Source organism: Cervus canadensis, chromosome 24 (assembly GCF_019320065.1).
Source record: "Cervus canadensis isolate Bull #8, Minnesota chromosome 24, ASM1932006v1, whole genome shotgun sequence".
Classification (NCBI taxonomy): Eukaryota; Metazoa; Chordata; class Mammalia; order Artiodactyla; family Cervidae; genus Cervus; species Cervus canadensis.
In genome coordinates, this window is record NC_057409.1 from 8,344,898 (window position 1) to 8,628,963 (window position 284,066).

Below are 284,066 nucleotides of genomic sequence, written 5' to 3' on the forward strand. Positions count from 1 at the left end.
GCTACGGGAGCCTGGCCTGGGGCCAGAGGACTTTAGACGGGCTTGAATGAAACCAGTCTGCCCCAGGCTGAGGGGTCAGGTTTACTGGGGAAGACAGCCAGCCACTGCTCGGTGCTGACAGCAGAGCCATCGGCAGAGGACCAGCTCCTACTGGACATCCAGCGCCCAGGCTGTTCGCTTTTCTGGGCCTGTCCTCTTCTGCGTCAGGAGCGGCTGGATCTCGGATTGTCCTTCTCCAGCCTTTCCCACCTGGCCTCTCCGATTCAGGCAGGCCTCTTGGAGAGACAGCCCAGCCCAGGGCGGTGTAAGACCGTCTGACACACGGGTGGTGTCCTTGTGGCTCCCAAGGCCTCAGCCGAGGCTGGACTTCCAGTGTGTTATGGCCTTGTGGTCTGGTCATGTTGGAGATCCCGAGACTCAGAGCGGAGAGGATGTGGCTCACAGGAGGAGGCAGAAGGTGAAATGGGTGCCTCGGTTTCTGCATCCCTGCTGCCAGCAGGTCCCTCCACAGATGCGTGCGGCTCCCTGTCTTGGGCTGAGCTCTGCCGGGCACCAGGGACCCGGGGTTGAGGCCATGGAGAGGAGAGCCAGGAATCAGTAACTGGCACGCAGGGAGCTTGGTTCTCGGGTGGTGGTCATTGTCGTGCTGGAGGTCATGAAGACTTCTTCGAGAAGGAGACATTTTGAATTGGGCTTTGAGGGGTGAGTAATAAGTAGGAGGAGTTTCCCAGGCTGAGAAAAAGGGGGCAGGGTGGTGAGAGGGTAGGTGCACTCCAGCCCAGGAATCATCAGCACGTGCAGAGGCATGAGGTGCAAACTCAAGTGATATGTTTGGGGGTGGGGGATTCAGATGTCACTGGAGCCTGGGTGGATGGCACCTCAAGGGAACCTTGAATTTGAATGTTGACGCAGCCCTCAGTCCTTTTGGCCAGGGGCCCAGAGTCTCCACATCCCCACCCTTCCTCGCTGGGCTGCCTGAACCAGCAAGAAGCCTAGATCCACCCAGATGGAGGGGGCAAGGGGTCCCTTTCTGGGTTACCCACCAGTTCAGCTCAACATGGGCGGCACAGCCACCAGGCCTCTCTTCCCTGGAGGCTCCTCTTGCGCATGGCCAGGATAAGATTCTCTACCAAGAAATGTTTTTATCTGCCCACCTGGGAGCCCTCAGCCAGCACTTCAGCCTCTGGGCTCAGACGTGACGATGCCATTGCCAGCATCAGTGGGGAGCCCAGGGTTGCAGTACAGGTGGTCTCCCTAATTCTACCTGGGGTCAGGTGGGCAGGGCGCTTCTCTCTCAGGACAGTGGCATCCCCCAGGTGGTCCTTTGGTGCAGCAGGGCTGTGCAGGCAGCTGGCCCCATTTGGTTGGTCTGAGTACCCAGCTGGGATCCTGGATCCCACAGTCCTGCCCAGGTCTATAGCGCTAAGCCCGACGGTTCCCTATGAGAAGCTGACTGCCTGGTTATCCAGAACAAGACAGGGACATGAGAAACTGGGCAAGGTAGTACCGGGTCAGGTGATAAGACAGACCCCCAGGCCAGAGGCGTTCAGGAGGGGCAGACACCGGGCCTGTAGGATCGAGGACGGCTTTCCTGTGGGCAGACGTGAGCAGTCCTCCGTCTCATGCTGGTGCCTAGATTCCTGCAGTCCCAGGAAAATGGGGCCCACCTGCCCCCCCACCCCCCCCCCACGGCCCCACCAGTCGCTGTCCAGCCTGGGCTTGCAGCCACCTGCAGGCATCTGCATCTTGAGTTATATTTGGTTTAACTTGCAGTTCCGGACTTCAGGGCAAAAGGGCGGGGCTGTATGCAAATGAGCAAGCAGATTTATGCAAAAACAGCATCAGGCCTGTGTCCCCAGATTTCCTGGAGGCAAAAATAATGGCGTTCCCATCTCCCGGCCACACTGGGTGACCAGCCCTTGCTTGGGTGTATAGTGATCTGACTCTGGCTGGTAATTAGCCCATATTTTTAGTTCATGGGCAATTCTCAATGGTAACTGGGTCTATTAAACTTGATTCAGACGTGACAGCTTAAATTGTAAACAGCTGTGAAGAGTTTCATACTTAATTACCATATTTAAGTTTTACCATAAAGCACCCGTACTTCTATCAAAAATGTAAATGACGGAGACATTCAAATGAGATTTTATACTTCGTGAAGTTTAATTGGCAGGGATCAGTCAGCTTGTTTAGGGATTTTAAATTTTAAAGAAGAGTTTTAAAGGCAGTAGCCACAGATTCATTTCTCAATTAAATTGAGTTGTCTGGCTGAGGGGAAGGGAGTGGGGCTGAGGCTGGTTAGGCCTGAACTTGCTGTGCGCTTGGAAGAGTCTGGCACTCTCTTCCCCAGGCCGGGCCTGCGGAGTAAGCTACATGTCGCTTCCGGCTACAGCCGTGAGTTCTAGGACTTTCACTCCCAGAAGTCTAGCTGATTAACCCTGAGCTGAAATCGGAGAGGAAGGGTCTGAGATGAACGTGGGCTGAGGGTTGGTCCTGGCTGGAGCGTGAGGCCTCAGAGACCTGTCCCCAGGCAAATGCAATCCAGCCAGCATCCTAGGCACCCCTGGAGGGCTGTGGAGAACAGGGGTGTTCAGAGTTGATGCCTGCCTTTGGGAGCACCCAGTTAGGGTGACATAGGCAGGCACGTGTGGACTTTCCCAGTGTCTCAGCAGTAAAGAATCTGCCTGCAATGCAGAAGACACAGGTTCAATCTCTGGGTCAGGAAGATTCCCTGGAGGAGGGCATGGCAACCCACTCCAGTATTCTTCCCTGGAGAATCCCCGTGGACAGAGGAGCCTGGCAAGCTACAGTCAGTCCATAGGGTCACAGGCAGCACTGAAGCGACTTAGCAGACAGGCAAGCATACAAACTGGTAACACTTTCATATGATTTCACTATAGACAGGTAGGCAGGGCTGTGGGAGCCCAGCGCCTGTGATGTCATGTGACACGGCATGGCATAGCGTGGCGTAACGTAAGAGAGTTGATGACGTTTAAGTCGCGTTTAAAGAGGTAGATGGGACCCCCCAGGGGTTGAGGGCCAACGTGTGGCCTTTCTTTTTAAGTGGGTGATGGCACTTCTGCCCCAGGCCCTTATTGACATCTTGCTCCTGCCAGGAAGTGAAAGAGCCTCGTACTACCTTTCTGGCATGCATTTGCAAGCCATTTTGACCTGGCATAGTCCTCACCAGAGTCTGACCTGTGGCTCATCCCCCTTCCCCAACTCTGGCTTTTCTGTTCTGTAATTCTAACAGCTCAGTTACTATGTGAAGTCCTCAGGCCATTAGGGATGACTTCTTGGAGGAAGTAAGCCTCATGCTTAATTAATTGCATTTAGGGAAACTCAAAGGGGAAGGAAAAAGCATGGAGATGAATAGCCATTGCCAGGGTGGGGGTTGAAGTACCAGTGGGAACGTTGGCTGGGCTGGGCTTCCGGTAGTGAAGGTGGGGCCTCAGGGGCCTGGGGAAGGTGTGGCCCCTTTCCTTCCAGGCCGCTTTGGTGATGGGGAGGGGCTGGGGTTCCACCTCCACCCATCAGACATTCCGGAGCCAAGGTGGGCCTGGCCTGGAGTCCAGGGCCTCCAGTGGAGACTTGCTGTTACCTGTCTAACACTGTACCCTCCCCCGACTCCACTTCCTGTTTTTTAGGCCCAGGCTGTCACCCTCACAGTAGCCCAAGCCTTCAAAGTCGCCTTTGAGTTTTGGCAGGTATCCAAGGAAGGTGAGTCTTGTCTGTGGATGCATCGAGTGGGTGATGGTTGGGGGGTGGGGTGTACAGGGGGTGTTGAAGACATGCTGAGCAGTAGGGGCGGGGCAGATGCTAAAGGCTCTGGAGTCAACTTCATCACCTAGTAGTTTGTGGCTCTGGTCAGGTCCCTGCACCTTCGAGCCTCAGTTTCTCCACCTGAAGAAACTGGGAACAGCTGTCTCCTTCCCCCACATTCATTCCTCCTTGTGAGGAGGGAATGAAATATGCCGAGTTTCTTTCCTGTCTTCTGGAGACCTAACACCTGCCCCCCGTGAGGTGGGCCACAGCCTGCCCCTGCCCAGAGGTGGCTAGGGCTGGAGTGCTGCCCAGGGACTCCCGACACGCTCTGCTTGGTCCCACAGAGAAGGAGAAGAGAGAGAAAGCCAACCAAGAGGGAGCGGACGTCCTGGGCGGGGCCCGCCAAGACAGCGCCCCTTCGTTGAGGAGCCGTGAGTCTTTGAGCTGGGGGGAAGATGACTTGTTTAGGTGCGTGTGCAGATATGTCCTGTACAGATATAGAAATCTGGGTATATGTCACTCCCTCCGCACTTTCCAGAACCTCAATGCCTGTTGTGAATATGGGTTCCAGCCTGAATCACGAGTGGGACAGAGCTTTCCACCCTGTGGGCTGCTGGGCAGCTGCCTCGGGAGGTTCCAGGGTGGGTCTTGGTGGTCTGGGTGGTGGGCCCGGAAAGGCCATGCCCGAGGAGGGAGTCAGGACCAGCCCAGCCCAGGAGACACCAGGATGGGGCCCAGAGGCTAGGCTGAGGACAGGAGCCTCCCCTCCCCCTGACGCCCCTGACCCCTCACAGTGGTTGTCACTGGGAACCTGCTAGACTTGGAAGAGACGGCCAAGGCCCCACTGTCCACGGTCAGCGCCAACACCACCAACACGGATGAGCCACCGCGGCCTCAAGCCCTGAACAGCAGCAGTGTTGTCTGGGTGAGTGGTCATGGGGCCGGGGATCCCCCTCGGATCCAACGAGCCTCGGCCTGGTCCCCGGATGAGGCCTACGGCAGCTCCTGGGCAGGCCCTGGCACCCACTTCTTGCAGGCCTCTAGGAGGTCATGACCCTAGCCGCACCCAGGCCCTGGGTAGGGGATGAACAATGTCCCTTTGAACCTAGGGCTGCGTCGCCAACAGGCTTGGCTCCCAGCAGAGCTGTCTCCTCACAATGCCCGGCCTCTTGGCCCGAGCATCCAGCTCTGCCCACTGCAGGACCAGCCAAAGGCCCCCTTGTTCTCACTGTGGGCCTCTCTCTCCTGACGCCCCTCCCCATCGGCCATCTGAATGAGGAGCCTGAGACTCAGGCAGGCAGCCTGGCCCTTGACTGGCTCTGGGACCTGGGGCAAGCCCCCTGACCTTTTTCTGTCTCAGCTCTTTCACTTCCTCAGTGATGGTGACGACCTCTGCCTGAAGAATCTTCCAGAGGAAGCTAACATGTAATACATGAAGTGTTACAAAAACAGTACAAAGAATTCCTGTTCCCCTTCATATAGATTCCCCAGTTGTTAACATCTTACATAACCGCATTACAAAGATCAAAATCATTAACATTGATACAGCACTGTTACATAAGCTACAGGCTTTGATTCACTTCTCTCCACTTGTCCCTCCAGTGTCCGTTCTCTGGTCCAGGATCCACTGCAGAATGACATGTTACTGTACTTGTCACGTCCCTTTAATTTTTAAAAATCTGGACTGTCGAGGGACTTGAAAAACTGCCAAATCCCACCGCCTGTTGGGGGCCACTCAGTGTCCCCCGAGCGGGCACCGTGAACTGGTCTGGGAGCCAGCCTTGCCACCTGCCTGTCCCCCAAGAGGCTGCGGAGGGAGCCTTGCCCATTCCCCCCCACCCCAACCTAGGCTGTGGGATTCCTGCCACCACCTATCCCTCATGAGCTTAGAATCCTGGCTCAGCTTTCGAAAGTGGGTAAAAGCAAGAAAACCCCCCCACCCTCTCCCTCTCGGATTTTGAAAGCCACAGAGATCATTCAGTCCAGTGTCCTCATTTTACAGAAGGAAAAGCTGAGTCTCAAAGAGCCGTGGTGACTTGCCTCACTAAGGTGTTGCCGAGTCGTGGCAGAGCTGGGAACTGAAACCCCCAGGCCTCTGGGCACCCAGGTGCCCTCTCTTCCCATCCCAGGTTTGGGTCCCTGTGCTGAGATGCTGATGGCAGTAGCCAGGGGGAGGCCTTCCTGTGCCCATTCCTCCAGGTGCCCGCCAGACTCCTCCCATCCTCCCGCGTGCTCGGGCCCCCTAGCTTCCCAGGGCTCTGGGCACGTGCTCCCCCTCTGAGGGCTCTCATCTCCCGCTTTGTTTTCCCCAAGGAGCTGGATGACGGCCTGGATGAAGCATTTTCAAGGTAACATCAGCTGGGCTCCTGATGCTGGGGAAGGAGGCCTGGTGCTTGCGGGGGGCTGGTCTCCAGGGCTCTTTGCTGTGTCTGAATTCTGACTTTGTCCAGAAGGAAAGTCTCAACTTGAATACGTCCAGGGGCGGGGAGCTCACTGTTCAGCCAGGCCTGCTAACGTGTCCTTGCAGGTGAAATCTGAAGCTATCATTCCTTGTGGCTCCTTGAGCAGTCTGAGCTGGACTGAGCGCACTGCAGCTCAGCTTGGCTTGCTCTTCCTGTGTCTGGCGTGGCCTTCAAGAATGGGCTTTGGGTGCAGGTTTTGTCCCCTCCCGAGGTTTTGCCTCTATGGAAAGGGGCAAGGAGAAGGCAATGTTAAATTAAATCCATGTAGCATTTACTTGAGGTGGGAGTGAAGCCAGCCCCTCAGGAGATAGGTGGTCTAGCCGGAGGCTGGTGGCCTTTCCCCTTTTAACCAGGGGTCATCTTTGTCGGCGGCTACCTTCAGCTCGGGGGCATGCCGCCGTGAAGGCGGGCTGAGGAGAGGCCTGGGCAGCTCTGGGTCCTGAGCCAGGCCTCCCTTTCTCCCTTGGGACCCACAGCAGGCCCCTAGAGCTGTCTCCCCTTCCCCATTACTTTCCTGCCAGAGCCAGTGGGAACCTCTTGGCCCAGCCCTGGGGGGCGGGGAGCGGCAGGTGTGGCCCCTTCATTATTCTTGTGGCCATCTCTCCTGCTTTCCTGGCTGACTGCGACCCTCCTGTTTGAAGGAAATCTTTCATTTGCTTTTTCCAGATTACTAAAGTGTCATATGCCCTTAATTAACAACTTTGAAAATCAGCAAAGCATTAAACAGGAAATAACACCATCCCGTAATCCCACAGCCCAGACTTTGGGGCTTAACTCATGCTGATCCTATACATATGCAGTTTTTTTTCGCCTTGATCAGCTCATGATATTTGTATTTGGGGATCCTGATTTTTCACTCTACGCTGGTATATATCGGGAGCATTTCTCCAGGCTACTAAAAACTCCATGTAAATACCTCATTCATCGACTGCCTCACATTCTTTTAAGGATGTGGGCTGTAATTAACTCTCCGGATTTTTTGGACATTTAATCGTGCCCCTTTTTGAATTTACTTTGTGAACGGCGCTGTGTTGAACGTAGTTAGAGCCAGTGGTCTTTCATGGTTGCCCCAGGCCCCCTCCCACGCACGCCCCTGTCTGCCCTGGCACAGCTGCCCTTTCTTCTCCTTCCTGGGCATTTCCTGATGGAGCCGTGGGTGCCCCGGCCTCTCTGTGTTGCGAATGCCACCAGCCTGCCCCACAGTTTTCTCAGCCACTTGACCCTCAAGGGTAGACTCTGGTTAGAGGTTCCACCTCTCCCGACATCTGGGTCTGTCTTTCTTTTCTCTAAAAAAATAATTTTATTTATTATTTTTGGCGCAGTGGGTCTTCGTTGCTGCAAGAGGGCTCTCTCTAGTCGTGGTGTGCAGGCTTCTCATTGTAGTGACTTCTTTTGTTGCAGCGTATGGGCTCAGTAGTTGAGGCACGTGGGCTCAGTCGCCCATATGTGGGATCTTAGTTCCCTGACCAGGGATCAAACCTGTGTACCCAGGCGAATTCCTAACCCCTGGACCACTGGGGAAGTCCTGGGTCTTTCTTCTTTGTCCCCGAGTCCTGCCGTTTGCCCACCCATGCTCTCTCGCTTCTGACCCTGTGCTGGACTGTCTCCTTGGGCCCCCACCAAGCCCCTTGCCTGGGCCCCCAGCTTACACAGCTCTGCCTTCCAGGCTGGCCCAGTCTCGGACGAACCCTCAGGTCCTGGACACTGGGCTGACGGCGCAGGACATTCATTACGCCCAGTGCCTCTCGCCTGTCGACTGGGACAAGCCTGACAGTGGTGGCGCCAAGTCAGATGACCTCTTCAACTTCTGAGGCCTGGGGCTGGCAGGACACGTGACAAACCAAAGCTCCCCATGTTTGGGACAGGGGCCAGCTCCTGGACACCCGCCCCCAGCCACCCTCCTCCAGTCGGCAGCGCTGTCAGCCTGAAGATCAAAGCTGCAGCCAGTCAAGCAGAGGGAAGGAGAGATTTAAAAATTTTTTTTTTTAAACCCCGTTCTTTCTCTAAGAACTGAAAGATGCCTTGAATATTTATTCAGTGACTCCTGGTTCCAGAAGCTGGTTTGGCATCAGGCACGAACGCAGTGTGATAGCCAGCATCCTGCCCTCTCTTGCGTGAGCGCTGCTCGCTGTGGGTGTCAGGATGGTGACCAAAGCATTTCTCGTCCCTTCTCTCTGAGGGCCCAGATTTCCCTGGGGGCGCCCCTGCTCCTTACTGAGAGGAGTTGGGTTCTTCGTTTCTGCCACCCTTTGAGCACAGGAGGGCCCCGCCGCCCTGGGAGAAGACACTTCGTCCTGCTCACCTTCCCGGCAGGCCCCAGCAGGCTGGGGCTTGAGCTCCTGGCCCCAGGGGGGCTCAAAGAGACAGGGACAGCCCCTGACCAAAGACAGCATGTGGCAGGCACTTTAGAGCACTCACCGCAGATGCGGGCTCCCGCTCCGCGATGGTGCTGCGTTGTGTAGAGCTTTCTTTCTGCCCTTCTTCCGAGAGAAGGGGCCCAAAGTCCCCGTGGAGGGTCCCCACCAGTGCTGAGAACCAGTGTAACTGGCTGCCCGCAGACTCCTAGAGTCTGTTGTTGGGTCTGAGCCCCGCCTCCCCATACTTCCTGAGATGACAAGCGAAACCTAACACCTAGATTTGTTCTGCGACTCCTTGGTCGTAAGTTTCAGATGAGGAGACTTGAGACCACACGTGTGGAAGAAGTCAGAGTCAAGAGTAGAACCCGGATCTGGTGCCAAAGCTGCCTTCTCACCCGCACCTCTCACAACTCACACCTCCTTTTTTTTTTTCCCTAGCTTTGTTGTCCTCCCAGCAACCAAAAAGCCCCAGCTATTTTCTGACCAAAATATGTTTCATAACAAACCATCTGGTGCCTTTACACGCAGAACTGGCATGAGCCTGCGTGCCCTGCTAAACTGTCTTGCTGTTGATTTCCGTGAAAATGGAAGTGTTTGAAGTCTGCTAATTCAGAGGGTGAAACAAAACCAAACTTCGTAAGCATCACGCGGTTCCTTCCTGACGTTCCAACCCCAGGTCGGTGCCAGCAGCAGCCTGTCTTCAGAATCTACCCCCTCCCCTCTCGCACAGGCTCCCAGCAAAGCCACCAGCACACCCTCCATCCTCAGGTGCCTCCCAGGCCTGGCTTTACCAAGCTGAAGTGCCTGGTGGTAGTCAGAGCAAGTTTCACCAGCCTAGGAAACACCATTTTTTTTAGATTTTGCATATCTGACTAAGCACTGGAATCAGAGCACAGACAGAAATGCCCGGGTGAGACATGGGGTGGGATTGTCTTTATCAGAATGTGGCCCTGGCCCAGCTTCCACTCCCCAGCCCAGACCTCCTTGGTGTCAGCCCCTGTGTCTGTCATGAGGCGGCAGGGATCGGGCCTGACACAGGCCGCCCCTTGGCACGAGGGTCCAGAAGCTGGAGAAAGGCCGTGCTGTTTGTGTGACCCGCAGCGGGGCCTCGAGCTGGTCTCCGGCCGGCAGCGGTCAGCGTGCCCCCCGTGTGTCTGCAGAGTTTGTGCTTTCCTTGGTGTTGCTGTAAAGGAATTCTAAAGAGGAAAAAAGAAATAAGTAATAAATGTTCTCTTTTTGAAGGACCGAGTACTCGGCTGGAGCGGCCTCTGGCGGACCCTGCCCTGGGGTGGTTGGAGCAGTGGTGACCACAGGCCCAGACGTGGGGAACGGTGGTCTGTGGTCCCGCAGATGAAGCCAGCAGGCCCTCTTTTCACTGGCTATGCAAGGTCACCTCTGGATAGCGTAGTGAGCTCAGCCCTGAAGAGGTCTCTGAGGGTCTAGGTCAAGGCCCCTAACCAGGGTCTGTGACCCCCCTTGAAATATACATGGCCGCACATACTTTTTCTTGGGAAGGATGTCAAGTCATTTTTCTCACCCTCTCAAATGAGGCCATGATATTTATTCACTTGACAGACTGTGCTAAACTCAAACCAGGCCTGGGACTTAGTGCTGGGGACTAAGTGGTCCAGACACCTTGTCCATTGTGGACTCAGGACACTGTGGCTCGGGTGACTGGGGTTGGTGGGAAGTGTGTTTTGGTGACTTGGAAGACCCACCGTCTAGCTCTGGCTTTGCTGCCTGGGGCTGTAACTCTGGATCCATGATTTCTTTCCTTGAGCCTCAGTTTACCCATCTGGGAAAAGGGTACAACCATCACGACCCTTTTCTGCCTCCCTGGGTTTTGTGAGACTTGAGTGACAGTTATCATATTGGTGATGGGCATAGATGGCTCAGAGGTTATCCCAGAGCAAAAGGCAGTTTGGACCAAATATATTTAAGGAAGTCAAAGTAAAACTGACAGTGGTGGCCACCGTTAACTGAGCTCTCTTTCTCTGCCCGTGGCTGTGCCAGGCTCTCAGCTCTACCTCATCACACTGCTCCTCTTGAGGCCAGGTGGTTCTCGCTCCCTTTCCTGCTAGAGGCACTGAGGCTGCAGTCCACGGGGCCAGAACTTGGCAGAGGAGACACACAGCCTCAGGTCTATGTGATCCTCCACTCTGCCATGTCCCAGTCCCCCAGCAGCCACATCTGCGGTCACGCTGCCTGTGGCCTCCTGTAGAAGGGCCACTGTCTTCAGGCTCGGGGCGGGGGGGAGTCCTCCTCAGACATTTATCTGTTTGTCCCTTTCAAACGGTTATAATAAAAGTCTCCGGAACGCAAGGCAGAACAGCTGTGACTTCTGAGCGGATGGGAGATGACGGAGAAATTCTCTCCTTTCTTCCTCTCCCATAATCTGAAAAGACACCCAACAAGTTCATCTTTCGGTTTAAATTTGGCTAGTGCCTATAGTCTCCGGATGTCTCAAATCATGAATCCTGAGCACCCGCCATCTGCTCTTTCATGCATAACGGATGAAGCCACGGAGAACAAAGTCGCCTTTCAGATTTGATGTGACCTTCAGCTTTACTGGGTGGATGTTGGGGTCTCCTCTCCCCGGGGAAGAGACCATCCCAATTAAAATCTCTCCAAGGATTTACTAACAAGTTCAGAGAAGGAATCTGGGTGAACTCCCGTGTCCTCGGTTCCTGTCTGGGGTCTGTTCACCTGGCCTTCCTCCCTCTGCTCTTCTCTGTTCTCGGAGCACCCGGGCGGCCTCTCTGTTGTCAGGGAGTGAGCGTTTCTCCCTGTGAGTGAGCATGTCAGGCCCTATTAGTCCTTCACACCTAACATCAGAGACATTAGTCCCCCCCAACCATGCCAGGAGCTGGGTGGTCCTAATACCACTTTCAAGATGGGACAGTTGACCGGGGTCTCCCAGCCAGTAAGGAATGGACCTCGGATTTGAATCCTAGTCTGCCTGATGCTAAAGCTTGTGTATTTCCACGGCACTACCTACCCCATGGGGTACCTACCTACCTACCCCAAGCCGAGCTGCCTGTTCCCTGCTCTGGGGAGCCTCTCCCTCCATGTGGAAGGGAGCGGTAGGGCCCCGGCTGGGCTCAGGATGTACGGCTCTAGGGGCTGACTTCATAGGCTGGGGGAAACCTCTTTCCCACTGTGCAGGTGTGCCCTCGGGGCTGCTTCCCCGAACATGTCCAGTTGAGGACTTGGAAGGGCGTGTCTCATCACATTCGGGCCCTGTCTGGCCCCTGGCCAGCGTTACCCTGCATGTGGTGGAGCGGGGAGGTGGGGAGATGCCCAGAGTGAGCTTTGGTGTCCCTCGGGGCGGGGCAGTATCCTCTGGGAGCAGACTCAGGGTGTCAGGTGGTGAATACCACTCTCAGAGGAGCCGAGAAGGAGGGGGACACATCTCTGGAACCCTGGCGGCATCTGAACCCAGTAGCTAGTTGAAGCTGCTGTGCAGTGACTGAGCTAGTCAGCAGCATTAGCCCATTTTAAAGATGGTTACTCTGAGACCCACAGAACTTCTGCCACCTGCCAGCCTCACACAGCTGGGAAGAGGCGGGCCTGGGATTCAGAGCCTTGTGTTTTCCACTGTCCTGAGGTGGCCCCGCCTCTGCCAATCTCTTGGAACATTTGGACAATACCACGTCCTCTCTCCCTTAGGAACTTCGGGGCCCAGCAGAGTAACCTTAGCCAAGTGCCCTGCACGTGGATGCTGGCTTAGACTGGGGCCTTGACTTCCAGCCAGGACAGATGTGAGCTGTGTCACAGGCCCTTGCTGACCAGCTGACCACATCTGCCGAGCCCCAGTGTGGGGTCAGGCTGCTGGGATCTGTCCAGGGGTTGTGGGTCACGGTGCCCTAGAAAGCTCCTGGGCGGGGGCTCGGTCTGTACCACACCAGGGGGACATGAGAAGTCGGAGCTGGAAGCCAGGATTCTGGAAGAGGATTCCAGAAGCTGGGCCTCAAAGGAGGGGAGCGACTTTGGAGATGGCCTTCGCTAGCCTGGGAGCTCTGGGAGGTCAGGGCCTGGGTCTGATCCACCTGCAGTCTCAGCACCCAGTGTAGCCTCTGGCACAGAGTGGCCATCAGTGACCCGAGTCAGCTGATGAAAAGGGAACACAAGCAACCGGACTTCCCTTGAGAACCTTTTGAGAGCAGGGGCAGCCTCGGATTGGCAGGCAAGGCTGGGAGTCAGCAGCCCAGAGATCAACTTCGTAGGTTATGTGTTCTGGAGGCAAAACAACCCAGTGGTCGGCTTCCCATTGCCCCTGGGCTTTGACTTTCTGGGTCTCCATCATGCAGCCAGTGGCCTCGCACGTCCAGTCCAGCCTGGTTTGGTAAAACGTGTGGTCCTCTCCTCTGCACTGACCCAAAGATTTTGATTTTCAGAATGTCTTTAAAGCAGGATTCTGGAAAGTGGGAGCTGGGAGAGCCACAGTAGTCCTCCTGTCCACCTTCTTTGCTTTCACTTGTTTTCTCCAGGGCTCACATGTCAGGCCCTGTTAGTCCTTCACACCTAACATCAGAGATATTAGTCCCCCCCACCAACCATGCCAGGAGCTGGGTGGTCCTAGTACCACTTTCAAGATGGGACAATTGACCAGAGTCTCCCAGCCAGTAAGGAATGGACCTTGGATTTGAATCCTAATCTGCCTGATGCCAGAGCTTGTGTATTTCCATGGCACTGCCTACCCCATGAAGTACCTACCCCAAGCCGAGCGGCCTGTTCCCTGCTCTGGGGAGCCTCTCCCTCCGCGTGGTAGGGAGCGGTAGGGCCCTGGCCGGGCTGGGTACCAAGGGCAGTAAGGGCTGACTTCACAGGCTGGGGGAAACCTATGCAGGTCCCCTCAGGCCAATGGGGCAGTGGAGAAGCCGAGCTGAGATTGGAGCTTTATTCTTTTCCGGGGCCCCCGCGCCCTGTCCCCCACCCCATAAGGAGGAGAGAGGCCCCTTCCCCACATGCTTGTGGGGAAGTGGGAATGATGAGGAGGAGAGGCTGGAGGAAGGGCCTTGATGAGTTCTCAAGCACGTAATGAGCATTGGCTCATCACCCGTCTCTTTATCCCCCCTCCTCGAGGGCTCTGAGGTCTCATCTGCTGCTCGAGCTGTTGGCACGGATGCCTGGAAGAGAGAGCAGAGAGCTGTAATTACGAGCGCGGCCCCTGGAGCCAGGCTGGATTTGACTCTCAGATTTGCCACATATTAGCCATGTAAGTGACTGAAGAGCAGATGACTTAGTAGTCTGGGCCTCAATTTATTTGTGTATGAAACAGTGAGACTCCCTTGTACGGCACGGAGATCAAACCAGTCAATCCTAAAGGAAAGCAATCCTGAATATTCACTGGAAGGACTGATGCTGAAGCTCTAATACTTTGGCCACCTGATGCGAAGAACCCACTCGTTGTGAGAAAAAAAAAAAAAAAGACCCCAATGCTGGGAGAGATTGAGGGCAGGAGGAGAAGGAGGTGACAGAAGATGAGATGGTTGGATGACATTGTCAACACAGTGGACATGAGTTTGAAAGACAGGGAAGCCTGGTGTCCATGGGGTTACAAAGAGTCAGACACGACTGGGCGACTGAACAACAAAAATAGGATGATAACAGCCCCGTCCACGCAGGGATGTCATGAAAAGTGAATGAGTTAGTGCTGGCAGGGTGCTGAGAACTGTCCCCTGTGGCTGTCACTCGTCTTTACTGTCGCTGTGAGGACTGCTGGGGGAGGGGAGGGAGTGCAGGACCAGGGTCCCCGCAGGGCTGGGGCCCCACCCGCGACGGCAAAGGGGGAGGAAAGTCCCGTGCCACCAGCCTGCCACCCGGTGCCGGCTCTGGCCCCAGCCCATCACAGTGTGCGCCCAGGGGAAACTCCAGAAACTCAGGTAGCCAATCAGGATGCAGGCAAGAAAACTGTCCACTCTAGCTGTTTCATGTGGGAAACAAATCTCTTAATAAAGAGATTCGGCTCTCAGAACCACTGGGAGCGCTTGGGGGTGTGAAGGAAGGCCCGCAAGGTTCAGGGAATCTGGAAAGATTGGAGTTGAGGGAGCCCCCGCCATGGCCCGGTGGCCCTCTGCTCCAGCCCTGGGTCGGGTCCTGTGGGATCTGATCGCGAAGCTGATACAAAGGCGGCTGGCCAAGGGAGGTGGGGAGAGTGGTTCCCAGGTGTCCAACCCTTGAGACGCAGGCGGGCACGTTGGAAGGAAGGGAAATGGGGCTGAGACCACCTGGCCACCCTTCCTTCCCTGACGCTCCTGAGGGAGGCAGGGAGTGAGAAACTGGGGCGGTCAGGCCAGAGGAAACCTCACCACCGTGCGGACAGTGTCAGGTGCTGGGTTGAGAGCCGACACGCGTGGTCTTCGATCCTCGTGAGAGCCCACACTGAAGTGGCGTGACCGGCCCAGGCTGGACCGCAGGTCCGTCTGCACATCAGCTCGGGCCCTGCCTCTGGGTGCTCTCTGAGACAGGCCGGGCGTCAGGAGTCATCCGTTCGGCACCCACTGATTGAGCACCCACCGCCCACCACCAGATTGGGTCCCAGGTGCTTGGAACACGGCAGGCAGCAAGCAACACGTCACAAAGACCCTATCCTGCAGAGTTGCCTTCCACTGGAGGAGGGGCCTCTGACCCTTCCTCCTCCCCAGAGATGTAGAATTAATCTCTGCGGTGCTCAGTACTCTGAAGGATGAAAAGCCAGCAGTGGAGGTGGGGGGCAGGGCTGCTTTATACAGGGCGGGGGAGGGGGTCAGGGACGCTTGAGCACAGACCTAGAGGTGGGGGAAGGAAGGAGCACTTAAGAGAGAGGAGACAGCAAGTGCACCCTGGCTCCCTGCCACCCCAGGAAGAGGGGATGTGAGCGAACGGAAGGGGGAGGAGGTCAGTGTGGCCGGAAGGAGAGAGCCTGGAGACGAGGTCAGAGAGCAGGTCAGCACCGCGGATCTTTGGCTTTGCTTGAGACGGAGCAGGCCGTTCTGGGCAGAGAGAGACAAGATCACAGAGCCCGCAGACGCCTCGGGGCTGCGGCAGTCATCCAGGGTTAGACTCAAAAGAGAGCGCACTCAGGGCTAGAAGTGGGGCAGGTGGGAGCTTGTCATCGGGACGCACTTCCGACTCTGTCTCCCTCCGAGGGCGGTCTCTGGTGTCCCGGAGCCTGTGGGTCTGCGTCTCTTAAGTCTCCGCCCGTGTCAGGCTGCGGTGTGAGTGTCCCCAGGCACCTGTGACATCCCGATGGGCATGTGCAGCCAGCACGTGTCGCCTCCGGGGCTGTGTTGTGCTGCAGATGTGGGTGTCTGAACGTGAGTGTGTGGACAGGTGATCTGGGCGGGAGCCGGCAGGTGCATTTCTTCGTGCCTGTGTGGGCACCTCGCTGGTCTGTAGGGGGCAGCGTTGGGGAATGTCTTTGATTTTGGCCCCTTTACTGTCTGGTCCCCCTGCTGGCTTGACCTACAGCGCTTGGCTCTAGTTTTCACAACAAATCCGAACAGAGGCCCCTGGGACCCACGGGGATTGGCATATGCTCCCTGGGAACTTGGGTTGAGGGTCTGCCGTTTGGGGGCATCGGACAGCTGAAGTAAAGAGGACACCCACCCCCTGGTTCCCACATCACAGTGTTTAAACCCAGAGACCTCCTCCTTCTCCAGGGACCCAGTTGGACCAGGGCTTTCAGCACCCAGTTAGGAAGGCTGTCTGAAGTTTGAGTCCTGGCAGCCCGCAGTAAGAGTCACATTCCCAAGCCTGGAGGCCTTGGACTTCAGCACTGTTGGAAAAAAAAACAAAACAGGGTTAGGAGTCAGAGGAAGCTGGGTTCAAGTCCTACTCTTATCACTTACTAGACATAGTTCATAACGGTGGTCGAATGATGGCTTGGTTTCCTCTCTGTAAAGCGGGGACCCACCTCATGTTGTCGTTATGAAGATGAGAATTTACTACGTGCCAGGCCCTGTGCTAAGGGGCTTTGGTGAATCACCTCATTAAATCCTCTACAGTGGATGCTGTCCCCATTTTACTGAAGAAGAAACTGAGGCCCAGAAAGGTAACGTTACTTGCCTGGGGTGACTCAGCTGGGAGTGGGAGAACCTGGGTTTGAACTAGGCAGTCTGACTTCAAAAGCAGCAACGTGACACAGTGAATATAAAGCCAAGTGCCTGACTTCTGGTTGGTGATTGGTCAATTGTAATTTCTGATGCCAGATGGCTATTCAGGGTCAAACTCCTGACCCCAAAGGACAGGACTCTCCTTTCCCCTTTTAAATTTTAAAGAAGGCAGTGGAAAAACATCAGACTTGGGAGACTTGAAGTTCTGATCCTGGCTCTGCATCTCATTCACTATGTGACTTTGTACTCACTTCCCAACCCCAAGCTCCATTTTTCCTCATCTGTCCAATGGGCACACTCCTTTCCGGCCTGCCTGTAAGGATCCAGTGTGTGCAGAAGAGCTTGCAACCTGTTATAGGTTGACTTGTGTCCTCCCTAAAAGGTGTCCACAAACCCCAGTACATCAGAACGTGACCGTGTTTGGAAAGAGAGTCTTTACAGAGGTAATCAAGTTAAAACAAAGTCATTTGGGTGGTGCCCTTATAAAAAGGGGGAGATTTGGACAGAGGGACAGACAGACGCAGAGGAAAGGCTGTGTGAAGAGACACGGGGAGAAGGCAGTGTGAACGCTGGAGGGATGCTGCCATGAGCCAAGGAATACCCGGCGCAATCAGAAGCTGGAGGAGGTGAGGCAGGTCTCCTGCAGATGGCGGGGGGTGGGGGAGCACCACCCTGCTCACACTTGGACTTTGGCCTTCTGGCCTCCAGAACTGTGAGACAGTCCATTTCTGGTATTCTGAGCTACCCACTTTGCGGCATAGGTTTCCTCACTATTCCAAAGCTCCTGTGAAACCTTTCATAAGCTGAGTGGGTATAAAGTGAAGAAGCAATTCCATAGGACACACCTCGCTAACAGATGCGCAAAGGAAATCCTGTGAAAGTACAGATGCTCACAGACGCAGTTCAAAGCTAAGGTGGCTTGAGCTGCCGAGATGCAGAAGGTGTTTTCAGGAATGGAGCCGGGTGGTCCCACTCTCACGGCTAGGTGCGTGTTGCCTCTGTGACGCCTGCTGCAAAACAAACGCTGAGCGCTAGTTTCGCTCTTTGCCTTTTTCATAAAAGCGAAAATCCTCCTGGATGTCTTTCGGTTAGTGACAACAGGAACTAATGTTGATCTTCCGTAAGTTCAAAGTGGCATAAAGCAAACTGGAGTTTTTTTTAAGACTTGTTTTTTCTTTGATGTGGAACGTTTTCAAACTCTTTATTAAATTTGTTACAATATTGCTTCTGTTTTACGGTTTGGTTTTATCGGTCGCGAGGCATGTGGGGTCTTAGATCCCTGGCCAACACACCCCTGCGTTGGAGAGTGAAGTCCCAACCACTGGACCGCTGGAGAAATCCCAGAACAAACTTTCCAAAAGCGGGGATACCTGTTTCTTGTTCTGCAGCCCCAGGAAAGTGAAATGGGCCTGTGACATAAGATCCATGATGCCCATCATTTTTTTTTCTGGGGGTACAAGCATGCACCCCATTGATGCTGTGAAGGGACTGAGGCCTAGAGAGGTGAAGTCATCAGCCCATTACACAACAGGTGAGCACAGTGCCAGGACTAACTCAGTTTCTTTGTCTGTGAAGTGGGACCGTGAACCAGACGCTACCTTCCCTGAGGGCTGGTATACGGGTCCAGCGAGGTCAGGTGTGGGCAGAAGCTCAGAGGCTGCTGTAAAGGGCCTGCTGCCCAGGTAGGGCCTGTGAGTGGAGGATGTAAGTCCCACCTGGGGTCCCCGGGGCACTGTGTCCTCAATGCTGGCTGGTGGGAAGGAAGGTGGCAGGTTCGGAGAGATTCTGAAAGTTCTGCCTCCCCTCCTCAATCCCCTTGACCAGAGTCCTCTCTCAGCCCCCTAGGGTTGCTGTGGGGAAGGGGTGTCGGATTAGGATGATTTATGGTTGTAATTTATCAAGCACTTAGTCTGTGCCTGAGTGTTGTTTTATAGTAATTTTATAACAGCTCATTTTATAACAGTCCCATTTTACAGATGAGGAAACTGAGGCTCAGAGGGATGATGTAACATGCCTCAGGACCCACAGCCCAAGAGGGGCAGGCCAGGATTTGAGGCCTGGCCTCTCTCAACATATCGTATCGGCCTGCCATTTGGTGGAAACTGGGGTGGGCCCGGAGAGAGGATGGACCGTGACTAAGGGCACGCAGAAGGGCAGGGTCAGACCTCAGGTCCAGGCCTTTCTTCCTCTACAGAAAGCCAGGCTGAAGGGCGGAGGCAGGCACCCACGTGGTTAGCGAACCCCAGTTACAGGTCTGGAGGCTTTGCCTGCCCCCCCTGGTGTTAGGAGGCCATATGTTGTCAGGGCCGGCTGGAAGCACAGACCAGAAGTGAGCCAGTGTGGCCCAGGCCAGTGTTTGTACTCTAAGAACAGACTGACTTCTGCCTTAAACCTGGCTGCAGGGTAGCTGGGTCAGGGGAAGCCTCAGCTGGGCCATGGTGATGCCTGTGATGGTGCCCCTGGTGATGTCCTGTGAGCATGGCCCTCAGTCCCTGCCCTGCTGAGTCACCCCTGGCAGAAAAGGCCCAGTGCTATCTCAATTCCACTGGCTGGGAAAGATCAGGCGAGAGGATGTCTTGAATGCTGCTTTATCGCAATAAGTTTGTCGATTCAGCTCATTACATTTAATTAGAATTATTTAATTAGAATCTTAATAAAAGAGTAAAACAGGAAAGAGGCTGAGAAGCGGAAGTAAGGAGATCCGTGCTGAGCATATGAAGTAGACCCAGCTGGGCGGTGGAGAGGCGGAGGGGCTAGCAGAACATTTGCCTGGAAGGTGGGGGATAGCACGTCTGCACGTGCTGGGACCAACTGGGCCCAGGGGTCTGGTAGTGGGGAGATGGGAGCTGAGAGCCTGGCATGGGGCTCTCACCACCCATTCCACATGCCGTGTCCTGGGCTGAGGACACTGGGCCTGTGGAGATGAGCAGGACCCATTTCCTGCCCTCAAGGGAAATAGACAAGAAGCCAGTTACAAGGCCCAGTGCCCTGGAGAGACTGGTCACTGCAGCAGCTCCAGATGGGTGTCTGACCTGGGCTGGGATTGGAAAGCTTTCTAGAGTATTGATGCCATCCTGTGGGGACACCTGAGCCTTGAGTTGCAGTTAAGATGAGGAAGAGGAGAGCCTCAAGCAGGTCTGGGGGAAGGCTCGGAGGAGTGGAGATCCAGAGCAAGAACCTGGAGCCAGGTGGCTGGCCCCCCATCCCAGCACCACCTCTGTGGGCTCTAGCAAGTTACACCACCCCTCGGAGCCTCAGTTTCCTCATCTGTGAATGAGAGCAACATCGGATCCATCTCCTAGGACTCTCGTGTAGTGAGATGAGCTGATAAACGGACAGCATTGGAACTGCAGCTGCCTCACGGTCAGTACTACGTGCATTCCTCTTCGGAGTCATCCTCTTCTCCTCCAAGGGGAGATGTTCAGGGGTGGTCACTTACACATGTCCGGGATCTAGCTCTGCTGCTCATCAGAGAAATCACCACTGCCACCCATCACCTCCACTTCCTCTTTCCTCATTCCCTGAAGGATTCGGTTTGTTCAGAGGTCTGCCCACCACAGGGCCCTGGCTCTTCAGGGCAGCTGACCCCACACCCCAGCTCCAGAGGGGGATCTGGAAAGATTCAGCATGGTCTGGTCATGGCATTCCCCTGGTGCTAGGTCCCAGTGAGGCTGGAGAGCCAGCCTGGTTCAACAGTCAGGGGAGATTCTTCCTCTTCCCTCTCCCCCTCCCCTCTGCCTCTCCCATCTCTCCCCTCCCCCTCCCCTTGCCGCTGCTCTTCTCTGGTTTCCCTCTTCCTCTCCCTCCTGGGCACGTACACACAGACGCAGGTGGCTCCATTTCCACCCCTTAGGGAACCAGAGCTAGGATGAAGCCAGTGATGTGCTGGTGTACCACCTCTCCAAATGGAAAAGAAAAAGAAATAGCCCTGATATGTGGTACTGGCTGATTTCCAAGGTGTAAATACTCCCTCCATGGTCAATTTCAAACTGCCAACATGAGGCCAGTGAACTCAGAGTCAGGATGCATGCAATCACCTCTTGCAAGCCAGTGTGAGCCGGCTCCACTGAATGAAGCCAATCCAGGGGATGGCAGAGCGGAGTGAAAAGCACGGGCACCTCTGACAGCCCTGGGTGCTGCTGGGAGCTGTGCATTCCAGGAGTTCGCCTGCCCTGGACCTCCACTACTGCAGTTTCTGTACTTTGCAGCAAAAGGCATCCCACGTGCTGCAGGGATGCAGAGCAAGAATAGAAGACCCAGGGTCAGCCTCAAGGAACTGCCAGCATGAATGCAGCAGGCAGAGGAAGAGAAGGCTGTGAAGTCAATGGCCACTGGAGTTTGGCAAAGCAAAGGATCACGCTCTGCAGTTGGTTTTCCACAAACTTCATCCTGCTGTAAACGATGAGCGATTCTTTAGTCCAGTTATAGAAAGGTCCTGGGCTCCAGTTTATGCCTTAAGCCCAGAATTTAGAGACTGAAGTTTCTGATTCTTTCTCTTTGAATTGTCTAGTGTCATAGAAGCAGCCAGGTCATCTTTGAAATCGTGCCATTCCCGTCCTATTCCATGGCAGCGGCAACTCAGGCCCACATAGCTTTGCCTTCAGAGGCACTTTTTTCCAGATGGCCACCGGCCATAATGTAATTAATGAATTTAATTGCATTAGCTGTTTCACCACCACATACCACAAGCTACTGGATTCTCTTCCCTGGACACTAACTGGATTTTCGCCACCTTCAGCCCCAGCTAGAATAGATTATTGTTTCCTCCCTTTCCCTAGGGGTGTTGTTTGAAACCCACCCCCTCAGATGAATTTCCAAGCCAGTCAAGTTTCTTGGTTGAAAACAATGAAAACTGACTCTCATTAATTTAAACAGGACAGGAATTTATTGGAAGGACACCAAGCAGCTCACAGAATCGATTGGAGAACCAGGCTCAGGGAAAGGACGGATGTGAAGGAGGCTGGCAGCTCAGGACACAGGCAGGGCCCCTGTAGGAATTGTCTTGAGTCTGGGGCTGCTTCCGGGGCCACCATCGCTGGGCATCGCAGCCTGGGCAGAGCCTCTGGCCCCCAGGAATGACCCCCTGACTGTCCTCTGCAGCACCTTAGCGGTCCCCAAATTCAGGGTGGGCTCCTGAGGGATGGAGTCGGGTCACGTAACTGCTCCTACTGACCGAAGGCGTGTCAGCCTCTGTGCTGGGAGGACAGAGCGCCTTCCTCTAAGGGTCACCCCAGGAGGGTGGTCCCCCAAACAAGAAAGGGTTTTGAAAGCCGAGCGGGAGAAAAAAACAAAATCATAAAACAGCACATAATTACCTTGGCCAGGTTCCGTGTGAACAGGTTTCCTGTGTCATCTCAGTTTAAGCTTCACAATTATGTTTTGAGCACTGTTACTTCTATCAACCTCATTTTACAACTGGGGAAACAAGCTCTGAGTTTCTTCCTCTGTAAACCCCAGACTCTGGGGTCGCTATGAGGACCAGACTGAATGGCTCAGAGCCAGGCTTCTGGAAGGCTTGCCCTGAATTTTGGCCAACCTTGGCCTTCGGGCCTCACAGAGGTGGGAGGAGCCTGTCCAGTCTGAGCACTTCCTAATTCTAGATGCTTCTGCTGTTGGCCTGCTGGGAACAGGTCATGGACCGAGGGGGCAGCATCCCAGGGACAGTGGCAGACACAGCCGAGCCACCAAGAGCAAACGTGTCAGGAGCGTGTGTTTCCTGGCGGGCCTCAGCGTGTGGGCCGTCTGTCACGGAGCTTACTGAGACCAACAGCCTAAAGGGGGGTGCCCACTGCTACGTGAGCAGAGAGATGCTGGGTTCTGAGACACAGAGGTGTCATCCCTCTCGCCTCCCAATTGGGAAGAGGAAGGAGCATCCGAAGGAGAGAAGCCAGCCAAAGCCCAAGCAGGGACCCAGGAGCCTCCTGCTGGTGGCCCAGGCCTCCCCTGTCAGCCTGGGGGTCTCCCTCCTTAGACGAGGCTCCTACGAGCAGAGTGCCATCTCCTCCAGCATATCAGGAGGACCTGTGTCAGGGCTATGTCTCCAATCTCCGACTGGGGGCTTTTAAAGGTGGGGTGTCTTCCCTCAGACTAGGGGCCCCGAAGGCAGGGCTGCCTTAGAACACGGTGTTCTAAGAAGACTGTGTCAGCAAGAGCCGAGCAGTTTGGAGAAGCGAGACCAGCAGAGCCGGAGGGAACCAGACTACCCTGAAGGGGGGTTGAGACCCAAAGACCGGCAGGGGCCTGCAGGATTCGTCCCCCAGGGAGAAGCTGACCAGAACAGTGTCCCAGGACCCTTGCCTCCCAGCCAGGAGGAGTTGGGGTGACAGGATGAGGTGTGCTATAGGAATGCAACTCCCAGCCCCAGGCGGGAGGCAGCCCTGCGGGGACCCAGGCTTGGCGCCGGGCCGCCGACGCCACCCCTTGGAAACGCCTCCGGTTGTTCTGTCCTGGATGTTTGCGTCCTTGGCCAGCTTCCTGGGTGATTGCCTCATCCCACGGAGGCCAGCAGATGTGCACAGCTGGAGGAGGGGCTCCGGGTGGAATCCGGCCCTGCTCGGCGCTGGCCTGGGCCTGGGGAGCTGGGGGTTTAGGTCCTGGTCCCGGCCTCCACCTCTACTTGATGGTGTGGCCCTGGGTAGGGCTGTGGGCCCCTGGGGCCTCAGTTTCTTCTGCATCTCATGGCGGAGGCCCCGCTTTCTTTCATCAGACATCGACCAAAGACCCACGATGTGACCAGCTCTGTATAAAGCCCTGGGCACGAGCCAGACCCAGTGGCCCCTGCCATCCTGGAGTTTATGCTCCTTGGGGCGCTGACATTGAGCCTCTGCAGTGGTTTGTGGGGCTCTGGGCAATCAGGGGGCTGCACAGGAAGCAGTTGCAATTGTTTCCAATCTCTGACCACAGCCCTGTGGTGTCAGATCCCAGGGTGCTGTGGTCAGAGTGTTATGACAAGGGCATCTGTTTGAAATTGCAGTCCCAGAGGCAATTCAAAGCTTTTCCTTCCTTTGTCCCCAGCACCAGGCTTATGGGACTTGGAGTGTGGTATGCGGGGGTGTGTATGTGTGTTACCACACCTTGGGGGTGGGGTGGGGAGGCTGCTTCTTTTCCTGGTGTTCTGACTCCAGTATCTTGGAGTATTTAGGGGTCCATGGTCTTCTTCTGGGATACTTCCCCTCTCCATCTTTTTAAAATGAAATTTTTTTAGTTTTAAAAAATTGTGGTAAAATATACATAACATTGGGCTTCCCTTGTGGCTCAGTTGGTAAAGAATCTGCCTGCAATGCCAGAGGCCTGGGTTCAATCCCTGGGTTGGGAAGATCCCCTGGAGAAGGGAAAGGCTACCCAGTCCAGTATTCTGGCCTGGAGAATCCCATGGACTGTATAGTTCATGGGGTCACAAAGAGTCGGACACGACTGAATGACTCACTTTTCACATACATAACATAAAATCTACCATTTTAACCATTTGTAAGTGTATGGCTCAGTGGCATGGGGTGCCTCTACATTGTTGGGCATCCATTGCCACTGTCCATCTCCAAAATTTCTTTATGATTTCAAACTAAATAACCCCTCATTTTATTTTATTTTATTTTTAGATATTAACCCAACATGTTCAGTAATCACTTTATTTTTTGTTGCACTTATTTGAGGGCTTTAATTTTTTTTAACTTTTTATTTTCTATTGTGATATAGTCGGTTAATCCCCACTCCAATATTCTTGCCTGGAAAATCCCATGGACGGAGGAGCCAGGTGGACTGCAGTCCATGGGGTGGCTAAGAGTCGGACACGACTAAGCGACTTCACTTTCATTTTTCACTTTCATGCATTGGAGAAGGAAATGGCAACCCACTCCAGTGTTCTTGCCTGGAGAATCCCGGGAATGGGGGAGCCTGGCGGGCTGCCGTCTATGGGGTCGCACAGAGTCGGACATGCCTGAAGCGACTTAGCAGCAGCAGCAGCATAGCCGGTTAATAGTGTGGTGATAGTTTCCGGTGAACAGGGAGGGGACTCAGCCACACACACACATGTATCCATTCTCTCCTGAACACCCCTCCCAGCCAGGCTGCCACATAACACTGACCCCAGTTCCCCATGCTCTTGTTGGCTATCCATTTTAAATATAGCAGTGTGTACATGTCCATCCAAACTATCTATCCCTTTCCCCCAACCTTCCCCCTCCCCGTTTTATTTATTTATTTTTTCCCTCCCCATTTAAAAATGACAGCTGTGTTGAGACGTGACTTACATAACGTACAGTTCATCCGTTTAGAGTGTACACATAGTGGTTTTGAGTCCATTCAGAGGGTTGTACCGCCAGTATTACAATCCAAGTGAAAACATTTCATCACCCCAAAAGGAAACTCCTTTCCGTGAAACATCCCCTACTCCATGCCCCACAACTAGCCCTCCCTCCACCTTGGCCAACCACCAACCTGTGTTCCGTCTCCATGGATCTGCCTCCTCCTGACGTGCCATATAAATGGAATCATACGCTGTATGGCTTTCTATGTCTGGCTTTTTTCGCTGAGCATAATGGTTTCAATGTCCATCCATGTGCCAGAGGTGTCAGTGTTCTGGTTCTTCCTCTCTGTTCTTAAGATGTAGCCTCTCTGGTGTAGGGGCTGAGGAAATTGGGGTTTAGCAGGCAACAGTTATCCACCCGAGTTACCCACCCACAGTTGGGCTCCTCTCTGTGGATCGATGCTGACGGCCACTGAGGCCCTCAGCGGGGCAGGCATCTGAATGCTGGCCCTCCACTGGGCACATGTGTGTATGCACTCTTCAAGGGTCCCCAGGGAGCCCCGGGCTCTGCAGTCCCCTGGGTCTCGGGCTCTTCCACAACCTCTTCCAACCTTCCCTTTCCAGTTCCCGCCTGCCCCATGGTTCCTGTTGTGGGGCCCCTGGGTGTGGTGGGGTGCCTTCCTGGATGGGTACCAAAGATGGCACAATTCAACTCTTTCCTGTGATGCCTGCTGACCCTTAGCCAATGGCAAGCTGCAGGCTGCCCCATGCCTCGTCCCTCCCCTCACACCACTTCTCCCTACTTGACCCCACCCTGTCCAGATGGGCCAGGCTGGTACAAATCTGCCTCCTGCAGTGCAAGTTCCCAACCTTGCCTCCTGGCAGGGGCCTCCCTGTTTCCATCATAACATGTGATTTTCTTGGTGCGTCTCCCACGGGCTTGGTTGGGTAAAAAGGAAAATCCATAGCGTCCATAGGAAACTGAAGCTGCCCATCCCTGTGGAATCTTTCTCCCCAGTCCAACCTCCTGGAAACAGAGGGGCGACACTGTGGGACTGCTCATCCCCTGAGTAAGTCCTGAGGGGTTACTGAGGCTTCTCTTCAGAACACGGGGCGCTTGGCAATTATTCACTCCAGGTCTGCACCCCAGGTGTCAATTCTGGGGCAAATGGAGACGTCCCTTCCAATGTCCTGTCGCACATATAATCCCGCCCCCATTTGCTGACTGGTGCTACAAAGGAAGTGTGGAGAGTGCTCTAGTCCCACCTGGGATGCCCCAGGGAAGTGACTTTCACAGGCCCCATCGAGAGAGCATCCTGCGCCAAGGTTGTGAAGCAGGAGGGAGTGTGGCATGTTGGGGAGTTGGAAAGTGCTGTGTGTTTGGGGCAGGGAGACTGAGCGAAGGGTAACAGGGACGAGTCTGGAATGGCGGCAGCAACCGTGGCAGCAGCACCGATATTTATAGCTCACTTGCCTTTTATAGCACTTCTTGCCTAACAATCACAAGAGGAAATGATTATTATCACTCTTTTAGAGAAGGAAATGGCAACCCTCTCCAGTAGTCTTGCCTGGAGAATTCCATGGACAGAGGAGCATGGTGGGCTACAGTCCATGGGGTCGCAAAGAGTCAGACACGACTGAGCGACTCACGCTTCCACTTGCATCTTGTTCAGAGAAGTGAGGCAACTTGCCTGAGATCACACAGCAGGTATTCAGGGAAGCTGGATTGACTCTGGGTCCAGAGCTGGACACATAGAACACGGAGTAGGCATGGCCTCTGGGTCTCTTCTGTGCCCCACGATCCCAGTGGACCCAAACTGGGTGCCTGTCCCACCCCCTGGGTATCTGTCCCATCTCCTGTCCACCCCTTCTCTTCTCCAGCCTTTCCCTGGGAGCCCGCATGGAGTGGATATGGGCAGCATGCAGTCGTGTCAGGGCTGAAAGACGCCCGATTGGCAAGAGGGGTGAGGGCTTTGGTGCTATCAGGCCTGACATCCCCACGTGCCTCCTCACTGAGCTGTGTGACCCGGGGTCAGTTCCTCCCCTCTCGGATTGTCAGTTTCCTCACTTTTCAAATGCCTTTCTTAGCTTATATTGTTCCTATTTTACAGGACTTCCTTGGTGGCTCAGACAGTAAAGAGTCTGCCTACCATGTGGGAGACCCGGGTTCGATTCCTGGGCCAGGAAGACCCTCTGGAGAAGGAAAATGGCAACCCACTCCAGTACTCTTGCCTGAAAAATCCCGTGGATGTAGGAGCCTGGTAGGCTACGTCCATGGGGTCACAAAGAGTTGGACATGACTGAGCGACTAAACTTTCACTTTCTTTCACACAGAGAGAGAGGCAAGGTGGGGCGCCCAGGCCCCCAACACCCGGCCTGAGGCTCTTTCCTCTAGCCCTGGCAGAGCCAGTCCCGGTGGACCTAGGGTGGGCAGACGATGCAGAGGCCCAGCTTTCTGAAGACCAGTGGCGCTGGGGCTCTCATGAGAGTCTTGCTGCGGGCATCATGGTTCGAGCCACCTCCCCTCCCGGCACCCACCTTGGGCCTGCCTGGGAGCTGACTGTGGCTTCCCTGGGGCCCCGTCTGATCGGTGCAGACCCTTCCTCACAAACACCAGGCTCCAGCAGTGCACAGCTTCCCCAATGGGCTTGGACCCAGATCCCCACGACCCAGACACAGAGTGGTGGGATCTGGTACCCAGTATGGCAGCGAGGGTGGGGTTTGGCTGAGTCTGTGCTCACGGGCTTCTCCTGCCCACTCCTGGGCTTGGCTCTGACCCCAGACCTCAGGAGCAGGAAGGCAGAGCTCTGATGGTCCTCAGTCCAGTCTCAGACACACATTCACATCCGTGAGCCCCAGTCCAAGGCTTAACCTTGACTCTGGTTCCAGGCTAAGACCCCAAACCTGTCCCTAGACTGAGTCTTGCCCCCCAGCTCCGTTCCAAGCCCTGATCACAGTCCCAGGCTGAGACCTGCCCCTGGTTCTAGGCTGAGCTCTTTCAAAGGATTAAGCTCAAAACCTCGCCACCAACTGATTTGACTCTGGTCAGAAGTTCAAGCAGGATCTAGCTCTAATACAGTCCGGACCTCAGTCTTTGACTGAACTGTGACCATGGCCGTGGACTGACTCTAATTTCCAACAACAAAACAACACTTGACCTGAAATGTAACCCAAGTGGGAGCCCTTCAAATGGCAGAGTTTGTGCTGGATGTAGAAGGAATGTTAGTGCTTCACGGGGCAGAGTTGGGACTGTGTACACAGGGGCTCAGAAGTGAGAGGGGAGAAGGAAACAGCATCTCAAAGAGGAGACGGGAGTGGCCGGAGGGGGCGACAGCTGTCCGAGGGGAGGGGCTGGGAGGACTCTGGACTCAGAACCCACAGCTGTGGCTCTAAGCTAGGCTCCCTCGTTTACTGTAAACTTATTTTGGAGAAGTCCACTGGCCTCCCCATGGCTGTTTCTTCATCTTAAAAGGGATTCACCTGCTTGCCTCTTGGGCCCCGTAGTTCCCTTGAGAGTGTGGTCTCTGCCTTGCCTTTGGGTCTTACATTCTGAACCTTTGCCTGGACCACTCTTCTTTCCTTGCCCGCTCTGACATCCCCCAAGTGAAATGCCCCTTCTTCCAGCAAGTCTTCCTGAAGGGCCTTGTGGTAGACATAACATGTGTCCAGATCACCCTTCAGTGAAAGACTTGGTGTCCCGGGTCTGGAAGGCTGTCTGCAGGCGGCCTTTGCCCTCCAGCCATCATTCACTTCAGGGCTGATCGCATCCAGAGACAGATCAGGGACTGATGGCAGGAGAAGAATCAAAGACCTCTTTGCGGCCGTCTCCAACCAACTCCGGACAAAGCCCTTGCTACCCCTCCATTTCCCAGGTATTGATCTCAGAACACTCCCCACTAAGCACCTGTGTGCTGACCTCCAGAGAACCCAGCCTCCGACACCCCTAGTCCAAGTCCCAAATAATACCCATGGCACTTGGTCATCTCCTCTCTAACATTCATGAGAGTGTTGGGCACTTCCTCTATCCTGTCTCCTTGCCCTGGAATTGTCGCGCAAGAGATAATGGACACAGCAGTAGCATCACATGGCACAGGTGGAGATTGCTGGCGGGGGGAGGGGAACACAAGAGGCAGAGAAGTAGTAGCATCCACAGGGCCCTGAACTCTCATCCTCTTCATCATGGGTTCTCAGCTGGCATGTCCTCCGCGTGGCCAGGGCTCCTGCAGAGAGGCCTGTCCCGGCCAACCAGCTGGACATGCAACCATCGCCGAGAGAAAGGACCCACTCCAGACTGCTGGCCAGAGAGGTAAGAGGGAATGTGGAAATTCTCTGAGTAACAAGAAATCTATCGAGGGCTGTCTGGGCATTAGTGACCGCTAGGCAGTGTGCTTCCCAAGGCCCAGGGCTGCACTCTGAGGACACGGGAGAGCCTTGGAGGTTGTCAGCCCACAGTAACGTGGATACCCAACAAAGCCAGGGTGGGCTGTGGCCCACAGACTGGCCTGGTCCAGCCCAGCCACCTCTCTGCCAAGCTAACAAAGACAGGAAGAAAATGGGCCTCTGGGGCCCTCCAGACTTGTCTCCCATCAAAACTATGTGCTGCTTGTGGGGGGGGAGCTGAGTCTGTGTTGTTCCCCGCTCAACAACTCAGATGTGTGTTATGGATGAATAAATGAATAGATCAAGAGAGAAGGGATGGAAAAGCAATTTACATACCTGAAGCATCATACGAGGCAGGGGGTAATGGGCAAGAAATGCATCTTCTAGAAGTTATTCATTAGGAAGGGTCCAAAAAGTCTATTAATAGACTCGATTAATAAACATCAGCCAAGGTAAATGTTAACAGGAAACACCTCTGCAAATGTTGGAGGTCTCTCGGGCTGGGCTCAGGGTTGGCTGGCACGCAGGCAGAGAGGGCACCCTCCCTCCTGTTTGCTCAGAGTACCATCTCAGCCCAGGGGGAACCTCCTCCCTGGGAGCCTTCTCCCTGCCTCCCAGAGTGGGGGTGCAGCCCAGCTGCTTCCTGGAAGCTCACCCCACTCTGGCCACTGTGGCCCCCTCTGTGTTCTATAAACACCCCAAGCCTGTTTGTACCGCCGAGTCTTCCCCTTTGCTGTTCCTGTTGGCCCTCTTCCCCTTGCTTCTTCAAGACTGTGCCAACGTCACCTCAGAGAGGCCTTGTCTGACCCCAATCTAAAAGAGCAGCCCTTGTCCCCATCACTGCCCATCTTTTTTTTTTTTAATTCCCTTTTTAAAAACTTTATTAGCTAATTAATTTACTTTTGGCTGTGCTGGGTCTTCGTCGTTGCTCAAGGACTTTCTCTAGTTGCAGCAGGTGGGGTTTCCTTTTTATTGTGAGGTGAGTCCATGGGGTCGCGAAGTGTTGGACACGACTGAGCGACTTCACTTTCACTTTTCACTTTCATGTATTGGAGAAGGAAATGGCAACCTACTCCAGTGTTCTTGCCTGGAGAATCCCAGGGTCGGCGGAGCCTGGTGGGCTCCCGTTTATGGGGTCGCACAGAGTCGGACACGACTGAAGCGACTTAGCAGCAGCAGCAGCAGGCATCTCACTACAGTGGCCTGTCTCGTGACGTGGCCTCTAGGGTGCATGGGCTTCAGCAGTTGCGGTTCTTGGCCCCTATGGCGTGGGCTCGGTAGTTGTGGCACATGGGCCCAGTTGCCCCTCGGCATGTGGAAACTTCCTGGACCAGCGGTCGAACCCTTGTCTCCTGAGTTGGCAGGCGGATTCTTATCCACTGGACCACCAGGGCAGTGCCCCCAGTTTTAATTTATCAAAAGGACTTGTTACAACCTGAAATTTTGTATAGAATACATATGGCTTTTAAAGCATTGTTTATTTATTTTCGTCCAGCTCTCCCTCTAGAATGAAGACAGGGGCTCTTCTGTGCTGTTTACTGCTCTGACTCCTGGAACAGCACCTGGCCCCTTAACTAGGCGCTCGGCACCCTGCTGAGTGAGTAGGTGGGGGTGAACCGGACAGATTCTCTGTTCTCCAGTGGCTCTCCTTCAACAGGCAGCACTGGCAGCTAACTGGGCAGTTGTGTGTCCTGGGCTGAGCGATGTGATGAAGACATGGGGGATGCTGGGGGCAGGGCAGCGAGGAAAGACAAAGAACCCTGCCGGGAGGACGACGGAAGGCTTCTTGGATGAGGTCGCATCTAACCAAGACCTGAGCCCTGAGTAGGAATTCTCCATCTAGGAGGGAGGAGGAGAGAATTCTGGGCAGAGGGAAGTAAAGGGTTAAAGTCCTGAAGGCAAGAGAGAGCCTGGAAATTTGATAGAATGTAAAAAGTTTTGTGTGTCTGGATCAGAGTGGGGAGGGGGACAGTCAGAGAAGAGACTGGGTGGTGGGCAGGGGTCCGCTTAGGAAGGATCGGGTGCAGACGTTAAGCCAGGAAGTGACATGACCAGATCACATTTTTGCATTCTGGTGTTTTCTAAACATTCATAATCTCCGGATCTTTACCATACCCAGCATCTCTTGTCCCAGTGCTAAATACTATTCACTTAATACTTTACCTGTAACTGAGTCGCTTTAATTAAACACATTCAATTAAAAGGGAAACCCTTTGTAAACTATCCTAATTTGTGTCAAACACACAAACTCACGGCAAAACTAAACCTAATGAAAATGAAATAACTTTCCATTTCACCACCTGCTATGGGGCTGATCCCAAGTCTACCTTCTCTTGTTAAAAAGGAGGATAAACATGTTGGCAAGATGTTAACGATGAGATAGCGCCAAAAGGGACTTTTTCCTTAACTAGATCACCAGAAAGATTCGAAGAGGATTCAAAGAAAACATCTTTCTTACCGTGAAAGGCAGTGTTACTTTAAACTGTATCTGGGTTTCTTCTAAGATTGTTTCATAACAACAAAGTAATGCTAAACATGACCAGTGATACAATTTCCACAGAGTCTCACTATAAACCTTTCAGATATCTTTGTCTGAATGCAAGTAGGGTATGGAAGAGGAAATGGGGTGGATAGCTAAGAAAACTGAACAAGCCAATCAATCAAATTTTATCCCCTCACTCCTCTTACATTGTAAAACCTACCCATCCAGGGTGAACGTGTCTTTTTCCTTTGCTGAGCATCTTCTGGCTTTAGAGGGACCTGAGTTTTGGTGGCCAAGGAAGAGGTAATGCTATGCTGCTATCTCAGGAATTCCCAGACCCAGCTTAGGGAGGGCAAATGATCTCAATCATTGCTAATGGACAGGGGACATATTACATTAAAAACATCAACTGTGGTCCTCTGGATTCCTTGGCTCCCTTCACTGGGATCTGGCTGCTGAGAAGAAGCAAGTAGGGGTACCACTTATACCCTAGCCCCTCTTTTATGATGGCCCCCTTCTCCTTAGCAGCTTCTCCTTGTTCTACAAAATCCTGCCTGTTAAGGTTATGGGTGCTCAGCACACTTTGTCCACTGTGACTGTGGGCCTTGCCGCTAAGAGTGATAATCCCTCTTGGGACAGACACGAGCCTGCTGCCCTCCCCTGACACCCAGCGCACGCTGCTCTCAGCCCCCTGGTGGAGAGTGGCAGTGCCAGGGCTCTGAGGACTCCTCTAGCTCAGCTGTATTTGAAAGGACGCCTGTCGACAATCTCTAGGAGCTGGGGCCAAGCTCCACAGCACTGATCTTGTCTTGAGACCTTCCATCTGTACCTTCCATCAATCACAGAGTTTTCTGGGCTCGTCAACATTTGTTGAAGCATCATCCTTGCCTATTTGCAGGTCAGCTTTATGCCCTGCTCCCAGCCTTTTAATGCAGGTAAACTCTGTTTAACTCTGTTAAACTCTGTTCTTAACATCATCATCTGTTAAGAACAGGCTCTGGAGTCAGGCCACTCGAGCCCAAATGCCTTCTGCCTTGCTTACTGGTTAAATGTGCTCAGTCACTCAGTTATGTCCAACTCTTTGCAACCCCATGGACCGTAGCCAGCATATTAAAAAGCAGAGACATTACTTTGCCGACAAAGGTCCGTCTTGTTAAAGCTATGGTTTTTCCAGTAGTCATGTATGGATATGAGAGTTGGACTATAAAGAAAGCTGAGTGCAGAAGAATTGATGCTTTTGAACTGTGGTGTTGGAGAAGACTCTTGAGAGTCCCTTGGACTGCAAGGAGATCCAACCAGTCCATCCTAAAGGAAATCCATCCTGAATACTCATTGGAAGGACTGATGCTGAAGCTGAAACTCCAATACTTTGGCCACCTGATGTGAAGAACTGACTCATTGGTAAAGACCCTGATGCTGGGAAAGATTGAAGACTGGAGGGGAAGGGGACGACAGGATGAGATGGTTGGATGGTACCACTGACTTGATGGACATGAGTTTGAGCAAGCGCCAGGAGTTGCTGATGGACAGGGAAGCCTGGTGTGCTACAGTCCATGAGGTCGAAAAGAGTCAGACATGACTGAGCAACTGAACTGAACTAAGTGGAACTCCCAGGCAACAGCCAGCATCAACTTCTGGACATGTGAATGAGCATCTCGGAAGCCCACCCCAGTCATGCCTCCAGATATCTCCAGCCGCAGAAGAACCACACAGCTGAGCCTAGCCAAATGCAAGAATCACAAGAGAACTAAGGTTTGGGGTGATCTTCCATGCCGCAATAGATAACCCAAATACTGACTTGTACAAGCAGATGGAGTAAGAGGAAGTGAGATGAAGCTGGAGAGGTCATCAGGAGCAGATTATGTGGAGCCTGGTAAGCCATGGTCTGGAGTTTTGTTATCATTCTAAGAGCAGTGGGAAATTGTAGAAAGATTTTGGGTAGAGAGGTGACACTATTGCATTTATGGGCTTCCCTGGTAGTTCAGCTGGTAGAGAATTCTCTGTCAATGGACAGAGGAGCCTGGTGGATTACAGTCCATGGGGTCACAAAGAGTTGGACAGGACTGAGCGACTAAACACAGCATATCGCATTTATGTTTCACCTAGATCATCTGCCTGCTGTGTGGAGAACAACCTGGAGGGGGAGCCAGAGAAGTGAGCCATCCCAGAGATGAAGGATGCTATTGAGGCAGGAAGCTGAAGGTGGTTTGGACTGGGGAGTGGAGTTGGGAGTTGGGGTTAGTGATTGAAAGGGAGCAAAGTGGATGGTCAGTGATATTTAGGAGATTAAATTATAATGGCTTGGGGTCTGCTGGTAATCTACGTGGCCTTTACCTAACTAGTTCCTTCTGTTCTCTGTTTCCCATACCTCTGCAGCATCACACAGTAGAGAGAGCAAGGACTCAGGTACCAGATACATTAATCCCAGTTCACCACTTATCTGCTGTGTTACCTTGGGCAAGTCAGCTAACTTCTCTGGACTTCAGTTTTCCTTTGCTATCAAACAGAGGCAATACAAAGAATGATCACAGTAATTAATTCTCCTTGTTTACTGAACAGTGCCTGGCACATAGCAGGCACTCAATAAATATTTGTTGAATGAATGAATTTAGTGGGCTGGAATTGAGGAAGTACACAGAAGAAATGATCTTATTTTTCTCCTCTCCTGAAAATTTCTTTTGTCAAAGGCGGTTTCCCTCTCTTGACTCCTGATAATAATCAGACAGATCCATGACTTCTTGGTCCCTTTGGGGCAAAATAACAGTTTCATTTTGGTAATTAAAACTCACTTCCAGTGATTAGAAAGTCCACCTTGACCCAGTGAAATAAAATATTTTGCTTTCTCATCCAGTTCAAAGCTCAAACAAATCTCTCCTTCACTGAGTACCTAGTATGTGCCAGACCCTGGGCTGGGGACAAGTTGAGCTCCCAGGTACAACACAGAACTTGAATTCCAGATAAATCAGCAAACAATCTGTTAGTATATGCAAGTCCAAAATGATTCTGGGAGACATATTTATAGCAAAAATCATTTGTTGCTTATCTGAAATTCAAATGTAATGGGACCTCCTGTATTTTTATTTGGTAAATCATGACATTGAAATACCCTGGCCCTTGTCCCTTGAGAGCATGAACTTTTCATGCTTCTGCCAAGGACAGTTGACTCCAGGAGAGCAGACAGGTCCAGGAAGACCTTTTCCCACCTGCTGCCTTCAGCACATTTGACATTTTCTATGTGGGGGGAACACTGACCATCTGCAGGTGAGATCTAGCAGCGTTCCTTTGTCTAGTTGATTGGTCCCACTGCCGAGGTTTCCCCCGTTACAGCTACAATCCTTTGATCTTTGGAAACTTGTTTCTTTTCAGATAGTTCAGGAAGTACATTTGCCTCTGCAAGGGTTGGAGCCGCATCAGCTAGCACATTATTTGACATCTAGTTGGGAGGAGGACTTACTGAGAATAGAATTCAGTGGTGATTTCCTGGAAAGGGGTGTAGTGCTGCCAGGGGGTGGGGGATGGCCTGATGGGGGAGTGGGAAGGTCCCAAACTGGAGATCCTGGGCCCACCTCCCGGCTGAGTAGGGCACCCCCTGGCTGGAGCGGAGCCCAGAGGAGGCCACTGTCCGCCTGGGTGGAGAAAGGGAAGCACATAGAGAGCAGGGGCCAGGAAGGTGACAGGGACAGGCTAAAGCATATGTGTTTGGGGCCAGGCTCTGTCCTTCAGGCCTCAGGGCCCCCATTTGGGCGGGGGGGGGGGGAACAAGATGTGCAGCCTATGGAATCTTAGTTCCCGGGCCAGGGAGAAAACCTGGGCCCTCTGCACTGGAAGCGCAGAGTCCTAACCACTGAAAAGGAGGTCCGTCAGGGCCCTGTCTTAAGCCGGATGGTCGAAGCAAATGTTCTGCCCACCAGCCTTCCTACTCCAGGCTTCTTGCTCATCCTAACTCTCCACGGGCACCTGGCCTTTCTACTGCCTCCTGCAGAGTCCCCTTCCCAGGACAGATGGCTTCTGCTAGGTTTCTGTGCCCGCCACCCTCCCCCTACCATGGGCACCAGGGGCCTGGCATCAAGAGGGTTGTGCATGCCCATGAGAGGGACAGCTCTCTCCCTTCTCCCCTCAGGCTCTCAGAAGCAGTAACTGGGTGCAGGGGAAGGCACGGCAGAGAAGGGGCCCACTCCACTGTCCTGTTCGCAGCCCCTCCTCCCCTTGGCCCCTGTAGGTAATCACAGCCTTGTGGAGGTTCTGTAGTGTAAGTTACCTCCAGCTTTCTCCATAGCCAGTTTAAGGTTCAAGGTTCTTGGCTGCCCCAAGTTATAACCCACTAATCTGTTTTTTCTGCCTTCCAAATTTCGTTCCTGTTATCTCTTCTTCTGTGCTAATTATCCTTGCGGTTTTACACTTTCAAAGAAAAAAAAATACCTTTGTCTTTGTGTTAGCAGAGGGTCAGGATGGAGCAGGGCTATGTATGTGTGCTCAATCTGCCTTATTTAGCCAGAACTCATAGTGTAATTTAATCTTCACAACAACACCAAAGGGCCAGTATTATTATTCTCATTCTCAGAGGCTCGGAGAAGAGGTCCACAGAGCTCATAAGTGGCAGGGCCTGGTGCCGCCCACAGCCTCTGTGTCCAACATTCTTTTCACCTCACACAGCTCTCCTGGCAGTGCTCAGAGAAGGCCGGGACCTCCCCGCTTCCACCAGAAGTTGACATCTTATGTGGCAAAACCCCAGTTTGCCGGAAGGACGCCATGGAGTGATTACACCTTCCTCCATCTAAACATGTCCTCTGACTGTACCTTCTGGAGGAGCCGAGGCACAGTAAGGATGATAAACACAATTAACAATCGGAATGACCTTAATGTCCAACAGCAGCAGATCGGGTAGATAAATTATGGTCCAGCCATTTAAAAAATAAGTAGGCTTCCCTTGTGGCTCTGCTGGTAAAGAATCTGCCTGCAATGTGGAAGACCTGGGTTCGATTCCTGGGTTGGGAAGATCCCTGGAGAAGGGAAAGGCTACCCACTCCAGTATTCTGGCCTGGAGAATTCCCAGTTCATGGGGTCACAAAGAGTCGGACACAACTGAGCAACTTTCACTTTAAAATTTAAAAAACCATATCTGCTCTCAGAATGATGGGGTTGAAGAATAGTTAATTTCATGGAAAAATGCTCCTGACATATTGGGAAACTGAAGAAGCCAATTTTCTAAGCAGTGAGTGCAATATAACAACAACACACACATAATAATAAATTAATTTTTTTTAAAAAAGAGTTAACATTTACCCTCAATCCTTGAGTATAGGTCCTAAGTCAACATCCAAGTCAAAAGGGATCCTGTCTACCCCAGGGTATAAGATCAAGTTCCAATGCCTTAGTCTCACCAGCCTCCCACCCTGCCCTGACCCCCGCAGTTCCTCTTGGCCTTGAAGCCTCTGTGTCACCTCCTGTGGAAAAGAGAAACATGCACCAGCTGCTCCTCCACCCTCACCTCCACCCGGGGTTTAGTGAGTCTACTCTTAGAACACTGTGGGTGCTGAGAACATTTCAAAAAGCTGTCGTTGTCTCTTTACTTTTAACCTGGGCCACTGGAAAGCCCCACCCCCTTTTTTTCTTTGAGGAAGAGTAGGAGGGAGTGAATTAGCTAACGGGAACCAAATGGCATTAGTTATCCTGGAAAGAAAATTCCCCCTGACTGCAGGCTAAATGAGGGAAAAGGGATCTAAAATCTGGCTACAATCTATTTTATGAGACACTGGATTTCCTTTTCCAAAGATCGACTGAACTGGGGTAAAGATTTATGTGTTCAGGCACCTTAGAACAATGTGCTTCAAAATGAGGGTCATTAGCCATTACGGCTGTGCTGTCCACTCCAGTAGCTACTAGCCACATGGGGCTTGTGGCCGCATCTGAAATGTGGCTCGTCTGAACGGAGATGTGCCATAAATGTAAAACACACTCTGGGTCATGAAGACCTAGCATGTAAAAAAGAATGTAGCCTATTTCATGACTGATTTTTAAAATCATAATGGAAATGATACTATTTTGGATATATGGGATTAAATAAAATATATTGTGAAAGTTAACCTGAAACATTTCTTGTTTTCAAAGCCCTGTGGTCTCAGCGGCTCAACACAACACCTATCAATTTCTCATCTTAGCTCCATGCCGGGGCCGCCAAAGCAGATGTGCAGAAGGTTCTGCACATCATAGTCACACAGGGACTCTGGATGATGGAGCAGCTGCCGCCTTGATCCCTGTCTGTCACCTTGCTAGAGGGAAAGCCAGCGCTCTGGAGGGCATGGCACTGGCAATTAAATGTCCTGGCCTAGAAGTGACGCCTGCTGCTTCTGCTCATAGTTCATTGGCCAGAACCAGTCACATGGCTTCACTTAACCACAAGGGGGCAGGGCGATCCCACCCGGTGCCCAGAGGCTCTAGCAATCCTTGGTGGACATGATAAGCTTGATTTCTGCCAGCTTTTTGTCTTTCTTTAGAACATACAGAATTAAATGATAGTTAAAAAAAAAAAAGTGGAATGGAATAGAAATAGGTTCAGACAGCATCACAGATTTTTTAAAATTATGATTGAAGCTCAATAAATATTAATGAGATGGTGAAAATTCTTTCTGAAAATGGATCATAACCACAATGAACAGGTCTTTTCTGCATTGTCACTAACAAAGTGCTTGCCCCCTGGTTATCTCATGTAGGGGTATTATGTGTGCATGCTAAGTCACTTCAGTTGTGTCTGACTCTGTGACCCCATGGACTGTATCCCACCAGGCTCCTCTGTCCATGGGATTCTCCAGGCAAGAATACTGGAGTGGGTCACCATTTCCTCCTCCAGGGGATCTTCTTGACCCAGGGATCAAACCCAGGTCTCCTGTGTCTCCTTCATTGGCAGGCAGATTCTCTACCACTGAGCCGCCTGGGAAGCCCGTGGGGGTTTTATGGGCTTTTATGGATGAAGACACTGGCTCAGAGAGGTGAGTGGTGTGCCCAGGTCTCACAGTCAAATGGCAAAGCTGGGACTTGGGACAAGTAAGATAATTAATGGAACTTCAGCATCCTTTTTGGATGGATTAATGGAAACAGCAAACCCCAATCTTTCTTCTCTTTCACTTATCAACCCTGCTAACTTGCTTTTCTTTATTTCTTTTAATACTAACATTTAACATATACTGAATTTAGTACTATTTTCACTGCTATTTTATAGCTAAGAAATCTGAGGCCCAAACAGATGAGATGATCACTCAAGGTTCCATAGCCCCTGGTAACCTTGGCAGGAGTTGGGTTCATATCCAGGTCTATGACAGTCAAGGCTGTAACTGTGATGTTGTTGTACCACTCTGGCTTACTGACCTGGTTCTAGAAGTCATTTGAATGGCATAATGGATAAGGTTATGAGGGAACTCCCCATGATTGTTTGGTTCCTTTGGTCCCAACAATTCCTGCTTACATTCCTAATCCCAGAGGGACAGATAGTTTGACACCCTGGAATCTGGAAATTCAGTCACCTGTGGACACTGAGAAACAGATTCACACACACATTAAACAAAAGATAAAGACTCCCTGATATTAGTAAGTAGAACCAGATGACCAAATTATGCCAGGGTTACATTTTATGTGTTTCCATTTACGTGTTTCATTTCTAGCTTTGTGGGGCTTGGAAGTGTAAGCTTTTGGAAGTGTATTTTAATGAGACTCAAAGATATTTATTTTACTTTCCCTTTAAAGATGCCGGTACCATAAATAATAACAACTAACATTTAGATCCTGCAATATGTCAGGCACTCTGCTAAGACATTAACATGGATTATTTCATTTAACCCTCACAACATCAGTGAGGTAAATGTAACCCAGGGCTGTGAAAGTGAGAAGAACCTTTATTATACGCGTAGAAGTGGCCTCAGCTGGGATTCTCAAGTACTGACAAGAGCCAACCTCTGCTCTGTTGCTAACTGCAAATTACTCACAGGCATCTTGATCCTTAGATTTCACATGTGCAGCCTTCTTCCTTTGAGTTGGATGATCTAGAAACTCCTGGAGAGGAGGGGGTGGCCTGAACAGTGCTTAGTACAAGAGGAGTGCATCAATCGCACTATTATTATAATCCGGGTAGAGGCCATATTTTTTGACATGAACATCGGTGTGTACAGTCTGACAAATGAGAGTCCTCATAGGGACCATGGACAGAGTATTTGAAATCGCAACTTCCCTGGAAACTTTGACTTACAAAGTTTCCCTTTGCTCCCTAGCTTGTTTGCTGCTGTGAAATGCAGCAGCACTAATACCTTTGTAACATTGGTTCCCATTTATCCAGTGCTCACTATGTACCAGACTCCTGCTAAAATAGGTACAACAATTAGCTCCTTTAATCCCATAACCACCCTGTGTGATCATCCCCATTTCACAGATGAGGAAATGGGTGCTTCAAGAGATGAGCAATTCTCCCAGCTACTTTCCCAGCAATTTTCTTGCTACTGGTAGGAGATGGAGTCCAGACTGGTGCTCTGACTCTGGGGTCCTTGTTCTTTTTACTTTTTAAAAATAATTTTGGCTGCACTGGGTCTTTGTTTTGGTGTGTGGGCTGCTCATTGCAGTGCACGAACTCGAGAGGGTGCAAGTTCAGTAGTTGTGGTACGCGAGCTTCTCTAGCTAAGCACGTGGGCTTAGCCGCCCCACAGCTTGTGTGATCTTAGTTCCCCGACGAGGGATTGAATCCATGTCCTCTGTATTGGAAGGCAGATTCTTAACCACTGGCCCACCAGGGAAGTCCCAGGGTCCGCATTCCTACCACCCTGCTTTCCCTTCTCCAGCATACCAAGGACTTAGTTTGGGAGGTAGATCAAAAATAAGATCAACCCAGACTCTGCTCATGAGTGTAACATTTGCTTCAGCCTCTTTTTGGCCAGTTACTTCAAGTAATCCTCACATCATCTTTCTGAGGTGTGTGTTACTGTTCACCCCATTTGACAGATGGAGAACTTGAGGCTCAGAGAGGCCAGATAAGTTGTCTAAGAACAACCAGCTAATGTGTGGCAAAACTGGGATTCAAACCCAGGCATCTCTGACTTCGAAGCCTTCATTTTAAGCCAGGGTTTCTCACCCTTGGCACAACTGACATTGGGACTGGGCAATCTGGGGGGAGAGGGGCGCTATCCTGTGCATTGGAAGCTGTCTGATAGCAGCCTTGACTTTTATCCACTGGATTCCAGCAGCACGCCTCCCCCAGTTGTGACAACCACAGTTATCTCCAAACATGGTCAGTGTTCCGTGGGTGCAAAATAGCTCCCTGTTGAGAGCCCTTGCTTCTGACTGGCTGACTGGGCCACCTCAGGACTGGGGACTCAAGCAAGAAGAGTTGAAAGGAAACCTTCATGAGCGTGAGAACAGGTCTTCTGGCTCTGTGACCCTGAACTTGGCCACCCCCTGCACAGCGAGGGATCTGCAGTCTGCGGGAGAGAACCTGAGACAGCTGCAGGCACTTTTATCTCCGGACCAACCTGGTGTGCTGTCACCCAGCAGCCCCTCAGACATCAGTGCCTGTCTCGCTCAGGTTGAATTTGTCTGGAGGCCATTAAGGAAGCTGCCCGATGGTTGTTTCTTGGCTCATCTAGGCTTTATCTCTAAGAGTCTGCCTGCAATGCGGGAGACCCAGGTTGGGTCTCCCGACTCTATCCCTGGGTCAGGAAGATCCCCTGGAGAAGGAAATGGCAACCTTCTCCAGTACTCTTGCCTGGAGAATTCCATGGACAGAGGAGCCTGGTGGGTTCCAATCCATGGAATCAAAAGGAGTGGAACATGACTGAGCAACTAACACACCCAAAGACCGTATGAGATTCAGATTCTGCACCAACTGCATAGAAGCTTCTCAATGAGTAGATGCAAAGCCTCTTACAGCAAAATTCACTATTCTCGTCTCAACAAGTGCCTCTGTCCCCTGGTAAGTTAGAGACGACCTGGGAATCCTTGCAGGCTTCTCCCTATCTATCCAAGTCTAGCCTCAAACCTTCACCAAGTCCTCTCAGTTCTGGATTCTGAGGACGATTTGGATCCTGTGGGCCTGTCCATCTCCCACTTCCCCAATCCAAGCCACTATGGGAAGTGAAAGATGCACAGTCGTGTCCGACTCTTTGCAACCCCATAGACTGTAGCCTACCAGGCTTCTCCGTCCATGGGATTTTCCAGGCAAGAGTACTGGAGTGGGTTGCCATTTCCTTCTCCAAGCCACCATAGGCTATTGCAATATCCTCTGAAAGGCTCCCACTTCATTCACTCCTGCCTTCCATTCTATTTTCCCAGTCTAGCTACAGTAGCCTTTTAAAAATGTTAATTGGAATCCACCCACCCACCTACCCCTACACACACATTCCTACTCCTGCCCTAAATCATTCAGTGATGCTTCCTGCCTTTCCCTTTCACTCTCTCTGCTCCAGACATACTGACTAGTCTGTTCTCAAAAGTTAGCATATTCTCTCCAGCCCAAGACTTGTGCATATGCTGTCCCCTCAGCCTGGGTGTTCTCACCATCACTCTTGGCTTAGGTAATTCCATTTAGAGGATGTTTTCCCTGACCACTTCTCCTTCAACCCCAGTCTAGGTCCAGATCTGTCATTCTTAGAGCACCATCGCTCACTTTTATCTCAGCTTGCAGATTTATTTGGGAGATTATTTATTTAAACTCCTTTTCCCCTTAAAACTGTAATCTCCATGATGGGAACAATGTATCTATCTTTGCTCCTCATTATTTTGCTAAAGCCTAGTATATTGCCTGGAACATAGCAGGTACCCGATACATACTTATTGAATGGCTGAGTGAACTCATATAATCCTCCCTTCAAGCCTGTGAAAATTCTGCCTGAGGCCAGTGTTCTTTCCCAGCCCTGACTTCCTACAGCACCTGCTCTCTTGGCAGCTAAAAGGGAAACAATAGACTCTGAAAGACTTAAGGGCTCTGGAGCCTGACCAACTGGGTTCAAATCTCTCTACTGCCACTTCCCAGCTGTGTGACATTAGGTAAGATCCTTAAAATCTCTGTGCTTTAGTTTCCTCTTCTGTAAAATGCCAGTACCAATCGTTCCTATCTCATGAGATTGTTGTAAGGAATAACTAAGTGAACTTCTATGCAATGCGATTTTAAGGGTTTAGCACATAGTGTGTGCCCCATTAAGCTTAGTTACTATTAGTATTATTAACAGAAAGAGCATAGATCCCAGCACTGGATGAATCTGGTTTTCTCTTACATTCGCAATTTTTCCCCTGTGTGGACAAGTCATGTCACACCCTTGAGCCTGAGTTTCCCCTTCTCTTAAGCTGGGATCTCGATGCCTACTTCAGAGGCAGTCATTGTGAGAGCAGACGGGATGAGGGCAAAGCATACAGCACAGGGCCCAGTGCATGGTGATTCCCCTTCTGATGCTGAACTGGTTCCTGTTGCCTCTTAGACAAGAAACTCCCTGAAGTCAGGTTTCACATCTGCCTTATTTAATGCTGTTTTCCCCAGCCCATGGCACATAGTAGGTGTTCAGTAAATAGCTCTTTACTGAGAATGAATCTATAATGACCGGGACCATGCTTTGCTCATCTTTGACCAACCTGAGACTAGAACAATGACTAGTATCTAATTTTAATAAATAGAAATCAATCAATCAATAAAATTCAATAAATAAAAATCTATTGTTGACAGAATAGATTTAAAAATGCTATTTATTTCTGTTCCCAGTCCCACTTGAGTTTCTGAATTGAACTGAGAAAGATACTTGTTAACTTACCCTAAATCTCTCTCTAGCCTTAGGATTCTTATTTGTAAGAATGAGCCTGTTAATAATATCTACCTCATTGGAATGTTCTGAAAGTAAATGAAGCAACACGTGTTCAGCACATTGAAAATTTTGGTTCATTATTATTCTCTTTCCTCAGCGTTAGTTTCCTCATCTGTGAAATGGGCATCCACTCCCACACCTATTCATTCATTACTCAACAAACACAGCACTCATGTGCCAGACACTGTAGTTAAGACTTAGGGCAGTTAGAGAGGTGAACAAGCCACGCATGGTCCCCACTGTGAGGGATGAAGTCTGCTGTGGGACAGCATGTCAATAGTAAAAATCCAGTGAGAGAAGAGCCATAATGTGTGTGAGGTCTACAAGGGTTAGGGATATGGGGGTGGAATGGGACCTCCAGATGGGCCCTCAGCCAGCTTGCTAGCGAGATTATAGAAGGTTACGGGATCACCAGCGTCATGAAATCACCAACATGACATCGGTTTGAAATGGAGCTGTCCTCCCAGGCCCTGTTGGTTTTTTTGTAGGCTGTCCGTGGAATCCTGTTGCAGCCTCACTTTCTTCCCCAGCTCACCAGCATACCAGAGATTGGTCACTGTGTCACAATCACAGTGAGGATCTAGTTCAAATAGCCTGCTGAGACTCTGCCGATCCTCCTCCCCTTCTCCTGGGTCCTCCCTTCTCAGGGGACTGAGCAGTGACTTCCCCTACACTCTCAATGTGGTATGCTGTGGGGTGCCTCCAGTGCCTGCTGGCTTCCTGTCGGATTCTCCAAAGACAAGCCTCCCTCTGCCCAAGGTGGGTCCCAGTAGGGAGACGCTTGGGCATTGGAGATTGGAAGAAGCCTGGCCAGATTTCTGGGCTCCTGCTTCCAAGTGGAACGCAAGCTTGTCTCTGATGTTCACAGCTGGTTCCAGGCACCTGACTCCTGCCAGTCAAACTCATGAGAGACTGAAACACCTCACCTGGCATTTCACATTTTTAAGTTGGGTGTGCTTGTAGGGTGGGGAGAGATTATGCATCTCCCGTGACCAAAATATTTGCACCTGTTACCCAGAGCAATCTTTTCTTTCCAACGGAAAGACACTGACATGCCAAAGGTATTTAAACATCAGGGGAGGGTCTGCTGTCAGCGGCCTGGCCAGAGGCAGAAGGATGTCAGAGTCCCACCGGTAACAGGCCTCAGGGAAGAAGCAAGATTTACAAGGTGCGAGCCGCCTGGGCCGCTTCTGTCGGAAAGGCCTCCCTGCAGTATTTTCTGTCTCATCAACGCTGCATTTCATTTTAAATTGCAGCTGAAAGCAGATATTTTCCCTCTTGCCTATTACACCTCTTAATTTGTCTCTCCCTCTGCTGTTATTCGTCTCTATAAAGTGTTTTGCATGAAAGACCCACACAGCACAGTGTTTCTTTGCCTTGGGTTAGGTTTAATAGGAGGAGAAGAAGGGAGAAAAGGGTGAGAACCTTGGGGTGGAGACACCTGTGTCTCTATGCCTGGTAGTGTGTACACGCGTGTGTTTCTTGGACCTGTTGTGTAAGTATCATGTGGGGATGTGTGTACGTGTCACTATTTATACTAATATGTAAATTAGTACATGTATAATATGCATATACGTCTACGTGCGCTTTGGTAAATCACTTCTACCTAAATTAAGCGTAAGTTTGTGTGTAGGGACACACCCACATGTAATCTCCGAGTGCGTCTGCATCTAGGCGTAGAAGCACACAGGAGCACATAAACACACGCAGGCATCTGGGTGCGCATGTCACATGATGTGTGTGGTCTTCTACGCACACGACCAAGGTTCTTTCTCCTTCCTTGCCCTACGCTGCTCCGCTGCGGTTAGCGTCTCTCCCTGCCCCACCCAGGGGCCCCGGCCTGGTTTGGGGCCGTAGGAAAAGGAAGAAAAGAGTTGTGGTCTGCCGGTGCGGGGTGGGGGTGGGGGGGACGGCGTCCGGTGGAAACCCTGCCTGAACCCAGCCCAACCGTGGCCACAGCTCCCTAGCCGGGGGCTTCAGCCAGCCCTTCCTCACAGCCGGCCACAGCAGCACCTCCACGGCTCCCGCGGAAGCTCTGGGACCCCCGGGCAAGCCCCCGGCTCCCTGCCAATTCTGGACTGGCACTGAGGGGGTGAGTGAGGTTACCGAGCGGCCGCCGGAGCCCTAGCAGACCGGCTGGGTCCCCTGCCCGCTCCAGGGGACCAACAACCTGAGCCACGCGGGTGGGGGCAAGAAGCGGGGCGGAGGTGGAGGGGTGTCTCGGTTGCTCCCAGTCCGGCGAATGCTGGGCATTAACCAATGGGGGACCGCAGCCCAACGGGGATCCCTGAGAGGCAGCCAATGACCTCGCGCCGCTCTCCACCCCCCGCCCTCGCCAACCCCGCGCAGCTGGACCATTGGTGCTGGTGGGCTGGGGGGGCGTGTGCGCGGCGGCGCCGGCCCTTGGAGGGAGGGGGCGTGGCTTGGAGTCCCGGGCCCTCTCCCGCACTCGGGCTTAGGCCCCAGCCCACTCCCCACCCCGGGTCGCCAGGCCAACTGGCCGGGCTGCGGCGCCGCGGCGGCGGAGGACGGCGGGGCGCGCGCAGTGGGCGTGGCCCGAGGGCGTGGCCCCGGCGGGAGGCGGGGCCTCGGGCGCTGCCTCCGTGAAAGCCCGAGCTGCGGCGGCCGCGGCGGCGGGGGCGTCCGGGCGGTGTGTGCGCGCGTGTTGGGGCGCAGGCTCGGCGGCGGCGGCGGCGGCTCAGCCTGCGGCGGCGGCGGCCCGTCTGGAGCGGCCGCGGCGAGGAAGCCAGCTGCAGCGGGGGAGGCGCAGCCGGGACTGCGCGCTCCGCGGAGCCGGCGGGCACCGGGAACAGGTGATCCCAGCGGGAACCCGGAGCCCTACCGAGAGTTGGCGGGGCGGGAGCCCGCACTCCCGCCCCTCCCACCCTGTCCCCAGCGCAGCTGCAGCCGCCCCCGCCGCGGCTGGTCGCGAACTGCGCTGCGCTCCGGACCTGGCTCAGGCATCCCTCCGCTCCCGAGGTCCCGTCTGAAGCCCCCCCACCCTGCCCCGCCTGGCTCAGAAGTGCCTGACCACCACCACCCCCAGCTCCCCGGCGCCCAACCGGCGAAGCAAAGTTGTGGACGTGTCCCGATAGCCAAAGCCCCGGCGCTGTCGCGACCCGGCCGCTCCAGCGCGCTCTCTGAGCGCCGCTGACAGCCCGGCCGCGTAGTCCCCCCGCCACCGGGAGTCGACCCCTTCTGGAAACTGCTCCTGAGGCTAAAACTTTGGACCGGGGTGGTTGGGGGTTGCTGAGGGCGGCTCGGCTCGGGGACGAGGCCTGCGGGGGCCCCTCCGCGCGGACAAGCCTGGGCGCCGCGGACGGCATGTGACGGGCTCCGGTGGCGGCCGCAGCGCGGGAAGGGGCGCGGGCCCCGCGGGCTCCGGCCGCGGCGAGGAGGGGCGGCGCGGCGGTCGGAGGGAAGGCTGCGGCCCGCGGTCGACCCTCGCGGGCCCGGGCCCCGAGCCTTCCTGCCTCGCTCGCCCGGGCCCCGCCGAGGCCGCCGCCGCCGCCGCTCCCCCTGTCCTGGCGCGGGAGGACTCTCTCTAAACTCTCTGAACTTCGGGAACAAGCCCCCCAAAGGGCGAAACTCTCAGGGACCCCCACCCCGGGCGGCGCGCCCTCGACGACCTCCCTTCGCCGAGCCCCGCTGCTGACAAGTGCCTGGACTCCAAGGACCTCAGGAGCTCGGCCGGAGCTGAGCGTGCCCCAGCCCCGTGCCCGGTCACGATGCTCGTGAGGAAAGTGCCCGGCTTCGTCCCGGCCTCCCCGTGGGGGCTGCGGCTGCCGCAGAAGTTCGTCTTCCTCCTCTTCCTCTCCGGCCTGGTCACCCTGTGCTTCGGGGCCCTGTTCCTGCTGCCCAATTCGTCTCGCCTCAAGCGCCTCTTCCTGGCCCCTCGGACCCAGCAGCCCAGCCTGGAGGCAGTGGCCCAAGTCGCCAGCCACCCGCGGGCCCGCGGACAGGAGTCACCTCCCAACCCGGCCCCCGCGGCTCCAGCCCCGGGCGAGGATGACCCCGGCAGCCAAGCCAGTTCCCGGCGTAGGAAAGGCTGGCTGCGCCGCACGCACCCCACCGGACCCCGGGAGGAGGCCACGGCGGCCCGGGGCGGCGGCGCCACGGCCCTCAGACCCCAGGAGGGGAGCGTCCCCTCTAGCTTTGACTTCAAGGCGTTCCGGAGCCGCCTCCGCCACCCGGTCCTGGGGACTAGGGCCGACAGGAGTAAGGAGCCCCAGAGCCTAGTTCAGACCCAGCGGGAGAAAATCAAGGAGGTAAGGACTCTCCTCCTTCCACAGAACATTTTAAAAGACGCTCCTGTGCCCCCATCCATCCTCACTCACCCCCAGTCACTTCCCGGCTCCCTGACCTGCTCGAGGCCCTCCTCCCAAACTTCCCACCTTCGCTCCTTCCTGCACACTTTTCCAGTGCTGGGTTCAGTTAACCATCCGCATTCCTGATGGATGGTAGCTAAAGCCCTAGACCAGCTTTCCCTCACCCCCAGATTTTGGCCCTTCCAGTCCAGTCCTGAGCCCAGCTGGGCCTTGCTCCCTCCCTTTTGGAGATGCTAATAAGATTTCTGTGGAGTTGTTGCATGCATACATGTGTGCTCAGTCGCTTCAGGCGTCAACTGTTTACGACCCCATGGACTGTAGCCCACCAGGCTCCTCTGTCCAGGGGAGCCTTGAGGCAAGAATACGGGAGTGGGGTTCATTAATGGGCACCCTTTCTGTTTGAAGGGGCCAAGGGCCATGTTCTTTCTCACTGTGAGTCCTTAAGTCATGACATCTCCTAAACCCCTTTAGGATCTGCTACCTGGAAATCCAGAATTTGGGGGATACTTCATGTCCTGCAAGTATTTTGTAATCTAGTCAGCAACCCACAAGCCAGAAGATGTCCTACATTCTTGCTAACTGTTTCTATCGAGCTTTGGAACAATTGTACATAATTGCATGTGATACAAGGAGCAGTGATCAATAAGGCAGTGGTAATGATACAGAAGCTCTGAGGTTATTGGCTTAATGAAGCAGGTCTTGGACTGGTTTCCTGTAGGGATTGTACCAAAGAGGGGTTAGATGGATCACTTTGAGTCTGAATCTGAGTCCTAGTTTAAGACACCAAAAGCAAATGCAGCCTCACCATGGCTTGGAGACAGTTGCCAAGCCACCACTGATAACTAAATGTTCTGCTCAACCGCTGTTAGAGCTGCCTGCTGTTGGAGTCGCCTGTGTGAGGATTTTGCCCAGCACTGCGGAGGGGGCTGCAGTGACACCCCCGGACCACGAGGGGGCTGTGGGCAAGCAGTGGGCCAGGGTCTCCTCCCTAGAATCGAGAAGATGCTCCGCTGTCTCTGTGGACCCAGAAGGAAAGGACTGCTTCTATCTGGACCTCTTGGTTTGCTGCAGAGCAGTCAGCAAGTCTGCTCCGATTTCCAGGGAGAGCAGGCAGCAAGGGTCAGGACCTGCCCTGCCAAGACCTGCTCAGAGCCAGCGGAGAGCTGAGTTGCCCCCCTCCCCTTGTCCAGTCTACCCTCGCTCCCAGAGCCCACCTCTCCTTTAGTTATCTCTGCTGTTGTTACTCAGCTTTCTATGCTAAGCCCTGTGGAGACTCTGTCTTACTGAATAACTAGCAGTCACTGGACATTTTGTGATGTCAGGATTGGAAATCACAAAGATGAGTCCTTGCTTCTTGTGTGCGAGTGTGCACTGTTTCCAAATTCTTACTGAAATCCCAAAGATTAATTGAAGCTTGGAACTTGCAGTAGCTAAGAAAGGGGCATCATTTCTCCCCCACTGGTTGAGGAGCTGTGTTGTTGAATACTCACCTGAACCACTCCAGCTCCCTTTCCCAAAACTGCCTCTGAGCACATTAACCCTTTCAGACCTCCTTGGAAGGCAGTGACTCCCAGTGAAATTACATATAAAGTGCATGCGTGCAGTTTTTCATGGGGTGTAGAGCTGCCATTAGATTTTCAAAAAGATCCGCCAAAGGATTAAGAATTAACTACTGTCCTCTCTGGAAGCAGTGCTTTCTGCATTTGCATCTAAGACTGTGACCCATTTCTGAAAGCCTCTGGTTGGGAGCCGTGGTAGGAAGAGTGGGCTGGCTAATGGGGAACCAAGTTCTGCCCCTCTATACCAAGAGAACCTCCCTCGAGGGCAAAAGCTGTGGGCAGTGACTTACTGCAGTGGCTGGGGATGGTGGGAGATGTGGGAATTCTGCTGTGCCGGTGAGTATAAAGTAACACAATGGGTGGAGGTCTGTGTTAGTTGCCAGGTGTCTGGATCTTTCTGTCTGGCGTCTCTGTACACCTCTGGTAGTAGATAGAAGCCTGCTTGTCTGTACCTTTGGTTGTTCAATGCTAAAGGTACAGATTCAAAGAGCCCTCAATTCAAAGAGCCCTCTTTTACTGTCTTGAAGACCTCAAGCTCTTCAGAACAAAGGGGACAGGACTATATATGCTATTATATTTTGAAGCCTATTGTCTCTTCAGGTGTCTTGAGTTTGAACCCCTCCCTTCCCCACCTCCCCAAATAACCCCCCCCCCAAAAAAATGTGGGCAGTGTCTGGTTTAGCTGTTAACACAGAGTTAACTTCCCTGGTGTCCCACCTGATGAGGAATGCGTTTGACTGTTGCTGGAGGATGTCTTTATTTCCTTCTCATTTAAATTTCTTATCTGTGCCAAGCCCAGAGGTAGATCATTTTAGAAAGGTGCCTGTTTTCAGAAAAGGGACTGCTGCTTTCCTCCCTGGCTTGTTTATTTCCAGACATGGATTGATTAGACCCCAGGAACAGAGGGGGAGCTAGCATCAGATAAAAAGGGCTCTGTTCTTATAAGATGAGGTTTTTAAAGCAAAAGTAAGCATCAGGAGTGATTCAGAGGGGGTGATAAATGAGAGTGAATGAAGACTGGACATTCAGGCTCTAGATCGATGAAGTATACTTATGAACATTCTGGTGTGAGAGATGGACATGGACACAAGGTCTCTGCTGATAAGATGGGTTGAGGCTGCCTGTTCTGGTTGTTCACACATCAGGAAACCATCTGTCACTGGAACCAACGATTTCTCCTCAGTTGTAATTTTGGAACCTTGGAGGAGGCGGTGTGGTGAAAAGGGGAACCCAGAGAACATGGATTCAAGTGTCAGCTCAATCATCAACTGTCTGACTTTGGACAAGCCACCTCCTCTCCTTCCTGGACCTTATTTTTCCTTCTGTAAAGTGCGATGAGAGAGAGGAAAAGAGACTGGTCACATAAACTCTTGCTTCCAGATTCGGCCCCTAAGTAGACTGCCAGTCTGGCCGGGGACTCCTTAGCAGTTGGGCTTTTCCCAGCCCTGTTTTCAGCATGTCTCAGTTCCTTGAAATTAGGGACAGTGTTGTGCTCTTGTTGATGATCGTGATGTGTTCACTGTTGTATCCCTAGCACCACATAGATAAGTATTCCTGTCACATGTATTGAACTTTAGAGATGGGACTGAACAGTGACAGATCCTCATCTTGGGTTCATTTTGGGGAGTAAAGGGGTCGGTAAGAATGAGAAACAGCTTGCAGACTGCCTTCCCTTACAGATCTGATGATAATATAGGAAATTATTGTTATAATTATGTTAGGGTCATAGGTAGGCTGCTATTCAAGTTCAATAGACCTTTCTCACATATGACAAGAATTGATGCTTTTGAACTGTGGTGTTGGAGAAGACTCTTGAGAGTCACTTGGACTGCAAGGAGATCCAAGCAGTCCCTCCTGAAGGAAATCTGTCCTGAATATTCATTGGAAGGACTGATGCTGAAGCTGAAGCTCCAATACTTTGACCTCCTGATGCAAAGAGCTGACTCTGATGCTGGGAAAGATTGAAGGCAGGAGGAGAAGGGGCCGACAGAGGATGAGATGGTTGGATGGCATCACCAACTCGGTGGACATGAGTTTGCATAAGCTCCAGGAGTTGGTGATGGACGGGGAAGCCTGGCGTGCTGCAGTCCATGGGGTCGCAGAGAGTCAGACACGACTGAGCGACTGAACTGAACTGAACACATGACAAGAGTTGGGGGTGAATAGCTTGCCAGGCTTACATCCCGATAAAAGGTTTCAGACAGTGTTGGGTCCTACTGATGATGGCTGGTTGCTGATCTAGAGAACCTCAGTTGTCCCTCCCAGTAAAGGGGGCTTTTGTTAAAGGGAATTGGGCAGTGAGAGCGGGGCTGCCCCTCACCTGTATGAAGAATGTGCTCTTATGCACCACTGTATGTCATAGTCATCTTGAGTGTGTAGCCTGGGTTCAGGCCCTAGCCAAGCCATCAACCCTGATCTCAGGTGAAAATTTCTATCTGTCACTGGGCCTCACTTTTCGTGGTAAAATGAAGGGATTGGCATTTAGGGAAGTTTTCTCTCCCATCCGTTCCCACCTGCTTTATTTATGGATCTGCCCAAGCACCTAGGATAGGATCTGACATTTCGTTGGAGCCCAGATACTTGAATGAATGGCTACAGTAAAGATCTTTTAACTAACAGTTAAGGTTCCTGGTGGCAGAGGCCAGGTCTTCTTCCTGAGGGTACCTGGAATTCCAAGAGTTGCAGAGCAGAGACCATAGCAAGGTTTGGGGGCTCAGCAGCTCTGTGACCCAAGAAGCCTTTTAGAAGTTGCAGTAATTTTCCAAGTGCAACTTGAAGGGACTGGGGAGGGGGCAGCCGTGAGTAAAATCTTTCATGCCTGGATAGCAGGCATCTGGAGGATGCCTGAGTTACCCTGGAGTCCTGAGACTTGGCAGGAGTGCCCCAGCTCTTGCCTTCCATGCCTGCTGTCTTAAGCCTCCAGGACATTGCTGGTTATGATGTGTGACTATGTCCAGATAAGTCATCTTGGCAGACGATCTTTGCTCCCCACTAATGGGCTGGTTTGTTAGTCACATGTGGTTTCTCTGTGTATCTGATTTATCACTGCTAGTCTCGGGGACAGGTAGGAAAATTAAAAGGCTTTGTGTTCTTTGTAGCATGTGAATCTGAGCCTGCGACATGTTCAGGATAATTAATATTAGGAACATCTCAGATTTAAATAGATTTCCTTCGAAGAGCTCTGTTTGAGTTGAAAATCCACTGAAGATTTTTACCCCCTTGTCCTTCAGTTTCTCTCCTGATGTGTTTTCTGCTCTATGATACATTTAATATAGACAAGAAGACTGGCCTATAATAACAGGACAGGTCCCTTGGGAGACCCTCACATTGTATGCCCAGTCATACACTTCATCTTTCTTTTTAAGTGCTTCTTAGAACTAAGAGGACTGCAAGTAGAGCAAAGCTTAGACCTTGTCCCCACTGGGTCTACAGCTTAACAACCACAGGTTGGGTGGGTCTCTACTTTCGTCCTGAGCTGCACCATTATTCTGGGGACTTGATGCAGGTGTTCCAGGAGAAGTCATTTCTCAGGCCTCACATCTTTAACTCTGTCCTTAGTGTTAGGTTTAGAAACACATAGTGCAATGACTTCTAAAAGTCAGCTGCTTATTTCACACTGTTGTTAGCAGGGGGGGCAAGAATATAGATTCCCTGCAGTTTTCAGAGTGACTGATTTATATCCGAGCTCAAGAAATGCCTTTTCTCTAGCTCTCCCCGAAGACTGATCCATTACTCTACCAAAAATAAATATTGTGATATATATCACACATAGTTTGCTCAAAGGGACTTACATCTTTTCTCTTATTGAAAAAAATAAATCAGGCTCGCAGATTGGAAAGCCCCATGCAGGGAAGCTATTTGGTAATCTAGGTGGGCAACCAGCCTATGGGTACTGCCTCTGGCATGGGGAAGGTGATTGCCTCTGCATCCTAAATCAAATCTGCACCAAGGGAGGTGGCGAGGGCTTCAGGAAATTCTCTCCCTGCCTTGGTTTCATTGGCCAAGTCAGGAAAGCTTTCACAAGGGCATGATGGACAGGATTCAAGAGAGAGTGGTGGGCACTTTTTACGTTAACTTTAAAAGATGTGCCATAAATGGAGCAGGCTTCCCTGATAGCTCAGCTGGTAAAGAATCCGCCTGCAATGCAGGAGACCCCGGTTTGATTTCTGGGTCGGGAAGGTCTCCTGGAGAAGGGATAGGCTACCCACTCCAGTTTTCTGGCCTGGAGAATTCCATGGACTGTATGGTCCATGGGGTCGCAAAGAGTCGGACACGACTGAGTGACTTTCACATACATGGAGCAGGAATGAGTGTCCTGAACCAAGAATGATTATTATTCCAGTTCTGTGCAACCGCAGCCCCCGAAAGACCGGGCTCATTGAAACAACAGGCTCTGGTTCTTCATTTTCCACTGTCTCAGCGCCAAGGCCTTATGAACCAGTATTTGCATACTTTGGGGAAAAAAACAGATTTTTTAAGCTCTGAATTCTCATGGCACATGATGGTAAGAAAAAGAAACTGGAGATTCCTTAAGGAGTTCTGAGGACCCAAGGATCCAAGTCCCCCTCTCCCTCCTTCACCCGCACTCAGCTCTGGTGGCTGGTTGATAGCCAAGCCAGTATGGTTTTGGTTCTCTTAAACGCAGGGTGTGTCTGGGATAGCTGGAAGTCAGACCTGCTTTTTGGTTTCTCCATCCCTGAAGAACACTGAAACCATGGAGACCACAGCTATAGGCCACGGCCCAGTGTGGTGGCCCAGTTGTGCGCATTTCTTCCCTTGAGAAGGCTGTTTTCTAAGATCGGGGTTGAGGTCTCCCCACACTTGACAGGCAGGTGGTCAGAAGAGCCCTTATTCGAAAGAGAGTCTGAGTATGTCTCTTAACTCTGAATTTTCATTAATTAAAAGCTAAGGCTAGGGCAGTTGTCCATCTGTTTTAATGCAATATTGCAGTGGTACAGAAGAAACTTGGGCATACTGATTAGTGTCCTTAACAGATAAGCAATAATTATGCTTTTCCCTGGCATGCTCTGGGAGTTAGCTGCTCTATAGATGAAACTTCTGGGTAAATAGCTTTCACTGAATAACAGCCATTTTCAGTGGCTGATAGGTTTTTCTCCCCTCATTTCACCTCTACTGTGACTTGGGGGTCACCATAAAATCCACTGTGCAATACAGCATGTCCCATTAGGGCCTGATGAATCATTTAGGTAAGACTGTTGGTCTCTCGCTGCCTTATTTTTTTTGCAACAACCCTGTGATGCAGGTGGTGCTGGTGGTTTAGTTGCTGAGTCATGTCTGACTCTTTTCCGTCTCAGGGTCTAAAGCACAACAGGCTCCTCCATCCTCCACTGTCACCTGGAGTTTGCTCAGATTCATGTCCATTCAGTCAGTGATGCTATATAACCGTCTTATCCTCTGCCGTCCCGTTTTTCTTTTGCCTTCAATCTTTCCCAGAATCAGGGTCTTTTCCAATGAGTCAGTTCTTCACATCAGGTGGCCAAAGCATTGTAGCTTCAGCAACAGTCCTTCCAAAGAATATTCAGGGTTGATTTCCTTTAGGATTGACTGCTTTGATCTCCTTGCAGTCCTAGGTACTCTGAAGAGTCTTCTCCAGCACCACAAAAGCATCAACTCTTCAGTGCTCAGCCTTCTTTATGGTCCACCTCTCACGTCCATACATGAGAAAACCATAGCTTTGCCTCTATAGACCTCTATAGACCTTTGTTGGCAAAGTGATGTCTCTGCTTTTTAATACGCTGTCTAGGTTTGTCACAGCTTTCCTTCCAAGGAGCAAGCGTCTTTTACTTTCGTGGCTGCAGTCACTGTCTGCAGTGATTTTGGAGCCCAAGGAAACTCCTTATTTATTTAAGTGTAACTTACATACGGAGAAGGCAATGGCACCCCACTCCAGTACTCTTGCTTGGAAAATCCCTTGGACGGAGGAGCCTGGTGGGCTGCAGTCCATGGGGTCGCGAAGAGTCGGACACGACTGAGCAACTTCACTTTCACTTTTCACTTTCATGCATTGGAGAAGGAAATGGCAGCCCACTCCAGTGTTTTTGCCTGGAGAATCCCAGGGACGGGGGAGCCTGGTGGGCTGCCGTCTAACGGGTCGCACAGAGTCGGACACGACTGAAGCGACTTAGCAGCAGCAGCAGCAACTTACATATATGCAAATGCACAGATCTTAAATATACAGTTTGCTAAATTTTAACAACTGCAGAAAACCATGTAAACTATACCCCTAGGAAGATATAGAACATTTCCATCACCCAGACAGTTCCATCTGCTCCTTCTCAATCAGTCCCCCATCATCTATACCCAAACACTGTTTTGATTTGTCGCCAGAGATTAGTCTCACCTGTTCTAGAACTTCAACTAAATGGAGTAGTACAATATATGCCATTCTGTGCAAAACTTTATTTCACTGAGGCTAATGTTTTTGAAACTCATTCACGCTGTGTGTAGCAGTATTTCGCTTCTTTTTGCTGAGATGTATTCCGTTGTGTGAATGTCCCACAATTTGTTTATTCATTCACCTGTGGTGGGCCCTTTTGGTTGTTTCCAGTGTTTGGCTATTATGAGTAAAGCTGTTATGAACATTTTATGCACAAGTCTTTATGTAGGTATGTTTTCATTTCTTTTGTGTCAACATCTAGGCATATAATTGCTGGCTCACAGAGTAAATGTGTGTTTAACTTTATAGGAAAGTGGAAACACTTTTCCCAAATAGTTAGACCATTATATACTCCCACCAGCAGTGTGTGAGAGTTTTGCATCGTCGCCTACACTTGCTATTGTCCACCTTTTTCGGTTTAGCCATTCTATTTGATGTATAGTAATATTTAGTTGGAGTTTTAGTTTTTGTTTTCCTGTTAGCTATTGTTATTGAACATCTTTTCATATGTTTATCTGCCATTTCTTTATCTTCCTTTTAAGTGTATGTTAGGATCTTTTGCCCCCACTGACTCCCGCCCCTGAAATTTTTTAAAAAATTTGTACTGTTTATCATCTTCTTACTGAATTCTAGAAATCCTTTGCATAATCTGGATATATGTCATTTGTCAGATGTATATATGCATAGGCTCCCCAGGCTCAGCAGTAAAGAATCTGCCTTCCAATGCAGGAGATGTAAGTTTGATACCTGGGTCAGGAAGATCCCCTGAAATAGGAAACAGCAACCCTCTCCAGTATTTTTGCCTGGAAAATCCCATGGACAGAGGAGCCTTGTGGGCTACAGTCTGTGAGTTTGCAAAAGAATCAGACGTGACCGAGTGACTAAGCAATAACATGTATTCCTATATTCATACTCTATGATTTATTTTTTCATTTTCTTAATGTGTCATTCAGAGAGCAGAAGTTTTAAATTTTGATGAAATCTGGTGTATCAATGTTTTTCTTTTATGGTGGTACTATTGTGTGGAGTAAAAATTTTATTTTGTTTACCCAAAGATCATGAAGGTAGTCTCCTTTTAATTCTAAGCAGCTTGATCATTTTAGTTTTTACATTTGGGTCTTTCATATACTTCAAATTAACTTTTGTATATGGTTGAGGTTCTTTATTTCCATTTAAATGTCTAGTTGTTTAGTGCCATTTGTTGAAAAAGCTTTCTTTTCCCCTTGGAATTGCTTTGATACCGTGTTAGATTAATTTATCATAAGTATGTGGTTCTGTTTCTGGACTCTTCTGTTCTATTGATTTGTCTTTATGCCAATTTATACTATGTTTTTTTGAGTATGATTGGCTTTAAGCAAACCATCTTGCTTTTGTTTCCTGGAATTTTTTTGGCTTGTTTTTTTTTTAAGTTTTTTTTTTTTTTTTAATTGAAGTATAGTTGTTTGCAGTGCTGCATTAGTTTCAGTTGTAAAGTGATTCAGTTTTTTGTATATCTTTGTTTTCAGTTTCTTTTCTATTACAGATTGTTATATCGAATATAATTTGCTGTGCTATACAGTAGGTCCTTGTTGTCATTTCATACTATACTGATGCTATGTGATTTCTCCATCTTTGAACTTTTTTTTTTTAATGGCTTGAGTTACTATAAGTCCTTTACATTTCTGAAGTGCATTTGAGAATAAGTACATCAGTTTCTATGAAAAATCGTGCTGGATTTTTATTGGATTTGCCTTGAACCTATAAATCAAATTCCTCTGAACATTTTTTTTAAGTGTAGGTTTACTGTTGACTGATTCTTGCAGCTTTTGTTTTCTGAAAATGCCTCTATTTGCCCTCCTCTTAAAATATTTTTGTTGGACATAAAATTTTATGTTGATCCCCTTCCCCCTGACCACCTTTTCTTTACATGAAAGAACCATTGTCTTGTAACTTGTATTGCTTCTGATGAAAGATCAGAGTATATTCCCCTGCATGTAATGTCTTTCCCTTCCCTTTGGATGCTATTAAGATTTTCTCTTTAAGTCATCTGAAGATGTACCTAAATTTGATGTAATTGTTTATCCTTCTTGGGATATGCTTTTGTGTCTATGCGTTGATACTTTTATCAAGTTAGAAAAAAATTTGGCCCTTAGGTCTTCTATGTTTTTCCTACTCCAATATACCCCCTTTTGTTTTAGAACTTAACTTACATATAAGTTAAATTGCTTGATATTTTCCTAGAAGTAACTGAATCTCTTTTCATTTTCTTTTCAATCTTTGCGCTTTGGTGTAGATACTTTATGTTAACCCATCTTCAATTTCATTGACGTTTTCTTCTATAGTGTCCAATCTGCTGTTAAGCCCACCCAGTGAATTTTTAATTTTCAGGTATTGTTTTTAACCTCTCAGTTCAGTTCAGTCGCTCAGTCGTGTCCGACTCTTTGCGACCCCATGAACCGCAGCATGCCAGGCCTCCCTGTCCATCACCAACTCCCGGAGTTTACTCAGACTCAACTCCATTGAGTCAGTGATACCATCCTACCATCTTATCCTCTGTCATCTCCTTCTCCTCCTGCCTTCAATCTTTCCCAGCATCAGGGTCTTTTCCAATGAGTCAACTCTTCACACGAGGTGGCCAAAGTATTGGAGTTTCAGCTTCAGCATCAGTCCTTCCAATGAACACCCAGGACTGATCTCCTTCAGGATGGACTGGTTGGATCTCCTTGCATTCCAAGGGACTCTCAAGAGTCTTCTCCAACACCATAGTTCAAAAGCATCAATTCTTCTGCACTCAGCTTTCTTCAGAGTCCAACTCTCAAATCCATACATGACTATTGGAAAAACCATAGCCTTGACTAGACGGACCTTTGTTGGCAAAGTAATGTCTCTGCTTTTTAATATGCTGTCTAGGTTGGTCATAGCTTTTCTTCCAAGAAGCAAGCAACTTTTAATTTCATGGCTGCAGTCACCATGTGCAGTGATTTTGGAGCCCCAAAATAAAGTCAGCCACTGTTTCCGCTATTTCTCCCTCTATTTGCCGTGAAGTGATGGGACCGGATGCCATGATCTTAGTTTCTGAATGTTGAGCTTTAAACCAACTTTTTCACTGTCCTCTTGCACTTTCATCAAGAGGCTCTTTAGTTCTTCTTCGTTTTCTGCCATAATTATGGTGTCATCTGCATATCTGAGGTTATTGATATTTCTCCCGGCAGTCTTGATTCCAGCTTGTGCTTTTTCCAACCCAGAGTTTCTCATGATGTACTCTGCATCTAAGTTAAATAAGCAGGGTGACAATATACAGCCTTGACGTACTCCTTTTCCTATTTGGAACCAGTCTGTTGTTCCATGTCCTGTTCTAACTGTTGCTTCCTGACCTGCATACACATTTCTCAGGAGGCAGGTCAGGTGGTCTGGTATTCCCATCTCTTGAAGAATTTCCAGTTTGTTGTGATTTTAACCCCTAGAATTTCCATTTGGACCTTTTTCATTGTTTTGAGCTCTCTGATGTTTCACATGTGTTCACTCATTGTTTTCAGCTTGTCCTTTAAATCCTAAGGCACATCTATAATAGCTTTTCAAAAAGTCATCTTTGTCATTATTAGGTCTATCCCTGTTGACTCTTTTATCTCTTGGTTATGGGTCACATTTTCCTACATCTTCATGTAACTACTCATTTTATGCCAAACACTGTAAATGTACTTTTTTGAGATTCTAGATTCATCTGCTTTTTTTTTTTTTTTAATCTGCTTTTAAGTAGTTTTTATCCTCCTTTTCTGTTAGGCTTACAGCTGTTACATCTCTGGGCTGTCAAGATGCCTGCTCCTGGCCAGTTTATTCTCTGCTCTTCCTATTTTGCTATTTTCTAATCTGCAGATGTCTAGGAAACATTCAATCTATCTTGTTAGCATTACATATAAAGTACAAATAAATAGACCTTGAGTAGGTCTCAGAAGACTCCTGAATTAAGTATATAAACTTGACATATTTTGTTATAGTTTAGATGTTTAAAGATTCTTATTTGCTTTTGGTAGTTGGTATGAGATGCATGAAATATAATTTTGTGTTGAAATTATATCCTGAATAAATAGAGTAGTTCTCAAAGGGGTGTCTCATTTCTGGTTGATGTCATCTGAAATAATTTGTGCATTTTTTGCTCATCTGCTTTAAGGTGTTAGAAGAAATACTTGTTGCCATCTGTGACGTTCTAGCAGTCTCTATTAGTGTGAATCTCCTCTCAGAATTTTTTAATCTGTCAAATATTTTCTCTAGCCTCTCTACCTTAACTCTAATGATGACTTTTTAGAAACTTGGTTTGTACATCCCCACATAAAAAAAGCTATTCCTATAAGCCAAATTGCTGATATTGGTCAGAAGGAAGCTAAGTATACATGGCTGAAGGATTTTTACATGGCTGTGGGTCTGATCTCTTATCTCCCCTCATTCAGCAAAGTTCAGTAGGAAATAAATGTTGTATCTTACTGCAAAGGCTATCTTTAATTTCATTCATCTCATTTGGGGTTGGGGAAAGTGTTGAATTAAAGTTACAGATCTCTTATTTAAGATCGCTTTCCTCCACTTTCATTCCTAGAATGAGCTTTTCAGAGGTTAAACCTAAACTTTGCCAAGTAAATGCCAATCTCTTGGAAAGACATTGGCACCTTTCATGTTTTTCTGTACTTGTGTTCTTGACCTAAATCAGCAAAACTTCCTCTTTTCCAGCTCTCCCAGAAGCCATTCTCCGTCTGTCACATACTTTACAGAGCTCTGGAGTAGTCTTGGTTTTTAATGATAAGAATCAGTGGGAAAAGAAGACTTAAATTTCTTGCTTTCAGAACTGGACCTTTTAGAAAGCAACCTATAAATATAGTCAATTTTCCTGCTTTAGACTATAAGGAAACCTTTTATTGAGAAAGGTTCACGTTTTGACAGAGAAATAGCAGTTCAGTCTAGAGGCTTCCTTAGCAGTTTCAGATGCAGGTCTTTCGGGGTGTATACTTTCGCAAAGGGCAGAGACTTCACACTGATGTAGTCTCAGAGGTGGTCTTGTGTAATAGTGGCCCTGTAATCCTGGTAGGAGCTCTGATTATCGATCCTTGAGTAACTAAGAATGGTACCAGAGTGGCCTCGGTCCAGATGGGGTTGAGGGAGACAAACAGCTTTAGCCTTTCCTGTGATTAGGCGCTGGATTAGATTAAAGCGTTATCAGATTCTCTGTGATCTGAGTAAAGTGCGCTTAAATTTGGCACCAGTGGGAGCAGTTTGTCAGGCCTGGAATTTGAAGTTTTCTTGCATGTCAGAGAAGAGGTTTCTCTTCTGCTCCCTGTACCATCCATTGTCTTTAAATTCTCCCCGGAGGAGTTTCCAGGGGGCCTGCTTTGAAGGGGAGTAGAGGCTGGACCAGGCTGATACCTGACCTCGTGGACAGATGAGATCAAAGATTCCTTGTGTGTGTGATATTCTTAGTAGAGCCCTTGCATCCCATTAAGAGTTTAGCTTGTCCCCACAACAGCCTTGTGGCATGCATGGCAGGGCGATAATCCCTTTTTATAGCTGAGGGAATGAACACCCTGCAAAGGCAGTTAGTGACCAGCTCCAGGCCCTGCCAGTTTAAATCGTGAGGCACCGACTCAGACCTCCTCTCCTGACTCTGGTTAACATTCTTTCTATTATGTTATCTGAAGGGTCAAGGTTGATCATTTAGAGAAAGAGTTTTCACTTTGGGGTGAAATGAAGTAGAAATTGTCATAGTCTTGGTTGACATTGAACAGAACGGGTCTCATGAATCTTTAGAACAGGGATTCTAACCTTAATTGCAGTCTGGAACTCCCCAGGGATCTCTTAGTAAATACCGATACCCAAGTTCCTACCCCAGAGGTTCTGATTTAATTGGTCCGGAATACAGCACGAGCACTGGGATTTTTAAACTTTTCCCAGACAGTTTTAATGTACAGCTGTGCTTCAGGCCTCGTCTTCACCTAGGCTATATCTCCTTTCTGACTGTATTTCCCTTTTGCCCACTTATGGAAGAGGTTGGAAATTTTCTATATTTATTAAGAGCAGGATCGGGTCAGATGTGCTGGAGAAAAGACTCAATTAAAACTGAGTTTTCCAGTGTTAAGAGCATAAACTATTAACATCAAGAGAAGCCATAAATTTATTTAAAGAAAAAGATCTTGGAAACAGAAATTGTTATACACACCAAAGGCTCAAGAAAATTAGAGATGAATCTCTGGCTTTAAGGAATTTCATTGTGTAATGGTGTTTTGTGTCGGAATCATTTCCCACTATATACAGATGCATGGAGGGAAGGAGACCTCGGTTAACTGCATAAATATTTGCCTGTCCCACATAAATCTTTTTTGGGGGAAGCAGGCAGAACATAAACATCTGGAATGAAAATACTTGCTTGTCCAGAAGTTGATTTCTCGCCCCCACTACTGCGACTGCCTCTGCCCCTTTCCAGTCAGCAGAGCAGTCTTTGATGTTGCTGCTTGGGCCCTAAAATCAAATCACAGATGCTCAGGAAAAAGATACTGAAGTAAAAGAGCCGAACCTCGTCCCAGGTGTTCAGGCTCAGGGCAGGAGTGCTGCAGTTTCATATCCTCACTGCCTTGCCAGGAGTTGGATGTGACTAAATCTGAGAATTGCCTTCCTGGATTGATCAGATCACATCTACCCAGGCCCCCTCCGCGTGGAAACCGCAGGAGGTGAAACTATGCCATAGATGAGCGTGAGCCTCCTTCCCGCAGCTTAGTGACGGGCCCCCCGAGAGCTCCGTTTCCATGCAAGATACCTTTGAATTTTCAACCTGTGCCAAGTTGCGATCTTTCGTCAATCTGCCCCAACTATTTCTAGCAAATTCTTTGGCTGACGTGGCACGTAGAACAAAGTCCTATTAATGCCAAACTTATTTCATTCCAGCTTCAAGCGGTGGACATTTAGCGTAGGAGCATTAATGGAGAGGCAGACTTCGGAGAAGAAATTTCCTTCTGCTGTTAAATCTTATATTAAACCGTGCTTACTCAGAGGCCTCTGGCTGCGGGAAGCAGTGACGAGGGTGGAACTTGGCAGATGGCTGTAGCTGTGGCTTCCTGGAGGCCTGTGCGCGGAGACGATTGTTTATATATTGGTTTTCATTTATGTATTGGTCTTATTTTCATCTTCCTGAGGTGCCCAGATGCTATGGTGATGGATTGGTTGGAAACGACTCATTTGTCAGGGTTCCGTGGGGGACGTAGGCTTCCTTCTCCTGTGCAGTGGAGTCTAAAATGTTTAATTAGATGCCGGGCATTTCTGCACGGGTCCCCCTCTGCCGCCCCCCACCCCCACCCCAGGTGGATGCCATTCCTCAGTTTGGAGAGGCTCTGCGGTTTTTCTGGGCCTGACCTCCTCTCCTTTCATTTTCTCTTGAGGCAGCTCTCATTGCTTCCTTCTCTGAGCTGCTGTTTTTTTCTCCCCCTGTCGTTCTTGTTCTAGAAACCGCCTTCATGTGACTGCTGGAATTTGCAGAGCTGATTCGTGTTGGAAACCCAGTTGTCAAACAGGTCCAAACCAGACCTTATGAAATAATGTAGTTGAGCTGATACGCAGTGAGAGGAATATTAACTACCTGCCGCTTATCTGTTTTATTCCAGCTCAACTTTTCCAGAAAACTTACCTTGTTCTTACCACCTGCCAGGCCGTGCCCTAGATGCTGAGGATGCAAACGTGAGGCTTCTGTCCTTGAGCACCACATCCAGGCAGACGTGTGTGCACACAACCGTGACACCATGGAGGTGCCCCAGTCATGGGGTGAACCAAGGCCTGGGGGTCACAGCAGCTTTGATGTGAGCTTAGGGGAAAGGTCAGTGTTTCAGGCAAATGTGGAGAGTACCAGGTGGAGTGGACTTGTCAGAGAGCAAGAGGCTCCGTGTGCTGGATCTGGGGGTGTGATGCAGGTCTGGATACGGGAGGTGAAGTGTGGAATGACCAAGGTTCCTACCCAGGATGTGTATGCCAAGTCGCTTCAGTCGTGTCCAACCCTTTGCAATCCTATAGGCTGTAGCCCACCAGGCTCCTCTGTCCATGGGATTCTTTAGGCAAGAATACTGAAGTGTGTTGCCATTTCCTTCTCCAGGGGATCCTTGGGATCGAACCCATGCCTCCAGCATCTCCTGCATTCCAGGAAGAGTCTTTACTGCTGAGCCACTGGGTAGGCCCTCTGCCTGGGAGTAGATAGGAACATCAAGAAGTGGGGACAGTGAGAAATCCTGGGAGGCGGAGATGAGTTGAATTCTAGACATGATTAAACAAAAATTCCAGACACCTGTGAATTCTAGGTGGTTGGAAATATGGGTTTAGGACTGGTAGGGGGCAATGGCACAGGGGATGTGGCTTCAGAAGGATGACCTGCTGGGGGTTCAAGGCTGGAGTGTGAAGCCACTCGAGGAAAAACTGGACCCAGAGGTACAGGTGTCAGAGCCTGCAGGAACCTAAGTATTTTAGAGGAAGAACAGAGATTTGGGAGGCAGACAGAGGCAGGTGGCCGAGGGACCAAGGGAACCTTGTCCAGCCTCCTTTTCCTTCCTCTGACTGGTTCTGCCACACTTGGGGGCCCCCTGAGCCCCACGCACAGCTCTCAGGCTCACGCAGGCTTGCAGTCCAGCATCCTGTCCTAAGCTGCCTGCCGTTCATCTCGTCTCTTCGTCAACCACCTCCCAGCTTCAGAGCACTGTCTTCACCAGCCCCAGACCCCACGACTTTCCTTCCCTGCTGGCATCAAGAATCAGAGCATCTGTTTCTTCCCTTTGTTTTCTGATTGTGTATCCAGACCTCTGCTCTGAAGAGCTGGTGCTCTGAGCCGTCTGCTCTTTGATTTTCAACTAAGAAACGAAGAGCCAGCTTGAGCCTGGGGTATGGCTCTTCCCTGGCCTGAGGCTGGAGGAGCTCAGCCTTATAGCAGAACAGGGGGAGCCCTTCTTTCCCCTGCTTTCTGGAAGTAGGGTGTGTACGTCCTCCGGCCTGCACTAAAGATTGGCAGGCCAGCTCCTTGCTCAGTGGAAAGAGGAGGCCATGTGTTGGGGGGAGAAGGCAGGTTCCTTCGCTGCTGTGGAGGAAAGGGAGACTTTGCGCACTGGAAATGGTGGGTTTTGTCTTTTCCCCGACCACAAGCAGTGACCGGCTAGATCCCACCACACTCAGCTTCTGACCATCATCTCTGCTCCGGTGGGGCGTGTTCTCTTGGAACCATGCCCCTGACCACTGAAGGGAGGGTCATGTGGCCATGTCCCTGCGATCCTGCCATCTAAGGTGTGTTTCGGGGGCATTCGCACCCTGGCTACCCCTTCCAGATTGTCTCCCTGATATCTGAGCTCCACCAGTGCTGCAGAAGCCACCCTGGGTCCTGGCCTCAGCTTGGGATGGAAAACAGGCTGGACTGAACGCCTGGCAGACATCCTGAAAGCTCTGGTTCAAAGCGGTCCCTGCGTGGTGGCAGCCTGCTAGTCCTGGCTCTTGCCATCTCGCTCCGATCATTCTGACGTTTCCTGTAGTGGTTTGAGCGTCTTACTGTCTGAACACTTAGGTCCGTTCATCCCTCGGGGTCACGGGTGCTGCAGGCCCAGTGCTGGTCGGTGCTGGTTTAGCATCTTTGTCGTCGCAGGACTGAAAAGTGTGTGGAGTCCTTCTCCCCCGGGGTCACAGTGTTTTCAGAAGCAGACTGTGTTGAGTGGTGCAGCTTCCGCAGAGAGGCGCCGAAAGCTGAAATGCATTCCCGTTCCTTCGTCCATGCGTCCATGCCCGCCCTCCTAGGGCTTATTTATGTCCCCAGCGGCCCTTGTAGCAGCCCCACCAGCTTAGTTGGGAAGCGTCTGACACTTGCAGTGCTGCCCCCTGGGGGGCCTGAGCCAGCACCCGCCTCTCCAGTCTTGGAGTGCCAGAGACCCCAAGGTCTCACCTTAGCAAGGCTGCCGAGGCTGCTGGAGGGCACCAAGGAAACGCATAGATGGCCCTGTGAGATGGTGACTTTTTAAAAATAATTGCAGGTAAAATACACATAACGTTTATCATTTTGACCATTTTAAAGTGGACCGTTCCGTGGCATCAAGTACACTCCCAGTGTGGTGTGGTCATCACCACTGTCCCACTCCAGAACTTTCTCATCCCTCCAGATGGAAACCCCGTACGCCCCACTCCCACCTCAGCCCCTGGCAACCACCAGTCCGCTTTCTGTCTCTATGCCGTTTTCTATTCCGGACCTTTTACATAAATGGAATCACGCAATATGTGACCTTTATGATGTTTTCAGGGTTCTTCCATGTTGCAGCACATGTCAGCTTCATTTCTTTTTACGTCTGAATAATATTCCTTTGTACGAATATACTGCATTTTGTTTATCCATTCACCTGTTGATGGACATTTGGGATGCTTTACTTTGGGCAATTATTATGAATGATGCTGCTCTGAACATTCATGTACTTGTTATTGGGTGGAAACGTGTTTTCAGTCCTTTGGGGACATATGTAAGAGGTTGCTCTTATGTGTATGTGGTACTTCTGTGTTTACCTCATTGCAGAATTGCCAGTTTTCCACAGCGGGAAACTGGAAATGTTTGTGTTCTCATCAGCAGTATGAGGGGAGGTGGTGACTCTTGGAGCCAAGTGTCCCAGCCTCTCCGGCATAAACCAGAGTGGTTCTCTGGGGTGAGCCTTGATGGAGGGTGGACCAGTGGTGTCGGGAGTGGGTAGGGTGGGCTGCAGGGCCTGGGGAACTGGGAGTTTACAAGTGCAAGTGGGCAGGCCAGAGACTAGCCCTCAGGGGTGGTTGAGCTGCTGCAGTTTGGTGGGAGTGTGTGATGAGAGCGTGTGATGGGGAGTGTGTGATCAGAGCATGTGTGGTGGGGAGCACGTGACAGGGAGTGTGTGCGGTGGGTTATGCATGGTGGGGAGTGTGTGATGGGAGTGTGCAATGGGGAGTGTGTGTGGTGGGGAGTGTTTGATGAGAGTGTGTGATGGGGAGTGTGTAATGAGAGTGTGTGGTGGGGAGTGTGCAATGGGGAGTGTGTGGTGGGGGGTGTATGTAGTGGAGGGTGTGTGTGATTGGGAGTGTGCAATGGAGAGTGTGTGATGAGAGTGTGTGGTGGGGAATGTGTGATGGGCGTGTGTGATGGGGAGTGTGTGTGAAGGGAGTGTGTGATGAGAGTGTGTGGTGGGGAGTGTATGACGTAGGTGTGTGATGAGAGTGTGTGATGGGGAGTGTGTGATGAGTGATGAGAGTGTTTGATGGGAGTGTATGATGAGTGTGATGGGAGTGTGTGATGAGAGTGTGTGATGGGAGTATATGATGGGAGTGTGTGATGAGAGTGTGATGGGAGTGTGTGATGGGAGTGTGTGATGGGAGTGTGTGACAGGAGTGTGTGATGGGAGTGTGTGATGAGTGTGATGAGAGTGTGTGATGGGAGTGTGTGACAGGAGTGTGTAATGGGCGTGTGTGGCGGGGCAGTGGAAGGGCCATGTGGTGCGTCAGGAGGGCCGATGCAGGTGGTGTCTGTGGGTGGGACACGTTAGGCCCTGAGCCTGGGATGCTGGCAGGTGCTGGCTTCCCGGGGAGACAGGCTGTGCTGAGCCCAGCCTGGCTCCCAGACGAGGCTGATGGGGGAAGGAGGGGGAGTGGTGATGGGGAGGGGGTGCTTCACTGGGCTCCAGAATGGAGGTGCTGGCTCTTACCCCAAAGCAGAGTGCTCTCCTGAGACAGAAGTGAAGTTCTGAATCAAGCGTGTCAGAAGAATCCCAGGTCTTCAAAACTGTTCTGGAAAACCTCTCATTGCCAGGACCTACGCCCTTGGAAACTCAAAAGCCAAAATTGAGCTTCTGTTGAGTACTTTCCAAGGGTGGCTTCTCTTTCCTGAAAGCAGTGGAGGCCAAGGCCTAGTTGAGTGGGAAGGGTAGTGGGGAGAATAGAGAGATTAGGGGAGGGGTGGCAGGTGGGGGAATTGAATATTTGAGGCCCTCTGGCAGCTGTACTGACTGGCTCAGGACTTAGGGCACTTAGCACTTAGGTGGGGGCAGGGAGAGCCAGAAAGGCCGACGTCAGAGGCTCTGGAGCTGGGCAGATGCTTCAGGGCTGTCCCAGCTCCTGGAGAGACCCAGGGTCAGGCCAGCACAAATCCACAGCAGCCCCAAAGGGTGCAGGCCGGGTTGGGGTGGCCCCTTCGCCACACCCATGCCCTGGGAGCCCAGCCTGCATCTGGCTAGAGGCCCCCTTCAGGGTGCACGGGCCTAGCCAGTGCCACCTTATAAACAGTGTTCTAGATCGGCAGCGTTACGGTTTAATAGTGATGCTTCTATGTCTGCCGCCTCCTTGAAGCACCTGGTAATCAGGAAGCACATTCCCAGTTTACAGATTGAAGTTGACGTGATTAGGAAGAGACAGAACTAGGACACACACCTGGGACTTCTAGCTCTAGATTCAGCACTCTTTTCAGTTTGTTTTCCTCCTGGGGGAAGCTATCTGATATTGGTGCTAATCTTTTCCTGCACGCTCTTTGTGAGAACAGATGATAGTCTTGGGGTCATGAGATGCTGGGGAAGGATCAGGATCATGTGTGATTCGCATGCAGGGAGCTTGCTCTCTCTCTCGGCTCTGGTCAAGTAGCTGGATCTGCTCTCCCTGCCTCTGCCGAGACTATCCCGGCCCACCCCCCCGCCCAGCTATCTAAACCCCTTTCCGGGCAGCAGCGTTCTAAAGAGCCAGCCCACACCTAAAGTCTGCTTTTTTGAGAATTTTGGGTCAAGCCTCAATTTTGTCGAGGCAGAGTTTTGCATCTCCAGCTGCAACCTCGACTTTCAGCAAATGGTAAACTCTACTTGAGGGCAACATTCAATTATGAAAATCTATTTCTCTTGCCACATTCAAAAAGTCTCCTAATGTGCCTTTGTGCACTCACAAATTTAGTGACACATCACTAAATGTGTATGTGGTTGCCATGGAGATGTCTCTCTTCTGACATGGCATTCCAAGAGCAAAGAGAAAGGAAGTTTTCTTTGTAAAGAGAAGCAGAGCAGAACTTGGCTAATTGTCGTCACACGAATCCCCAAAGTGTCATTCTTCCCTGACTACCTGTCTCCTGCTTCCTGTCAACGATATAATGGTGGAAGCCAGATCAGCTACTCTGTTTCCTGAGGAATTTCACGAGCACTGTTCTTAACCTTCATGCCCGACACGTACCAGGAAGGACCCCAGGACTCTTGATTTGAGTTTTCATCTAGCTCCAAAAGGGTACCTTCCAGACTGTCTAGCACTTGCCGCTCGCAAGCACTTAATTCGCCTAAGAACCCTTGGCACCAATTTCTTTGCAGAACGTGCAGGCTGAGCAGGTCTCCTGAAGATGCTGTGTGTTTTCCACCAGAGACTCTGAGCTTCAGCTTTTGTCACTGTGACCAATGCACCATGTGACGGCACACAGAGCATGCTAATATTTAATACTAAAAGTGAAGAGTAAAGCGTTAGTGGCTCTGTCGTGTCCGACTCTTTGTGGCCCCACGGACTGTAGCCCGCCAGGCTCCTCCGACTGTGGGGATTCTCCAGGCAAGAATACTGGAGTGGGTTGTCATTCCCTTCTCCGGGAGATCTTCCCGACCCAGGGATGGAACCTGGGTCTCCTGCACTGCAGGCGGATTCTTTACCATCTGAGCCACCAGGGAAGCCTGATGTTTAATACTTAGGCACCTTTTCAGTGTCAGAAATCCCAGTGTTTTCCTAGTGGTGATGTGAATCCACACAGCGTGGGGAGAGGTGGAGAAGGACCTTGGGGACCCAGGTCTGGCTGGTGCCTTCCTGTCTCTCTGGCTCACCCTGGCCCTGCTTTCACCTCTCTTCCTGTAGACTTTCTTGACTGAGCCTCGCTATGGGCAAAGAATTCCTTGTATTTCTGCACTTTACTGGCAACTGAGGGGGGTTCCTTGGTCCATACTGGCTGACCCTTTGACTGCACTTGCTTTCCCAGTCTTGGGGCTGGGGAGCCATTCTTAATGGTTCTGAAGTTCAAGCTGATGGGTCTTCTTGCTGTCAGAGTTTACCCATGGTGAGCTCTGAGATGGGAACCCCCACCTCCTGCCCTGAACACCGGCCTGGGAGCCTAGCTGTCCTTTTCATTCTCAGCTGCTCCCTGTTCTCTGTGGGCCCCTTTGTCCTGTGAGGCTCTGCTGTTGTTTCCCAGGTAAGAGATGCTTTCGGGGTTTCTCTTTCTGGCATCCAGTACATGCATGGTTTCTGGGCTGGAGGGTCCTAGAGTGCTGGCCTCCCTGCCCCACGGGGACCTCGGGCTTCCTGGGGTTCTGAGAGCCTGCCTGCTGCACTTCTTCAGCTGGCCTGCCTCCGAGGGAAGGAGCCGGCTCCTGTCCAGCATAACAGGGTGAACCCCAAAGTTGAGCATATTTCAGCCTTGTTACTTCTGATGTTGAAGATGCCAGGGTGCTCCATCTCGCCCGTAACTGTGCTGGCTCCCAAGAAGACCTTCAGCCACCGGCCAGGCTGAGATGCCAAAGGGAGGGGACAGAACCTCTGCTTCTGAGTCAAAAAGCAGAGGGTATAAACGCTGGCAGCCCCCGCGGACACAGGCGTGCATCCCCAGTGCAGCTGGGCTCCTGTGCGTCTCTGCTTACCCTGAACAGAGGCAGGTCTTTTCTGCCACAAGACAGAGTGTCCTCCTTGACTTTATAAATCAGGTCCTCAGCATTGTTTCTTACCCAACATTTATTTCTCCTGCCCTCAAGGGATGGATGGATGAGGAGGCATCTGGTTCATTGCTGGGCTGTGACCTTGGTGAGTACGTTTGACCAAGAGCTGAAGGATCTGATGAGGAACTCCGTAGGAGTCTGTAGCCTTTTGTTCCCAAATCAGTGCCTGGTGCTTGCGATGCCGAGGCTCTAAGAGACCCATCAGCCTCGGTGACAACCGCAGCTCCAGGCTGCTTCTGTGTAGCTGCTTCTGAGCTAGTTTGGGGGGAGTACTCAGGGTCCCTGAGAGAGACCAGGTCAGACATTTTCTGCTTGACTCTGTGGCCTAACTAAGTCTCTCCTCGAGCAAAGGACAGGGCCTTCTACCCACAGGACACTCTCTTCAGCACAACACAGAACTCATCTCTGACATTTCACATCCTGAGTTCTCTTTCTGCCATTTTAGACTCTGATAAATCTACCACACTTGGATGTATAAATGGCTGTTAGGAGAGCTGGTTGCCCCGTTTTCCTCTTGGCCTGTGCACATAAATATCAATTTAGTCCTTACAGAAGAGAAATAAAGAAGGCTTGGTTGCCTCCCTAATCCACACACCCTGTAATTCTCACCCGGACAACCTGGCTCTCCTGTTTCAAATCAGTATTATGGCAAAGGCTAAAGGGAGGCTGTATTGCTCTTAGCTGAGTTTATTTTTAAACTTATTTTCTCCTTGTCCATTGAGTAAATAAGAACCCCTCAAAGGAGAACTGGAGGAGCTTGGCTTGGGAGAAAGGGAGGAAATGATCACAGCAGGAGTCGGGGAGGGAAGCTTGGTTCTGGAGAGATCCCACCTCCCGAACACTTGACAGGGGGTCCACCAACTAATGGGCAAACATTCTAGAAATCAGTGGACGCCAAGAACCAGAGGCCAGCCACCACTGGGTTCTGAAGTGCTGGTTAGAAATCCGCTCCCGTTCTTTCTGCTGTCCCAGAGGGGGATGTGCAGGCCTACCCTTGCCGAGGTTCCTTTTGTAATCGGGCCCAGCTGGTCAGAAAGACAAACTGCATAGCTTGAGAGTCAAGAGGGTTCTTGGTTCTTCCAGGCCTGGACCCTGAGGCTGCTTGGCTGTTCGTCTGTGCTTTAATCCTCTCTCCCAGCTCACTGGCTTGTTTGGAGGCCGGGAGGGTTGCTCCTGGCTGCTCGTTGCCCGGCGAATAGCAGAAGTGGACAGACCCCTGTCCCCGCTCTGCCCTTGGCATTTGTGAGCAGCCTCCTGGCAGGTGGGAAGGACACCCCACACTTAGCTCTGCGGCCGAGACTCCTCGGGGCAGGCAGTGTCCGTCCCTTCTGTGTCTGTGGGGCCGTGACCCAGGGCGAAAGAAGCTCCGTGTCTTCAAGGCAGATGCTCTCTGCAGGGAGAGACTAACGCGTGCCCTTCTGCCTCCTGTCACTGAGCAGGCCTCACAGAATTAACCTGCTTGTCCTTTAACCACAGACAGTCCTGCTGGCCTGTTAGCGAGTGAGCGAGTGAGTAATAGTCGCTCAGCTGTGTCCGGCTCTGGCCTGTTAGAGGACACTCTAATACCCACCCCAGCCAGGACAAGAAGGGAAAGAAGGGAAAGAAGGGAGGAGGTGCCCTGTGGAAGAATCTCTGCCTCGGGGGGTTAAGGAGGCTTATCTCCGGTGTCCTCCCCTCCTGGGTGGTGGGATTTAGAAAAGCGAGGGTCTTGTTCCATCTGAGGCGTGTTAGCAGTGGGGCCCCCGTCAGGCCTGCGGTGGCAGAAGCGACAGGGGGCGAGACCCTGCTGTCCCACTGCAGTGGCGGAGGCCGGCCCGAGTAGGGATGGCTGAGTGCTCTGTAGACCCAGATGGCCAGTCCCGCTTCCCAGCGCCGGCCACCCGGAGCCACATGCGCTCTCTTTCCAGTGTTGCTGTTCGGTCGCTCAGTCGTGTCTGACTCTGTGCAACCCCGTGACCTGCAGCATGCCAGGCTTCCAGGCTTCCCTGTCCTTCACCGTGTCCCAGAGCCAGCCCCTTCATCGCAGCTCCTGGCTCCTAAGAGTCTGCCTAGCTGACCCCGAGGACCCCGGGAGACCCCGTATTCCCGGCTCTGCCCTGCAGAGCTTGTACTCATTCTGGGGCTGGAAGGACCGAGCGGTTCCCAGCAGAGGCCCCCCTGACTCCCACCGGGGGCCCCTGCCGCCTTCCCGGGTTGCTGTTGGGAAACAGAGGGCTCCTCTGAGTGACACCGGGACTCTTTGAGTCCTCCTTGCTGCCAAAGAAGTCTGCTCAGCGCGGCGGAGTGGCGTTCTCCTGGGAAGTGAGACTCTGCTAATGTGTTCTCAGGTTCTGTTCCAGCTGGCGTCCGCCGTTCCCGCTCCCTGGGCTGGAAGGCCCCCAGCACCCGCTCAGGCACGGGGCCGAGCTGCTGGCAGCACTTGGCACAAGGCTATATAGCAGAGACTGAAGCCTGCTGCCAGCCCTCGAGTCAGACTGTCTTTTCCTCCAGCTTGACGGCGGGTCCAGAGCCTCGAGAGGCAATGCATGAGGGTGGCTTGGTCCTGAGCAGAGCTTGGCTGCCCTCCCACAAACATGCAGGAAGAACAGGGGGCCTCAAACAAGGTGGCGAACCACTGACTGTTTCCTTTTCTGTACAATGGGACCGTCCTCAGGGTTGGAGACTGTTATCAAGTGCTTAGCAGAGTTCTTGGCACACCAATCTTAGCTTCCTATTGCATCTCCTCTGCTGAGACCCCTGAAAATTCCCCAGCCCTGGTGGTCATGGCTCCAGCTCTGCAAGGGACTCTCAGGATACCATCTTTTTGTGCTGTGATGCAGCTACTGTGCATAGCTCATCCAGATGCCTCCTAATTAGATGTCTGCCACCCTGCCCTAGGTGCAGTCCAGGTGGGGAGCTCTGTGGACTCCCTGAGTTTCCAGTAGGTGTCAATGTCCTGAGCCTAGGGGCCACGTCAGAGTGGGTATTGGTCTTAAGCTGCTTTCTCCAGGACTAGGCTGCCGTGGCTGGCCTCACTGTTCCTCTAGTCTGGCTCCTATGGGAAGTTGGCTGAGTGTCCAGGCTCTTTTCTAAGGCACAGGAAGTGAGGGATGTTTCAGTTCAGTTCAGTTGCTCAGTCGTGTCTGACTCTTTGAGACCCCATGAACTGCCTCCCTGTCCATCACCAACTCCCGGAGTTTACTCAAACTCATGTCCTTTGAGTCAGTGATGCCATCCAACCATCTCATCCTCTGTCATCCCCTTCTCCTCCCGCCTTCAATCTTTCCCAGCATCAGGGTCTTTTCCAATGAGTCAGCTCTTTGCATTGGGTGGCCAAAGTATTGGAGTTTCAGCTTCAGCATCAGTCCTTCCAATGAACACTCAGGACTGATCTCCTTTAGGATGGACTGGTTGGATCTCCTTGCATTCCAAGGGACTCTCAAGAGTCTTCTCCAACACCACAGTTCAAAAGCATCAATTCTTCTGCACTCAGCTTTCTTCATAGTCCACCTCTCACATCCATACATGACCACTGGAAAAACCATAGCCTTGACTAGATGGACCTTTGTTGGCAAAGTAATGTCTCTGCTTTTTAATATGCTGTTTAGGTTGGTCATAACTTTCCTTCCCAGGAGTAAGTGTGTTTTAATTTAATTTAAGCTGTAGTCACCATCTGCAGTGATTTTGGAGCCCCAAAAAATAAAGTCATCCACTGTTTCCCCATCTATTTGCCATGAAGTGATGGGACCGGATGCATGTTTGGGAAGACAGTATTGGGGAACTGCTCGCTCGCATTCTCTCTGTCTCTCTTTTTCTCTCTGAAACCTGTTGTCTGTGTCTTCCAGTGCTTCTCAGCGGGGGTAGTTTTGCCCCACCTCCCCTAACCTTTGTCTGGAGACATTTTTAGATGTCGTAACTGGGAATGCGGTTGGCATCCAGTGGGCACAGGCCAGGGATGTTGATAAACATTGACATTGTATAAAACAGCCTCCCGCAACAGAGAAGTATCCAGCCCAAAATGTCAATCACGCCAAGGTTGAGAAACCCTGATCTATTTCCGGCTGGACAGAGAGAGAACCCTGGGAGCTCTGAGGATTGTCGAGCAGCAGCCCCCAGCAGCCTCTGTCTGAGTCCTCCATTCCTTTCCATCCCCCAGCCCCAGAGCCTAGAATCGCTTTTCTCTTACTGATGGGCTGTGCACCCGTGGACAAATGAAACCCTCCGAGCCTTAGTTCTCCTTCCTGCACGCGGGTATCCTGGGGGTTGCCTTTGCAGATGATGATCTGTCAGAGACATCTCATCTGGTATAGAGCTTCTTGTCTTAGGGGACCAGGCTGCTGCACAGATTCGCGAGGCACCTGACTCCTTCCAGAGGGATAGACTTTGTAAAAGGAAAGTGGTTCTGACTTGTATTTGAAGGGGCACTGCTGGACTGGATCCAGGCCCTGAGTTAGGGAAGCGCCATCCCATGGGGTGGGTGGGATTCCACCCAGGTCCCAGGACTGTGCTGGTGCCAAAGCAGTTCTTCTCTCCTGCAAATAATTGTCCTTTCTTTATGCGCCACGAGTTTTCTGCTTTAATCTGTGTGTGGCTGCATTGGGAAGCCTGACTTGACAGCTGATGCCAGGGGATGTAATCTTCTCACGTGTAGGCTGTAAATTTTCCATGGTTCCAAAGTGCCATGGAGTTCACTGGAACACATGCTGTCCTCTGATCATTGAAGTGGCTTAAAACAAAGCTAGGACTTATTGGCTTGAAATAAACCATCTTGTGAGCTAGCCTGTCTTAAAATGAAAAGAAAACTTAGAGCCTGTCTCTGATTGAGGGCTCCAGCCTATTTCATCCCCAAAGGTCACAGATTAAGAGATTCATTTACCATAGGATCTTGGGCAAGGCTTTTAACTTCTCCAGGTCTGAGTTTCATCTCTGAAATGGGGGGTCCAGACTGGGTCTTGGAGTCTGCTTCCGGTTTGCAGCCTCTTACTCAGATCCTAGATTTCATGGAATTTAGGGACGTGTGCTTGATTACTGCTCCTCCAGGACTAAAATCACCCCTTCTGAAAGGTGAGAATGAGCTGAAGAAACGACCCTCTCTCCTTGCCTCATCGTCACGATTCTCAGAGACTCTCAAAATACCAGATGCCTGGTTTCGTTACATAGAACCGACTGACATGCATAGTTTAAATCTCTTTCCTTGGCTTCATGGGAGTGAGCTGAGTTTGACAAATATGAACAGAAGACTCTTCTCCAGCTCTTTCCCCAGCCCTTGGGGACAGAGGTGATTGATGTGTGGGGCAGTGTGAGGCTGGTTCGAAGGCAGGCTCTTCTTCCCACACCCCTTTTCAACTCCTGGTTTCTCTCCTCAGTTCTGTTGTCAGCTTCAGATCAGGAGTGCTGACTTCCAGTCTATTGGTTGAAATCTCTTCCTTGTTTAAAACCCTCTGGAAAATGCCAATTTTCCCTCAGGGACTCGTTTCAGTGGTTAATAAGACAACAGAAAGAAATTCAGTCTCACCAAAACCTCAATTCTCCTGTTACAGTTTGACTTCAAGAAAAAAATCTTATCCTTAAACCTGACAGTGTGAGATAGCTCCCCTGGGGGGTGGGAGAGCAGCCCAGGGCCTGGACTGGGGGTCCCCAGGAGCTGCTTCCTCTTCTAGGGGTGGTGGGGTGATGAATCCAGTGGGCTACAAAGCCAATGGGCGGGGGTGGTCATAGGTTGGGATGATCCTGTCCTTTTAGAAGACATAGTTTCATCATACAGCTACAGGTCCACCTGGCACCTCCTCCAGGATGAGCGATCTCGTTTTAGCAAACTCGTTTGGCAAAGTGTTAGCTGAAACACGTTCCTCAGGTCTACGGGGTCAACTTTGTATCTGAAATAAATAAGCCTGAGTGTTAAATTTCTTCTAGGTCTCTACCTAGTGCAGGGGATTCCATGTGTGTTTCTCTGCTCTATATCAGGCTGTGCTTGTATCTGCTTAATTGTAGTGATTCCTCTGAAGGTGCTGTTAGAAGTGGAAAATGCAGACACGTGTTTGATCACAGCCGCGCTGGCATCTTGCTGTTTAGGTCCCTTGATCAGGCGGGAGTCCCAGAGGAGAGAGAGAGGGAGTGATAGAGCAATTTGGGTCATAACTAAGCAGAGGAAAGGTCTCATGTGTGGGATCTGGTCGGAAGATGGATCCCAAAGCCTTCAGCCTTCAAAACAAGATCCTGTCATGGCCATGCTCATCATTACCCAGTGAACAGTTCTGTGTCCGGAAATCCTTTCCTAGGAGTAAAGGAACTTTTCGATGGAGAAAGTGGCCCTCAACACGTGCGTCTGTCCAGAGGTTGAGGAGGAGGAGGGACAGGGCTATGAGGGCAGAGGAGGGGGGCAGGTAGGGTTGCTGGAAGTGGAGGAACGAAGTGGTGAAATTGGGCCCTGAGGCTTGAAGTGGTGGCAACCTTCCTTTTTCACTGGGAGATGCTTACCTTCTAGTGAATCATCCATACACACAGCAATTTATGGTCTTCATTATTCTTTAGCAAGAAATAATTTCCTGCTCATCTGTCACTTTAAGACTAAGGACCTTCCACTCCCAGTGCTGAGAATATAGTAGCTTGTTGTACATCAGTTCTATTTATGTCCCATTGGGGAGCTCTGGGGGCTGCCCTTTGACAAACACACAGAAAAGAGATTGATACAGCAAGAGCCATAGAGAAATGAGAAGGCAGGACCGGGGAACTTGGTAACCTCGTGTTAGGCCCTGTTACCCATGGGGGCTTTGGCCTCAGTAAGTAATCAGCGGCTACCACTGCCTTCCCGTCGTATGTCATCCTTACTATAAAATAAGAACCCCATGTGACTTGCACCCCAAGTCACCTGTCCTGTAGTGTGTTTGGAGGAATTGAACCTTAGGCTGCGGCTTGCCTCTGGACGGAAGGATGGCCACACTCACAGCCTGGCCTGCCTCCTGGTCACCCGCCCACTTTGAGGGCTCACCCACGTAAGGAGCATGTACAGCCAGGCCCCTGTTGCGCTCTTCTCTCTTCCCATGCCCGCTTCGCTGCCCCCAGGCCTTGATCAGTCTAAGCAAGACCACGTCCCCTGCTCTGCAAGAACACCTGGTCTCACTCTGGGTGGCCTAGCCAATGTCAGTCGATCAAAACCAAAACTCAGTAACTCCTGCCAGGAAGTGGGCCTTTCCCATTGGTTGTTAGTCTCCACCGTGGTTCTAGCCGACAGAGATGGCTCTCCTTGTGTTACAGTTGAGGAAGCTGAGGCTCAGAGATGTTAGGCAATGGGTCCAGAGTCACACAGCTAGAAAATGGCAGAACCAGAGAGGGAGCCTTGGTTATCCCATTTTGCCCTTGATTGTAAAATGCACAAACTATGTCTATGAGCTGGCATGAGTGCAGAGGGGGCTGGCGGCTTCCTGGGAATGAAGGCCAGTGGCCCCAGGATTGGAATGAGCCTGGTAAGGAGACAACTCACTGTCCCCCCCAACCTGATGTCCTATCTCTTCTCTGAGGTTCCTCCCATCTGCTTAATCCATTGATTTTCATATAGCCTTTCTTCTTTCTCTCTTATGGTCTTTAAAATAGTCTTCAAGGGACTTCCTTGGTGGTTCAGTGACTAAGACTCTGCACTCCCAATGCAGGGGGCCTGAGTTCGATCCCTGGTTGGGGGACTAGCTCCCACATGCTACAACTAAGAGGTCACATGCTGCAACTAAAGATCCTGCATGCTACAGCAAAGATCGAAGATGCCACGTGCTGCAACTAAGACCTGGTGCAGCCAAATAAATGAGTTTTTTAAAAAACTTTTTAAAATAAAACAGTCCTCAAAAGTGGCCTCTTCTTTCCAGATGAGGAAACTGAGACTCGTGGGTAGGGCCTTGTCCAAGAGGGTGTAGCAGACAGTAGAGTGAGCAGGACTTTGGGGTCCTGAGTCCTGTTCTATCCATTTTCTCTTCCCCATCCTTATCCCAACCCCCAACCCCACCCTCCCATAGTTGGGGTTTCCTATGTCCCCGAAATCTCAGCTTGACCATTGTTTGAGAGGGACCCCGTCTCCCCTGCACACCCCACCTCGTTCCTGAGCCTAAGGCTCAGGGGAGACGCATTAGGAAGGGCGAGAGCCATGGTGGAGCTGAGGGTGCTTATTCATTCCCAGCACCTGCCAGAGGACTTAGGTGTGGAGTCACCGGCTTGCCTGATTAATCCTGGTGTCACACACATGCACCCAGCTGGGACTCGGAGCCTCTGAGTCTGCTGAACCACAGAGAATTTACAGGGCCGGGAGGTTTGTCCTGTTGCTGAGAAGGCGCCTGGGCAGCCTGCCAAGTCAGGGCCCCTTTGTTCTAGATCATTGTCTCCTGGGCCGTTCTCCCCTCCTTGTGCCCCGTGGAGTCACCTCGGCTTGTGGTTCTATCTCAGTAGCTCCCCTGGCTCCGTCCTCCCAGCCCCGCCCCAGATCTAGAATACCTCTCGCCTGGCTGACTTGGGGAGCTTCTGATTTGGCCCTCAGGCTACAGTTTTCTACAGGATGTGCTTCACAACCTAAGAAGCGCAGGGCTGGTTACGTCCTTCTCCAGCCCTCCAAAAGGCAGCACCAGTCCCTCTGGGGAATAGCCTGGCATATACCCTTCCTCCTTAGGGGGAGGGGATGCTGGGGCTTGGCTTTTAGAAACCCTAAATCCTGAAATGTAGTTCAAAAGAAATCCTTTTCTTTAATCATACAAGTCACATGTATGAACACTGATACAGTAGCTTTCTAGCTTTTCTGATTGCACAGTCCTGGGTGAGTCCATGGACGCTACATCTCCTGTGACCCCAAAGCCGGGCTGGGTCTGCCAGTGGAATGTGCCCAGTGATGCGCTGGAGTTGAGTCATGAGAGCCATTGTTAAATTTTCAGAAGTTTTGTGAGCTGATTGTTAAGATAGCCATTGTTTTTAAATATATAAATTTACAATTAAAGAAATTATACTAAAAGCAAAGGTAGCAAATACTCAAATCTCATTACTCCCTAACTTACTCCACTTTTTATTATTTACCTATAATAAATAGATAACCTCTTGAGATTACCTATGTCTATTGTGTCTGTACATAATGGTGTGCTGCTGTGTCTCTACCCATCATAGGTTTGGTATGGGAATATTTACACCACAGAAATTGGCCAAGCCTGTAAATCATGGTTTTATTTATTGTTTTGATGATTACCTAGACTTAAGAAAGTGGTGGAGAAAATGTTAATAGTGCAGAGTAGGCGTTAAACATGTGTTGTAAAAAGCGCGAAGGGTTGAAAATAACATTTTCCTGGCTTTCAAAAACTATTACTACCAAAAATTCAGCAGAGAATCCACTCATATCACTGACAAGCAAATGAAATTCTGGTATGCTTTTGTTATTTCATTTTTGTCTTACTATTTAAGGTAAACAAAAGGATTGACCAGTGCTTGTGTGGGAACTACACCTCCTGTCAGCACATCACAGGGTCTGCCACTGGTCCAAGTGTTCTCCCAGCTCCCTGCCTTTGATTGGCATGCTTCAGTCCCCTTTCATTCACTGGCTCATTGACTTAACAAATACATATTGTGTACTGTGTGCCAGACGCCAGAGACCCAGCAGTGAACAAAACAGGCAATCCGCAGAATAACTCCATTTTCAGACCCTTCCCTCCTCCAAGGCACGAAAGCTCCCTCTCTGAGTCTTGATCTCCTTTTCCCAGGGTGAGCTCTGCCTCCATTCCGGTCCTGTCTTTCAACTTTGAGCTGCTGGGGACGAGCCTCAGCTCGAGGAGGACAGAATCTGAGCAGAGTCATGCGGGAAAGGCTTGGAACTTGAATGAAGGCCGGGGATTGAATATTGAAACAGCTTTTGGGACGGAGCCAGGAAGAGGGAAGCAAAATCAGTTTCTTTGAAGTTGGTGAAAATGGGATACATCCTCCCTGCCTCAAGAATGGTTAGCTGTTCTCTGTGCTTTGGGAATGAAGGAGATCTAAAATGAGACCTTTGCACCTGAAAGGGCTTAAAATATTTAATATAAGAAATATCACAGGATAGCCTGCTGATTCACACCTCTGTTTGTTCAGCAAATACAAATGCCTACCCAGCCAGGTGCTCGCAAGCTCTGTGAGCTGCCAAGCCTGTGATCCGAGACCTCTCCCCTTGAGGGATTTTCAGATTTGTGGGGCAGTTTATAATCCAGACTGATGGCCAGGGAGCACAGCGGTCAGAATGCCTCCCCACCCAGCCCCCACCCCAAGCCTTCTTCCTCTTTCTGGAATCAGGCCCCCACCCACAGGCATCCAGCTGCTGCTTTCTCTGTTCTCCCCCTACTTAGCACTGATCTTGTTTTGCAGTGATTAAGTATCTGAGTGCATGTTTGATGGATGTCTTGTCTCTCTTATAAGAATGTCAACTTTAGGAGGGCAGGCAGACAGGCACCCGTGTCTGGTTCGCTCACAGGGCCCGGCATCAGAAGGCAATCAGAAAGAACTTGTTGAATAAGTGAATGGAGGAGGGAATAAGCTTGGAGGAGGGAGAGTCATGCAGGTGAGAGGCCCAGAGGGCATCTGGAGGGAGTGGCTTGAGCTGGAAGAAGGAAGACTTCCTTCTCCAACTCGCTGCAGGTATAGCCAAACTCTTGCATTTGTCAAGGTCCTGCCCAAACCTTACCTCCATGGCATAGCTTTTTCTTATGTTTTCTCTCTGGAGAGGCATCTATGACAGAAAACAGCAATTTACATTATAACTTTTATGTGATTCTTAACCTTTCTTGACTTCCCTGGTGGTTCAGATGGTAAATCGTCTGCCTCCAATGCAGGAGACCGGGGTTCGATCCCTGGGTTGGGAAGATCCCCTGGAGAAGGAAATGGCAACCTACTCCAGTATTGTTGCCTGGAAAATCCCATGGACGGAGGAGCCTTTTATGCTATAGTCTGTGGGGTCACAAAGAGTCGGACACGACTAAGCGACTTCACTTTCGCTTTCTTTAATCTTTCTTAGGTCACAGGCCTCTATACTAATCTATTAAATACTATAAACCTTCCTTCCCAGAATAATGCCCCTGGCATGCACACACACACACACACACACACACACACACACACACACGAGCACAGTTTTTATGTTCAGTTTCAAGGAGTTCTCAAGCTTCCATTCCAAGTCAAGAACCCTGCTTTAAAAAGTAAGATTCCCCACTGTAGGCCAGTCCTGTTCCTCTGCAGCCCCAATAGTTCACACAGTTCTTGACATTCAGGCCTTTGTGTGGAGATAGTAGGATTGAATAAGTAGCTGGGTACGTTAAAAACTGTCCTGATTTGCCATGACCTGTGTAGAGTCAAGCTAAAAATTCCATTGACATCGTCAGGGTAGAGGATCAGCTTGAGCAGAGAATGGTAGCGTTCTCCATGCCACCAACCTGTCCTGGCCCTAGGAGTGTGGTTCTATCCATACCTGGAAGGCCGCTGCTCCATAAGATCATTTTCCAAATAAAAACTTAGAACGTGGTGTCTGACATGTTGTCTGGTAATGGGGTAGGAATTGGGCCTGTCTCAGAAAATCAGTGAAAGTGCTAGTCGCTTAGTCGTGTCCGATTCTTTGCAACCCCATGGACTGTAGTCTTCTAGGCTCTTCTGTCCATGCCTGTCCATTTTCTAGGCTCTTCTATCCCCCTGTCCATTTCCCAGGCAAGAATATTGGAGTGGGTTGCTACTTCCTTCTCTAGGGGAATCTTCCTGACCTAGGGATCAAACCCCGGTCTCCTGCATTGCAGGCAGATTCTTTAGCATCTGACCTACCAGGGAAGCCCCAGCAAATCAGAGGTTGTATAATTTTAAGGAACTTAACTTAGAGCTGAGGCTAATGGGTTTGTTCTTGGAGTTTCCTTAAACCTCAGAAGGGGTCTAGGCTGTATTCCACATAGAGACTAGGTTAGTCCTCCAATTCTGGATAGAGGGGACCAGCATGGCAGCCCGTTTGTCCTCCACATTCTTCTCCATGGTCACCGATGTCACTAATTCCTTGTGTGGTTACCACTAAATACTGCCCACCGTCTGCTCATTACCACCCTTTCTTCCCCAAATCTTATGGTACATGTGAATTCCTACCTTTTAAAATGCTCAACTCTAGAATAAAAAAAAAATTTTTTTTCTTCTATTTAAATCCCTATTTTTCACATTAGGTCGTTTGATAATGTTGATTTTTAGACACCAGAATAGTTTTAAATCATTGGGGAGAAAATCTGCAGTACTAGCTTTTGCTTGGAAAACAGTTGTCAAGGAAATAGATTTTGCAAAACATTGCTTCCCAGGAGAGCTCTCTCTTTCCATGTATCCCCACACTGAACATTATTCTCCTGTGTGATGCAGTGGGAAAAGGTACCATTGGCAGGTAATTTGTCTAGTCAACATCTAATTATGAATTAAAAGCCTTGCTGTCACATTCTGAGGTCGGTGGCCGATGGTGGACCAAGTTCAAATTCAGTTTATAGTGAATCTGCAGTGTTCTTGGACTTACAGAAACGACGGAAGGTTTCTTGGCCCTGGCCCTAGACCAGGGAGGGAATGGGATTCTGTAAACTCTATTAGTGGACAGTGGAGGCGCCTGATAGATGGAGCTGAAATTGCAAAACATTGTTCCATTAAAAGAAAAGGTGAAGACTCCCGGGGCAGAGGCTGTGACTCAAGGCGCTCACATAAGGAGATACTTATCTCATGATTAGAGTGCTGGCGGCCCAGACGCCAGCCAGTGGTACTTGGAGAATCTGTCACTGTTAGACATGCCAGTGTATGTATGAACTGCTCAGTTGTGAGCAGACCTCATAAGTGAGGCTGGTGGATTTAATTATCACTTGTAAGAACTTCGTCAAGAAAGTGCTGGCCCAGTTAGTTATGGCCAGTGACACAGGCAGGTGGTTAATTAGAGGCCTCCCCTGTCCATGCAAGTGCAGGGCCATGTGTAGACAGGAGGAGAGTTGGTGACAAAGAAGCAGAGAAATGATCACGTCTCCATTATACCCGTTTGTGTCAGGATCTGTTGTACTTGCAGTCATCTATAATTACAAAAACTGATACTATGGGATGGTTATTGATACTCTTCATTTTTGTCATGTTGCCTGGTAATGTCCTTTTGTGTCCAAGACATGCATGTTTCTATAGTTACGGGCTGAAGAAGTGAAAGCTTCCTTGCTCTTAGCCATTTTGCCATCACAATATTCTAAAAAGCTATTTTGAGAGATAGTCAAGCCCAGTCTGTGGGGTGAAAAATGGACCCATTGTGACGAGAACCTGAGTCATTGAAAAGACTTCATTTAACCTGAGTTCACGATGCCACATTCCGGGGTAGCAAGACAGAAAAGCGCTCCTCAGCAGTTAACTGTGTTCTCCTCTCCTCTTTCAAGTTACAGTCAATCCCATTTTAGGTCAGTCTCTAGTTCAGGTCCCATTTTGCATGTCCCATCTGACTGCACGAGAAGCCAGAAGTTGTGAGTCTTTAAGCTTTTGATGAGTTTCAACCTAAGAAATGGTCACTGATGGGGAAAATGGCAATTTAGGTATTGCAGGTAGAGTCTGATTGCACCTCCGTGAAGTCAGTTATCTCCACCACCCTGCTGCTTCTGAAACTGCCCCATTAGTGGAAGAAACGGTGGCAGAGTTATCCCCAGAAGTACTCCAAATCATTCTCTTTAAAGGTCACACTGGTGGAATTTTCAGATAACACCTGGGATTGCTCTTTTTTTTTTAAGTGGGAAAGCAGCTGCTCCAGGCCTGAGGAGAGGTCATCTTTTGGGTTTCAGATCTCTATTACGGCTGTAACCCCGCCAAAGTGGTGACCGCTTAAGGATAATTAAGTTCTACATTGTTCACGCTAAACTCTTGAGATGGGCTGATTGGCATATTTAAATCTCATCTCCCAGGCATTTGCTAATTATCGTAGTCTAGTTGGATAAAAACCTAATCAAATAGCTGTTTAGAGATGCTTTGCATTTTAAAATGTACCACTGATTTTCCACTGGTTCTTTCCCTGACCTCAAGAGGGTTTAGACTTTAATGGTTTAAATAGCCACAGCGAATCACTCAGGAAACTTCATGCATTTTCATTTTCTCCTTTGCGTCATTTCCATCCTTGACCCCCTTTCATCACCCTTGAATGAAGCTTTCTCACTTGGTGACTTCTCATCCACGAGGGGCCCGTTGAATTCCAGCTAATGGGGCTCATCTCTTTTATTCATTTTGAGTGGTACCAACCAGGCCCAGAGTCAGATCTGAGAGTGAATGGTTATCACATCTTTCTCGGGTCCACAAATGGAATACTAACTCCATGGTGAAACTAAGTAGAATTTCCCTTCTCTTCTTGCTCAGAAAAAGAAAAACAGAAAGAGCAGTTTCTTGGGTCAGCATGTTGAGTCAAAGCCACCCTTCCTAAAAAAGGCACCCAAGACTGGGTTGTTACCTTATTAACAGCAGCTGGAGAAGACCCTGACCCTGGCCCCAACCCTGCCACCTGAACTGAGATCGTTTTAGGCAATGTTTTTTCTTTTTTCTCTCAGCCACTGTGCTCAAAATTGGGAAAACATGATGGTTTTCTCCTTTATACAGAATATATGGCTGTCGGTGACAGAAATCTCACCAAGGGCTTTCCTTTGTAGGCAGTGTCTAAAAGGGCCTGTCTTTGAGATTTATGAAAGAGCCCCCATGAGCCACCGTCACCCGTAGCCGTACCTCAAAAGCAAATACAGGGAAGAGGAATCTTGTGAAGGTTTCATCGAATCACCTGTCACTGGCCGTCAGTCCATTTGCCTCCTTTCTGTGAAAGGGTCTGTTTTGCCGGCTCTGTGGGAACTGCCACCTCCCTGCAGCAGGCGTACAGGCCCCAGCAGGAAGCCAAGATCTGGGGGCCGCTGAGAACAAGTCTTCTCTTTCTTACTAGAAGCCAGAATGGCAGAGCTGGGGCAGGCGCACTTGGTTACTTGAGAGTGTGTGTTGGGGGGTGGGGACTTGAGGGGGTGGGAGGAGAAAGCTCATACACAAGCCAACTGAAGGCCTGCGGGAGCTCTAATTCTGATCATTCAAACAATTCAAGGATCTGTGAAGCTCGAAGATCTAAGTTTTCTGTCTTTCCTGGTTGTCCCACTAGTTCTTCAAGATTAGAGCCTTCTGGTTCTCATAGTTAATTATTCTTTGGTCTTCTATTTCAGAGTTTTGAAATCAAATTGCTTAGTGTTTTACTGTCTCCCGTGTGATTAGGTTATCTTTTATAATAGGGCTGTAATCATCCTTTCAAGAATACAGCACTTTAGCTCAGCACTGTCAAGGAAGGTGTCCTAAATGTCCCATGAAGCTTAGTCTTGTAGGAGTGAGAAAACACCACCACCCCCTGATTATGGATCCAGAAGTGCCGCCACACATCATCCATCATCACAGACCTAGAAAAATGAAAAGGAAACCTTCGTCGAGCTGTCTGATTAATGCAGACTCAAGGAGTGCTTATGGGGTGGCAGCTCCTTGGCTTCATAGGATAAATGAGCCCCAGGACCTGTCTTTATATGGTGTTTGTAAGGCTGAGCAGGTCTGTTTACCGCTTTGAAATTCTCTCTCCTGGTGTGAACAGGTAACCTTATCAGTGGGTTTCGCAAGACATTCTAGCCCAAAAAAGAAAATATGTACTTTGGAATCTCTGCTGATGGGGGACTAGAGGGAATAAAGAGAAAAGTCAAATGCATGTCTCAGGCTACATGTGGGAAACAGGAGGAATTTGGTGGGGTTTTTTGGATACTAATTAAGATCTCAGCTCAATTATTGTCTGGAGACCTTCCTCGGCCACCTCCACCCATTCAATCATCCTCTCTCCCAATCCCTTGCTTAATTTTTCTCCACAGTGCTTATCACTATTCAGAATTACCTTGCTTATCTGTCTCCTTCTTATTGTCCATCTGCCCACACAAGGGTATCCAAGCCATAAAGGCAGGAACCTTGTCTGTCTTGTTCCCTGCTGCATGTACCAGAACATGGGGTACATAGTAAAATGTTCAGTACACGTTTTTTTAAATGGATGTCAGGTGAAGGGAGGTCGAGAAAGGAACAAGAAGAGGCAAAGATTGGAATCAGACCTCGGTTTACATCCAAACCTTCCACTTATTGATTGGCTGTGTGCCCTTGGAGCGGTTACCAAACCTCTGTGAGTCAATGGGTTGGTATTAACCTGCTTCTCAGAATAGCAGTGGAGGATTAAATGAAATAAAGTATATGGTAACTTCTGGCGAAGGGGCTGGTACAGGGAGGTGCTCAATAAATACTGGCTCATTCTCCAAGCCTTGATTGAAACAATTTTACTGGACAAGAAACAGGGCTCTTTACTGTCTAGGAGTATCCAGTGACTCTCAGGCCTCCTTCTTGGGTCTAGAAATGGTATCTCCAAGGGAAACAGTACTAATCCTTTTTTGGCTCCAAGGAGAATCACCGTGAAGTGTAGGCAGTCTCACATAGTTCTAGATGCATGAGTCAAAGATGGGGTCCTAAGGACTCTATACTGAGACCTGGTTCCTCAAGAGATGGCAACACTGCCTAGAAAACAAGACTCCTGTCCTCCTGAAGTCTTTTGTTCTCATCCTGGGCTGAAGGTCTCCATGCATACCCCAAAGACCTTGAAACAGGTCACCGAGGCCCCTTGCTGTCACAGGGGCCACTAACAGCCTTTAGAAACTGGTTGTCAAGGCTTATCTTCCAGATTTCAAATGGCATTACCTCCCTAGACAACCTGGCAACAGAGATGACTTCTCTCCGCACTTCAGTCACGATCTCTCTACTGCTCCTTTTGGTATGTTCGTGTTTTCACATAAACCTGTTTTTTCCCCCTTTCTTTTTAAAAATTCTTAACATTTAGACAAAGAACTGGCTCTGCCTCTCTCACATTTTCAGAGGCCGCAGCCTCTGCTGGGGCAGCTTTAAAGCAGGTCATCCCTCCTTTTTAGCAGACTGAGCCTTCGGGAACTAGAAATTTGGACAGTGCTTGTTTTCAAAAAGAAACGGTCCTCAGGATGGGCCGCGTGGCACTAGTCAGCAGCCGGTCCTCGTTTTGATTCTGTGTGCCACGTGCCATCCAGAGGTGCTGGGTTGATGTTTTGTTCATTCACTCGTTGGACGGTGAAGCGGCCTAGTGAGATGGAAAGGGACACAGCCTTTTGAATCAGTCAGACCCCAGCTTCAAACACTGGCTCTGCCACAGGCCAGCTACAGGCCCCCAAATGCTGGGAACAGGAGACGCTCATCTTGCCTGGGAAGTCTGTAGAGTGGGAAGCGGTGTGCTGTTGTGATTAAGTGTGCAGACTCCCATGTGGTCTTCTTGGGTCCATTGCCTGGCCCTGCCACTGTTTGTTCTGCATCCTTGGGCAAGTTACTTAACCCTTCAGGACTCAGCTGCCTCCTTCACCCTATGAAATAGGGAGAACACAAAGCTAACCCACCCTGCAGGGTTGGTGTAGGGTGAAATGCTCCTGAAAGGCTTAGCCCAGGGCTCCGCACAGGCTTGGTGCGTGTCCACCACTGGATAACAGAGGTAACACACGTAGCCATTACTATTACTAATGTGCTTTGTTGACTTCCTCTGTTGGGCCAGCCTCGTGCTAGGAGGTTGAGGCTGCGTTGGTGAATAGGTCACAGAGTTCAAGGGCGGGGGAGGCAGACATGAAAGAAATTATTATCCTGCAGAAGTCTGAAGTACTGTCACTGATGGAAGGCAAGAGGCTGTAGGACAGTGAATTCCAGAATGCTGGTACCTATGCTCCAGAACCTTAGAACTCCTTTTGCAGAAAAAGGGCTATGGTGGAGTGGAAAGTGGTTTGGAGGCCGAGTGGGGTTTGTTCATTCAGTGTTTCATTGGGAAATGCTAAGGTGCTGAAGCAGTATATTAGTTTCCTATTGTTGTAGTCACCAATCATACAAACTCAATGACTTAAAGCCACAGATTTATGCTTCTGGAGATCAGAAGTCTAACAGGAGTGGCTTTCTGAGCTAGAATCAAGGTGGTGTTGGTCAGGTCACATTCCTTCCTGGAGGCTCCAGGGGAAAATCCATTCCCTGGCCTTTTGCAGCTCCTGGAGGCTCCCTAGATTCGTTGGCTTATGGCCCCTTCCTCCATCCTCAAAGCCAGTGACGGCCGGTGGAGTCTTTTTCACATCTCACCATGTTAACACTCTTGCCTCCCTCTGTCACTTCTAAGGACCCCGTGATTCCACTGGGCTTACCTGGATGACACAAGCTAATGTCCCCCTCTCAAGATCAGCTAATTACTAATATTAATTCTATCTAAAAACTTAGTTCCACTTTACCATACACACTTACCAGTTCCAGGGATTAGGACATGGGCACCTTTGGGGGCCATTATTCTGAAGCCCTAGGTGGGAAGGTGCTGTGTGCGTTTGAGATATTATCCAAAGGCTGAAGCTTGGAGAATGGGGCCTGGGAAGTGGTCAGAGGCAAGCCTTTCAGGCACGTTGCCTTGGAAAGCTCTTGGAAGCTCTTACACAGAAATGACATTTAATGGCTTGGAAGCCTGGCATGCTGCAGTCCATGGGGTCGCAGACATTCAGACATGACTGAGCGACTGAACAAAAACAATGACAATTTTTATTTTTATTCATTTTAAAATGATCTTTTATTTATTTGGCAGTACCAAGTGTTAGTTGTAGCACATAGTATCTTTACTTTTTTTTTTTTTTTTTTTTAGTTATAGCTTGCAAACTCTTAGTTGCAGCACATGGGATCTAGTTCCCTGACAAGGGATTGAACTGGGGTCCGTGCATTGGGAGCACAGAGTCTTAGCCACTGGACCACCAGGGAAGTCCTTAATAGCTTGCATTTTTAAAGGGCTTACTCTGGTGGATATATAGACCAAGGATGCAGGAGCAGGGGCAAGAGAGGAAGCAGGGAGAGAGACTGTGCTGAGGTTAAGAGACAGTGGTGGGCTGGGAGGCAGCTGGGAAAGAGATGAATCAGAGATATCATCGACAGACTTGCTGGAGAGTGAACATGAGGTGTGGAGTTGAAAGAGACTCCAGAGGACTCGGAGGTTTCAGATGTACGGTGCTGCCTTTTCCAGTCTTGGAAAGATAATGAATGTGGAGCCCACGGCTGCAGCCACCAGTGCTGACGCTTACGACAGGGTTTTCTCTCTGCTGGGAGCTGTGCCGAATGCCTAGCCTTGTAATTACAGTCGGCCCTCCATGTCCATGGGTTTCACATCCGTGGATTCAGCCAACCAAGACTCATTCTGAGGTTGGTGAATCCATGGATGCAGAACCCAAAGATAAGGAGGACCAACTGTACCAAGTCATTTTACATAAGGGGTTGGAGCATCTGTGGATATTGATATCTGTGGGAGGTCCTGGCCACTAAGGGACGACTGCAATCCTTACAGCCCTGTTGGAGGCAGGCATGGTAATCGCTCCATTCTGTAAGAGGCATGGGCTTCCCTGGCAGCTCAGCTGGTAAAGAATCCACCTGCCATACAGGAGACCCTGGTTCCATTCCTGAGTTGGGAAGATCCCCTGGAGAAGGGATAGGCTACCCATCCCACTGTTCTTGGGCTTCCGTGATGGCTCAGTCAGTAAAGAATCCATCTACAATGCGGGAGACCGGGTTCGATCCCTGGGTTGGGAAGATCCCCTGGAGGACGTGGCAACCCACTCCAGCATTCTTGCCTGGTGAATCCCCACAGACAGAGGAGCCTGGCGGACTGTGGTCCATGGAGTCGCAAAGAGTCGGACACGACTGAGCGGCTAAGCACAGCACATGAGAGGCGTAGGGTATTGTGACCAAGAGTGTAGACTGTCTGGATGTGAATCCTGGCTCTGCCACTTACTTGATGTGACACTTGGGCCTGTGCCTCAGTTTCCTCACACGAGAATGGGAGTAATGATATACTAGCCTTATAAAATTAGTGTGAAGATTTAAAGAATTGACATATATGTGAAACACTGATGACCCACTTAATATATCTATATTAAGCATAATATAACAGTATTATTATCTTTAAACAAATGAGATCATTGAGGCACAATGAGGTTAAGTATCTTGTCTAAGGAAAGGCACACAGCTAGGAAAGTCCGGGACCCAAAGCCAGGCTCTTATCCTCCTTGCCTTAGCTCCTCCTTGAGAAGGCCTCTCAGAGCTGTGGCAAGAACTATATGTGCTAGTACGTACAAGCGCCCTTATCATGGTGCTTGGCACATGCTGTATGTTCCGTAAGTGCATGTGTGTGTAAGTGTAGTTTCTTTCTCTGTAGAATGGGAGTGATGATGACCTCCACCCTGCCTCACCCACAGGATCATAAGACTCAAATCAAGAAGGCAAAGCACAGTGGAAATGGTAGAGCTGGCTGCACTTGGGTGGTTTTTAGACTTCAGTTTCTTCCAAGTGGCCTCATTGAATGATTTCCCCTTGGAATTTCACTCACAGATGTGCTGTGGTCTTTCCTGTTGTCAGTCACCTTTGTCCCCGTCTCCTGCCTCCACCCCGAGGCCCCGTCTTTGATAGACTAGGGTGGGAAGGGCCCTTCACTTTACAGTTGGGGGGCCAACCTCAGTACAGTGGCAGAGCTCAGAGTTGCTTGTGACCGTCTCCATCAGCTTCTTTTGTCTGCCTTCAGACCCCGCACCAAGAGCATACACGTGTGCGGTAGGGAAGTGTCTCACCCATTCTTGCTGTGCCTGTGGGCCTCACAGGGAGTGTTGGAAATCTTGAAGTGTGTGTTGGGTGGGGTAGAGATGTGAATAAATTTGCACTTTGAATAATCACTGTGGCTATAGTGTGGGGCACTGTGTAAGAGGCCAAAGAGGGTCCTCTAGGCCAGATTGGAGGCTGCTGCGGGAGTCCCCCAGAGAGGTGGGAGGGTATAGATTCAAGAGGTGGTGCAGAGAGAAGTGAGCGGAGAGAGAGTTGGTCGATAAATTAAAAGGGAGCAGTCATCCTATGGCTGCTTTTGACTGAGCACGTATTATATACCAGCTGCTGTGCTAAGCCCTCTGTGTGTGTTATCTTATTTACTCCTAGGGTTATCATAAGGATTAAATGTTCCTGTCCTTTTACAGATGAGGAAACTGACACTCAGAGAGGTCAAGTCACTCACTCAAGACCACACAGCTGGTAGGTGGCAGAGCCCTAGAGCAGCTTCTCAAATTTTAATGTGCGTTTGGATCACCTGGTTCAGTTCAGTTCAGTTGCTCAGTCGTGTCTGACTCTTTGCGACCCCATGAACCGCAGCATGCCAGGCCTTCTTGTCCATCACCAACTCCCAGAGTTCACCCAAGCCCATGTCCATTGAGTCGGTGATGCCATCCAGCCATCTCATCCTCTGTCATCCTCTTCTCCTCCTGCCCCCAATCCCTCCCAGCATCAGGGTCTTTTCCAATGAGTCAACTCTTCATATGAGGTGGCCAAAGTATTGGAGTTTCAGCTTCAGCATCCGTCCTTCCAATGAATATTCAGGACTGATTTCCTTTAGGATGGACTGGTTGGATCTCCTTGCAGTCCAAGGGACTCTCAAGAGTCTTCTCTAACACCACAGTTCAAAAGCATCAATTCTTCTGTGCTCAGCTTTCTTTATAGTCCAACTCTCACATCCATACATGACCACTGGAAAAACGATAGCCTTGACTAGACAGACCTTTGTTGACAAAGTAATGTCTCTGCTTTTCAATATGCTGCCTAGGTTGGTCATAACTTTCCTTCCAAGGAGTAAACGTCTTTTAATTTCATGGCTACAATCACCATCTGCAGTGATTTTGGAGCCCCCCAAAATAAAGTCAGCCACTGTTTCCACTGTTTCCCTATCTATTTACCATGAAGTGATGGGACCTTGTCTAACTCAGTGAAACTAAGCCATGCCGTGTGGGGCCACCCAAGACGGACAGGTCATGGTGGACAGGTCTGACAGAATGTGGTCCACTGGAGAAGGGGATGGCAAACCACTTTAGTATTCTTGCCTTGAGAACCCCATGAATGGTATGAAAAGGCAAAAAGATAGGACACTGAAAGATGAACTCCCCAGGTCAGTAGGTGCCCAATATCATACTGGAGATCAGTGGAGAAATAACTCCAGAAAGAATGAAGGGATGGAGCCAAAGCAAAAACAACACCCAGTTGTGGATGGGACTGGTGATAGAAGCAAGGTTCGATGCTATAAAGAGCAATATTGCATAGGAACCTGGAATGTTAAGTCCATGAATCAAGGCAAATTGGAAGTGGTCAAACAAGAGATGACAAGAGTGTACATCGACATTCTAGGAATCAGCAAACTAAGATGGACTGGAATGGGTGAATTTAACTCAGATGACAATTGTATCTACTACTGTGGGCATGGATCCCTTAGAAGAAATGGAGTAGCCATCATAGTCAACAAAAGAGTCTGAAATGCAGTACTTGGATGCAATCTCAAAAATGACAGAATGATCTCTGTTTGTTTCCAAGGCCAACCATTCAGTATCACGGTAATCCAAGTCTATGCCCTGACCAGTAACGCTGAAGAAGCTGAAGTTGAACAGTTCTATGAAGACCTACAAGACCTTCTAGAGTGAACACCCAAAAAAGGTGTCCTTTTCATTATAGGGGACTGGATCCTTTTCATTATAGGGGGCTGGAATGCAAAAGTAGGAAGTCAAGAAACACCTGGGGTAACAGGCAAATTTGGCCTTAGAGTACAGAATGAAGCAGGGCAAAGGCTAATAGAGTTCTGCCAAGAGAACTCATTGGTCGTAGCAAACACCCTCTTCCAACAACACAAGAGAAGACTCTACACATGAACATCACCAGATGGTCGACACCAAAATCAGATTGATTATATTCTTGCAGCCAAAGATGGAGAAGCTCTATACAGTCAGTTAAAACAAGACCGGGAGCTGACTGTGGCTTGGATCATGAACTCCTTATTGCCAAATTCAGACTGAAATCAAAGAAAGTGGATCACCTGGAGATCTTGTTAAACGCTGGCTTTGGTTCAGCAGGTCTGGGATGGGCCCCAATATGCTGCATTCCTAACGTGCTCCCCGGATTTGCCCCACTGCTGGTCCCTGGACCACACTGAATAGCAGAGGTCTACCTGCCTCCAGGGCCCACACTCTCAGCCATGGTGCCTTAGAACAGCTGCAGATGGCGGGAGATTTCTGAAGATACTCAAATCTGAATCCCACCCTGGGCAGGATGTGGGAGAGCTGTCTGGACCTCAGATAGGTCGGAAGTTATTTCACATTTTCACTTCCTCCTCCCTTTGCCCAATAGCTCAAGCAAACCCAGAAGTGAGAGGGTTGGAGGTAGCACCTCTCCATCTATTCCCCACCTGCCCCTCCCCGCCCTCAGCACAACCAGACCCCATCCTGCGTCTGCTTCTGAACCAGGGACCAGGGGTCACGTGCATTCACAGATGTCTCTGCAGTTGTCAATCAGATCATTTTGTGGGGGACCTATCAATGGGGGTGAATTGAGAAATCTAATGTGGATGGTTGTTAGTACCAAGCTGTCAGCTGTTTCCCTGGGCCGTACTGAAAATGAAGGGGAAAAAAATCGACCGAATGTTCTAATCTCTTAATCTGTGTGATCATTAGCTCCTGGGATTGTTGGAGACCAAGCCCTTTCCCGCTCAGCCCCTGCAGATGGGCCAGGTGTCACTGCTGGGAGACGCCAATAAGGCTGCAAGTCACCGTGTGAGCACTTTAATGACTGGGAAAATCCATTTCCCTTCTTGGCAGCTTTGTGATGTTGCAACTGTGCTTCTGGGTCATCACCAGCCCTGATCTGTCTGTGCGCATGCTTTATTTTAAAAAGGGGAGGATGTCTCACTTGTTTCAGTGATCGCTCCTTTCTCCCTAGCTGCTGCCAGAGAACTTTCCGAGGCAAACTTTCTGTCCAGTTTTCCACTCTCCAGACAGTCTTCCAGTATTCCCATTTCCTTCTCTCCTCAAACACATCCTTTCTGTCTTGGCTCTGTTGTTTGGGGGCTCCTTAGGCTGGGGTGGGTGTCTGTGCAGGGGCGATAGCCATGGATTCTAGTTTTCTGCAGGACAGGATTCTAGAACTCTGAGACAGGGAGAAAGAACATCTTAAGCAAAATAAAAATGTCTGCCTCAAACTTGTAAATATTTTTCATTGTACGATTTCATGTCATTGCAATTTGTTCAGGTGGACAAGAACAGCTTTTGTTTGAGAGAGAACTGAAGAGGTGTCTTAGGATTTGGCTCCAGTTGCTCTGCCTGTCTCTCCATCACTGGAGCTTTGTTGCCTGCCTCTGCAGAGCTCAGCAAAGGGAACGCTTTGTGGTCTATTGTTAGGTGTTCTTTGAATCTATAAATCATAGGCTGCTGGAAGGCAGGGGCTTCCAGAGACCATCCGGAGCTCCCTCTGTCTCCAGCATGGACATGCATGGATGCACACACACACACACACACACACAGATGATGACTGCCTGGTGTGCATTTCCAGATCCCAGTGGGGGCAGAGGTGTTTAGTTCTCCTATCTGTTGGTTCTTACAGCCACATTTTGAGTCTGTCCCAGATTTCTCTTGCTGTAGCTCAGGCTGCCCCTGCCTACATCAGCTGCTTCACTGTCCTGGCCCATCTTTTTGGAAACATGACCATCCCTGTGCTATTAACTTACGCATCTAGGCAATGACAAGTCATTTTCCTTGTCTGGTCTCACATGGGGCAAACAGGTAACGTCTCTGGCATTAAATCCTGTTTGACTGTGAGGTTCTGGCTCTCTGCTTCTATGTATGTTGTTTGTCTTGCTGGTTGGGCCCTTTCTGACTCCTGGCTGTAAAGGCCTTCTACTCTGTCAAAACCCACTCCTTCCCATCCACCCCATGGCTAATCAGTCATGCACTCCCTTTGACTTAGGAGAAGCATTGTATCATTTTTCCTTACTTTTCACTTAACAGTCTTTCATTTTCACCTTACAAACATTTATAGATATTTGTTGTAGAAAATCCAGAAAATATAGGTCAAAACAAAGAAAAAACGACCACTAAACCACTCACTATCTGACATAACCACTGTCAACATTTTTTGTGCATATGCTTCTGGTCTTTCTCCTTTAAAATACTAATAATAATCCAGTGATCTTCATGCCATATAACTTGGTGTCCTGCTTTTCCAACTAATATTATATAACAAGCATCTTGGTGTGTCTCTCTCGATATATAGTGATATTTAGTTTCTATCACTAAATATTTAGAAGCATAATTTTTTTTGGCTGTTTGGCTTGTGGAATCTTAGTTTCCCCAATCAGGATCAAACCCAGGCCCACTGCAATGGAAGCACAGAGTCCTTAACCATTGGACCCCTAGGGAATACCCAGGAAACACAGTTTTTAAAAATTTATTTTTAATTGAAGGATGCTTGCTTGACAATATTGGTTGGTTTGCTGCCATACATCAACACGAATTAGCCATAGGTGTATATATGTCCCCTCCCTCTTGAAACCTCCCTCCCACCTCCCATCCTTTTACACCCCTTCAGGTTGTTACAGAGTCCCAGTTTGAGTTCCCTGTGTGATACAGCAAACTTCCATTGGCTATCTAGTTTACATATGGTAGTGTATATGTTTCCATGCTACTCTCTCCATTTATCTCACCTTCTCCTTCCTTGGAAACACGATTTTTAACACTTGTTTCATACTCTACATCTCATACTTTATCCCTTGCATGATTATTTTTAATTGGGAACAATACCTGTCAAGCCCACTGAACTGCCCAATCAAATTAAGGAAGTGTGCAAAGAGCTGAACAATATGAGCAATGATCATGAGTACTGTTCACTTTATCTTCCCAAGCAAATACTTCATGTATTCACAAAATTGTTGTATACTTTCCTATTCATGAGGGATTCCCTGATAGCTCAGTTGGTAAAGAATCTGCCGGCAATGCAGGAGACCCCGGTTCAATTCCTGGGTCAGGAAGATCTGCTGGAGAAGGGATAGGCTACCCACTCCAGTATTCTTGGGTGTCCCTTATGGCTCAGCTAGTAAAGAATCCACCTGCAATGCAGGAGACCTCAGTTTGATCTCTGGGTTGGAAAGATCCCCTAGAGAAGGGAAAGGCTACCCACTCCAGTATTCTGGCCTGGAGAATTCCATGGACTGTATAATAGTCCATGGGATTGCAAAGAGTCAGACACGACCGAGCGACTTTCACTTTCCTGTTCATGAAGTTTTGCCAAGTGGTGGGTAAAACAAGCTGTCTGGGTTTGATCTTTAAAAGAGAATGTACTTATTAAGAAGTTTTTATTTTTTCCCGGTAATTTCTTAGAGGCTCTGTCCTAAGGAATTTACCTGAAATATAGAGAAGGGAGTATGAACAAAGATATCCATGAAGGCATTATTTACAATAACCCCAATGTAGAAAACACTGCCATGTCCAATTATATGGAAGGAAGGTTAAGTAACTAATGCTGAACCTGCTTGCCAGGCTATTATATAGCTAGCTAAAATGATGTTTACAAAGGCTTTGTAATAAAATGGAAGATGTTTATGTCACCATCACGGGAAAAAGAGAAGATGAATGAAAAAGAGTGAAAAGAAAGACCACCCGATGGGAATGGTGGTTATAATATTTAAGTGATAGGTGATTGTTTTCCTTCTCTCTGTTTTTCTGCAATGGGCTTGCATACCTTGGTTTCATGAAAAGATAGATAGGTAGGTAGATAGGTAGGTAGGTAGATAGATAGCTAGATCAACCTTGTTTTTTAAACTATTGGAAAGGATGTAGGTGGAAGAAGGAAGTACGGGGCACAGAACCGAGCTCAAGTGAAAGGAGTGACCCAGAGATACGAGAAAAGGGCATGGGGTTGCTGAGCCCAGACTGACCTGGAACTTTTAGAAAAATGCTTTGCACCACAAAAGGTGCATTTTAGTTTAGCTTTGGAGCAGGAAGAATCAAGTAAGGATGGGCACCTCGTTTGAATACAGTAAGATAATGATAAAAAGAGAAACCAAAATTATGGGTTCTTCATTTGCTCCATTTCTGACCAGCGTGGGCAGGCCAGGCTTGGTGAAGGGGATGGGAAAGCCCAGTAGGGCTTTTGAGGAACTGAGGGGAAGAGGAGCCACAGGAGACTGGCAGCAACATTTTGTCATAATTTATAAAAGTGGAGGAAAACAGAATTCTGTAATGTATAAATTTGGGTGAAAGTGACATCAACATCCTGCAACGTTCCCTAATATTTTTTAAAAAAGAACATCAGCAACTTCCCTGGTGGTCCAGTGGTTAAGACTGTGTTTCCATTGCAGGGGACATGGGTTTGATCCCCGGTCAGGGAACTAAGATCCTGCATGCCACACAGTGTGGCCAAAAACTAAAAAATAAAGTTATGGGAAAAAATTTCAGACTTTTAGAAAAGTTGCAAAAAATACTACAAAGATTCATATTTATCCTTCACCCAGATTCCTCTGAGTTCAGTTCAGTTCAGCTTAGTCTCTCAGTCGTGTCCAACTCTTTGCGACCCCATGGACTGCAGCACGCCAGGCCTCGCTGTCCATCACCAACTCCTGGAGCTTACTCAAACTCATGTCCATTGAGTCGGTGATGCCATCCAACCATCTCATCCTCTGTCGTCTGCTTCTCCTCCCGCCTTCAATCTTTCCCAGCATCAGGGTCTTTTCCAATAAGTCAGTTCTTCGCATCAGGTGGCCAAAGTGTTGGAGCTTCAGCTTCAGCATAATGTTAGTGTTTTACCCTGTTTACTTTGTGTGTACTCTCCACACACACACACACACACACACACACACACACACGTGTGCATGCAGGTTTCAGAACTATCTGGGAATAAGTTGCAAGCATAATGGCCCTTACTCCTAAATACTTAACTGTGTATCTCCAAAAGATTCATTCTACTTTTCTCCGTAACCACAGTAAAGCCAGAAAATTAACATTGATACAATGCTATCTGATTACATCATTCATATTTTGTCAATTATCTTGACAATTGTCCTTTATAGTAGCGATGATAATAATAATAATAATAGTAGTAGTTGTTATTTCTGCTCCAGCATCACATCCAAGATCATGTATTGCATTTAGTTCATGTCACTTTAGTCTCCTTTAGCTGGAACAATTCCTTAGTCTTGTCTTTTCTTTCATGACATTGATGTGTTTGAAGAGTAAAGGCCATTTATGTTGTAGTGGTGATGGTGGTGGTTTAGTCACTAAGTCATGTCCAACTCTTACAACCCCATGGACTGTAGCCTGCCAGGCTCCTTCTGTCTGTGGGATTTCCCAAGCAAGAATACTGGAATGGATTGTCATTTCCTCCTCCAGGGTATCTTCTCAACCCAGGATTCGAACCTGCTTCTCTTGCTTGGCAGACAGATTCTTTACTGCTACACCACCAGGCTTCCCTTTATGTTGTAAGTTGTCCTTCAATGTGAGTTTGTCTGACCTTTCCTCATGATTCAGTTCAGGTTTGCATTTTTGGAAAGATTACCACTGAAATGGCGTACTAAATGGCATGTGATATCTGTTTGTCCACATTAATAGTTTTTAAAATTATATATTAATAACAGCTTTATTGAGTTACAATTCACATATAATAAAATTCACCATTTTAAAGTGTAAAATCCAGTGGATTTAAGTGTATTCCCAGAGTTGTATAGTCATTATCACAATCAATTTTAAAACATTTCATCACCCCCAAAAGACCCCATCCCCGTTACTAATCATTCTCTGTGTCCTTTTCCCCAGTCCATGTAACCATTAATCTACTTTCTGTTGGCATGAATTTGCCTACCCTGGATATTTCATATAAATCAAATCTCTGCAGCTTTTTGTATTTGGCTTCTTCCACTCAGCACAGTGGTTTCAAGGTTCGTCCATGCTGGAGCAGGTATCAGCACTGCATCCCTTTTTATGGCCAAATAATATTCCATTGCATAATATCTATTTACACATTTTGTTGATTCATTCATCAGTCATTCATCAGTCAAAGAGCCTCTTGATGAAGGTGAAAGAGGAGAGTGAAAAAGCTGGCTTAAAACTCAACATTCAAAAAACTAAGATCATGGCATCTGGTCCCATCACTTCCTGGCAAATAGATGAAGAAACAATAGAAACAGTGACAGACTTTATTTTCTTAAGCTCCAAAATCACTGCAGATGGTGACTGCAGCCATGAAATTAAAAGATGCTTGCTCCTTGGAAGAAAAGCTATGACCAACCTAGACAGCATATTAAAAAGCAGAGACATTACTTTGCTGACAAAGGTCTATCTAGTCAAAGCTATGGTTTTTCCAGTAATCAGGTATGGATGTGAGAGTTGGACCATAATGAAGGCTGGTGCCAAAGAATTGATGCTTTTGAACTGTGGTGTTGGAGAAGACTCTTGAGAGTCACTTGGACTGCAAGGAGATCAAACTAGTCAGTCCTAAAGGAGATCAGTCCTGAATATTCATTGGAAGGACTGATGCTGAAGCTAAAGCTCCACTACTGGCCACCTGATGAGAAGAACTGACTCATTGGAAAAGACCCTGATGCTAGGCAAGATTGAAGGCAGGAGGAGAAGGGGACGACAGAGAATGAGATGGTTGGATGGCATCACTGACTCGGTGGACATGAGTTTGAGCAAGCTCCGGGAATTGGTGATGGACAGGGAAGCCTGGCGTGCTGCAGTCCATGGGGTCACCAAGAGTCAGACACAACTGAGTGACTAAACAACAACATACTTTGTTGATTCATTCCTCAGTCAATGGACATTTGGGTTGTTTGCACTTCGGGGCTATTACCAATAGTGGTGCTATGCACATTCATGTACAACTTTCTGTGTGGACATATGTCTTTAATTTTCTAGGGTATGTGTCAGGGTTCCCACCATCATAGCTAGTTTCAGTGGTTCACCAGGATGGTTCAGAGGACCTGGCACACAGTCCTGCCCCTGGCTGATTTACTGCACTGAAAGGACACAAAGCAAAATTGGCAAAGAGGAAATGTGCATGCAGGAAGCCCAGGGGAAACCAGGCCCAGCTCGCAGGAGTCTCTCTGGATGGAGTCAAGCAGAACACACTTCATTTTTCCAGCACTGAATTGGGACGACAGGTGTGAGACGCTGTTCACCAGGGAAGCTCATTAGAGGCTTAATGCCCAAAGTTCTATTGGGGGCTGGTGTTCCCTGGTGGCTCAGAGGTTAAAGCGTCTGCCTTTAATGCGGGAGACCTGGGTTCTATCCCTGGGTTGGGAAGATCCCCTGGAGAAGGAAATGGCAACCCACTCCAGTATTCTTGCCTGGAGAATCCCATGGTTGGAGGAGCCTGGTAGGCTACAGTCCACAGGGTCCCAAAGAGTTGGACACGACTGAGCGACTTCACTTTCACGGAAGAACCTCCCACCTAACACATAACAAAATTCCAGACTCCCAGAAGGAAAGCGGGTGTTCAGCATACACCACATTGTTTGTGTCCGGGTGCGATAAACCACCCTTACCCATCAGAGAATGGTGAGAACACTCACTAAACCCAAGTTCCCAGACACCAGCCAAGGGCCAAATGTGCGAGCAGGGCCTTTCTAGGGATAGACGTCTCAGGCCCGCTGTGTTAACTCTGTTCTGTGCAGGTCTACACGGAGGAGTGTAATCGCTAGGTCACATGATACTCTGTATTTAACTTTTTATGCTAAACTGTTTTCCAAAGCAATTGCAGCCATTTTCATTTCCACCAGCAATTGATGAGGGTTCCAATTTCTTCACAGCCTGGCCAACACTTGTTATTGTCCATCTTGTTGATTACAGCCATCCTAGTGGAACTGATAGGTTTTTAAGTTGGTGGGTTGCAAGCATTTAGAACTGAAAAAGGGGACCCATAGGGGCCAAAATGGGTTCTCTAAGAGCAGATCATACCCGTCTAACCCCTGATTTCTCTTTAAAAGAAAAAAACCATCTATTTTCTCTGTACCGGGACAGAGTGTTTTTTGTATTTCAGCCCTGTCCTTCACAATATCTTTGTACACAAAATGGAGACACGGAGCTTGGACTGGTTGTCTGGCAGATTCCTCCCGTGTTGACAGATAACACTCAGAGAGCAGGGCTGGAGTCAGGTGAAGGGCCCCTGCTGCTGTTTCCCTGCTTCTGTGTTCCGCCCAGCCGTTGAATATTTCTGTCCAAAACTTGGGGGAGACGCAGATGGCAGAGCCATCAAAGCAGGCAAAATACCCAAAACAGGCAGACACACACACATTGAATGATAAGATCTGGTTCCAGAAAGATCCTGACAGCACGGAATGGTATGCAGAGTCCAACGACATGCAGTTATTAAGGACAAATGGCAAATCCACATCCACAAGGTCTGGTCCAGATGTAACCAGGGAGAGTTTGCACTTTGGTTTCTGTCTGTTACCAAAAACCAACCTTTACAAATGGGTAATAAAGTCTGGGCACCCTGGGAAAACGTTATGATCTATGCCTGCAGTTTCAGGGGATTCAGAGCTCTGCCATCAGGGGAACTGTTGAAGGAGCTGGTCTGTTCCGCGGCCAGTAGGCAGCCTACAGTGGCTTGAGAGTTGGCTCCTCCTGCATGAAGATCTGTGGTGGGAGCATATGAGCTGTCTTCCACATGGCCCGCAGGGAAAAGCAGATTTGGATTGATTAAGAACTTTGTGAAACTCCGCAGTTGAATGAGCTGCCTGGTAAGATGATGAGCACCCCATCACTCACGGTGTTCAAAGAGAGATTACTTAGCCTTTTATTAAGGAACTTGCATGGGGCAAGAGGTGGCCGGGTCACCTTTCAGGCCTTAGAACTGCCTAAACTGGGAGCCAGGGAGAGTCCATCTCTAAAGCTAAGCCCAGGGGTTGCCCAAGGCACACAGCACCAGTTTCAGGGTCTTCCTCTTGTGTCCTCACGATCCTACTTGTCCATCAGGACATTTGGGTGCCCGTGAAGCTCCCCTTGGGGCTTCCCTGGTGGCTCAGATGGTAAAGAATCCACCTGCAGTGTGGGAGACCCGGGTTCAATCCCTGGGTTGGGAAGATCCCCTGGAGGAGGGCATGGCAACCCACTCCAGTATTCTTGCCTGGAGAACCCCATGGACAGAGGAGCCTGGCGGGCTGCCACCCATGGGGTCGCAAAGAGTCGGACACGTCTGAGCGACCAAGCCCAGCACACACCCAGAGGCTCCGCTTGAGACACACGCCTTCTTCTGAGCGCTTCTGTTACTCAGAAGACACACCTTCTTTCAAATTTCCACTGAGACTTGAAAGTAGATAAGCAGTTGGCAGGAAAGTGGAGGGAGGGGGCTGGGGAGCACTCCCATAGTGACTGCACCCCAAACTGCGGCAAGCACAGGACAGACCTCCTGGTCAGTTAGGGCAGGTGGGGAAGGGAAGTAAAGACTGCCTGGCTGTGACCTTTCCCCATCACCCCTGCTCATCCAGCGCCTGGGCTGGCGACCCGAGGTACAGACTCTAGGCTGAGCTTTCAAGGGTCTGTGTGCCCTTGGGCACGTGTGTGTGTGACCGAGCAGCTCTGATTGCCTTCCACATCCTGTCCCAGTGACGCAGGGGTTGTGTGTGCCTTCCTTCCCCTCCATTGATGGAGAGGACTGTGAGAACGGGCCATGATCCAAACATCCCCACGTCCCTGCAGTGACAGCTCCTTTGAGAGCCTGTGGATACCTGTGGTTCTCTTAATTACTCCTGCACACCCACTTCCCTGTCTCTCTCTCTAGTAGGCGGGGCTTGGGGTGGGGTTCAGCCCTCCCCTCCCGACCTCCGCTCCTGCTATCCTGCTGCCATTTATGTTGGAACAGCCTCCTGCTGCTCCCCTACCAGCCACCTCCCCCACGACTTAATTGAGGGCACCCCCCCCCCCGCACCCAAAATAAGAGAGCCTGAGGGAGGAGGCTGGTCTCCCTTAAGCGCTCATACCCAGCAATTAGCTTCCCTTATTGCCAATTCAAGATAAGTAGAAAATAACAGAGGAATGGAACCAGGACTCAGAGCCTGTGCCAAGCGCTTGGCATGCATTACCATGACATTCACATGTGTGTCTCATGGGAAGCCACAGATCAGGCCAAGTGCGGAGGTGGGATTTGTCGGCCCGGGAGTTGAAAGGGCCGTACCCATCACCAGTCCTGCTGACTGTGCCTCCCTGACCACCTTCCATCTCGGAGCCTCAGTTTCGTCATCTCTGAAGTGGAGAGAGAATACTAGATTATGCTAGTATCATGATTTCATGGAGAGCGCAGGTCATAGACCTGGCAGGTCTGCCCTCTGGGTCTGCGTTTGGGCCCCAGTGGTGGGCATGGCAGTAGTCACTGCCTAGGTGTGCCTGGAAGACATGGCCTGGCACCAGGGGTGGCAGATCATGGAGAGTGCAGGTGGCATTGTCCAGAAAGACAGAGTTGAAGCAGGAAGGTGGGCCGGGAGACTGAAGGAGAAAAGCAGAAGGGTGCCAGGCAGCGCCTGGAAGTGAGCTGAGAAGTAGAAATAAACACACACAGTAGACCAGTGGTTCTCAGGTGTGGCCCATGGACCATGGGGAGTGTCTTAGCCAAAAATCTCAGGTCCCACCCCAGACCTGCTGGATCAGAAACTCAAGGATGGGGCCCAACAGCCTGTTTTAACAAGCTCCCCAGGTGGTGCAGATGCAGTCCAAGTCTGAGAACTAATAAGGTGGATGAGAGGAGGGGTGGATGGATAAGGCTTGGAGAACCCAATGGGTATTTTAAAGACTGAGCAGGAAGGAGGATTTATGTTTATTGATCACTTGCTATGTCAGGTTGAAAACTGGGCATTTCCAGCTACTTGCTTTCATTTAAACCTTTCAGGATTGTGGCAGAGCAGGCCTTGTTATTCCCACCTCAGAGATGAGGCAGCTGAGGCTTAGAGACTTTAAGTCGCTTTCCAAAATCAAAGAGATAGTGGCAGAGGGAGAATTAGAACCCAGGCTTCCCTGGCCCGGAAGCCTGAGTTCCTTCCACTAGTCCAGGCTGCCTCCCACCTACCTGTCCCTCAGGAGTGCCTCCACTGCCTGGCCTGGCCCCTTCTTCAACCCCATGGTCACCCCAGAGCCTGCTCAGCTGTCTACCTTCTTCAGCCTGCCATCAAAGACAAAAGGCAGACCTGGGGAGGGGTGGGGTAGCAGGGCTGGGGACAAATTGTCACCTTGCATTCTTCCAGCCTCCAGTGCTAAGCACAGTTAGGGGACAAAGGTGCTTCTGTGATGCTCCCAAGGAGCTGACGTAACTGACGTAATGGTGGTGCTCGTGGTAAAGAAGCCTCCTGCCAATGCAGGAGATGTAAGAGATGCGGATTCGACCCCTGGGTCAGGAAGATCCCCCGGAGAAAGGAATGGCAACCCACTCCAGTATTCTTGCCTGGAAAATCCCACGGACAGAGGAGCCTGGTGGGCTATAGTCCATGGGGTCGCAAAGAATCAGTCATGACTGGTGACTTAGCGCAGTAAGAACTCATGCACGCACTGGGAGACAAGGCTGACAGTTACTCATTGCCAAGCCCTGTGCAGGGTGCTTTGGGGAAACCGCGGCAAAGAAAGTATAGTTTAATGGCTTCCAAGAGTTCATGGTCCAGAACCAGTGAAGCAAAAACTAAGTGACCCTTTGGGGTGCTTGGAGGCCTGGGACAGCCAGGGCCTGGGACAGACAAGCCAAGTGTTGGAGGAGTTCAAGGAGACTCCTGCAGTGACTTCAGGGAACAGACATAAGACTTCGGGGCCAGAGGGCATGCGCTCAGGTCCTGGCATTCTCACTGACTCACTGGGTAACCCCAGGCAGGTTACCTCCTGTCTTGATCTGTCTCCTTATCTACAAAAGGGGAGTTAATCCCTCCCACAGGGGATGGTTCTATTAGATTCTAACAGACATCCCTTGGGGAGTTTCATTTCCTTCCCTTCAAAGGGTCACTTTAAGTCCAAGAAGGCTTCACGGAGGAGGTGTCTTTCCACCACGGCACTCACATCCGGACGGCCGGAATGTACTTAGTACCGTTTGTTGTCTTCTCTGCGGAATCTGTGGGTAGACGCAGGATGCATGGGGTGGTCTGAGGAGAATGGTCTTCCAGGTGTAACTATGAAAATGATGGTGAGAGGAAGTTGTCTTTCTCAGTGTGGAAGATTGTTTTCGTAATGTGGTTTCAAATCCCGCTGCAGGGTCGAGGCCGCGCTGCCGCGACTCTCCACGCTCAGGCTCTGTTTCCGCTCTTCCTTACAGATGATGCAGTTCGCCTGGCAGAGCTACAAGCGCTACGCGATGGGGAAAAACGAGCTCCGGCCCCTCACCAGAGACGGCTACGAGGGCAACATGTTCGGTGAGCTGACCTCGGGAGACCCCTTGCCCCTGGGGGCCGAGCAGTGTCCCCCTCGGGAACAGTTTTATTGTTGGCATTTTGCCTCCTGAGCGGTGTCCCTGTTTGTCCAGACCTGGAGGCTCCTAAGTGTGAGTTCCTTCGGGGTTGTCTAGGTTGCTGAGCCTTCTAGGTTTGAGGGAAACCCACATGCTTCTCCCTCACGTCACACTCTTCTTTAGATGCACCACCTGTTGTTAATTTGCAGAGCAGACAGACTTGGAAATGTGAGTGGGGACAGTGAGTGATGGACATGTGCTTCCACAGGGAAGGCGTGCCGATCGGAAGGACACAGAGGATGGGGTTTAAATCGCTCCTTCAAGCGGCTATAAAATGATCTGGGGTGTTTGCCTGGAGAAACCAGACATGCCTCTGATAAACTGGGCATGCATGTGGCCTTGAGGGTCTTGGGGGTGTGTCTGTCGCCGGCCGGCTTGCTGAACACAGCAGTCATGTTAGGGAGCCCCACGGGTGCCGCCGCGTGTTGGCAGCTTGAGTTTGATCAGCAGCCTCACTGCCCGACCTCTCTGTCCTCTGCCGCCACGAGATCCTCCTCGCCCAGAGCCTCGAACGCCCCTCTCAGCTGGAGAGTCTGCAGAGTGCCTCATTGCGGGCGCGGCTTCAGGTTTCAAAAGTAATTCCTGGACAGACTGCCAGCTCCTGCTCTGCAGGCCTTTCACGTGAGAAGGCGCTGGAGGCACCGCGCTCTCTTCTTCCCTGAGCTGCCGCTGCTGCGAAGTCACTTCAGTCGTGTCCGACTCTGTGCGACCCCATAGACGGCAGCCCACCAGGCTCCCGTGTCCCTGGGATGACAGGAGCTATTTGGGCGGGGCGGGGCTGGAGACAGAAATTCCTCACCTGTATTTCCCACTCCTCAGAAGCACAGACTCCTGACGCCAAGAACCAGAGACCTAAGTCAGATGAAATTCTCCAGAAAAATTTCAAAAGCAGGTTTACAAAGAAAAGCCTCCCATGCGTATTTCTGCTATGTGAAAAGAGACCCAGGATCTACGCCAGGCAGCATCCTGACCCTTCTGGCTGTTCAGACAGTTTACTTCCTTTGGGCAGGAGGGTGTGATGTGGGGTGACTGTTGCTTTTTTTCCCCTAATTATGATAGGCACGTAGGGGATAAGAGAAAGTATCGAAAGTGTAAAGCTGGCAAAAAATAACTCATTCTAACACACAGATGCAGCCTCTGTGGACATCTTAGAGTTGTTGTTCAGTTGCTCAGTTGTTTCTGACTCTTTCTGACCCCATGGACTGCAGCACGCCAGGCTTCCCTGTCCATCAGCAACTCCCAGAGCTTGGTCAAATTCATATCCATCGAGTCAGTGATGCCATCCAACCATCTCATCCTCTGTTGTCCCCTTCTCTTCCTCCCTTCAGTCTTTCCCAGCATCAGGGTCTTATCCAATGAGTCGGCTCGTCACATCAGGTGGCCAAAGTATTGGAGCTTCAGCTTCAGCATCAGTCCTTCCAATGAATATTCAGGATTGAATTCCTTTAGGATGGACTGGTTTGATCTCCTTGCAGTCCAAGGGACTCTCAAGAGTCTTCTCCAACACCACAGTTCAAAAGCATCAGTTCTTTGGCACTCAGCCTTCTTTATGGTCCAACCCTCACACCCATACATGACTACTGGAAAAACCATAGCTTTGACTAGACGGACCTTTGTCAGCAAAGTAATGTCTCTGCTTTTTAACATGCTGTGGCTTATTTCCTTTCAATCTTTTCTTCAGTATTCTCTTCCCTCTTCTCTATATAATATTATGTTCCTTCTTTTTTTAACTTAATGTTACATCATGTGTTTCCTTAACTCATTTAAAATTTTTCATAAAGAATATTTTTAATGGGAAGACTTCTCTGGCCATCCAGTGGATAAGACTCTGTGCTTCCATGGCAGGGGACACAGGTTTGATCTCTGGCTGGGGAGCTAAGCAATCCTGCATGCCATGTGGTATGGCCAAAAAAAAAAAAAGGGTATTTTTATTGAATACAGTTATTGCATTGACATGCCATAATTCATTTAACCATTCCACTAATGTTGAACAAATATTGTTTCCAATTTTTCACCAATAGAAATAGCACATCATTACCATCTTTGTGCACAAAATGTTGTCTTAGGACAGGTTTGGAGAGAGGACTCCTGAGCTAGAAGGAGGAAGGCAGATGTTTCTTTAACCTCAAATATGAAATGTGTGGATTACAGTTTCGGAGGCTCACTGCCTTCCCCGCCCAGATCATGGACCTTCCCCAGTACCCACATCAGCCCTGGGAAAGGTGGCTAGTGTGGCTCTCATCAGAGCTGTTAGAGCTTTGGTTACTAGTGTCATTGAGGGAGGTAATCTTCACCTCTCCACACAGTGTACAGATATTCTGGAAATTGATGGAGGTGGACGGGAGGCTGTTGATCTCTGAAACTGCAGAGATGGGCATAGCTACTGCTATGACCACTCACGGGGATAGTGGGAGCACCATGGGGAACACTACTGGGAGGAACTGGGCTGAACCAAGTCCCATTTTATGAAATTGCTCAGGGCCTGTGATGTACATCTCAACCCTCCAACCCCTTCCCCATCACGGAGCCTGTAGGAGAGAGGGCAGCCTGGAACAACGCAAAGAAGGCTGGGTCTTGAACCAGGAGACCCGGGTGCCAGTCCTCACTCTGCCCTGAACTGTCTGTGTGTCCAAGTCCAAGTCACTTGGCCTCTCTAGGCCCCTGTTCACTCGTCTTTCACACTCGGGTTGCTATGTGAGTGTAGGAACATGCAAAGGGCCAAGTATACGGGAGTGATTTAAGATTTCCACTGTAATAAATGTGGTTGGCAGTTGCCCAGGTGAGCCCGTGGAGGGGAGGCTGAGGTCCCACGTCTCCCACGAGCGGCCTTGGCAAGGCCCTGGGTGCCCCGTCACCCCATGCCCGCAGCAGTCCTGGTGGTGAAGCGAGGCCTGCCTTCTGCAGTGGGCGGCTGTCTCCTGGGGAAGAAGCACACGCGGGGCCCTGGGCGCTGGGCAAGGAGCAGCTTGTCTTGGTTTCTTGTTCTTTTACTCAGCAGCTGCTTGTTTAGCGCCACGTCAGGCGCTAACTGCTGGGGACGCAGGGGTAAATGGTACAGCGAAAACTCCACCAGCTCTGCCAAGATGTACACCGGGAACCCTTCCTTGGGGCCCCTCTGGGGTCATCTAGATGCTCTCAGAACGAGGGACAACTAGAGGGGATCAACAGGCCTTCTCTGGCTTGTGGTTCTGGACCCCTGGAGCCCAGCAAGTTCAGGTTGACTTCACTACTTCCTATCTGAGTGACCCTGGGCAAGACATTTCTCTCTGAGCCTGAGTTTTGTGTAAAGTGGAACTAATGAAAACATTACCCCAGGGGCTTCCCCAGTGGTCCAGTGGTTAAGAATCTGACTGCCAGTGCAGGGGACATGGGTTCGATCCCTGGTCTGGGAAGATCCTACATGCCACGGAGCAACTAAGCCCATGTGCCTCCTGAGGCCACACTGTAGAGCCCATGAGCCCCAGCTACTGAAGCCCACACACCTAGAGCCCATGCTTTGAAACAGGAGATGCCCCTGCTCTCCGCAACTAGGGAAAGCCTGTGTGCAGCAGTGAAGACCCAGCACAACCCGCCCCCCCACCCCGCCAAAAAAAAAAGTAAATAAATAAATCTTTAAAAAAAAAAAAAGGAAAACATTACCCCAGCCCAGCCCAGGGCTTCCCAACAGAACTGTCTTATTAGGTGGTAGTTATGCTTATCATTGCCACAGATGGATCTGATGATACAGAGGCTTATGGGAACACCCCCAGAGGAGGAGGGTTTCGGGGCATTTGAGGAGCCTGGAGGAGGTTCTAGTTCGGGTTGGACCCACGAGGGACTTGGAAGCCAGACTACTCTAGGAGGTAGGAGATGAACTGGCCTGAATTAAGCTGCTTGTCATACCACTGCTGCTTTTGCTGGACTCACACGGGCTTATGGGCGGCATCATTCCCGGGCTCTGGCAGCCTCTGTCATCAGTCAGCTCACTGGAAGCTGAGCCCCGCGGGGCATGGTCAGCTGTCAGCCGTCCCCACCCTGCTCTGCCCAGCTGCGTGGATGTCTGGGGTCCCTGAGCTGCATCCTGGTGCGTATCAGTCTGGCGTGGGCTCTGACAGCCTCCTCCCCAGGCCTGCAGAACCAGGAGAGCCGCATCTGGGGAGGAGTGATGGGTCCACGCCAGTGCCTGGCTCTGCAGGACTTACAGGGGCTGCAGCGAGGACATCGGACGCGGAGCCTGGGCCCCGCATGCGGCGGTTCACCTAACGGAATTTCCCCTCCTTGCTGCCCGTGCGTCCCTCCCTGAATGTGTTCTCACTTGGAGAGTCAGACCTCTGGGTGAGGCACCACTCAAGCTAGCTTTTGTGTCCTGAGCAATTGAGTGTTAAAGTGGCTTTCAATTCACCGCAGTCCTGCTCTGCAGGTCCTGCCAGAAAATGCCCTCAAGACCCTAGTGCTGGCTGCCAGGAGGGAGGACACGGCCTGTTCCTCACAGACACACCCGGCACGCAGTAGCGATGCTCTCATCGCTGTGAAGTCACAGAGGCGAGCCCGCCACTTGAAGAACATATTCGAGGAGGGGCGTGTAGAGGAACCTGCCATAAAGCCGCTGCTGGGGATGCTATAAAGTATAGCGGCTCACTCAGTACCCAGAGGCCCAGCCTCCTTACCTGTAATAGGGGCTGATGCTAGAACCTAGGGCAATATTAAAGAAGTCGGCTGAAGAGCACGGACTCTGAAACCAGACGGCTTGGGCTTGCATGCTCCCCTGCCACTTCCCAGCTGTGTGACCTTAGGGAAGTTTCTTAACCTTTCTGGGCCTCAGTTTCCAGCTATGAAGTGAGGACAGTCATGTCTACTCACAGGATTGTTTTGAGAACAGAATGAGTTAATACACGAGAAATGCTCGTATCCATGCCTGGCACATGAAGCCTCCAGTTCAGCCTCCGTGAGGATGATGCAAGGCCCTTAAGACAGTGTGCGCTTCTCCCACTTTGCTGGGCTGCGACCAAGTGTCTTGGACTCAGGGACCCACGCGAGGACTCCAGGGCTTTCCCAGCCCTGATCCCTCCCGCCCTTCCCTGCAGCCCTCAGGTGCCCATGGCAGATCACGAGCAGGCAGCCCGCTGGTAGGCAGTGTGCCTCTCAGCCTTTCATTTAAGCAGCTTACAATGGAATTTTTAACAGGGAAGAGTCAAGGGAAGGTTAGGGTTCAAGGCTGTGGAATAAATTGGCCTCCTGGCAGAGGCAGGGTTTCCAAGAGAGTAATGAGACCTCACACCCAGTGCCAGCTGCCAGCCTTGAAGCACTTAGTGAGCATTAATCCTCCCAAGAAATCAGAGCAATCGTAAAACCTTCATTCTCCCTCAGCAGTGGGGGAGATCGGTACTGGATACAGAGTCTTGGGAGGTCCCCACCAGAGAGGCCCTTTGATGACAAGTCCAACTCCTTCATCTTAGACAGGGGGATACCAGGCCCAGAGAGGGGAAGGCACTCGCCCAGGGTGACACAGCACGCTAATTGTAGATCTGGAATTTGAACTCTGGAGGCCAAAGTCCCAGCCCTGTGCTCTTTGCATCACCCACTCTAAGTTTAGCCAGATAGTCACAGCAAGGCCTGTGGTCCTGGGCAGATCACCACCAGGAGCTGGACTTTCTCAGAACTCTAGCAAGAGTAAACTGTCTTTCGGGAGGTATATGATTTAGGGGCCAAGAGCCCACCTGCTTCCTGTACATATATCACACCTGGCACCATAGCTGCTTTCTCTCGTGTCCTCACAGCTCTGCCAAGGGATGAATTACCCACTTATCCCCATCTCACAGATGAGGAAACTGAGGCCTGAAAAGTTTTAGGATTTGCTCAGTCATACAGTAATCAAGCAGAGACTTGATCACAGCTCCGTCGGATTCCAAACCCCAGTCCACAAACCACCAACACAGCCCTGTCTCCCAGTGACCACATGGGCCTCTGTAGAGAAGGGAGCAGAACCAGGGGATGGTCTCTGGGTGGGTGGTATTGCTTCTTCTGTGCCATTGCCCTCAGGGAAGCCCAGAAAGACCTGTATTTCAGGTCAGGGTCTGCAGCCACCCATCCGAAGGCATCATGACTTAGTAGACATCAGTTGACTACTATACAGGGCCTGGGAAAAAAGATTAAGATTTCCCACTTTTCTCCCATACTAGGCAAATATTTTGTCTCTGCCCAACAACCTAAAAACACCTACTTGCAAAACATGCCATTGGCTATCAGCATGATGGATTTGATGAACCATGGATTTGAGAACCAGGCCAGCCTGAGTTTGAATCCCAGCTCTGCCCCTTACTAATCATGTGACCTTGGGCCAGGTTCTTAAACTCTCTGCACCTCAGTTTCTCCATCTGTACCATGAGGATAATACCTGCTTCACCCAGCAGTGGTGAGGATTAGGTAAAAGTTGATGTGTGGAAAACCTGCCCATATGCTTAAATATACTTGCCCATATGCACTCATTAACTGTAAGCTACTGCCGTTATTATTGTGTCTATTGTAAAATAATTGTGAGAATAATTACATCCCAAGGAAAACAACAGTGCCTGGCACACAGTAGTAGGCTCTCGATAAATATTGCTGAATGAATGAATTGCCCGCTGCAGTCTCTGCCTGCCCTGTTTTCCCTGAAGCCCTTCTTCCTGGGCCTGCTGTGCTGGCATCCTCTGCCGCTGCCTTGACCTCCCCCATCACAAAGGACATCAGGAGTCAGCAGGCTGACCCTGAAAGAGCAGCAGTCCTGCTTAGTCAGCAGCTCTGATCGCGGGCATCTTCTCTTTGGAGGATAGAGGTGCTTATGTGGCCAGAAGCTCTGAGCCGTCCCTGGGTGACCGTGAGAGCCCCGGATTGGATTTTGCCTCCACCTGGTGAATCCCTGATAGAGCTGCCCAACCACATCCCCGTTTCGAGGGGTGATTTATGGCCTTGGGTGAGTCAGGAGGCAAAATGAACACAGCATGATTTTCAGATCACAGCCCGGGAATGTTTGGCCTTGGCAGAGAGGGAAAAAAATCATCCTTGCCTTGTAAACGGAGCAAATATGATGTTGAAGAGGGAATCAATCCAGGCCCCAAGATGTCATTTTTACAGTTGGGCTATGGTGTGTGACTTAGCAATGCCTTCCACAAAAGGTTCACAGTCACACACACACACACACACACACACACACACACACATACACACACACACACACACACACACACACACACACTCTGCAGTGTGGCTTCCAGGGGAACCACACACTTTGCAGACCATTTGGGGAAATCACTCATTTCCCCATTTTCCACAGATCTCCACTTTGTTTCCATGGATCTGAGTCTGTTTCTGGGTGGCAGCAGTTTTGACTTTGGAGATGTGCCCAGGTTCAAATCTCTGGTTCAGATTTACCTGCTGATTTAAATTGGACAAGAGACAGAGTTCTCTGAACCTCAGTTTACTCACCTGTAAAAGGGGGCCAGGAGGCCTTGGTCGTCTTAGTACAGAGCCTGCACTTAGTAACTCCTCATGAAACAGTAGATTTTTCTTCCCCAAGTGCAGATCCACCCTTCCCAGTCCTTTTCCTGTCTCCTGTCTTATCAAGTACCAGGGCACTTGGACTTATCTGGCTGAAAAGGCCGTATCCGCTCTTAGAAGTTTTGTTTTTCGGAGGTTTGGGTTTTGTTTTGTTTTCTGAAAAACAAAAACAAAACACCAAATATCCATAGTTCTTGGGAAATTGATGTCAGGCCATGCCGCTCCCTGATTTTGGCCGGCTGTGGTGCACATTCCTGACCGAAGCTTGGAGTTTGTTTTGAGAAAGAGCTGTCATCAGCCTCAGCGGAGGTGATGATGTCGCAATTCCTTGGGTAGACTGGGTCAGGCTTCAGGGCAGCAAACAGACCTTCCCGGCAGTCACGTGTCTGAGGAGCCTCTGCTCCATCCGGAGGCCAGAGGCTGTCAAAGCTCAGAGGAAATGGATTAGAAGGAAATGGTCACTGGCAAATGGCCTTTAGCACAAGGAGGGAAATAGGATGAAAGTATGTGCCCCACACGTGTGAAGGACAGATAGGACTGGCAACTGCTGGTCGGGTTCTGCCGTCCATGGTGGCCTCCCTGTGGCCTTGAATGACATCCACAGTTCCCTGGCCACCTTCTAAAGACCAAAATGTCCCCCTGGGTGGTTAGCAAAGCAACAGGCTCACCTCTAAATCAGCCTGCTGGACTTTCAGGCTCTCGGGCAGCTGACCGTTCTGGGCCCGCTGCTCTGCACCCTCCTCCCCGCAAAGAATTTGTTTTTTTCCCCAAGCAGTTTCTAATTAAGATGCATCTTGGCTGTTTTCTTTTTCTTTTCATTTAAAAGGCTTCCCACCAGCACAGAGCATAATTTATTTCTTTAGAAAATATAGCAGCAGGTTGTTGCAAAAAGAAAACTCGAGGCTCAGAGCTTTGGGTCCCCGTCCCAGCACTGGCGCCAGCAGCCAAGTGAGCCGGCGACCTCCTCTGGGCCCCGTCTCTGCTTTAGGACAAAACAGTTTGCACCCTGGGCTCTCAACGTCCTCTCTGTGACTCTTGGTTGGTTACTAGGCTGATTTCTTTTCTCTTTTTTGGCCTCGGAGAAGCTATTTGGGATATACCAATTCTCTTGAAATCTGAAATTTTAGTGGCAAGTCTTGCTCCTGTTGGGGAGGAGTGAGTCAGGGTGTCTATTCCCAGAGTAAGTTACTGGCGATGCATAAGATGATTCATATTGAAACTGACATTCCCTCCTGGGGGGGTGACATGTTCCTGCCCAATTTCCAAAAGACCTTCCCTTCCTTGGAAACAAGGCAGAGCCCACAGCAGACCGCCAGCCTTCTTTTCTTCACACCACGTTGATGGCAAGCACTTGCCAAATTTCCCAGCAAACTCAGTGACAAATAGGTATGTGAATTCACAGAATCTCAGACCGTCCGTGCCAGCTGGAGTCTTTGAAACCATCTGGTCCAGTGTCTAAAGATGGGGAAAGAGGCACAGGGGGACAGGGACTCTCGGGAAGGCCTGACAAGCAGGACTTGAACCCTGGTCCTGTGACTTGAGCCATTATCTTTTTAATTAAATACTTTAAAAAAATTGAGATGTAACTTGTAACTTAGAATAAAACGTCCAAATCTTAAGTGTGAAATCCAGTAGTTTTACATGTTAGATACACCCCTGTAACCACCCCCACAGATCAAGACAGAGAGCATTTCTGTTATCCCTAGAATGTTCCCCCAGACACTTCCTGGTCAGCAGTCCCCAAGGGCCACCATTGTTCTGAATTCTGTCACCTTAGGTTTGTTTTGTCTGCTTTAAAGTTCCTATCATGGACTTCCCTGGTAGTCCAGTGGAAGTGGAGTCCAGGCTCCAAGCTTCCAATGCAGGCGGGGCAGGTTCCATCCCTGGTTGGGGAACTAAGATCCTACATACCTCGAGGTACAGCAAAAAAAAAAAAAATAATAAGTTCATATCACACTGTATGTACTTTTATGGTTTACTTTTTTCACTCATAATTGTATCATGAAGGGTTCATTCTTTTTCAGGTTTACCCCTTCTACTGTTCCTGGACATTTTTGTCCCCAGTATTTTGTAATTATGAGAAAGCTGCTATAAATACTTTTTGTTTATTTGTTTGTTTAAACTTTAGTGATTGATTATATTTGCAACTATCACCAGAATTAGTTTTAAAACATTTTCACTGTCCCACAAGGAAACTCTGCACCCTTCAGCTGTCACTCACCATTTCTCCCCAACCCTCTCTCTCCAACAGCCCTAAGCCACCACTAATCTGCTTTCCATCCCTTTATAGATTAGTCTATTCTTTTTTTGTTGTTTAATATTTATTTATTCATTTGGCTGCACCAGGTCTTAGCTGCAGCCTTCAGGATCTTTAGTTGCAGTGTGCGAACTGTTAGTTGTGGTGTATAGGATCTAGTTCCTTGACAAGGTATTGAACCTGGGCCCTCTGAATTTAGACTATGGTGTCTTAGCCACTGGACCACCAAGGAAGTCCCCAGATTTATCTATTCTGAACACCTCCTATAAAAGGAACCATACAAAACTGGCCTTTTGTGAATAGCTTCTTTCACTAAGCATAATTTTTCAAGGTTCATCCACACAGTAGTAGATATCATTACTTCATCCCTTTTTATTGGCAAGTAATATTCCATTATATGGGCATGCCACATTTTATTTATCCATTTAGCTGTCAGTAAATGTTTGGATTGTGTCTACTTTTCTTTGGCTGTTATGAACGATGCGGCTATGAACATTCATGTATAAGTTTTTGTGTATGAAATGTTGGTTTTTATTTCTCTTGGTATCTGCCCAGGAATGGAATTTCTGAGTCATATGGTAACTGTATGTGCAAATTTTGAGGAACTGCTACTGTTTTCCACAGTGGCTGCACCATTTACATTCCCATGAAGAGTATTTGAAGTTAATGAACACTGATACATGCTTTTGGTGGAAACTCACAGTCGTCTGTGTTGAGATCTACCCAGGGCTGGAATTGCTGGGTCCTTCCGTGTTCGTATGTTGAGCTCTAGTTGAATGCTGCCAGCTTTCCAGCGAGGATAAGCCAGCAGTCCACCAGCTGTGTGTGAGGTTTTGGTTCTACGATCCTCGCTAGTGCTTGCTGTCCTGTGTGCTCGACATTAGCCTCCTGCTGAATGCTGCCTCTCTCTGAACCAAGATCCCACCACCCCCCACATTCAAAGTCTCAGCTTCCTGGACCTGTGCCCCCCAGGGCAGAGCCGCCCTATGCTGCTAGCTCAGCCCTGGTCTGGAGCTGGCCCCTGCCCCTCCTGCCTGGACTTACGGGTGGATAGGGGCTCTGAGGCCAGCTTGCCTCAAGTGCCTCCTTGCAGCACAAGGAAGTCAGCAGAGTCTTCCTTCACTCCCCCCTCCCCACACTGTCTCCCCAGCACCATGGGTAGCCTCTCTACTTCCCAGCCCACTTGACTGTGGTATGAACTGAAATTTCTCTAGTTCACTAACTGGTCTAGGAAAGGGGTCTTAATAGAGAAAATGCTGACTTAGGAGTCAGGAGACCTGAGTTGTCCAAACCCCGGCTCTTCCACTCACTCACTGGGTAAGTGGAACATTTCCCTTCTGAACTCCGTTTTCCCTTCTGTGGAATGGGGATGAGGACACCTTCCTGGGTCCCAGGAGACCATTTCTTTATCTCCCAGTGATCATTCTGTGCCTACTGTGTGCCACTAGACCCTGCTCTAGACACAGGGCAAGTACCAGGGAGCAAGATGGACGCCCACATGGATGTCTCAGGCTAGCGGAGAGATGTATGCATGAACTTGTAGTTTCAGTTAAGGCAATATGAGTGCTGTGAGGTGTAAGCTCATACCAAGGGATCCTTAACTCATCCTTGGAGGTATGGGCTTCAAAAAGATTTCCTGAGTGGGGAGAGGATGTGGCCTCTCCTGAGGCCTGAAACTTGAAAGAAGCAGGATCGTGGGCACAGAAACACATGTGCGAAGACCTCAAAGGGAGCCTGAGCAAGATCACGGCCCCTTGGGGTCTAAAAGGTGCGCTTTGTGGATCGAGAGGGCGAGGGCATGATGAGAGACCCTCTGTGGGCAGCTGGCGTATTAAGGGAGTCCCATGAATGCTTCCCAGTGTTTTCTGCCTAGCCCAGACCCCAAGAGCCAGGAGACCTGGCTTTTTATGGCTTCTCAGCCACCAATCTGCTGTGTGACCCACACCAAGCTCATTCCCTCTCTGGGCTTATCTCCCCACCATACACCTTGGGCCTCTGGCATGTGGGCTCTCTTGTTGCTTCTAGTTCCTAAAAGAGTAGGGTGATTGGGCCACTTTGGAGTGTGTTTCACCCTGGCTGGTCGGCTACAGACGAAGAGGTGCTGCGCGGGCCGTGGTGGCCACTCCTCTGGAGGGTGGGGGCCGGACTTCACATCCCCCCACCTCACCCAGGGGCCTCTGAGGCCGGCGGAACCGTTCCCTGCTCCACAGAGGGGACATAAATGGTCAGCATGAGAACCACGCAGGGATCAATAGGAATTGTTGAAAAATTCTGAAAAGAGCCTGGAGGAGGACAAAAGGATCCGGAAGTGTGTTGTCAGCACAATTTGAAGCTAATACTCAAGTTTGTTTTTCTTTTCATCAAGTCTGAAAGGCGGTTTGAAATCCACTGCTCTTATTTTGTTGTTCTTTTTTTAATGACTGGATAAAGCACAATTGTATTTTCTCCCCCAGTAACTTTGAATTCTGGAAATAGACCATGTGGGATAATTGCTGTTGTCTAATCCCACCAATGACCAAGCAAATGATTAGGACAGGGAGGAAGGGAGCCATCACGCCCGAGGCCCTCTGCCTGCTTCCTACGTCTAGCAGCCAGGGCTCCACTCCCCAAACAACCCGTTCCCAAAATAGCAGCTGCCCAGAAATGCGTCTAGATGTTATTTTGCAACAAGCAACTGAGAATGCAGGGGGATGTGGAGAGTTTTCATTCAGCTCTGCAGCTTTGCATTGAGTACCTACTATGTGCCAGGCTCTGAGCCAGGTCTGGAGCAGGGAAGAGGGTGCAAAGAACAACATGATGAGCTCATTGGAGAAAAGACAAATGATGTCTGCCTGTGTAGCCGGACAGAACATGCGTGCCTGAGCAACGCAGCTGCGAGAGAGGACGTCAGTTTTGACCGAGAGCTGCTGAGCAAGTTTTTGAGACTACGTGAAAAGTTTTCATCAAGTTCCTCACATTTCATTGCTGGGGAGTCACAGACAGTGGCACTTAGGAGGAGTCTTACGGGAGGAGGCAGCACCTACCCCAGAGTTGCTCAGGGTTTTGACAGACACCCATGAAATCTCTGTTACAGGCTGGGGAGCAGCTCAGCCCAAGGTCAAGGGGTCCTGCTGGGTAGAGTGTTGGTGCTCAGATGCAAGGGTGGTTGGTGGGAGTGGAGATGCGGGGCTGCAGGCTTGAAGGGAAGAGATCTCGTCTGAGCATCCCATATCCAGCCAAGCATTCCCTGCACAGGGCCTAACCTCTCCCTGACATGCAGTGCCTGGGGCTCACAAAAGTATTTTCGTTTTAATTTCTTTTCAAATCAGAAGAAAATGCAAATATAAAATAATGAATCCAGCTTCTTTATACCAATGCAACCGTAAAAGATTATTTTGAGTTGCTTATTTTTTTTTTTTTTTTACCAAGGTAGGACCTGTGCAAGTCGGGTTGGGAAAGCCTGCACCTGCCCACACTCCGTGGGAAGAATCGCCTTCCTTCCCAGGGTTGCCAGGAATGCTGGCCGTACACCTGCCAAGAGCCCAGGGTTTTTGTCTCTGTTAGGACTGGGCTGGCGGGGGTCGCAGCAGGTGCCACCTGCCGGCACAGGAACCTCTCGTGAGTTCCGTTTTTTCCTGACGGTGCCTCTTTAAGGTGTGGGTGTAATGAGGAAACCAAAGCTCTGAAAAGAACTAACCAACCCAGGCCTGCAAAGAGGCAGAGCAGCGGTCCCAACCCAGGCTTGTCTGCCTCCGAAGCACCCCCCTCATCCTCTTTCTTCTGCCTCAGGGACTGTGACCTCCCATGGGCCAGGAGTCCCTGCTTTACCTACCCCGTGTGACACCAGCGTATCATCAGGCCCAGATGGTGCTTTGGGGTGTCCAGAGGACTAGTGAAGGGCAAAGAAGGGCCTGTGTATGTTTATTGATTAAAAGGAGATTGCCGTGGAGATTCTGTTGACACAGCTTGGCCTTGGTCCGTCGTGTCCCTCTGCCCTGCCTTGGGCTGAAAAAGTGAAGCCGGAGTAGTTACTTGTTTTCCCCAAACCAAGGAGGACAAAATCTCAAACACCTCAGACAAGGCTATTATTGCATGACCAAGGCTATTACTGCATGATGCTCACCACCACCTGAAATGATGTCACAGGGGCTGTCTGGGGGAACCGCCTCTTCTGTTCTTGCCCTAATCCACAGCAAGGGGCCTTCTTTCCACGGAGCTGTGGCTTCATCTGTCGTCGTTCAGTCGCTCAGTCGTGTCTGACTCTTTGTAGCCCCGTGGACTGTAGCACGCCAGGTTTCCCTGTCTTCTGCCACCTCCCAGAGCTTGCTCAAACTCACGTCCATTGAGTCGGTGATGCCATCCAACCATCTCTTCCTCTATTGTTCCCTTCTCCTACTGCCTTCAATCTTTCCCAGCATCAGGATCTTTTCTAATGAGTCAACTCTTCGTCTGAAGGGACTTGAATTCCTAGGACATGAACCACACTCAGACCCAGATGGAAGTGTGAAAGCAGGTCCCTCGGCAAGCAAGACCCTCTCTCTGGGCTCCCCCGGCTCCCAGGATCAGGGCTGGGGTTCTGTCTTCCTCCTCCAGGGCGCAAAGCTGGGCAGCTCCACAGAGACCAGACCCCGGAGCATCCCAGAGTCTGCAATTCCGCACACCGGGGAGGAAGCAAAATCCAAGGAAGGCTCCTGGTGGTTGAAGGCAGTTATACCAACTGGTTAAGAGCAAACTTAACCCATTTGCTCTTAACCCGTTTGTCACCAGGTTGCCTGGTCACCATTGTCACCATTTTCTGGCTGTTCAACCTTGGGTGATTAAATGAACCTCTTCGCCACAGTTTTCTCTCCTGGAAAAAACAAGAATAATGACATGTGCCTCATAGAGTGGCGATTGTGAGCATTCAGTTGGTTAATACACGTGAAGGGCTTAGAGCCGTGTTGATAAATAGTAGCTGCTGTTATCATCATCAGTTTTTACTATTAATATTGTCAGAGCTGCCCAGGGAAGCAGGCGGGTTGGGTCCCCTCCCTGTTCTGCCTGTGTGACCTTGGACAACATGCTTTCTGCCCTCTCCCTGGCATAGTCTTGCTGTCTATGAAATGAGCAGCATGGACCAATCTGTAGCTCTTACCAGGGAAAAGCATCAGAATTACCCATGCTGCTGCTGCTGCTAAGTCATTTCAGTCGTGTCCGACTCTTTGAGACCCCATGGACGGCAGCCTACCAGGCTCCACCATCTCTGGGATTCTCCAGGCAAGAACACTGGAGTGGGTTGCCATTTCCTTCTCCAAGAATTACCCATAGGCTTTTGGAAATGTAGACTTTTGTGGTCTATCCCCAGAAATTCTGATTCAGTGGGTCTGGATCTGGCCCAGGAACCTGTGTTAAAAGTAGAATCTCCCCACTGGTGGTTCTGATACATAGGCTGGGTTAGGAACCACAGGACCCTCCTGGGCCTAAAGGATGTGATTCCCGGAGTAATCAGTCCCTTTCTCGCAGACCCGTCAGCCCAGGTGGTGCCTTTGGCCAGGGTGAGCCCCCTGCCCCTCTGTGGATGCTGAGTCTGCCACCTGGGTGAGATGTGGGGAGGGGGGCACACTCTACTGGATGTGGAAGGCCAGTCTCCAGTTCAGCAGAAAGGCTGTAATGGTCTGGAGAGCAGCCATGCGGGGTGAGTGGTCCAGCCCATCGCGGGGTGAGTGGTCCAGCCCGTCTAGGGGTTCGTTCAGCAGATGTGCAGTGAGCACGGCCTGCGCAAATGGCAGGCAGAGCAATCGTGAAAAGACGGTGCCTTCCAGCCACAAGGTACTTGGGAACTCACCCTACCCCCAGGTAACAGGGTGCTCCCAATGTAACTGTGAGCTCTTTCTGAAGTGTGGTTGAGAAGGGGCTGGGGGTGTGGGTGTATCCCTGTGGGGCCAGGGAGAGGATTTGGGATGCTTTTGATAAGAGAAACTCTCAAAGGAGCTGTATTATCACAAATGGTCCATCTCCTTGGGCATTGGTGGGGCCCCACCTTCCCCCCATTAGTGCCCGTCCCACTGCCCAGCCCCCTGCAGACCCCCGCCTGGCACACCCACCTGGCTCCTCACACCTTTAGCACATCTCCACTCCTGTCTCTGATGGCAGGAACCGGTCAGGAACCTAGGAAACCTTGGCGCCCGTCTCTCTCCCGAGGTCGAGTCGTGGGACAGCCTCTCTCTCCATCTACCCCCTTTCTCTTCCTTGCTGCCTCCAAGCATTGATGTCCCCTTTGTGAGGGCCCACAAACTGGATTTGTGTTTTCCTCTTGGAAGAACGTGCTCTGTAGTATAATCTGCTTTCTGAAGGCAGGCACAGCTTCTGACTGACCCTGCATCCAGTGCCAGCCCCAGACCACAGCTCCGATGCTGGAAATGGCCTGGTGGGTAAACCGGTGGCTCCTGTCCTGCGACCCACTCTTGGGCACTGGGGCAGTGCCTCTCCTGGTGTGGAGAGAAGAGGCAGGCAGGCTTGCTAAAGCCCTGGGCATAGGCTTGCGAAATCTTTGCAGTGGTTATTATAGCTTACACATTTAACCACTTCAATTGGGCATATGACTTGAGATGCTGGGTAAGCATCTTGTCAACTTCAACACAGCTGACAAAGTTATGACACGAAGAATGTTTAGACTTTGCAGTTTTCCCCGACCTCCAGCTGATCCTGTGAAAACGTCTCCTCCTTCCAGAGAGCTGATTTGTGCCCCAAATTCCCCCATCTCAGCAGGAAGGGTCTCTTTGCGAGGTAAAGTAGAAATTCGTTGTCACTGTGATACTCTGATTTTGTGTTCCCTGTGAGAAAGACACCTTCTGTGTCTGGTTTATTGCTGACTTTCAAGGTTGGTGTCCTGGGGGATGGAGCGACAGGGAAGGATGCATCAGGATGGCCCGAGACACTCTCAATTTTTAAGCTACTCTTCTCAGACACTAAACCTTGAAATGTGGCATTTTTTTTCTTTTAAGGTTGCCATTCTTCATGCCTCTTCTCAGTTGGAGAGTGATGAAGTTTGAACAAATCCTTTTATCTGTGTTGGAATTATCTGGGTGTGAAAATCCTTTTCTACCCTTAAAATTACTCCATCTCTTTTTTCCTTTAAAAAAAAAAAGAGGTAAATGTAGTATATGCCCATTGTAGAGAAATTAGAAATTCCAAATAAGAACCAGAAAGAAAGGCTTCTGAAGTTCCATCACTCAGAGGTGACCCACGGTTTCATGTGTCTCTCCAGATATGTCTTCTTTCATGAAAAATGCATACATATGAAAATGTATTTCTACATAAATGGAATAATATAAAAAGCACTGTCTCGTAATCTGCCTTTTTCACTTAACACTTAAAGTGTTTTTCTGATCACCTTTTCAAGCTGTTAAACACTAGCAACTTATATTGTCATGTTTAATGGCACTGTAAACATACACATATATGTGTGTGGTTGGTTGCTCAGTCATGTCCTACTCTTTGCAACCCCGTGGACTGAAGCCATTCAGACTCCTCTGTCCATGGGATTTTTCAAGCAAGGATACTGGAGTGGGTTGCCATTTCCTCCTCCAGGGGTCTTCCCGACTTAGGGATCAAACGCACGTCTCTTCTGTCCCCTGCATTGCAGGTGGATTCTTTACCTGCTGAGCCATCTGGGAAGTAACACATATACACACACAACAATATATACAATGTGTATATTCACACATGTTTATATATATACATCCGTTCAGTCGCTCAGTCCTGTCCAACTCTTTGTGACCCCATAGACTGCAGCACAGTATGTATATGTATGTATATACATTTTATATATTTTTTTCTTATCTTTGTACTGGACATTTAGGTTATTTCTGATTTTTTTTGCCATTCTTTCTAATTCAGTTCACTAATCTTGGCATATGTGTCCTAATATTTTCTTCAGATAGGTTTTTAGAACAGGGCTAGCTAACATGTGCAAGCATTTACCATGTGGCACTCTCCTGACTGTTTTAAATATATTATTTGTTGAGTCTGAGTCTTACAAATAATTCTATATAGAAATATCTACATTTTACAGATGAGGACACTGAAGTCCAGAGAGGGTATATACTTTGCAGCCGGCAAATTGCAGAGCCATGATTGGAACCCAAACTCTCTGATCCTCTAAGCTTTGATGGAAAGGGTTAGGTCTGTGTAGCCTTCCGTTGCATGGTTTAAGGGTACCTGTCCCCTGCTTCATCTCCTCCAGCTCTTTACTCTGTGACCACCTCACCCGAGGCCTGATCTCCTCAGAGTCCCGTCACCACCACCATCGCATAATAGGAACAAGAAAGGAAGAACTGGTAGGTGTTGGGGTGCCATTCCACTAGGACATAGGCGTGGTCCTCAGTCCCTGGGACATGCCTTTTTGGGGACACTCCAGAGAGAGGAAGAGTTGACCGGAGGCCCACCTTCAGGGAGCCGTGAGGCCTCTGACAGCTCAGCGGGATTGGGCCACAGGCCGGGCTGCGGTACGGCCCGGCTGAGTATGCGCTGTTCTCAGAGGCTCAGTAACTCCTAGAGCACTTCCTCGTGGGAGCCCGGCTCTGGCTGGGGGAATCCTTGCAGGCCACTCTGGGGGAGTTGGGCATGCGGCAGGGCTGTTAGAGATTTGCTTGGTGATTATACTGCTGGACCGGGCTAATCTAAGGCTGACGTCTAGAAGCTGAGGCTTATTTTGCAGGAACTCACCAGCGATCACTAGGAGGACAGGCTTGTGGCCCCAGGGTGAGGCGGGGCCCTCTTCGCTTGTCCTTCACTAGGCCAGGCTCATCCTCAGGCGATCTGCCTCTGGGGAGTAATCAGAGGTCCAGTTGCCTCTGAACTTGAAACTCTGCCTTGGGGCTGGGGCTCAGGGCGCGACTGATCCTGATACATAAGCAGAGCAAGGCAAAGCCTCTCTCAGGAGCAGAGGCTCAAGGATTCCCACCTGGGCCACCTTGCAGGGAAAGTGTGTCTTGGCCCGGCAGAAGAGGTTGATGAGACTTGCAGAAGAGACTTGCCCTCCACTGGGCCCAGCTAGCTCATCCTGATTTATCCATAGATTGAGCTTGATGATCTGACTCATATTCATTCAACTAATCAGGCGAGTTATTTCTGCAATTTAGGTCTTCGAATAAGTGCCTTTGGCTGCTGAATATGTGATCAGCCACAGATTTCTCATTCTTTAAAACCCAGGGAGCGGAAATGCCAATGTCGAAAGCCATCCCACGCAGCAGAGATTATCAGAGAGCTAAAATCAGGCCATTCAATGCTCTGGCCTCTCGACCTCCCATCACGCGGCCACTTGGCCTGTCAATGCTCCATGCAGAGTCCAGGTAGGGGGTCTTTATCCATAAAACCTGGAAGGATGGCAATCAATAGATAATCTGCTCACATTCTTTTCACTTAACCAGAGAATTGGTTTGCCTCTGCAGTAACTTGATCTGGGGGAGAAAATGCATTTGAGGGCTTCAAAAAGGCGTGGGCCAACTGGGAAAAGCTACTGCAGGCTTTGAGGTTGAGAAGGTCAGCATCTGTTCTTCCTGCCCAGAACTTTGCTATAACCTTGAACAACAAACTTCACCTCTTCTTCCTTATCATTAGCCTCACAGTCGTCACCAGCCGCCAGGCCCCTGGTACAGGGAAGCAGTCATCATCGGACAGGATGATTCATTCATTCGTTCGTTCGTTTATTCCACAAGCCATCGTGGTAGAACTCCTACAGAGTTCCAAATATTGGATTAGACGCTGCAGATTTCAGAGAGAAACCAGCCCTGGGACCTGGCCTGACGTGGCTCGTATCTCACGGGGAAGACAGCTGCACACTGTTAAGACACAGATGTTAGGAAACAAGTGCTGGGAGTGGAGAGGAAAAGGCCTCCAGCCCCTGCCCCCGGGGGCAGGCACTCAGCTTTCCTTTCCTGTCTGCAATGGACCACGTCAGAAATCTCAGATCAGCTATTAAAGAGAAGCTGTTTCAGTTCATTTCTCTGTGAAGCGTTGTGTGTGTGCTCTGTCACTGTCGTGTCCGACCCTTTGTGACCCCATGGCAGCCCACCAGGCTCCTCTGTCCATGGGATTTTTCAGGCAAGAATGCTGGAGCGGGTTGCTATTTCCTCCTCCACAGGATCTTCCCGACCCAGGGATCGAACCCACATCTCCTGCTCAGCAGGCAGATTCTTTACCTCCGTGAAGCCTTAGATGTTGCAGATGGGTGGGCCAGAGCTTGACTGATGGAAAAGGTGTCCAGGCGTTGGTGACAGCTACGCGACAGACCTCAGATTCTTCCTGTTCTCCAGGGCCAGGAACACAGATTTGCCCCAGAGCAAAGAATAGATGAGGGTGTACAGCCAAAATAAGTATTTTGGGGCAGAATCCTAAGAGCATGGCCTGAGATAACAAGACATACTGGAGCTGAAACTCTTGACAGCCTTTCATCCTTCCAGGCTGATGGTCTTATTTTATTTGACCTCAAAACTTACAGGAGCAGAGGCTCCTGTTTTTAAAAAACATAACTACTAGAATAACATAAGTGACTCATTTCTTTCCAGGTGGTTCCTTTGAGAGGCCAGCTCATATTCCCGATACTGCCCAGCCTCAAGCAGTTCTAAGCTACCACCTGAGAGCTGCCTTTAGAAGTCAGTGCCCGAACCATGCATCATCACGTCCTGTTAATTTGTCACTCACCAGACTGGGAACCCAATAGACTCTGTTTCTAGAAAGTAGGCCTCTGCCTGCCACTGCACAGGTTCAAAACCTGGGTTTGAATTTTGCTTTGCTGTTTGTTACTGTCATTACCCTGGGCAAATCAGTCAGCTTTCCTGAATTTGTTTCCTCATCTGTAAAATGGGCATAATATCACCTCACCTGGTTGTGGTGATAACACATAAAAACACCTAACGTAGTAAAAACAGGAGAGCTGTAATACTATGCCCCTCTCTCCCCACCTCTCTGCTCCCCACTGCACCTTATTTATGAGATATATAGTAGAAGGAACACTAGATTGAGTCAAGCAGGAAGCCTGTGTGATCCTATGCCAGGAATCTACCTCTTAGACTTCGGTGTCCTCATCTGTAAAATGGGGAGTGCTGTGCTTAGACGTTCAGTCGTGTCTGAGTCTGTGCAACCCCATGGACTGTAGCCCACCAGGCTCCTCTGTCCGTGGGGATTCTCCAGACAAGAATACTGGAGTGGGTTGCCATGCCCTCCTCCAGGGGATCTTCCCAACCCAGGGATCAAACCCAGGTCTCCCGCGTTGCAGGCAGATTCTTTACCAGCTGGGCCACCAGGGAAGCCCAAGAATCCTGGAGTGGGTAGCCTGTCCCTTTTCCAGGGCATCTTCCCAACCCAGAAATCGAATCGGGGTCTCCTGCATCACAAGCAGATTCTTTACCAGCTGAGCTACCAGGGAAGCCCATAAAATGGGGAGACTGTTTCCTAACCCTGACCATCCTCAAAGGGTTAGGGTTATGAAGTTAGTGCCTTCTCCCCCATTGAGTTCAATTCCACTTATGTTTTAAGTCAAGGACACCCAACCCCCTGGGGCTGCATACTGATACTGGCCTGTGGCCTGTTAGGAACCGGGCCGTACTGCAGGAGGTGAGCAGCCGGCAAGCAAGTGAAAAACTTCATCTGTATTTGCAGCCACTCCCCATCACTCACGTTACTGCCTGAGCTCCATCTCCTGTCAGATCAGCAACAGCGTTAGACTCTCACAGGAGCATGAACCCTTGTCAACTGCACATGTGAGGGATCTAGGTTGAGCATTCCTTGTGAGAATCATCCAGAAACCACCCCCCCCCCTCCGCCCACAGTCCATGGAAAAATTATCTTCCACATAATCTGTCCCTGGTGCCACAAGGGTTGGAGAATGCTGTTATGAGTGACATACTCCCCATAAAGTTTAGCAACCAAGTACTACAGAGTACATCATGCGAAATGCCAGGCTGGATGAATCACAAGCTGGAATCAAGATTGCTGGCAGAAATATCAACAACCTCAGATTTGCAAATGATACCACTCCAATGACAGGAAGCTAAGAGGAACTGAAGAGCCTCTTGATGAGGGTAAAAGAGGAAAGTGAAAAAGCTGGCTTAAAACTCAGCATTCAGAAAACTAAGATCATGGCATCTAGTCTCATCACTTGATGGCAATAGATGGGGGAGAAAGTGGAAGCAGTGACAGATTTTATTTTCTTGGGCTCCAGAATCACTGCCGACAGTGACTGCAGCCATGAAATTAAAAGATGCTTGCTTCTTGGAAGGAAAGATGTGGCAAACCTAGACAGCATATTAAAAAGCAGAGACATCACTTTGCCAACAAAGGTTCATGTAGTCAAAGCTATGGTTTTCCCAGTAGTCATGTATGGATGTGAGAGTTGGACTGTAAAGAAGGCTGAGTGTCAAAGAGCTGATGCTTTCGAATTGTGGTGCTAGAGAAGACTCTTGAGAGTCCCTTGGACTGCAAGGAGATCAAGCCAGTCAGTTCTAAAGGAAATCAGTCCTGAATATTCATTGGAAGGCCTCATACTGAAGCTGAAGCTCTAGTACTTCGGCCACCTGATGCAAAGAGCTTACTCATTGAAAAAGACCCTGATGCTGGGAAAGATTGAAGGGAAAAGGAAAAGGGGGTGGCAGAGGATAAGATGATTATATAGCATCACTGACACAATGGACGTGAATTTGAACAAACTCTGGGAGATAGTGGAAGACAGGGGAGCCTGGCATACTGCAGTCCGTGGGATCACAAAGAGTCAGACACGACTTAGCGACTGAACAAGAAGTAATTTTGTGAGACAGTATAGTTAACAAAATAATGATAAAACAGTGTTAAAACAAAGACAGTTCTTCTCAAATCTTATATAATTATATTATGCTTAGAAGATCGATAATACTTTCTTAACTAGAAAAAAAGGATTAGAGTTAGAAGGATTAAACAAGAAGAATCATATGACAGTATTTTTTTTGGGGGGGCTGGATAATTGTTTTACAATGTTGTGCTGGTTTCTGCCATACAACAACATGAATCAACCGTAAGTATACATGTGCCCCCTCCCCCTTGAACCCCCTTCCCACCCCCACCTCATCCCACCCCTCTAGGTTGTCACAGAGCACCAGGTTGAGCTCCCAGTGTTATATGGCAACTTCCTACTAGCTATCTGTTTTACATATGGTAATGTGTATGTTTCAACGCTACTTTCCCAATTCCTCCTACCCTCTCCTTCCCCCGTTGTGTCCACAAGCTGTTCTCCATGTCTGAGTCTCTATTCCTATAGAGATCCTATAGACATTATTTGTTTTTTTTCTTTCTGACTTTTTTCACTCTGTATAACAGGCTCTAGGTTAGGCTCCACCTCACTAGAACTGACTCCGATTTGTTCTTTTTTTATGGCTGAGTAGTGGAAGAAGCACAAGCTGGAATCAAGATTGCCGGGAGAAATATTCAATAACCTCAGATATGCAGATAACACCACCCTTATGGCAGAAAGTGAAGAGGAGCTAAAAAGCCTCTTGATGAAAGTGAAAGAGGAGAGTGAAAAAGTTGGCTTAAAGCTCAGCATTCAGAAAACTAAGATCATGGCATCTGGTCCCATCACTTCATGGGAAATAGATGGGAAAACAGTGGAAACAGTGTCAGACTTTACTTTTTTGGGCTCCAAAATCACTGCACACATGGTGACTGCAGCCATGAAATTAAAAGACGCTTACTCCTTGGAAGGAAAGATATGACCAACCGAGATAGCATATTAAAAAGCAGAGACATTGCTTTGCCAACAAAGGTCTGTCTAGTCAAGGCTGTGGTTTTTCCAGTGGTCATATATGGATGTGAAAGTTGGACTGTGAAGAAAGCTGAGCGCCGAAGAGTTGATGCTTTTGAACTGTGGTGTTGGAGAATCTTGAGAGTCCCTTGGACTACAAGGAGATCCAACCAGTCCATCCTAAAGGAGATCAGTCCTGGGTGTTCATTGGAAGGACTGATGCTGAAGCTGAAACTCCAATACTTTGGCCACCTGATGTGAAGAGTTGACTCATTTGAAAAGACCCTGATGCTGGGAGGGATTGGGGGCAGGAGGAGAAGGGGATGACAGAGGATGAGATGGCTGGATGGCATCACCGACTCGATGGGCATGAGTTTGAGTAAACTCCAGGAGTTGGTGATGGACAGGGAGGCCTGGCATGCTGTGATTCATGGGGTTGCAAAGAATTGGACACGACTGAGTGACTGAACTGAACTGAATATTCCATTATATATATGTACTCAACTTCTTTATCCATTCATCTGTCAGTGGGCATCTAGGTTGTGTTAGACAACTGCATGTGTGATCTTAGAACCTAGTGGGTGGGGAGTTCAACCCCAAGACAGTACCAAAGAGCCACTGTCTTGGAAAGCATCTGAGAAAGTCCCTAATGGATTTCTTACTCAGTCAGCATCACCTGGAATTTTGACACTTGCCTTTTCCTGAGCTTAGGAACATGGGCATCCACAGATCTTCCCAGATGTGACATAGCCAATGTACGTTGCCACGCAGGAGTCCAGGGCCTGCTGAACCGAGTTGTCATGCAGCACTAAGCAAGGTGGGGCTGGTGGGGTGAAGGTTATGCTGCCCCCACAAGATAGCACCTGTCCTGGTCAACTATAACAAAAATACTACAGAGTGGGTGGCTTAAAGAACAAACATTTCTTTTGCACGATTCTGGAGGCTGGAAAGTCCAGGATCAAGGTGCTGGCAGATTAATTGTCTCCTTGTGGGCCAGCTTCCTGGTTCATAAAAAACTGTCTTCTCACTGTGTCTTCACAGGGTGAAAGGGGCAAGAGAGCTCTCTGGATTCCCTTTTATAAGTCACCAATCCCATTTATGAGGGCTCCACCCTCTTTACCTAAAAACCTCCTCCCAAAGGCCTGACCTCCTAATACCATCATGCTGGGTGTTAGGATTTCAACATATGATATTCGGGGAGGCACAAAAGGCTTGTATTATAGATGTATTTTCTCCTCTCAAAGAGGAAGGACACTTAGGGACCTGATGCAGCGTGTAGAGGAGGTAACCAAAGATCAAGCAGGCTGATTGAGTTTAGAAAAGTCCAATAGGACCACCTTTTTAATATGGCAGTCATAACAGTAGCAGCTTCAATGTCTGTGTGTTGGCATATAGTAGGTGTCAATAAAGTATTGGGGCTTCCCTGGTGGCTCAGAGGTTAAAGCGTCTGCTTGCCACGCGGGAGACCGGGGTTCAATACCTGGGTCGGGAAGATCCCCTAGAGAAGGAAATGGCAATCCACTCCAGTATTCTTGCCTGGAGAATCCCATGGACGGAGGAGCCTGGTGGGCTACAGTCCACGGGGTCACAAAGAGTCGGACACGACTGAGTGACTTCACTTCAATAAAGTATTAAGAAGCAGTGAGTGAGTCCCATGGAAAGGAACAGTACTGGATCAAACTTAACACTCTAGGGGCTCACAGATAGTTCTTGTCCACCCTACCCATCCAGATCTGAAGCCCATGCTCTTCACCACAGCTCTGGAGGGCTGTTTAATTGTGTCAGTCGACCAGACGTGGTTGCTGCCCTGCCCTCTTGGTTGCAGTAAATGTCGTTTCAAGTATGAGAGCCTGGGATTTGGTGGGGGAGGAGGGAGTGTGGGGAGGTGGTGGAGAAACAGTGCATAGAGTTCCAGTTGCTTCACATCCTCACCAGTACTTCATATTGTCTCTCTCTCTCGCTCTCTCTTTGGCTGCACTGGGTCTTCATTGCTGAGTGCAAGTTTTCTCTAGTTGCTGCGCGTGAGGGCTTCTCTCTAGTTGCAGTGTGTGGGCTTCTCCTCTCGATGGCTTCTCTTGTTGCAGAGGATGGGCTCTAGAGCCCACAGGCTTCAGTTAGTCGCAGCGTGTGTGCCCAGCAGTTGTGGCAGAGGGCTCTAGAGCTTGGGCTCAGTAGTTTTGGCACACAGACTTAGTTGCCACATGGCATGTGGAATCTTCCGGGACCAAGAGTCAAACCTGTGTCCCCTGCATTGGCAGGTGGAGTCTTAGCCACTGGGCCACAAGGGAAGTCCCTTGTCAATCTTTTTATTGTCAGCCCTTCTTGGGATGGGGCAGGGAGACATTTTCGTCTTTGAATTCTTGAAATATATTTATTCATTCTGTACTTTTGTTCAGTCCTTCCTCTAGGCTAAGCACAAGAGAAAATAAAGAATAATAATGTCATGATCTGTGCTGCCCCAGGCTTGCATCAGACAACCACGTGTGAGTCTAGCCACTTTCCAGCTTTATTAACCTTGGATGAATTCATCTCCCTGAGCCTCAGTTTCCTCATCTGTAGGAGGGGGTTGGTATCTCAAAGAAGTGTGACGAGTAACATCAGTGACATGTAGAAGGCCTGCAAGGTGCTCGATGAATGTTAGCTGTGGTTATTGTTATCCATGCATTTTGCCTGCTGGCTGACGCATGGTAGCAGGTGCCAGAGGTTTAAGAAGAAATATGAAAGGAGAATCTAACAATAATAACTTACATTTATTGAACACTTACTGTGTGCCAAATGCTGTTCTAAGTTCCTTTTATAAATTACTATTGACATTAAAAGTCCTATTGATTTCCATAATTTTTTACAAATTGGGGAAAGGCCTCGGTGGTTGATTTTCATGGCAGTACACATGGTTACAATGTGTGGGAACCTAACGGCTTCCTGGGAGTATGATTCCAGAACCTCAGAGGTAGTGAGATGGGAACTAATGACATGTACTTTGCCTCTTTATGGCTGCTGGGTGATCTTCATGTGCCTGCCCCTGCCCTTTGTTCAGAACCTGAGGGCTGATGACTTAGAAAGATGAAAAGAAATGGATACTTAAAGAAAGACCCATGTTCAGCGTAATCACTGGCAGACGTGATTTTCGGAAAGTTCTCTCCCCTTTCTGGGCTTCAGGGTGTCCACTTAATTTGTAATGCCGAGTTTCGTGTACCAATCAGCTATTGCTGTATAACAGACCATCCTGAAACTTAGTGATTTAAAACAAAACTATTTATTATTTCTCACCAGTCTGTGGGTCTTAGCTAGGCTAACTCATGAACCTGTAGTCAGTTGCTAAGTCACTTGGGAGCCCTTTGGTCTCAGATGGACTTGGTTGGATTACCTAACTTTGCTGCATATGGACCTGGACTTCTTCTCTTGATGGAAACAGGTGTCCAAAAGAAAGGTGGAAGCATGCATATTCCCCTTAAGACCCAGGCTTAGAAGGTACGCCATTACTTCCTTCATATTCTGTTGGCTGAGCAAGTTAGAAGGCCAGCCTGGACAAAGGGGTGAGGAGGTAGACTGAAATCATCTAAGTCACATTACCAAAGACATGGGTGCAGGGAAGGGCGAAGAGTTGGGAATGTTTTTGCAGTCCACCACACTCAGATTTCTCCCTGTTCTAAAGTCTCTAAAATCAAATAGCGCATAGATCAGAGTGAGAGGAGGAAGCCAGTTCCCATCATCTCAGGCCAAGGACTAGATCTGCCTTTCCTGGATTTGGGGTGAATTGCCCAGGTACCCAGTCAGTGTTGGTGCTGAGCTCAGCTCCAACTGGACAGACCCTAAGGACATGTTCTTACTCAGTCACTCACTCTGCATTTAGTGAGCCCCACTGTGTTCCAGGTACTGAGCCAAGCCCTGAGGAGGTAGACTAGCCTCTGTTTTCAAGGCATCCACCCTCAGTCCTTTAGGATAACAGATGCATGGAACATTATAACATAGCACGCAGGTGTTTATAGGGTCATGGAGAAGGTACCCCTGGGCTTGTTTTAATACAATACCAGTGACCTCCACACAGTTTGGGCTTCCTTCAGCAGATCCAGGGGCTTGTTTTCAGACCACATATGAGTCAGGAAGCCTTAGGGCTGACAGTTCCACTTAAACTCCATGGCTCCAGAGTTAGACAGCCCCATTGAAACCCGTCTGGCACTGGGCAGCCAGGAAATGGAAAATAGAACAAGGTGTTCAGAGCGAGCGTGGGAATTCGATTAGACTCCTCCTGTGCTCTAGGACTGTCTCTGTCTGCTATTTGCAGCCACAAAACAAAGCTACAGGTTACCCATGCACTTGTGAGCAGCTGGGGCCTCAGAGGGAGTTATGTAAACCTTCACGCTTCCTACAAGCCCCTCCTCAAATAGACACCCAGCTGGCATTTTTCCTTAAATATCACTCATTATTTTTAAAGGGGGAAAATGTTGGTGGCATTGAAATAGATCACACTTTAAAATGCAGAGTAGCAGAGAGACCGTTCAAATTATTCTCTTAATAGAGTTCTTCAGAGTGAGGAAGTGACGAGGGAACATAATCGCTCCTTTTGTCGTTTGAGCAAAATCTAAGAACTGCAATCCATTTGTCTGCAAATGTGTCTCTTTGGTACAAATTGCAGCAAGCAATCTATTCCCAGGGTAAATGGTCTTTAATTAAAGTCAGTCTCAGTGAGGGTGAGGGGTAGGGGAGGGTTGTTTGAAGCCCAAACTAACATAAATCTCCTTCTCTTCAAAAACATATTTTAAAAAAAAGAATTAATTTTTTTTAAATTACATTTTCCCCTTTACTTGATAATTAGGAAAAGCTTTGTTTATAAATGAGACTACTCTTGCCCTTATTCATGAATAAAAATTTTGGTAGTGAGGGCTCTGAAAAGCAACAGGAAAAATTTCTGTAGCAATCCTGGTAAAAAACACATCCTCAAGCATTGATTTTTGTAGCTGAAGTACATTATGTGTTTTGCATGAGCTTTTGAAAGCTTAGATAAATGAGGTGGCTCAGAAAGCAGACAAAAAAAATGGGAGGAAATTATACCGATCTGAAGGAAGATAAATGTCCACTAATTCCCAGATTAACATTTTAGACTCCTGTGTTTTTATAGGGGAATTTTTGCAATGCTGATAACATGAGATTGGTTTACAATGTCACAGACCAGGTAGAATCAACAAGGCCTTGTTCGAGTTCTCAGAGTCAGCTATGCTTGAAAGGAAGTAGAGTTAATGCAGCAACCTGGTGTGCCCTGGCCCCCTTTTTAGATGGCAGCCCTGCTCCCAAGATGACATATTTTAAAGGTGACATTGATCCTTAAGGTCAATTGTTAGTATGCACTCTCTGGGTTGTATGAGATAAAGACTGAAGCCCATTTGGTTTAACCCCCATGGACGTTTACTAGATCACTTAGTTTAAATCACTGGGATTGGATGGACTTCAGGCAATGCTTGATCCAGGCATCAAGTGAAGTCACCAAGGCTCCATTCCCCTTCTGTCTCTGTGTTCTGCTTTCTCTCAGTTGGCTTTATCCTCAGGTTGGCTGTTCCTTAATGATAGCAATTTGGCTACAGCTACTTTATCTTACATCCACTCAGTTTGTGTGTGGTATAAAAGAGCCACTTTTTTTTATTGCTCACTTGAAGTCCCAAGATTAGCTCTAACAAGCTTTAATGGGGCCCATGCCTCTGTCTGTCCCTAACATATCCTTAGGTACAAAGGGCTGAAAGGTATGGGTTGGCTGGGGTCTAGATCCCTCATTCCCATTGCCGGGGGTCTAGACAGTCTCACTCCATGAAGAGCGACATGAACTAGAAGTGAGAGAGAAGAGGAGGGATCCCTGAAAGCAACTTGGGGACCTGTTAACCAAAAACATGGGCAAATTCTGGCTGTGAAACCTCAGATTTCTGCAACATCAACCTTTCATTCTTTCCTTCAGCAAATACCTGAGATCCCACAACAAGTCTTCTGGAGCTAGGTGCAAGGGTTATGGGAGTGTTGAGGGGGCCTCAGGCCCTGTCCTCGGGAAGCAAACACGTAGTCTATCTTGTGTATATTAGTCTACTTGGGGTGCCGAAACAAAATACCACCGATCGGATGTCTTTATTGTCTGAGCCAGCAGGGAAGTTAGGTCAGATGTCTTAAGCAACAGAAATTTATTTCCAAATGCTCTGAAGGCTGGTAAGTCCAGGATCAAAGTGCTGCCAAGGGGGGTTTCATTCTGAGGGATCTTCTCTTGGTTTGTAGGCACCCACCATCCTCCTGTGTGCTTACCTCTCATGACTTCTTTGTGGACTTACGGAACAAGAGCAAGAGAGATAGGGGAGAGAGAGAATGCACAAGCTCTCTATAGGAGTTCTAATCCCATCAGACAGTTCCACCCTCATGACCTCATCTAACCCTCATTACTTCCTGAAAGCCTCATTTCCAGACACCATCACATTGAGGGGTAGGGTTTTGACAAGAATTTTGGAGACACACAAGCATTCAGTCAACAACAAGTGTTGTCCAAGGTGGCTGCTCTGGCTCCAGTCATCATGTCCACATTTCAGCCAGCGGTAAGAGAAAAGGGGGGGGAGAAGGAATGTCCCTTCACTTTAAACATACTTTCCAGAAGTTGCACACCCCACTTCTGCTTACATCCCCAAGTTACTTCCACTTATATCCCCCAAGTTACAATACAAGTTGGAACTTGTGTACATGCCTACACCTAGGTGCAAGGGAGGCTGGGAAATGTGGTCTTAATTCTTATGGCCGTGTGCTCAGATAAAGTTGTGGTTTCTGTTTGTGTAGACATTAAGAGAGAATGCATATTAGGGGGGCACTAGCAATTTCAGCCATACCTACACGATTTGCTCTCCTTGACAGGTCACTGCTCTTTTCTTCCATATGTCTCTCAAGTTCATTTTTAAAAACCAAGGCTTATACTCTGCCTTCTCCATGAAATCTCCTTGATTTAAGCCCCAGTCGAATCAGTAACTCTCTTTTTTTACTTTCAAATCAACTACATTGGTGTATAATTTTTTACAATAAAATACACCCAATTTTAAGTGTACTTAAAAATTCAATTGTTAAGTGAAAGAACATGACACAAGAGTATACACTCTATGATTCTATTTATAAGAGAATAACAAAAATTCTCAAAATTCAATGCATTTTGAGAAGTGCTTTTAACCATCACCAAAATGACTATCCTCAACCAGTCAATCCTAAAGGAAATCAGTCCTGAATATTTATTGGAAGGACTGAAGCTGAAGCTGAAGCTCCAATACTTTGGCCACCTGATGCAAAGAATTGATGCATTGGAAAAGACCCTGATGCTGGGAAAGACTGAAGGCAGGAGGAGAAAAGGACAACAGAGGATGAGATGGTTGGATGGCATCACCAACTCAATGCACTTGAGTTTAAGCAAACTCCGGGAGTTGGTGATAGACAGGGAAGCCTGGCATGCTGTAGTCCATGGGGTCACAAAGAGTTGGATACGACTGAGTGACTAAACTGAACTGAACTGAAAATCACGACACAGAATATTTTGTCCTCTGAAAGTTCTCTCACGCCCCTCTGCAGTTGATCCTTCTTCAACTTCTGGCCCAGACAATCACTGATCTGCTTCCTGGTTTAATTTGAACCTTGTAGAGTCTCTTATAAATAGAACCATAGAGTGTGTACTCTTGTGTCATGTTCTTTCACTTAACATTATGTTTTTAAGGTTCATCCGCATTGTTGTATGTATAGTTGTTTGCACTTCTTTATTGTTGAATAGTATTCCATTGTATGACTATTCCATAGTGGGTTTTTTCCATTCACCAACTGATGAATATTTGGGTTGTTTCCAATTTGGGGATATTACAAATAATGCTGTTTTGCATGTCATGTACAAGTTTTTGCATAGATGTGTGTATACTCAGGAGTGGAACTGTTGGGTCATGTATTAAGTGTATGGTTAACTTTGTAAGGAGCTGCCAAACTTTTTTTCAAAGTGGATGTACCTTTCTTCATCCCTACCAGCAGTGTTTGAGACTTGCAGTTGTTCCCCATCCTCGTCTCTGTCTTTGGTTCTACTCTGGGAAATTTCCTCAAGTTTATCATCCAACTCTTCTGTAGGGCTTTTATTTCTTCTGTCAGGCTATGTATTAATTTCCAAGAGTTGTTTTGCTTTGTGAATGTTCTTTTTTGAGCATCCTGTTCTTATCGCATGGGTGCAACATCTCCTTTTGTCTCTGTGAGGATATGATTATTTTTTTGTAGTTTCCTCCTTCCTGCAGAGTCTGTGTCCTCTCAATATACTCTTCCTGATCATTTGAGTGTATGTATGTCTGTTGCACTTGTGAGTTTTCCCTAAAGTGTTTAGGGACCCTTGGCTGTGTGCATGTTAAATGGGGGCCAGGAAAGAAGGTGGTTGGGGTTCGAGTGTGGTGAGTGGGTTCTGTTGGCTGATACCTCACTGCAGGCTGAGGCAACAGGGAACTCTAGATAAAGGATTTTGCCTTCTGTGGCTGCTCAGCATCTGCTGAGATGTTTCCATTCTTCTCTCTGAGAGTGGACTCCGGGCTTCTGTTTGCTGAGAGCCAGGTAGGCAGGAGGGCTGGGGGCAAAGTGGGGCAGTCCCAAACCCCCATGCTCTCAGGATGGTGTCCCCACCTCTGCCGGGTCTCCCATGGTCCAGAGACCCTCTATCTTACCCCCTCTCAAGACTCAACCGCTAGTTTTATGCTAGGATGAGAGGGAGACATTTTCTTGGCTGGCTAGATGTAGGAGGAAAGGGGTCTTTCCGCCTTTTAAGATGACTTTCAATAAATCCTTCTAGAGATGCCTGGTGTTGCCACCAATTCCAGGCCCTGTGAGGTTCTCTGGTATAGACTTCATGCATGTGCTTTCAGCATCTTGGCATAGATTCTGCTTTCCTGGCTTTACTAATTTAGTGTTACACATCTCTCTCTTTAGCAGAGGCCAAGATTGTTGCTGTTGCCTCTCCTCTGTTTTGTCCTTCTAAAATGATATCTTTAAAAAAAATTTATACTGTTGTTTTAGTGGAGTTTCAGGGTAGGGATAGAAATAGAGGCTAATGTATTCATCCAACCCACTCTCCGTAACCATAATCCCTTGCTCTTCTCATGGCTTGGAACCTTCACACCATCGTCTATAAAATGGGGCAAATGATCCCTGTCTTGACAACCACCCAGGAGCCTTTGTAAAGATCAGATGAGTTTTTGTGTAAATATTGGGTCAGCCAAAAAGTTCATTCAATTTTAAATAAAAATAAAAGACATTTTTCATTTTCACCAAGAACTTTATTGAACAACATATTCACTAACTGAGTGAACTTTTTGGCCAACCCAGTATTTCCTGGTCACATACCAGGGTTCTAAGTGATGCTGACCTGAGGATAGAGAAGACCTTCTAGAGGTTGGGACTGGAGAATAGATCACCCCAGGCTGAGGAATAATCTAGCCCCACAAGGACAACATATAACACACACTCACAAATCTCACTGGCATGTAACACTAAGTTTTCATTTAGCCTGGGAGCCTTCAGGGTTTAGCAGCTCCAGGTTGGGTCTGCTGATCTCAAGTAGGACAGCTGACTGTGAACTATCCTAGGAGACCCTTGGCTGGGACAACTGGTCAACTCAGCTCTGCTCCACAGGTCTTTCCTTTTCAGGGTCTAGTCCCAGGATGTTCTCACAGTGATGGCCATGCAAGTGTTTCTTCAAGCTTCTGCCTACATCACACTGGCTAAAGTTAGCCACATGCCTGAGCCCCGAATAAGAGGACAGGGCAGGAAAGCCCGCTCAGAGGGCAGAGGGCATGGGTACAGGGACAAGTGAGAAACTAAGGCCAACAATGCAACCCTTGTCCCACGAGTGTCCAGGTGTGGTTCTGAAACAGAGCGCCCCTCCCTGCTTCAAGCTTTCTTTCCCTAAACCCAGAATACTTTACCTAAACCAGGAAGCTGGGGTCCTGCCACTCTGATTTTGCATTCAGCTAAAGGAGTCAGTCCTTTACATACTACTCAGAAGAAAGGCTCTCCATCTCTAAAACAATCAGAAATAATCTCTCCGATAGGAGAAATGCACTCCCCAGGCTTGGGCTGGGCTGTAGATCCACAAGCAGCCGATTTAATCTGCTTAATTATTTGATTCAATCAGAAGTTAGCTTAATTATTTTCTTGCTTCTCACCTCCTTTGAATCCATTCTGGAAACTGATTATGTCTTTAACATCAGCCCAGAGATAAGCATTTCAATTGGGAAATGTAATTAGCCAAGGAAAATGAATGTGGGTGCTGCCTTTTGTCAAAGAGCCATTAAAACCCAACTCTGGTCAATACCAACAGTGGTATGAAGACAAAGGGCACAGTTTGTTCCTCTCATGACTGGAGAAGAAGGCCCAGCAGGAAGAGGGGAATTAGGCCTCTTGAGGTCTTAGAGAAGGAGGTTCATTCATTTATTCATGAGACATTTCCAGGCCAGTTCTGGGCTGATAACAGAGATGCAAAGATGAGTTGGCCACATCCCTTATCCCTAAAGAGTTCTCCTCGAGGAAAGGACCCACCTGTAATTGTGACATACACAGTACTGAAAATACAGAGGAAGGAGCCTACTTCTATAGCATTGCGGGGCGGGTAGTATCCAGCTGGGCCCTGAAACATGCGCTGGGGCTGCTCGGGCAGAGGAGAGTAGACTTGCCTTCTCGGTGGAGGGCCCAGCACGTGCCCAGGCACAGTGGCATGAGAGCCCAGGAGCTGTTGCAGAGGCAGCTCACGGCAAGCCTGCCCAGCGTTGGCCAGAGCACGGGTGTGCCGGGCACCCTCGGGCCACCTCACCTCACCTTTCAGTGCCCCTCTCCCCTTCCCCACCCTCCTTCTCCACCCCACCTTGCCTTCCAGCAGGAGTTCTGGAAGGATTCTCCCAAAGTGTTTGCTTGAACAGAAGTGTAAGATGTCTAGCAGTCTGAAAGCTGGAGGGTGGATCCAGGGCAACTGGGAACAACAGATGTGTGTTCAGAGCTGAGGAATAGGCAGGCGGAGGTTGGGGGCATTCTGGGCGGAAAGGACAGCCGGGGAGGAGGTTTGGCGGTCCAGTATGCTGCCCTGAGAGTGACTGGAGCATGAAAGGAGAGGTGGGTAATGAGCTGCCTGGAGGGTGGAGGCTACATCACGGAGGGCCTTTTAGAAGGTAATTGGAGACCAGCTCATTGGCCTTGGCCTCCGGGATGGGGGACTGCAGACACGCACTGCCTGGGCTGTCGCGGCTGCTCAGCCCCTCACCTGCAAGTCTCACTATTTCAAAAGCTCCACGTGCTCAGCGCAGTGGGCGCTGATTTGCTGGGGTCTCTGCCTGAGACTGAAGGCTGTCTGGCATGCGGCAGGGTGGAGAGGTTACCTGGCCAGGAGGCTCCTGCACCTGGGAGAGGGAGGGGGAACCCCCTGCTGCCAGGGCCAAGGAACCGAGGGGCCGCCACACCTGTGCCCACCTGGCCTCTATTCACTTTGACCCTCAGTCGTCCTTACAAGGAAAACTCAGCCAAGGGAGACTGTGAGCTAACAGAAGTTGCCAGGCCCTGCCTCACTCTGAGACACCCACACAACCGTCTGCCAGATCCCACCCTATCTGATCCATGCCCACTCGGGTTTTTAATGGAGTGGTGACCAGCACGTGTGCAATTTTATCTGCTGCTTTTTTGCTTGGTAGGATCTGGTAGCCTCCCTCTCTCACTGCCCTCCCCAGGTTGGGATCCTTCTCGCTGGTGAGGCAACTGGTATAGGGAGACAGCACCAGCATCATTGGTGTCATTGGCATTAAGGCTGTGGTTACTGCTTCCTTGCTGTGTGACCTTGGACAAGTTGCTTAACTTCTCTGAGCCTCCATAGATCACCAGGAAATGGAGATCATATGACCTCAGCTGGAGAACTGACAAAATGCTTAGTCTAGTGCTTGATATGTAGGACCTTCTAAGCAAGTGACTGAGGTTATTATGAGACGTTCATGGGATGCAGCTCAGATCACTGCCTGGTGCGTTAGCTGGTTACCTTGAGCACCAGTCGTTGAATCTCTGTGAGCTTCAGTTTCCTCCTCAGGGGAATAAGGGTAATGGTATTCCTCAGAGAGGATATAAGGTTCAGACAGGTTCATTATTGTGTGAAAAGACTGTGTAGATGGATGCCTTTTGTCCTTGTTGTTGCTTCTTCTCTGTATCTCCATAGAGCCGAGCCCAGGGTGTTGATGGTCTTCACTCCATCAGGTGATCTGAGAGTTCTTCACATGCCTTCCACTAGCGCTGGCCAGTGGGCAGTGGGCAAAGGTGAGGGCACGGAAGGTGGAAAAGGTCAATGTCTGCACCCACCCACCTGAGCGCGGGGCCATGGGGCCATGTGGCCATGTGTACTGGATGAGGTGGCCTTGCCCCGACTTCAGGCTCCAGAGGCTGGGGGCGGGGCATTCTCCATCCCCACCTCCAATCTATGGGAGCGGAAACCCTGTCCGCAAAAGGACATGTAATGACCGGGATCCTGTTAAAGTTGTCTTTGGCCGGAGCCAGCTCAGCATGTCACAGACCACTCAGGCCTTCCTCCTGTCTCCTCTGCGGGTCTCAGCATCAGTCCTGGGAGTGCAGGACGGCTTATTGGCAGGGTGAAGTGTGAGCCTCGGCCACCAGCAAGGGCTTCCGTCCTGAGCCCCTGCTCCTTGCAGGCTGGCTGGCGGAATGCTCAACTGAACAAGGCTCTTCAATCTCCCAAGATAGCAAGTATGTGCCCTGAGCACAGAGCCTGCCAGGAGGACCTCAGAGAAGGATGCGGGGCTGTGCAGAGACATGACAAGGTTTTGATAACAGTGTCTACCTGACGTGTCTGAAAAATCAGATGTGCATCTTCCTGGCAGGGCATGCAATTTCCTGCTAATGAGCTGTGAGAGGCTGGAACAAGTTATCATCAGGGAGGCTGGGCTGACTGCTTCCCAGGGGAGCAGAAGCCAAGAGACAGAAGCCAGGCCCCAGCCCCCTCCCTCAGCCATTTGGGGAGCATCTCTGCCAAGGGGCAGAACTAAAGCCCGGAGGGAGGGTCTCCAGTCCGGGTCGGGATGTGCTGCTAGATCTGGACCCCCTGACCGGACCATCTCCAAGCCCTTGGCTGCAGTCCCCCTGCCGCAGCAGGGGTCATACAAAGTGCCCTCCCCTGCAGGCTCTTGGAGAGATTTGAAGCCACAAGAGCAGCAATGTGTTCCCTCACATCTGTCCGTATTAGCCCTTCACAACAATCCGCATTAGAGAAACTGTGGCTCAGAGAGGCAAAATGACATGCCCACGGTCATGCTGTGTAATGAGTGTATTCATTTAAGGTAATGCGAGCTGCTGTAACAGATTAACCCAGAGATCATTGTATGGCTCGGGAGCAGACATTTATTTCTTGCTTGTGTAAAGTCAGATTGATGGCAGGAGGAGGGAGCTCCACTCATCATGGTCCCTCAGGGACAGGGTAATAGAGGCTCTATCATCTTCAGATTGTGACTCCCGAGGTCACCTCAGCCTCAGAGGATCCCACAGCAGGTTTCATGGACCAGGCTCAGTTTGTGTGTAAGTTACACACAAACCGTATTCCACCGGCCAGAACCGGGTCAGAGGGCCCCACCTAAACAGAAGGGAGGTGGGAAGCGCAGTTCCTGACTGGATGGTGGTTCCCCCCCCAGCAGCTCTGCCCTGAGGAGGGGAAGCATGACCACTGCTGGGCCTAATAGAGGGTGTTTTTCTTACATAAAGGCCAGGGACCCTGGATCAAGTTTGATGGGAGGTGGTCCCTGAGAATTCAACAAGTAACCAACATGCATTAAGACCTGGAAGAAGACACAGGATGCCCCTGGCCCTCTGAGGTCGCAAACACTGCCCCCACCTTCGGTAAAGCCCAAACGCCTCAGCCTGGCAGTCACTGACCTTCACAGGAGGACTCCCTTGCAGCACTCCCTCCCTCGTCCTGCTCCCCTGTGCTCCTCCCTGGCCAACCTCCCACCTCAGGGCCTTTGCACATACTGTGCCCTCTGCCTGGAACATCCGTCCTCCACAGCTCCTCCCTGCAGACTCCCGTTTATCCCTCCTGATCCCAATCAGAGGTCGCCTGGGAGGCTTCCTTCCGCAGAGTTAGCTGCTTTGCCAGCATTGACCGGAGAGCTCAGTGTATACCAGGCACCATGTGAAAGGATTTATAGGAATGAGCTCAGTCGTAACCTCCTGAGCCTCTGAGCTGGCTATCCCTTCTTATAGATCAGGAACCCAAGACAGAGATTCAGGAACCTGCGTGAGGTCGCAGAGTGGGTGGCGAAGACGAATTCCAAACCCAGGGTCTGTACACTCACAGCTGAGACTTAACCACTGGGTCAACTTCCGCCTTTTATTAGCCCCTGTCACAATGCATCACAATTATTTGCTTACTTCATAGTTTGCTCTGAACTTGCTGTCTTTCTGAGAAAGCAGCTGCAGACTCCCTGAGGGCAGAGGTCACAGCTGATCCATCCTGGTCTCTCCCTCACCATTGCCATCATGCTGAGGTCTGGGTGGCAATTTTCTCTCAAATAAATCCCTCATCCTCTGAGAACCAGAACCAGAAATTCTTCAGATTATCATCTGTCATAATCCCCTGCCTGCTTGCCTGTCAGTTTTTGAAAGTTAACCTGAAACCATTTGAAAATGATCTGAGAGTCACAGCCCAGCCTTCTCCATGCATGATTAAGTACGATGGCTTTTTAATGATTTGAGCTGTGCCTTCTGTGGATTGACAAAAATGGATTACCATATATTTCTGAAAACTGTGCCACTGAAATCAGATTTTTTTTTTTTTTTCAAATTTCTCACTCATCCTCGCAAACCTTTGCAGAGAATGACAAATACTTGGGCTTTAATTGTTAAGTTGCATGAGGGTGGCGCCTGAGAATTCCGAGAACTGCTCTCGCTGGGAAAGCCTTGAAAGGCTCCCAGGTTCGATCTTTGGGAAATTGAACTGTGTGTTTTCTCTGAAGCAGAGGGAGTTGTCTTCTGGGCCACGGCACGTCTGCTGCATTTGTTTATTGCGTTGTGCTCCAGATCTGAAACAGAAGCAGTTCTCACCCAGGAAGCGTGCTCAGGGCTGTCGCACCAGGAATGAGAAGTGGGTACACGTGGGCAGGTGGGTGAGGAGCTCTCCCTGTTCAGTTCATGCACAGACCCTCCCCCTCCTGCTCCCTCTTTCTGCCAGACTCTGTGCCACATCCAAGCCACCCACATCTTCAAGGGGGATGTTATTAGTCCCTTTTGACAAATGCAGACTCGCAGCTCAGAGAGGTTAAGGAATCTGGTTGTGGTCACATAGCTGGTAATACACAGAGCCAAGGCCCAAACATTTTGACTAGAAGCCTATGCTTCTTCCATTATCACTGCTGTCTATTAAGAGAAATCAAATAAAGTCAAGTGAAAGGTGACTCAGAGGCACCTACTGCAGCTGATTTTCTTATTTCTTTTATAAAGAAAAAAAAAAAACCTTCCCTGCCCACCTATTAGTGCACTCTCTCTAATAATATGCATTACCTGACATTATCCCCATTTCACAGATGAGGATGTTGAGGCTTATGTGGGTAAACCAGCTAACCAGAGATCACACAGCTAGAAATAGTAAGGTAGGATTTGTTTCTACATCTCCCTGACTCCAAAATAAATTCCTCACCTCATCCTTTGTAGGAAATAAAAATCTGCCCAGAGGTCCCCCGTCTCACTTAGGTGGTCAACACAGATAGGTCTGCCAGTGGGAAGCCTGTGCTACTTTCTGTGTAAAATGCATACAAATGTCCATTTAGTAAAGGGGAGGGGTTGGGGTGGCTTCTAGCAGATTCTGAAAGGGATCTACGGATTAAGGAAAGGGAAGGGCTCAGATATCTGTGGAGGAGGGGGAGCTGGCCCCCTCCTCTGCCCTGGATGCTGAGGGTGAGTCAGGCGGGGCCGTCATGCCCCTGATGGGAAGAAGGCCAGCTGGTCTGGCCTCTGCTCCTGCCTGCGGGCTCCTCCTCAGTTCTCTCTCCAGGTTAATTCTGTATATGTTGACTCAGGCCCTACTGAGCACACCCGGCATCGAGTGTGTGAGTGTGTGTGTGTTATTCGCTCAATCATGTCTGACTCTTTGCGACCCCATGGGCCATATCCTCTGTCCATGGAATTCTCCAGGCAAGAATACTGGAGTGGGTTGCCATTTCCTTCTCCAGGGGATCTTCCCGACCCAGGGATTGAAACCAGGTCTCCTGCATTGCAGGCAGACGCTTTACCGTCTGAGCCACCAGGGAAGCCATCATAGATGGTCTCAAGATGAATGTGGCAGGATCTCTGACTTCCAGGCTCCTGCTTGTTAGAGAGACAGACCAACAGGGACACTCCTAGAGTCGGCCTGGCCAGGTGATCAGCAGTGGGACCCAGAATGTGCGGGGAGAAAGCGGCACTCCCTCGAGGAGATCTGGGAAGGCTTTGTGGAGGCTCGTCTGAGCATCAAGGCAGGACTCCTACAGGGAGGTACCAGCTGCTTTCACAAAGGCACTGCTCCCGCCCAAAGGTGGCAGGTGTTGCCAAGCCCTGAGGAGATGGCCTGGGGGTCTAGTGACTGTGGGCACCTCCCTGGGACCCTGTCAGGCCCTCTGAACCTGGCCAAGTTTCCAGAAACTGCACAGAAACAAGATGACCCAGCAATGAAATGTGGCGTCTCTGAGGCAGGCAGACTGAGTTGAATCCTGGCTCCCCATTCATCAACCTTGGGAACCTTCCATGACCTGTCTCAGCCTCAGTTTCCCCACTTGATAAAGGGTGACACAATTGCACCCTCCTCAGAGGGTTGTTGGGAGGCTGTTTAAAGAGAGCCCGCATCTGCCTCCACACAGGTTCAATCGAGGCTGGCCGTGGACCAGAAGTGGTGTGATCTCTGACGCTCAGGGTGATTCTGCGAGGTGGAGGTATGGTTGCTCCATTGTACAGATGAGGAAACTGAGGCAGCTAGTGAGTGGGGCTCCAGGGCTTGGCCCATTCCCTGCAGCTCAGCTATCCCAGCGACTGGAGGGACCTTCGGCTAGGGCACAGCTCTGTACCAGGCTCTCCCGGCACGCCTCTGCCGTCTCTTTATGCTTCTTGGGGTGAATAGGGCCTCTTTGATTTCCTTGCTTTTCCCCTTTCCAGGAGTCATCATTCATCTTGTTATCACAGCCTTGCATCTGTGCCTCTTGGCTCTGGCCCGCAGGCTGTGTTTGCCATGATCAATGCATAGCTCTGTGTGGCCACCATGTATATACAAGATGACATTGTGACCCTGCATCCATGGGCCTGGGAGGCCCTGGCGCTTTCAGAGGGCAGCTGGAGGCTCCCCCCAACGGGGCTGAAGTGAGGTGACTGGCTGATGTTGCCCTGTGCCTGTGGTTGTTCTCCTTACCCTGAGCTGGTAAACAGCCCCCCACCAGCTGGAGGGCGTCTCCAGCTGCCTTCAGGGGATCTCAAAGCACAGGCCCAGGTGCTCCCTGCCTCCTTCCTACTCATCCTAAGTGACTAGGGGGCACTGCCCAGCCACGATGGGCAGTTCCCGGGATTATTCTACCTGGGGTCCCCACTGGGGTCCCCCTCCAGGACACTCTTCACACAACCGCTTGTGTGTCGCTTTAAAACACCAGGCAGCTGGGGTCCCTAAGCCATCCACACGAGGCTTCCTGAGCCCCCAAGGCCCTGTGTGGTCTGGCCCACCACCCCTCACCACCCACTCTGTTCTCTCTTTCTCACCATCCCATGCCTCCTCTCTGCTGCCCACGCAGGCCAAGACTTCCCGGCTCTGTTCTGTTTGCTGAGAGCCTGCCCGGCCTGCCCCGGGCCCCTCTTCCCTCCTTCCTTCAGGCCTCGGCTCAAAGGCTCGGCCGTGTGCCTGCTCTCCTTCCCGCTACCGCACGCGCACCTTTGTGGCTCGGTGCATCGTGTGATACCTGGTTGGTATCTTTCTCCCCACCAGACCTTCAGCTCCTGGAGGGTGGGGACCAGGACTGTCCACTCCCCACTGTGCTCAGCGCGGGGCACAGCCTGAGCAGTCCACAGTGTGTTTTCGGGTAAATGAATAAACCTGGGACAGGTGACTTAATTCTTGAAGTTTCCATCTTTACCTGTGAAAGAGGGACAATGATAGAGTTTTCACAAGGCTTCAAAAAGATGTGTGTAAACATATAAGACTGTGCCTGGCACGGAGTGCTGTCTACAGCTGTTCTTGTTAACCTCTGTGGTTGGCATTTAAGAGAATCCCACATTCCACAAGTGAACTTGGGTTGGGTGTCCGCCCTGGGCCGGGATTTCAGAGATTCATGGACTTGGTCTCTGCCCTCCCCTCCAACCCCCTCCACACCTGCCACCATGTTAGGAACAGCCCCTGTTACGGGCCCTGACTCTCCAGAGTCTTCATCATCCAGGTGGGAGGCAGTGGGTAGAGGGCATCATTCAGTAGATCTCAGTGACACCTTTACTCTCCAGGGCCTGTGCCAGCTTCCGTTAAACAGGCTTAGATTCTGCCCTGAAGACACTCACTGCCTGGGATGGACTTGAGAAAAGGACACAGATTTCTATAATGAAAGTTGAAAAGCAATTCTTTTTTTATGTTGTTGTTGTTTCTTTTTTGAAAAGCAATTCTTTTGTAAGCATTCAGAGGAGGATGACCTCCGGTCCAGGTGCGGCAATCGGGATGTCTTCATGGAGGAAGCAGCATTTTCTCCAGGACTTAAAGTAGATATTGGGTTTGGCCATCTGTGGAGACACTTTGGGTTAGAAGAGGCACTTCCAAGCAGACAGAATAAAGGGCTGGAAGGTGAGAAAAGGTGGACCTCATAGAGTCTGTAGTCTAGCTAGAGTATAGAAAACATGCCAAGACTATTCAGAAACAGGACTGAAAGGGCATTGTATGGTCTCTGCCCTCCCCTCCAACCCCCTTCCAAAATAATGCCATGTAAAAAACTACTCCACAGTGAGTGGCAGACAACAGTGAGCATTTATTTTTTGTCCATGTGGCTGCATATAGGCTGGGGTTTGGTTTATCTAGGCTGTGCTCAGCTGGTTCAGGTCTGCTCCATCCATCTGTCATCCTTCATGGACCAGTGACTGAGACTTGTTCTTCTCCTGGCGAAAGGTGGGCATGCAGGAGGGCAAATCCACCCATGCGAGCTTATTTCAAACCTCTGTTCAAGTCATGTCCACTAATCCCACTGGCAAGTCTCAGGGCCGAGCCTAAAGTCAGAGCCAATTTTAATCCCCTTCCCACCATGATACCAAAGCAGGTTACATGGATAAGACCAAGGCTGATGGAACAAGGATGTTTACCCTTCCCATGGAGGTGGAGAGACAGTACTGAGCAATCGTCTAATTTGCAGGGGGAAGCCAAACCATGGAAGGACTCTGGGTCTGCCCTCAGGAGCTCCCCAGAGCAGTGGTTGGGTTTAGGGTCTCTTGGGGTGAGCAGCCAGGACTCTGGCTTTTGCTCTTCTTCCTGTTGAGGCAAGAAGTGTCTTAAAAATGCCAGAGTGCCTGCCCAGCTTGGTCCTGCCTTCCTGAGAGCCCGCAGCTCCTACCTGCTTGGCACTTAGGCCGTGCCATCCTTTCCTGCCGGGCCGAGGGTATGCCTTCCTCTGCCAGAACTGAGCCTGATGATAACGGCCCTGTGCACAGAGCACCTACTGTGTGCTGGGGATGTCAGGTTCTCTGGTACTGAGCATCTGCTGAGTGCTTTGTTATACATCCATCTGAAGTGGCCACTCTGTTCTCAAAAGGAGGCCCCGTTGTCCAATTTTTCTGAGCCCCAGGGAGGTCAAGTCAGTTGTCTATGATCGCACAGCTGGGAAAGGATGAAGCTGGGTTAAAACCAAGTCTGTAAAGTCATGTGGTCTGAAAGGTGGTGTCTGGTTACAACTGTGAGCACCCTGAGTTCCAGTTTCTCCATCTGCCTTTTCTTCTCTCTGAGATGTTCTGAGATGAAAGCAGTTCAGAGCCTGTTACACAGCACTGTTGGAGGGAATTGTCTGAATACCAGTTTCCAGGTCAGCCTGCACCCCCAGCTCTTATTTAAAAACAAACAAAACATTAACATTTTGAAGCACACCCTGTTTTCCAGCGAGGAACCCTGTCCAGCAGGCTGCTTCAATGAACCGTGTCTAGCCATTCGTCGCAGTAAACGTCATCTGGCGGTCGGCCGCAGCAAGCGTTCTCCAGCCGGCTGTAGCCGCAAAGCGTGGCATGTGTTTGGGAAGGATGCAGGAAGCCATTAGTTCCACCAGGGCCCTGATGTCAGCAGCTGCCCATCATGTCCCTCTGACAGTGCTTTCCTTGGATAACTGGCCACTGCTATGAGCACTGTGTTTTCTCCGAGGCCAGAAGGGCTTGTGAAATGTTTGGAAATCCCTAAGAAAGTGCTGTGGGTATTTCCGCCAGCCATTTATTCACGCAGCAGCCATTTGTTCTTGCCTTCTTGGTGCCTGGCCTGAGGATGGATGCTGGGGCTCCTGGGAAGAGTCAGACCCAGCCACTGCCCTCCGGGATTCACGGGCAAAGATGATTCATGGGCAAAGATGTCAGATGCAGGGTGGACCGTGCTGTGACGGAGGCGCCTGCTGCAGAGCGAGTCAGGCTTGCAAAGGAGGGGGCGGTCAGCTCTGCTGTGTCGTTCTGGAACATCCTGAGAAAAGACACAGCGCTCGCATCAGCAGACACTGCAGGGTGTTTGGGGAGCTGCTAGTGGTCTGCTCTGGGCAGAGCATCACATGCAAAGAGAGCAGAAGGGAGGTGAGGCTAGAGAGGGTGCCACGGCCTGGACCACAGGCCCCCGGCACACTGTGCCCAGGACTTTGAACTTGGAGAACAGGAGGCTTTGAGGGCTTTTTTAAAGAGCAGTGACACAGTCAGATCTGATCACCTTTTATTAATCAGCTTCTAGTAAGAACATTTTGTTGGATTCCAAGAATATTTCCTAAAAAATATCTTTAGTCCTTCTGGAGGCACCAAGAAACCTTTTCCTGAAAATACTCAGCCCCTGAACACAACTTTATGTGATCCAGGAACTAATCATTATGGAAAGCTTCAAGGAAAAAATTCCTCCTGGAGGAAAACAAATAACCCAGACCTGATAAAAATGGGGAAGTCCTCATCCTTAAAATATTATGCAGCCAGAAGACGTCAGTTCAGTTCAGTCACTCAGTCGTGTCCAAGTCTTTGTGACCCCACGGACTGCAGCACACCAGGCTTCCCTGTCCACCAGCAGCTCCCGGAGCTTACTCAAACTCATGTCCATCCAACCAGCTCATCTTCTGTCTTCTCCTTCTCCTCCCGCCTTCAATCTTTCCCAGAATCAGGGTCTTGTCTAATGAGTCAGTTCTTCGCATCAGGTGGCCAAAGTATTGGAGTTGCAGCTTCAGCATCAGTCCTTCCAATGAATATTCAGGACTGATTTCCTTTAAGGTGGACTGGCTGGATCTCTTTGCAGTCCAAGGAACTCTCAAGAGTCTTCTCCAACACCACAGTTCAAAAGCATCAGTTCTTTGGTGCTCAGCTTTCTCTATGGTCCAACTCTCACATCCATACATGACTACTGGAAAAGCAATAGCTTTGACTAGACAAAGCTTTGTCAGCAAAGTAATATCTCTGCTTTTTAATATGCTGTCCAGGTTGGTCATAGCTTTTCTTCCAAGGAGCAAGCATCTTTTAATTTCATGTCTGAAGTCACCATCTGCAGTGATTTTGGAGCCCAAGAAAATAAAGTCTGTCACTGTTTCCATTGTTTCTCCATCTATTTGCCATGAAGTGATGGGACCAGATACCATGATCTTAGTTTTTTGAATGTTGAGTTTTAAGCCAATTTTTTCACTCTCCTTTTTCACTCTTTCACAGACGACCTCAGGTAGTTTTAAACATTATACTTTGGGGCAGTGGGGATATCCCTTTAATTCATCCTCATAGAAACCCAGAACATTCCACTGCTACTGCTGCATATCAAATTACTCCAAAACTTACTGGCTTAAAACAATGATTTTATTATGCTCACAGATCAAGTGGGCTAAGAATTCAGAAAGGGCACAATGGGGACAGCTTATCTCACTGCCAGGCTATACGGCCCCTAACCTGGAAAGCTTGAAGGCTGAGGGTGACTTGATAGCTGGAACCTTCTGGAAGCTTTTTCATACCCATGTCTGGAATGGATGCAGACTGTTGACTGTAAGCTCAGATGGGCTGTCCGTCAGATAACATACGTATGGCTTCTCCACGTGTTCTCTCCTCATGGGCTCTCTTGGGCTTCCTCTCAATATGGTAGCTGGTCCCAAGAGCCAGCATTCCAAGAGATAGGAAGTAGAAACTGCCTGTTTCTTAAGGTCTGGGCCTGAAAGCTAGCACATCATCCATTTTGCTTTATTCTGTTGTTCCAGGTAGTCACAAAGTTGCACCCAGGTTCATGGAGAGGAGCTGTGGGCAGAGGTTCTCTTGTGGGATGGGACGTCCTGTGGAATCCATCTTTGGGAACTCAACCTGCCCCACAGCCACAGGGGTTTCTTTGGAAGCTGAGAAAGACATTTGTGTTGTTGCTTTACAGATTAAGAAAAGTCTCTGGATTGTATCATCAAATTAAATGCAACCATTAGTAGCTGGCTCTGGGGATATTGTGATAATAGGCTACGCCTTGGGTGATTTTTTTTTTTTTCCCTATCTAAATGTTCTTTCTGGAGCTTATGTTGCCCAGCCTGACCCATTTCTCTTCGCTAATACAATGTCACATAAAAACCTCATCATCATTAATATGGCAGAGTTAAGAGAGACTATACAAACCACAGTCCAGCAGAGCAGGGTGGTTCATGGCCAGGCAGCCCCCAGGGGAGGAGGCCATGGGGTCCCAGGGTCCATTCCCCTGTAGAACCTGACATGTGAGATAGATAGCTCTGTGCAGGGCAGTGGTCTGGACCCACTCAACCACTCTGGCTGATCTGGCCACAGCCTGCTGGGAGGGTCTCCTCTGTCTATTGGCACCAGCTCCTAGAGCACAGAGTTAAGCTGCCCTGAACGTGGTCACTGAAGATGCCCACGTGATAGGTTCAGTCTGTCCAACCCACACATTTACCTTTAATGTCTCTGGGTGCCAGACTGTAGCTGAACATGGAAAGATATGAATGAGCCACAGCCCCTTCGAAGCCTTCCCTGCCCCGGGAAGGGGCCCCATTATTGCAAAATACTCATCAGGCACCTGTGATGGGCAGGAAGTGTTCTAGACAGTGGAGGACCACAGTGCATAGAACAGAGCCTCCCCTCCAGCAGTTTACACTCCGTTGGGGAGACAGTAAACAGGGAAGCAGATCCGTGTGTAACGTTGCCAGGGATAAAGGCGCTGAGGATAAAGGAGAGAGGGAAGAGCTATCACAAGTGCCAAGGCCAAGGCTTTAGGGCTTGGAGGGCTCCGGGAGCAACAAGCAGCTGGTGTGGAGGGAGGGAGGCCAGGCAGAGAGAGGAAGCCAGGGCAGGATCATAGCCCCCCAGGCAGTGGGGGGTGGGGGGCGGCCTGGGAGGGTTTTGAACAGAGGAAAGGCATGACATGACTTGCATTTCTGAAGGTGGAAGGCCAGAGGAGGTGAGGAGTGGGTGGAGGCTGAAGCTCTTATGAAGACAGAGCCACCAAAATTTGCTGCGGGATAAGATGTGGGGGCGAGAGATGAAGAATCCAGGGCTTGGGGCCACAGCTTTTGGGAGGAGGGGGTTGGCATTCACCGAGGTGGGAGGACTGTGGGAGGGGCAGGTTGGGAGGGCGGGGCAGGGTTTGCCTTCAGACAAGTTCCAGTCGAGGTGTCTCTAGATCTCCAAGTGGAAGTGTGAGTAAGGCGTGTTGGATAGTGAGTCTGGGCTGGAGGTCAAGGTCCTGGCTGGATATTTCAATCTGGGAGTCATCAGCATGTGGATGGTATTTAAGCCATGAGATCAGATTGAGTCACTAAGAAGAGGAAGGAGAACAGACAAGAGGCCTAAGGACAGAGCCCCAGGCTTTCAAGGCCTGGCAATGAGGAAGAACCGGCAGAGGAGACTGGGAAAAAGCAACCACAGGGTGAGAAGGAGAAGCAAGAGGAAGAGGGGCGTCCTGAAGGCCAAGACCCACCCCAGAGCCAGCGCGAGGCAGGGAGTCTGTGCAGGAGACGGCCAGCCTGGTCTCCTCCCTCCTGTCGGCCCACTCCACTGGCCGCTGTCTCTTGAGCCTGGAGGAGACCCTGCTGCAGACTGAGCCCCTGCTGTTACAGAGGACAGGGCAGTAGATGGACAGCTCCGTTATGGTGATGAGAGTGGAGATGAGCGTGCACGAGCCTAGAGGGTGGGCCCCGAGGGGCTGGTGAGGACGTCTCCCGGAGGGTAAGACTTCATGCAGATTGTGGGGGGAGGATCATGGTGGCTTCCTGGCCGAGGAGGCACTGGGCGGGCTCTAGATCCCCCAGGAGAAGGGGAGATGGGGAAGACGATCCCTAGCAGAGTTTGCAGAAGTGTCACAGAAGTCAGGGCAGGTGCTGAGGCTGCAGGGAATGGTCGGTGGCATTGGGGTTGGGGGCTCTGGTCTTCGGGGCTGCAGGGAAGGGGTGTGAGAGAAGCCTTGGGAGCGTTTGGCCTCAAGGAGTTCTGTCTAGTTAGTGGGAATGTACTGCTCAGCGAAGTACAGTACAGGGCAGGAATGAAGGACACCTGAGTGGGAGGCCTGGGAAAGTCCTATGGGAGCTCTCTGGGCAGGAGGAGGTTGGCTGGGTGCAATCAGAGAAGGCTGCCAGTGGGAGATGACCTTGAAGAAGGTGAAAGCTTTGCGTGTGCCCAGATGCACAGAGAAGCTCTCTTGTCAGAGGAGACCACACATGCAAACGTAGGGAGACCAGAGCATGCAGCCTGTGTCCAGAAGCAGAGCTGGATGGGAGATGATATTAGCCAGATCCACTGGACTCAGACCCAAAAGGCCTCACTCCCTGTCCCCAGTTGTTGCATGGGTACTGCAAAGCCTTTGCAGGCTCCTGAGCTGGGGAGGGGCACAGTGGATATGGTTTTGGGAAGACAGGTAAGGTGACAATGTACAGGGTGAATTGGAGAGGCCTGGGAGGCAGGCAGACCTTTTTGGAGGCAGATGCACAGCCAAGTCAGGAGTGGGAAGCAGCGGACATAGGTGGGACCCGAGTGACGCTTTTCCTTTAATTGAGGTCAAGACTTTTACAAGCTGCGTCTGGGGCCCACGGGGTGGTGAGAAACCAGTAATGCAGGATCGTCACAAGGCCTCAGTGACCCTAGAAGACTTTGTGTAGGGGCTGCCCAGGGCCAACTGGGGACAGAGGGCCACACTTCTGCTTGTAGGGGCAAGCACGTGTACCCAACATTGTGCCAGCTGCTTTTCATCTGCCACCATACTTCACCCTCCCGGCAGCCTTACCAGGTTGGTCCTGCTGTATTCCCCCTCTCGCAGATGAGAAAAACGAGGCTCAGCGAGGTAGTGACTTGCCCTGTCACACATAACGGAGCCAGAATGTGAACCCATGCCTCCCTGGGCCAGACCAGCATTTCAAGGTGAGCTAAAGGACCCCAGAAATAAGAGCAGTGAACTGATATGTCAAGCGCTTACTCTGTGCCAGACACATACAAGTGTATTTAGGCTGGGCATTATATGATACCCTTGTCCCAGCTCAGGAACCTTCAGTGGCTCCTCAGTACCCCGGCCCAGGGGTCTTTACCTCATTTTACAGATGAGAACTTTGGCACTTAGAGGAGATGTGTTGCTGACCCAATCTGGGATTTGAACCCAGAGCTGTGGTTTGGTTTTTTTGTTTTTTTAACAGACCCCACTGCCTCGATTCCTGGAGAAGGAAATGGCAACCCACTCCAGTGTTCTTGCCTGGAGAATCCCATGGATAGAGTGAGCCTGGAGGGCTACAGTCCATGAGGTCGCCAGAGTCAGACACGACTTAGCCACTGAACCACCACCACCACTGCCTCCCGCCCTGGCAGAAAGAGGAGCCAGCGGTGTCCTTTGTGAACACTAGTTCAGAGCTAGAGCTGGGAGAGTGGGCTGCCCCAGCCCAGGAAAGCTGCCAAGCCAGCTGCCTGACTCTCTGCACCCCTCTGGCTCTTTCCTGACAAGTTGTGGGCCTGTTGACTGAACGGACGGATCTCCTTTTCCCTGGGGGAGCCACCCCAGACGGGCCGCAGGTGCAGATAGAGTTGACTTTGGGATCATGCCTTCTTTCCTGCCTGGCAGCTGGGCCACCAGGTAACCTCTGGCCTGAAACGAAAAGCTTTCCAATAAGTGACTTGCTGGCCTGTGGCCCAGCAGGGTGGTGGCGGGGGGCGGGGTGAGAGGAAGCTGAGAGCCGGGCAGAACCCTGCCAACAGATCTCTTAGTGAGCGGCCTCGGGAGCGTTCGGGAGCACAGCTGATCACAAGGCGCCCTGGCTGCCCTCCTGGCCCAGCCAAGGTCCCGGGGCCTCTGGGCTCAGGGTCAACCTAGGAGACGGAGGGCCCACGGGGTGAAAACACCCACCAGCCCGGAGGCAGGATCCAGGAATCAGATACTCTGGGCCGCCTAGCCCTTGGCCCTGAAGGACACGCAGCTTGGGCTTCTCTTCTCACTGGTCAGAGCAGCCTCCGGGCCCCGCCAGGAAGCGGGCTCAGCTAGCAGATCCGAAATTGTTTCCCAGCGAACCGAGACGCCCTCATACGGAAAACATATTACATGTGGCCCAGCCTGGGGCTTCTCTCTTCCCTTGGCCTAAACTTTAAGGGGATCTCTCTGGGGTCCTCATCTATGAAATCTAGGGGTGAGGCAAGGGGGGAATCTCAAGAATTCCTCCAGGCCCTGAAGAACTCAGGTTTGAGGCCCTGTGGTAAACGGGAAGGGGGCCCCGGCATCAGAGCCTGGAGCATGGATGCCAGGCCAGCACCCTTGGGTCTGGGCATGTCTCTGTCCACGTGTGGCCCATCCGTGTCCCAAGGCCTGAGTACCTCAGGAAGGTCCAGAGTTCCCAAGAACTGTGTTCGGCCTTGGACACCTGCCTGGAAGCAGCTGGGATAAACCAGGAAAAGATCAATTTTGTTTGGCTTTGAGTATGTTTTCCTATTAATGCTTAAGTGTGGGAGGGGTTGATATTCTGGAAATTCAGTTCAACCCAAATGCCAAAGCCCTCCCAGGACACATGCCTCTGGACTGGGAAGCAAGTCGTTTCCCCCGCACCCCCACCACCCACCCCCCGCCAGCCCTCCCTACCCTCTACTCTTCCTTGCAAAACCCTTCCCCCTGGAAATGGCTCTTTAACCTCCAGATTTAACTTTCTGCCAACTTCTCCCGGGTCTACCTCCCATCTTTTTCCAGGGCACGCCTTTTATCTGACCTTGCCCGGCCTAGAGAGGTGGTTAAGTGTTTGAGTTTCATAGGAATTACTCTGCAAAGTCAACACAAGTGAGCGGTTAGGGAAGCATTAATTAAGGAGATCAGACACTAGCTCTGAATGCAGGAGGGCCCGCAGAGCCGTGCTTCAAACTCAAGTGGGGCTCAGCCCCCGTTGGCCAGCTCTGGCGGCCTCTGGGGGAAGGCAGAGCCTGCGCGGCTCAGTGCTTTGAGCCTCTGCAAGGAGTACGCTGAAGGAACAATACTCTTAAGTTACCCCCTAGTCCCTGTAGGAAGTTACTGCTGCCTGTGATGACTGTAGGACAGAGTTGATGGAAGCCTGCCGTCTCTTCCAGGAAGCCCTCCAGGTGGCACCAAACACATCTTTCTCCCCCCTTTCCTCCTTCACCATCCTCTACAAGCCACGCACTGTTGTCCCACATGGGGAGGTCTTCTCATTGCTTTTCTGTCTGGCTTGTGAGGGGGAAACTGTACAGTTTTCTCTGCCTTTACTCCCAAGACAGGAGTCTGAGGCCCAGGGGTGGCCATGGATGCTTTAGTTTGTGCATGTGTTTGGTTTCTTTGCTCAAACCGTCTTTCCTTTTTCTTTTTTTTTAGGCAGAAATAAATTTCTGGTTATAAAAATAATCCATGAGCTAGAAGCAATCAAAAAGCACCTGTAATCCTCACCCTCAGAGATAACCACTGAATCACTTCCTGCCAGACTTAATTCTGTACCAGCTTGTCCATACTGGCAAACAGTAAAGAAATTATACTCTGCTTTTTTTTTTTGCAATTTAATCTTTTTAGCTTATCAGATCCTGTGAATATCTCCCCAACTAATAGTCTTCCTCACTTGTGTGAATGTATGCATAGTGTCCTAGTTTGTACATAAGCCACAATTTGTGTAACTAATGCCCTATTATTGGACTTGGAGCTTTTTTCCCCCAACGTTTACACATTATATTTGGGGCTTTCCTGGTGGCTCAGATGGTTAAGAATCTGCCTTCAAGGTCTGCCTGCAAGACCTGGGTTCTATCCCTGGGTTGGGAAGATCTACTGGAAAAGGGAATGGCTACCCACTGCAGTATTCTTGCCTGGAGAATTCCATGGATAGAGGAGCTTGGTGGGCTATAATGGGGTCACAAAGAGTCAGACACGATTGAGTGACTAACACTTTCACTTTTCACTTTTTCACCCATTATATGTTACTGCAATAAATACCTTCCTGGGTAAATATTTATGAACATCTTTTTTCCTAGCATAAAATAAAGAATGGAATTGAAGAGTCAGAGGACTAGCACATTTTTTAAGATTTTGTAGACTAAATACCAGTTCACCCACCCCTCTGCTCACCCTGCGGCATCACAGAAATGTGGTAGGTGCCCGCCTGGCGCTGATAGTTGACTTACTGCAGATGGAAAAGTGAACCAAGGTCTGGGAAGCTGCTCAATCCTTGAACTTGTCTCCCCGACCCACCACCCCCTCTTTGCTGCCCTGAGGAGGAACCAAAGGGAGGACTCTGGGTCCCAGATGTGCCTTTAAAGGCTGGTGGCCTGGGGTCTCCCCGAGTTGTGCCTGGGAGCCTGCCTGGGTATTTAGAGGAGGCCTGGCAAATGGTGGCTTATGGTTGGGGTGGAAAGGATGAGAATGACCCTGGGTCACGCCCTGCATCCTCTGTGCCTGCAGGAGGCCTCAGCGGGGCCACGGTCATCGACTCCCTCGACACCCTCTACCTCATGGAGCTGAAGGAGGAGTTCCAGGAGGCCAAGGCCTGGGTCGAAGAGAGCTTCCACCTGAACGTGGTGAGTCCAAGACCTCCTAGGGTACTAGGACTGGAAGGGGCCTGAGAGGTCAGCCACCAGCTCGCCTCCCATCTCTGAGACCCAGGCTGCCCAGCAGGGCATTCTCAGAGCCAGGACTCCCAACACTCTGTGCCAAGTGCCCTTCCCTGTGACCAGCCTTAAGGTGGGGGATGCCCCGCCAGCCCATGAGTATTTACTAGCCTGAACTCCAGGCACATTGCTCCCACACAGGAAGCTCCTTCTGGGGCTGAATCCATTAGACAGAACAGCAGCAACAGGGGAAGCTACTCTGGGGAGGGAGAGGTGGCTATCTGCTTGGAGCTGCCCTGAGCCGGAGCTCGCACCTACGTGCCCCTGCGCTGCCTCCTGAGACAGGTGAGGGGGCACGGAGGCCATCTGGTGTGAGGCCCATGGCCAGGTCTGGGACCCTCTTGGTCTCCAGCCTTTGCAGGCAACCCTGCTCAGGACCTCAAGGACCAGACCTTGGGGAGGGACCGCTCACGTGTATGGATGGTACAAACGCCTTAAATAGCAGATGCCTGCCTCTCCCAGTGATCTCCCAGCCTGGACTAAAGTGACAGATCCATCCTGGCAGTCTCAGCTCCCCGCAGGGAGAAGCCGTTTAGGTGGTCTGGGGGAGCAGGACGTGGAGACAGATGGTGGAGCCACGTCAAAGTCCACCATCAGGCTCCAGCCGGGGCTCCACGAATGACAGGTCCTGCTGTGAACTGGGACGGCTCCTGTAACTCCTGGCAGAGTGGACGCCTCTGCTCCTAGAGGGGACCGTGTCACAGTGGAGCAGGGCAGAGAGACAGAGTGGAAAAGGTCTGGGAGAGCGACGCTACAGGGGAGCCTCCGGCTCGGCCCGCAGGCTGGGAAAAAGTCATGTGACCTTCCTGGGCCTGAGTTTCCCACCCGAAAGACGGGGCGATGCTGGTGCCTAATTCACAGGCTTGTAAGGATGGACGACCATGGAGGGTTGTAAAAAGCATTTTATAACACACTGTGAAGTCCAGTGTGGATAAAGTGATGCCATCCTCCCTGCGATGATTTCAAAGCTTGTTATGACTTCTGCCAGTCTGGATGAGGGGAAGAAGTTCAGAATCCTCCCATTTCCTATGGGAGCAGAGGCGGGAGAAGGAAGGAGTGGCTCCATAGCCCATCTGGACCCCTAAGCAGATGGTGGGAATAGAGTGGGCCGCAGGCAGCTGCCCAAGGGGCCGGGTGGTGGCAGGGCTGGGGAGCCTAGGGACATTCAGGCAGCCCGGGGACAGTTAGGGAGTGTCCCTGGAAGAAAGCCAGGTGGGGGCTCTTCACCTCTCTGAGACTGGGCTTTCTCATCTGAAAGGTGGGAGTGATGACTTCACCAAGGACTGGAAGGCAAAAGAGAGGAGTAGCTTTGCAAGTGCTCTGTTAATGGAAAAGCTCTCCCAGATAAAAGGATGGCCATCATTGCCGTCAATAACAAAAGACTGCAATGTGGGAAGCGTGCAAAGGGAGCCCTCGGAAGCAAGGGGGGGATAATAGCAGGTACCTTTATGGAGCCACACCCAGCCCTGGACAGGCACTGTGCAGGCCTCTCCCCTGCCCAGTCAGCATCTCCTATCCACCTGCTCAGGAAGAGGAAACTCGGAGCGGGAAAGGCTGAATATCTTGCCCAAAGTCCAGAAGCCAAAAGTGGCTCAGGTGGGATATTAAGCCAGATCTGGGCCTTGGCACGATGCTCTGACACCCCTGCTTTGCCGTCCAGGCTTCAGAAAGAAAACAACAGTGTTGAAGGCGAGTGTGGGTGTAGCCTGAGGGCTACAGAGCAGAGGCTGAGGAAGTGCTCATTGCCTGTCAAGATCTGCCTGGCAGCCCTCCTTTTGCCCCAGAACCTCCTCTGAGAACCTTCTGCTTGCCTTGTTACCCCGAAGAAGGACCACACCAGCCTCCTGCGAAGTCAAGGGGGGCATCCCTCGGGGAGGGGAGGGGGCCAGACTGGGAGAGGATTGGTCAGTCCTCGGGCTAAGCTTCAGCCGGCAGCTCCCCTGGCGCGTTCTCGAGCTCCTTGGAGAGCAGCCAGGCATAACTTTGCTCCGATGGCCTCTGGCAAGGGCCGGGGAAGGAAGCCAAGCCCAGTGTTTATTTGGAACTCTGTAAATGTGCGGTAGCTGCCGCCAGGCAGGTGCTGATCCCTCTCGCCTTTTGCTCTGAAAACCCCCACCGCGGGGAGCCTGGCCTGCTGGGCGAGGGCTTGGAGCCTGGCCCAAGTGTGGCCAGGCCAGTGGGGCAGAGGCGGTGGGTAGCAGGTGTGACCTGTCTCAAGGGCCCAGTGGGCCCCAGGAACCCCTGAGGAGATCTCATGTATGTCCCCTCTGCCCTCCCCATATTTCTGCCCTGCAGAGTGGAGAAGCGTCCTTGTTCGAAGTGAACATCCGGTACATTGGAGGACTCCTCTCAGCCTTCTACCTGACGGGAGAGGAGGTGAGTTGGCCTCTTGAGGCCCCTGGGTCATCCTGGCTGAAGAGGGCTTGGGAGAACAGCAACCCCACCCCCCTTGTTTTACCAACAAGGAAACAGGGGTTCCAGGGGACCCACATCCCGTCTCCATAGGGCCACCTGCAGATTCTGCCTCCTCTTCTGTCCAGCGTGTCCACTCTGCTGCTCAGAACTGGCTCCCAGAGTCGGTGGTAAATCTTTAAGGGCAGCGCTGAGTCTGCTCACCATCTGCACAGCTCCCCTTGTGGAACCCTCAACATCCGGGCTTGCTCTGGGCTTGGATTGCTGCTGGGCTGGTTTTCACACATGTTGGTTCTCAGGACTGACAAAGCCAAGACCATTGTTTCCCCACTTCCGCCTCTGGCCCCTGGGCCTCGGCCTGCTCTACAGCCATCTGTTGTCCTCCGCTCCAGGGCCAGACACCAGCTCCAGGTCTCAAGGGGCTGACCAGGGAGGTGGGCAGCCACTGCTGGCCACTCAGCCCAGGCGAGCTGCGTTGGCTTCCAGAAGGAGAGCCTTGAAGTGAGGCGAGAAGGTGGAGCCCTGGGCACGGAGTAGGAAAACCTTCCTCTCACCCGCATGCAGCACCTGCCTTGGCTTTGAGCAAGTTCCTTCTCCCGCTCCTGGGCCTCCTGCCTTCCCCTCCGTGGGGTGATCCTAAGCCCATGGAGTCAGAGAGCGCTTATGAAATGGGATGAGATGGAAAGAGTTCGGGCCCAGGGCTGAAGGGCTCCAGAGCCCATGTTCTCTGCACTGTAAGGAACCCTGAGATCACAGAGCTGGGGGGACTTCATCCCTTGGGAGTGTCTGAGGATTGAGGGGCAAGCTGGCTGAGTCCCCAGCACATGGGTCAGCCGTCAGTCATGTGTCCATTACCCAGAGGGCTGCAGTGCTCTGCGCATCACCTCTGTGTCCACTTAGAGACCAACAATGGTCCTGCTCCCTGCCGGCGGGGAGCCTCTGCCGCCGCTGCCGGAGGAAGCCACTGGGCTTCCCCGGACACCAGGGGTGTGGAGGCAGCAGTGAGCCCTCGATCTCTGCAGTCACTCAGGGCCCCTCTCCCTCAAGCCTGATCTCCTAAGCAGAGATTCCTGCTTGTACCAATTTGTCCCCAAATGATGGATGTGAGAGTTGGACTATAAAGAAAGCTGAGCGCCGAAGAATTGATGCTTTTGAACCGTGGTATTGGAGAAGACTCTTGAGGGTCCCTTGGACAGCAAGGAGATCCAACCTGTCAATCTTAAAGAAAATCAGTCCTGAATATTCTTTGGAAGGACTGATGCTGAAGCTGAAACTCCATTACTTTGGCCACCTAATGCGAAGAACTGACTCATTGGAAAAGACCCTGATGCTGGGAAAGATTGAAGGCAGGAGGAGAAGGGGACAACAGAGAAAGATGGTTGGATGACATCACCAACTCAAGGGACATGAGTTTGAGTAAACTCTGGGAGTTGGTGATGGACAGGGAGGCCTGTCATGCTGCAGTCCATGGGGTCACAAAGAGTCAGACTCAACTGAGCGAGTGAACTGAACTGATGGTCCAGGGGAACCCTGCAAGCCACCCAATGCCTGAATGTCATTTGAAAAACCCCAGGACAGGAAAATGACGTGGAGTTGAGAAAGGCACCAGGCTCTGCCTAGGCACTCCCCAGCCTCCTGTCCACGATGGGGGAGGAGTGATACAGCTCAGGGCCCACCGGGGTAGGTGTGGGACCAATGATTTCTGGGGGGCAGAGCAGGCAGTGGGATGTGGTGTGAGCACCGTGGTCCAGGAGGCCCCAAGAGAGCCTGATCTGATCGGTGCAGAGCCCCTGAGCAGGCAGGCTCCTGGGTGATTGGCGCTGCCTCAACCCCCCAGACACGCCTCCCGGACCCCTCCCTCCATGTGGCAGAGACCAGGTTGCCCTGGCAGGCGTGCAGACCGAGACCTAGAGCGCCATCTGGTGCAGGTCACACAGGCTCCTGTGGCCTTCCTGCCGCGGCCTGGGTCCTAGCCTCTGCTCAGCCTGGCCCGGCATCACTGCTTGTCACCGGGACTTGGCCACACCAGGGTGAGGACGCCCTCCCCTCTCCTCCTCCGTCTCGCCCATCTGTGGGGTGGGCTGTTCCCACGAGTGTTTGTGGAATGAACGATGAAGGAGCCCCCACATCCCTTCCGGTGCTGAGGCCTTTCTTGCTACAGAGGGGACCTGCAGGAGGTGGAGTCCCTGAGACTCCGCTCCCAGGAGAATGACAAGTACAGCTACGGCCGCATCGAGTGAAATTCTCAGAGCACTTTACAGCTTATGTAGCACATTCACTTATGTACATCCTCTCTTCTGATTTCTAGAAGACTCTCTGAAGCAGCCAGGGCGCACATCACTGTTCCTTTGTGCAGAGGAGGCTCAGAGACAGCACATGCCTCACCCAAGGTCACGCAGCTGCCCAGCTGGGAGATCAAACCTGGGCTCTGACTCCCAGTCCAGAGCGCTTTCCACTCTGTGGCACATAATTCCTGCCGGTCTCTCTCACCTCTGTTCTGGAGCTAGGAGGCCACTGCCCGTTGATTATCATGACTGTCTGAGACTGAATCTCTCTGTGTTGGTGAGGCAGCATGGTGGCCTGGAAAAGAGCCACGTAACAGAGCTCCACAACCTTGGGCAAATTGCTTCTCTGAGACTCGGTTTTGTCTTCCCCAAGGCTGTGGCAAGGATTGAAGGCCACATAGATAAGACACATCATTTCCAAACAATAAGGCGGACCGGCTTTCTATTCCCCATGGTACTACTCCTATCTACACAGTCCCCCAGCGTCCTCCCTGGGATGCTTGAGACCCTGCTGTAGCAGTCAGCAGGAGGGCCTTCCAAAGGAGATGCGGTTTGCTGGCAGAGAGGAGCATTTCAGAGGAGTTAGCGTGGAGTCCTCGAGCAGAGGGCAGCCTGGAGCCCCAGCCTTCTCTCAGGTCCCTGTGGGTTCCTTTGTGCCTCTGTGCTCAGCCCCCCTGGGGGTCAAATGAAGATATTAGGACCTTCAAACAAGAGCCCCTTGTTACTGAACCAGTGGCTTCTGGGGTGACTCAAGGCTTTGGAATCTGGTGTCTAGACAAACTCCCTCGGGATTCTGCCGAGCTGCCCCTGTACCCACTTCTCGGACCCACTGTCTGGCACTGGACATTATCATCTCTCTCACCCATCACAGCCAGTCCCCAGGTGCAATTATTGTGTCTCCCTCCGTCCCGCCCACCCTCCTTCCTAAACAAGAACCACCCACACCTCTCCACAGAGCCCTCTAATCCACATCCCAGGTGGTGGTCACAAACTCCTTCTCCACTGTGGTCCCCAGACAGCTGCCTGAGCAGCTATAAATTGCATGTGTTAGAAGGAGAGACCTCAGGAACACTTCGTCTTGCAACGACACACAGAGGCGTCAGTGCACTGAGACCCCCTTGGAGCCCCGAAGTGAAAGGAAATGCTTGTTGTCTCACCAGGAGTGGTTGCTTGGGGACTTGCATCTCATTTTTTAAAAAAATAAATAATGTTTTTGTGGGTTTGCTTTTATTGTAAAAATAGCACAGAAAATAGAGATAAACCAAAAGAAGAAAATAAAAATCCTCCATGAGCCTAGTCCTTTGGGAAGACCATTGTTAATATTTCAGCGTTTTCCCAACCTTTCCTCATGTGAAAGTTGAATTACACCATTGTGAAATATTTTCTCTTAATAGATCATAAACCCCTTTCTTTTGCTATAAAATAACCGTCTCCAACATCACTTCAGTGGTTGCACTTAAAAGCCATAATTTCACTATTTGCCTGTTACTTGATATTTAGTGTATTTCCACTTTTTCTACTATTGTAAACAACACTGGAATAAATAGCCATGAAGTTAAGTTGTTGCAACTTCCTTGATGATTTATTTCCTCAGAGGGTCACAGGTGATTTTGAATTAATCAGAACAGTTTGAGGGGCCCAGAGCCTTGGGCAGGGCCCCCCAGCCATCATATCCCTGGGTTAGCCATTCACCTTTCCTGCTGTAAAACGGGACCAGTGGGCAGAACGTCAGCGGGGAAAGGCCCTTCCCCTGGCTTTACGGCGTGGGGGAAGGCAGAGGTTTGCTGAGAAGTGCACGGAAGCCAAGTTGGGGAGCAAGGCCTGGAGCTCCCAGTCCAGTGCCCCTTATATCCTGTCCGAAGGTGCTTCCCGTGTGCTCAGCCCGGGCTGCTCGGGTGCCGCAGTGCAGGCTGGCGCTGACACTGGTGACGGCTGCCCTGATTGCTCCGTCTTCCCGACGGTCACCCTGATCACAGCATCATCACTGAGCCTTTTCATCCTGGTCCTGACACCACAGTAGGTGCTTTACAACCGTTATCTGATGTTCCTGCCACCAGCAACCCTCTGAGGAAGGTAGTATGGTCCTCGATTATTTACAAACGAGGAGGGGAGTCGAGCCAGAAAATCATGGAGTCAGGTTCACGTCCAGGCCTATTTGACCCCGGAGCCTAATAACCCTCCCACTCTGGGTCCAGCAGCCTTGGCGGGCTCATCTGCCAGGATTGACAGTGCCCTTTGACCCTTCCTTTCCAGGTGTTCCGGATAAAGGCCATCAAGCTGGGAGAGAAACTCCTGCCGGCCTTCGACACCCCCACGGGAATCCCAAAAGGCGTGGTGAACTTCAAAAGGTAGGTTGCCTTCTGGTTTCCCCATTGTGGCTTTGGCCGCATCTGCATGGAAACTGAGGCACAGGGTGGCGGGGAGGGGGGGGTGGAGGGCAGTGATTCTGGTGTGGGAATCACAGGGAGTGGGTGGCATAGTGAAAGCCAGCCTTAGCCAAGGGCTCCCCTGATCTTCCTGGTGTGGAGAGGGGGTCGCCGTGCCTCTGGGATCCGCCTGTAATGCTGCCATGACTCAGAGCCCCACAGCTGTTCCCCAACCACCCCCCTCCCCCGCTGGGATCCCTGGCCAGGAGGGACATCACACCTCCCACCACGGGCAGGAACCCGCAGCCGCTGGGGAGTCAGGACCATGGACAGAGGGACCTTGGTTTGCTGACCCTCACCCTCAGCCCCTTTCAGAGCTAAGTCTCAGGAGCCTCGAGGGGCTTCTTGAAACATCGACCCCATGGAGGCTCAGACTCCAAGGAGGAAAGACCCTGGCTGAGGTCACATAAGCCAGTAAAGGGCCACCTAGGGCATGAGCCCACTCTATTTTCAATAATATTTATTGTGAGTCCCCCCTATAAAAGCAAATTCTCCTCGCAAAAAAAATGTGGATTATACCAGAAGTGTTGGATAAGACCCAAAATATTGCATGTGACTCCACCAAACAAGAAACCACAGGTATGCTTCTTTCTACTGGCCATTGATTTTCACTGGCCGCTTCCATCATTTTCCCTCCCGATGGGTTGCTTAATTCAGTGTGGGAGCTACTGTCTTTCTGGACGTTCACCAAGTCCCAGAGCCAGAGTGGACAGGACCTTGGGGGACATGGCTGGAGCAGGTGGAGCCAGGCTGTAGCTCCAGCCCACTCCAAAGCCTTCGGGGACTTACCTGCGTCCCACTGCTTCCCAGAGGGGAAGGGGGGGTGAAAGTCAAGGGAACAGTGGCCAGCAGGCCCTAAGACCACTGAGGAGCATGCAGCTTGCTCCTGGAGACCGCTGTGCACCCCACTGCCTTGCCTGCCCTCCATCTTTTTGTCCCCTGGGCTTCTCACCGCTTCTCTGGCCACCAGCTCAGATGCCACCTTCTCCAGAAGCCAAAAGCATCCTCACCTCGCCTGGCCACCTGGCACCCTCTCTGCTTCGTGTGGCCCTCATTTCCCCTATCCTCCACGTTCCCCCACAAGCCCTGGGGCTTCTTGAGGGCAGGACACCTGTCCCCTTGCTTTTTCACTCCTTCCGCACATGTTCACTTGAGGCACCGTGTGTGGGACGAGAGGCCGACTCTGATGATTGCTGATTCCGACGTTTATTGAGCAGTCACTCTGTGCCTGGCATCATGCCGAGAGTTTCGCTCATCACCTCACCTATCACACTCCGCACAGCAGTCCTTTAGGGTCGGTATTTATGTTATGGCCGCTGCCCAAGGTCTTCTAGCTCACAGGTAATGGGGCCAACTTTTAAGTCATTTCATTACGATCAACAGCTGTGCTCCTGATGCCCACCTGGCCCTCCCTCAGGCAGGAACCCTGCTGCCCATCGCTGCGTGGAACAGAGCCAGGAGTCTCAGTAGAAGGCACGAGCCCGTCCCCAGGCACCCAGGGAGCCCTCTGGGGCTGTCCTTTAGGCCCTGCTACAGCCCGACCCTGGGGGAAGGGCTGTAATATTTCCATCACACTGAACTTCCTGTCCCATCTCCTGAAGCAGTTTCTTATCTCACGAATCTCAGCCCCACAGGAGAGGGTAGGCAGAATCTCTGGGCTCCAGTAGAGTCCCCACCGCCCCTGTCTGTCCGGAGGAGGTCCCACCCTCTAGGACCTTGCAAAGAAGAGGGGACTCAGCCTGCTGGGCATCTTGACTTACCATCTCTGGTCTGAAAGGATTCCTGGGGAGTGATGTCACTTCAGCCTCTGTAACAGGCCAGCGAGGAACCCTAGGGACCCATCGAAGCACCATCTCGGTGCCAGGCTTGACTTCTCAGAGGTGGACAGTTGGATCTCTTTTCAGGTTCCTTTCCCACAAACACTGATTCTGGAGAAACATGGCCAGATGTCTCGGAGCCAAGACATAAGCACCCTGTGATTCTTACTCTGTCCTGGGTCTAGCTTCTCGGGCCTTCCTGCTCGGGGTCGGGATAAGACCTTAGCTCAGGCACCCCTCCCTCCTCATGTGTGGCACCCACCTCCCCTGACCCCCAGCAAGCCCCACACACCACGGCCCTGGCCGCCTGCCTTTCCCGGGTCCCTCAGAGCCCAGACCTGATCTCACACAGATCCTGACATTTCTGATTAAGAAAGCGCATTTATTTTTAGGCTGTTTGCATGCTGCCAGTGCTGTATACATATGTATGTAAATGCATATTTCCTGGCAACACCTCCCTCTCATTTTCTGGGTAAGAGAGTCTGTTGCTAAAAATGCATCCTGGTTCCACCAGGGAAAGCGTCAGGGATGTATACAGCCCTGGGGGTGTGGTGTTGAGTGTTGCCTTTGGACAGGGCCTGCTGGCCGAGCGGGGTCCACGCTGCTGCCCCTGCCCAGCGTGGGGCTGGCCTTGGGCAGCTCTGCCTGGGGCCCCAGGAGGAGGGGCAGTAACTAGGAGGAGGACCCTGAGGGCTGGTGGTCCCTGAGTAAGCGTGACCACTCCTCCTCCCTGGCGTCAGGCCTGGGAGGCAGAGGCAGGGGGCAGCCGTGACCTCTGACCTGCAGGACCACTGGACTCTGGGAGAGGGGAGGTGTCCAGTCCCAGGGCCTCTGCAGCTGAGTCAGCCTCTCCAGGTAGCTTTCACACACTCAGGCTCACACACACGCGTGCACCCCACTGCCACTCACCCTAATCATGAAGTCTCAGATCCAGCCTCACCTTTGTCACACACTCTCTCCCATCCCTGTGTGCACAGATTCACACCCAAATATGTGTTTACAAGTGCACACTTCTGCCACACACGTGCATCCATGTGGTAATAATTATGCAGGTTTGTCTAATGGTCACTGTGTCCCAGGCACGACCTTACAGATTCTCTCTCTTCATCACACAGCAACCACATGGACCCCGCTTTAAAGTGATGAAACAGACTCAGAGAGGTAAGGTAACTTACCCAAGGTCACACAGCAGCAAAGTTAGAAATTAGAATCCAGTCTCTGTCTGGTTCCAGAATTAATGATTGTGTTGATACGATACACATGTGTACACACACGGAAGCTTCTGCCAGGCTGGGGAGGGGTATTATGGAGCAGCCCCTCATGCCAGGGGAGAGAAGGCAGGCTGCAAGCCCACTTGCAGGCTTAAAAGGCAGGAAGGGGAGCAGACCCGCTTCCGTCAGCCCACCAGTCACAGGCTGATCAGAAGACCTCCTGGTCTCCGAATGGATGCCGCCCAGAATGGATGAATTAGGGGCACAGAGGACCTAGGATTTGGATTTGGTTTCAGCTCAGCTAACACACTCAGTTACTGTGTGACCTTGGAAAAGTGTCTTCCCCTCTCTGACTCTGACTGTCCTAACCTGTGAAATAAGAATCTTGCTATCTACCCCTGCAGTTGGATGTGAAGGTAAAATAAGATACTGCTGCTGCCTGGCACATATCAAGAACTTAACTCTAACAGACAACATAATTTAATGTGCATTATTACGTAATGGTTACAATGACAGTCATCGTGTGCGTAATTTGTGACTTACCATGACTCTGTGAGGTGTGCAGATGAGGAGACCGGGGTCTGCAGGAATTCCCTGACCCGCCTGAGGTCCCCTGGCTGGGACCTGGGGGAGCCAGTATGTGAGACCAGCGTGCAGAAAGGAAAGTGCCTGGCCCACCGCCCCCTGCCCGGGGTGACTCCACCACTAAAGGTCCACTTGGGAGGGTGAGCGTTGGGAGGGAGGGGAAGGAAGGAGAGGCTCCTGTAAGGAAAAGGAGGACAAAAGACTGCTGATGATGGCTGGGGCTTTTTTGTTTGTGTGTTTGTTTACCTTGAATTTCTCTGCCAGGGCAGGAAGCATCAATTATTCAGGAAGCCCTCTGTGGGTGCCTGAGGCTCCCACTGAGGTCACAGGCTGGAGAGAGAGGTCTCCTGGCCTGGAGGGAAGAGGGACACAGAGGGGTCAGCTTCCCCTTCTCTCGGGGTGGATATGGGGCCATCTGGGGGACCCCTGAGGGTCCCTCTGAGGCCGAGGCCAACAGATCTCAATTCGAATCCTGCCTCCACCACCTACTGGTTCTGGGCTTCTAAAGGCAGCTCGCTTCCCTCTCTGTTTTCCTCAGGGATTAACGGTGCTTAAACTTGTGGGCTTTAAATGCAGTCATGATGTGGACAGCCCGCCCCAGTGCCTGCATCTGGAAGCTGTTTTATTTATTATCTAGAACTCAAATTTGCCCTCTGTGCAACCCCTCCCTCCCCACCTGCCCAGAGTCAGAGTAATACCCAAGGAAGCAGGTGTGTTTATTGAGGTCATTGCCCCAAAAGATCCTTGAACTCGATTCCATCTGTTTCTGCAAGAGTTCCCTGAAACCACATCAGAGAGGAGAAAGGCAACCTCGGGGGAGCCCCAGCCCACCTGGATAAAGCAGGGCCCCTCAGCTGGCAAACTGTGACCTCCCAGACCCACGCTTGCCCTCCTAGGTCCTGTCCTTGAGAGACAGAGGGTGGACAGAGGCCAGCTACTGGGGAGCCAGGGTCCCAGCTGCTCCACTTAACTGTGTGATCTCGGGCAGTGACGTCACCGTGCTGTGCCTTGGTTTCCTCTCCTGTGAAAGGGGCAGATGGGAGGATTACCTGAGGCCCTGCCTCCACTCTTCCTCCTTGAAAGCACCCAGTACTTTCAAGGAAAGGGAGGACGCAGTTAGCTGACAGCCTTCTCCGGCGGAGTCGCCAAGGCATGCTGGTGATCCATCTAAGGTGTTTATGAGACACATGCATCTCTGTGGCAGGGAGACCTTTGCTCAGAGAGCCCCTGCTGCTTTCATCCCTAACCTCAGACTTCCCAGGGTCTAGTAGTCCCTGGTGGGTGGTCTTAGAAGAGCCATCCACCCTTCAGGTGTGGGTTCCACAAAGTTCCAGATGGGGGCTGCTGTGAGTCCATGGGCAGCAGTGACTGTGGAGGGAAGGAAAAAGGGCCAAGCGGGGTCCCTCTCGTCATCCCCCACTTTGGACCCCAGCCATGCACTATTTACCCTCCACACGCAGCAACAATGATTGTGAGCCATCAGTTGCCCTTGAACAAGTGGGTGGAAATAGAATGTTCTGGGGGCTCTTTGTGGTCCCTGACAGCATTATCCCTATCGCCTGTAAATTTAGCATCACGTCTATGCCAGGTCTTGGCCACCAATGCAGCTCTGCTCATGTCCTTCAAGAGCCCACACGTCTTACAGGAGCTGCTTGACCGTAGAAATGAAGACTATTGCCTGTCAGACAGCCCTGGGTTTAAATGACCTGTAGGCAAGTTTCTCACCAACCTGAACATCCTCATCAGATAAACTGGGGTACGAACAGCATCGACCCCCAGGGAGGATTCACCGGGATGGTATGGTGAAGCTCCTAGTCCAGTGCTCAGCACATAGTAGGTGCTCCCCCACGGAGCAGAGGAGCCAGCCCCGCCGGCAGGGGGTGACCCCGACTGCTTCTGTCTTTTCAGCGGCTCCAACAGGAGCTGGGGCTGGGCCATGGCAGGGAGCAGCAGCATCCTGGCGGAGTTTGGATCCCTGCACTTGGAGTTCTTACACCTCACCCAGCTCTCTGGCAACCAGGTCTTCGCAGAAAAGGCAAGTCTCTCTGCTCCTTCTTTCCCTTGCAGAGAGCAGAGGGTGAGCACTCAGCCTCTGACGGGGAGATGGAGCACGGGCCAGCTGAGGGTGGGGGGCGGGGGAGCTGAAAGCCCGAAGCCAGGGCCAGAGGAGCAAATGGTTGCCTAACTGTACCCGATGCCAGGCGGCCGGGAAGGTGAGGACAAGGAGTAAGCAGGGAAGAGACATGGCTGCCAGCGAGAAGGTTTTCCCTGGTGTACGTGTGAGCTCGGTGGCAACCACACACGTGTGAAATCCGGAGTAAGTACAACCAGGGAAATCTAGGCACCAGCTTGCGTTGGCAGGAACTGGCCACCCGGCACCGAAGTCCCCTTTCCAGAGACATTTAACTTCTTCGGTGAGATCTGCCTGCCTTAGCGCTTCCAGACGCCCGTCTAGCTCATGTTGTCAGCAGGCTGGCAAAGCGATTTCCCTTCGCGGCAGAGGCTCACGTCTGTTCCTTCTTAGTTAGCGGGCTGGCTAAGACCACAGAGGTGCAGAGAGCCAGCGTCCAGGCCTTTGTCCCTCCTGACAGCTGCCCCTGCCCCGTGAAGCCCTCCGGAAGGAACGGTTTCTCAGGGTCACAGCCCGGGTCAGTCCCATCTGGAAGGGTCCCCGTAGATCTAACTCTAAACCCAAAGAAGGAAAGTGGACACACACCACCCGCCGATGGCGCTTGTCCCTTCCCAAGTCCTGGCCCCGTAGGGACATAAAGCCCTGCCCTCCAGGAAGCAGACCACCGCCCCCACCCCCCACCCCCCACTGCCAAAGCCTTCTCTTCCCTGGTCCTGTGTTAGTCTCTTAGAATGCCAAGGGAGCCAGCGGGTCACAGAGTCACACACTACCAGTGGCTCCCAGGCTTACGTCAGCCAACCTGCCTCAAAGCATCACCTAGCATGCTGGCTGGCGAAGAAGCAGATTTCTGAGTGTCATTCCAAGCCCAGGAATCTGCATTTTAAACAAGCACCCATACGGGACTTCCTTGGAGGCCCAGTGGTTAATATTTTGTCTTCTGGTGCAGGGTGGTGAGGTGTGGGTTTGATCCCTGGTCGGGGACCTAAGATCCCATATGCCCAAAAAACCAAAACATAAAACAGAAGCAATATTTTAACAAATTCAATAAAGATTTTTTTAATGGTCCACATCGGGAAAAAAAAAAAGTCTTTTTAAAAAAAAAACAGCACCCATGTGCTTTTTGATGCCAGGTTGAGGACCACCGCTTATGCAATGTGGGAATCCACCCAAACTTTCTAAAGAATCTCAAGAAGAGTTTTTCAACCCCTGAATCACTTCCTCTGCCCTGGGGCTCACTACCACCCTTAAACAGCCCCTCATGTTGTCTGACCTCCCTTCAGAAGCTCCTCCTTATATTGAGAGGTCTCTGCCTTCCCGGGACACCCCACCTCCAGAGCTCATGGAGTAAATTCAATCCCACTTCTGATGAATCTTATATTCTGGTCTCTGGTCCTTTGGCCCGACTCCAGGCTGTCTTTTCCCCCAGTCTCCCTATTTCCACTGCTCTTGAGCCAGACTCCTCTAGGAATACCCCGGCTGGCTCAGAGAGGGGTGAGCTGAGGAGTTGCTCTAGTTCCTGCTAGACTGGAGATACCACTGCCTGAGCACCTACGATGTGCTGGGCACTGTACAGTGGCTCTGATTTTCCCACCAAGCCGGTGAGGTGTGACTTCTTTTATCCCCATCCAACAGAGGAGGACACTGAGACTCAGAGAGGTTCAATCACCTGTCCTGAGTCATCCATCTGGTTAGTGATTAAGCCGAGACTCAAACCCAGGACTTTCTGGCCCTGAAACCCATGCTCTTACAAGACCAGATCAGTACAGCAGGCTTCCAGCTTTTTCACAAGAGTCCCTCCACTCTCTGTCGCTACATTTACATTCTCCAGCTCCTTTGATTCCCCCAGTCATGCCTCTCACACAGGCGATTATTGGCAGTCAACAAATTGGCCCCAATTCTGGAAGCACCCGGACCCTCCAGGGGAGCTCATTTAGCCCGCTTCACTGCTCACCACCAGGACAATCAAGACTAACTCAGGTGCAAGCACAGTCCTGTCCCCCATAATGGACTCCGTTAGCATAAGTGGATGTGAGATCTGATGTGGCAAAGCAAAGTGCGAGTGAGCTGCTGTGCCCGGAAAGAAAGGTCTGACAGCTAAAACGCTGCTCCTTGGCTTGTAGATAAGTCTGCGAGCATGCTCCAGCTCAGTCCCCAAGGGCCTTTCTGTCCTGCAGAGTGTGCACCGGAAGATTTCATGTTCTGCCAGACAGCAGCCCCTGATGGATAAAGCCTTGCTGAATCCCATGTCATGCCCTTCACAGCCCTGAAGGTTGCAGATCCAGCCTCCTGCTCCAGCAGGGGCAGCCTCTGTTGCACGCTGCTGCCCGGTCCCTGCCCTGATCCCTGTTGGACCCGGGGCTACTCCGTGTGGACCGACAGACCATACTCACACCCTGATTCTGCCACTTACAAGCCCTGTGACCACGGGCAAGTGACTGCACCTCTCTGATATCCTGGTTTCTTGTCTGTTAAACTGAGATGATAATCCCGTATGGATTGTTAGGAGGGTTGGCGATCGTGTATCTGATGGGTCTGGCTCAGAGCAACTGAGAAATGTTAACAGCTGTTGCAGTCGTTATTAAAACCCCGAGATGCCTATTAGGGCACAAGGATGCTAAGGAGCCTCCCTTCTGGAATGGTTCCTACTGTGTCAGATAAAGCAACATATTACCAGACTGAGCTATGTGAAACTGCCAATATTTAACCATTTCTGACTGTTAAAAAGACAGTTTTGTCTAGCACTTACAAATGAGCGACTATCACTTATACGAAGCCCCTCGTAAAAAGACTCGTCCCCGAAACCCACACACAGTGAGGAAGGGGTGAGGTGAAAGGGGAGACTGGCAGGGCCCCTGGCAGATGGGTCAGCGCAGAGGTTGGGGGTCAGGCCCCACTGTGGCCACGTCCTGCCGCGCCCCTCTCTTGACCCCCAGGTTGGAGCCAACTGCTGGTCACCCAGCTCTCCCTCCCTTCCTTGTCGGACTGTTTTCCTCTCTGGACTGGAATCAGCGACCCTGGTCCTCAGTGGGCTGGGAGCTGACTGGCTTCTTGGAGAAAGTAAAGATGTGCCTGGTGTCCATCTCTTGGCAGGTCAGGAACATCCGAAAGGTCCTTCGGGAAATTGACAAGCCCTTCGGCCTCTACCCCAACTTCCTCAGCCCGGTGAGCGGGAACTGGATGCAACGTGAGTACACGTGCCCCTGGTCCACTGGATTTCTGCCCAGCTTCCCTGCCCGCCAGGCTGTGCGAGGCACCTGGGCCCAGGGAGGGGCGATGCATTTGCTCGGGGCTCCTGGGTACCACCCTCCTGCCAGGCGCCTTGGGGAGTGCTCATTACTGTTGCCATCGCCATTGTGACAGAGGTGAGGCCCGCCCTGTGCATCGCCCGCGTGCCAGCCATCCCCAGCTTCAGTCTCTTCTGATGCCCACCGAAACCTCCTTCATCCTCCCCCAAACTTGCAAGAGTGCTCCACTTAGAAGTTTACTCCAAACGTGGCTCCAAGAAAAGCCAGGCAATCCCCTCCCACCCTGCTTCGTCTGGTTTCCTTCCTCCAAGTTTAATTTCTTACAAAAACATTTAAGCAGACCCTACCTATACAGTAACATAAAAAGCAGGAGTTCCTCACTCATATCTTACACCTATAAGAACTGATGCTAGGATTTCCAGCTGTTTATGTTCAGAGGCTGTTTTTTCCAACCAGACAGTCATGGGTCACCTCTGGAGCCTCATTCACAGCCCCCAGCTCCACCCACTGAAACAGAATGGGGTTTGTGAAACTCCCAGCCAGGGGAGTGTTAAAGTCTGCCAGCCTCCAGTATTGCCCCACTGTCGGGAAGCCCGGCTCTGCCTTGCCTTTTTGACCAAGGCCCTAGTCGTGTGGTCACAGCGCAAATCGGTTCTGTGCGCCCTGCCTCTCAGGGCTTCCCGAGACTCGCCCAGAGGCCCCACCTCCACCGCCTCTTACCAGACAAGGACCCTTTCCCTTTCCCCTTACCTGTTTTTTTTTTTTTTTTGCCTTACCCCTTTCGCTGTTTCCAGCCCCAGTTGTAATGTCATCAGCAAGGGCTCAGGGACAAGGTGAACCTGAGTCTGACTCCTGCCCATCCCGGGGGCGCGGAGGGCAGCGGGAACGTCACTTCTTCTCTTTGAGCCCTGGTTTCCTCTCTTGCAAAATGGGAGAAGAGCTGGAGATATGATCTTTGTGTCCTGTGGAGGGGCGTGGGAGCAATGGTCAAAAGCTGCAGTAAACAGATTTCGGTTCATTCTCCAGGGATGACATGGGCTGTGATTTCCTTGGCGGTCCAGTTAAGAAGTTGCCTTCCAATGCAGGGGGTGCGGGTTGGATCCCTGGTGGGGAGCTAAGCTCTCACGTGCCTCAAGGCCAAAAAACCAAAACATAAAACAGAAGTGATATCACCACAAATTCAAAAAAAGACTCAAAAAAAAAAAAAGATGGCGTGGGTTGTCCCAACAGGTAATAAGCACCCATCACCAAAAGTATGCAAGCAGGGCCTGGAGGGCCAGCTGGCTAGCTGGCAGGGATACTGTGAGGAAACTGCAAAGACCCGTCCTTCCAAGCCAGAGCCTCTAGGATCCGCAGGTCCAGGAGACCCAGAAAATTCGACCCGGGAATTTTCCTTGGTGATGACCTCATTCCACTTGGAGAAACGCAAAGTATTTGTAATGAAAACACACTACCAAATTCAGAAGTGCCAGGGGAAAATGAAGGTTTGAATTACAGATTATGGCCACGGGATGAGACAGTTCAATAACTGTTACTGCCTTTAATTGCAAGGCCTGACTGGATGAAGAGATAAACTGTGCAGCTGCCAGCCCTAGCTGCTCCAGGACAGTGCGGCAAAACCTGTCACCAGGGGGCAAGGGGCGTGGCTCCCCAGCCTGAAGAGCCACCTTGGCAAATTACAGAGGAGCCTCCCTGCCTTCCCCGGCCCTGCTGAGAAGCATAATTTTCTTTGCAGGCTGCACCCAGGGTCGCAGGGCTGAGCAGACTCAGTCACATATGGAAAATTGTTTCCTGTTAATAAAATATGAAGCCGAGGCCCACTGAATTGCAGAGGGAAGGTTATAAAGAAAGCCCTGCTCCTCTGGGCACCTGCCTTCCTCCTCTCCTGGCTTTGGTGCCAGGGGTCATCTCAGGTTTTCTGTGGTTTTCACTGGGTTTGGTTTGGTTTTGTTTTCTGGCTGACTGTGTGATTTTCCAACAGATGATACCATTCCCATCTTGCACAAGCCAAGTTCGCATTCTTATCTCTCCTTGAATCCTCTGTGTAGCTCACTTGCAGCCGCAGACATTGCAGCTTCAGGAGGCGAAGGACTAACTGGGGCTGCATCCCAGCCCAGACCCATGCCCTTGCTCAGTCCCCACTCCTGCCTGAAGCTGGGCCTCAGGGTAGCGAGAGGCCAAGACCCTCCCGCCCCTAGGACGTCGCAGCCAGGATAAGTCCACCAGGCTGCTGCTGGTGCCAAGCACCAAGATGAGACTGGCCCCAGCAGAGCCACCGAGAGCTTGAAGAGTGGCCAGCCCTCCGGCTTGGCCCCTGGAGTGGCTTGGCCTCCTTGTCCACTGCCTAAATCCCACACCGTCCTTGGTGGGAGGGATGTGGCGAGCCCGGATTCTCCCCCGTGGGCGTAGGAGCATGAGCGGCCCGCCAGCTGCAGCCTGGCCGTCTCCCCAGCTTTGCGCTACTTTCCTGCCGGCGATTCCCAGGCGTGTAGGGTGACCGCCTCCTGCTGCCAAGTGTGATGGGAGTGTTGTTGACACGGTCAGGAAGCAGAAGAATCCAGTTCCACTCAGGCGCACAAACTCATGCTCCCATCGGCATTTTACAAATCAGGAGACACAGGCCCCGGGGGGGTCTGATTTGTCCCGAGCTAATGGCGGATCCGTTTTTCTAATTCCCACTCCTGCACTTTTCCCCTGTGCCCCTTGGTGTGGGAAGACACCACACACACACACATATCGCCCACACACATTACACACACATCACACACATCACACATCACACACATCACACACACATCACACATCACACACATCACACATCACATACATCACACACACATACATCACACACACATCACACACACACATCACGCACATCACACACATCACACATCACATACATCACACACACACACATATCGCCCACACACATTACATACACATCACACATCACACACATCACACACACATCACACACATCACACATCACACACATCACACACACATCACACATCACACACACATACATCACACACACACATCACACACATCACACATCACACACATCACACACATCACACATCACACACATCACACATCACACACATCACACATCACGCACATCACACATCACACACATCACACACACATCACACACACATCACACATATCACACACACACATCACACATCACATACATCACACACATCACCCACACACATTACACACACATCACACACATCACACACACATATCACACATCACACACATCACACACAACACACACATCACACATCACATACATCACACACACACATCACACACATCACACGCACATATCACACACACATCACACATCACACACATCACACACAACACACACACACTGCACACCGCACACATCATACATCACATACGTCACACACACACATCGCCCACACACATTACACACACAGCACACATCGCACACACTACACATCACATACATCACACATATCACACATACATCACACACATACATCACACATATCACACATACATCACACACATACATCACACATATCACACATACATCACACACACATCACACATCACACATCACATCACACACATTACCCACACACATCGCCCACACACACATCACACACACAATCACACACACACATCACACACCACATACATCACACACATCACACATATTACACACACATCACACACTTCACACATCACACACATATCACACACATACATCACATACATCATACACACGTATCGCCCACACAGACACATCACACACACACACACATCACACATCACATACATCATACACACATGTCGCCCACACAGACACATCACACACATCACACATCACACACATCACACATCACACACATCACACCACACACATCACACACACACTCACACACACACACACATCACACACACACTCACACACAGAGGCTAGAAAGCGGCAGGACCTCCAGATGAGAACTGTGCTCTGCAGCCAAGGCCCTGTGAAACTCTACGCACATCCCAAGGGGGGTCCCGTCTCAAACAGCTGTGGGACCCCTGCTGACCCGGCTCCCCTCTCCCACACACACCTGCCAGGTGAAGCCCTGGCCTCCTCGCTCACCCACGCCCTGCAGCCACATGATGAAGTCCAGCCTCTTTGGCGTGGCCTTCAAGGTCCTTCCCAGCACAGCCCAAATCTGCTCGCCTTTCCCTCACTCGGGGCCCACCGGGGCGTCCGCTGTGTGCCATGGAATCTCCCATGGTCCCTCCCCACACGGCCCACAGCCTAGCGGGGGAGGCAGGCCCACAGACATCCTGACGATACAGCTCCCAGCAACGGTGGGGGGCTGCTGTCACCCAGCGCCTGCCGCAGGGGGGCCCGGGCCAGAGGCCACAGCGGCCGCATTTCCCCCCTTCCTCATGGCCCCCTGTGGGGACACGGAGGAAAGCTTCTCCAGGTGGGGCGAACCAGGGAGAGGGCCTGAGCCGTGCTTGCCCCCACCCCCTGCCCCTCCCTTCTCTCTTTCGGCCCCCTCTTTCTCCAGAGGAGCTGAAAATCCTCTTTCCATTTCCCACGCCCTGTCTTCATCCAGGAGAAGGCAATGGCAACCCACTCCAACTGCCTGGAAAATCTCGTGGACAGAGGAGCCTGGTGGGCTGCAGTCCATGAGGTCACTAAGAGTCGGACACGACTGAGCGACTTCACTTTCACTTTTCACTTTCATGCATTGGAGAAGGAAATGGCAACCCACTCCAGTGTTCTTGCCTGGAGAATCCCAGGGACGGGGGAGCCTGGTGGGCTGCCGTCTATGGGGTCGCACAGAGTCGGACACGACTGAAGCGACTTAGCAGCAGCAGCAGCCTTCATCCAGCCCCTTTCCTTCCTCTCTCTGTCTCCCTGCTTAACCAGGAACCGCAGTTCGCTCCTTGTTGTATCTACTAAATGCCTTGATGTTGCCTGTTAATGGGAGTGGAGTGCGCTTTTGCTTCTGTAATTAAGTGCTCCTCTGTCAGCTGTCACTCTCTCGGAGCTGCCCTGCATGGGGACACCTGCTCGTCCAGCCACGCCTGGAGGTCCTGCTCCCCCAGGGCGGATGGAGAGGTCCTCCAACCCCATTTTCCCTCCCCCTGCTCCTTTGAACTCTGTTCATTCCAATTGGCTAAATTTAAACCTGGGTTTTTCAGAATAGCTCTGCGCTCTGACTGACTAAATTAAGCCTCTCATTCCTCCTTCCCGTGGCCTTTTATGAACCTGCCCAGCATTAATTACCATGTTTGGCACCGGGTAATAAAAAATCTCTGAACTCCTTGCCACCAGATTATCTTTTTAAAGAAATGCAACTCATTTACAGTTAATAACCAGCGGCCCTGCCATCCTCTGCCTGCTAAACGACATGATTCATAGCAGCCAGAGGAGCCCCTGCACTTTTGTGTGGGACCATTGAGCTCAAGCTGCCCTGGTGGCCCCCAGTCACAGGCCATGCCTTTCTCCTGGCACCCCTGAACCATTCTGCTGGGGTCTCCGAGGCCAGGGATTAAATGCGCACTCCCCGCCGAGCTCACCCGGTGAGTCCTGCCGGCGGCTAGTGGAGATAATATTTCTGTCCTCTCTCCCCTCACAGACCACGTCTCGGTTGGAGGACTCGGGGACAGTTTTTATGAATATTTGATCAAGTCCTGGCTGATGTCGGCCAAAACAGATATGGAAGCTAAAGATATGTACTACGAAGCCTTGGAGGTAAGACAGGCTCCTGACTCTGCATGGGTGGTTTGGTCACTCGCCGCCAGTTCCCCGAGGGTCCCTGAGAGCTGGGAGCCTGCCCCCCACCCACTTCTGTCCACCCCTGCACCCCACGGTGAGCAGGAACCCCGAGACTGTCCCCTCCCCAGCCTGTCGCTCTGCACACCCTGTCTGTGACTCTTCTCAAACACCTTGAAATCAGGGCCATGTCAGCCCCCTCGTTTTACAAATGCAAAACCCAGGCTGAAGGCGATGAAGTCATTTGTCCGAGGCCTCAGGGGAAGCAGCAGGCAGCCTGATGGGAAACCGCAGCAGGGTCTGTGCCCCTGCTGTGTCAGAACCCAGAACACAGGGGCCCCCAAGGGAGGCGGCCAAAGCAAGACCCTCAGCCATCTTCCGGCTGAACCAGAGGGGATGTAATTAGCACATCCAAGCTGGGAGGAGCCTCCCCCAGTGGAGCACCCCATTCTGTTCCTTCTCTTGATACGGATGGACACCGGGCCCAGAGGGGGGAAGGCACTGGCTCAAAGCCACACAGCGCAGAACGGGCAGAACTCCAGCTAAAAGCAGGTCTCCAAAGCCAACCCCCCAGGCTCTCCCCACTGTCTCTCAGCCGGTCGGTTCACGTGGCATGGAGTGAACAAGGATGCTAGGCTCTCTGATGGGCCAAAGGGCCAGAGACTGTGGGACTGATGGGCAGCCAGTTAGCCTAGGCTATTCTGAAGGGGGTTGGAACCCAGCAGCTCACTGATAAGATACCTTTGAGCCCAATGAAAGAAAAGGCAGGCTCCAGGCCTCAGTTTCCTCATAAAGTACATTGAGCAGGTTGGATCTTTCCTGCTCCCACCTTGGTCGAAGCTACCTGGATTCCTTGCTCACCCCTCCCCACTCTAAGTCAGTCCTTCCACGGCAGCCCCAGGGGTTGTAAGTGCATGTCCCTCCCCGCACAGCTGCTCAGCACTTGGAAGAAACCAGGCTTCTCGCCTTTGCCCACAGTCCCTGACCTGGGCCTACCAATCACCCTGACCTCTCTCTGTCCCCCTTGACCTCGGAGCTCTGGTCCCCAGCCTTCCTCAGGCACACCGGCTCATTCCCACCTCAGAGCTTTGGTACCTGCTTCCCTCCTACCTGGACTATGATTCACGTGGCTGGGTCCTGCCTGTTGGTCAATTCAAAAGCCACAGAATTAGCCTTCCCCGGCTTCTCTCTCTCTCACATACCTTAGGCTCATTATCAATCGTCTCTACCTTTAACAGCATCTAAAATGATCACGTGTGTTACTTGTTCTCTTGTTTATGGTCTCTCTTCCTGAGCTGTCTAGTCCAAGGGCCTTGTCTACTCATTCACTGTGTGTTTCACTCCCAAAACAGCGCTGGTACCCAGGGGGCATACAGTCACTATCTTGTGAGCAAATACATGGATAGAGGGAGGGCGGGAAGAAAGGAAGGAAGGACAGATGGATGACTGAATGGATGGATAGGTGGGTGGAGGGATGGAAGAAAGGGAAGTGGGGAGGAAGGCAGGGAGGAAAGGTGTGTGAGTGGGTGGATGGATGGGTGGATATAGGTGGATGAATGTGTGTGGGCAGCGATTGGATGGATGAATGACATCTAACTATGCTCTGATCACTTGAATCTGGCCAGGAATGGTAGTCCTTCAAGGAAACACACTGGAACAGCCCTCCAGAGCCGTGGACCCCTTAAAACTGTGGGCTCAGTGATGAATTTCCCCTGCCCAGCTCCCCGGCGCCAAGACCTCAGTCATGAAACAGGTCCCGGGACTCCAGTCCCAGCTCAGTCTGGCTCAGCCCCGTCCCTCCGAGTTTCTGGGCCGAGCTGCAGCTGCAGCCTGCAGCATCTGTCAAGGATTAGCGGTCAGGTCCAGCAGTGCTGCCTGGAGAGGCCCTTCCTGCCTTCCTTGCAGAATAAACAGAAAAGTTAACGAGCAGCCCGGTTCCCAGCCCTCGGGGCACACTGTAGTTGAGGCTTCAAGGGAAGAAATGGCCATGAATTATTTAAGCAAACGGGGAGCTTTATAGAAACACTTGATTGAACAGGAGAGAACTCAGCTTTGCTCCAGCATTTGATCTCCCCAATGAAGAGCCTGCAGTGTCTCTGACCCCGGGTAAAGGCTGGGCCTCTGGCGAGTTTGGGTCTTTGAAGAAATGTTCTTGTGGTTGTCAACCTTGTTGGCATGTTAAAAATCACCTGGGGAGGTGTAAAATCCCAGTGCCCAGGCTGCACCCCAACAAGGTTACTTTAAACCTCTGAGTTGGGGCCCAGGCAACCACCGTGAAAGCTGCCTCAGGGCCTCCAATGTGCAGGTCAGACCAATGTCCTGCTAGGGTGGGCTTGGGGGGAGGGGTTCAGACAGGCGGGCAGGCACACCCCTGGGGATCAAGAGGAGGCACAACAGGAAGAACAGGGAGTTTCTGTCCTTGTGGTCTCCTCCAGGCAGCTGTGCTGGATGCCTGGCCTTATTTAGTCCCCTTCTTACAGGTAATGAAACTGAGGCTTAGAAAGGCCCAAGGTCTGGAGGAGGAAGGAGAGGGTAAAATGTATGGGAAGAGTAACATGGAAACTTATATTCAGTTTGGTCATGTCCCACTCTTTGTGACCCCATGGACTGCAGCACGCCGGGCTTCCCTGTCTATCACCAACTCCTGGAGCTTACTCAAACTCATGTCCATTGAGTCGGTGATACCATCCAACCATCTCATCCTCTATTGTCCCCTTCTCCTGCCTTCAATCTTTTCCAACATCAGGGGCTTTTCAAGTGAGTCAGCTCTTCACATCAGGTGGCCAAAGTATTGGAGTTTCAGCTTCAGCATCAGTCCTTCCAATGAACACCCAGGACTGATCTCCTTTAGGATGGACTGGTTGGATCTCCTTGCAGTCCAAGGGACTCTCAAGAGTCTTCTCCAACACCACAGTTCAAAAGCATCAATTCTTCGGCGCTCAGACTTCTTTATAGTCCAACTCTCACATCCAGACATGACTACTGGAAAAACCATAGCTTTGACTAGATAGACCTTTGTTGCCAAAATAATGTCTCTGCTTTTTAATATGCTGTCTAGGTTGGTCATAACTTTCCTTCCAAAGAGTAAGTGTCTTTTAATTTCATGGTGGCAGTCACCATCTGCAGTGATTTTGGAGCCCAAAAAAATAAAGTCTGTCACTGTTTCCAGTGTTTCCCCATCTATTTGCCATGAAGTGATGGGACCAAATGCCATGATCTTAGTTTTCTGAATGTTGAGGGTTAAGCCAACTTTTTCGCTCTCCTCTTTTGCTTTCATCAAGAGGGTCTTTAGTTCTTCTTCTCTTTCTGCCATAAGTGGTATCATCTGCATATCTGAGGTTATTGATATTTCTCCCGGCAAGCTTGATTCCAGCTTGTGCTTCATCTAGCCAAGCGTTTCTCATGATGTACTCTGCATATAAGTTAAATAAGCAGAGTGACAATATACAGCCTTGACATACTCCTTTCCTTATTTGGAACCAGTATGTTGTTGCATGTCCAGTTCTAACTGTTGCTTCCTGACCTGCATACGGATTTCTCAAGAGGCAGGTCAGGTGGTCTGGTATTCCCATCTCTTTCAGAATTTTCCACAGTTTGTTGTGATCCACACAGTCAAAGGCTTTGGCATAGTTAATAAAGCAGAAATAGATGTTTTTCTGCAACTCTCTTGCTTTTTCAATGATCCAGCGGATATTGGCAATTTGATCTTTGGTTCCTCTGCCTTTTCTAAATCCAGCTTGAACATCTGGAAGTTCTTGGTTCATGTACTGTTGAAGCCTGGCTTGGAGAATTTTGAGCACTTCTTTACTACCTCAGTTTTTTTCTAAATTTTACTTTTTTACTAAATTAAATTTTACTTTACTTAGCAAAATTTTACTTTGCTAGCTCAATTTTGCTAGCTCAAAATTTGAGCATTACTTTACATTACCATATGTAAAATAGATAGCCAATAGGAATTTGCCGTGTGACTCCGGGAACTCAAACAGGGGCTCTGCAAAAACCTAGAGGGGTGGGATGGGGAGGGAGATGGGAGGTTCAAGAGGGATGGGACATATGTATACCTATGGCTGATTCATGTTGATATTTGGCAGAGAACAACAAAATTCTGTAAAGCAGTTATCCTTCGATTAAAAAATAAATTAATTTTTAAAAAAGAAAGGCCCAAGGCCCCCAGCAGCAAGTATCACAGCCAGGGCTCAAACACAGGTCTCACTGACTCCAGATCCTCCACTTAACCAGCTGCCAAATCACAGAGGATCCTGGCTGGTCTGACCACCCCCGCAGGAGGGTGCAGACAGGGTACCCTCCAGGAGGCAAAGGAAGGAACTGCAAGTGCTTAGCCAGAGTCTTTGAGCGGCTTTGTAACCATCCAGGAAGTATTGTTCCCATTTTACAGATGATGAAAGAGAGTCTTCAGAAAAGGAAAGCAACTTGCTCAAAGTCATGCAGCTCTCAGACTGCAGAGCTGGGGTTCAAACTCAGCTCTTTGCTCTGTCTCTTGCTATGATTTTTAGCCTTCCTACCAGTCAGTTGCCAGACTGTGCTGTCTCTTGTTTTGCCTAGGGTTTTAGAAAGCGCTGGGGTTTGCCTTTTCACCGTTACATTTGCTTGTCTCAGTTGTACCCTCAGAGAGAGACTGGCCAACCTTTTCACTCTTTACCACAGTTACTTCGTGTGGTGAACGTGAAAGTGTTAATCGCTCCATCATGTCCAACTCTTTGCGACCCCATGGACTGTAGCCTGCCTGGCTCCTCTGTCCATGAAACTCTCCAGGCCAGAATACTGGAGTGGGTAGCTATTCCCTTCTCCAGGGGATCTTTACAACCCAGGGATCGATCCCAGGTCTCCCACATTGCAGGCAGATTCTTTACCCTCTGAGCCACCAGGGAAGCCCCATTAACCCCAAACAGAAGTTAAACGATGGGAGACAGTCTTAAAGGTGCCGATTTCCAGCTGCAGTGCGAAGCTTCCTAGGATCTCCCTGGATGTCTGGGTTCTCTCCCAATTGTTGACAGTGGGTAACTGAACCAGGGTTCTGCACTCAGGACTAGCCCTGCCGCCCCTCCCTGCACAAGCTCTTCCCAGGAGTCGGGGCCCTGTAGCCCTGCAGGTCGCCCCAGTACTCCTCCCAAGGAGAGCAGTGCCCTGGCGTGTCAGTCACATCATCAGAGCTTCCCCATCTGCTGCTCAGCGAGGGTCCTGCTGCCAGCCCACCAGCCTGGGCCTGACAGCAGAGGGCAAAGGAAAAACAGATCAAGGAACAAATGATGTCTGAGCACCTCCCCTGCGCCAGCCACTGGCTGGTGGTTGACAATGGTGGCTTCTGCCATCACCTGGCGCTCAGAGTCCTGGGATGCAGGCAGATGTCCCATAGAATCGTATACAAATAGGAGCAGGCACATGGGGCCAGCACCGCATAGAGAGATAATACTGTGGTAGAATGATGGGGCCGCCGTGGTTTCAACGTGGGTATTCTCGCCAAGGGAGCGGCAGAGCTGGAGGTAGCCAGCTGGGGCTGGAGCTTAGGGGAGAAACAGCAGTTGCAACAAAGCCCGAGGCAGGAAGAAAAGGTCTTGGTGGAAGTCACCAGCACTGAAACCATCTCTGACCTCACTCTGCAGCGTAGGACCACCCCCCTCCCCAAGCTTTTTTCTGTCTCATCCCCTTAACTTGTTTTATTCAAATGTTGATCACAAGTCATGATTCTCAGGCGTATTTGCTTTTGTTGGGAAGCCTCTGTGCCCACGGGTGAGCTCCCTGGGGCCCAGGCCCGTCTTCTGGGCTGTATCCCCTGCAAGGAGCACAGTGCTGGCACTGAGAGTGCTCACAAATGTCTTGGGGGCTGGGAGGGGGCACAAGGCGTGGCCAGGGCGGGAGGAGGGGAGGGAGGGAGTGGGGGAGGCCGGAGGGCAGACTGGAGAGGAATCGTAATTGCCAGCCTCTCTGCTTTTTCTGGCAAAGAAAAACAGATCAAGGAACAAATGTTGTCTGAGCACCTCCCCTGTGCCAGACACTGGCTGGTGGTTGACGATGGTGGCTTCTGCCATCACCTGGCACTCAAGAGTCCTGGGATGGAGGCAGATGTCCCATAGAATCGTATACAAATAGGAGCAGGCACGTGGGGCCAGCACCGCATAGAGAGATAATACGGTGGTAGAATGATGGGGCCGCCGTGGTTTCAACAGGGGCATTCTTGCCAAGGAAGCGGCAGAGCTGGAGGTAGCCCGTTGCCAGAGGCCTCTTTATTAAGGCCTCTCTGCCCGAAGAAACATGCTAAGCTCTGCAGACACGTCACATCAAACCCTCCTAACCCTGTGAAGTGGCTCGTGCTCTCACCCCCATTTTATACATGAAGAAACTGAGGCACAGAGAGAACAGAGAACCTGCCCAGTGTCACACAGCTTGGGGCTGGTGGAGATGCAGTTTGAACCGGAGCCTACACCTGGGAGCCATGTCCCTGGCGTTAGGTTAAACCTCAGGGTATAAATCACAAAGTCTTGGAGGCCCTGCTGGACTTTTGTCTTAGGGCACTTGGAAACCATGGGAGAGCATTAAACAGGCCCAAGATGCAGACACGTGTGCTATTTACTGAGTACAGAGATCCGCCCCCCCATCCCACCCCAGAGAATAGAGGGGAGAGGACCAGTGGAGGCAGAGGCCTGGCCAGGCCCCCAAAGGCTCTACCCTGGAGCAGGACCCATTGAGTACAGCCCTGCGCTGTGTGGGTGGCTGCCATCATCACCTCCATCTCCAGGGCTCCTGGAGTCCCAGGGACTAACGGCAGGAAATCGGGGGTGTGATGGCCTGATACCTACACCCCCCGCCAATATCCTGGGAGTCTTTCCCCAACAGCATCACCTCTTGGGGGAACAGGGAGGAACTCTGAAAGCCCCTTGTCACCAAGAGGAGCAGCTGTCAGGTCATGGAAGGAATCAGACGTGGGCATGTAGGGGTCCTTGTCCTGATCCTGGTGTGGTGGGAGACTTGGGACAAGCCACTCGACCACTGTGCCTGGCTTATTGTGGGCATTAAGTGAGGAAGCCTCTGTTAAGGGTTTGCAGGGGGCAGCTCTTATTGTCTGTGGACCCTTTTGAGAATCTGATCAAATATAACTGATCCTCTTCCCTTGAAAATGCTCTAAAGTGTCACATACAATATTAGGGGAATTCTGGACCCCCTTGAGCCCATCCACAGGCCATCCAGGCTTCAGGTTAAGATTCCTTAACAGAGGATATGGGCTTCCCTTGTGGCTCAGCTGTTAAAGAATCTGCCTGCAGTGCAGGAAACAGAGGATATAATGGAGAGTGATAATAATTTTTAAAGATTTTTTTCTAAAAATGTTTGAACGTAAAGGATTTTTAAAAATCTGTATAGGAGACTCACCCTGGGGAAGCTGCCTTGTGCCCAAGCCCCCAACCCTGCCCCAGCAAGCAGCAGGCCTCAGCTGGGTGAGTGGCAGAAACTCCCACCAGCCCCGCCCGGGACCACCCCCAGCCAAGGTCAGCAGGCCCCCTTTGTCTGGGATGGAGGGCTCGACTTGCTTGCTGCATCTCCAAAATGTTCACTTTCCGTCCTCTCCCTTCCCTTCTCTGCGCCCTCCCTCGCCCTTCCTCCCTGCCCGATTCCCACCTTGCTCCCAGGCGATAGAGACCCACTTGGTGAATGTCTCTCCTGGGGGGCTGACCTACATCGCCGAGTGGCGAGGGGGGATCCTGGACCACAAGATGGGGCACCTGGCCTGTTTCTCCGGGGGCATGATCGCCCTCGGCGCTGAGGATGCCAAGGAAGAAAAGAGGGCCCACTACCGAGAGCTCGCAGCCCAGATCACCAAGACGTGCCACGAGTCGTACGCGCGCTCAGGTAACCCTGCAAGGGGAAGGGGCAGCAGGAAAGGCTGAGGCTAGACAGCAGGAAGAACTGGAAAGACCAGGAGAGCGGCAGTGAGTGAAGGGAACGCATGGACTTAGGGTCGGCTCGCCTTAGGGGTGACGCAGAATTTGAATGAGGGGTGTGCTGTCCATGCATCAAGACTGTGCCCTCAGTTACAGGGAACACGGTGTTGTGTTAAGCACTTTGCCTGTGCCGGGTATCATTCAGCACTCGACACCCATCATCGCTGACCCTCACAGCACAGATGAGGAAACAGGCTCAGAGGTGACCTGGCCAAGTTCCCACATGAGGGGCACAGAGCTGGAAACGTTCGCTTCCTGAGCCTAACAAACTGCTTCTCCATGAGCCCCTACCCTGCAACGTACCCTGTCTTTCCTCCCTGGAATCCTCCTACTTAGAGGGTCTCACCACCTCCTGGCACCACTCGCATAATCACCTTCTGATCCAACACCCCCCGGGAAGCTCAAGCACTTCTGCACCATCCCCGCCAGCCCTCAAGGCAGAACTGCCAAACTTTAGACTCAGAAGCTGCCGTTAGTGACCACGAACCCACCTCCTCATTGTACAGGTGGGGAAACAGTGGCTAAGCCAAAGCCACGCTGCGCCTGAGTAGCTCAGTGGGGCTGGAACCCAGGTCTTCTGATGCCCACCCCGGAACCCCAAAAGGGGCCCACTGCTTTGAGTTGTAATCCCAGCTTTGGTTGTAGGAGAGGACCTATGCAAGATTTGCAGTAAAAAAAAAAAAAAAAATCCTGGCTTGAGTACCACTCTGCCACTCAACCCAGCTGGTGGCCTCTGTTTTCTCATCTGTTCAATGGGAACATAACACAGGTCTCCTAGGCCCCATGGGAAGTATTCAGCCTGCACCTTCAGCCAGCATTGTGGGAGACGTTTGTTAATGGTCCACCGAAGACGAGTGTATGAGTGCAACAGTGGAATCCAGAGCTCCTGGGGCTGTATTCAGGAGGCCAGCGATTCGCAGTGGGTCCTTAAAACTGGTCTTCAGTTCTCTTCAAAGAGCTGCCTCTGTCAGCACCGTAAACAAACAGGAAATCTCAGGAATGATAAAAAGCTTGCTATTTGTTGGGGACAATCAGCCCAGACCATAAAAGACAGTCCACTTGATCGAGCATGTTGTTGCAGCCAGCCCGGCTCTGCCGCAGATGGCTGCCGTGGTCGCTCTCACCCTCGCCCCATTAGCAGCCTGGTGAAACGGCTGGGTTCTGATGGCCATGGCTCTGCCACTTGAGAGGATTGGAGGGGCCAGGGTCTGCCTAATTCCTCTTCCATGAAGCCCTTCATGAATGAGTAGGATGTCCTGCAAAGCTCCAATCTGTCCCTGAGAAAAAGCAGCCCAGAGCGTCTAGGGGTCCTGAGCCCTCAGGGGAGGTGGGGAGGGCCACGTTAGGACCAGAGCTGGGCCCTCCGCTGACCGGACAGGATGGGCAGGCATTAAAGGGAAGATGATCTGACCCACATCCCCTAACTTTTGGACCTAGACAGCTGGACCCAGGAGAGAAAGAGAGAGAGCGGACAGCCTGGGGAAAGGACATCAGACGGATCCGGGGTCACACCCCAGCTCAGCCACAGCTTGCTGTGTTACCTTGGACAAATCACATAGCCTCTCTGATCCTCAGTTTCCACATGCATGAGAGGCAGATGACATCTGCTTTAACCAAAGCAACATTTTCTTTAAGGGCTGAAATAAATGAATGTAAAGCACCCAGCCCAGCCCTTGAACTCATCCACGGTGGCTGCAGTAGTGGTTATAAGAAAATGGGAACAGCAGCAAATTGACCGAAAACAGACAAGGACAGCAAAACCCAGACCTCAGCAGGCCTTCTTTATTCAGCTCCCTCTGCCTGAATATGTGTGCCTTCTGGGCAAATCTTCCCTCATCTCCACCTCAGCAGTCTCCCAAACCATCAGCTCTGGAAGGGCGGTTCTGGAAAGTGTCAGAAGCAGTTCCCGGAGAAGGTGGGGTGGGGTGGGAAGTGGGGGGCAGGCAATGGAGAAGCATCATTGCATTAGTAAGTTAAAGAAGGGTCGGCAGACAAGAGACTTTTATTTGGTTTTAACCCACTGTTCCCCAAATGTGCTTAAACCTGCAACACTTTCTTGGCTGAGCTCCGGTTAACATTCTTAGCAGGACTAAGGTCTTAAAATACACAGTGGGGGGCACACCACCCAAACTTTTGTCTCGCTGAACTGCTGGGATGCTTTGGATTCTCAAGGTCTAAAACTGCCGATGTTTCGAGGCCTAAGGGTCTTGCTTTGGCCAACTGAGGCCAAGAGGGGAGCTATACCTCTGCCAGGCAGCTTATGGGGCAAATCAGGCCAGCCCGTGCCAATCCATCACCAACCAGTCCCGGCCAGGGCTTCCAGAGGATTCCATTTGTCCTGGGGCAGCAGGGTCCTGAAGAAAAAGGAGATGGGAGGTCTGACCCAGGCTTCTGGTTGGTCATTTCCCCACAGATACCAAACTGGGGCCCGAGGCCTTCTGGTTTAACTCGGGCAGAGAGGCCGTGGCCACGCAGACGAGCGAGAGCTACTACATCCTACGGCCAGAGGTGGTGGAGAGCTACATGTATCTGTGGCGGCAGACCCATGACCCCATCTACAGGGAATGGGGCTGGGAAGTGGTGATGGTGAGTGGTGGGGGGTGGTGGACTGGTGGCAGGGGCCGCTGACCACAGCCAGGGTCCAAAACCCAGAGGAAGGGCCAGCCAGGCTGGCATCTGGCTAAGGCTGAGAGTGCCAAGGGTCAAGGTTGGGTTGCAGGGCCAAGAGTCGCCGGCCAGGCAGAGCAGGCCCGGAGCTTGTGAAGAGGGCTGAGTGCCGAGTAGTGTCAGCAGATTTGGAGGGGCAAACGCAGGATTTCAGCCAGAGGCGGCCTAGCACACACAGGGTCACCGCCTTCTGACCCTGAAGCCTGGACAGGTGGCTGTCCATCTCTCCTCTCAAACAGGAGCAGGCTGCCAGCTCACCTGCCTCCTCTCCCCAAAGCCAGCCCAGCCCTGGGCTTCCCCTTCTCTGGGTTCTGCTCCTCCAATCCTTCCCCTCTTTGGGGTAGGTGTCAGAGGCAGGGGTGGGGACTCCAGAAGATTCCTGGATGGATGCTGAGCTCCCTCTATTGTTCTGCCCTGGCCCACTGCCCTGGGGGGCCCAGACCACCCAGAGCACATGTTCTGCCAGAGGGCAGGGCCTGCTTAAACTCATGGACACGCTGCACTGGCCAGAGCCCCCCTCCTTTTCTGAGAACCCTGGTTCTTGACCATTGAAGGCCACGTGTTTTGTCCCCCTGGGCACCACCCATAGATGCTCAGTGGGTCAATATTGCATTTCTGTGCAGAAGGTGGACATAGCCTCTGGCCCAGGGACCACATCTCTGCAGGGAATCCCTGGGTCGAGCCAAGTCCAGTCCCCACATCCCAGGCCAGGAACATCACCCGCCCCTTCCCTGCCCTCTGTCCGCCACCATGAGGGAGTCTGTCAGGCCAGTCTAGTTCCCCGAGAGGCAGAAAAGCTTCCTCTGAGTTCCCAGGCAGGGCCCAGGGAGCCTGCTCATGCAGGGCGGCTGAACCCCGAGAGAGGAAGTTGGCCTGCTGCTCCCACAAACGCTGCAGTCGTCAGCTGAAGGGGGGTGGCGCATGCCTGTGAAAGAACTGGGCAGGCGTGAGTCTTGGGGATACCTCTCCTCTCCCCACATCAAGTCTGCCTTCCATTCCTTCAGGCCTTGGAGAAATACTGTCGGACGGAAGCTGGGTTCTCTGGGATCCAGGACGTGTACAGTAAGGTTCCCAACCACGACAACAAGCAGCAGACATTCTTTCTGGCGGAGACTCTAAAGTGAGTTGGGGGCTTGGCCAGAGTTCTTTCCAGAAGGCAGCTCTGTCTTTTCTTAGGGAGGCAGGGAACAGGCGGGAGGGGCAGGCTCCACCATCACCATCAGTCAGGTTCTGCCGTCCCAGGAGGGCGCCCAGGAGGGATGGGGGCTTGGGAACCTGGGGTTGTCTCACTCAGGGTGGGGGCCCTGGGCCAGGCCCGTTTCTCCACGCAGAGTGAGGTGGGCCGGACTCCATGCACCTGAGCATTAGCTGTGTGAGAAGTGAATTGCTTCAACCTGTTTCTTGAGTTCTCTGTAAAACGGGCAGAGTAATCACCAGGATGGTGTCGGTACCAGTTACCAGCAGTTCAGCCGCTGCACCATCCTCTCCTTTCCGGGGTGGAAGTTGGCCTCCATTTCCTCGCGGCTTCCTAAAGCAGGTCCCTTGTACTTTAGCCCTTCAGGATGGATGGGAATGGTCTGCTCCTTCCGTCAGGAGAAACTGGTTTGGGGGGAGGTACAGAGTGGGGGCTGGGGGCAGAGGCAGGCTGAAGCAGCTCCATCTGGCCTAAAGCTCGATGTGCCCCCCCGGCATCCACAGCTCCTTCTCAGGGATGGGCCCTCTGGACAGATTTGGGGTCTGCGACCTCCCTGCCCTCTTGGGCACAGGCCTGTCCTGGAGGCCCCCCCGAGCTCTGAGCTCTGTTGCCATTAGATCCCCCTTCCCCAGAGCACTGACGGGCTGTCTTGCTCCCTCCACGCTGGGCACAGGTATCTCTATCTTCTGTTCTCTGAAGATGACATGCTCTCCCTGGAAGACTGGGTGTTCAACACGGAGGCCCACCCACTCCCCGTGAACCACTCGGACAGCTCCGGCCGGGGCGGGGGCTGACGCCCACCCGGATCCCTGCCGCTCCCGGGTCACCTCTTCTGGATTTGGGGGTTGTTCTCAAACGGATTGGGAACGTGGGCCCCTGCCCGGCAGACCCAGCCGACGTGTTGGACGAGCAACTTCTTTTCCTCTGTGAGGAGACAGGATTTGGAGACGCGGAGATGTCACACCAGGCCCAGACATTCCTTTCCACAGAGAATTTCTGTGAAGCCTGCTCTCTCGCCATTCCAGGGCCAAAGCACCGGAGGTTTGCGTTGCAGCCTCATGGATTTGATTCACTTCCTTTTGTTTTGGCGGTTTATTGGGTTTTGCTTGATTTTGCCTTTTCTCTACAGTTGTGTTTTATCACAGATTATAAATATAGTTTTCAAAATCATGTGCTTTCAAAAATGCTGTCATCCTGATAAACTAAACCTTAAAGTGTTTGCACTCACACACACAAACATATAAACTCTTGACCCCATTTTCTATATTTTGAATTCCTTTTGCCCAACATTTACCATATGTTCAATTATGTGTCATTTACCTTATAATTTGAGGAAGCATTCCCCTTTGATTTGGGCCAGTTATGAATCACTAGTGCTGTTTTCATTACTGTAATGGAAAAATCTGTAAAGTTACAATAAAAGAGTTTATTGAATAAGAAATACAATTGGGTTCATTGCACATCAGTGACTCGTGGGGAAACCACTGCAAAGTTATCATCAGAAAGAATAATCAACCAGCAGTTGATTTAAGGTATAATTTAGTAAAGATGCCAACTTCTATTACCTTCCCTTACATCGGTCCTAAGAAACTCAGCAAGGGTGAGGCCAACCTTTTCAATGAAGTTGGATATTTATACTTGCTTCATGGCTTGGAAGAGACCCAGAGAGGGGCAGCAACATGCCCGAGGTCACACAGCCAATAAAAGCAGAGGTGAGACCCCCGTCCAGTGTTCATCTATTCCATCGTTCTGTAGCTACCTGGTGAGTGTCTGCAGGGGACCAGACACGGGGACACAACTGTGAGTGGAACAGTCAGAAGCCTCTCCCTCAGGGAGCATACAGTCAAGCAGGGAGACACAGACCATGGAGCAGAATGACTGCAAAAGTTCCATGAAATGCTCCAAAGGAGACAAGCAGGCCGAGGCACTGATGCCCGAACCTACCTTAGAGGAGGGGTCAAGAGCCTCTGTGAGCAGATGACCTTCAGGCTGAGACCTGGAAGGGAAGAGTATCCCGCAGATCTGCTCTCCATGTGACCGCCACCCCTTGGAGGCGGCCATTCTGCAGGGCAGAGAGTTCAGGCCCCAGCACCTCGGGGAGAGCGTCTCCTCTCTCACCCTCACCCCTCGGCAGCGTGTCCACCTGGCTGACTTCACAAGACGGTTCTGAGTCCGTCTCCAGGCTCAGCCACTTCATTCTGGCTGTTAGTGAACTTGAGAGGCACCCTGGGGTGCTGTGGCCCTGGGCCAGGTGACTTGGCTTTAAACCCCCACTGGGGGGACCTGGGCAGGTCTCTTGTCTCTCTGAACCTGTCTTTTCCACCAAGCAGAGGGTGGACCCTCCACCTCATAAGGTTCTCGTTAGCAGAATGTGGCTGGTGCCCGAGGCTTGTGGGAGATGCTGCTTCCTGTTGTGGAGACTCAGACTTTTCCAGCATCTTCTTAACAGTAGTCAGAGCTACGAGGAAGCTGTGGCTATAGCAGGAGCCCTGGCATTTGGTAAATAAGTTGCTGCCTGAACCCCGCAAATCACTCTTGACAGGCACCAAGAAAGTATCACCTGCTTGGGCCCATTTTTTTAAAAAGCAAAACAGAAGAGTTATTACACAAATATTATAGAACAGTTAGGAATATCTTTATGGTAAGCTGAAAGAAAAATCATTCCCCTTCCTACCCTCCAGAATAAATGTTGTCATTCAGTCACTAGGTCATGTCTGACTCTTTGAGACCCCATGGGCTGCAGCACGCCAGGCTCCCCTGTCCTCCACTATCTCCCGGAGTTTGCTCAAATTCACGTCCACTGAGTCAGTGATGCTCTCTAACCATCTCATCCTCTGCTGCCCCCTTCTTTTTGCTGTCAATCTTTCCCAGCATTAGGGAAATACTGAATACATCAGCACTGGAATAAATACTGTTATATTTTTTCCAGGCCTTTCTCTATGATGGTACAGAGTGTATTTTGCAAGCATTGTTTCATACTATGGCATCCTGTTTTATTATAATCTGCTCTGCACTAAACTACATGTTATGAACATCTTTTCTGTACATGTGTCTCATTGCTGTACCTGGCTGTGTAGTACTCTATCGTGGGCTGTATTATGCTTTTTTTTTTTGTATCATGCTTTTAAGCCCTGATTGCTGGGCATTTGGGTTTGTGTCAGTTTGGATTCTTAGCTACAAATAATAGAAACCAACTCTTTCTAACTTAAGCAAAAAAACTATTAATAATAATACAGTATTATAATGCCTCGGAGTGGCTCAGAGAATCTCAGGAGAGTGAACAGCCAGACCTCAACAAGGCCAGGGAAGAGGATATTGCCAGGGGCCCAGGTTGCAAGAACCAGGGGGCACCCTCCCCAGGCACCACCACCAGGACGGGTGAATCCAAATATTTGCTCCAGATTCTACTGTGCGTCTCCATTCAAGGACATGAGCTTCCAAACAGCCTGACCTGGGTCACGTGCCCCAGCCTAGGGAAGGGTGAGGCATCTTGACCGACAGACCCACCAAGATCCCATGCAATGGGCAACGGGTTGTTCCCTGGAGAAAAAAATGAGGTTTGCTACCAAAACGACACATCTGTCTGCTGACAAGGCAAAAAGAGCAGGACTGTTCTTAGGCATGGCTTTGATTCTTCTCAGCATCATAAAGAGTTATGAAAGCACACTGGCCCCTTCCCCTTTTCCCCGGTCCAACCCCTTGGAGTCAATTCCTGGGATGTCTCTCATGGCAGAGCCATTTAGCAGTTCCCCAAGGCCCCAGGCTTCCCCACTGGGCCCATGTCGCTGTCCTCCACTCCTCCCCAGAGCATTCTTGTCTTCTGCATTATCGCTGGGAACAAGTTGTAAAAATGAATATTTTAAAATTCATCCTCCAGGAGGGCCCTTGCAGGTGGAGAAATATCATCCTTTTGGCAACTTAACTCCATTCTGGGGATAAAAATAAGTAAGACCCAAGGTAGGCTGAGAGGAGAGGGGAATAAAAGGGTGCGTCATCCACAATGAAGGAGGAATCCGAGCTCTGGAACCATTCCTGAAGCAGACCTCTCCGTCCCCAGCTCGGGTGGTGGGGTGAGAAGGCAGGCAGTGTGCTGCCAGGCTCATTTTAAGCCTCATCTTTGCCCTCGTGGCGGATGGAACCACCTCTTCCACCTGTTTTCTTCATGGATCTGTTTGTTGCTGGTTCCTTCCCAGAAAGCTTCGTTAGCACCTGGCTCCAGGCACTGGGGCCTGCAGGACGTCGCGTCCCCGGGAAGCGGAGACACAGTCTTTGCCAGGTGCTTCCCTTTAAAGGACTGTGTGTTTGTTCCGGCTGACTTTATACAGTGCATTGTGTCTTTGGCAATTTACAAAGTTCAAAGCCAGACGCATTGGAAAGAAAAGGCAAAAATAGAAAATCTGATATAAAGGCAGCATCCCTGAGACCCAGGATGTGAGTCTTAGCTCTCTTCTCTTTGCTTTGGAGAGGTGACCTCATCTTGGTTTAAGAAGGTGCTAGGGATGGAGGATGGGCCAGCTCCCCCCAGCTCCTCCTGACGGGCCTAACCTAGGAAATCTGCTGGTTGATCACGTGGTGCAGAGATGCTCAGCCCTCTGTGACTCATGTTTAATCACACACTACTGGGGGAACAGGGTGCTGATGCTATTTTTTTGTGTGTCTAAAAATACCTGATTGGTTTCCTATATTTGGGACAATATTTTGATCCTGCTCAGCCTGTCTCTTAAGTCACAGCTTCTCAAATTTAAATGTGCACCTGAATCACCTGGGGGTCTTGTTAAAACACAGGTCCTTATTCAGAGAGTCTGGCATGGAGCGTTTCTAACGAGCTCCCAGGAGATGCTGATGCTGCCAGGCCTTGGGCCACACTTTGAGTAGCACGACCTCAGTTAGTGGCCACTCCTTCGGTTTTTGGCCTTTATCTGCTTCCCTTGTGTTGTTGCCTCTCCAGAGTAAAGTAGAGCGACTTGGGTGTTGGGATGGCAACCATAGGTACCTTGACTACAGAGGAACCTACCTTAGAAGAGGTGTCTATCACCTCCTCCAGGACAGTCAGGATAAGATAGGAGCAGGCTCGATGGGGGCTTAGAACAATGCTATACAGTAGAACTTCCTGTGATAATAGAAATGTTCTAGATCCCTGCTGTCCAAAAGGGTGGCCACATATGGATATTGAGCTCTTAAAATGTGGCAAGTGCGACTGAAGAACTAAATTTTTCATTTTAATTAAATTTAAATACCTGTGTGTGGTTCCTGGCCACCGTTTGGACAGTGCATTCCTAAAACTTAGAAAGTCAGTCCTCTGCTCACTGACGACCTGCCCCACTGGATCCCCCACCACCACCTGCATCGTTATAGGAAGAATCTTACACAAAACATATTGTTTGGGGACCTGAGGGTTCCCTTGAACACACGCGTTTATTTTTATATGCATTTCAGCCTCTGTTTTCTGCAAAAGCCACTGGTTTTTGCTTTGTTTTGTGTTTTTCTCACTCAGTTTTTCTGCAGATTGGAATGCATTCAGTCAGGCTGAAGATAAGAAGGACAAAGGAGAGGAGGAACGCAGGCTGAAACCAAATGGACCTGGGTTCAGTTCCACCCTGTCCTTTCCCTGGGCTGTATGACCTTAGCAAGCCCCTTAATCTCTCTGGGGCTCTGCTTTTCCATCTGTGGGAAGGGAGAGTGGTTTCCAGGGTTAACTGAGCTCCACGGTGTAGGAAGTCAATACCTACAGTGATTATTGTTATTACGTGAACACTCTTCGTAAACTATAAACCTTGAGTAAATGTGAGGCAAAATACTACTGTCAAAAATTCTTCTTTTAACAAAATGCTATGAAACTTGGAGGAAACTGCATCAACCAGGCCCAAGAGACAGACCAAACTCTCAAAGCAATAAATTTGAACATTTTCTGCTTTTCGCATGGAATAATCATATTGCCGTTAGCCCTGAATCTGCAAAAACTGGGAAATTGGGATGAAGATTTGTAGGCTGTCCACGGGCTTCCAAGGGCCGGTCAGTCTGTGAAGGATGCTCAGGCAGGAGTGGCCGGCTGGAGGAAGAGGCTGAGAGCTCGTTCAGGATGCTGGCAGAGAGGCATCTCTGCTTTGGAAGGTGTTTGAGGTCCTATCTGTCTTTCCTCTTCTTAGAGACCTTGAATCCTCCCTACAATTTTGAAAGCGAGGCGAGGCCAGCAGTTATTTACACAGGAGAAAACCGACTTGATCAGCCCAGCCCTTGTCCCACGGAGAGAGTGAGGAGACAGGCCAGACCTGTTTATCAGTCTCCAGTCTGGGGGCTGAGATGAGAGCATGCTGAGGAAAAGGTTTCACACACACACTCACATACATGCACATGCACTCACATGCACACACACACATATACACACACTTATGCGTGCACACATAAACACACACAAGTACAAGCACACAAAGACACAGTCATATGCACACACAATCACACCCCTTGACTTCCCTCTCCTAAGCCTTAGGATTTATTGGCCAACCTTGCAGTCAGGGGTTGGCTGTCTCCCTGGCGGTGAGGGTAGGAGCACACCCAGATGGTCCTGACACCACCGGGAGCCCCTCGCCCCCAGTCACTCTTCCTTCGGGAGCTCCCCCGAGACCTGAAAAGGGGGCTTTGTGTTGGGCCACAGAATGATTCAGAGCTGAAGCATCCTTAGGTCACACTCCCAGAGTGTGGAACCAAGCCCAAAGCACCAGCAGCACCCGGGAGCTTGTAAGAAATATAAGTTCTCAGGCACCGCTCCCCCCACCCAGACGGACTCAATCATTAGCTCTGGGGGCTCCTGCAGTCTTCTTGTAACAAGCTCTCGGATGACCCTGGCGCAGGTAGATGTGGGAGCACTGATGCTGACTAATCCCCAAGGCCACCCCACACCCCAGAATAAAGCCCATGCCTGGCCCATCTCCATTCCATATCATTCCCGCCTCAACTGTGTGTGTGCTCATCAGAGGTCCTGCCATAAACCAGACAAGAAGTGCCCCCTGTTTTGAACAATACAAACACCCTCCAAACAATGAATTCTCTCCTCAAAAAATAAATAAAATTCACAATGAAACCTCCTTTGTGATGAAAACCAAAATCCAAAGAAACTGAAGTCCAAACTCTTCCTTCTCCAACTTTTTGTTCTGCTCAATCTTGACCAGAATAAAAATTCTGCTCTCAATTGTTTTCCTTAGATGTCAGGGCCTCTCGGATGTTAGGGTTCCTACAGCCCCAGCTGCCTCCTGAGCCGTCTCCTACATCCCTGTCACCACCCCCAATGTTGACTTAATCTGTCCCCAAGTTTCTGGAGTCACAAAAGTTTCTTGCTTTTCTGGGGTCAGACTCAACAGGACGTGAAGAATCCCAGCACCAGCTAGAGGTTAGAATCAACAAGCAAACTCCACTCCCTCTGGCCATTATCCCTGAAAATGATGCTCCAGAGCCCCGCTAATCAGACTCAGATGCCCTCATCATGCAGGGACCACAGTAGTGACAGACAGTCCCAGATGGAGAAAGGCCTCAGCTCCCCCAAGGGCCAGATAGTGTAGCATCGGGGGCCACTTCCTCTAACCTGGGGGAGAAGCCCATATGTGCTCAGCCACCTCACAAGAATGGAGGCATCAGGAATGTTTCCATCTTCTGAAATTCTTTAGAGAATTTCAACTGTGGCAGTCCTAGGACTTGCGTGGGACTCTCTCCAGGTACCGATTCTGCATATTTTTTTAAAGTTATTTTTGGCTGTGTGCAGGCTTTCTCTAGTTGTGGCGAGCAGGGGCTATTCTCTAGCTGTGGGGCAAGAGCTTGGCATGTTAGTGGCTTCTCTTGTTGTGGAGCACAGACTCTAGGGCCCAGGCTCAGTAGTCCTTAGTTGCTAGGAGGCATGTGGAATCTTCCTGGACCAGGGATCAAACCCATGTCCCCTGCACTGGCAGATGGATTCTTAGACACTGGAGCACCAGGGAAGTCCGATTCAGCATATTTTTAATGACTAGGTCCCTTTGCTCCTGGTTGCTGGCAGCCGGTGCTGTGGGCTCAGTCCAGAGTCACAGCTACCAGCCCTCCTATGAGCAGGGGACCCCATGTGTATAACAGATCCATCCCCTACCAGGCTGGCTGTGCTTTCTCCCATCCAGTAAGTTCTTGAGGTTGGGTTATGGAGCTCATGGCTGCTGCCCCAGCCTCCTCGATTCCGGAATCCTCCAGGCTTTTGTAATTCAACAAGTAGCTATTAACCATCTCTGCCGCACAAAGAGCGAGGTGCCAAAACTGCAGCTGAGAACACGACAGACAAGGTGGCTGCTCCCACAGGACTTCCAGGCTAGTGAGCAAACCTCAGACATATCCGTAAGGTGAGTGCAGGCGGAGAGACCACAGTCAGGGGACATGGCAGAGGAACGGGGAGGACAGGAGACGGGGAGGTCAGGGCCCCCCCGGGGAGCTGACGCGTGTGACGAGCATCCCGGGCAGAGGAGAGAGCCAGTCCCCGGTGCAAAGGCTCAGCGGAGGAAGTTCTGGTCTGTCCGAGGGGCCGGAAGGCAGCAAGCCAGGGGGAGACGTGGTCCTACCAGCTGCAAGAGATCCGACTGACCGGGTTCCAACTGGCAGGGCCTCCGGAACTGAGTGGAGCTTGCTCTTCCTCAGAGAGCAGCAAGAAGCTAGGTGGGGTTTTAAGCTGGGGCCTGAGATGACCTCCTTTACATTTTTGAAAGTTTCCTCTCCCTTCTGAGTGGAGATGCCTAAGAATTCTCTTTTTACTCCCCTTACATCAGTCTCAGCGGAAAATCATTCTGGGGTTCCTAAGCAGAAGCTTCTAGAACCAGTGCCCCCAGGAGTGCAGAGAGAGCCCAGCGCCCTCTGCGGGGTGTTCCACGGCCAGTCCTCGGCCTCTGGCTTCCTCTGGTCTCGGGCCTGGGAGACTTCAAGCCACCCCAGCTTTCCTTTGACCGTTGTTCCTGCAGCTTCCACTCCCCTCTGTCCACCCGCCCCCCCAAACTCCTTTCAACAAGCCCAGCTGGGTTTTTTAAAAATAGAAGTTGCTTCCTATGATGGCCCTTCTCCTTCCCGTGTATGTGCGGAATCAAGGCTGTTTGTGGGGCCCAGGGTCTATCTCCCTTTTCCCTTTGGAACCTTCTGGATTTGTGGCAGGCAGGAAGTCAGTGAGTTCCAGGTCTCAAACATAAATCTCTGTCCACCTTCACGCCCTCCCCTCGTGGGGAATGCTAACCAGGGGACAACGGCCTTCCAGAAGCTTCCCCCACAGGCCTGGATTCCACCTACATGCCTGGAGCACCCCCTCCCCTTCTGCCCTGTGGTCTGCCTGGCACCTCCTGGAGGGTCTTGACTCTGCACCTTTCCAGGGCTTTCCCTCCGGTCCATGGCTCCTCACTTACAATCACCATATGACCTCCACACTTTGCCTGCCCAAGGCTCACCCACTGGCCAAGAGGTCTGCCCTGACAGCTGCTGCCTACCGTGGCTTTAAGGCCCCCCTCCTAAGGATGACCTGCCCCAGTCCCCCCCCACCCCCCCGCCCCGGGAAACATCAGACCTGTCTGAGATCCTGCCTCTGTCTCTGTTAAGTCTCTCCGGGATCCCTCCAGTTGAGGAACAATTCATTACCTCCAACCTCCTTCGAGACTGTCTGCCTCCTCCTCCCTTTCATCTTTGTCTCCCAGCTCAGAGCTCAGCGTGCCCTTAAAGAAATCCCTCCCTTTCTCCCCCTCCAACCCCATGTCCTCCCTTCAATCTACTTTCCTTTTCCCATGTTTTTAATGAGCCCTGTTTCTCTTGAGGTTTTAAATGAAACTTTTCTTTAAAAGATTGGAAGGGGGTTTTCTTATTTTATATTCAGCCCTGCCCCGAACTGAAAATAGAGTGAAAGATAGTTGAAAACTGAAGGTGCCTAATGTCATAGAAATATTTACTTTAAAAAAAAAAAAAATTTTAGGTTTAATGCAGATTCAGCAACACATGTAAAGGACCGTAATCTTAAATGTACAGCTGAAGAAATGTTGACCCGTATACACACAGACCTTAAAACCACCTCCCTCATCAAGACACAACATTTCCAGCCCCCAGAAAATCTTTCTGCTGCTTCCTGTCAATACCTGCCCTCCCCAGAGTGAGTCCTCTGCTGACCTCGTCCACCACTAATTTCAGCACAAAATTTAATTCCCTTCTTGGTCTTTGAATTATAAGAACTCCACTGAGTTTTCCTCTGTCTCAATTGATAAGAGACAACCTGTAACGACTTGTCTCCTACATAAGAAGGACCTTCATGCTTTTTTGTCTGGCTGTCTATCCTTTGTGGCTCAAACCTCTGAAGCACACAGCTGAGATCAGAGCTTATGCAATAAAACACCCTGGAGGCACCTGAGACAAATCCCTCCCTTGTAGGGCGGCTGGCTCAACGCAGCCTGCCCTGGCCTTGCAGCTTTTCATACTGGGTGGCCCTCAGTCCTGAGCAAACCAGGAGGTTGACCCCAATCCCTGCTTGGCCACAGTTCAAAACACACGCGAGGGGCAGAGCGTGGGGCTCTTAACTCCGCACTGTCCTCCTGCGCCCAACCCTGTTTATAGGCCCTCAAATGTCAGATTCGCTGCTTTTTGTGGCTTGTTTGGAACTTGGCTGTCTCTGCATTTGAAAGTTTCAGGCTCCAGTCCTGAATGAGCAACAGGAGTGTGGGGAGGGTGGTTTTATAAAAAGGAAAAATTCTTCCGGATTTGTCATTCAATGCTTAGCGCTCCAAAAACCCCACACAGGAAAATGTAGTGCTTGCGCCAGCCCAGTGATTCTCAACCCTGACTGTGCCTCAGAGTCGCAGGTGCCCTTGGAGAACAGCTCCCCACTTCCTCGGACCAACGAGGGTAGGGATGGGGCCTGGTCTCTGTTCACAGGCCCCAGGCCATGCTGGTGGCAGCCAGGCTAATGCTGCTGAGAATAAAGCAGTCCATGTGGGCCCTCCTGACCCCAGGAAACAAATCTCTCTGCCTGGACAGTCTGAGAGTCTAGCCAAAGACTCTTGTGACCCCCTCCAATTAATCTATTTTCTGGCTAATCACAGCCCCAGCCCCATGCCTGTTGAGTCCAGCCAAAGCCACTCAGCACTCCAAGGCTCAGCCACGTCTGGGACCACATTCAGCTGCTGCAGCCACAGAGGCCAAAGGCCTCTTCACTCTCCTTTGAGATCTCACTGAATCTGGTGGCTTTAGATGTCATCTGGAGGCTGGCGACCCCCAAGTCTGCAGTCCAGCAGCTCACAGCTCCAGACTCTTCTCTGGCAGCTCAGGGCATCTCCACACAGCAGACCTGACCCAGTTCCCCCCAGCCTGGGCCTCTCAGACTTCCAAAAATGGCCTTACCATCTACCCGTGTTATAGCCACGCTTTCCGGGAAACAAACTCACTCAGAAGGACAATGCAGATAGTGGACTGCAGTTTATTATACCGGCGGGCACAAGGCAGAGTCTCCTCCTAGCCAAGGACCCTGACCAGTTTTTGCGAAAACCTGCATACCCTAAGTGTACAAGTTTCCCTGAAACTAGTCTGAACAAAGGAAAAAGAAAGATACAGTCAAAGTTAACCCGTGATTCATATGCCTTAAGCCTAGGTAGTGGACAATTATCAATAGGCCTGTGGTCATACCCCAATAAGCATAATAGAATGTATGATTCTATTCGGTTACACAGATAATTAAGGTATTCTCTTCAGCGTGGAGAGTCTAGGTACGAGCCCTGGGGCGATGGAGAGTCTAGGTACGAGCCCTGGGGCTCTTCCTTCCGGGGGCCTGGTTTTCCAGTTGGTATGCCGTTTACATAGATACTGGGCATATAACTCAAAGTCCACAGTCCAGCCCGAGATGGAGTCCTGCTTTCAAGATAGAGCCTGTTCTGTTTCCTCCTTCGCCCGAGCTCAAGCCCTAATCGATGCTTGTCTTTGGTCCCACCGCCCTCCCCTGAGCCATCAGCAAGCCCTGTCCACCACATGGCTGACTGCATCTTCCCACAGCGCCTCAAGAGCCCAGCAAGGAGACTAAACGAGCCTCCTGGCTCCCTCCGTCCACTCCCGCTCTCCTCGGTCTCTTCTCTACCCAGAAAACACTTTATTGAATTCTAATTCATGTGCCATAAAATTCATCCACTTAGAGCACACGATTCATGTTTCTTAGTATATTCACAGAGTTGTACAAGCATCACCACAATCTAATTTTAGAACATTCAATACCCCCCAAAAGAACGCTGTATCCATTAGCACATCCGCCCCAGGCAACCACTAATGTACTTTCTGTCTCTGTCGATCTGCCCATTCTGGACATTTCATATAAATGGAATCATATAATATGTGGTCTCTGTGTCTGGCTTCTTTCATTCAATATAATGTTTCTGAGGTTTGTTCACACTGTAACACACATCAGCGCTTCACTCCTTTTAATTGCTGAATAATATCCATTGCTTAGCTCTACCACCTTTTGTTTATCCTCTCATCAATAGAAATCTGGGTTACTTCTCTTTTTTGGCTATTAAAAAAGGTTTTTTCAAAAACAAATCACAAAGACTTCTCTAGGGGGTCCAGTGGCTAAGACTCTGCTCTCCCAATGCAGGGGTGTGTGGATTCGATCCCTGATCAGGGAACTAGATCCCACATGCCACAGTTAAGAGTCTGAAATGCTGCAACTAAAGATCCCATGTGCTGCAAGGGAGATGGAAGATTCCCACGAGCTGGAACTAAGACCCAGCACAGATGCATAAATGAATAAAATAAAATCACATGTCACTCCACCTGCTTAAAACCTGAAAGGGTTTCCCATCATATCTAACTGAAACTTGTTGCCACAGCCTGCAAGATTCTTGATGACATGGCCCTAGGCTCTGTCACCAACCTTTTCTCCTGTCACTCTCCTGATGACTCACTCTGTCTTCTTCATGTTTCTTGGACACACCAAGCTTGTTTCTACCTCCGGGCCTTTGCACTTGCCAGTTCCTTTTCTCTCGGCCTGGGATGTCCTTGCCTCCATTCTCCAAAGAATGGCCTCTTCTTCTCACTCAGGCTGCAGGGTAAACATGAACTAGCTGAAGTCACGTACCCCTGCCTGCATCACTCCACGTCACCTTGTCTTACCCCTTCAAGTTCACTATTATCTGAAACTATCTTCTCTGAGTTTTTATCATCTCTCTCCTCCTGCTAGAATATTTACGTTCAAGGGAGGAAGTACACAGTCTGTCTTCTTCCCTGCTGTGCTCCTGGACCAGCGCAGAGTAGGTACCTATTTTGCTGAGAGGCCCATGGGGTCCAGGCAGGTGAAGCCACTCCTGCAATGCCAACAGAAGCCTCAGTTTTCCCAAGTAACACTGGGCTTATTACTGCTGCCAAGATGCTAGTGTTGGGTGTGAGGCAAATCACCCCTCTGACTTTCCAAGGTCCTAAACAATTGAGGAGGGACACAAGAAAACACAGCCAAATGGCTCTCACTACCCACTAACCTCACCCCCATCCCCACCAGGTTTGTTATCCCAGTAGAGCCAGTGTGCATGCGTGTCCAGTTGCTAAGTAGTGTCTGACTCTTTGCGACCCCAAGGACTCTAGCCCTCTAGGCTCCTCTGTCCATGGGATTTCCCAGGCAAGAATACAGGAGCTGGTTGCCATTTCCTTCTCCAGGGGATCTTCCTGACCCAGGGACTGAACCCCCGTCTCCTGTGTTACAGGCGGATTCTTTCCCACTGAGCCACCTGGGAAGCCCAGAGAAAAATCTTCACTTGGTTTTACTCCTTGGAGAGTGGCAGAGCGCCCTGCAGGAGAGAGATCTTTTCCTGGTGCCCATACCCCAGGGACACAGGAAGCAGAAGAAAAGAGGAAGCTTCCAGAAGGCAGGCAGGTGAGGGCGTGGGTGTGTGTGAGAGAGAAAGAGCCACAGCTGGGATGTGAGGCCGTGGCCCGGCCACCAAGGTCACCTGCCTCCTCTTCCAGGGGAGCAGTGGGAGTGTCTACACGGACACCCGAGGTGTGCACACGGAACTCCTGTGCCTCCAGGCAGAAGCCAGGACACGGGATCAGGGACCGGGCCCCAGCATCTGAAGGTGCGTCAGTGGTGGAAGGTCCCGCCCTACTGTGACTGCGCTGTCCCCAGCGTGAAGTCCAAGCTTTTCACAAGCTGGGTGGAGCTCAGCCTGTCTTTCCTGCAGCCTCTCCCTTCACAGCACCCCCACGTCTGCCCTGAATCCCCCTCTGCCCAGACCCACCGGACTACATCCTCGCAAAGCCATAGACATGCCTCGAGCCTCTGCCTCTGTTCTGGCTGCCCCTGGAATGGTCTTCCATGTTCCACCCAGTGACCTCCCGCATTCGGACCTGGCTGGACCCCTCCTGACAGCCAAGGGGATCCTCCTCTGCGTGCATCCCTCTCGCCGGGCACTCACTTCCCGGGAGTCAGAGATTCCACTGATTCATCTAGAAGACCAGGGACTCTGGCCCTTGGCTCCCTCACTGTACTGAGGAGCGAGCCCGGGAACCCCACCCTAGCAGGCACAGAGAGAGAAACACCCCCCCCCCCACCCCCCGCCAGCTGCGGCCAGACGACTCGAAGCCAGAGCAGAACCGGGTTCCAAGTCGGTAGGAGACAGGACCTCGTGCTGGCCTGCCCACCCCGCTCCCCGACCCTGCTAGTCTCTCGGGGTCCGAGACGCTGACCCTTCCCTGCTCAGCTAAGGCCGAGGACTCTACCTGCTCTAGACCTGTCCAGCTGAGTACACCCAGGGTGCTGTGACACAAGGGGAGTGAGGAGGGGGCAGTCCGGATATCAGAGCAAGAACCCTCTGGGGCCCCAGGCAGAGCGGTCAACCCGGAACCATCGGGCAACATGAGCGAGTTTGGGACAAACCGGGCTGCCGCATGGTAGAGAAGCCCGAGCCGAACAAGAGGAGCTGGACTGACTGGGCCGTGGTTGGGGAACCAATGAACTTCGTCCACCTGATTCACATTGGCCCTGGAGAGATTCGGGCCGGAGATGGACTTGCCACGACAGGCGCATCTCAGGAGCAGCTGAGACCGGCGGAGGCCGAGACAGGCCGGGGAGCAGTTCTAGGGGCTGGAAGCTGCAACAGGAATGGATCTGCTGTGTGTCCAGCTTCACTCTGTCCAGCCCAGGAGAGATGCTGCCCACACCAGTTTCTCTCCTGGAATCAGTGAGACCAGGGCCCTTTTTTTCGCTGTCTAACTGTGCCTCCAAAGGCTTGGGGGCTAGACTCCCCTACTCCCTCTGACTGTAGCCCTTCCCAGAGATGGGGTCAAGGCCGCAGGCTGACCAAGTAACTGCTGGTTGGCCTGAAAAGCCCAGCTGAAACCCTGGACACGCTCAGATCTGAGATAGGAGATTTCTGGAAACCTGGAGTGATTTCCCTTCTCCTGAGTGACGGACTAGGTGCCTTATGTTTTGAAAGTCTTAACCTGGAGCTCCTTAAATGCAGTGGGTAGGTGAGATGACCAGAGCTGAAGCCAGCTTTGCTGAGACACTCCCTACCTCCCTGCCTTTCTCTTTCCTCCTGGAATGAATGGAAACAAATGTCAAGTGGCGGCTGGGAGGTAACCCCTCCTTAGTCTACTCTTAGACCTCAGATCACAGACCTTCAGTGTCTCACTGCCAATACCAGGATCCTTCTCAAGATCTTTCTTTTTTAAAATTAATTAAAAATTTAATTCAATAAAAAAAAAATCAGAGATTCGCTTTATCCTCTGATGGATCCCCAGTGCCCAGAATAGAGCATAGAAGACCCTCAGTAACTATTTATTCAGTAGGTGAATGAGTGATCTCCCTGCTAATGGGTGAGAAGGACATGGCCAATATGCCACTTACCTTGGTGTAGTCTCCACTTGCTGCTACTACCAAATGTCACCCTGCCCACACGGGAGGTGCCAAAGAGTTCCTGCAGGGCTGCCCCTGGCTACAGCCACCCTGCTGGCCCAACCTCTCAAGGCTCTGTCCTGCTCTGCCCCGGTCCTTGGCTTGGAGGCAAGCCCTCCTGGGAAGGGTGCCCACCAGTGGGATACTGCCAAGGCCAGAGCTGATGTCTCCCCAGAGATGGATCCCAAGATTGACCCTTTTTCCAGAGTTTCACTGACCTGAGTCAAATCTTTTAAGTCCACCCCTCTCCCCCCACCCCACCCCTCCCAGAAACCTCCCAACTTTGAGAGGCACGCCTCCTCCCAATCTCAGTCACATCTCTCCAGCCCTGGGCCACCGAGACCAGTGGGGTCCTGTGTCTTTAACAAAAAGCAAGTGTAATAAGTAAAAGTGATCTGGTGAAGAAAACGTCCCTCATTTATTTTCCAGGGGCCTTGACTCATCAATCTTCCTCCCCAACCTGCTTTGTGCTCTGTTAGTTTTGCTTCCTGAAAGAACGGAATTTGGTTTTCTAATAGCATCTGTCGTATGCAGGGTGTCCCCAAACACCAGCAGTAATGAGTTGGAAGTGGAACAGTTGGACGCCTTCAGAAGCCAACACCAGATGTAGGGCCTCTGTGGGTTCCTCGGAGGATGGGGGGCCAGAGAGCTGGGCAAGGGCTGGGTCCAGGGTCCACAACTCTTGGTCCCTGGGTGTCAGTCATCCAAAAGCCATGAGAGTGCCCACCATGTGCCAGGTCACTTAGGGCACTAGGAAGGCAGGGCCCCGGCCTCATGGCACTGTCATGGCTGGCTGCCCATGAAGGACAGAAGTGGCGGTAGACCAGTGCCACGCCCACCACCCAGTCAGCTGGGCCATCCCCTGAGAGGCAGCACAGCAAGAGATTTGGACTCAGACAGACCTGGGTGGCAGGGCGCAGGATCCTCAGTTTTAGTTCATTATTATTACTATTTGGGCCCTGCCTTGCGGCTTGCAGAATCTTAGTTATTGGACCAAGAAGCAAACCTGGGCCCCAAGCAGGGAGCGCACGGAGTCCTGGCCACTGGCGCGCCTGTGTGTGTAATCAGTCGTGTCCGACTCTGCGACCCCATGGACTGTAGCCCACCAGGCTCCTATATCCATGAAATTTCCTAGGCGAGAATACTGGAGTGGGCTGTCATTTCCCACTCCAGGGGACCTTCTTGACCCACATCTCTTGCATCTCCTACATTGGCAGGAGGATTCTTTACCACTGAGTCAGCTGGGAAGCCCCCTAACCACTGGACCTCTAAGGAATTCCTAGTCTCCTCAGTTTTCAAATGAGGCAAACAAGCCTCAGTGGGTGGCTTGAGGATGAAACAGGATGGCATGAATTTCCTGGCACCAAGTTCCAGCACACAGTGGGTGCTAAGTACCTATTAAATCCCCCCTGACATCCCAGACCTGGGCGGTGCCCTGCCCTGGGGCTGGCGGTCTTCTCCAAGGGCTGCACGGCTGCTCCCCAGACTCTGGGTTCCTGTCCAGAGGCTTTGGCAGCTGCTGCCCTCTCGTGGGGAAGTGCAGGCACAGCCACCCCTGGGCTCCCCGGCCCTTGATATAACGGAAGAGAGGCCCAGTGGAACCAACGTTTCTGGGGACTTGAAAGTACTTCCTCAAACTCCACCCTCCTCTATGCCCAAGACCCTCCCCCAAGTGTTGTTCTCCAGAAAAACCATTCCAGTGGCCAGGCCAGGTCCAGCAGCGGAGAGGGGTAACTCACAGCCAGCCTTGCCCTGTGCCTGGGGGCTGCCACCCCCCACCAGCCCGGGTATTTCGGTACAGTCAAAGTTACGGTTTTTCCAGTAGTCGTGTATGGACGTGAGAGTTGGACTATAAAGAAAGGCGAGTTCCGAAGAATTGATGCTTTTGAACTATGGTGTTGGAGAAGACTCTTAAGAGTCCCTTGGACTGCAAGGAGATCCAACCAGTTCATCCTAAAGGAAATCAGTCCTGAATATTCATTGGAAGGACTGATGCTGAAGCTGAAGCTCCAATACTTTGGCCACCTGATGCGAAGAACTGACTCATTGGAAAAGACCCTGATGCTGGGAAAGATTGAAGGCGGGAGGAGAAGGGGAGGACAGAGGATGAGATGGTTGGATGGCATCACTGACTCAATGGACATGAGTTTGAGTAAATTCTGGGAGGTGGTGATGGACAGGGAGGCCTGGGGTGCTGCAGTCCATGGGGTTGCAAAGAGTCGGACACGACTGAGCGACTGAACAACAACCAACCCACAGAAGAACCTCTCTGAATCCTCCTTACAGGTGAGGAAACTTGGGCCCCGAGGGTGAGGGTTCAGCGCTGCACCTAACTCTGTGCTTACACAGGTAGCTCCTGTCCCTAATGAATCTGCAGAGGTGGCCTTCCTTTCACAGCCTGCAGGCCCGTGAAACAACAGAGAGGGCTGAACTTGGTAGTTTTCTGTTTCGCCATGACTGGAGACATATCAGAAAGCAGGTCGGATAAGAGGGAGGGTGGGATGCGGGGAGAGTGGGTACCCGGCCCGCCTGTGGCCTCCCTCTCATCTCCTTCTCCCAGTGCTCGGCCTGGAAGTGCCCCCGGGCTAGGCGACGCGGAGGCCCGGTTTCGTTCGGGGAGAGAAAAGAGAAGGAAGGAGACACCGCCGGATGGCAGGGGTGTGTGTGTGGAGCAGGAGCCCCGCACGCCTCCCTCCCTGACTCGCGAGCCAACAGCGCCGCCGTGCGCCGGACCCCGCGCCCCCGTCCGCCCCGCCCCGGCGCCCAGGCCCGGCCCCGGCCCCGCCCGCGCCCGCGCCGCCGCGGCTCCGCGTCCGCGGCCACCCCGCCCGGAGCCGCCGCCATGGGCCGGACCCGGCCGGGCGAGCGCGGGCCTGCGGGCCCCGGCCCCGCCGCGCCGCCCGCGCCCCCGCCGCGCCGCGCCCGCGCCCTGGCGCTGCTCGGGGCGCTGCTCGCCGCCGCCGCGGCCGCCGCCGCCGCCCGGGCCTTCGCCCGCTACAGTGAGGCCCAGGCGGCCGCGAGGCAGGTCCGAGTCGGCGGGGAGGGCGCGACGGCCGGCCGGGGACACTCGGGTGGGCCCGGGGCGGCGGGGCTCGCCGACGGCAGGGCCCCGAGGGGCCGGGGGCCGGTGGGGGACGGGGTGGGGATGGAAGGGCAGCCTGACCGGAGGGGGACGGGGCCGGACGGCCGGGAGGGCGGCCAGGAAGGAAAACAGGGGGCTCCAGAGATCGGGCGGGCTAGGAAGGACTGATGCGGGGGTGAGCAGACTGGCCCCGATGAGGCCGGGGCTGGGACAGGCTCCTAGGGGAGTGGGCGGTTGGGTGACTAGGACAGTTCACCGCAGACAAAGCACTGAGCGAGGCTGGGACCCGAGCACCCGGGCGGGCGGGGCCGGGGGCGCTGGGACGGTAGGGAGGGGACACCAGGGAGGACGATGGGTGGACCGAAAGGGTGACTCTGGATGGCTCCGGATACAAAGCGGGCACTCGGAGAGTGGACAGTGGACGAAGGCTCGGAGTGTAGCAGGGACCGAGAGGGATGGGAACGGGGAGGCGGGGGAGATCCTGGGCTCTGGGGCTGCAGAAGTGGCATTTGGACAGATGTTTGGGAGATGGATGGGCTGAAAGAATTCAGGAAGGTGGTGGTGGGAGCGGTTAGGGACACCAGTTGGGTATCCAGTTGCTCAACCCAGTGCCTCCTCCCAAGCAGGATTCAGCACTGAAAACCCTGGGGACAGAAGGCCTCTTCCTCTTCTCCTCCCTGGATGCTGACCGGGACATGTACATCAGCCCGGAGGAGTTCAAGCCCATCGCTGAGAAGCTGACAGGTACCCAGAGGAACTGGGGACCCGGGAGGAGGGACTTGGGGCACCGCCCTCTGGTTCTTGCTCTGTGTCTGCTCTGAGCAGGAGGACTGCCTGGAGTAGGAGGAGGCTGCCCTGGGCTTCAGAGATACTTTCTAGCCAGTGGTTTGGGCAAGCTGCCTCACCATGAGTACAGACAGACACACAAACAGACACACACAGAGAGACAGAGACACACACGCACACACACACGCACACACCCGAGCCTGTTCTCCTCACAGGTGAATATTACAAGTTAACATTCTCTGACCGCTTCCTCAGGACCAGACATCACTTTAAGCACCTTCAGCTGCCCTGGGCTTCAGAGATACTTTCTAGCTAGTGGTTTGGGCAAGCTGCCTCACCATGAGTACACACACAGACACACATGTGCGCACACATGCACGCATACACCCACCCCCGCCCCCGAGCCTGTTTTCCTCACAGGTGAATATTACACGCTAACGTTCTCTGACCGCTTTCTCAGGACCAGACATCACTTTAAGCACCTTCTGAGTTACCTCATAGCAGAGCCTGTGAGATGGATGCTGGCCTGATCCTCATGTGTATAGTTTGAGAGACTGGGGAGCAGGAAGGCTCTCCAGCCTGCCCAGGATGGAAAGGTGAAGAGCGAGGATTAGGGAGCTTCTGTCTTCAGGTCCTGCACCAGCTGATTTGAGGATTAGAGAAAATGTCTGCAAAGTGCCCAGTATGCAGTAGATAGTCAATGGCATGGTATGTGTGCTCAGTCGTGTCCAACTCTTTGCGACCCCGTGGACTGTAGCCTGCCGGGTTCCTCTGTCCATGGAATTTTCCAGGCAAGCATACTGGAGTAGGTTACCATTTCCTACTCCAAGGGATCTTTCTGGCCCGGGGATTGAACTCGAGTCTCCATCTCCTGCATTGGCAGGCAGATTCTTTACCACTGTGCCACCTGGGAAGCCTGGATAATCAATATACAGGAGCTATTGCTATACTACTAAATATTAAACTTTCCTGGGGAACTGTCAGATTCCTGTCCTACTTTGTCACCCGTTTTTGCCTGGATGTAATTTGATTTCGGTTGTAAAGATGAGCTAAAGCATTCTCATGAATTATAAAATGTCTCTCCCACTGCTCCATCACCACCCTAACCTCTGTGTCCATATCTTGTGATGTTTCTTGAACTTCTGATCTTGGGCATCTACTTGTTACCCAGATCGCCTGGTGTAAGTAGGTCAATAGATGGGAAAGACAGAAAGAGACGCCAGCTGCTCTCAAGCAAGTAAGCACCGAGGTCTGAGATGGGCTTTCTGTGTCTCAGGATTAGGTTGGGTAGGTCAGCCTAGTCCCAGCCCAGTGGCCTGCGGTCGCTGTCAGAGGAGAAGAGTCAGATGAAAAATGCTAATTTGGTGGAGCAGACGTGTGGGGCCCCCAGAGGCGGTCAGGTTCTATCCTGAAAGCAGACGGGCACGTACACAGGTCAGGCCCGTGAGGGCTGCTCTGACTTCGTGTTTTGCACGCACTTCTCCGAGCAGCCACACAGCCATCTCCTTGTCCTTTCCTGCACCTAGAGAGCCAGAGTTCCCTCATAATGACATGTTGGCCAAGCTTGCTGGGCTTGGGGATGCTTTTAATTTTTTCACACAAATCTTTTTCTCCATCAGAGGAAAATAATCTCTCCCTCCATTACTGCCTAAGCCCCTGTGAGTACAAAACTGAACCAAGTTGTTGGGAGGACAAAAATTAAAACCAAAAAGAAACACCAAATCTAAGCAAGAAATAGAGGCAAACAGTCCTCTCTAGGTGGTACAGTTATGTATGCCTAATTTTCTGCTTTGTAACTTAACATTTTTACAAATTGTCTACAGTGAACAAAGTTTACTTCTAAGTCAGGAAATACAACTTTTTATTTAAAAACCAAAGAGCCACAAATGCAGGGCATTATTATTCAGAATTATCTGTGATAACAGTAAAATGATTGGATAAGCAAGCCGACCAGTAACCCTACATATTCCTGTTGTTCAGTTCCTCTGAGGTTTCCAGATTGCTGTTTTGAAATTTTGTTGCCTTGACTTAGAAATGCAGAAGTAACTGAGATGCTTTAGAACAGGGGTTTCCATCAGAAGCCACTGGGGGTGGGGGGTGGGGTGCTAATCAAAAGCACATTTTCTCCAGGTTCTAGCCCCTGAAGACTGACTGAGTAGGTCTGACTCAGGGGGTTCTGGGTGTCGGCAGTTTAAAAAGGCATCCTGGTGATGCCAGTGATTCCTGGGTAAGCACTCCTTTGAATGTACCCATCCAGTCTGTCAGTCCGTCAACAAATGCCAAGCAATGGTCTCTGCCCCCGAGAGAGCAGTCATGGGGAGACCCACCCATGCTTCATTCCGTTATTTGGGTCGTGGCGCCCCGCCCTGCTATTAGTCACCCCCCACTTAAGCCTTCATCCTGACTCCCTCCACCCTTGAAAGACTACAGGCTTGGCAGGTCTCTGAGCAGGAAGAGATCCAAGGAATCAAATTCAGCTACTGTCAGTCCTGCCCCTCCTTATACCGATGGGGAAACGGGCCACCCAGGAAATCAGGGAGAAGCAGGTCTCCTGTCTTCAGGACCAGTGCTCTTTCTGTGACACCAAAGATTGCCTGATTCCACGTTCCCTGACCTCCCCGAGCAGCCCTTGCTTCTCCATGAGCCCCCCATGACCGGACATTCATAGTAGCATGGGCTCCATCTCTCATGTAGGAGTCTGGGAAGGGCTGAGGGATTTGCCCCCAAAATGGTCCAGGAAATAGAGCTGACCTCACCCGAGATGGGCTCAGAGAAGGGGACCAGCCCGGCCTGGTAGAAGGACCCGTTAGGGTCAGAATTAGGTTTGGGCCCTGGTCCTGTGGATCCCCAACCCTGAAACCACTGGCAATAGTCATACAGCTGACGTTTATTACGGTTTACTCTGTACCAGGACTGGTGCTAACACCACGTGGATTACCTCATTTAATCCTCATAACAGGCCCCTGGGCCAACCACCATGCAGCTGGTGAGGGGTGGGGCTGCTACTTGAACCCAGGTCATCTGGTTCCTGAGCCTTTGAGGAAACTTTGGAGATCTTCATGTCCCCAGAAGAGAGTTGTGGTTGATTGTAGGTTTAGGGTAAAAGAGGCCCATGTTTTAATCCTGATTCATTCATGGCCTAGCTGTGTGTCCTTGGGGAAGTGACTTCAACTCTCTGAGCCTCCAATTTCTTATTTGTAAAATGGAATTGATAATACTGCCTCACAGGACTACTGTGAAACTAAAACGTGAATATATATAGGAGAAATTGTATATGTGGGATATACTAGGTTGTATAATTATATATACACTTTGTATATCATATTGGGTTGGCCCAAAAGTTCGTTCGGGTTTTCCTACAAGATGTTATGGGAGAACCCAAATAACTTTTGAGCTAGCCCAATACATATACAATTTATTTGTATATGTTTGATAAACGATGTAATCTATATTGTTACTTTGGTGATTGTTACCTGTTACAGCCTCCCACCCCCATCCCTCCCAAGTCTGGCTCCCTTAATCACTGGCCCATGCAGACACCCTAGGAAGTAAGGCCCTGCCATCTGAGGCAGGACCCCTCTCCAGCGATCTGTGTCTCGTAGGGTCTACTCCTACGGCCAGCTACGAGGAGGAGGAGCTGCCCCCTGACCCCAGCGAGGAGACTCTCACCATAGAAGCCCGATTCCAGCCCCTGCTCCCAGAGTCCATGACCAAGAGCAAAGATGGGTTCCTAGGGGTAAGTTGGGGCGGGAGGGGGAGGGGGCTTCGCAGAGGCAGGACCAGAGATGGGGGGGAGGGGGGGGGACCGTCTGTGTGTCCTCGCCTCCTGAGAATGGCCTGTCTGTGCTCATCTCTCCTTCCTTCCCTTATCCAGCGCCCTCTGTGCACCCAGCGTGCCAGGCCCTGACCCCTCTGCCCAGGCCCTCCATCTGGTAGGGGAGCTGGGAGGGATAAGCATGAGCCTGTGACCCAGAGGGCTCCCTAGAGGGGATGACATTGACAGCAACTGCAGGGGAGGAGGGCTCAGGCCGATGTCAACAGGGGAGGGAGGATCCGGCTGGAGGAAACAGCTGGTATGCTAGAGACCATGCTGATGCAGCCACCTTGCTTATAATCATTACTTTCTACAGGTCAGTCTTCCACTCCAAGGCTGCGATTCCTCAGGGCAAGGCCACGATTCCTCAGGGCAAGGCCTGTGACGCACATCTGTGCATCCCCAGGCCCCTAGCACAGCACCTGGCATCTGACAGGTGCTCTCTTGAGCTCCAGCGAACTGGACCTGAAGTTTGGTCCCTGGCAGGGGTTCTGGGGTGGGGAATGACCCTGACAAGTGCCATCCTAACCAGCCCCACCCAGACCCAAGGCCCTGTGGACACGGTCTCAAGCCCTCCCAGGATCTGGCATCCCCAGGGCTGCTGCCTTTCCTGCTCACTCCCCTGCCCTCTCCTCTCAGCTGTCCATGACTCCAGATGTCCAGACTTTCCTCCACCTGTGAGCCAGCTCACATGCTGGTCCCTCGGCCAAGAACACCTTTTCTCTTTGCCTCGCCCACACCTGCTCAGCCTTTGTGTCTCAGCTGAACCATCACTTCAGCACCAACAAAGGCCTGAAGGCAGGAGATGCCTGGCAGGACCCCAGGGGCAGAAAGAGGGGGTGACTGGACCCCGGGCACAGGGGACACGTACAGGGGCATCCCCATCAGTGGGACCGAAAGAGAAGTTGCCTGATGGCCCAGGGGCTCAGCTGCCTGACTTTGGCCTTCATCCTGCAGCAGCCAAATACCATAGTGTATTTTGAAATAGGAGACATCCCTCATCAGATCTAGGCTTTCCAGGCCGGCAGCTGGGGAGAAATGGGAGGGAAGAAGGCCAGTTCCCAGGTGGGATGGGAAGACAGGAAGGGGGAAGGGGAGGCCTTGGTGATGGAAAAGAAGGACAGCCTGGGGGATGCGGGGGAGGGAAGAAAGGCAGGGCCTGGCTACTAAAGGAAGGGGGTGGAGAGGGGTGGTTGGGGTATCTAAGGTTTCTTGCTGGTGGCCAGGTGCATGGGGGACCCATCGCTTGATGGGGGCTGGAGGAGGGGCACGGGTCTGGTAGGGAAGGTATGGGGTCAGTTTGGACTGCTGGAGTTGAGGTTCCTGAGGACGTCCAGGGGGAGAGTCCAGTAAGGTCTGGGTAGAGGAGGTTCGCCAGTGATGGGCTGGAGTCGTGTCTGAGCGTGAGTCCTTCCCACCGAGCGGAGAGAACAGGTGCAGGGGCCCACCTGCGCTGACAGGGGAGGTGGGGTCTGGAAGAGCACCCCAGCCCTGCCTCCCTAGCTCAGGCCCCCCTTGTGAGCCTCTCCCCAAGAGCACCGCAGCCTGTGAGCAGGACCAGAAGGCAGACAGGCTCCGCCTGGCCCCGCTCGGCCAGCCCTGCTTTGAGAATCTGCCTGTGAGCTGCTTTGAGAACTCCCCTCCGCCCGCCTCAGCTCTTGCATAAGCCTGCAGACCAACTCTGGGTGCCCCCGCCCCACCCTGGGCTTCCTCACCTCCTCTGCCTGCCCTGTTTTCTGCTCCTCAAGTCCCCCCTCTCCAAGTCTCACTGAGCCCAGGGCCCCTCACCAGGGAGGTGGAGGAGGGGACCGGCTACTGTCAAAGGTGGGACAGCTCCCTGGCAGATGAGGACCCCTGCGCGGGGCCAGGCACTCACTGTCGTGGTGGCTGCCGCTGGTAACTGGTAAGGGCAGGGAAGAGCCACTGAAGGTGGGGCTCTGACCAGGGGACCCGCGTGGTCCAGGGCCGCCTCCTGCTCTAGGCCTGCACAGGGTCTGACCTGCCTCCTCCTGCCCAAGGTGCCCAGCCAGCATGGCCCAGGCCACGCCTGAAGCAGGGGTGCCCTTCCTCTCGCTCCTCTGTGGTCTCATCCTGCCCTTGACCCTAGAGATTTCACCCAAAGGTGGCTGCTGCTCCCTCCACAGACTCCTGAATTCTTCTCACCCAGGACGTTGGCTGCAGGGAGGAGTCTTGGAGGGGGAGCTTAGAGAGCAGAAAGCAGGGCAGGTGGAGGGGCTGAGGAAGCCCAGGGCGGGGTGGGGGCACCTGGGGTTGGTCTGCTGGCTTAGGCACAAGAGGGAAGTGGGACCTGGACTTTGAGAGCGGGAAGAGGAGGTTCCAGTCCTAGGCGGCCCCTCCTGCTGCCTCGATTCCGTGTCCTCACAAGAGGTGTCTGGCCTGGGCTGGACCCGGGGGGCCACAGGGGCACTGCTTCTCAGGCTGGGAGCTGGGGAGGCGAAGTGAGCCTCAGCTCTGGCAGGACGGTACCAGCCACGCTCACCCCGTCCTGACCAGAGCAGGCGCCTCCCAGGGCCTCTGTTTCCCGGGTTTGTGGGTTGGCTCAGGGCTCGAGGAGACCTCCAGGCAGCCTGGGAGGTTCTCAGTGCCCCAGAGCGCTGACGGTCCCCCTGCCCCAGGTCTCCCGCCTGGCCCTGTCCGGCCTCCGCAACTGGACGACGGCAGCCTCGCCGAGCGCCGTGTTTGCCGCCCGCCACTTCCGGCCCTTCCTCCCGCCCCGGGGCCACGTGGAGCTGGGCGAGCCCTGGTGGATCATCCCCAGTGAGCTGAGTGTCTTCACTGGCTACCTGTCCAACAACCGCTTCTACCCACCGCCGCCCAAGGGCAAGGAGGTGAGGGCAGCCCCGGGGCCCCATGCCCCAGCCCTGCACCTGGACCCCAAGGCCACCGGCCTAACCCCCCTGCGCTCCTGCCTCCATCTGGCCCCACCCCTGGTCCAGGGCCAACACCCACCCAGGGGAGTCGGGCCCTGCAAGCCAACCCCAGGTCCCACTGCCCCCTCCGCAGGTCATCATCCACCGGCTCCTGAGCATGTTCCACCCGCGGCCCTTCGTGAAGACCCGTTTTGCCCCTCAGGGGGCCGTGGCCTGCCTGACCGCCATCAGCGACTTCTATTACACCGTGATGTTCCGGTGAGGGGTCCTGGCAGCCCCGTCCCTGCTTTCCCTGGGCCTGGGATTCCAGGGCAGCATGGAAGGGTACAGCCGCGGGAGCCAGGGCCTGACGCCCACACCACCATCACCACCACTTACCGCCCTGCGGGCCTGGCCAAGCAGCTTTGCTCTCTGAGCCTCACGTTCCTCCTCGCGCACCAGGGAGGGGGTGACTTCCTCCAAGAGGAAGGAAAAAGGTGCTGAGTGTGCTTTAGCACGGGGCTGATGGCCGTGACTGTCATCCACGTGGAAGGGGGTGCATAAGAGCTGTGACACCAGGTCACTCAGCCCCTGGAGAGGCTGTGAGAGCTCAGAGGAGGGTCAGCTAGGCTTCCAGGGAAGGCAGCATGGAAACTGGGCCCTGAAGGGTAGGGCAGCGCCTTGAGGGCCTCCCTTGTCCCTGCCCCACACATTCCTCTGCCCCTCGCCCAGCCCTCTGCCCCACCCAGAGTCTGGCCGGCCCTGCGTGGGTTCCAGGCTTTGGGGCAGAAGGGGGCGAGCAGGCAAGCTCTGCTCAGCCAGGGGACCCCCTCCCAGCCAGGCCCTTTCCCTCCAGCATCCACGCCGAGTTCCAGCTCAGCGAGCCCCCCGACTTCCCTTTCTGGTTCTCCCCCGGCCAGTTCACCGGCCATGTCATCCTCTCCAAAGATGCCACCCACGTCCGCGACTTCCGGCTCTTCGTGCCCAACCACAGGTGAGAGCCTCCGTCCCACCCCAGTGTCCTGCTCCCGTGTGCCCCCTGCCAGCTCCCGGAGCTCAGCCCCCCTCAGTCTCTCCCCAGAGCCCCTTCTCTTGGGAGGCACCTGGCTCTGACCTCGGAGGAGGCAGTATGAGGTGGTCTGTGGGCAGGGAGGTGGTCATTCCGTCATCCCAGGCAGCGCCTGGGACACACTTATAGGATGATGGAGTGACCAGCCAGCTCTGCGCTGGGACCCAAGGCAGCAGCCCGCAGCCCCTCCCTGAAGTTGGAGCGCCCCCCTGCTCAACCTGCTGACAGACCCATGAGCACACCTTGCCCTGGCACCCTAGGGAAAGGCTGGCGGGTGGGCAGGGACCTGACTGGTGGGGGGGCAGGAAGCCTTCCCAAAGGAAGGGACATCTGCGCAGTGACCTGGGGGCTGAGGAGAGTTTAGCTGGGCAGAGGAAACGGCACATGCAGAGACCTAAGGGGCAGACCCTCCATGCCTGCAGTTGCTAACCCAGACCCTGGGTGGGGACTGGGGGAGGCTTCTGGATGCCAGCCACCTGCCTGCCTGCCTGCCTGCTCAGGGTCAGCCTCTTGTCAGGAGCAGTAGATGCAGAGAGCCTTTCCAGCTTTGTCCCAGATAGCAAGCGGCCGCTCTGGGGGGCCTGAATGACTCTGTACCCGGACGGTACCCAGGCTGGGAGCCGAGTGGCCCAGAGCTAAGTCTCAGCTGTGGCATCAGTGGCTGTGGGCAGGGCCCTGGTTCCCTCCAGGCCTCAGTTTCCTCATCTGCTAGATGGGCGGCTGGGTCCTAGGCAGGAGTGAGAGGGTTGCCAGGACAGGCTGGGAAGAGAACCCAGGACCAGGAGTGACCTGCCATCCTCTTTCAGGGTTACCGAGGGCAACGAGGGGCCCAGGGGCTCCAGCTCCGTGGGGAAAGGATGAGGAAGGACAAGCCCTCCTCCTCTCCCTTGCTCAGCAAGCACGTCCCTATGCTGCGGGGGCTCAGCCCAGGGCACGTCTGCCCCCCAGCCCAGGGGTAGAGGTGGGGGCCTGGATTGGATGAAACAGAAGGAGCAGGGGGCAACCACTCCAGGGATGGCCCTGCCATCCCAGGCCTATCGCTTGCTCTGAGCTCACCCTGCCTGCTTCACCCGCCCAAGGTGGCTGGTAGCCTGTCCTGGGGCGCCCTCATGTGGTGGATCTGCAGGTTGCACATGATCAGGCCAGACTTCCCACTGGAGACAGTGGAGGAAGCCTGCAGCGAGAAGACAGTACCCGTTTTTTACTCCTGCCCCCCTCGAGTGCTGGGGGAGGCACTGATGGCCGCTGCCTCTAAGAGTCATGGGTCACGGGCAGTGCGTGAGCCATGGATGTGGAAGCCCTTTGTAAACTGTGAAGGCCTGGGTCAGTGGAGGGTGGTGTGGTCCTAGTGCCTTTAGAAGAGGCAGCCTGGGGAGAGAAAAGGTCCCAGGCTCTGCCGTCGACATCCCAGTGGCTCTGAGACCTTGGGTTCACCCTGCTGAGTTTCAGCGTCCTCGTCTATAAAATGGGGCCAGTGTCAGGCTTTCAGTCTGATGTCTGACGGGCCTTTGATGATGGTGGTGTGCCCTGGGCGCCCTCTCCCCCGTCCCCAGGTCTCTGAATGTGGACATGGAGTGGCTGTACGGGGCCAGCGAGGGCAGCAACATGGAGGTGGACATCGGCTACATACCCCAGGTGGGCGCACAGGCGGTCCTCTTACATGGTTAGTCCTAGTCGTGTCCGAATCTTTGCGACCCCACGGACTATAGCCCACTGGGCTCCTCTCTCCATGGGATTTTCCAGGCATGAATACTGGAGGAGTGGGTTGCCATTTCCTCTTCCAGGAGATCTGCTAGACCCAGGAATCGAACCTGGGTCTCCTGCATCTCCTGCATTGGCAGGCGGGTTCTTTACCACTGAGCCACCTGGGGAGCCCCCGGTCGGAAGGTGGGGCTTGGCGGCAGGGCCCTGCCTCAGGGTCTCTCTGCCTGGCTGCAGGGAGACCCAGCTGGCTAGGGAATGACAGAGCTCCCGGCAGGCAAAGCGGGATCCTGGGAAGACACGCATTCCTGCACGCAGAGTCCAGCATCTGCCGTGGGCCCTCCGCCGGCTTCCCGCGGTGGAGCCCTTGCTGGACAGTGGGCTCTGTCCCGGACTCACTGCACAGCCTTGACCGGGCCCTGCCCTGCCCTGGGCCTGACTCCCCACCTCTGCCATGAGTGGCGTATCTCAGGGTCTCTCGGGGCCCCTGGCGGACTCTTGCCCCTCACTGAGACATCCCTCACTGACCCCTGGCCCAGATGGAGCTGGAGGCGCTGGGCCCCTCGGTGCCCTCCGTGATCCTGGACGAGGATGGCAACCTGATCGACAGCCGCCTGCCCTCAGGGGAGCCCCTCCAGTTTGTGTTTGAGGAGATCCAGTGGCAGCAGGAGCTGAGCTGGGAGGAGGCAGCCCGGCGCCTGGAGGTGGCCATGTACCCCTTCAAGAAGGTGAGGCGGGGCAGCGGGCACAGGCAGGGGCGGGCTCCATGGGGCTGGGACGAGAGCTGAGGAGCGGCAGGTGGGCACTGGGCAGCATGCAGGGCTTGGGGCTGAGGCTGCCTCCCTGTGGGGCTCCGCCTGGGCTGGGGAGCCTCCCCTTTGTCCTTCCGAACTTGGAGGAGCCATCCCCTGGCTCAGCATCACACACACGCAACAAACATACATGCATATGTACACACATATCCATACGTGTGCATACATACACACACACCTATGTCCACTACAAACACACACACCTACATGCACATCACACACTCAGCCCCTGCAGTACGACCCTGGCCGCACACAATAGCTTCTCTCTGTCCCGACTTGGCCCCAGGTCACCTACCTGCCGTTCACCGAGGCCTTTGACCAAGCCAAGGCCAAGAACAAGCTGGTGCACTCAATCCTGCTGTGGGGGGCCCTGGACGACCAGTCCTGCTGAGGTGAGGAGACCCTGCCAGTCCGAGGGGAGAGTCGGGGGAGGCGTCCTTCCTCGTGGGTGCAGAAGGCTCTGAGACCATAGGACTCTGCTATCAGAGCATGAGGTTGCTTGAGGACGGCGTGGGGTGGGGAGGTGGGATGAGGGCCCTGGGGTGCTGTGCTGAGCTCCGAGGAAGCTGCTGGACTCAGGAGAAGGAGCCCAGCTCTGCTGTCTTCAGCCAGGAGGCTTTGGCCAAGTGATTTTCCTTCCTAGACCTCAGGTTTCTCAGCGATAAGAGGATAACATACTTATCTCCCGCCGTTGTGAAAACAGATGTGAAAGTGCCCATGCTCTGGGAAGTGTCGCACACAAGTGAGAGAAAAATAGTGCCAAAGCCTGGACACTTTTCACTTAATCAGAAAATACACCAAAGACCCCCAGTGCAAAGCTCTCTGGGTGCCTGACGGGGGTACGAAGAGGAGCAAACAGTGCCCCTGCCCTCGTCCAGCCAGTCGAGAAACATCCTGGATACCTCCTGTGCCTAGCTGTAGGCTAGATGCTGGGCGTCCTGCACTGAGGAAGTCGGAAGCGGTCCCTGGGCTCAGGGAGGACACAGTGTGAGCAGAAGGCAGACACTACAAGTGTGGCAGGTTTACACAAGGCAAGGTCCAGAGTGGCACAGGAGTGTGTAACTGGGGGGTCAGGGAAGGCTTATTTGAAAGAGTGACACAAGCTGAGACTCTGAAGGTTGATTAAGAGTTTGTCAGGTGACAGGAGGAAGTGTTTTAGATAAATAGAAAGATAGTCTGTGCAAAGGCCCTGGGACAGCGTTTAGTGGATTTAAGAAGCTGTCAGTGTCTGCAAGCCCCTGGCCCGGGGGGCCCAACACCAAGTCTCAGCCCAGGATGCCAATATGTTGCTGATGTTAATTACAGCTACTAGATATTCAGTACCTCTTCTGTGGCCCTGTTTGAATCACTGCTATTTCACCTGGGTGCACAGAGTATTCTGTAGTCCTTGAGGTTTCCTGCTGATTGAAAACCCAGTGAGACATGTGGGGTGCCTGACCTTGCTTCTCCCCGAACAGGTTCGGGGCGGACTCTCCGGGAGACCGTCCTGGAAAGTTCGCCCATCCTCGCCCTCCTCAACGAGAGCTTCATCAGCACCTGGTCCCTGGTGAAGGAGCTGGAGGACCTGCAGGTGAGCGGCAGGTGGGCGGGAAGAGCCCCACGGGAGCCCCTGGGACAGTGGAGCCCAGGCGGCAGGAGCGTGCCCAACTGTCCCCGCAGAACAACCAGGAGAACCCATCCCACCAGCAGCTGGCGGGCCTGCACCTGGAGAAGTACAGCTTCCCCGTGGAGATGATGATCTGCCTGCCCAACGGCACCGTGGTAGGTCCCCGCCACCCGGCCTTGGCCGCAGGCAGAGGAAGCAGCGAGCCAGGGCCGTGACTTACAGACCTCATCATCCCAGTCTGGCTCTGCCACCCCCTGTCCGAGCCTCAGTTATCCCCTGATGTCCCCTCGGCCTGCCTGTGCAGGTGTCGGGACCTTCCCTCAGAATGGGGACCTCAGCAGCACTCTGGGGCACAGTGGGCGGCGGCAGGCTCAGAGTAACAGCAGAGTGGACCCAGAAGGGAAGTCTCACCTCAGACCATTGCAGTCAGCCCTGGGGTGGAAGGGATGGGGGGTGGCAGGCGGCAGGCCTTGTGACAGCAGAAAGGACCTGATGCCACCCCAGGCCGAGGCAGGACCCCCGCTGTCCCTAAGGGCCCCTGACAGCACTCACTCACATCCTCGAGTGGGATTTCACTGAAGCTTTGCAAGATTGATGATCACAAATGCTGATTTTTACAAGCTGAGGCTCACAAAGGTTCAGAGACGTGGCAAAAGCTGCACAAGGAAGCATAGCTGGCTCTGAAAACAGGCGCTCACCTGTGAGCCTCAGCATCGCTTGCTCTTCTGAGCAAAGCTACTCCTTCTCCTTTCAGTCCTGGCGAGTGGGCAGGGTGGGAGGTTGGCAGGTGGGGAGCAGCGCAGGGGCGAGAGCTGGGTTGGCCCCGAGCATCAGTCCCTCAGTCGTGTCCAACTCTGCGACCCCAAGGACAGTAGCCCACCAGTCTCCTCTGTCCATGGGATCCTCCAGGCAAGGAGTGGCTTTCCACTCCCTTCTCCAGGGGATCTTCCCAACCCAGAGATCAGACGGGGTCTTCTGCATTGTAGGCAGATTCTTTACCAGCTGAGCCATCAGGGAAGCTTCTGTCTCAGGCTCAGGGAAGGGAAGGCCTTGGGGTACCAGGCAGCTCACACCGCTTCACGGACAACCCCCTTGGTGGACCCAGCCCAGCAGGGCCCCGGGTGGCGGAGCTGGGCAGACAGGACTCTGCCTGCACTCTCCCGTTCGTTTACTGGGCACCTGCCCTTAAGGTGCTCACAAGCTGGAGTGGGAGGCTGATGGGGACGCAGGCCTGGGCATGCAGGTATTTTGACAGAAGTGAGTATGGATTTCAGGGGTTATGGGATCAGAGACAAGAGGGTCAAAGGGCATGGGGTGGGGGTTGGTGAGGAAAGGTGATATTGAAAGGCCTTAGGTTTCGCCTGGTAGGCGAGGTGTGGAGCCCTGAAGGCAGAGAGCCCTGTGAGTGGAGGAGGAGGGGGAACGGTTCCGGCAGCACTCAGGGCTGCCCGGCCTGTCCGTCATCTGCCCAGACAAGGAATGTCGAGGCCAAAGGGGGCACCAGTCCCCCCAACCCCGTCCTCCTCACCCAGCTCTTCTCCCAGGTCCACCACATCAATGCCAACTACTTCTTGGACATCACCTCCATGAAGCCGGAGGACATTGAGAACCACGTCTTCAGCTTCTCGTCCACCTTTGAAGACCCGTCCACGGCCACCTACATGCAGTTCCTGAAGGAGGGCCTCCGGCGCGGCCTGCCCCTCCTCCAGCCCTAGTGAGCCTGCCGGCCGGTGAGACACCAGCTGGACAGGGAGCTGGACAGGCCTCTCCTCCCGGGAGCTCCAGAGCAGCCTTCCCACGTGTCACGCACCAAGCCCTCCCGCTCCACCTCTCAGGCTGCCCGTGGGGACTGGGGTCAGCTAATGGCGGCCATCCGAGCTTTGCCTCGGAGGTGGGTGGACAGGGGGTCCTAGGCCGACCTTGAGTGCTGGCTGCCACCACCAGTCTTTAACTACATTCCTGGCTCTGGAAGCTGCTTGGGACCCCGAAAGAGATGGCCTGGGGTCATCTCCCTGGACCTCTGCCACTCAGGCACATAGTCCCGGCCCTTGCAGGGCGAACAGTAGGGAAAAATGGGTGCTAAAAAGACAGGGCCACCCCCTCCCCTACCTTCACCCCTTCCAAAAGAGACATCAAGAAGCCTTGGCCTGGGGTCGGGGGAGGCTGCCACGGAAGCACTGCTGTTTGTCTGGAGCCTTCTTCCAGGCCAGAGGCCTGCCTGGCTGCCCTCCTGGGCCTGATGTCCGCCACCCCCCCCCCCCAGGTGACGTCAGCCTTCCAGAAGTTCTGGGCAGAACCCTCCTTCAGAAGGGGAAATCATACTGTACCCCTGCTGCTCTCCAGAACACTCAATCCAATCTGACGAAAGGACCCCAGAACCTATTTCAGGACTCCCTGGAGGCCTGCTCTCTGGGAGGTTTTCTGTGAAGGAAGCTTCTGCCCTTGACAAGGAGCCCACTGAGGCCAAGGGCCTCAGCTTCCCCTCCGGCCTACCCCAGCATGGGTCACAGCGAGACGCACGGAGCCAGTGTCTCCATAACACCCCCACCCACCCCCCACCCCAGACCTCAGCTCCACAGAAACGTCGCCCAAAGAACGCAGCCTCCCCCAGAGCAGGCGCTGTCCCAGCTGTCAGGCAGCCCAGACCAGGTTGTCTCCCGCTGGGCAGCCACTAACTCCCCTTGGCCACTCTGAGTCCACATCCCGAGCCACTGACCACGGCCAGTCTTTTTTTTTTTCTTTTTTTTATACATGTAGAAAGCGTTTTTATGTGAACTTTCTCACAGTTTATATGTATTTTTGATAGCCCCTGCCCTGAGGAGAAAGAAGGGGGCGATGGTGTCCCCCCAGCAGCTGCCCCATGATGGCTGGATCTGAAAGCTTAGGTGGATCCAGCTTGATGTCTTTGCAGTTGCTGCTGTGGGAAGATACATCCCCTTCTCTTCCTTCTTCTCCACCAACTTTTTAAAAATAGCCCCCAGGGGGTCCGTATACCCCCAACTGTATCCTTATCCTCCACTCGGGCCCATGAGGAGCCCTGGGGCTTTTACGAAGGCCCCTCCCCACCCCTACATATGCCCCGCCCCCGCCCCACTGGGGTTGGGGGGGGCTCCCTCTTCAGCCTGAAAGGGGAAGGAAGGCAAACATCTCCTCAGATGCACTCCCCGGCCTCCCACCTGCTGAGTTCCCCTGCCCGCCACTAGAGTTTCCACACTGAGCCTTCCTCACGGTCTTGTTCTCAATGTTGTATCACGCATCACGATAACAGCTAGTTACTGAGAGCTTTCTATCTAAGACACTCCGTTAAGATGACATGTATTTTCTCATTTACTCCTCACAACAAAGGACACAAGGCCGATAGTCATCATTCCCATTTTGTAGATGAAGGAGCCGAGTCTCAGGAAAGCGAAGTGATTTGCCCAAGGTGACTCAGTGGTAGAGTTGACATTTAGCCTGTGTCTTGATGTTGGGAGTGTTTTGTCTTGTCCCTCCCACCTCTCTCCCCTGCCTGTTTTCACCGAGGCGAAAAAGAAAGCCTTTCAAACCAAAATGTCGGGTCTCCCTGTCTTCTCTAGAGCAGATGGGGCATGAGCCAGCAGGCGTGGCCGGGTTCTTTGTGTCGCTCCTGGGGGCCAGTGCTTTCACGCCACTTACCGGGAGGGAGGGCACTTAAACATGTCTCAGTGCTTCCAGGCATGGGTGGCAGTAGCCCGTCCCACAAGCCACCTGGTGTCAGCAGACATTCAGCCCTCCCACCCAGCAGGCTCTCCCCCCTCACGCTGGGCTAAGAAGGCCAGCGCCATGATGAGGGATCCTTGTCCCGGGGAAGGTGACGCTTGCACTTCCTGCATCCTGTCCTGATGCCTCTGCCTGACCCCCTGCTGTGCTCAAAGGCGCATGGTGGGGGAGGCCCCCAGCTGCCCTCTTGCCACCCTCCTCCACTGTCCCCAGTGTGTCCTATAATAAAATTGAAGAGATTAGGGTGGTTCTAAGTGCCTTTCCTTTGAGTGGGATGCTGTTCTCTTCTCCATCTCACTCCTCTGCTGGAGAACTGATACTTTTGAATTGAGAGGCCCTTGGACTGCAAGATCAACCCACTCAATCCTAAAGGAAACCAACCCTGAATATTCATTGGAAGGACTGATAGTGAAGGTGAAGCTTCAATACTTTGGCCACCTGATGCAAAGAATGGACTCATTGGAAAAGACCCTGATGCTGGGAAAGATTGAAGGCAAAAAGAGAAGGGGGCGGCAGAGGATGAGATAGCATCACTGACTCAATGGACATGAATCACTAGAAAGACAGGAGGCTGGTGTGCTGTAGTCCATGGGGTTGCAAAGAGCCAAATTAGTGACTGAACAACAACTTTTGCTGGAGTTGGCAGATGGGCAAGGGAGCATGACTGGAATACCTTTGGGGACTAGTTTATTTGTCACCAGAAGTCTCAAGTAACTTGCTTAAAATAAATTTGTGATAGACCTAGAGAACTTACTGTTTTTAGAATCTGGTGCTCGGTGTTGAGAAAGATTCTGAAGTTAAATCCATCATCTTAGAAGCCTGAGATAAGCATTGCTGCTGCTAAGTCACTTCAGTCGTGTCCAACTCTGGGTGACCCCATCTCCAGGCAAGAACACTGGAGTGGGTTGCCATTTCCTTCTGGAATGCATGAAAGTGAAAAGTGAAAGTGAAGTCGCTCAGTCGTGTCTGACTCTTAGCGACCCCATGGACCACAGCCTACCAGGCTCCTCCATCCATGGGATTTTCCAGGCAAGAGTACTGGAGTGGGGTGCCATTGCCTTCTCCGGAGATAAGCATTAGGTAATTTTTTTTTTTTTTTTTTGAGGGTGTGAACTTAAGGAAAAACCTGTAAAAGAAGGATTGAAGAAGAAAGGGGAAAGAAAGACCCTTGTGCAGGAATAGAATCTGAAAGCCAAACCTTGATCAGATCGCAGGAGCAAGGCTCTAGAGCATAAACCATACCGCCAGATTGAACTGGCCTCTTGTATCAGTCACTCCTAGGCTCTTAGAGGTAGAGTAACTTATTTGGTTAGGGCTTCCATTCTGAGAATGGGGCAGCTGTGAGAAGCCAGCACAGCTGCTGGGGGATAGAGTCATGTGCTAGGTAAAAGGGATCTTCGGGAAAAACAAAGACTGCACTACCACATCCAAAGAAAGGCAACTAGAGTGGATTCACAAGATCTGCCATTGCCCAGGATGGGAAAGCGATGATTAAAGCAACAATTTGTCATCCTGGAAAGAGGGCTGTACCTGGAAGTCAAATATCATCATTTGCAGTATGGTGGGAATCAGGGTGGACACAGTCTCTGACTAGGACCAGCTACATAGTTTGCAGGGTCCAGTGCCAAATGAAAATGCAGGGCCCTTGTTGAAAAAAAATATTTGTTAATTTCAAGAGAGCAACAATAGGGCATTAAAGCAAGAAGGAGTTTGTCTGACCACAAGGCCTGTGTGACAGCACAGATTCTCCCCACCATGAAGCTCATCTGTCCCTGACAGCTAGGACTTTCAAGCTTTGAGACGAAAGAACAGCCTGGGAGCCAGGCATAGTCACCTACTGAAGTCAGAGGAGAACATGTGACCCAGGCCTGGTTGCCATGGTGACCAGGACTCGGGCGTTGAGCACAAAAACAGAGTGGGTGAGTGAGCCTGGGAGGAATGTGGATCTCTTTTGCAAGGCCTCTGGGGTCTCGCTTCTCAGTCTACCCATCTGATCAACCAACTCAATATACCGGAGTGGGTAGGAGTGTGTGATACCAATGGCTAAAATAGAAGAAAGCTACAAAGCACTGGAGGGCAAGAGTCAAGAGGAGAAAGAGGCTCATTCTTGGTGCAGAGAAGACTGTAGAGGGTCTTGGCTGGGAAGCATAAACTGAAGGAACCAGAGGGAGGTGGGAGGGGGGTTCACGATGGGGGACACATGTACACCCATGGCTGATTCATGTGAATGTATGGCAAAAACCACTACAATATTGTAAAGTAACTAGCCTCCAATTAAAATAAATTAATTTACCAAAAAAAAAAAAATAATAAACTGAAGGAACCAGAGTGAGATGTGGTGGGGCAAGCACTAAGTCTGGAGCCTTGAACACCGGCGCGAAGCTTCTGAAGTTTGTAGTCGAGGTGGGGACAGCAGATACCGATCAATCTGGAGGCCGAATAGCAACACAGATGCCTTCCAAAGGTTGGATCGGGACTAAGCGTGGAGGGTGGGCGTGGAGAGTGGGAAAGAGCCGGCTGACCTCAGTGGTTTCCCGGAGCCATCAACTTTTTCCCCAGGAGGGGGCGTGGCCTATGGTAGGCGTATCCCCTCTACCGCCCCGCCTCGGCCCCGCAGGATCCTCTCTCGCCTCGCCCCCAGCAGAGCCGCTTCCGGAAGACGCGTGCTGCCGCGGCTCGGTGCGCAGCTGCAAGGGATCGCTTCCGGGGGGTGGGTCAGCGGAAGTGAGGGCGAGGGAGACTGGGCGGCTCGCTGTGGTAGGAGGGGCCGTGAGGTGAGTGAATCCGGAGCCGCAGTCTGAGGTGAGAGTAGGTCCGACTGCCGCCCCAGGGCGGGAACGCGAGCGGGAGCGCGGCCCTCCGGCCCGGCCTGTCGCGAGGCCGAGTGCCGGGCGCCGGGCGCTGCCCGGGGCTGCTGGGCCCGCGCCGGTTCTCGCGGGAACTCGTGTTGTCCGCCACACTCGGCTGAGGGGAAACTGAGTCCCCGGGGGGCAGTTGCTCGCCCGAGTCACCCAGCCGCGCCAGAGGCTTCTCGTTTCGGCCGCCTCCTCGCTTCCTCCGGGACCCGGCGCCGGGCCTTTGAGTCCGTGGGCGCCCCCCCTACACCGAGCCGCGGCGAGAACTTCGCCGACCTTGACCCCGTCGGGTTGGGCTGTTGCGGGGGGAAGGGAGGCGTGTCCTGGACAAAGGTCCCCGCGGCGTCTCCCCCCTCCGCCGTCCCAGAACGGCGCAGAGCGTGGCGGCCTCGGCGGGGACCGGGTTGATGCTGCCAGGCCCCGCTCGAGAGGCGCTGGGGGACTGTGTGTAAAAAAACACCGGGACAGCAGCCCCGGAAAGGGCAGTCGGGCTCGGAGGTGGTGGGAACCAGGCGCGCGGCCAGCGAGCCGTGGGGAATCTTCTAGGCAGATGTTTGTGCAGGGTTCAAGGCTAAGTCGGCGTTCTTGTTGGTTCGTTTCTTAACAAATGCTCGAGTGCCAGCCGGGTACGGGGCGGGCTCAGGGCTGTACCTGGAAGTCCCCGCCCTTCGGACAAACTGCACAAGCTACACCGTTATCTAGTTACTGCTGCTCCAGAGGAAACGCGGGGCGCCGGTCCGGAAAGGGGAGGCAGTGTTTCAGCTGAGCTCCAGGAGTAATTGAGGATGAGCTTCGTGAAGAGGCTGGTAGGGTTTCGAGCAGAGGGAATATAGTAGACAAGGCCAGTGTGGGTGGAGGGCAGGGGAAGGCAGGTGTGGCGGTGAAGCGTGCAGGGACCAGAGTGGACAGGCCTTGTCGGCTGGGAGAGAAAGACAGGGAGGGCCTGCCGGCCATGCTGAAGAGTCTTGGTGTTATCTTCTTGGCTCTAGCAAGCATGAGGGGTTGAAGCTTGGCAGGGATCTATTTCCAATGTGTCCTAAAAAGACCTCTGGCTGCCTCGTGAGGATTAGGCCTAACTGAGTTTGGAGGTAAATTTGGCGAGGTAGTGACTGCAGCGACTAAAGTGAGAAACACAGGGAAGTACTGTCTTGTGGAGCTGTGGCAGGCACTGACAGTCAGCAAAGAGCCTGGCACGCTGAAGGACTTTTATAAAAGTCTTGAGCTTTGCTGAGAAGATGGAACCCATGTTGGAGGCAGGAGGATCTGGACCAGACTTGGGTGCTTTCCACTGCCATGGCCACTAAGTGACCTTAAACCAGTCCCTTCCCCTTTCCTAGCTTCCTTTCCTCATGTATCGCAGAGTAATACCTCCTCTCCTAGAGGGGAAGAGAGACCTTCCAAGGGAGGTTTCTAGAAAGAGCTGATTAGTCCGGCCCATCCCCTCTTCAGAGGCTGCCCTTGGCTCTGCACTGACTCCTTACCTAGAACATGCCCAGCCCTCGAGACCTGACCATTACTTGACATGCGCCCCCTCTCCCCCACCTTTATGGCCTTAACATACTCCGCTCTTTATACATCTCTTCACCTTCTTTTCCTAGACCTGTGCTATTGTTGCTGTTTTCTTTCCCTTTTTAGCCCCTCTGAACTCACTATGGGGCCGTGTTGCCAGGGGACTGAACTCACCTGGCCAGCTGCCTGATGTGCCTTTCTTAGACAGTGATATTCAGCCTCTGGTAGAATTAGGTATTCGGGTCCTGTCTCTCTTCTAGATTGTGAGTTCCTTGAGAGCGTGGCTGTGTCTTACTCTTTCCATAGCCCCTACAGTGCCCAGCATAGGTCCTGGCACAGAGTGAGTATTAAGTGTTTGATGAACAAGGGACTGAATGAGTTCATTGACTGCAAATGCTCACCATGCAAGGACAGCTTTGAGGAATCTGCCCATCTGTGCCTTGTTTCAACAGTTCATTAAGCACTTTAAAATCTTATTTCACTGATTGACCTCTGGATAACCCTGAGTGGCAGCTCTTCCTGTCTTCTTACAGATAGAGAAACTACATTCTGAAAGGTTAAGTAACTTGCCTAAGGCTATTAAGCCAGTTGAAGGCTGAGCCAGGATAAAAAGTTTTGGCTCTTCCCCAGTAGCCTGTTAGACTGAGTTCGGCTAGACTGGTTTCTTTCTCCCGTTGTCTGTTTCACATCTGCCCGTTACAGTGGCCCAGCAGTGCTAGGCTGGGTGGCACATACTGGACTTTTTACATCTTATCCTCAGGAATGAATGTTGGACTTGGATGGCACCTACACTTTGCCTTTCCCATGAGCTTTTTTATCTACCAAAGGGTTCTACTTACATCTTTAGAAGTTTTTTACCTTACCGACTTAAAAAAATTTTTTTAATTGAAGTATAGTTCATTTACAACATCATGTTTATTTTGGGTATATAGCACAGTGATTCAGTTATACATATATATTTTTTAGAAGTTTTGCGTCAGGAAATCTAAGGACTCAAGACGGCTCCCAGCTTTGGCCAAGCTCACATGGTGCATCTGGAATAGAACCTCTAAGGGTCTGGATTTGTAGAAGCCATGGTTGGGTGAGCGCAGCCTCTTTGGCTGGTTTTCTTCCAGGTTTTCTTCCAGGTGAAATGTCAGAGAAGCCTCATTGTTAGTCATGGGCTTCTCTGGTGGCTCAGATGGTAAAGAATCTGCCTGCAATGTGGGATACCTGGGTTTGAACCCTGGGTTGGGAAGATTCCCTGGAGAAGGGAATGGCTACCCACTCCAGTATTCTTGCATGGAGAATCCCATGGACAGAGGAGCCTAGTGGGCTATAGTTCATGGGGCGCAAAGAGTCAAACACGACAGAGCGACTGACACCCACTGTAGGGCCTGGTTTTGTGGTGCTTGTGTGGTGGCCACTGAGTCTTCTGTGGGGGTTGTTTCACAGGAAGAGAAGTCTGGTGTTCCTTAAGATGGCCTGATATGAAGGCGTCACACTCCCTGCCTCCCCAAGCCTCTAGCGCTGCCTGGTTGCTGCCTTGTCCTTCAAGTGCAGGAGCCAGTTGAAACATCAGGAATGGAAGCCAATGTGGTAAGGGGCATTCCCAGGGCAAGGGTGTAGTGGGGAAGATTAAGCACTAGACCTGCTAAAAGTTCTATAGAAAATTCTGAGATCCTCAAGTTAATTCTTCCCCCACCCAGGCTTGGAATTGAAGGGTCCTGCCTTCCATCCCCTCCGTCCAGGCAGAACCAACTATGATTGATATTGGGGCAGTTAGGGGGTCAGTATGTTTCTGTCACTCTTTGTAGTGGGAAGGGAGGGCAGCTAACTCCTCACCCTTCTCTCTGGATCCTCCCAGCATTTACTGTGCCTCAGCAACAGTATGTGTCCTCTTAGGTATCTGGCCAAGGTGAAGGCTGACTCCTGCTAAAGGGAAGGTAGGGGAGAGGATGGGGACAGCAGTTGGATTTTTTCTGAGGTTGTGGCTGTCTCTCTGTGCTTTAGACCATCCCAATCTGGCAAAATAAGCCGCATGGCGCTGCTCGAAGTGTAGTGAGAAGAATTGGGACCAACTTGCCCCTGAAGCCATGTCCCCGGGCATCCTTTGAGGTAAGTGAGCTGGAAAATAGTGGCCCAGAGTGTAGGGAAGAGTGATGCTGCTTCTGTGGCCCAGACTCCTTGGCGTTGCCAAGACAGGTTGCTTTCCTAATCATGTCTTCATTTTTCAAAAAATATTTAACTGCTTTTAATGTGTCCTGGTCACTGTGACTTCCTGATTGCACACAAACCTGTGACCACAAGTCCAGCTTCCCATCTGCTCATAAATTAATCATCTTGCATCTCTGATGCCTCTGCTAAGCAACTCAAATTTCATCAGGCTCCAGCAATCCAGTGTATCAGAGTAGGCCAAAGGCCCCTTTTGAATTGGATCTCCAGACTAGCCATGTCTGTGCTGAGGTGTGTGCCTGCAACCCTGGCAGGTCCCCTCATAGAACACTGAGTGCTGTGTGTGATTTTGAGATGAAGTCTGCTTTTCTTTTAATATGGTGTCACTCAGGGCTTCCCTGGTGGTTCAGACAGTAAAGAATCTGCCAGCACTGTGGAGGACCTGGGTTTGATCTCTGGGTCAGGAAGATCCGTGGAGAAGGAAACGGCCCCAGTATTCTTGCATGGGAAATCCCATGGACAGAGGAGCCTGGTGGGCTACAGTCCGTGAGGTCTCAAAAAGTCAGACACAACTGAGTGACTAACACTTAAACTGCTTTTCTTCACCAGCCCTAAGGCTTGCCCTGCTTAGCTACCTATTTACAGTATTTCCCTGATGTCTTTATTCCTCATCCTCTCTTTTCTGGCCAAGTTTAGCCATTCCTTTACTGGGCTATTTCAGTCTCACCTCTGTGCCCTGGGGGCCTTTAGCATTCACTATTGCACAGACTAACCCAGATGAATAAGACTCCCTTGTGCAGTGGAAAGCTAAGTAGCATTTATTAGTCCTAGCTGCTTCACTGTAAGAACTAATGGTTAAGCATCAGCTCCAAGTTAGACGCTTAAGGTCTGTTCCTTTGGGGAGCTGGAACACAAAAGAACTACTTCAGCTTTCTGCCTACACAAAGGAGACAGAAATATGTGCCTGAAAAGATGTAGGCCTGGGGCGAAACAAATGAAGGAGCTGAGTTTGTATATCGGATGCTGAGCTGCAAACTGTGTAGGAGCTTATCTGGAGTCTGAATTGGAATGGGTTTGGGGTTCGGTGCAGGGTGTTGTCTCTTGACCCAGATTGTCAGTTATTGCCTAGGGCTGAACGTGGCCCTGGCTGCCTCAAGCATCAGGAACAAAGGGAAGGATAGCTCGGGAGCATGAGTCAGTCATGGTTGCCCCCACATTTGACTATAGCCTCTCCAGTACTTTGGCTGGATGCTGCTGGGCAGAGATAAACAAGGGCACAGGCTCCCACAGAGCAGAATTCATATCAGCAATACCACATTTGTTGTAAATTGATTACCTTAAATATTTTTAAGGGAATCTTATTGATTTATTTTTTAATTTACCCATATGAAAACATTAAATTATGAAAAAAGAAAGGGAAATAAATTGCCTGTAATCACATAGTCATGACACACGTTTTAGTTCTTTCCCGTATTTTTCTAAGCATGTATTTTTCTTTGTTGTAAACAGAATATAATTGAACCTCCCTAATTTTTCATTTAACATGGTGTCACTCAGTCTCCCTGTTCAGTAGTTGTTCATTTGGGTGGAGGAGCTATTTTAAGGAATTACATTATGATTCCTTTTGTATAAGTAGCCATTTTTTAACATTTAAATCTAAATAGTCAAATTATCAACTTTGCTTCTAACAGTGTTGCTATAACATGTAGATCCTGGTATGCTACAAAAGTGTTGTAAAGAGCTTGCCAGGAGAAATTTCCTGTTGATATAACAGATTGTCCATGTCCTTGTACCTGTATTCTCACAGCCAGAAGGCTAAACAGTGGGCATCTCTGTTAAAAAGTAACTCTTGCCAGTCCTACTGAAGACGACTTTGCTCTAGCCAGGGGTCAGCAGAGGACCAGATAGTAAATATTTTAGGCTCTGGGCCATATCGGTCGCCATTACAGCTATTTACTTCTGCAGTTATAGCTTAAAAGCCATGACAAGTAAAGCTTAAACAAATGAGTGTGACTCTTTTTTCCAGTAAAATCTTATGACTGCTCTCTTCACCTTCCCATCCATGCTCCAAACCGTAGCCAGAGTAATCTTTTAAAACCTCACATCTAATCCTTACTTACTTGACCTTTCAATGGCTTATTATTCCAGAGCTCCTAATTCACTTTCCAGTCTCTCCCAACTCTCCACCACTCTATCCTTCCTGTTCCAGCCATGCTGAATTATTTGTAATTTCATAGACTCTTACTACTGGCCTCTTATTCAAGCTGCTTCCAACTGGGACATCCTTTAGGAAGTCTTCCCTACCTCCAGTGCTGGATTAGATGTTCCCCGTGTGTATTTTGCCCAGTTTCCAGTTGTCTCATCACGATGGCAGTAAATGTTAATGAATTTTCCTTCCCCACAGACCCTGCCCAACATCTCTGACCTGTGTCTGAGGGATGTGCCCCCAGTTCCTACCCTGGCTGACATCGCCTGGATTGCTGCAGATGAAGAGGAGACTTATGCCCGGGTCAGGTAGCTGAGGCAGTAGCCTGCCAGCTTGGGAATGAAAAGCTTCTTCACGGATGAGGTGGTAGGCAGAAGAACAGTGAGATGGAGGGCAACAGGAGTGAGAGCTAGGAGTGGGAGTAGAACCTGGCTGTGTTACTTTTATTTTTTAAGAGCAAGGAGATGAATCTCCTTTATTTATTTAATTTTTGGCTGCACTTGGTCTTAGTTGCTATGCGCAGGCTTCTCATTGCAGTGGCTTCTCTTATTGTGGAGCATGGGCTCTAGGGGCATGGACTTCAGTAGTTGTGGCACACAGTTCAGTTGCCCTGCAGCATGAGGAATCTTCCCAGATCGGGGTGAAACCCTGTTCCCTGCATTGGCAGGCAGATTCTTAATCACTGGACCACAGGGAAATCTGGCTATATAACTCTTGCAGGAGTGTATGAAGGAATTTTGGAAGCAGTGCACTGGCTCATGTCTCTGACACTTTTCTCTCCCTGGTCCAGGAGCGATACACGCCCCCTGAGGCACACTTGGAAGCCCAGCCCTCTGATCGTCATGCAGCGCAATGCCTCAGTGCCCAACCTGCGTGGGTCAGAGGAGAGGCTCCTGGCCCTGAAGAAGCCAGCCCTGCCAGCCCTCAGCCGCACCACTGAGTTGCAGGATGAGCTGAGCCACCTGCGCACCCAGATTGCCAAAATAGTGGCAGCTGACGCAGGTAGGAGCGCCTTAGCCAGGACCAAATAGTAGGCTGTTTGTTTTTGCTTAGCTTTTGGACAGGATAGGGATAAAAATGGTCCTTGATTCGGGGGTGCTAGAGTCTAGGGCTCTGGGACTGCCCTAAAGCCTGGCTAGCCTGTATAATCTTTGGATGGTTCCTGTCAGCCATTTGGGGCAGACTGGTTGGGTTAGGAACAAAATCTTCACTTAATTTGGGGCCCCAGGCAGATTCCCTCCCTGACTCACAAAAACCAACTCTCTTCCAAATGTCTTTTAAGATCATGTCTTCCATGAGTGCTCAGTGGCTTTTCTTTTCAATATGAAAAGTAGGTATTCCCTACCACTGAGAGATATCCCCCTTTGTAAGCATATTTTCCATTTCCTTGCACTCTGACTTTCTACCAGAGACCACATCTCCATCCCTCAGCCTTTCTGTCTGCAGTTAAGGCAGAATCACTGGGAATGGATGGGCTGACCAGATGCAGGAAATACCAACAGGTGGATCTCTCCCAGGATGCTCAGTGTTTAACCCTCATATTCCTCCCATTCTCACTTTTTTGCTACTCATTGACTCAAAGTCATAGCTCCCAAACCTTGTCAGTTGGTAGAACATGTGAAAATCATGGTTTTCTCTTTGAAATTTTTATGTATTTAATTCCCTCATGTGGCAGTTTTATAGAGAAAATGGATTTGAGTTTTCCATTTATATTTGTTCGCTACATTTTTTTTTATCATCCAAGAGACATGCTGAAGTAGTTTAGGAGAAATCCAAAAATATTCCCTATAAACTTAGAAATTGAGGAAATTCTCTCCATTAAAATTTGGGAACTGGGAGAACTATCACCATTCTGGTTTTTTGCTGTAGAACAGTTCTTCCAGTCACAGATAGCTGCATTCAAAGGAGCACAGTCAAAAGCACTGGCCTAGTTAGAGAAAAGGACGAATTCAGGCCGTGGTTCTACACTATTGCTTCACCCTAAAGAGTGCTGTCATTCCATTGCCCACTGCAAAATGGGAGCTTTTAGGAAGCAAGGCCTTTATAGGGTTGGTTTTTCTGCCCTTCTGAACACTGGAAAAGCGTAGTGCTGCTACATCTCCTTGAGATCCTGAGAGGGGAAGGTAGTGGAGGAACCCAGAATGTCATGGTGTCAGCCCAGGAAATTAATATTTAGTAGGCGGTGCTTGTGGGGAGATGTAACTGTTGTATTTTAGCCCCAGTGTCCATCCATGCCTATTGTTTTCTCTTTCAGCTTCGGCTTCATTAACGCCAGATTTCTTATCTCCAGGAAGTTCAAATGTCTCTTCTCCCTTACCTTGTTTTGGATCCTCATTCCACTCTACAACTTCCTTTGTCATTAGTGACATCACCGAGGAGACCGAGATAGAGGTCCCTGAGCTTCCATCAGTCCCCCTTCTTTGTTCTGCCAGCCCTGAATGTTGCAAACCAGAACACAAAGCTACCTGCAGCTCGTCTGAAGAGGATGACTGCATCTCTCTGTCCAAGGCCAGCAGCTTTGCAGATATGATGGGTATCCTAAAGGACTTCCACCGGATGAAGCAGAGCCAAGATCTGTAAGTATATGTTAAGGAGCTTATGATGATCATTTGGGGGCGGTGCTGGGTCTTCATTATGCCACTCCGCATATGGGATCTTTGTTGTATGTGGAATCTAGTTCCCTGACCAGGGATTGAACCCAGGCCCCCTGCATTGAGACCTCAGAATCTTAGCCACTGAACCACCAGGGAAGTCCCCTATGATGGTCTGTTTATTGTTTAAGTTGCCTGTGGCCAATTATCTAATAGAAAGTAAATACTTATATTGTAAATCCTCATTAGTAGCAATGTGTAATTTCATCCACAAAGCTTCCTGCCCACTTGCTAGTGCCTCAGGCCCCCAATTTGAGAAAATAGCAACACTTTACATTTGGTTGGGGTGACCCCCAACCAAATGTTACTAAACACAGGTTTAATAAGAAGGCTCAGCTTCTGTCCTCCAGCGAGGCTTCACCACTTAGGTTCTCATACTGCTAGTAATAAGTGTCCTTGTGCCCCATCCTTCAAAGTACAGTTTCATAATAGTTATTGTAGTATCTCAAAAAAGTAGACTGACTTGGTGGAAGGAGAATTCCCTTTAAACAGGGGTCCATTATTCAAACCAACCCTGAAAACACAGATTTACAAACAAACTTTTGAGACTCCTAGTTCCTAACCCTGGCTGCCTATCAGAATTGCTTGGGTTTGTTCAAAATACACCTTAAACTTAGCAAAGCAGAACACCCAAGGAGTAGAACTCTAGGTGTTTCTGATGGGAGTGTGAGGGGATTTGGGAAATACCTACCATGAGAAACTCATCTAGCAGAGAAGCCCTAGAGCTCCAGCCTGAGAGTCACCTGCTTGCAGTGTTTCTCTACTGGCACGGGACATACCAGAAGTGTTTATTTAAGTGTAGATTCCTGGGCATTGAAATGTTTGACATCTTGACCTCAAAGTCCAGAGGCCAGGTGTGCAGCTGTATTTTTAATGCAGTTAAAAAGCTGTTTTTAGCCTCTTCAATAAATGGTGCTGGGAAAACTGGACAGCTACATGTAAAAGAATGAAATTAGAATACCTCCTAATACCATACACAAAGATAAACTCAAAATAGATTAAAGACCTAAATATAAGACTAGAAACTATAAAACTCTTTATTAGAGGAAAACATAGGCAGAACACTCGATGACATAAATCAAAGCAAGATCCTCTATGACCCACCTCCTAGAGTAATGGAAATAAAAACAAAAGTAAACAAGTGGGATGTGATTAAACTTAAAATCTTTTGCACAGCAAAGGAGACTATAAGCAAGGTGAAAAGACAGCCCTCAGAATGGGAGAAAATAATAGCAAATAAAACTGACAAAAGATCAATTTCCAAAATATACAAGCAGCTCATATAACTCAATGCCAGAAAAACAAACAACCCAATCAAAAAGTGGGGAAAAGACCTAAACAGACATTTCTCCAAAGAAGACGTACAGATGGCTAACAAACACATGTAAAAGATGCTCAACATCGCTCATTATTAGAGAAATGCAAATCAAAAATACAATGAGATATCACCTGACACCAGTCAGAATGGCCCTCATCAAAAAGTCTATAAATATGCTGGAGAGGGTGTGGAGAAAAGGGAACGCTCTTGCACTGTTGGTGGGAATGTAAATTGATACAGCCACTATAGAAGACGGTATGGAGATTCCTTAAAAAACCACCAGAAGACCTGGCAAGCCAACTCCTAGGCATATACCCTGAGGAAACCAAAATTGAAAGAGACACATGTATCCCATTGTTCATTGCAGCACTATTTACAATAGATAGAACATGGAAGCAACCTAGATGTCCATCTACAGATGAATGGATAAAGAAGTTGTGGTACATATACACAATGGAATATTAGCCATAAAAAAGAACACGTTTGAGTCAGTTGTAATGAGGTGGATGAACTTAGAACCTATTATACAGAGTGAAGTGAGTCAGAGAGAAATACCATATTCTAACACATACATCTGCACTCAATATGTCAGCAAATTTGGAAAACTCAGCAGTGGCCACAGGACTGGAAAAGGTCGGTTTTCATTCTAATCCCAAAGAAAGGCAATGCCAAAGAATGCTCAAACTACTGCACAATTGCACTCATCTCACACGCTAGCAAAGTAATGCTCAAAATTCTCCAAGCCAGGCTTCAGCAGTTGTGAACCGTGAACTTCCAGATGTTCAAGCTGGTTTTAGAAAAGGTAGAGGAACCAGAGATCAAAATACCAACATCTGCTGGATCATGGAAAAAGCAAGAGAGTTCCAGAAAAACATCTATTTCTGCTTTATTGACTATCCCAAAGCCTTTGACTGTGGATCACAATAAACTGTGGAACATTCTGAAAGAGATGAGCATACCAGACCACCTGACCTGCCTGTTGAGAAACCTGTATGCAGGTCAGGAAGCAACAGAATTGGACATGGAACAACAGACTGGTTCCAAATAGGAAAAGGAGTACGTCAAGGCTGTTTATTGTCACCCTGCTTATTTAACTTATATGCAGAGTACATCATGAGAAATGCTGGGCTGGAGGAAGCACAAGCTGGAATCAAGATTGCTGGGAGAAATATCAATAACCTCAGATATACAGATGACACCACTCTTATGGCAGAAAGTGAAGAACTAAAGAGCCTTTTGATGAAAGTGAAAGAGGAGAGTGAAAAAGTTGGCTTAAAGCTCAACATTCAGAAAACTAAGATCATGGCATCCGGTCCTATCACTTCATGGCAAATAGATGGGGAAACAGTGGCTGACTTTATTTTTTTGGGCTCCAAAATCACTGCAGATGGTGATTGCAGCCATAAAATTAAAAAGATACTCCTTGGAAGGAAGGTTATGACCAACCTAGACAGCATATTAAAAAGCCAGGACATTACTTTGTCAACAAAGGTCCATCTGGTCAAGGCTCTGGTTTTTCCAGTGGTCATGTATGGATGTGAGAGTTGGACTATAAAGAAGGCTGAGTGCAGAAGAATTGATGCTTTTGAACTGTGGTGTTGGAGAAGACTCTTGAGAGTCCCTTGGACTGCAAGGAGATCTAACCAATCCATTACTAAAAGAAATCAGTCCTGGGTGTTCATTGGAAGGACTGATGTTGAAGCTGAAACTCTAGTACTTTGTCTACCTGATGCGAAGAGCTGACTCATTTGAAAAGACCCTGATGCTGGGAAAGATTGAGGGCAGGAGGAGAAGGGGGCGACAGAGGATGAGATGGTTGGATGACATCACTGACTCAATGGACCTGAGTTTGGGTGGACTCCGGGAGTTGGTGATGGTCGGGGAGGCCTGGCGTGTTGTGGTTCATGGGGTCTCAAAGAGTTGGACACGACTGAGCAACTGAACTGATAACCAACACATATATATATGTGAAATCTAGAAAAATGGTAATGAAGAATTTATCTATAGGGCAGCAGTGGAGAAACAGACATAGAGAATGGACTTATGGACATGGGGAGAGGGGAGGAGAGGGTGAGATGTATGGAAAGAGTAACACAGAAACTTACATTATATGTAAAATAGATAGACAATGGGAATTTGCTGTATGGCTCAGGAAACTCAAACAGGGGCTCTGTATCAAACTAGAGGGGTAGGATAGTGGGGGAGATGGGAGGGAGGTTCAAAAGAGGGGGGATATATGTATACCTATGGCTGATTCATGTTGAGGTTTGACAGAAAACAGCAAAATTCTGTAAAGCAATTATCCTTCAATAAAAAATTGTTGGACGGATGCAAATAAGCCAGTATCTGCAGACGTGTAAATCTTACATTTCAGAATTGTCCTTTGTAAGTGTCCTAATTACAGAACCATCTGTGAATGTACAAACAGATTAATCAGTCTGTAGCTACACATGAGTTAACTAGGGCTCAGACGTTGTACATTGTTTGCTTATTCATTTTATGCCATTAAAAATTCTTTTGCCTTTATAAAAAAAAAGTTTTCAGGGCTGGGGAGGTGAGGGCTGTCTCCTGAAACAATAAAGTTACTCTTAAAGAGACGGTGACTCACCTCACATAAGATCCCTTTTTGTTTTCTGGTCCCATTTTCTTCTGAAAACTAGACAAAGGTGCTGGTAGTGGATCCTACTACCTGTCCTTAGTCAGGCTGGTCATACAGACCTACAATTCTTTGATCTCCAGCATTCCCAAATTCAGCTGCTGCTGCTTTCTTCTTATCAGTATTTTATAGATTGACTCTCCAACTTTCTTAAACTTGCCTCTTGTACCAGTTAGATTTGTGATCCCGTACTGCTGAGCCCTTCTTCTCACTCATGTCCTGGGATCTTTTCTCCTTTGTTGATAGAAGGAGCTGGGTTGATGGCTAAGAATGGGAAAGTAGTCCTGTCCTCAAGGTTCAGAAATGTGTCAGACTGAAGGCAGTTCCTCTTGGTTTGGTTTTCGAGATTTAATAATAATCTTAGCCCTTATGTCTAGCATAATGACCAATAAAATGCTTTCATGAGGATGTATGTATGTAGGTTCACTAGGATTTCAAGCAGCTACTTTCCAGGAACATACCTGAGGTTATCAGGTAATTTGAATCTGCCCTAATCTGGAACTGGTTTTGCTCCCATGGGTCCCTTATGATGTGAACATTTAACTATAAATTCTGGATTGCTTGTAAGATAGAGCCAGTAGGTGGGAGCAGAAGCTTAGCCACGACGGGCCAATACCAACAGGTTAATGGTCCTTTGCCCACATTTTATAGCCATTGAAGGAAATAGTAAAACTATGTCTAGTTAAAAGATGAGATCTGCAAGCTTGGTTTTAAACTCTTGACTCATCGCTTACTGACTAATGACTTTGGGCATAGTCATAACATTGCTGTGCGTCAATCTCCTCATTGGTAAAAAAGGATTGTAATAGCTTCTACCTCAAAGAGTGTTTTGAAGAGTAAATGAGATTGTATCCCAACACACAAAACACTGCCCAGGACAGAGTAAGTACTCAATCAGTTCAGTTCAGTTCAGTCACTGTCATGTCCGACTTTTTGCGACCCCATGAACCGCAGCATGCCAGGCCTCCCTGTCCATCACCAACTCCCGGAGCCTACCCAAACTCATGTCCATTGAGTCGGTGATGCCATCCAACCATCTCATCCTCTGTTATCCCCTTCTCCTGCCCTCAATCTTTCCCAGCATCAGGGTCTTTTCCAGTGAGTCAGCTCTTTGCACGAGGTGGCCAAAGTATTAGAGTTTTAGTTTCAACATCAGTCCTTCCAATGAACACCCAGGACTGATCTGCTTTAGGATGGACTGGTTGGATCTCCTTGCAGTCCAAGGGACTCTCAAGAGTCTTCTCCAACACCACAGTTCAAAAGCATCAATTCTTCAGTGCTCAGCTTTCTTTATAGTCCAACTCTCACATCCATACATGACTACTGGAAAAACCAAAGTACTCAATAAACAAGCTATTATTCTATTTCTAGGAGCCGGAGTTCACTGAAGGAGGAAGATCCTGCTGTTCTTATCTCTGAGGTTCTAAGGAGGAAGTTTGCTCTGAAGGAAGAAGATATCAGTAGAAAAGGGAACTGATAGCACTTAGCTCTGCAACTCAGTCTCACGCTCCTGGAATTCCTTCAGTAGCTGCCTTCATCACCGCAGATGTTTCTGCCCATCAGTTAGAAGTCTGCAACAGTCTTGCCAAAAGCTAGAGCTTGGACTAAGAAGAGCTGCATTATGTTTTCCATACTCAAACCTTAGAAGCTAAAGGACTGTTTCGAGCTGAGACACAGGTAATTATATACGTTGGAATGTCTCAATTTAAAGGGTGAGATAGAACTTTGGTTTTTTCCTGTCTCCTGTGTGAAAGTAGGTCCTAAATGAAAGACTGACTTCACTGCACTAGGCCCCATAACTGGTCTCACCAAACACTTTGTGCCCAGCTGTCACTCTCTCAGCCGCTTCCTTGCAGCAGAGCAGGGCTGAGGGGAGGGGGCTATAAATGTATGTGCACGTTCACAGGGCAGGGAAAATCTTATGCTGCTCCATCATGAACTGACACCAATGCCCAGCAATCATTCTCTCCCCCTTCCCTGTCTTAACACCTACATGTAGAGGTTGGGCCACTGGACCAGCTGAGACTTGGGCTACTGCTGGGAGGCCTGGGCTGTTTTTTTCTGAAATATATTTTGTAATACTGTACAACCAAATCTACCCTCCAAGGCCCTGACGCCTCATTGGTTCCACTGATTGAAAGCTTTCTCTTCCATGGACTTTAAGCCCAACAGGAAAGAGAAATGAAGAGGTGAATCTTCCAGGCCCTTGACTGCTCCTTTGCGTGGGGCCAAGGTTTGTACTTAGCATACCATGCATGACTCAGATGCCCTCAGGTCCTTTTCTCTACAGTCTGTATCCTGTGTGTGTTTGGGTTGAAGCACTACCTGACATTAAAGGAAGGATTTGGAGAGATACTGCGTTGGTTGTGTCCATCTCTTGAGTTGTGACCACCCAGTATCCCCCACAGGTATAGAATTCCTATAATTTCAAGGTATATGAGCTTTTGTAAACAGGTTCCTGCCTTTATAGGAGGAAGCTTCTTCCCTAGGGAGCTTCTTGTCCCCTTTAGAAACACTTCTTAAAGCCAGTCCATCCTATAACTTGCACGCTTGCCCCCAGAGGCTTATTTTTAAGCCTCCTAGGTACCACACCTGCAACATGGGAAACTGCCACCCGGTGGATGATGTCTTGAATAGAACATAAATCAGATTAGATTTGTGTTCAGATCAGACCCGTGGCAATGACGGAACATTGCTTTTTCAAAAAAATGAAATTGGTAATGTTTTAGTTACCATCAGAGCCAGCTTTGTAAACAGTCGTTTATTTGGATTCATAGTTTTACAAAGGGAGTTCTCTCCCACCTTGTAGTAGAAGAATGATACAGTCACGTTTAGTTCATTATAAGTCAGCCCTTTTCAGGGAGATGTTTAAACATATATAACCTTAAAATGCTGTAAAGTTACCACAAAAATAAAATAACAAGACTACCTAGTCATTCTACTTCTCTGTCTATCCTCCCTGCCCCTGTATGCCTGGGTCTGGGAGAATTGCCTAACATCACTCAAAAAAGTGTCAAGAATAATGGTGACAAGCTTAGGTTGAGTGGGTAAGATTACAGCCAAAGATTAGAAAAACACACATCCATAAGCAGCAGCTTCCAAATCAGAAGCATCTGTAAGGGCAAAGAGGTGCCTCTGTGCAGGCTGCATGGCAGGCTCTAGTGGAGGGATGAGTACCCGCCCTGCCCCTTCAGTGCTCACCACAACTCCTGCAGGGAGTTCACCAGCCACCTCATCCTCAGGGCAAGACATGAAGCCAATCACACTATCTCAACAAGTGGTGCCACCTGCTTTACTGACACAAAGAAAATGCTCAATAACTACAGCCTCATCCCACTCCTCCCTCCTACCAAAGATCATTCTCCTGAATGACTTTTCTAAAACAAAGATCTTACATTCCCCTACTCAAACATACTCACCCCCTGAAGATGCTTTCTTACATGTCATTTCTAGGTACTTTTAGAAACAAACCCCCAAACCCTCACAAAGACATTTAGGCTTGGTGCCTGATAACTTGATTACCTTCAGAGTCCTGGGTAAAGAGCGAATCAGGCTGCAGATTGAACTGGGTGGTCCTGTCCTGGCACTGAGCCCAAGGGCTATTAGGGACCTGCCCATAGCCCTGATTTTGGTCATTGGTTACATCTCGGAAAGGAGCTCTAGAGTTGTGGGCAATGACCCGCTGGCCCTGAGAATCCTCAGTGAAAAGCTGACTCCAGGAGTCCTTGTCATTCCTTTCACTGTCCCAGGAAAACTCAGGAGTAGGACAAGGGCTTTGTTTCACTGCCTTTGTGTTTGCTCCACTCCGGGAACCCTTGTATGTTTGAAGGACAGGGGCCTGCCTGTTTCTTTTGGCAGACACATTTTCCAAGTTACTCTTATCCAAGAGCTGATGGCCCTTGTGCCCAGTTTTACTGTGTCTCTCCACACTCTGATAATTATTTTTCTTAGATCCATGAAGCCATTCCCTTTCACAGGAAGAATCCTCTCCCTCCTTTTGGTCCAGCAAGCAAGAACTCTCCAGGTCCTGGGCGAAGGTGCAGGCCAGTGAGGCCTTACTCTCTCCAGCACAGATTGAGGTATCAGGCCGGAACAAAGACAGCACAGTCAAGCATGGGGTTTCTATTCCATGGTGGCAAGAAGCCTTGAGAGACTGAGGAGAAAGTCCAGCTTCCTGGATGTATGCAGGGGTTGAAGTGACTAAAGGGGATGCCATGAAGTCATCCGCCAGGCCCTGGGTCAGATGTTCCAACTGGGTTGTGTCTTCCTTAGACTCTTTGCTGGTCTGACTTTCTGAATGAGATGAAACACTCCTCTGGTCAGCACCATTTGTCTTTCCTAGTAAAAGAGATGAACAAATATTATTCTGCAGGAAAAATCCACCTGAGTAGGATTTAGGTGGCTTTTTCTGTAATCAGTATCAGCTACCATAACTACCTTTGATCTTCCTGCTTTCAATCTCTGTTCTAAAACACAGCTCTTATATTCTCCTTCTCAAATATATAGGTGCTTCCTTTGACCTACCTAATGAAGTCAAACTTGGCATATAATGACCACAGCCTACTCTTCCAGTTGCATTTTCATGTTATGGGTTTGTTTAACACAATAGGGCTGATCAGTTTTGCTTTTGTTTTTTATTTAACATGTAGTTTCTTCTAAATAGTGATGCTAGCCAAATATTACTCCTGGATATTATCCTTTGAGAAACATGTTCAATATATACCATTTATATATAGTCTCAGAGATCACATTAACCAGCCAACTCAGAAATCTTCTGACAGAATGTAGGTCTCCCACTCCCCAAATATTTCATGGAAAAGGGAATAAAGATACAATTATTTGCTAAGTCAATCAGTAGACAGGATAATTTAAAAAATTATTAGTGTCCAGATTGTATGTTTTATCAGGTGTGGAATGGATCCTGTCTGCCTTAAGGATAAATGAAACATGAAATTCCTACTCCACCACAAATGATGCCAAGATCTAATTATAAACAAAGCTGATAACTTTCTTCTTTCCTTCTCCAAGAAAATACTACAGAAATTGTTTTAAAAGAGTTCTCAACTTTGTCTAAGATTTCAATACAGACTATATAGAATATACAAGAATTTTGAATTGGAAAGTGGTTTTGAAAAAATCTGCACTCGTTGCTTAAAGCAAAAGATTGTTTTAAGTTTTTGTTTCTGGTAGGGAGAAAGCATTTTGAAGGCTAAGGCAAAGCAATCCTGGGAATTGCACCAAGAATTAGAACTCTTCCCGGCACCCTTCAACTGACAAGAATCCTGCTCTGTAAGCCCCTGCCTGCTCTGAGGCAGCTGGTCCCCAAAGAGGAACATGCAAACAAAGAATTGCCAAGGAATGATGAGACACAAGCCAAGCTTTCTAAGAAAAGAAACACCTTTGAACTTTGATTAATTTGAGAAGCTTCATATAGACATATCAATTATCAGTTAATCTTATACAGACTACTAACTGTAGCCAATCAAGACATATACCTTACTAATACATATACCTTACTAATGGCTCCCCTCTGCACCCCCAGTCCTCAAGTATACCCTTCCTCACTGCTCTGTCAGAGAATACCAATATATAATTTTAGACTGATAAATAGAACCAGAAAAGCATGTTTGTAAAAGCACGTATACATTGCTTTTCAAAAGACGATGCTTCCTTGTGCTTTATAACTCATCTAGTGAGTCAGCTAAGTCTAACACAAAGCACTGGTGACACCGCTTCTCATAAGTGCTCCAGCTTGGAAAGACGAGTGCACTCCCCTTTGCACCCTGACTGCTTCCAGTGTGCTCACCATACCTGGCTGCAAGGTGAGGAAGGAAGCAATGCTGGTCTGCCGAGTGCCTGCAGATGGACAGCTTCTTTGAGTAAAAGAAATTTTAGCCTTTCTCTCTCCAGGAAGGAGTGTTAACATTTTGGTGCTTGACTTGATTAAATGTGTCTAAGGAAGGGGAGAAAAAGAATAATAGAAACGATTAATATCAAGACAGCTACTAGACAGGAAAGACTCAATAAACACCAGTTGCCCTCTTGGAACCACACTAGATCTTTTGGTCTCCACATATACTCTTCTCTAGTTTTGGCTGTACCTCACCTTCCACCATTTTCTGCCATACTGATGGTGTCTGTTTTTCCTCAAGAATCATATATTCCAATTCTAGCCCATTCTTTCTGCTTCCCTGTGGAAATCAGGCTGGCTGACTAAACAGGATTTATTGAAGGGATTCCACAGATGATATTCTCTCCTTTATATTTAAAGATAATTTGTGATTCTACATCAGCAGCAGTTTGTTCATTTTCAGTAGTTTTCAAATAGTCACATAGTGGTTTAACAGCATGGCTCCCGAGTCACAGAGCTTCTGCTCAAATCAGCACCAGTTTTGCCACAGCCCATTAGCTGCATGACCCTCTAGAAGTTGTTTGATCTCTGTATCATTCTCATCTGTGAAATGGAGACAATAACAGTACCAAGCCCACAGGGCGGTTATGAGGATTGGTGAGTTAATTCACATAAAAGGTTTACACAATTTTCATACATAGACAACATTTAATAATAGCTGGCTGTTAGTAAGAGGAGCAATGAAGCAGCACAAATCTCACTACACTTACACTCATCCCATGCTCCTTTATTTGTGATTTGGTTTTGATTCCATTTGCTTATTGTGGAATGCCCAAAAAGTAGGGAAAGTAGGATTATATTCAATTTGGCTGTGAAAGTCAAAGACAGAATGAGATTTGCCAATATCCATGTACCAGTTTCACATACTGTTGAAGTGTAGCTTGAAGGATTTTGAGCATTACCTTGCTAGCACGCAAAACGAGCACATTTGAACAGTAGTTTGAACATTCTTTGTCACTGCCTTTGGGATTGGAATGAAAACTAACCTTTCCCAGTCCTGTGGCCGCTGCTGAGTTTTCCAAATTTGCTGGCACAGCAGTTTAACAGCATCATCTTTTAGGATTTGAAATAGCTCAGCTGGAATTCCATCACCTCCACTAGTTTTGTTTGTAGTAATTCTTCCTAAGGCCCGCTTGACAAGGAGATGCTTGCCCCTTGGAAGAAAAGCTATGACAAACCTAGACAGCATATTAAAAAGCAGAGACACCACTTTGCCAACAAAGGTCCATATAGTCAAAGCTATGGTTTTTCCAGCAGTCATGTATGGATTTAAGAGACCACAAAGAAGGCTGAGCACCAAAGAAATGATGCTTTCAAACTCTGGTGCTGCAGAATACTCTTGAGAGTCCCATGGACTGCAAAATCTAACCAGTCCATCCTAAAGGAAATCAACCCTGAATATTCATTGGAAGGATTGATGCTGAAGCTCCAATACTTTGGCCACCTGATGCAAAGAGCTGACTAATTGGAAAAGATTCTGATGCTGGGAAAGATTAACGCAAGAGGAGAAGGGGACAACAGAGGACCAGATGGTTGGACAGAAGTTGGATGGCATCACCAACTCAATAGACATGAGTTTCAGCAAACTCCAGGAGACTGAAAGAAAGCCTGGCATGCTGCAGTCCATGGGTTCGCAAAGCCAGACACAACTTAGCAAATGAACAACAATGTACCAATTTGGAAGTAGGCCTGAAATATGAACCCAAATTATTAATTCTAGCCCAAAGTTGACTTCATTTTAACATTTGGAAAATCCTGGGCATAAAATTCATACTCTGACTTGTAGTATTAATATGGAGTATTTCCTTCCACCATACAAAACTAGAAAACTGAATCAGATACAGAAACAACTGATTTTGGATGATGGATAACAGGCAGTGCAGGATTGTGATCCCCGAAAGCAGGAAAAATAAGGTGAACTCTGGATGGCCCTAGGTAGCACTTGTCAGACTGCACTGTATGTAGAGAGGTACCCAGGCAGAGCACTGCAGTCTTGATGAATTGAGCAGCCTAAGACTGGAGTCTGGAGAAAGACGAGGTGGCTGGGATTTGCAGCACAGAGAAGCACATCCAGAAATCTACACAGAGAGCCCTTCAGTTCATTACTGAAAACAGACCCACCTGTGTGGTAGGCAAAACACCATGAGGTCAGACGAAAAATGCCAGGAAGCGCAAGGTGAACAATTCCTAGAGCTCACACAGGGCTGGGAGGGTTCTCACTAGCCAACGTAGAAGCACTTTTTTTTTAAATTGGAGTAGAATTGCTTTCCAGTGTTAGTTTCTGCTGTACAACTAAGTGAGAAGTGAGAGTGTTAGTCGCTCAGTTGGGTCTGACTCTTCGTGACCCCATTTACTGTAGCCCACCAGGCTCCTCTGTCCATGAAATTCTCCAGACAAGAGTACTGGAGCGGGTGGCCATTTCCTTCTCCAAGGGATCTGCCCAACCCAGGTCTCCTGCACTGCAGGCTGATTCTTTACTGTTTGAGCCATATAACTCCTCCCTCTTGGACCTCCCTCCCACCCACACCCCTATCCCACCCATCTAGGTCATCACAGAGCACCAAGCTGATTTCCCTGTGCTATACAGAAGGATCCCATTAGCTATCTGTTTTACACATGGTAGTGTATATATGTCAATCCTAATCTCCCAATTCATCCCCGCCCTCACCTTACTCCTGTGTCCACACATCCATTCTCTACATCTGCATCTCTATTCCTGCCCTGGAAATAGGTTCATCTATACCATTTTTCTAGATTCTACATATATGTGTTAATATATGATACTTGGATTAAAGACCTAAATGTAAGACTGGACATTATAAAACTCTTAGAGGAAAACAGGAAATAAACTCTGACATAAACCACAGCAAGATCTTTTTCAACCTACCTCCTAGAGTAATGAAACGAAAACAAAAATAAACAAATGGAACCTAATTAAACTTAAAAGCTTTTGCACAGCAAAGGAAACCATAAATAAGATGAAAAGACAACTCTCAGAATGGGAGAAAACATATGCAAACAAATCAACAGACAAAAGACCAATCTCCAAATATACAAACAGCTCATGGAGCTCAATATCAAAAAAAAACCCAATCAAAAAATGGGTGGAAGACCTAAAGAGACATTTCTTCCTAGAAAGACCTTTTTAACATCAGTGACATTTAGCAGAATTAGTAGAAGGATCAGCCCTGGTGGCTCAGAAGGTAAAGCGCCTGCCTGAAACGCAGTAGATCCGGGTTTGATCCCTGGGTCAGGAAGATCCCCTGGAGAAGGAAGTGGCAGCCCACTCCAGTACTCTTGCCTGGAAAATCCCATGGATGGAGGAGCTGGTAGGCTACAGTCCATGGGATCGCAAGAGTCGGACATGACTGAACAACTTCATTCACCCCTTAGCAATTCTAAACTGGGCCCAGAACAAAAACTATTCCAAACCTGTCCTGCTATTGTTTTTCAGTCACCAAGTCATGTCTGACTCTTAGCAACCCCATGGATTGCAGCACACCAGGTTGCCTTGTCCCTCATTATCACCCAGAGTTTGCCCAAGTTCATGTTTGTTGAATCAACCAGTCCTAACAAAGCTTAAAAGCGAGCTGACTGGGACTACCCTGGTGGCTCAGTGGCAAAGAAGCCACCTGCCAATGCAGGAGACATGGATTCGATTCCTGATTCAGGAAGATACCACATGCCAAGGAGCAGCTAAGCCCATGTGCCACAACTACTTGATTAAGCCTGTGCTGCAGAGCCCAGGAGCCGCAACTACAGTAGCCTGTGCACCCTAGAACCTGTGCTCCACAACAAAAGAAGCCACAGCAAGGAGAAGCCTTTGCACCACAACTAGAGAGTAGCCTCCACCCTGCAACTAGAGGAAAAGTCAATGCATCAATGAAGACTAGTACAGCCAAAAATAAATACTTTTTTTTTAAAAAAAGCAAGGTGATTAGCAAGTAACTATCTGCCAAAACAAATTTCAATGTTCTTTAAAGACAACAAAATGTAGAACCCCAGCAATGTAGAACCATGGTCGAGCACCCAACAAAAAATTGCTAGATATGTAAAATGCACGAAAATAATCCATAATGGGGAGGTGGGGGTGGAGTGGAGGATCAGTTAATGGAAACAGACTCAGAAAAACCAGGGATGACTGGGAATTCCCTGGCAGTTTAGTAGTTAGGACTTCACCCTTTCACTACTGAGGAACTGAGTTCACTCCCTGGTAAGGGAATTAAGGTCCAGGGAACTGCAAGCTGAGTTGTAGGCCCATATGTATATATGTATACATATATGTACATGTACATATATGTATACACATGTATATATATACACACATATACATATACACACACATATGGGTGTGTGTGTGTATCAAGAATGACAGAGTTAGCAAACTTTAAATATGCTCAAGGATTTAAAGGAAAATGTGAAAATAATGAAAGAAATAGAAGTTATGAAACATTCACTAGATGGGCTTAATAGATTATAGAGACTACAGGAAAAAAAACAAACAAACAGTGGGACCTAAAGTCATAGTGATATAAACAATCCAAAAATGAAGCAGAGTGAGAAACTGAAAAGAATAAATTATTAACAGTCTGTGGGATATCAAGCATACGTATAACAAGAATTCCAAAAAACAAGGTGAAAGACAGCCAAAAATATACTCAGAAATAATAGCCCCAACTTTTTCAAATTTGCTGCAAACTACAAAAAACTGTGACTGTCTTTTTCAAAGATGCCGATAAAAAGTACCCAAGTACTGCATTTTGGACCCAGATGACCACGATGGTGTGGTAACTCACCTAGAGCCAGACATCCTAGAGTGTGAAGTCAAGTGGGCCTTAGGAAGCATCACTATGAACAAAGCTGTGGAGGTGAAGGAATTCCAGCTGAGCTATTTCAAATCCTAAAAGATGATGCTGTGAAAGTGCTGCACTCAATATGCCAGCAAATTTGGAAAACTTAGCAGTGGCCACAGGACTGGAAAAAGTTTTCATTCCAATCCCAAAGAAAGACAATACCAAAGAATATTCAAACTACCACACAATTGTACTCATTTCACCTGCTAGCAAAGTAATGCTCAAGCTAGGCTTCAACAGTATGTGAACCAAGAACTTCCAGATGTTCAAGCTGGATTTAGAAAAGGGAGAGGAACCAAAGATCAAATTGCCAACATCTGCTGGATTATCAAAAAAGCAAGATAATTCCAGAAAAACATCTGCTTCATTGACTACGCTAAAGCCTTTATGTGGATCACAACAAACTGTGGAAAATTCTAAAAGAGATGGAAATACCAGACCACCTTTCCTCCCTCCTGATAAACCTGTATGCAGGTCAAGAAGCAACAGTCAGAACCAGACATAGAACAACGGACTGGTTGCAAATTGGGAAAGGAGTATGTCAAGGCTGTATATTGTTACCCTGCTTATTTAACTTATATGCAGAGTACATCATGCGAAATGCCAGGCTGAATGAAGGACAAGCTGGAATCAAGATTCCAGGGAGAAATATCCATAACCTCAGATATTCAGATGATACCATCCTTATGGCAGAAATTGAAGAAGAACTAAAGAGCCTCTTGATGAAGGTGAAAGAGAAAAGTGAAAAAGCTAGCTTAAAACTCAACATTAAAAAAATGAAGATCAAGGCATCCGGTCCCATCACTTCATGGCAAACAGATGGGGAAACAACGGAAACAATGACAGATTTTATTTCCTTGGGCTCCAAAATCACTGCAGATGGTGACAGCAGCCATGAAATTAAAAGACGCTTGCTCCTTGGAAGAAAAGCTATGACAGGAATGGGTGACTTTAATTCAGATGACCATTATATCTACTACTGTGGGCAAGAATCCCTTAGAAGAAATGGAGTAGCCCTCATAGTCAATGAAAGAGTCCAAAATGCAGTACTTTGGTACAATTTCAAAAATGACAGAATAATCTCTGTTCGTTTCCAAGGCAAACCATTCAGTATCACAGTAATCCAAGTCTATGACCCAACCATTAATGCCAAAGAAGCTGAACGGTTCTATGAAGATCTACAAGACCTTCTAGAACTAACACCAAAAAAAGATGTTCTTTTCATAATCAGTTCAGTTGCTCAGTCATATCCAACTCTACAACCCCATGAGCTACAGCATGCCAGGCTTCCCTGTCCGTCACCAACTCCTGGAGCTTACTCAAACTCATGTCCATTGAGTTGGTGATGCCATCCAACCACCTGATCTTCTGTTGTCCCCTTCTCCTCCTGCCTTCAATCTTTCCCAGCATCAGGGTCTTTTCAAATGAGTCAGTTCTTCGCATCAGGTAGCCAAAGTACTGGAGTTTCAGCTTCAGCATCAGTCCTTCCAATGAATATTCAGGACTGACTTCCTTTAGAACGGACTGGTTGGATCTCCTTGCAGTCCAAGGGACTCACCATAGGGGACTGGAATGCAAAAGAAGCAAGTCAAGAGATATCCGGAGTAACAGCCAAGTTTTGCCTTGGAATTCAAAATGAAGCAGGGCAAAGGCTAACAGTTCTGCCAAGAGAATGAACTGGCCACAGCAAACACCCTCTTCCAACAACATAAGAGACAACTCTACACATGAACATCACCAGATGGTCAATACTGAAATCAGATTGATTATATTCTTTGCAGCCAAAAATGGAGAACCTCTATACAGTCAGCAAAAACAAAACCAGAAGCTAACTGTGGCTCAGATCATGAACTCCTTAATGCAAAATTCAGACTTAAATTGAAGAAAGTAGGGGAAACCACTAGGCCATTCAGATATGACCTACATCAAATCCCTTACGATTATACAGTGGAAGAGACAAATAGATTCAAGGGATTAGATCTGATAGACTGCCTGAAGAACTAGGGATGGAGGTTCCTAACATTATACAGGAGGCGGTGATCAAAACCATGCCCAAGAAAAAGAAATGCAAAAAGGCAAAATGGTCTGTCTGAGGAAGCCTTACAAATAGCTGAGAAAAGGAGAAGTCAAAGGCCAAGGGAAAAAGGAAAGATATACCAGTCTGAATGCAGAGTTCCAAAGAATAGCAAGGAGAGTTAAGGAAGCCTTCCTAAGTGATCAATGACAAATCAAGACAGCATATTGAAAAGCAGTGACATCACTTTGCCAGCAAAGGTCCATATAATCAAACCTATGGTTTTTTCCAGTAGTCATGTATGGATATGAGAGTTGGACTATAAAGAAAGCTGAGCATCAAACAATTGATGCTTTTGAACTGTGGTGTTGGAGAAGACTCTTAAGAGTCCCTTGAACTGCAAGGAGATCAAACCAGTCAATCCTAAAAGAAAATGAATACTCATTGGAAGGATTGATGCTAAAGCTGTAGCTCCAACATTTTGGCCACCTGATGCAAAGAGACGACTCATTAGAAAATGCCCTGATGCTAGAAAGATTGAAGGCAGTAGGAGAAGGGGACAACAGAAGACGAGATGGTTGGACAGAAGTTGGATGGCATCACTGACTCAATGGACATGAGTTTGAGCAAGCTCCAGGAGATGGCGAAGGACAGGGAAGTCTGGCATGCTTCAGTCCATAGGGTCACAAAGAGTCGGACACAACGAAGTGACTAAAAAACATCAATAAAAAGATGATCATTTCACATGTTCTTCTTATAATCTGACCTTGCTACTTTTCCCATCAAGTGGTGGGAGCCATATTCCCTCACCTTGAATTTGTCAAGAACGTTATGGCTGCCTGACCAATAAAGTATGACAGAAGTAACACTACGTGATTTCTAAAACTGGGTCATAAAAATATCATGTACTTTGCCTTGCTTTCTTGAGATGCTGACACTTGGAATCTGGCCACCATGCAATGAGGAACCCGAAGCAGGCACATGGCTATCTAAATTGTATGAGACACACATGCAAGATATGTGAAATAATGTGCATTAATAATACCTGTGTACTAGGTACTGGGGAAACAGAGATGAACAAAACAGTGTTTCTACTCTGGTAAAGGTTACAGCTTAAGGGAAAAACAGACAAACTAGTAACAGTTATTTAAACTACTGCATGTATGCTGAATCCTCTGAAGATGACTTACAGAAAACTACAGATATCAGAAAACAGTTAGACTTCAATTAGTAAAACATCTGGAACAAGCTTTTTACCAATCGGCCATACTGAGCAGGATTAGAAAGATTCCTTCCTTAGGTCAGAGTGATGTCAGGAGTAATACTGCCCCAGGTACAGACCTCTCAGAAAGTCCATCACTTCAAGCATTTAAATTTATCTCAGGAGACTGTTAAGACTCTGAGACCGGTCACCTGGGACTGAGAAGGACTCAGGTACAAAGTTTTTCAGCTGATGATACCTACTTCAAAATAAAAGCAGCCCCTGTACATATTATACATTACATAGTATTAATATAAGAAAGCCTATCTATCAGGCATAGGGTTCCTACAGGAGCAAACCCCTTAGTAAACCTCAGCCTACATATTAACAGTTTTTTACCCTATAAGAATGCAACAAAGAACCTAACTTCAAGAGACACATTCCCTCCAAAACCAAAGATTCTCTAGTCCTTTGGTATATAACATTCATGGCCCAGTTGTTTGCTTCTTTCAGAGTGGTAGAAGGGAAAACTGACTTCAACTATAGAGTTCCTGCTACTCTTGCTATATAACAAGGATTCCCTATGATGTATTCCTATGAGAATGATGCTTTTTTGGAGGGGTGCTGCTAGTCACCCCAAGAATGATCCTTTCTTATACTCACAACTCTGGTAGCAAAGCAAATCTAGGGTCATATGTGTCACCTTTCTTATTATTAGAAAATGTTTCCATGCTGCCATAGAATTTAAATTCTGTTTAGCCCTCATTCTATCCTATCTCTTCTGATAATTTATCTGCAAGTTTGGTTTCAAGTTCTACTTTTAAACCAATTTATTAATTCCTTTTTTAATGACTCATATGTCTTCAAGCCTAGTACATAATTTGATCCAACTTCTTTTTTTCATAATGGTTACTCTGGTCTTGAATCTGTGTATGAAATATCACTTTCCATATAATGTGACATCTTTGAAATACATGACTGTATTTAGTTCTTTTTGAAATGCTTCCTTTATGTTTCCCAGGGCATGTCTTCCCACTTCTAGAATCACAGGGAACATCATCATCAAGTCACCCCTTCCTCTTTAGTCTCTCTTAGAACGAATTTAATGACATTTTGACATTTTGAATGAAAACCTAAATGTCCCTCGACAGAGGAATGGATAAAGAAGATGTGATACATATATAAAATGGAATATTAGCCATAAAAAGGAATGAAATACTGCCATTTGCAAAGACGTGTCTGGATCCAGAGACCGTCATACTGAGTGAAGTAAGTCAGAGAAAAAGAAATTTCATACGGATATTGCTTATATGCAGAATCTTAAAAAAATTATACAAATGAACTTTTTTTACAAAACAGAAACAAACTCACAGATTTAGAGAAAGAACTTATGGTTACCAGGGGGAGAGTATGGGGTAGGGGGACAGACAGGGAGTTTGAGATTGACATGTACACATTGCTTTATTTAAAATGAATAACCAACAAGAACCTACTTATAGTACAGGGAACTCTGATCAATATTATGTAACAATCTAAATGGGAAAATAATTCGAAAAAGAATAGATATAAGTATATGTATAACTGAATCACTTTGCTGTATACCTGAAACTAACACATTGTCAATCAGCGACACGCTAACATAAAATAAAAAGGTTAAAATGGACAACCTAGAAAAAATGGACAAATTCCTAGAAATATACAATTTCCCAAGACAGAACCAGGAAGAAACAGAAAATATGAACAAACTAATTACCAGTAATGAAGTTGAATCAGTAATAAGAACGATCCCACCAAACAAAAGTCCAGGAACTTGCCTGGCAGTCCAGTGGCTAAGACTCTGTGCACCTAATGCAGGGAACAGGAGTCCAACCCCTGGTCAGGGGACTGAGATCCCGCTTGCCGCACAGTGCAACCAAAAAAAAAGTTCAAGACCATATGGCTTCACAGGTGAATTTTACCAAACATTAACACCTATCCTCAAATTATTCCAAAAAACTGCAGAGAAAGAAAACACAAACTTATTGTATGAGGCCAGCATCATCCTGATACAAAAACCAGACAAAGATAACACACAGGAAAAAAATTACAGGCCAATATCACTGGTGAACATAGACACAAAAATCCTCAACAAATTAACAGCAAACCAAGTCCAACAATACACAGTGATAAAGTGGATTTTATCCTAGGGATGCAAGGTTGGTTCAATATCTGAAAAATCAATATTATACACTATATTAACAAGCTGAAGAATAAAAACCATATAATCATCTCAACAGATAAAGAAAGAGACTGACAAAATTCAATATCCAGTTATGACAAAACTCTCCAGCAACGTATATACAGGGAACATAGCTCAACATAATAAAGGCTTTATATGATAAGCCCACAACCAACATCATACTCAATGGTGAAAAGCTGAAAGCATTTCTCTAAAATCAGGAACAAGACAAGGATGTCCACTCTCACCACTTTTATTCAACATAGCACTAAAAGTCCTAGCCAAAGCAATCAGGTAAGAAAGAGAAATAAAAGAGAGCCAAACTGGAAAGAAAGAAGTAAAACTGTCACTGTTGGTAGATGTCATTATACAATACACAGAAAATCCTAAAACTGCCACCAAAAAAATACAAGAGCTCATCAATAAACTGGGTAAAGTCGTAGGATACAAAATTAATAAACAGAAATCTGTTGGCATTTTTATACACTAACAATGAATTATCAGAAAGACAAATTAAGGAAACATTTACAATCACATCAAATTTAATAAAATATCTAGTAATAAACCTACCTAAGGAAGTGAAAGATTTATACTCAGAAACCATACAATGCTGATGAAAGAAATTGAAGATGACATAAACAGATGGAAAGATAAATTGTGCTCATGGATTGGAAGAATTTAGTATTATTAAATTCATTTTTAATAAAATTATTAAATTCATTTTAGTATTATTAAAATGACCACAATACCCAAGGCAATCCACAGATTTTCCTGAAACTCATAGGAAAAAAAAAACACAGCCAGAACACTCTGTGACAAATCATAGCAATGCACTTTTTCTGGTCTGTCTCCTAAGGCAAAAGAAACATAAGCAAAAATAAACAAATGTAACCTAATTAAATTTTAAAGTTTTGCACAGCAAAGGAAACCATCAACAAAATGAATTTGCAAATGATAATGACCAATAAGGGGCTAATATCTAAAAATATATAAATAGCTCATACAGTCAGTCACTTCAGTCACTCAGTCGTGTCGGACTCTTTGCGACCCCATGAATCGCAGCATGCCATGCCTCCCTGTCCATCACCAACTCCCGGAACAACTCGGTATCAAAAAAACAAAAAATCCAATTAGAAAATGGGGAGAGGATTTCCCTGGTGTCCAGTGATTAAGAATCTGTGCTTCTAATGCAAGGGGCACAAGTCAGGTTCCTGTTCAGGTAACTAAGATTCCACATGCTGCATGACATGGCCAAAGCAATGAAAATAAATAAACAAATTTTTTAATTTTTCAAATTAAATATTTAAAATAAAATGATTAAAAAAATATTTTTAATGGGCAGGAGACCTGAACAGATCTTTTTCCAAAGAAGACAAACAAACGGCCAAAAGGCAAATGAAAAGATGCTCAACATCGTTAATCATCAGAGACAGGCAAATTAAAACCACAAATGAGATGGCCCCTCACATCTATCAAAATGGCTACCATCAAAAAGACTACAAATAAATGTTGGCAAGGATGTGGAGAAAAGGAAACCCCTGTTCACTGTTAGTGAAAATGCAAATTGATACAGCCACAGTGGAAAATAAAATGGAGGTTCCTTTAAAAAACTAAGGCTAGAGCTACCATATGATCCAGCAATCCCACTCCTAGGCATATATCTGGAAAAGGTGAAAACTCAGATTCAAAAAGATACATGCACCCCAATGTTCATAGCAGCATTTACACCTGCCAAGATATGGAAGAAACCTAAGTGTCCATCAACAGAGGAATGGATAAAGAAGATGTGGTGTATGTGTATATACACACACACACAATGGGGGAGTTCCCTGGAGGTCCAGTGGTTAGGACTCAGTGCTTCCACTGCCCTGGCCTCAGGTTCAATCCCTGGTCAGTGAACTTAAGATCCCATAAGACAAGCAGTATGGCCTACACACACACACGGAACACTACTCATTCAAAAAAGAATGAAATTTTGCCATCTGCAATAAGAATGAACCTGGAGGGTATTATGCTTAGTGAAACAAGTGAGACAGAGAAAGACAAATACCATGTTCTATCACATATATGTGGAATCTAAAAAGTAAAACAAACTAGTGAACATAACAACAACAACAAAAGAAAAAAAAGACAATATAGAGAACAAACTAGTGGTCACCAACGGGCAGAGAGAAGGAGGGAATGGCAAGACAGGAGTAAAGGATTCAGTTCAGTTCAGTCACTCAGTCATGCCTGACTCTTTGAGACCCCAAGAACTGCAGCAAGCCAGGCCTGCCTGTCCATCACCAACTCCTGGAGTTACTCAAACTCATCTCCATTGAGTCAGTGATGCCATCCAACCATCTCATCCTCTATTGTCCTCTTCTCCTCCTGCCCTCAATCTTTCCCAGCATCAGGGTCTTTTCAAATGAGTCAGCTCTTCACATCAGGTGGCCAAAGTATTGGAGTTTCAGCTTCAACATCAGTCCCTCCAATGAACACCCAGGACTGATCTCCTTTAGAATGGACTGGTTGGATCTCCTTGCAGTCCAAGGGACTCTCAAGAGTCTTCAACACCACAGTTCAAAAGCATCAATTCTTCAGCACTCAGCTTTCTTCACCATCCAACGCTCAACATCCATACAGGACTACTGGAAAAACCATAGCTTTGACTAGACGGACCTTTGTTGACAAAGTAATGTCCCTGCTTTTTACTATGCTGTCTAGGTTGGTCATAACTTTCCTTCCAAGGAGTAAGCGTCTTTTAATTTCATGGCTGCAATCACCATCTGCAGTGATTTTGGAGCCCTAAAAAATAAAGTCAGCCACTGTTTCCAGTGTTTCCCCATCTATTTGCCATGAAGTGATGGGACCAGATGCCATGATCTTAGTTTTCTGAACACTGAGCTTTAAGTCAACTTTTTCACTCTCCTCTTTCACTTTCAAGAGGCTCTTTAGTTCTTCTTCACTTTCTGCCATAAGGGTGGTGTCATCTGTATATCTGAGGTTATTGATATTTCTCTGCCGAAGTTCAGCCCCGACGGGTCCAGGAATACCCAAGGGATGAGTGGCATCGGAGAGAAGTGCATGGACTCTGGTTGCAATACAAGAGCTCGTCTACCTTTATTTTTTTAACAGCTCAGATTATATGGAATTATTTTTCTTGCCTCCCCCTTACCATCCCCCATGTTACATCAGATATTGGTTTCATACTTCCGTAAATATTTTTCCCTCATATCTTTCCCAGTGATTTCATCTGGAACAATCCTGATGACAGGGTTTTTTCCTTGAATGTTCTGTACATTAGTCTTGTTGCCTCAATGGCCTAACATTTTCACTCTGCCAAAAACAATGTTCCATAGAATCTAAATATAATATAAATTCTTTGGACAATAAAACAATACATGGGAAGGATTATGAAAAACATGTTTGACATTTCTGAGAATAGTACCATGAGAAAACCTTGATATTTTTGTCTAAGACCACAAAACCTCAGTCTACAATATTTAACTATGAAGCAGCAAAACACCTCTATTAATATTGAGGTAATGGCAGTGAGGCTGGTTAATATAAATCTTCTATACTATTGAAATCCTATGCTACATATTTTCCAATTCTACAAAAATACCCGTAATATTCCATGTTGTTTAAAGGAAACAATGGACAAATAGCAGCACTGAAATAGCAACAATGAAAACCCTCTTGACCAAAGAACATTAACCTATCGTACATCTACTTCTGAATCTAAATGCCTCTACTCTTTTCTAATCTAGAACATTATAATCTTCTAAACAAGCAGCCGATCTATGGTTGTGGCCTTTTCCTTTTTGGCTTGGTACAGTGCTTACGGTCATGTCCTGGGCTGAAGCAATCATGAGCATTTCCGATGCCCTCCCAAGCATAACACCACTTGCGTGGTGGATGGTCTGTCACAAACCTGAACAGGCCTTTCATTCCTGGTTGGGCATAAGGTTCCCAATGCCCAGGAGGGAGAGTAGGCCTCAGCCTTGGGGGATCTTTCTTAGTAGGATTGGACTTTTCTGGGGAGGCCTGGTCACCATATGTTACATTCCCAGAAGTAGCAGGAAATCCAATAACAGTAAGACAGAAAGAGAAAGGGGACATATTGGGCCCCCAGGGCAACCCCGAGGGGAAGAGCTGCCTTGCAGGTTCCTCTCTCGTCCTGTGACCTTGTCACGGTCTGGGCACATCCCGGCAGCTCCCGACATTTCTCCCGGCAATCTTGATTCCAGCTTGTGCTTCTTCCAGCCCAGCGTTTCTCATGATGTACTCTGCACATAAGTCAAATAAGCAGGGTGACAATATACAACCTTGACTGCTCCTTTTCCTATTTGGAACCAGTCTGTTGTTCCATGTCCAGTTCTAACTGTTGCTTCCTGACCTGCATGCAGGTTTCTCAAGAGGCAGGTCAGGTGGTCTGGTATGCTCATCTCTTTAAGAATTTTCCAGTTTATTGTGATCCACACAGTCAAAGGCTTTGGCATAGTCAATAAAGCAGAAATAGATGTTATTCTGGAACTCTCTTGCTTTTTTCCATGATCCAGCGGATGTTGGCAATTCGATCTCTGGTTCCTCTACCTTTTCTAAAACCAGCTTGAACATCTGGAAGTTCACAGTTCACATATTGCTGAAGCCTGGCTTGGAGAATTTTGAGCATTATTTTACTAGCGTGTGAGATGGGTGCAACTGTGCGGTAGTTTGAGCATTCTTTGGCATTGCCTTTCTTTGGGATTGGAATGAAAACTGACCTTTTCCAGCCCTGTGGCCACTTCTGAGTTTTCCAAATTTGCTGGCATATTGAATACAGCACTTTCACAGCATCATCTTTAGGATTTGAAATAGCTCAACTGGAATTCCATCACCTCCACTAGCTTCGCTCATAGTGAGGCTTCCTAAGGCCCACTTGACTTCACATTCTAGGATGTCTGGCTCTAGGTGAGTGATCCCACCATCATGATTATCTGGGTCATGAAGATCTTTTTTGTACAGTTCTTCTGTGTATTCTTGCCACCTCTTCTTAATATCTTCTGCTTCTGTTAGGTCCATACCATTTCTGTCCTTTATTGAGCCTAGGAGCGGTGGCTGTTCTGTGCAGGAGTGGACGAGAGAATATACCGCACGTCCAAGGTTAGGAGTGGCAGCCAAGAGGAGATACCCCACGTCCAAGGTAAAAGAAACCCAAGTAAGATGGTAGGCACTGAGAGAGGGCATCACTGGGCGGAAGAGATATCAACTACTATGTATAAAATAAATATGCTACAAGGGTATATTGTACTATACCGGGAATATAGCAAATATTTGATAATAACTACAAATAGTTAATCTATAAAAATTCTGAATCACTGTTACATACCTGAAACCAGTGTAATACTGTAAATTGACTATACCTCAATTAAAAAACAAACAAAATTTAAAGCATTGCAACCAGGAGTCTGGAGGAGGGAATGGCAACCCACTCCAGTCATCTTGCCTGGAGAATCCCTATGGACAGAGGCGCCTGGTGGGCTATAGTCCATGGGGTTGCAAAGTCAGACATGACTGAGTGACTAAGCACAGCACAGCACAGCACATATCATCCAGTTCATTACGTACATTTTCTACCTTCCACTCTACTATAGCCAACAGTGTTGCCAAGATTTTTCTCATTTTCCTTTAAGCCTTCACCCACAGCCTTCTCAAAGGCAATCATACGTCTAGAAACAGTTCCTTAAGAACTCGTTAAGCTTTCGTTAGTGCTCTCTTCAAAGTTCTCCCAGCTACCATCCACTGCTCCATTCCATTTGTATTTCTGAAAGCAAAGCCCACCAGGTAGATTAATTCATTCACTCCTTTGCTCATTCAAAATATTTACTGAGTCCCTATTATGCCAGAAAGTTTCTGAAGGACTGCCTAAAGGAACTTTCATTCCAGTAGGGGAAGAAAGATAATAAATAAACAAGTAAATATAAAGCATATGTCTAATGGTAAAAAGTACCATGCAGAAAAAGAAAGCAAGATTAAGGCGTTAGAAGTATGGAGAGTAGTGGATAAGGGGAAGTGTGGTTAAGAAAAACCTCTGTTGACATCTGAACAAATGAAGGAGCAGAGCGATGTGGCTCTCTAATCCCTTTGCATTTCAGGTACAAGTATATAAAAAGCCTAAACACGGGTGTTCTTGGCTTGAAGGACAACAATGCCAATATGGTTGGAGCAGAGGCAGAGAGAAGAGTAGATGAGGTCTAAAAAGCATAAGAGGGCATACACAGCCAGCTGGTGCCTTATGGGCATTAAAAAGATTTTGGTTTTTACTAGAAGATAAGAACAACGGACTGATTCCAAACTGGGAAACGAGTACATCAACGCTCTATATTGTCACCTTGATTATTTAACCTATACACAGAATACATCATGTGAAATGCTGGACTGGACAAAGCACAAGCTGGAATCAAGACTGCAGGGAGAAATATCAGTAACCTCAGATATGCAGATGACACCACCCTTATGGCAGAAAGCAAAGAGGAACTAGAGAGTCTCCTGATGAAAGTGAAAGAGGAAAGTGAAAAAGTTGGCTTAAACTCAACATTCAAAAAACGAAGACCATGGCATCCAGTTCCATCACTTCATGGCAAACAGATGGAGAAACAATGGAAACAGTGACAGACTTTATCTTCCTAGGCTCCAAAAATCACTGCAGATGGTGACTGCAGCCATGAAATTAAAAGATGATTGCTCCTTGGAAGAAAAGCTATGACAAACCTAGACAGCATATTAAAAAGTGGAGACATTAATTTACCGACAAAGGTATGTATAGTCAAAGGTATGGTTTTTCCAGTAGTCACGTATGGATATGAGAGTTGGACCATAAAGAAGGCTGAGAACCAAAGAACTGATGCTTTTGAACTGTGGTGTTGAAGACTCTTGAGAGTCCCTTGGACAGCAAGAAGATCAAACCAGTCAATTCTAAAGGAAATCAGTCCTGAATATTCATTGGAAGCACTGATGCTAAAGCTCCAATACTTTGGCCACATGATGCAAAGAACTGACTCAACTGAAAAGACCCTGATGCTGGGAAAGATTGAAGGCAGGAGAAGGGGATGACACAGGATGAGATGGTTGGATGGCATCACCAACTCGATGGACATAAGTTTGAGTAAGCTCCAGGAGTTGGTGATGGACAGGGAAGTCTGGCGTGCTGCAGTCGATGGGGTCACAAAGAGTCAGATAGGACTGAGCAACTGAAATGAACTGAAAAGATAGGAAACCACTCTTCGGTTCTAAACCAAACAGTGAGCAAAGGGAAACTCTGCCTCTTACCAGCTAGCGAAGGTGACAGCAATAGAAATAGTAGGAAATTATGGAATTCTAACCATATCTGAAGGCACAACCCAGAGGATTTGCTGATGGACTGAAAGTTAATAAAGTTGTAGAATGTCAGAGTGGCATTCAGTTTTCCTCCAAGACTGAAGGAGAAACCACTGATGACTCAGCCAAGATTTCTGGTATCTTTGCATTTCTATCTTCCTCTTAGTTATGTCCACTTCTCTGCTACATTCCAAGGATAAAGAACTAAACTGCAATATAGATGAAGAAGAAATATAAATTATTTTCTAAGTTATAATGATACTTTAAACATAATATACTTAAGAAACAGCAAATATAAGAGAGCAAATATACAAACCAAATGCTAATCTTTATACCTCTTTAATGTATAGAAAAACCTTTGTTAGACAATTTTCTCAATATTTTAATATAGAGACAATATAGTTAAAACACCACATTTGAAAATCATGTAACTTAAAATGACCTTTTAAAAAATCCATACTAAAACCCGTATGTCTCACATGGAAAGTGCTCCATCATGTATTTAGTAAAAGGTGAGCAGTAGAACAAACTGTCTGATATAATCTCATTTGTGGGGAACATATATAAATACACTTATTTATCTATCTCCTGTATCTTTGACCAATTGGCTATAGGTTAGGGGTTCTAACAAATCCCCTCCTACTCAGGATGCCAATCCCAAGTCCAGGTTATTAACCACTCTGACCAGCTGACTGTAGATCTGAGGTTCCCACACCTCCTCCTTGGGTTCAATTAATTTGCTAGAGTGGCTCACAGAATTCACAGAAACATTTTAATTGCTAGATCAATCATTTATTATACAAGGATATAACTCAGAAGAGCCAGATAGAAGAGATGCATAAGGCAAGGTATGTGGGAAAGGGTATGAAGCTTCCATGCCCTCTCTAGGCATACCACTCTCCCTGCACCTCCACATGTTCAACCTGAACACTCTCCAAATCTTGCCCATTTGGGTTTTTAATGGAGGCTTCATTTCATACAGGGCTTCCCTGGTGGCTCAGATGGTAAAGAATCTGCCTGCAATGCAGTAGACCTAGGTTTGATCCCTGGATTGGGAAGATCCCCTGGAGAAGGGAACAGCTACCCACTCCAATATTCTGGCCTGAAGAATTCCATGGACTATACAGTCCATGGGGTACCAAAGAGTCAGAGACAACTGAGCGACTTTCACTTTCACAAAGACATGATTGATTTAATCAATGGCCACTGGCAACTGAACTCAATATCCAGTCCTTCTCCCCTCCGGGGAGGTAGGGGAATAGGGAGAGTGAAAGTTCCAACCCTCTAATCACATGAATGGTTTTCCTGGCAACCAGTTCATCCTTAGGTTATATAAGGGCTTTCCAAAAATCACCTCATTAAATATAAAAGACACTATTATCACTCATAACACAGGCAATTCCAAGGGTTTTTAGGAGCTGTGAGCCAAGAACTGCAAACACCAAATATATATGAGAAATACATTTTGGTCAGCTGAATAACCAAATATATTTTTCTTATAAATCACAGTATCACAAGACAGTTCTGCCTAGGGATCAAATGGGAAGGGGTATGCTTTCTCAAACACTGGTCACTGGCTACTGCCTATCCATCCCTATCTCCGTGATGAAATAAAAATATTTTTAGGGTAGGACAAGAAAAATTTTAAACATAAAATTCTCTCTCTGCCCATCTGAGCCACTACCCCTCCCCTTTAGTATGTATTGTGCATCTGCATTATACAGTAACTTAGAAAACACAGGAATGCCTACTCACCAAAAAGAAGCAATTTCTTTCTGGCACCAGCAAGGTAACTCCTTAGGAGATAACACTTCTTCCTCAATCCTGTACTGGGCCACAATAACCCACTACTCGTCCTGTTACACTATGTAAACTCAATTTATTACTTTGCATATAATCATTTGTCTCAAAAACTTATATAACCTTGCCTTGACCTCTATAGGAGGAATAGTCCTCAGAGCTTTCTTTTTTTTTATTATTATTATTATTTTTTTTTATTAGTTGGAGGCTAATTACTTCACAACATTTCAGTGGGTTTTGTCATACATTGATATGAATCAGCCATAGATTTACACGTATTCCCCATCCCGATCCCCCCTCCCACCTCCCTCTCCACCCGATTCCTCCACCCTCACCTTCTCCCACAGAGTTCAAAAGTCTGTTTGTATTTCTGTTGTCTTCTTTTTCTGTTTTGCATATAGGGTTATCATTACCATCTTTCTAAATTCCATATATATGTGTTAGTATGCTGTAATGTTCTTTATCTTTCTGGCTTACTTCACTCTGTATAATGGGCTCCAGTTTCATCCATCTCATTAGGACTGATTCAAATGAATTCTTTTTAACGGCTGAGTAATATTCCATGGTGTATATATACCACAGCTTCCTTATCCATTCATCTGCTAATGGGGTCCTCAGAGCTTTCTGAAAAACTGTCTCCCAGATTATAATCCTCAATCTGGCTCAAATAAAATTTTCCCTTTCTTAAATTGACTATTAATTTTTCATTGACATTTGCCATTAAAATTCAATCAGGCCTATAGGATAGCTAATCTAGGAAGAAGCAGGATTCTACATCCTGTAAAAGGGAATCTTTACGACTTTGCTTTGGGCTGGAAATCTTAACATCAGAGGAACAGGAAATAGTGGAACTAGTGGAAGAACAAAAGTTTATAAAAGTATCTTTAGGAATAAAATAACAAGAAGGGGAAATGGTGTCAGTGACTACAGTCATAAGGTCCAGGCCTTCAGAAATCAGAGGAAAGTAAAGGGTCTAGAGATCCTGGAGACAGGACTCCTGCCATGCACTAGATCAACAAACAAATGTTTTGATCATAACATTACCAAAGGAAAAGGTGTGATTTGGAGTGTCAGAGTGACAGACAAAGAAACAAATATTGATTCTCCTCTTCCCTGAGGGATATTCCCTTTTTCTCTCCTAGCTCTCTTCTACTTCTCTCTAATACACTGGTACATAGATTTCCCATCCATCTCACATCATTCAAGAATGTATTTATTCTAAAAGTATAAATGGGTTATTCCTAACTCCAGAAGTAAAAAATACCCACTGCACACTTTGGTCATTTTTGATAAATATGTTTATTTCCCTACCACCCATTAATTACCCTTTTCCCCTATTATGTGGGGGAAAAGGTCACCATGCTATCTATGCTATAATAAGACAAAACTCCTATTTTTGGAGCATACTCATTCACACACTAGAGAAGAGCAAAAAAGTTGACAAGGAAGCATGATAACTTTGCTAATTCAACGAACATAGTTAACAACAAAAAAAAAAGGCTGACACAGCCTCTCTCTCAAGAACTCCTGTGCTACAGGAAATATGTTTCCGATTTCTAAAGTGATCTACATTTTAACTACTGGAAAGAAGAAAGATTTTTGTATTTACTAAACAAGGTTACATGTTTCATGTTCTTTATTTTATTTTTTTATGTTCTTAATTTTAAAAACATATATTCTTTAACGAGTGATCTCATTTCTAGAAATTGATCCTGCAGATGATTTATTTGCGTATGTACAAAAGGATGTGTGTATAAAACTCTTCATAAGTGTTTTTAATAGCAAAAGATTAGAGACAGCTTTTTATCAAGAAAATACTGGTAAATACAAATACTATATATACTTGTGGGCTTCCCTGTGACTCAGACAGTAAAGAATCCGCCTGCGATGTGGGAGACCTGGGTTTGACCCCTGGTTTGGGAAGATTCCCTGGAGGAGAGCATGGCAATCCACTCCAGTATTCTTGCCTGGAGAATCTGGTGGGCTACATTCCATGGGGTCACAAAGAGTCGGACGTGACTGAGCGAATAAGCACAGCATATATATACTTGCGATGGCTGAATTGTGTACTCCAAAATTCGTATGTTGAGGCTCTAATACCCACATGACATTATTTGGCCACATATGCTCTCTCACACTCTTTAGATCTCATCTACTCCTGGTTGGCTCACTCTGCTTCAGCAACACTAGCCTTCTTGTGGCTTCAGGTCAAGCACATGCATATATATCTGTCTTTCTCTACACACACACATACACACCAAGAAAAGACCACTTGAGGACACAGGAATAAGGCAGCTGTTTTCAAGCCAGGAAGTCCTCACCAGAATCCAACCATACTGGCACTCTGATCTCAGACTTCCAGCCCCCAGAACAATGAAAAAATTAATTCTGTTGGTTTAAGCCACCCAGTCTATGGTATTCTGTTATGGCAGCTTAACTGATTAAGACATTATTATTGCATATAATGGATACTATTTCATAACAGAATGCTATGTAGTCCTTAAAATGAATGAAGCAGCTTTCTGTGAACCATATGAAATAATCCTTAAGATACAGTGAGTGAAATAAGCAAGTTGCAGAACAATATATATGATGCTACTATTTAAAAGAATAGTTATGCATTTGCTTGTAGATGCACAGGTTATCTCTGGAAGGATACCCAAGAAAGTTGTGGCCTCTGAGACAGGGAAAGGTTATAAATGTTAGATAAATTCACTGCATATGCTAAACATTTTAAATTACCACATGAATATATTACCTACTCCAAGAAGATTTTTATGTTTAAAAAAATTTTTTTAAGGAAGTGATTCATTTGTTAAAAATAACTTTAGTTGTAAGACACTTTTTAATGGTCCTCAATTGATTTTGTTCAGCAGGTTGTAGTTAACCTACAGGAAAGACTCTAATAAATGGTTTAGATTAGGTTAGCCACCTGGTCTTTGGACTACTGCCCAAAACACCCAAATCCAGCATACCCTTCCAGTCTCAAATTCCTTTCCACCTGCTCAGTTAAATCATCCCTGATCACCTCAAGTCATGATAATCTCTCTGACCTAGAAAATCACATTTCTTTGGAAACCACTCATCTGGACACATATTGCCTCACAATGGTTAAGAGCACTGGCCTTTGCAGCAGTTAGAACTGAGCCTGAACCCCTGCTCACTTAGGCAAATTTCTAAACCCAAGCCTCAATTTTTTCATCTATAAAACAGAGATAATGACAGTACCTACTTTTAAGTACCAGCCATTGATAAGGCATGTAATGTTCCAGCTGAGTGCCTGACACATAGGAAACAGTAAGTTACATATTGCTTTTACCTGTACAACCTTTTTCTTTTCTCCACAAGACTGTAACCAACTTCAGAGCAAGAATTCTGCCCTAAGTATCTGTTTTGAGCCTGTTTTTCATTTGTAAATGGTTATCATTATATTACTACTACACAGAATTGTACCAAACAAAATAACTCATCAGAAATACTCAGCACAAAGTTGGCTTAAATGCTCAATAAACAGTAAATATTATTATCTCATACTTTTGTTTCTTTGTAATGACTAACAGAATCTTGCATATGTGCCAAACCTGTGTGTGATTTCTAATTCTCCTAGTTGGTTGAACCTGGCATAATTAACTTCAGTCTCCTTATTCCCATAAAGATGATGATACAAAGAATACATATTAATACTTAATACAGTGTGTGGCATCCAGTGGATGCTCACTATTTTTTCTGTTTTTCCTTTCTTCTATTCTTTTTTTCCTCCCCTGACCAGTTCTGACCCTTCCGGCGAGAACTTCCCTTTGCATCCGTACCCACCCCTCCGCGTACTTGAGCCTCTGCTACCTTCTCGCAGGCATTCTACGTTAAGGAGCCTGTCTGCTCCATTACGCTCCTCAAAGCACATTTTCTCTCCAACCTCTCCCTCACCTCGAAACCTCGCTGTCCCAGCCTCTTCACATGCCGCCCCACCCAACCTGCCTGTCAGCCTTCCTATCCCATTTTCTTCTCTCCACCCTTCCCAAATCCCATTTTTCAGCCTTTTTCAGACTCCGGCCCCTCTCTCCCCTCAACTGCCAAATATGTTCGTTCTCGCCCCCGACTCTACCTCCATCATCCCCAGGTTCACCCAAACGCCTCTCTTCACACGCCTTTGGGCCCCTAGGCCCTCCCGAACCACCCTCTCTCCCCCGCAACGACCCACCTGCGCTTTCCGCCTCTTCAGCGCCGCGGCGTCCAGCCACACGCCGCAGGCCTCCTCCTCCTCCTTCTCCGGGCCTCTGCGCCTCATGGCCGCTGAGAAGACCAAGCCAACAGGATACCCACTGGAAGCTCGAGCCACTTCACGCAACCGCCATCAGAGACTCGGCAGACGTTCGAATCTCCCGCCAACGCTGGGGGCGGAGCTACGCCGCGACCTCCCCGGTGCAGGCACCGCCCTCAGCGTCAGCTCCGCCCCGGCCAAAGCCCCGCCCCCTTTCCCCAGCTCTTCGGGTCTCACGCCTCAACCAGTACAACGGTGAGGCGTGGAGCGGATTACCAAGGCCAGGTTTTTCTGGCTTTCTTTTTTTTTTTTTTTTTGCTTTCTTATCCAAAAGTTGTATTCCGGAACTGTGCTGTGTGAACGCGTTCGCGACGCTGCACAGGGAATATGCATTTTCTTGTCAAGTTAATTGCACTCTCTTACTCATAACCATCAGAGCTTTTCCTTGTCTTATCGCTGAGTTCTTATGCATACTTAGTCGCTTCAGTCGTATCCGACTCTTTGCGACCCTATGGACCGCAACCAGCCAGGCTCCTGTGTCCATGGGATTCTCCAGACAAGAATACTGGAGTGGGTTGCCATTTCCTCCTCTAGGGGGTCTTTCTGACCCAGAGATCAAACCCGTGTCTCTTATGGCCTACCTGCATTGGCAGGGGGGGTTCTTTACCACTAGTGCCACCTGGGAAGCCAAGGAACATCTAGGAAGCCTAGGAACACCTAGGAACATCTCAAAAAGAGGAGAGGAGGTTCTGGTCTGCCAGCTCCATAGCTGGGGTCCTCAGCACTACCTTAAACGGATTACATTTGTAATTCAAAACAAAAAACAGCATAACTAGGAGACCTCATGGGAAAGGATTTAGAAAACGTTAAGTAGAATGAAAACTAAAACTTTGGAGTCAAGAACTAGCTTTCAGTACTTACTGTGTGGCCTTGAATTTTAAAGAGGATCAAGCAAGGTTTGTGAAAGTACTTTGTAAATTCTGAAAGCCCCTCAGAAATGCACCTGGACTTCCCAGTTGGTGCAGTTGGTAAAGAATCTGCCTGCCAACGCAGGAGACACAAGAAATTGAGGTTCAATCCCTGGGTCAGGAAGATCCCCTGGAGAAGGAAATGGCAACCCAGTCCAGTATTCTTGCCTGGAAATCCAATGGACAGAGGATCCTGGTGAGGTACAGTCCATGGGGTCACGACTGAGTAGGACACGACTGAGCAGCACGCGTGCGCACACACACACACACACACACACGCCAAGCATTGTTCTAAGTCCTCAGAAATACAAAAATGCTAGCACACATAACCACAATCTCCACAGATAAAATATATGCACAACAGGATATTTTAGCAGTGGAGTGATATTCCTTATTCATTCAAGGTTTTTTGCTTTTCTTACCTGTACTTCCTAATATTCCTTCACTGTATTGCCATTTATTGCTTATGTACTGGGGAAAAGGCAATACTGTAAATGTTGACACATAACGATATCATTAAAGTTAACATAAAGATCCTCCTTGATTAAAAGACCAAGAAATGAAATATTTGTCAAATTATATAAACATATTCTTTTAATGTCTAATATTTGTTTGTTAATAAAACTGCCCCACCTTTTCTATCAAAAAAAAGTTCCCATATACAGTAAATGAGGCCCCAACCCCACCCCCAAGGGAGGAGATCCTCCCTTTACCCACCCCCAAGCTCCCCCTGAAAACCTCCTCCAACACAATGAGCAGGCCCAAGGGGTGCACCAGGGCCCTCTCTCCAGGATAGGAGACAAGAAACAAGGAGGAAGCTGTTAGCAGTCATTTTATTGCATCCAGGACATCAAAGTCCAGACCACCCCTGATTTCAACCCCAGTGAACTCCTCCTTCCATCCCTCTTGGCCTTTGAACAGGTTTTTCCCTCTGCCTGGAATGCACTTCCTCTTCTCCATCTGCAAACTCCTATTCACCCTTCTCAACCCAAGACCCTGAGGGTCCCAGGCAGCACTAATTATTCCTTCCTCAGTGTTTCCCCGACAGTTCATTCAATAGTAAAGCCTTTACCATCCTGCATTAATCCACAGGGCCCCATCAATAGCCTGTCTCTGAGTAGAGGCCCAAGAAACGCTGAATGGATAAACACTGAGTCATGAACAAGGGACCCAGGAAAGATGATGGGAACAGGATGAGTGGGACAGAGTCCAGTGCTAGGAGGGTGGAGCTCCCCAGGACAGTGACTGAAGAGCTGTGGGGCACTGGATGGGATCCATTTCTACCGGGCACAATCTTCTACCTTTGGGGGTTCTCCGGAGCACCAAAGCTCCAAGCTGGAGTTCAAGGAACCTTAAAGTCCTGCACACAAGAGAGGGCTGTCCTTTCCCAAGGGGATCTGGGTAGAAGGTGCTGCTGATGCTTCCCCTGTCCCTCAGCTCAGATCTCACTCTAACCTAAATCCCAGCTTCACCCTCTCCCAGATAATCTGGAAGCTCCAATTCAGGGTCTTGGCCTGAGCTGATCCCCCATCCTCATCCCTAAGTGAGAGAGGCAGTGAGGGGAGGCAAAACCAGGGTGACCAACATCTTTCTCTTTCCCTCTCCCAGGGCAGGCTGCTAGGGCAGGCCCAAGAGTAGACCCCAGCAGCTCCAGCCAGTCCTCAAATCCAAAGACTGGCCAGTGCTGCCCTTGGCAGCTGAGGCATGCACAGAGAATCACCACGGGCCAGACACAAACAACTTTACCAGGACTTGTTCCCATCCGCAGCCAAGGTTCCCATCTATTACCATCTGTTCCCATCCGGACCCTTGGGCCCCCACTATACCTCCCTCGCTACCAGGTGCCACCCCCTTCACTGAGTCTTCCGATCAAGATCAAGTTTGCGCCGTACCAGCTGGCTCAGGAGGAATGCGGTGAGGATGCTGCTGCCTACAGTGAGCAAGAAGAGGCCGGAGAAGTTGTGGGGCCAGCGGGTGTGCAGAGGCTCATAGATGGACCGCCGGGCCTCATAGTCCAGCGCCACGGCCTCCAGCTGGGCAAGCGTGCACAGTACCAAAAAGACATGGAAGAGCTGGTGGCCCTGCCCGAAGACATGGCAGCTGCCAGGGAACCAGCGCTCAGGCACGAAGGCAGAGAAGAAAGCCGCGGCCAACAGAAAGAAGACCACCTGGCATTTGTGGTAGAGAAGAGCCGGGTCGTCTGTGGCAGGGTCGGGGGACACAAGGATGCGGTGCGCCACGGGGCTGATGTCCAGGGCGTAGGCCAGTGCCGAGGGTACCTCCTGGCAAGTGCGGCCCAGCAGCCCAGGCTTCTGGATGTACTTGTTGTAGCAGGAGCCAGTGCAGGAAAGCCAGGCAAGAAAGGCAGCTGTAGGCAGGAAGATGGTCTGCACTTGGGCGTGCCAAGCAGGTTCAATGGCATAGTAAAAGTGCGCCAGGGCGCTGCCAAACTGGTACACGGCCACACCCACGTAGTCCAGGAAGAAGAAGCTGTAATGCCAGAACTCGGACTTGGCCTGCAGGAGGTGAGCCAAGGCGCTGAGGGAGAGGTAGGTGAAGGAGGCGAGGACGATGATGAAGAGGGGCCGGGCATGCGGGTCTCCCCAGAAGTCCACGGTGCCCACAAAAATGGCAAGCCGCAGCAGCAGCACCAGGGCGGCCAGCAGGTGGGTCCAGACGTTCACCGCCTCGTTGTGCTGCTGGAACAGCGTGCGGAAGTAGAAGCGCCAGGTTCGATGCAGCGGCCGGTAGCCCACGTAGATGTACGGCTTCCAGAAGAGGGGCGGCACCTCGGCTCGATCCACGGTGAACACAGGCTCTGGTGGCACAGAGGGCTGAGGCTCCTGGTGGACCTGCCGCAAGCTGGGCAGGAGGTGGCTGAGCTTCTGGGCCACCATCGTGGCCATGGCTGTGGGCTGGGCAGAGAGCTGGAAGAGAGAGGCCCGAGCAAAGTTAGGGAGCTGGTGTCCTCACCCTCCTGCCCCGTGAGCAGCAACTGAGGGGGTTTGCTGCCCAGTTCTTCCTCCCTCTTCCCTACCCTCTTATCCCTACACTGAGTGAAAAAGGAGCAGAGTCGTCCTCAGGGAGAGCTCAGCTCTGACTCACAATTCTTCTGCTCCCTGATCTATCCCAAGGGCCAAGAATAGTGCCTGGCATATAGAATGTGCTCAATAAATGTTTGAGGCAGGCGTTGCTTAAAGAAGCTCACTATGTCAACCAACTCGTTTCCAGTCCAGGCTCCATACAGCAGCCCCCGTTGTTTTCCTCCCGTGTTCATGCTGCCATCAGTGTTCACATGGTGGTGACAATGTCCTTGCTAATAACAGATTTGCTACCTCTACCTTTAGCTTCTTCCAAATGGCCTGGGTCTCCCACTTACCCTCCATTACCCTACATGATCTGGTCCCTACGACCTTTTCCAGCTTTATTACTCAACCACAGTACACATCACACCCAGCCATAGCCTCATCAAACCCCTGGACCTGTTGTTTCGCATGTCTGTAGCTCTGGGTAAGCTGTTCTCTCCATCTGAGACATCTACCTCATCTTGCCTGTCTGGCAAACTCCTGCTACTGCTACTGCTAAGTCACTTCAGTCGTGTCCGACTCTGTGCGACCCCATCTCTGGGATTCTCCAGGCAAGAACACGTGAGTGGGTTGCCATTTCCTTCTCCAATGCATAAAAGTGAAAAGTGAAGGTGAAGTCGCTCAGTCATGTCCGACTCTTTGAGACCCCATGGACTGTAGCCTACCAGGCTCCTCCGTCCATGGTATTTTCCAAGCAAGAGTACTGGAGTGGGGTGCCATTGCCTTCTCCATGGCAAACTCCTAGTTATCCCTCAAAACCCATTTCTCGTGTGATATTTTCCTGGGTTTCCCTGGCCCCCCAGTCCTCTACTGCTGACCCTTCTACTTGAATGCCTACTGTCCTTTGACCATTATAACACTTGTCATAGGCATTAAATTGTTAATGCAAGCTCCTCCAGGGTAGGCTTATTTTTCTTATTATTTTGTGAACCCCTGGTGCTTCGCAGATAGCTGGTGCTCATTTTCATTCATTTAATGCTTGTGGAATGAAAAAACAGCATAATAGCATCCTGATAATACTTCATAGCCTTCAAGGCCCAACACAAAAAGCCACTTTTCCCCCCACAAGTCCCTAGTAACACCTGATCCTATAAAAACAGCCCTAGCCACACCTCTGCTGAAAAGTTCCTGCCTCCAGATCTTCCATGTTGCTAACTGCAAATAAATCCAGTCTAACCCCTCACCCTGCATTCAGGACCCCATGACCTGCTCCCACTCTCATTTCCCACCTAACCCAAATGTGAGACCCTGTGCCAACTTCCTTTCCCTCTACTGAAATCCTTTAAAACCAGTACAAGCCACCACCTCCTTAATGCCCCCTCACTTTCCCCTGTGGAAGATCTATAATGGATTATACAAGTTATCATTTAAAACATATTTATTCATTTAGCAAACACTTACTGAGCTCCTTCTCTGCCTCATGTCCTGTGCTGGGTCCCAGAGTGTGGGGTGGGAGGAGAGTAGAAAAGAATTTGATCCTTGCCTTCAGGAACTTCATAATATGGTAGAGGTTATAGAGAGGAAACCAAAGCACAGCAAATGCTTACACAGCATGTGCTATGTGCCAGACAGTGTCTTAAGCAATTTATGCATATTTGATTCATTTAATCAACACAACACCCTATGAGATAGGTACTATCATACACCCATTTTTCAGACAAGGAAACTGAAGCACAGAGAAGTTGAGTACCCTGCCTAAGAAGCAGTAGAGGCATGATACAAATTCAGTTTGCAGTCTTTTTTATTATGATTACTATTATTTTTTGACAGCACTGCACAGCATGTAGGATTTTAGTTCCCTAACCAGGGATCAAACCTGCAGCCCCTTCATTGGAAACGTGGAGTCTTAACCACTGGACCACCAGGTAAGTCTCTCAGTTTGTAATTTTAACCACTTCCCAAAACTGTCCTCTGCAAGACAAGGTGGCAAGTACTATTAATAATTTAATAATTATATACTGTTTTTGCCTGATACTAGTTGCTTAATTCAGGCTTATCATTACTCACTGTGCCATTCATTAAATCAAATAGGTATTGATAAACTATCCAGACAACTAGCTAGACAGACAACTCCCCTCCCTCAAATTCTCCCCGAGAAGCTTAATGGACACAGCAACCAAACTTACTCTGTTCATCATTCATCAGATATTTACTGCAACTTCCTTTGCACCAGTCATTCTAAAATGCAAGAAATCTGGGCAAGATAAAGCACTCAAGTTCTCTGCCATCAGCAGCACCATGATCACCCCCAAAGCCCCAATAATTTGCACATAGTCCAAGCAAACACAGGGTGCTTGTGGTGCAAAGGCAACATCAAGCCACCCCCAGCCCACACTCCACCTCACCCCCCCGCCTGATTTGCATCCCTTAGCTCCTCCTGCATTACATTATGGAGTCAGCTCTGGCCTCTGACCTTTCCCAGCCTGGTAGGGAAGTAGGAGTTAAATAAGTCATTACACCAGTGCGTGGGAGGTGCTACAACAGGGGAGTACAAGAGTCTCTACTTTCTATTCCAAGATGGCCTGGCAGGTTTAGGAATCAGACCTTGCTGATGAACCAATTCATCAGCAAGACCTTGCTAGTGACAGTAGTGGGGCCACATCTGTGCAGAGCACAAGAACCCCCCAAGTCACTTGCTGGTTGAACCACTCGCCAGAACTGGATTCCTTCTCCTCCCCGAGAGACAGGTCTTTAGCCTCAACAGTCTGGCCTCCACCCTTGTCTACAGCTTTGTCTTCCCAACTCAGAACCTCAGGGAACCAGATAAGGCCTCTGAAAGCATCTCATGCAGTTCCTTTGTTTTACCTTGAGAAAACAGGAGCCCAGAGACAGGAAGACTTTCCCGAGAGTTGCCCAATTCAGCTAGCTTTCCATTCCACCATGAGGACAAAGGCCTGGGAATGATGACATGCAATAGTGCCTTAGTTCCTGGCTCCCTAGAATCTGTTACATCCAGTTCAATGCTCCATACCCCACTCTTAGAACTTCCTAAGTCCTAAGAGCATATTAAAAGATCAGAGAAGGCCTGCACCAAAGAAGCCTGCTTCACTTTGTTGAACCTATTGGGTTGGCCAAAAACTTCGTTCAGGTTTTTCCATAAGATGTTAATGGGAAAACCCAAACACTTCTTGACCAGCTCAATACATTTACCAAGCTTACATGACCAAGGATTTCTTTTCCCAGTAATGATTATAAAGCTAGCTGAAATGTAGTAAGAGTTTACTATATGCTCATTCATAGCCTGGTGGCTCAGCTGGTAAAGAATCTGCCTGTAATGCGGGAGACCTGGGTTCGATCCCTGGGTTGGAAAGATTCCCTGGAGAAGGGAACAGCTACCCACTCCAGTATTCTGGCCTGGAGAGTTCCATGGGGTCATAAAGAATCAGACATGACTGAGCGACTTACACTTTCACTTTCTCACTCACAGCCTTGTTGCAACTCTCATAACTAGCCTGTGAGGTAGGTAGAGAGAGGTGAAACCAGGATCTGGACCCAGCTCTGTGACTGCAGAGCCCAGATACTCTCAGCCACTCCTGCTGCCCTGCTTCCTGTCACAGCCGACCGCATCCCACAGAACCACTTTGGAAAATGCTGTTCTAAAGCAGGTGACCAGGTTCTTTCCTGCAAATTGCTTCCTTAGGCTTCTAGCAACTGACTTGCATCTAAGAACCTCAGTCTCACCCAGTTACCAGCTCCCTACTGTCTGTACCAGTGAAGCCTGGCTCACAGCCGCCTCCTCAGGTGGGTGATAGCTCACTCCCTGTCCTCCCCCTCCCCCATACACAGTGGACTTTGAGCACAGAACCCAGACACCAGATACTGGGATGACAGAGGTCTAGTCGCCCAGTTTCCTTTAGACATCAGCCAGCAGTCCAGTTCCATGTGAATAGCTCTATTTTCAGAATTGGTTCCCATCTCCTGACTCCATGAAAGGGGCCCTGGATCCAGGGGAAAGAAGCAGGGGCAGGAGTCTAGCATGACCAGAAGGATGAGGATGGTCATCCAGAGGGCAGGTTCAGGGCATCCTCTGAGTAGTTTGCCCACCCCAGTCTTGTTCCAGGCATCCCACCCCAGTCCAGTACACCCTCATGGCCTTCCCCCATGCTCAGTCACTTCAGTCATGTCCAGCTCTTTACAACCCCATGGATTATAGCCTGCCAGGGTCCTCTGTCCATGGGATTCTCCAGGCAAGAATACTGGAGTGGGTTGCCATGCCCTTCTCCAGGGGACCTTCCCGACCCAGGGATCAAACATTGGAAAGCAGGTTCTTTACCACTAACACCACCTGGGAAGCCCCATGGCCCCGCTCCAAGTCTCCCTAATTGCACCAGTTACCTAAGGGTTTCTCTTGAACACTGGGGCTGAAGACTTCTGCTATAGAACAGAAAAAATTCACCAGATGCCAGGCACTGGATGGCACTTCCACAGGTGAGGGTCACTAGGGGTGGGGCTTCCAGGGACTGTAGGTGTCTTGTGTGATGTCACCAGAGGGTGGGGCTAAAGACCACCTCCAGCTCCCCCCTCCCCTCTATTACCACTACCACCTTGGTCATATCCAGGCTAAACTCTGCCCCTACTAGCCAGGCCTCAGCTATAGAAGGAAGCTCATGGTTAACCTCTGCATGAAATATTTGGGGAGACTGAGAGCTAGCTGAAATGCTGTGACTTACCCAAGATCACACGGCAAGGCAGGCAAAGCTGGGCTGAGACCAGGTGTCCAGGGCCTGGTTGATGGATATCAGGCAAACTTGACTGGCTTCTGTCCCCTACTCAGTGGGAATCAGAATGGAAGGAAGTTAGGAATCAAGGAGAAAACAGACACTATAAAGGCTCACGAAGCAGATGGACTTCAGATTCAGACAAACCAAGTTGACTTCTGATTCCATAACACACTAGCTGCGCGACCTAAGACAAGTGACTTACCTTCTCTAATCCTCAGCTCCCTCATGGGAATTTTAACATTATCTACCTCATAGACTGCTACAAAGATTAAATCTATGAGAACAGTTTTAGCACAGTTTAGGGATTCAGTAAATGATTCCTATTATTAGTATCAATTATTAATAGTAGTAGTGTTTGAAGTATTCCTAGCCTGAGTATTAGTATTTAAAATATTCCTAACTTGAAAAGTTTGCTTTGGGTTCTCTAAAAAAAAACTCAGTCCTCTTTCAAGCCTCAATATCTGGTTCCACTGGGTTTGGAGGCCTTACAAAGTTATCTGTATCTCTTTAAACATTTACCTTCCTCTGAGGGTATCAATGGCACCCCACTCTAGTTCTCTTGCCTGGAAAATTCCCTGGATGGAGGAGCCTGGTGGGCTGCAGTCCATGGGGTCTCAAAGAGTCAGACACGACTGAGCTGCTTCACTTTCACTTTTCACTTTCATGCATTGGAGAAGGAAATGGCAACCCACTCCAGTGTTCTTGCCTGGAGAATCCCAGGGATGGGGGAGCCTGGTGGGTTGCCATCTATGGGGTCGCACAGAGTCGGACACGACTGAAGCGACTTAGCAGCAGCAGCAGCAGAGGGTGTATTTAGGGACCAGGGCAATATGGCTGGAGTTTGGACTTCTGGGGACACTGACCTTATTTAATAATTAAAGTGTTCTTAGCAAAGGCCATTCAGAGTAACCTCTCTGGATTCACAGAGCCCTGAAGATTTGTACTTGCCCATTGACCCAAGAGAAGTGAAATCCCCAGAGAAAAGGGGCTTCAGCCCCAGCTGCCCCGTAGCCCCATCCCTGAGCAGGAGGGTAATGGTGGGAGACTGTGCTCGCAGGGAATATGTGGCCTGTCTTGCAGGTTTGGGAGCCTTTCTGGTTTGGCTGAACTTCAGAACTGGGATCTCCAGGGCCCAACTGGGATGTCTTTTTGTCTTTTTTTTTTTTTAATTTATTTTACTTATTTTTGACTCTGCTGGATCTTCCTTGCTGCTTGCAGACTTTAGCTGCTGTGAGTAGTGTCTACTCTCCCTCACGGTGTGCAGGCTTCTCATTGCAGTGGCTTCTCCTGCTGTGGAACACAGGCTCTAGGGCACCCGGGCTCAGTAGTATGTGGGCTTAATTACCCTGCAGCATGTGGTAATTTCCCTGACCAGGGATTGAACCTGTGTCCCCTGCGTTGGCAGGTGGATTCTTAACCACTGGACCACCAGTGGGAAGTCTTCTGTCAGCCTGAGCATCTTCTTCTTCTTCTCCCCTCCCACCTCCTCAGCTCTCCCAATTCACATTTCCCTTTTCTAAACTTAAGGTCAACCTCCTCACCTGCTTTCTCAACCAAAGCTTGCCACCTCCAAGTTCCCCTGGTCTCCCCCTGATACACACTGTCAGAGAGAGGCTCCTTAATATTTCTGGGGGCAAAACAGCAGACCAATTTGTGGGGATTAGGTGGTGAATGGGCTTCGGAGTGGGAGAGCCCTGGGTTGTACCCATCTCAGAGATTTTACTCAGTGAGTGCTGTATGTGGGGCATAGGATTGCTGGGCTGGGGGCACGTGGTGAATGAGGCAGATGGGCCTCACCCACACAAATGAATACCCCTGAGCCCAGGAAAATAAAGCCCAGAGAGAAGCCCCTCGGCTGGTAATCACGGAGAACTGGAGAGAGCTGCTGCTCCCAGGGAGGGCATCTGCTACTCACCGCCGGCAATTACGTCAAGACAAGCCAAGTCCCTGTTTTTATGTGAAGATGGGAATTCAGGTGTGGAACTTACTAGTTGTGTGACTTTCCTTTACCTCCCTGTACTTGTCCATTTAAAATCTGAGAATAATAATAGCTACCTCAAGAAAAACAAAGTCACAGATGCTAGATGTTGGCTCTGGCAGGGCTTTGGCTCCACCGGCTTTGTTGATTCTAGTCCTGACTCAGCCACTCAATCCCGGTGTGACCCTGGACAAGTCTCTTCTGTTCTTGGCCCAGTTTCTCCTTTGTCACAGGACAGCATGCATTCTCCGGTGACTTCAAAGGGCCCTTTAGGCCCTGAGACATTCCAACAGTATTTGTTTTAGGCTTACTCAGTGTCAGAAGCTGGAACTTCAGCTGTGAACAATGCAGTTAAAACACCACCCTCAGGGAACTAACAGCCCAGTTAATTAACAGCTAAAGGGTAACACCTAAGGGTATTCATACCCTGCCCTCTAGGAGCTTAACAGCCTTACTAAATAGCACCTATTATAAGTAGTATCTGATTATAATTCTACTTCTTTTGCCTCCTTCCTGTCAAGCAAAATATTCGTGTTGCTTCTCTGGGCCCTGACAGTTCAGCACACTCTCTTAAAGA

The 284,066-nt window shown here is 49.9% G+C and overlaps 6 protein-coding genes across 20 annotated transcripts in view; 4 read left to right on the plus strand and 2 right to left on the minus strand.

Annotated features, from left to right (window-relative positions):
* The window catches only part of LDLRAP1 (low density lipoprotein receptor adaptor protein 1), a 24,941-nt gene extending 15,108 nt beyond the window's left edge, over positions 1-9,833 (plus strand). For 2 of the 3 annotated variants that reach the window (XM_043445001.1, XM_043445003.1), the window contains 5 exons: positions 3,648-3,720; positions 4,110-4,196; positions 4,560-4,690; positions 6,079-6,113; positions 7,894-9,833. In XM_043445001.1, coding sequence (XP_043300936.1) covers positions 3,648-3,720; positions 4,110-4,196; positions 4,560-4,690; positions 6,079-6,113; positions 7,894-8,038 — 471 coding nt within the window. In that variant the 3' untranslated portion in view covers positions 8,039-9,833. The remainder of the gene's footprint in view (positions 1-3,647; positions 3,721-4,109; positions 4,197-4,559; positions 4,691-6,078; positions 6,114-7,893) is intronic. The other variant, XM_043445002.1, reaches the window with a different exon arrangement.
* Positions 9,834-46,238: 36,405 nt separating this feature from the next.
* MAN1C1 (mannosidase alpha class 1C member 1) lies at positions 46,239-193,856 on the plus strand. Of its 3 annotated transcripts, XM_043444889.1 has the most exons (12): positions 46,239-47,877; positions 105,747-105,843; positions 158,514-158,629; positions 161,015-161,095; positions 165,670-165,764; positions 171,364-171,490; positions 174,677-174,770; positions 180,465-180,580; positions 188,242-188,461; positions 190,967-191,139; positions 192,225-192,340; positions 193,089-193,856. In XM_043444889.1, exons 1-12 carry the CDS (start codon positions 47,338-47,340, stop codon positions 193,207-193,209), a joined length of 1,896 nt encoding a protein of 631 aa, XP_043300824.1. In that variant the 5' UTR covers positions 46,239-47,337; the 3' UTR covers positions 193,210-193,856. The 3 variants fall into 3 exon arrangements, with proteins under 3 accessions (XP_043300824.1, XP_043300826.1, XP_043300825.1); XM_043444891.1 differs by lacking the exons at positions 46,239-47,877; positions 105,747-105,843 and adding an exon at positions 153,336-153,527; XM_043444890.1 differs by lacking the exons at positions 46,239-47,877; positions 105,747-105,843 and adding an exon at positions 153,560-153,826.
* A 17,260-nt stretch (positions 193,857-211,116) lies between these two features.
* On the plus strand, positions 211,117-228,038 carry SELENON (selenoprotein N). Of its 2 annotated transcripts, none has more exons than XM_043445147.1 (12): positions 211,117-211,338; positions 212,022-212,139; positions 215,784-215,917; positions 218,632-218,844; positions 219,020-219,144; positions 219,722-219,859; positions 221,488-221,569; positions 222,175-222,363; positions 222,734-222,839; positions 223,905-224,017; positions 224,107-224,208; positions 225,586-228,038. In XM_043445147.1, the coding sequence occupies exons 1-12, from the start codon at positions 211,156-211,158 to the stop codon at positions 225,766-225,768; spliced, it is 1,686 nt and encodes a 561-aa protein (XP_043301082.1). In that variant the 5' UTR covers positions 211,117-211,155; the 3' UTR covers positions 225,769-228,038. The 2 variants fall into 2 exon arrangements, with proteins under 2 accessions (XP_043301082.1, XP_043301083.1); XM_043445148.1 differs by having other exon boundaries at positions 225,598-228,038.
* A 2,381-nt stretch (positions 228,039-230,419) lies between these two features.
* Positions 230,420-245,499, plus strand: MTFR1L (mitochondrial fission regulator 1 like). Of its 4 annotated transcripts, none has more exons than XM_043445355.1 (7): positions 230,420-230,565; positions 233,590-233,733; positions 234,148-234,252; positions 236,714-236,823; positions 237,306-237,517; positions 238,770-239,091; positions 244,512-245,499. In XM_043445355.1, the coding sequence occupies exons 2-7, from the start codon at positions 233,719-233,721 to the stop codon at positions 244,615-244,617; spliced, it is 870 nt and encodes a 289-aa protein (XP_043301290.1). In that variant the 5' UTR covers positions 230,420-230,565; positions 233,590-233,718; the 3' UTR covers positions 244,618-245,499. The 4 variants fall into 4 exon arrangements, with proteins under 4 accessions (XP_043301290.1, XP_043301291.1, XP_043301292.1 ...); XM_043445356.1 differs by having other exon boundaries at positions 230,462-230,593; XM_043445357.1 differs by lacking the exon at positions 230,420-230,565 and adding an exon at positions 230,615-231,452.
* A 909-nt stretch (positions 245,500-246,408) lies between these two features.
* Positions 246,409-272,853, minus strand: LOC122426425 (aurora kinase A and ninein interacting protein). Its single transcript, XM_043445354.1, has 3 exons — positions 272,677-272,853; positions 248,952-249,093; positions 246,409-247,478 (listed from the first exon to the last, which is right to left on the minus strand). Exons 1-3 carry the CDS (start codon positions 272,761-272,763, stop codon positions 246,634-246,636), a joined length of 1,074 nt encoding a protein of 357 aa, XP_043301289.1. The 5' UTR covers positions 272,764-272,853; the 3' UTR covers positions 246,409-246,633.
* Positions 272,854-274,523: 1,670 nt separating this feature from the next.
* PAQR7 (progestin and adipoQ receptor family member 7) overlaps positions 274,524-284,066 on the minus strand; it is an 11,723-nt gene continuing 2,180 nt past the window's right edge. For 2 of the 7 annotated variants that reach the window (XM_043445808.1, XM_043445806.1), the window contains exons 2-3: positions 281,461-281,556; positions 274,524-276,631 (exon numbers count right to left, since the gene is read on the minus strand). In XM_043445808.1, the coding sequence (XP_043301743.1) occupies positions 275,558-276,610 (1,053 nt within the window). In that variant the 5' untranslated portion in view covers positions 276,611-276,631; positions 281,461-281,556 and the 3' untranslated portion in view covers positions 274,524-275,557. Of the gene's footprint in view, positions 276,632-278,191; positions 278,283-278,916; positions 278,948-279,595; positions 279,685-281,460; positions 281,557-282,030; positions 282,056-284,066 lie in introns of those variants that run through there. The other 5 variants (XM_043445805.1, XM_043445804.1, XM_043445807.1 and 2 more) reach the window with 5 other exon arrangements.

What these genes read in the sequence shown, in the direction of transcription:
- LOC122426425 (XM_043445354.1), bottom strand. Translation starts at nt 272,763, where the DNA reads ATGAGGCGCAGAGGCCCGGAGAAGGAGGAGGAGGAGGCCTGCGGCGTG. An exon ending in TGAAGAGGCGGAAAGCGCAG is followed by an intron (nt 249,094 to 272,676) that starts GTGGGTCGTTGC and finishes CCCCTTCCTTAG; the next exon opens with ACACATTTAATCAAGTCAAG. An exon ending in CTTCCTCACCTTGCAGCCAG is followed by an intron (nt 247,479 to 248,951) that starts GTATGGTGAGCA and finishes CTCTTTTACTAG; the next exon opens with GAAAGACAAATGGTGCTGAC.
- MTFR1L (XM_043445355.1), top strand. An exon ending in GTCCCCGGGCATCCTTTGAG is followed by an intron (nt 234,253 to 236,713) that starts GTAAGTGAGCTG and finishes CCTTCCCCACAG; the next exon opens with ACCCTGCCCAACATCTCTGA. An exon ending in GAGACTTATGCCCGGGTCAG is followed by an intron (nt 236,824 to 237,305) that starts GTAGCTGAGGCA and finishes TCCCTGGTCCAG; the next exon opens with GAGCGATACACGCCCCCTGA.
- MAN1C1 (XM_043444889.1), top strand. Translation starts at nt 47,338, where the DNA reads ATGCTCGTGAGGAAAGTGCCCGGCTTCGTCCCGGCCTCCCCGTGGGGG. An exon ending in AGAGCTTCCACCTGAACGTG is followed by an intron (nt 158,630 to 161,014) that starts GTGAGTCCAAGA and finishes TCTGCCCTGCAG; the next exon opens with AGTGGAGAAGCGTCCTTGTT. An exon ending in GGGGCTGGGAAGTGGTGATG is followed by an intron (nt 191,140 to 192,224) that starts GTGAGTGGTGGG and finishes CCATTCCTTCAG; the next exon opens with GCCTTGGAGAAATACTGTCG.